General features: G+C 38.4%; 5 protein-coding genes and 2 pseudogenes across 28 annotated transcripts; 5 read left to right on the forward strand and 2 right to left on the reverse strand.

The window, feature by feature from the left end:
* Nucleotides 1–3,450: 3,450 nt before the first annotated feature.
* On the reverse strand, nucleotides 3,451–127,739 carry NAA15 (N-alpha-acetyltransferase 15, NatA auxiliary subunit). Of its 3 annotated transcripts, XM_019730820.3 has the most exons (21): nucleotides 127,602–127,739; nucleotides 114,117–114,240; nucleotides 43,453–43,537; nucleotides 41,612–41,716; nucleotides 39,506–39,663; nucleotides 39,034–39,168; nucleotides 37,660–37,813; nucleotides 34,684–34,803; nucleotides 33,222–33,317; nucleotides 32,963–33,069; nucleotides 31,104–31,176; nucleotides 28,392–28,561; nucleotides 27,089–27,241; nucleotides 26,448–26,576; nucleotides 25,175–25,388; nucleotides 21,620–21,813; nucleotides 17,189–17,297; nucleotides 15,096–15,194; nucleotides 10,948–11,094; nucleotides 9,928–10,025; nucleotides 3,451–8,591 (listed from the first exon to the last, which is right to left on the reverse strand). In XM_019730820.3, the coding sequence occupies exons 4-21, from the start codon at nucleotides 41,703–41,705 to the stop codon at nucleotides 8,391–8,393; spliced, it is 2,451 nt and encodes an 816-aa protein (XP_019586379.1). In that variant the 5' UTR covers nucleotides 41,706–41,716; nucleotides 43,453–43,537; nucleotides 114,117–114,240; nucleotides 127,602–127,739; the 3' UTR covers nucleotides 3,451–8,390. The 3 variants fall into 3 exon arrangements, with proteins under 3 accessions (XP_019586379.1, XP_019586377.1, XP_019586378.1); XM_019730818.3 differs by lacking the exons at nucleotides 114,117–114,240; nucleotides 127,602–127,739 and adding an exon at nucleotides 62,093–62,433; XM_019730819.3 differs by lacking the exons at nucleotides 114,117–114,240; nucleotides 127,602–127,739 and adding an exon at nucleotides 62,093–62,419 and having other exon boundaries at nucleotides 10,948–11,091.
* Nucleotides 66,914–70,813, forward strand: NDUFC1 (NADH:ubiquinone oxidoreductase subunit C1). Its single transcript, XM_019730842.3, has 4 exons — nucleotides 66,914–67,073; nucleotides 67,630–67,733; nucleotides 69,472–69,551; nucleotides 70,673–70,813. The coding sequence occupies exons 1-3, from the start codon at nucleotides 67,007–67,009 to the stop codon at nucleotides 69,529–69,531; spliced, it is 231 nt and encodes a 76-aa protein (XP_019586401.1). The 5' UTR covers nucleotides 66,914–67,006; the 3' UTR covers nucleotides 69,532–69,551; nucleotides 70,673–70,813.
* MGARP (mitochondria localized glutamic acid rich protein) lies at nucleotides 77,114–87,154 on the forward strand. The gene is made up of 5 exons (XM_019730838.3): nucleotides 77,114–77,603; nucleotides 81,349–81,452; nucleotides 83,994–84,087; nucleotides 84,924–84,974; nucleotides 86,318–87,154. The coding sequence occupies exons 1-5, from the start codon at nucleotides 77,300–77,302 to the stop codon at nucleotides 86,755–86,757; spliced, it is 993 nt and encodes a 330-aa protein (XP_019586397.3). The 5' UTR covers nucleotides 77,114–77,299; the 3' UTR covers nucleotides 86,758–87,154.
* LOC109446944 (ubiquitin-ribosomal protein eS31 fusion protein pseudogene) lies at nucleotides 117,251–118,372 on the forward strand (annotated as a pseudogene).
* A 160-nt stretch (nucleotides 127,740–127,899) lies between the features above and the next one.
* On the forward strand, nucleotides 127,900–221,319 carry ELF2 (E74 like ETS transcription factor 2). 15 transcript variants are annotated; one of them, XM_019730822.3, is made up of 10 exons: nucleotides 127,907–128,179; nucleotides 153,416–153,500; nucleotides 154,754–154,986; nucleotides 169,201–169,366; nucleotides 209,788–209,901; nucleotides 211,951–212,124; nucleotides 214,361–214,447; nucleotides 217,306–217,498; nucleotides 218,361–218,711; nucleotides 219,120–221,319. In XM_019730822.3, the coding sequence occupies exons 3-10, from the start codon at nucleotides 154,915–154,917 to the stop codon at nucleotides 219,742–219,744; spliced, it is 1,782 nt and encodes a 593-aa protein (XP_019586381.1). In that variant the 5' UTR covers nucleotides 127,907–128,179; nucleotides 153,416–153,500; nucleotides 154,754–154,914; the 3' UTR covers nucleotides 219,745–221,319. The 15 variants fall into 15 exon arrangements, with proteins under 15 accessions (XP_074194607.1, XP_019586381.1, XP_019586382.1 ...); XM_019730823.3 differs by having other exon boundaries at nucleotides 211,987–212,124; XM_074338504.2 differs by lacking the exon at nucleotides 127,907–128,179 and adding an exon at nucleotides 144,255–144,632.
* Nucleotides 221,320–223,908: 2,589 nt separating this feature from the next.
* On the reverse strand, nucleotides 223,909–242,841 carry NOCT (nocturnin). 8 transcript variants are annotated; one of them, XM_088792609.1, is made up of 6 exons: nucleotides 236,827–236,937; nucleotides 234,948–235,051; nucleotides 229,805–229,842; nucleotides 228,561–228,610; nucleotides 226,970–227,239; nucleotides 223,909–225,853 (listed from the first exon to the last, which is right to left on the reverse strand). In XM_088792609.1, exons 5-6 carry the CDS (start codon nucleotides 227,229–227,231, stop codon nucleotides 225,018–225,020), a joined length of 1,098 nt encoding a protein of 365 aa, XP_088648735.1. In that variant the 5' UTR covers nucleotides 227,232–227,239; nucleotides 228,561–228,610; nucleotides 229,805–229,842; nucleotides 234,948–235,051; nucleotides 236,827–236,937; the 3' UTR covers nucleotides 223,909–225,017. The 8 variants fall into 8 exon arrangements, with proteins under 8 accessions (XP_088648735.1, XP_074194616.1, XP_074194615.1 ...); XM_074338515.2 differs by lacking the exons at nucleotides 234,948–235,051; nucleotides 236,827–236,937 and adding an exon at nucleotides 242,411–242,825; XM_074338514.2 differs by lacking the exons at nucleotides 234,948–235,051; nucleotides 236,827–236,937 and adding an exon at nucleotides 242,411–242,825 and having other exon boundaries at nucleotides 228,561–228,676.
* Nucleotides 242,842–254,371: 11,530 nt separating this feature from the next.
* On the forward strand, nucleotides 254,372–257,185 carry LOC109446900 (small ribosomal subunit protein eS4, X isoform-like; annotated as a pseudogene).
* Nucleotides 257,186–288,358: the final 31,173 nt, after the last annotated feature.

The following is a 288,358-nucleotide window of genomic DNA, read 5'->3' on the forward strand; positions in this document are numbered from 1 at the left end:
CGTACTTAGTTGTCCTTACCACTTCTCCGCAGGTTATATTGGTCAGAAGCAAGCACGCTGGGGTTAGACACACCTGGGCGTGAATGCAGAGCTTTATCACTGACTTACAAGCTGTGTGGGCATGGGCAAATGATGACCCTCAGGTTGTTCAATGGGAGGGATACACCTCATATGGTTTTCTCAAGGATTAAAGAGCTAACGGATGCAGAATGCTTCCTACATTGCCTGGCACATAGTGAGAGCGCAGTGAGCGATAGTTATTCATTAGCTCAGCTTGTCTCCTCATTAGTCGGTGCAGCCACGCTTGCTCCTCGCTCCCATCACATTGCTAGCAGAAGTCTCTCAAACACTTATCATCCTTTCCTCATTCTCCATTAACTGTCCTTTGCTTACACAAAGCCAAAGTCAACCTCTTAGTAAGTCACGTAAGTTTCTCTTTAATCTGAGCCCCAGCCTCATCGCCCAGATTCTGTTCACACTAGTTCACATCAACTCCCTGAGAACTCCATCTTGTTTCATGTATCTGTGCTTTCAGAACAGCCTATCTTTTGTCTGTCTTGGAAATTCATCTTTATCTTTCCAAACTGAAGTTTTTCCTAGTACATCCAAACAGAAATGAGTACTGACACATAGGGGTTTATATATTGCTGCTGCAATTACTTCTCAATTTGTCTGTCTCCTTTACTAGCCTGTGAAAAAAGCGCGAGCAGACTGTGTGTCACATATCCTCCTATGAAGCCTAGCTCCTAGAGGTAGTCTTCAGTCACTACTGGGTGGATGGAAGGAGGGACCATGGGACTGGCCTTATGTCACATCTTCTAAATGGTTTTTAACAGCAGCATTAAGAAATCTGCCAAATTCACTAACACTAGTAAGTTTCCATGAATGTCACGATGATGGAGGATGGAGGTATTACAGGTGGTTTTCGGTAGTGTGTGAAAAGGCAAAATAGTGTAAGTACTAGCATGTGTTATATAAAATACGACAGAAAAACTCAAAATTTCAGCTGTTGGTATCTAGGAAAGAATTAGAAACTACGTATTTCCTGAATATGCTGGCCCAATGTAGTGCAGGAGAAAATAGAAAAATAAGGATAATTAAGTAGAATATTGACAATTAAACAGGAAAGAACATCCTTTTGCAAAAACTAGTATTTATAAATGAATGCTTGGAGTGGCCGGTTAGCTCAGTTGGTTAGAATGTGGTGCTAATAACACCAAGGTTGCCGGTTCAATCCCCGCATGGGCCACTGTGAGCTGTGCCATCCTCAAAAAAAAAAAAAAAAAAAGAATGCTTATTATGTATCAGGCCTTATGGTAATCACTTTATATATAGTATGTTACTTAATCCTTCCAACAACTCTATAAACTAGAAAGTCATAGCATCTTGCCTAAGAGACCTGAACCAGGATTTAAACCTAGTTCACATTCTCACTTAAAAGCTTATGTTGGGAAGTTGGCTGGCTCGGTGGTTCGAGCGCGGTGCTCGTAACACCAAGGTCACCAGTTCAATTCCCATATGGGCCAGTGAGCTGCACCCTCTACAACTAGATTGAAAAATGACTTGACCTGGAGTTGAGCTGCGCCCCCCACAACAAGATTGAAAACAACGACTTGGCATGGAGCTGATGGGTCCTGGAAGGGCACAGTTCCTCAATATTCCCCAGTGGAAAGAAGGAAAAAAAGCTCATGTTTTTAACCACATCATATATTGTACACCAAGTCACTGTTTATACCAGAAATTTGGCATTTAGTCACAAGGATCAGAGAAACTAAAGCATAAGGCAAGCCTCCTATGTGAAGAGACCAGAACAATTTAGACCTTCCAGTTTGCAATGGTGAAAGACATGGATACATGTCTATCAACTCAAGAATGGTGAAAATATCAACATAATAAGGACCATTTATCACATACTTTAACCAGTCAAGAATAAACTAGATAGAATTGAGGGGTGGTCTATAAAACAATTCCTATTTTACTAAAGAAAAACATGCTAGATTGGATAGATTTGGGACATATAGCTAGAATGTTATTTCAACAGATCTCATAAAGCAGGTTTTAGTTTGATTGTGTAGCATGTAAATCTCCTTTCCAGGTTCTATACTAACAGGCCCAACATTTAGATTTAAATTGTCTCTCCTAGTGTCATGGTTCATTGCACATCTGAAATTTGCTAATAGTAATTCACTTGTTTACAGGAAATGCAGTCCTTTAGGGAGAAAAAAATACACATTTCATTGGGGGTTAAGGTGTGTGCAGATCTTCAGGGAGTAATATCTACCACATGTCCTTATTTAAAAGCCTGCTGACTGTGCTTTGCTTTGATATTCATCCACTCAAAAACTCAAGCATCTGTCTATGGCAATTATATTTTAAAAGTTGTTTCAAAGGAGAGAAGTTACCATGACATCTAACAAAACTTTTTTTCCTTTTGAATACCAGTGTCTCAGTAGTATAGTAGTAGCATGATTTAAGTAGAAAAAAGCATGGATTTTGAAAATAACCAGCTCTTGACAGAAATTTCAAATACAAGTTCTTCCCCTTAACATAACATGGGGGAAAATTCATTTTTACACTGACATAGTTGTTGGCCCCTTTGATCTCTTTGAGGAAAACAACCAAATACTGTATTTTAAACTTCTTCCTAACCAAAAACACTGGTTCTAAACTTTGGATGTACCTTAGAATCACTGGGGTACTCTTTAAAAGAAAAAAGAAAAGAAAAACCAATACCCAGGCCTGACTCCCGATCTTTTAAACCAGAATTTTTGCAGGTGGGCCTGGGCTTTGAGGTTTGTTTTTCAAAAATAGTTCCCCAGGGATTCTAATATACAACCAGGGTTAAGTGTATGACTTAAAAGGATTCGCTTGCCTACCTTACATAGAGATCAACTGTGGACCACAGCTGTTGTGATGAACACTGGCTATAAGGCCAAGTATCTAGAAATAACCACAGCAGATCCCTACCCAGTGTCTCCTTGCTTGTAATGATTAACAGTGGAGATACTAGGCTGTAAAAAACGGAGCCCTCCAATAGTTGGTGTATGTGTTACCGGTCTCCTCATACTGTTTGAAGGATGAAAAACAACTACCGAGTGACAATCTTTGTAGTAACTTATTTCCACTGGATGTTACCTGGGTGTCTCGTGGCAAAAGACATAAAGATGAATAAATTCACTGCCAACTAATGCCACAATGAACAGGCAAGTGAAAAGTCAGAGGATGGTCCATCAGTCATCTGCTTCCTACAAGGCTGGTCACACCCATTCCTGACAAACTATAGGAAAAAAAGAAAGATGTGAGAAATCCATTCAATATAAATAAAATATAATGGATCTGTGGTTTTGAGGGAATTCCTGAAGACCAACAGAGAGGGACGAGACGAAGATGAATGGGAATACTCTAAATCAAGATAAGGGATAAAAAATTTGTGAGCCTTTGCAGGTGACCTGAAAGTTAATAGTACTTTATTGCTATTTTCTACAATCTGTAGAGCAGTAATAATATTTACAGCAAATTTAACAAGGATTTAAATATCTACTATGTATTATCCTAGTCACTGTACCTTTATGCTAAAATGAACCCAGTGTAAATCCTAGAGATTTCATACATCACATTGGAACTGGATTTACGAGTCTGAACCAAAGCATTAATCATTTAACTTCATAATGTAATTAGACATTTCTCTCAAATAAAAAGCATCCTAGCAGGTGAATGAAAAATGCTATGTGAAATTAAATGTTTGAAATAATAGGCTCTTGACATAAAACTAGTTATAAAAAACAAAACTACAAGTTGGCTTATTCTTAGGTCCTTTTCAATGAACATCTGAGCAAATAATGTAAACAGTACAACAATGCTAGCTGAATGAGTTTCTGAATACTTGGACTACTGTTATTAATGCATTTTATTTTTTTTTACTGTTAATAAAGGGAAAAATTAGTATCCCATAGTTCAGAACTTAAAGGGAAGGTGTCTGGGAGACAGACTTATTGTTATCTATTTCTTTAAATGGCCCCCATTTCATTTTTAAATGTATCAACCAGCAGTATGACTACTTGAAGGCAAATAAGTAGTTCAAAAGAAAGATGGGAGGTAGTAGCTGACGTAGTTATTCATTAGTAACGAAGAAACACCAGCGTTTTGGAAGAACCTTTAGAAAACTCAGTCCCTATCCCACTTGCAATGAGGCATCAAGCACTAGACAACGGACCCAATAAACTTACAGATCAAACTAAGCAAGTGGCAAGTTTTAAAAAGGTCAATGTTAGGAAACCATGGTTGATTGGAATGATAGCCACAGAATGGGATGGAGAGGCTTCTTGTTAGACAATGCACACAGGTAACTAGGCAAATGCAATTATTGGCTGAAAGCAAATCATGGGATCCAGAACATATTCCAGAAATCTCTTCACTTGTTGTTTCTAAATGAGAAGATAATTTGTACTTATTGGGGCTAAGTTGAAGACTTAGCAACAGCAGAAATCTTTATATCACAGATAAAAAGCTTTTCATTATCATTCATCACTATCAATTTATTTTGTTAGGAAGAATTGTACCACTTGTATGAAATAACAGACCCTTAAATAGAAACCAAGGTCTCATATAAAAAATGTTAAGAACTACAAACATTACAGTCTTGTTGGAGCGCCAAGTATCAACTTTACTCTTGCTACAAGCAGACTTGAAACAAAATCTATATTGTTTTTGGCACACAGAACTCTATAAAAGAGCACTAAATATTGATTCCAAGCTTGTCTATAGCCGACAACTAGTAAATGTTCTAAATTACATAGTACCAATTTTTCCTTTCTTTTGGTTACTATCCCAAAATGGCATTGCTTCAAAAGCAACTGAATAAACTGAGAGGCTGGGAACCTCCAGACACTCTTTCCTGCACCACTGCTCCCTCCCCTCTGCCCATTATGTCATCAGAAGAGGATGTCCTGTGGAGGTAGCAGTGTTAAATAAATACGGCGTGTAACTTAGAGCATGTTAATAATACTCTTCTGCTTTACTGAAATAAGAGAAATTCTTTCCTCCAGAAGCTCCTGTACACTACCATCACTTTTATTTCATTATCCATCTTGTAGGTTGCACATTGAAAGGTGAAAGTGCAATTCAATAAATAACCTTTTCCAAAAATATTTTACTGCTACAAGTTGTGAGATTTCCAACCATCAAAACTGGAACAAAACATAAGTTTTTAGCTCCCTATGGTGCAACACGCCATTTCATAGGACTTTATTTTGGCAGTGGATTCGGCAAAGTTTAGATGATGGCTGAATGGCATCGAGAAACCCTGTCAGTAACTTACAGAAGTGGAGCATGAGCTAGCACAGGAAGACCACCTTCCATCCGAGAGGTCAGTCTTTCTTTGAATTCCCTTACGAGTAATTTCAAAATTTAAGGCTGGTAATTACTAAGACAAGTATATACGTATCTTGAGAGAAAATCCAACACTTAATCACCGTTTTCTAAACAGATGCTACACATGGCAACTAAAATATTCCTAGAAATTGTGCAGAAGAGAGACTTCCCTGAATTTATCACATCCTACCTGAATCTAGACACCTTCCTGGTCTCTCATAATCACAGCTTTCATTTCACAGCTCTAATAGCAATACACCATGGAGTACAAACAACACTGTGAAAAACAAGGGCCTGGTAAAACCCACGGGAAAGCTATGAACTAATGTCGGGACTACTTTTAGTCATGCCATTATAGATCACAGTTTATTCTTGTGCATAATAAATACAGAAAAATGTTGAAAATGCATGATTCAACTAACTGATTAAAGCTGAGTATACTAACTAGTCAGATTTTACTTTTTAAATGAGAAATGACAAGAGTAGTAAATATGAAGAAAAACAAAAAGAACTTTACTTTCCTATGTTAATACAGGTCAAGGGACCCTTTCTTCTCAAAAGGGTTGATAACACCAGTTCTTAGCAATAAACATAAGGCACTTGTTTAGATTACAACATCACTGCATTTTCTTTTCCACTTGTTTTTCTAACCCTGTTTTCCCCCCACAGTATCATTTGGAATTGAGAGAATGAGGCAAATGTGAGATGACCCAGTTGATACTACTCAGGGCAAAAGAGTACAGTACAATGTTTTAGGGGTGATGTCTGGACATACAGTGGACCCTGTCAAGGTCCTCTGACACCAGACAATGTATCACTATCAAGTAAACCTGAAAGAAAATACAGTATTTATTCAATAGTTCCAGCAAAATCGGGTTGGAATACAACATATATGTTGGGAATCTAACTCTTCACGGTGGCCTCTGCATTGAGAGTTCTGAGTACTTAGGAATATTCATCCTAAGACAATCTACATCATTTGAACATTGTCAAGACAAACATATGAATTTCATTTCAATATACAGTAGAGTTTAAACATAATTCACACACACCCCCCATCGCATGACTGGTGCCTCCTCCAAACACCTCTGAGTGGCAGAGGGAGCACCAGTGTTCTTTCCCAACAAGAACGTCAGTTGCCACTCATAGGAGAAATTTTTTAAAAAGTTGGATTTTTTTGCCATCTGTTAAGATGTTCCTGAGACAGGACCAGTTAAAACATAACAAGCACTGGAGTTCAGTTTGTACTTTTCTTTACATCACTAAACTGTGAGACTGGGATGTGGAATGCAGGTAACATACTATGAAAGGTTGAGTTTAGCACAACTGTCAAATCAGTAAAAGGATCAGGTCTCCTGAAAATTCCCTTTGGAATATATTTTCTAGAAACTAAAAGTACCACAAAAAGGTCAGTTATATATACAATGATTTTTAGTCTTATTTGCTCAGATCTTGTAAATGCAATGAGAACCTTGAGCCAGAGGCTAGTTCTCAGTGTAGAGGTTTAACATTTTAAGGCTCATTTTCTCAATCAAAATAGCAGTTTTCTTTTCAAATTATGAATTCCAAATTACATTCACAGTACCTGCCGCCATCCTAGCACTCAATAAAATCTCCATGCAGAGCAGCACTGCGTTTGCATTTCGGTGTTTCCTGCCACCAGCACTCAGGCCTGTCCATAAAGCTCCCCCTGCACTAGCCTTCCAGCACACCACCTCTGGCCTGCACCTCTGTTTCCACCTGTGTGTTTTCACAGAAGCCCAACACAGACTAGTTGAAATATTCACACAACTGTTTTTCAAAACAATTTATTGCATCATATTTGGTACCTTATGTTTGACAACAAAAAGGAAATTACATCTGTAACTGCAGGAAAAAGAAGCTGGTCTGTTATTGAAAAAAAAATTTTTGGGCCCTTTAAAAATTACAAAGTCTTGGGCTTGCCTGAAACAACTGAGCAAGAAATATATTCTTAGAAATGTAGGGCTTCAAGTATTACAAACCTGTGACACTGTGGAAAAATTCCAGAGGTATCTAAACTGCAGCACTTTTTTTTCTGCATATCATGAACAAGGCCTGCTGAGGTTTTAACTATTAGTCTCTTGATCAGTCATAGAATGGTAGTCAGGAGTTCTGCTCTTTAACTTCAAGCCATGGTAGGTTTTCTTTTTTTCACTCTTGGGTGAAAAATTCATGCTTGCTAATTAGTTGGTGCCACATCACAGTGCATTTGGTTCTTGCATTACAGTTTCAACAAGTTTGGCCAAAACAATGCTGAAAGGTTTGCATTGTTATTTTAGTTCTTCAAGTTTTAGTTAAATTGAGATTGTTCTAACTGGTTCCTTCAGTTAAAAACTGTGGTACAAGAACACCAAACTGATCATGTACAGTGAATTTTGGAAACACAAGCGTATTGAACACTCTCTAGGTTTCTTCGAATTCTGCTTGGTATATGTTATGTCCCAGCTTCTACAACATGAAGCATCTGTTGTAGGTTTCTCTGTAAATAGTGATTCACATTTGCATACTTCCTATGGCCAGAATCAACCCCGCAACAAAACCAGACAGATGCTAAAGCCCCAACAACTCTTTGTGCTCAGTGAAAGAATCCAGTGCTAAAACAGCATTTATGCTGTCTGAGATATAGTAAAATCTCACAAGACAAATTTAAAGTAATATTTCTGCCACACACCTGCTTTGTTAGCTGTAACAGCCTCCAGATTTTATATAAATTAGTTTAAAAACATGGGAGGGTAGGTAGGAAGAGGATAAGGTATCTTTTTTTTACCCCTCAATTTTAGCAGCTTTTAATGTTTAAGAAACTGAACCTATATCCTGTAATATGTTAGATATTTTATATATACTTTTTCAGCAGGATAAAAAACGTAAAACACTATTTGAAGGCAAGAACATTTACTCTTCTCATTCTGTGTAAGTCAGAGCAATGCAGCAGGTGCGTGACAAAAATATTATACACTAGGTATGGTCCAAAGTCATTCCATTTGCTTGTTTAATGATGTTCAAATTTCATTGGCCAGTTCTTCAGTTTCTGCAGAACTATCTCCATTAACTGTGATCTTCATATCCTCTTCATATCCAGGAGGCATGAAAGCCAAAGCATAAGGGAAAAGCTTATGACAATTTGCTCTATAAACTTCAGCAGCGTCTTTACAGTCTCCTAGGCTACCATCACACAAGGCGTCTAATACCTCCATACAAGTCTAAAGAAAGAAAAAAAAAAGCCATGTTATAACTTGTTCAAAAAGCCATTTTTACTGTGAATTTATCAGACATTTTGTTAACAACAGATTTCTGAAATAAGATGCCAACATACACATGTAAGAAAAACAAAAGCATTCACTCCCACCTTTGTATTCCATTAGAATTAGTGTCTTCAGAATTACAGGGTTAATGTAAAAGATGAATGTATAAGCAGGGCCAGGACTGGGGTTGGGCAAGCAAGGTGTGTAAGGTGCTACATTTAAAGAGATGCCCACTTTCAGTAAATGCTGGAACCTACGTGGCCACCTTGCCTCTGCCTAGCCTGGCCTGGAATATAAACGTCAAAATTGACACACCAATGTCAATTACTGCACTTGAGCATTTTAACTTTATTGGAGGCTTAGAGGCAGTTGGCAAAGTCAAACATTGTTTTTCAACCTTGTATTCAAACTAAAGAGAACCTTAAGATTTATGTCCAATAACTAAGCAGGAAAGAGTCTCAAACACAAAGGGTATATATGTAAAAATAATTTGTTCATGAAAATTGATAATTCTTTCAACCAAATCCCTAAGTAGGTCTGCTTACATTTCTAAATAATTCATGGTGACAGTATTTCTCATGTTGTTTTTCTTCATCTTTTCACTTGGAAAACAGTTTGTACTTTCCAGATATATAATACCCTAAACAAGCTTTGCCAGTCTAGAAAGGTTCTAATCTAAATGATACAACCAATGAGGCAAATTTTTCTTTCTTAAACATATTTTCTTCATTTGCTATTAAACGAAAATATTTAAATGTCTTTCAGCAAGTGCTTTTTTTATCTGGTTGATTATTATCATACAAAACAGCTGTCCTTTGTTTTCAGTCTAATTAAAAACTGTAGTTTGCAACATACCCATATTATCTTTCACGCTACCTAACCTCATGTTATATTTACATGACATAAAATGAGTATTTAAAACTCAACTTCTGACAAATACATCTTAAATATGTCAGAATCTTCAATGAGACCACTGCTTGCTCAGAAATGCATATAAATTGAAATCCAAAATTACCTATGGAATGTACATGTGATTTTACTAAAACATTTCTAAAAAAATTATTGTTGACAGGTGTGAAACTAGTTATTAAATGCCAAGTAGCCTACTGTGCATGTGTGAACAAACACACAACCCTAAATAAATGTAAGTAAGTTTCTGACATGGATTCATAATGGTTTGGAGAACAGTATGCATAAATAACAAAAAAATTATTTGGTGAAAACTGTTCTCTTGATAAAAAGAGGAACAAAAAGGAATCAGGTACACTTACAAAGAGATTACAAAAAAGTTTACCTGGAGGTTTCTGTTAGTGAGGGATTCATCAAGTGTTGTTGCCAACTCTACAGCTCGCTTCTGACTAGAAGGGTCTAAATAATATACCATTTTGGCAGCTAAACGAGAAGGAAAAAGGAAATCTGTTTTATTTTAAGGTACAACCAGCATCTTACACTCCATCTATTCAAATAAAATACAAGGTATATGTGCACACAGCGTGGCACTTTATTAAAAAAATGAAAAGAACCATTTGAAACACTTTTATTTAAAAAAAATAAAAATAGTTCTAGAGGGTAGACCAGAAACAGCCTAACTGTCCAAATTAGGAGAATGATTAAGGCAAGAGATGAAGAAATGCAAATATTCTAATAATATGTGTCTTTGTATGGTGGGACCATGGATAGTTTTCTTTCTAAAATGAGCATACTTTGGGATTGAGGGGAATACCCAACCATGATGGTATGAGCCAAAAAGCTGAATTCACAATTACACAAGGGCACACAAAGCTGCTGGGTGTCTTAGCCAGGTATTTTAAAAGCACCCTAAGGCTCCACCTACGTGATCCCACTGAGTCCAGACTTTGGCTTACTAGTAGGCTCTTGCCAGATGACCCCTGACTGTGAGATGGTTTCAGGTGTTCAGCATTGCCAAGTTTGATATCTTACATAAACACGAGAAATTGAAGATGATGGTCATATTCAAGTGAATTTTAAGAGCACACTGATGGGAGAAAGAAATAGAGAGCTCTCCTTTATTATACGTACTGCATGGCTAAATTCAGTTATACATGCTTCTTTGTAATGCCTATGCTGAACCAGGAGAAATAACTGACTGACCTTGATTCATAGTAATAATTTTGTCTAAGAAATTAACAAACGTATAGGAAGCATATTTAAGCTGCGTAATTTTCATGGATTAAAATGTGACACATGTTGCCTCTTACATGTGAACAATGTGTAACCTTGTCATTGACCCATTAAAATAAAAAATGAAGTTGTGTTAGGAGGCTAGGAGATAAGGACAAAATAAAGTGATTACCTGATAATCTGTGTGGCAATGAATCAGAATTCCTTTTCAGAAAAGTTTCATTAAAATTCTTTGGATTTGTTGCTCCAAAAAGACGATTCATTTCTTGTTTTAATACTGTTCTAACTGTATCAGATAAATCTTTACTTTCACATACTGCTGAACAAATTAAAAACAAACTCTATTAGCAATGAGAAACAGATAAAGTTTGTTGGAGTTAAAAAATTATCTACTTGATGAGGCCAATGAAACAAAGCAATTATAGACAAAGACTAGACAAACCTACAGATAATTCAACATTTGAAGAGCTTACCTATATAAATTTAAAGAATGTGTGTCAGCAGAGTAATCTAATGACTTTCTAAAGGCACTCAAAGACATTTCATTGACAGATGATTCATTTCCAGAAAAGAACAGAAAGCAAAAGAGATGACCAAAGATGTAGTTCCATAGCCTTCTAAACCCCTAAGGGCTGGCCCCCATTAATTTTAAAGAGTCTGCAAAGCAGGGCCTTGACAGCACCTACCTGGTAGATAATGTCACAGCAAATATGCAGTGCTGAAGACAACAGAATTTTCCTCACCATCTCCATCTTCTTATACCCAAGTAAGGCATTACAAACTTATCAATATTAAAAGAAAATGGTTGACTTCACTGACCTCTATTTTCAGGGGTTATGTGAACTGAGCCATCACTACATAATAAACTCCAAAGGACCATCAAAGTGTTTTCCTATAATGAATGCACTGTAGTCATCTTATTCTCAGGCCTTGGGATTTGGAGATGGAAAAACTGACCCACACTTTTCTGGACTAAATCCTAGTTACGCTTTGTTTCATTGTTGGCATACCTCAGAGCTATTGCAGGTTCAGTTCCAGACCACCACAATAAAGCAAATTATCACAATGAAGCAAGTCACACACAGTTTTTGGTTTCCTAGTACATATAAAAGCTACTGTGTTTCCCCGAAAATAAGACCTAGCTGGACAATCAGCTCTAATACGTCTTTTGGAGCAAAAATTAATAAGACATATTTATATTATATTACATTATATATTAAAGACCTGGTCTTATAGTAAAATAAGACCGGGTCTTACATTAATTTTTGCTCCAAAAGACGCATTAGCGCTGATTGTCCGGCTAGGGCTTATTTTCAGGGAAACACGGTATGTTTATACTATACTGTAATCTATTAAGTGTGCAATAGCATTATGTCTAAAACAACCAATGTACATTAAAAAATACTTTAGTGCTAAAAAGTGCTAACCATCATATGAGCCTGTTGAAAAAATGGATGGTGCTGACAGACTTGCTCAAAGCAGTGTTACCAAAAACCTTCAATTTGCAAAAAACGCAGTTTGCAGAGCGCAATAAAACAAGGTATGCCCGTTTTAATTTGGTATACAGAGACAGTCTGGAGCTTTGAGCCAGACAGACCTGGGTATAGATCTAGGCTTGGACAAATCACAACCTCTCTGCACCTATTTCTTGATCTATAAAACTGAGGTGATATCTAACCTACAAGGATCACAGTAAGAAAGAGCTAAGATTAAAAGAATTATGTAATAGATATTTAATAAATTGTAGTTATTATTTTTGTCATAGATTGAAAACATGAATAGGTTTTCCTTATGGTTAGCAACTATGACGGTGGCTTTCAAACCTTGTCTACAACCAAGTATTTGTACTCTGATAAACATGTATCCCATTTACATAACCTATCATATGAAGCAAAAGTTTCTTACTAATCCTTATTTTGTGCAATAACATGCTGGTATTTTCTATTGTATTTTTATTTTTTGTTTTTGAATGCTGGTAATGACCAACCCACTAACTTGCTTTCATTGTCTCACCAACAGATCATTACCCTAAGTTTAAAAAACACTGAATTTTTGCGTAGTAAATATCCAAATGAAACATTCTACACATAATTACTAACTAAATAATTGACTGATATGAAATGATAAACAGCATTTCTTCTATCATTCGATGGAATTGGGTGGTTCAAATAAACGAGCTACTAGTTAAAGAAGTTAGCTTAACGTCCATATGGCTGTACTTTCAACTTGGTTTAAAGGAATCCTGTGGGGTTTAACAAAGATGCCCCAATTTTGCAACGTTGTACTAAGTACACACCTGTTCCTAACAAAGCTATTAAGCAGTATATCCAACTTCTAGAACGCTTTTTGAAGACACAGTGCTTCTTTATCACTACAAATTATCACTGCTTTCATGGCCTAAATTTAGTCAAAACAAAAATCACTTTGTAAATCTCTTTCTGACAATGTTAGCCGAACACCTGGGGCAATGGGGATCGCTAACAAGGACATTCAATAATCCTGCCTTTGTTCCTCTGAAGTCCCTGAGCATTTCAATTTTCTGCAACAACCGATGCAAGAAAATAGTCATGTTCATCAATCCATACACTCATTATAAGCAAATACATTTAGAAATGACAATTTTAATTCGTATTTCACAGGAAAGTCTCTTAACTCCCATAGCACTTATATCTATTATTTTACTACCTTTCAGGAAAGAATCGATCATACAAAAACAAAGTGTTTATGTTACTTTTGAAAACAGTTTAAGTGTACTCCATCCTAATCGAGAATGGATTAAAACTATTATTTTTAGCCTTAATTTTCTGATGCATGATTTCAAAGCATTTTTTAATACAAAAAAGAGACTAAAAAAATTTCTTGATTTTGTCTAAATATAGCAGTTCTTTCTTCTATTTTCTATAATGTGGATATATTATTTATTACTTTCTGATTTTAAAAACATTGAGGAAAAACACTTCCATGACTCAGTTTTTAAAACAGGAATCATATCTTTGACAAGCATAAATATAATTTAAATAAGGCTTTAACTCCCCCTCACCCTCCGGTTCAAGCCGTTGTTTCTCAGTCTAGTTGTGTAGGACACAGCCTCCTGGTCCATACTGGTATTATGAGCCTGGGGCCCCCCCCGGCCCCCCCCCCCCCCCCCGGGGCTGAGGCAGTTGGTCGCCAGTTGTTGGCTGGCAGGTCACAGCAACCCTCGGCAGCTCTCGCCAACCTCCAACCTCCGGCTGCTCACCGCAGCCCAGCTCCAAGGGGAGCTGTTGTTCACAATCTTAGCTGTAAAGGGTGCAGCTCACTGGTCCGTCTGGGACTCAAACCCACAACCTTGGTGTTAGAAGCACGGCGCTCCAACCACCTATGCCACTGGGCCAGCCCTAGGCTTTATTTTTTCTTAGAAGACAAAACAGTGTTCTTAATTGGGACAATTTAGCAATTTTCAAAACAATGATTGGGATGTCTGGTTTAATCTCATTATTTTATATAATGTATGGATTCATATTGGACTGGGTAGTTAGCAATTAGATAGCTAATTTAATAGTGTTTCTAAAGTCTGCAGGTTGGAAACATTCAATTTCTCCTTCTCCAGTTACTTAAAAACCAAAACAACAATATCAACACTATTTGATTACAGGAGTACATTATCTAAATTACTAGAAAGAACAATCTGAAGACCTGGACTCTCGTCCCTGCTTCATTACTAATTATCTAAGTTACCTTGAATAAGTAATTTAATCTTTAAGTGTCCCAAATTTCTCAACTATAAAATGAGAGAAAATAAGCAGAAAATTTTAGAGAAACTTCTGTTCTCTAAAATTCTGCAGTTCTATAGTACTTCACATTAAAACTAATGTATGGAATCTTTCTGTCAAAATATTTGAGAAGTACAATGATCAATGTTTTAAAGTTCTTTTTAACCTGTATTTAGTAACAAAAATTGTATGATTCAAATTGTGCTAAACACAGATAAGGGGATAACCAGTGAATTTCAAAGAGATTGTTCAATTTTAGAACAATTTACTATGAAGCTTAACATAAAATATGATTCAAAGCTTCAACTTACATGTTAACTTTTTAGAAACAAAGGTGATTCTCAAATATCTGGAGTGAACAATTCGATGTCAAGAAATACATGACATTTCTAGTCTTAAAATAAAGACCCTCAATACAAAGAAAAGACCCCTGTTTTTTTCTCTCAGCTAATTTAATGTGCAACGGCTTTAAAATGATTGAGTTTATGATAAACTTGTAAAGATCACTTATACAATCACTATCAACTACTATAATCAAATACTTAAGTAATGGAAAACAAAGACATACCAGTACTAAAGAGTCGAATCATACACTCATGAAGCCAGGGATGACTAGAATCAATAGCAAATGCCCGCTTTACTGATTGTAGCATCAAAAGAAACTTTTCTATAAAAAGAAAAAGTAAGATATATTTTGATCATTTGATAAAATACAATGCCCTCCTTTGGAGGACTAAGACCTTTCAAATAGAAAAACTAATTTAGAGTCAAACCATCTGAACTACAACATATGACTAAAGTAAATGATTTCTTCAGATTAGCAACATTAGCTAATGTTTTCCACACAACATTCTTTGAGAAAAAAAGATTTATAATAATTTAGATGGCAGTCAACAAAATCTGAACTAACACCATATAAGCAAGAAAACAAATCTGAAGCCATTTCATTTCCTAACCTCCTTTAATTTAATCGAAACAAAGGGATTTTTCCCGCTACTTAGAAAACATCGTTTATGCTTAACACTATCTCCTTTTCTCCTTTCTTGTGTTTTGTGACATGTAAAATGGTTTGCCTCCTACCCGACTGACCTGTCCTCTCCTGTCAATCCCTGGCTGTCCCCTCCTCCCCAGAAAGGAAGAGTTTCAGTCATTTTCTAATTTTTATGCTATTCCCCCATGCATAACCCTGTGTCTCCCAAGTTTCAGTAGTGTTTCTACCTGATGAATGGAAATTTGCAACAGAATACGCACCATAGTTCCAAGCCTCCTCTATGACCACCTCTTTGTTAAGACTTCCCTAATTTGGTACCATCTCCAAGTATCAAAATTCAAAACCCCAGGCTCCTCTGACATTTCCATTTCCCTGACCCCCAACACTCAGAAAGCTCAAAGCAGTGCCATGTCCTCTTTTACTACCCATTTCACTCTACTGCAGTGGAGTCCCAATACTAGAGAGCCCTTCAGAGGTAAGAACACAGCCAAGAAGCCCACTGAATGGAATTTAGATCGCCTTTCCCCACTTTAAGCAGAACGGCTTTTATTTTATACTTTGGGATTTATTTAAGAGTATTTGTTAAAAAGGGAGGTGCAGTAACTGTTTTAAAAGATTTAAATTGCTGGATTATCTATTAAACTTACTTTCCAAATTATAACATAATCATTGTGGAAAACAGAAAATATAGTAGAAAATATTCTAATCATTCAAATTCAAGAGACAATCTTTGTTATCTTTGGATCTATTTTTCCCGGCCGCTTTATATTTTATATATCCATATAAGTATTTTATTAAAATTAAAATCAAACTATAGTTTTTTGTCCTATTTTCAAACAATGTTATATGGCAACCTTTCCCCAAAACCACAAATTACTTTTTTGATAAATGTGATTTTTTAATGGATACTCTACAGAGGTACCATTTTATTCAATCTCTTTTAGTAGGACAGTTGCACTGGAGCAACAACCTCTGTCGATCTTACTAACCCTTGTTTCTCTTCCCTTGAATATGCATCACCTAAACGATAAACTTTTTTTTTTAATGAACCATTTGGATGACATCAATTCAATGCCATAAAGTCTTCTTAGTATCTATTTCTATATATAATGTAACCATTCTAAACCTGGCAACCAAGACCCTTCATTTATATCCTTCATTTATACTTTACCTGGCTCAGGCAATATAGCCAACCTCAACATTATTTACACACACTTGAGTTTTCTTAACAAAGCCTCTTCCCTTCTATGCAGTTTTTCTTTTAGAAATATGATCTATCCTTCAAGATACACCTCAAGCATCACGTCTTCTATTTTTAACAACAGCTAATAATAGCTAACATTTATTTAATGCTTACTGTGTCGCAGACATTATCCAAGCTCTACATGTATGAACTAGTTTTATCCACACGTACATGGTAATTACTATATCTGACCTTAATCCTAGTTAATGTACGTACACCTACATTGATTTTCATGTCCTAGAAGAGATATCTGTATCACTGTACCTCCCCGCAACATACTGTGTGTGCACAGCAGGCATTTCCGTGAGGAAGCTGTATTGGCATTTGCTCAAAAACCCTCCAGTGGTGAGGCTATTGGAGTTGGGAGACTATAGCTAAGAAATACAGTGATCAATTTTATCAGGGCCACTATATCCTCATTGCCTACCTTTCCTAAAGTAAATTTCAAAGGCAAAAAGATGAGTTTCTATCTTGTTCTTCACCAAGTTCTTCAACGGTGTTAAAAATTTAACAGCTTCTTCCAACGGAGTTTCAACCTAACAAAAATAAAAGATATTATATAAATGGAAGCAAGATTTTGGGGGGATGTGATGTCACTCTATTAAAAACTTTTTGTTTTGTTTTTTTGAAAATCAGTTACCCGTCACCCAGAAATACACTGTTGTATTTTTAATTCCCATAATCCAAAGAAAAAGGATTTTGAACTATATTAACTCTTCACTGGTTTTTAACCACAGAGATTACGTTATCTCTGGATAGAAACTATCCAACAATTAAGAAGGTAAAATAGAACCAGGGAAAGAAAGACAGTAAAAGAAACAGGTAAGATAATGGGTGGGGGACATAGGAGGGGTGTGAAATAGGATGAAGAGGGGTAAGAAGAAAACTGGAGAGAACATTGCTGAATAAGTGAATGTTCTTTTTAAATTCAAACAAAGTGAAGTATAATTAAGCTATTATAAAATAATACAATATCCATTTGGTCTTGCTTTATTCCACTACATATTCTATAGAAATTCATATTATTCAAATGCCATACTAATGGTGAGATGGTATTTGAAAAGATTTATTTTTATAGAACTGTCTCGACCACCTTTTATTAATTATGCAAACGTCACTGAATCACTTATCGGCACTGAGCAGATGTACTGTTTACTACATAAGTGTCCTACACTCCTACACCGAGCATTGAGACAAGACTATTCTCTACAGACTGCGGAGTGGGTTCGGAACAACACCAATTTTATCAGAAGAGCACTGAATATCTGGGTTCTATATTTGTCTTCTCTCATCATAGAGGTAGTAAGAATTTATCCTCGATGGAATGTGGATTTGCCCTATTATCTGACCAACATGTTTGTTTGCAGTACAGTAATTGTAGTTTCACCAACACAGACTAGCCAAGGAAATTACTTCACAGCACTAAAACACAAAAGTTAAGCAATGAGGTGAGAGCTATAGGATTGACCTTGTACTAACTAGTGTGTAAAGCAACTGGCATTATTCTGAAGGATACATGCTCTAAACCAGAAATCAGTACATGGCACCGGCACTCTAATAGCTGCAGACACAAGAGACAGAGGAAGAAATGGGGGCCCTCATGACTATGTCTTTCTCACACATTTGTAAATGTTTTACTTCTTATTCCCATGATTCTAAGTTCTACTGAATTGGAATTTGGGGTATACAGGAGAGAAAACCTCTACCAGGGAAAGGTAAAGAACTGGAAACTGAAATGCCATCCGTCTCCATCAAGCTTTTCATGGTTCTCGGGGTGTAGATTGAACACAGGTCACTTAGATATGGCTGCTATTACAAAATGTAACAAGGAATGTAGGGAAGTGAATCAATACAAGCACTATACTAACTGAAATCAAGTATTTGAACTTTGAAAGAGAAAACAGAGAAATTAATTGTCTACAATTCTAATAAAAGAGAACGTGTGCCCCCAAGGAGATCTGGATCTGCTGTCCCCATGATTCTGCACGCCTCAGTTCTGTGTGCCTCTCATAGATAAGATTTTCTCAGGCTAAATCTAAGTGTTTAGCAATATGCACATAAACACAATAAAGCTAACTACATTCTATATTTACATATACATAATGCAGTATGGGGTTTTATATATATATGTGTACACACACACACACACACACACACACACACACACACACACACACACAAGCATATAAGCAGGGACAAGTTTCTAAAATCAGTGCCTAAGACAGAAAAAAAGGAAACAAAAAGTATTTTATTCTTATTTAGAAAAATACCTTGGAAAATCCCTTAAGTTGTAAAGACAGATCTATAGATATGACTGTATCACTAGTTTACGTTATGTCTAAGAAAACCATGTATTTCAGTACCAAAATCATAATCATTATAGCAAGATGTTCACACTAGGAAAGGCATACAAGAACTGAGATGGACTAAATAAATGGGAGCCGTACCTCCCACATCTTAGACTCAGCTGCGGTCTACGCTCACTGAGTGGAGTAATGGATGGAACTGTTGGCATTATGCATACTCTTTATGTCTCTACCAAAAACGACATCCTGTCATGAAGATTTGAGTTTACTTAAGTTACATAAATGTAGACAGGAACTGCATTGTATTGATGGGCAATGTAAGACATTCGCAAGGGCAGTTTTGACCATATTGATATATAAACTAACCTGTAATCTAATCTGTATGTTAAGATACGTTGTGTAGGAGTATATCTCCCTATACACCCAGCAAAAACAAAAAGTTTAAACTATATAGATAGAATACGGAAGACTGATTGCCCTTGGTAAGGAACGTCTGTTTGCATTACAGGAAAATAATCCAGCCAAGATGACTGCTAACTGGAGGAAGATGGGTGGTTCACGAGGGAAACCAAATACAAACTACTGCCTTGGGATATGGTGGAGAAACAAGCAACACAGCGACCACCAAGACTTCAGATTCATACTGAGTCAACTGAGTATTCAACTCACTAGTAAACTTCTTCCTATCTTCCTTAACTAGAATTACTGCAAATTTAATAATGCTTTTTATTTATGTGAGATATCTATTATCCTGAACTAGAGACAGTAAAGTTACCATTTACCACATAGAAGAATGCTGAAATATAATTATCACAAAAAAGCATGTATGGATTGTAGACCCAGACTTGGCAGGCAGCTTTTAAAGTGGCCGACAATGCCACTCCTGGTTGTGAGGGCTTGATGTAATTTGGCATTGCCACCACATTGAGGATATGGCTGAGTGGATGCTATTAGAGAGGGGCATCTTGGAGCAGTTATTCTAGAAAGAGAAGGATGTTATGTGCCTAACGGGTAAGAACAGTATATACTGAAGAGCAGTCCATACACCTGGCTGCTTTCCACTAGGTTCCTTCCAAATTAAGCACATTTTGTAGGCATTACTTTGTTCTGAGACTCTACAACCCTCTAGCTAAGATTAGACTACAACTTGACATCTGGCCCCAAAGCTGCCTTTCTAGGCTGGACAAAAGGAAAACCCAACAGCCTACAGGAGGCCTGGTGTAACAATTCTGTCCTGCGGGGGTACTCCTCATTAGACAGCGACTAAACAATCCCCTCTCTGTAAGAACTATAATGCGAGATATGAAAAGTTACAAAGCAAAAATCATTAAGGAAAGCTATGTGATAGACAGAAAGCAAGTAGAAAGAATAATGGTGGCAGGTAGTCAGTTATGGTGGTAAAAGCAGAAGCAATAAAGTTGAGACCTAAAGATGGAAGGCCCCTAAAGTTGGTATTATTCCTGAATAACTGTAATTCTCCATGAGGCCTAAGAGGTCAATTTTCTGTGCTTACTCACTTCCCTATATATTCTTCCAATAAACTCCTCAAAACAATAAAAAGGTACTATCTTTGTTCCTAGAAAAAAACATAATTAGTTGTGAAAAGATGTCAATATATCCTTGTGAAATCTAAGCTAGATTTCGCTGTGGTTCTTAAATAGCAATAATGCTATTTAAGGAGATATTACTGTCTGTCTGCTCTGGTATAATTCTAAAACTATTTTCCAGCTCTATTTGTTAGTTATTACAATTTTCCTTTGTTATAAAGCAATCAATTATTTTTGAATTTTTAGTTACCAGTGAGGCTAAAACTGAACCCTAGGGCAATGTTCTTATGACTATACTGCTTTAACACAATAAATTATGCAGTTATTTTCACATGAAATAGGAGGATGTCAAAGGCCCAAAGAAAAAGTACACAGGTAAACTGTTAATCAAAATGGTTCACGTGACAATGAATACCTTGGTTTTAGCTTAATGGTTTAAAATGGCAGATAAGATTTTAGCTTGGGGGAAAATATTTAGGGACTTTTATGATATTAGGTGCAACTCACATACTTCAATAAAGAAATATTGTAAACTGACAACACGGGTGAGAGATACACATATAAAACTCACTTTTTAACAAGTTGAATCTATATATAAAAACTTGAATATTCTCACTTAGGCACTACATTCTTTACACATGTATTTTCTCTCATCCCTAGTGGGGATTTTTCCTAATCCCATTTTATAGATGAGGAAAATATCAGAGAGGTTAGACAAAGTGTCCAAGACACACAGTGAAGATAAGAGCTGACATGTGGACCCAGATCAAAATGACTCAAAAGCCCAAACTTCCCTGTACCATACTAGATTACTCTGGATCACAATCATTATTCCAAGTTTTGAACGTGAAATATGATCAGGGGAGAAAAAGTCAAAAAAGACTAAATTCAGAATGATTTTTTGCTCAAAAATCTATAATCAAATTAGTTGAATAAAACAGTATAAAATGACAATAGCTGGTCATGAAATTTCACTGAATTGTGCTAAACACTATTATGAAGTACCTTGGCCAGTTTTTCAGGGATAAGTTCTTCTTTCGGACCTCCAATTTCCTCATCATCATCATCTTTCTTCTTTTTTTGATTTCTCTGCTGCTTTTCTTTTTCTGCATTTTTTTTCTCTTCTTCTATCTGGGCTTTCTTTTGAGCTCTTCTTTGTTTATTACGTAGCTTCTTTAGTTCTTTGTCAGACATGTTTGCTGTAGGCAGTAAGTGTTAATGAAATTATAAGCACGTTAATAAGATTAGTAATGATCAATTACTACTACTTAATATTCCCAAACTCCCATAAAAATATTATTATACATGTTCATGTGTCAATGTGTATCTAGCCTTTTAATGACTCCACATTTTATAGAGAGCACTGCTTAACTTCTTCAAAAAGATTTTTGAAAGCAGGTGGGGACCTGGTGCTGCAACCATAGCAAAGCGAAGAAGCATACAAGTTTCTATAGCCATTAAACTACTTGCAATTCTAGGAATATAAAAGTTGTTTCGTATCTCCATAGCTTTGGACTATGCTTTCTCTTAGTTATGCCTTCTTTAACGTTCTTAAACAGTTATTTATTCTCCACTCTGTGCAGCCACTATATCTTATGTATTTTGCTTGTCACACTACTTGGGTGTATACATCTGTTTCTCTTTTAGATGGTGAGCTCCTTGGTGGAAGAGACTGTCTTACTTGTAATCTTTGTATCCTCAAGGCGTAGCTCAGCACCATATCAAAACACAGAGAAAACACTAAATATTTGTGATTGGAATAATGAATAAAACTATATGGTAAATTAAAAATCTGACATTGAAAAAATTAACATCTCTTGAGGTACAAACTGTGGAATGTCTCAAAAGAAAGACTGGGAATCTTTTGATATATGTTAGAACAAGACACCATGCCCACAACCCACCACATTACTTTTTTAGAACTTAGTTCATGACAAAGGTGGCGTTTTATGACAAGCTATTCCATATATACTGTTGAGGAGTCAGCAGTCTATTGGGGATAAAAAAGCCATCCTCCATGTCACATCACATAAAAATCAATTCCAGATGATTAAATAGCCAACGAACTATAAAAATAACAAAACATCATTATAAGGAAACAAGACATTTATAAATATATTTTAAATTTTTAAGTAGAAAAGCCTTTCTAAGCAAGACCCAGAAGCCACCAAAGACTAAAAAAATTTCGTCTCATAAAAACTAACTTTCACATAAGGAAAGATACCCATAAATAAAGGTAAGACCTATATGACAGGAAGAAAATATTTGCAACACATAAAGAGGAATGAAGAGTCCTGAATCCTGAACATGTACAGAACTTCTTCAAATTAACAAGTTTAAAAATAAAATGGGCAAAAGATATGAATAGCCAATTCACAGAAGAAACCCTAAGGCCACGTGAAAACACACGCAGATGCTCCATTCTTAAAAAAACCTTGGAATGGGTGGCAGGTTAGCTCAGTTGGCTAAGAGTCTGGTGCTGGTAGCACCAAGGTTGCCGGTTTGATCCCCACATGGGCCACTGTGACCTGCGTCCTCCTTAAAACAAAACAAAAAAAACCTAAAAACAAAAAACCAAACAAAAACCCTAGGATTTACAAATCAGTATTTTTCCCAAATAACAAAAGTAAAGGACAAGTAATTTTCAGTGTTAACAATAAAGTAAAATAAAAGACACTCTCAATGCAGTGTTGTTGGCAATAAAAACTGATAAACTTTTTATGGAAAGCAATTTGACACTATTTCAAATTCTCTTTGACCCAGCAATTTCCACTTACAACAATCCATGCTAAATAAATATGTGCATAATGATATGCAAGAACATTTACTATAGCACCGTAATGGTGAAAAAACAAATCCACGTAAGATTCCTACATGGTCATTAAAATGATTAATGATGATAATAAGCTGTATACAGACATGGAGCAACACTACGAAATGAAAAAAGTGTAAGTTGCAGAACACTAGGTATATTATCATCCCATTACGGGCTTTAAAAAAAATAAAGGAAAACCAAACCAACTACAGAGAACCACCCTGAAATGTGTGTGTAGAGTATACGTACACAATAAAACTCCGAAAACTGTAATTGTAATAAAAGGAAAATGAACCTTTCATAGGGATAACCTTTTGAAAGGAGATAACCTTTGGGCAGAAGAAAAGTGAAAGAGGATTTTTCACATTGCTAGATATGTTTCTGAATTGTTTCCGTTTTGTATAATTAGAGTTAATAATTAGAGTATATTATTTGTACAGTTTGAAGGAGAGGAGGGAGGCAGGAAGAGTGAACAAAAAAGGTAAAGAAGCCAGAGGATCTCAGCTCTCAGCTTCAACTGTAAATTGTCCTGTAGAATCTTACTGGCATTTTCTTTCTACTTGAAGAAGCAACAACAGAGATTCAAGTGAAATCTGTACAAGAGTTTCAACATATGATCTTAACAAAGTTCTACACTGTTCTTGGCTAACAGGAAGTAAAATTTAATAACAAATTAACAAAAAAACCCGAAAGCTCTTTAGCAGGAGGAAGGATGCACAAAGCAACCAACCATAACCCCAGGAAAGGAGTAAATTTAGGATTGAAAAAAACCTGACACACATTTTATGCCCCAACTCCTGTAACATTTTCGTCATGAATGACAAAATATTTAGATGTACAATTAATTTATATCCTTCTACATGCCTAGATCACTTACATTCTGAGATCCTTTCCCAAATAATTATCTAAGGAAGATTTCACCCTACACACCCTAACATCCTGTTATAAAAATGACATGGTAAAAAGTGGTCAAATGATTAGTCACTGGGCAATTTTACTAGCTTAATTCCAAGCTGGCTTTAAATGTTAAAGCAATATTCATCTCTTAGTAGGTTAATTGTAAGTTACTATTAAAAAGAGGAATAACTAGATAAACCGACAGCCAACACTAATACAGAGTGCCAACACTAATTATATATAGTTAGCAATTTATAGCATTGTAGCTAGCAATTTACAATATCAGGTAAACCAATTATTAAATGCAAAACTCAGGAAATTCAACTTCTTAAAAGCTAATGATCAAATTAAATTCTTACTTAACTTTTGAAAGTATACAGTAAACAGTATATTTCTTTTGTTGCTTAAAGAAACTCACAGAATGACTTCTAAGCATGTGTACAGTCATCCCTAAGTATCCTTGAGGGATTGGTTCCAGGATCCCCACAGATACCAAAATCCATGGATGCTAAAGTCCCTTATATAAAATGTCATAGTTGTTGCATAACCTATACTTGCATATAGGCTACAGAAGGGTACGCCTACATATCACTTCATTTGCATGGATTCGGTATAATGCTTGGCAAATTCAAGTTTTACTTTATGGAACTTTCTAGGATTTCTCCCCACCCCCTTTCCAATCCAGGTGGTTGAATCCTCAGATGCTAAACCCACCGATGTGAAGGACTGACTACAGTATATTTCCACAAAATACTTAACAAAATGCTCAGGAAAAAATCTGTTAGACAAAAACATAAATACAGATACACATACCATAGCAAATATTAAGAAATCGTTGTTTATTATACCTGTATCAGCTTCATGTTCTTTATTCTCATCTGTAAGGGGGTTGTCATGAAGCTTCAAATAGATCTCTATAGCAATTCTTGCTGCCTTGAAGTAAAATGGATGCTGTCGAAGTACATCTTCTAGTTTTAATAAGTCCACATATGATCTAAGGGTAATCTTCCTCATACAGTATGTATGAAAGTCAAACTGGTCATCAGTGATTTCTATAAAATGCTAACAAAATTGTCTTTTTTATTATACTAAAGTATAGGAATGTCAAAGAAAACTACAAAAATCAAAGCCTTTGAATTACTTGTTTCCTAGGCATGAAAAAAATTAGTAAAATAAAATTTAAAAACTACAGTCATTCAATATAAATACTTGGCACATCAAATAAGCAAATATAATTGGCCAACCACTAGCAAAGTATACGGCATACACCAGGCACTGAATTATTTGTTCAATGAAAAGGAAACACGATGCTTTAAAACATATATATTTATTCCTTCCTTAATCATACTTAAATAAAGCTATAATGACAAATCAAACATAATTTATTAATATACATAATGGTGCAATACAGTAGACTTACATTTTAAACATTCAGTTTTTATATTTAGAACGATTTGCAAAGGATTATAATATGCAGTGTTTGGTAATTTTTCTGAGAATACAAATCTGAATCCTATGCAACAGTAATGCTGGTATGCAGAAGAGGAATCAATTAGCAAGTAAGTTAACCAACCAGAAATGAACACAATTGAACTAAGCTCTGAGGTCCTCTACTTCACAAAACAAACATGAAATTATATAAACATTTTATCTGTGAAAAACAAAAATGAATCAAAAGTAAAGGGGACTAAGAAAACAATGAATTTATCAAAACATGAGAAATTACAGAGGCTACAGAAATATTGTGAAAAGGCTTCAAAGGTTTTATCTTATAAGTATCAAGGGTATATGGCATCACTAATCAGCACGACAAACAGGTTTCTAGGATAACTTAATGAGCTTTGTATGTGTTACTAAAGAAACAGCAGCTATTTGAAACATTGAAAAATAATGAAAACATACGCAAGATACAAACTTTCCATAAAGTTTTTTACATGAATTCTTGCAGGAAGAGTAAACAATAGGGAAGTCTGCTGAAAATGTAGTTTATAATACTGAAAAATGTAAATACTGACATGTAGAAATCACTTACTGTGAATTGTAAAGATAAAAATAAATAAGTAAGACCAATAGGATTTGCCCCAAAATAAAACAAGAAACTCATATGTATAGGGTACTTACTCTTTCAATTTCATGACATTTCTTAAGTGCTTCACCAAATTTATTCATTGTCTTATAAGCCTGGGCACATTCTGTCTGGAACCACATGCATTGCATTTCATTCAAATTTTCTACCGCTGATGTTCCTTCCTATATGAAAATCACATATATTCAAGATCATTTCTTACTAAATAAGAAGGAAAAGATGGTCAGTTGAATTCTTTTAAAATCATTTTCTATTTTTTTAACCATTCTCAGAGCAAGACAGAACAGTTAGTATGTGAAAGAAACTGAAATTATATCTCTAAGCACTGAACAAAATATGTGCCTTTGTAAACGATTAATCAAAAGATCTACATAATTGGGGTTGGAGAATAACATAAGAAACATTAGCACATAGCAGGTACTCAGATTAGTATCAGTTCTCTTCACCCCTAAAAAATCTGAACAGCCGCCAACATAAATCAGAGTTTAAAAATCCACTGTACAACCATCTAAAATGAAAATGTTTTATACTAATATTGTTTTTTTCTGATAAGGTGATTTAATTAAAATCCTGACTATTTTCATATTAAAAATATTAGAAATAAACTCTGAAAAATAAGTAAGGTATAAAAGTATTAAATGTTTATTCATAAGTTAAGAACACTAGCTGTACAAACCCGTGTAAACTTTGAGCACATTTCTTCAGCCTCCTTTATCAGATTGGCTTTTAGCATGTATTTTGCACACTTGGAGTTGATAAATCTGTCTGCTGTGTCCAAGGCCTGAGCCTCATCCATCCACCTTGCAGCTTCTTTAATATTCCCAGCATGCTTTTAGTGTATGAAAACAAAATAAACCCGGTCAGTATACTAATTTGACCATGCAAATAATTAGTTACCTGTTGATAAATAACTAAACCATAAACAAAGAAAGATATTCTTCTGACTCTTATAAATCAATGTAGATGCATACATTCTACCATAATATAAGTTCTGATACCTTTCTGGCCATGCAGACTATCAGCTCTCTAATAGTAAAAACTGAACTTTTTTTTTTTTTGGAATAACTTTGCCTACTGTTATAACCTCATTGCCTACAATAGTAGCTGGCACATAGTTATGAATACTCAAAAACAATGGTTGAATCAAAGAATAAACCAATAATTGAAATCTTTTAAGTCAGAACAACATAATTCAATGTAAAGGTCATAAAAGGCAAAGTGATGGCCAAATTTCTATTCCAAAGGAAACATGGAGACATCATTGATTAGGACCATTATTAGATATTTCACAATCCCCATTCTAATTCACCTAACTAGTTCATTGAGTAAAGCCACAGCACTAATGAACATCACCTGGCTTTGAAAAGTGCTTTTAAAACACTACTTAATTTCATTACTTTTTGGTAAGTAAATTATTGATTTATAATCTCTTCCCCAAGAGCTTTTATTACTAAATTATATTTGTATTAAGATAGAGAAGATCCAATTTTATTTTAAGATGATGCTAGATCATATAATTAGAGATTCTCATTCAAGAGGAGTTGAGGCAAAAGAAATCACAATATGCAAAATTCATAGTAGAATCTTCAGTTTCATTAAGATTACCAGATACTGATATATGATCACACTCAAATGTTAACAGAAACAAACATTTCACAGCAAATATAATTACTTTCCATTACCTATATTCTTACTACTTAAAACCAAGAAATTAACCAGATATGAAGATGTGTGAATGTATGAATATATAATATGAATAACCATATATATAACTATATATATGTATGTGTATAGAGGTGAATGATCAAATTAGAATGACCACAAGTCTAAAAGTAATCAGACTGAGAAATGCACTATACTTGTTCCATGTTTTATAAGCCATCAAATAATCAGTTTTTATAGCATTTAGAATCCATAAAATATATGAAAAAATTGTCAGTTTCATTACTTTATTAAAAAAAAGGGGAATAGATTTTTACCTTATAAATTTTAGCTTTCACAAGAAAGAGTTCTATCAACGTAGGTGTACTTTCAATAGCAGTATTTATGTATTCCAGAGCAATAGATGGCTGACCAATTTTGTCATAATGTTGCGCCAAGTAGTACTGAACCCAAAGTAATGTGGTTGGTGGTTCCTCTTTTCCATCATCTTTAAAAAATGGGGAGGTGGGGAGTGGGAGAGGAAAACAACCAAGATTAGTCATTATGTATATTAAGAGGGTACCCATCTCAAAATGTGTACTCTATCTTTATTAATAAGGAAAGCAGTTTGAACTGTGCCGTTTATACATCTAGCTATAAAACTACCACTAAATTTGTAAGGTCTTTGGAAGGGACCACACTTTTTGTTCTATATCACTATAGCCCCTAGCATAATGCCTTGCATTTATTAAGAACTTTACATAATAAATATGGCAGATAAATGAGATCAAAGATGTAACAAATTACCTAAAAAGGAAACTGAAAAGGGTGGGAAGACAAGTTGTACTAGAAATATGAGAGTGCATTGTTATCAAAGAAAAAAAATATCAAAAGAAATTTTCCATTAATGTAAGGTTAAAAAAAAAAAGACCCAACTGCTTCATTGGGTTTCTAGCTAATGTACTAAACTATGCATAAATATACTTGTGATGTGCTAATTTAAAAATTTGGTGATTATAATAATCTTAATATATTTTAATATTATGCTGAACATTCAATGATGTATAATTGAGGTAGAATAAAAAGTATATCCCAAAAAAGAGATAAGTAAAAAACCTTACTCTATTTTTTAGTTCATAATTTAATTTTTATACACTAAGGAAATGTGTGAGTTAAATACACAACCCACACATTAAAAAGTGCTTTTTAACACAAGTTTCTAAAGTCTGAGAATTGTTATTTGCTTTCAAAGAAAGCAATAGATTGCTTATTTTTATCCTGGTAAAAGTATGATGGCTCATTGGACAAACAATAGGAGTGGAACTCACCAACTCCCGATCTGATAGATCTGCAACTAAAGTGCTGCATATTCTTGGGCATGTCACTGAACCTCTTCCACATTTGTAAAATATGTAGGAAAATGCTGATAATCAAAGGAACATCATGATGATTAACCAATGAAACCATGGTAACGCCTTCTAAAAAGTATTATTAAAATTAAACTGAGACCTAGAAACAATGATCAAACCCAATAGCAATGAGTATCCCAGGTCCCATCCTGGGCTTTCCCATAGTAGAAACCAGGGTTCCTTGGGAAAAACAATTGATTCCAGGTCTCTATGGGCAATGCACAAGATGAACTGGAATAATCTTGTCATATCAAACTGCAGGGAAGCTATCACCTACTACCATGGTATATGAGGGCTGGAACCATTTAAAACTGCAACAGTTTAAAACATCAAATATGTTTAAATCTATGAATTCATAATAATACCTGTAAAACGTGTATTAGCCATCTTCGAAGGATGATACTAAATCAATTATTTTGAAAACGCAAACAAAAAGAAGGTAGAAGAGGCAAGGGAGAAAAAGCTGCTTTTATCTTGCTTTTCCTATACTCAATGAAATATTGAATAAGCAGAAATAGATGAAGGAAAATTTCCCTTTTAAGGTAATAAAAAACGAATGATGGAACATCACGTTTGTAATTCCTAACAGTTGCTAACAAGTAAAACAAACACTACATGCCTCCTGATGAAAGAACACACCACCACCCGTGAAATAACCTTGCTCATCACTCTTATATTTAAAACTAAACATAAAGCAAACAACCAAAACCATGTTCTAATCTCATCAGGCCTCTGGTCAGACGTGCCCATTAGAAGTTTCTGCTGTGATGGAAAGGCTCTGTGTTTTTCCTGTCCAATATGGTATGCAGTAGCTTCACATGGCTACTGAGCAGCACTTGCAATGTGGCTACTGCAACTGAGGAATTAAATTTTTAATTTAAAAAATTTTAATAGCCACATCATATCAGACAGCACAGTTATACATCCAATTAACAATTTATAGCAAATTAAGAGGGGTGCATTCAGCAAAATCTAGGAAAACTCAAGAAAAAAACTAATTTCTTTAACAAACAAGTTGAAGAAAAGAAAAGATGGAGGGAAAAACCTATAGATTAAAAGAGAGTTAAAAGATATTATCAACCAAATTCAAAGTATAGATTTCATTTGGATCTTCATTTATACTTCAAAAACAAAAAGAAAAAATGACATTTCTAAGATGACATTGTTTGGTATTTTAAGAAAATATTTATGTTCAGGTGTGGTGAGGATATTATGGTTACAATCTTTTGAATATTAAAATATTCATGGGTGAAATGGTGTGATGTTTGGGATTTGCTTCAGAATAACATGGCAGTAGCAGGAAGCAGGTAAGAATAGAGATGAAATGAGTTTGGTCATGAGTTAAAAAATCACTGAAGCTGGATGGTGGGTAAATGGATGATCATTACATTATTACATCTAGTATTGCAGATGTTCTAAATTTTACATAAAATGTTTTTCAATAAGGTAATGTGATTCTCTTCTTACCAAATATTTTCACAATGTGCAAATTAATGCATCTCCATCGTAAAGGGAAAGTTTAAATATACTAAACTTACTGCCTAACTAATAATATAAAAAAATACTGTCCTTCTGACTAAGAATTTCATAGTATATTAAAAATTTCAAGATGTTTTTAAAACATAAAACCTGAGCACTTACCATTGGGATTAAATAACCGGCAGCTTTTTAGAGAAGTTTCATAACCTACTACTAATTCTTCTATGATTGCCACCTAGAGTACAAACATACAAGCAGACTTTAATTAAAAAAAATTATATATGTATATATACAGTTACTACTCTTGTGCAAAATTTATTTACTATTAAAGGGCTAAACAAACATTCACACACACTTTTATACATCTCTTAACTTATGCATAAAAATTTAAAAGCAAGTAAACCATATTTTTGAAGGTGTGCATTAAGACTTTTAACTTTCTAGAATCATACTGAAAATTTTCCCTGCTAGAAAATCTAGCATCAAGCTGAACTAAAAATCAGGAAAGGGTTGGACAAAAAGAGGTAATATTGTGGATGATTTTTATCTTGGCTCATTTTTATCTCAATCCAACATAAATAACACCCACAAGTAGCATTTGCTCTTCAGGGATCGAGAATTATATACTATGTGAAAAGAGAAATTCCCTAAGTAGATGATAGCATCAACTCTCAATTCCATAATCCCAGGGAAAGCATCAGTACCACTGACATATGGTACACCAGGTAGGTTTCTGAGGTCCAGGAGAAAGAGTGGCTGTCCAGGTTCTGGATTTTCCTGAGTCATGACTATACTACTTGCTCCTGGCTTCCTAAGAGATCTGTGAATACTTTTAACTTATTAATCCCCTTCTTAGCTTAATCCATCTATAATGGATTTCTGTTACTACAGAAGCTCTCTTAAATGACTCAACAGATTAACCCAGCTCTCTCCATTACCTCAGATAACTGTGAGGATTGAATGGTCAGAGCTAGATTAATCTGGTGCACCCATGTTCCTCTGCTCCCAGAAGCTGAGCTACATTCTTACTAAGAGTTTTCTTTTCCCAAACCTGTTTGAATCAGTTGCATTTATTATCATCACTGCAGAATAGAATTCAATATTATGTAAACTTAAGAAATGAGAACAAAAAGAAAGAACTTGTTTCTGTAGGTTGAATATCATGGAAAGATGCAGGATAAATTGAACATTTTTAACCAATTTAGATTTACATGCGATGACCATATATATCATAAAAATATACAGGATTCTATAATCAAGACTGCTTTGTAAGCATCAAGTTCTTGCTCTATCAGAACTGGAAATAACAGACCACATTTTATAAATGTGATTCATGCAAGAAAAAAAGTGAAGCAGTCATCAAAAGCCAACGCCTTGGGCCTCTCAACAAACAATTGGTAAAAACCTTACATGCTTTAGGTTCAAATGTTTAGCATGTTTAATTTGTCCCATCTTTCTGATTCTTCACTTGTAACTCATTTTTTTTTTTATCCAACCAACATGTCTTGATGTCACTGTACTTGTAAGCAAAATAATTTAAGTTATGATTAAAACACCCTCTTAACAGGCATTTTGAATGTTGTAATATATAGCTGAAAGAGTAAGGTGACTTACTGGGACAACAAACAAACTCTTCTGACATTTTTTTCTACCGCATAAAAAAGGAGGATTTATTAAGCTAAAACTTAAAAAAAAAAATCACTTCTGAGTTTCACCATGAGCAGGGATGAGAGAAAATACTGAAGAAATCACTACCGTACCAACTTTCATACCTACACTGACTCATTAAAATATACACCAGAAACAAAAGAGAAAAAACGAATAAGCCATAAATTATTTAGTTATAGAAAGAAGAGAATGAAAAAGAGGCCAAGACGCATTCAAACTGCAAGCTAGGAAGACTGATACAAGATGTACAAATGTGTACTATGTGCCCAGATAAGCAAGAATTAACTATTTCAAATACTGAGCAAAGAAATGATAGTTCTCCCCCCCCCAAAAAAAAAGTTATTTTGCTTTACCTTTTCTTTATCTTTGTATAATGACCTCAAAGTATTGAAGACAGGTGGACAACCCTTGCTGAAGTTCATCCTTAGGAACTTATCCAAACATTCTTTGAACTTCTCACCTTGGAAGAAAAAAAGTTGTGTTAACCTTCATTTACCCAGACAATCCTAACAATGTGTACGTTAACCTCAATATGCACATTCACATATTTAAAACCAAGGAAACTGTAAATCATACCATCATTTGCATTCCTTTGCAATTATTCTCACTTACCAGATAAAAAGTTTAATGGCAGTCTTCTTGGCACCAGTCCCCTGGGATACTTAGTCCAGGCCTCCTCATAAATTTTTAGTCGTTCTAACATATTAGCTGCAGGCAAGAAAGAAGTATGTAATTATAACTTGTATATTTTTCTAGCAAATTTCTCAAAATATATACAACTTTTCATATTAAACAGAAAATTTGAAGATGGGAAGAAAATATTTTGTAATCTAACTACTTCAAAGTCAAGTCATTTTAGAATATTTCCTTCTAATATTTTCATATATTAAATACCTATACTCGTATAATTTTCTTTATCCTATTCTGTTTTAGGTAGCCCTTTAAAATCTGATGACTCCTTTACATTAGTTCTAAAGTAAGACAGACTCGGTTATTATATTCCCATATATGGCTTCGCCACTATTCTCTTTAGCCTCTCCTTTTCTAACTCCTCTCCTGATTTATTTTGGAGCTTCTGGATCTATCCCCTATCTTCCATTTCTCCACATTTCTTTTATATCTTCTGTTTCACTCTCAGTTGAGAACTTCCCCCCTGAAGTCAATCTTCCACTTCACTAATTTTTTTTCAGCTGTGGTCTGTCTGCTATTCAACCCATTAAGATCTTTATGTCACTAAGTAGGTTTTTCATTTCCCAGATTCCTAACTGGTACTTTCACATAACTATTCATATCTCCTGGCTGCAATTCCCTGTCCTCATCTTACATCCCCCCATTGTCTCTACACTCCCTTTTGCTGGCACTGATGACGATTATTCCTGTGCTGGTGTACCTATGATAGTATGACATTCCTTGTTACGAGGTTTCTCCTACAGACATCAATGTATCAGGAATGGCTCACTACCAGTCTTGAGGGAAACAGCTTCAAATCAGATCATCTTGGCTAAGAAACAGGTCTATTTGTAGATGACATGTTTCTGGACCTGTCCTCTCTAGTGGGTCCCATTCCTGGGAGAGGGTGATGAGGAAAGGAGAAAAGAAGAGAGTCTTTAGACCCAAATTGATTTGAGTGATGGAAATTTAGTTCTTCTTCCCACATAAGAAAGCACTGCTCAGCTTGGCTACCTTCACTGCCCCTGGCAGGACACTCTGCTGCAGCCACAGGTCACCACAGAAGTTATGCTTGCTTCTTTCCTTTAGGGAGACAGCTCCATTTCTGTCAGTGGAAATCGCGCTTTCATGCTTTTGATGATTTTTTGTTATGCATTTGTGAATTTTTAAAAGTTGTTTCTAAAATTTTTTTCTCAACTATTTCCTTGAATTTGTGGCAGAAAAGAGGTTTCAGAAAATGCTCGGTCTACCATATTAAATGGAAGTTTGCAAATGTACTTTTATATTCAGATTTTGAACCAATTCTTAACCATCATTTTTTCAGTTATGCTTTTCAGTGATTTAATAAAATATATATTAACAAAAGAAGCAATTAAAACAGAAAGTAAGTTTTAAACAATTCTACCTGGCTTGAGTGCCTTTTCCAAGCCTTTGTAATAGGCCCAGTTTTCAGGATTTCTCTCTTGTAATCCTCTATAAACATCAGTTGCATCTTCCAAACGAGATAATTGCAATAGAAGTTCCCCTGATAAAAAGCAAATTAAATTAGCTAAATATCTTCCGGTTATAACTTTAACTTTTCCTCAAATTTTCTCTTACAAGTCTCTTCAATGTTGTGAAGTGGATGGTATCCTCCTAAGCTCCCAATTCCCTTCAACAAGATAATTTACCATATAATTTTATTCTTTCCTTTTTTGAAGTTTATATTCAGAAATGCCATTCTCTTCACATCCTCAATTTATTCAGGTAGTTGTCTAACTCCAGGCTACTTTTTCAAATTCACTGAACACAATCCTCAAACTATCATCTACTATTCAATTATTTCCTGACGTTATGTGGACAATTTCAATACCTAAACTAACGACCCACTCTAATACCCTAACCTTATCTTCCCTTAATGAACTATAAAACGATTCTGCTGTAGCAGCCCACAATCTTGGCCACACTCAAAACCTTTTTCTAAAGCTTGCCAACTAGCAAACAGGCCTCTTGCTTTGAGCTTAACTGTCTTGTCTTTCTCTTCTTGTCTCCTTAATCCTACCCCTTAGCCTAGAGAAAAACCATTTCCTCTTTCCCCCTCAGGCCATTTCATCAACTTTAGTCTCATTGCTTGTCTTCTCTGGGCTTCATGACCAATCTCATCCCTGAATGAGCCCCAAGTATCAAAACCAGTCTCAAAACCCAGGCTCCCCCTTTTTACCAATTTTAAGGCCCGGATCATTCCAGGTATTTGCTCCACACTTTCTCACAAAAGGAAGCAAAGACATTAGATGAATGGACAGAGGCACTGGTATCGCTAGGAATATGTGAGCTCCAAACTCAGATAAGCCTCCAACACTGCTCAGAATCCTTACCCTAATGGGCTCCTTTGACCAAAGGTATGATTTTCAAACCATAACTTGATCCTTGCACCTTCTGCTCTCCTCAGATAATAAAAATGAACACTTAGAGAGTGCTCACTATGTGCTAGTGACTTTAACATTTCACGTGCATTAACTAATTCAATTTTCAAAATTCTATGAGATAGGTTATGAGTATTTTCATCATTTTAAAGCAGAGAGACCTTAACTTGCTAAGGGTCTTTCAGCTAGTTAATTGTTGGCGTTGGGATTTGAACCCAAGCAATTTGGCTGAAAGAGCCCATATTCTTAATGACTATACCAGTGGTTCTCAGGGGCACTTTTGCAACCCAGGGGACATTTGGCAATTTCTGCAGAATTTTCAGTTATCACAGTAAAGGGGAGTGGGTGCTACTCCTATATGATGTGTAGAAGCTAGAAACGATGCTCAACATTTGGCAGCATACAGGAGATTTCCATTCCCAACATCTCGGTCCCAAAATCTCAAGTGTTGAGGCAGACAGCACGCTCTATAGTAACCAAAAGCCTATTTCACTAAGAACATCCTGCAACTCTTCTCCCTACACTACACCCATTCCCATCCTTCCTTTAATATTCTCCCACCTTCTCTTTGGAAGGAACTGGTGGTAAGAGTCGATGACACTTCCTGCCTTACTATACGCCCACTCACCCTCTCTAGGAAGTTCCCAGAACTACCAACAATGCCTTTACTACAGGAATTGCCAAAGATCGATGATTCTACTCTCAGTTATCAAGAGAAGCAAATGAAATAATGTTCCTCAGAGAGTATTTTGAAAACTCTCGTGTACTTCCATAAAGAAACTGTCACCCAAGACTTGCCCCTGGTCACATAGCTAATTAGAAGCCTGCCAACGAAGGAACCCAAACTAGCTTTTTTTAAAAAAACATCATTGGTAATATAAAGCAGATTTGATAAAACTTTCTAAACATATCTTCCTAACTTAAAAACATTTTTGTTTTTAAAAAAATTTTAAATTACAGTTGACATTCAACATTATATCGGTTTCAAGGAGACCTAGTTCTTGCCAATCTTGTCATCTTTCCATTAAGTATAAATCTCCTCCCTTTATAACTATTTAATAGACTGCTAAGAGATGACAACTCAAATGAAAGGGGCTGTCCGGGATCTCTAGTTCACAACTGAGCTCCAGGGTCCTTAACTTTCCTTTTTTTCCCTTGCCAGTAGCATTACCCTCTGCTCAAAGTTCATCTGGCAAATAACGGCTACATCTGCTATGTATACGGATACCACACTTTATCTAGTGTTCAACTTCGAGGGGAGCCAAAAGAATTTGAAACCAACAAACTTCAGCTCCCTGAACTAACAAGGGCAAAAAAACATTTCGTAGAAAGTACTTGTATTTTCAATTACTTGTTATTTTTCTTTCATGTTTCCATAATCAGTTCCTCAATTTTTAAAACTAGAAGACTCCTTCTTCTCTGCCTTCCAACACACGGCAGCATTGGAATCTTTAAAGATCTACCCTTCCTATCATAATCCACACATAAAACCCAAATCTCTGGTTTCAATTCACGTTCTATGTCCAGAAAAGCATTCAGATAAACCATAAAGAACGTCCCACATGTACTTTAGTAAAGACTGATTTATCAATATATACGACTGGTAATAAATCTGGCGCACACACACAGTTTGGCTAATAAGCTGTTCGTAAGAAATTTAATCCTGTCTTATAAAATTAAGCAATTGCCTCTTGTGTTTTGGTAAAACCTTATAATATTTTCAGATCAAAAATGCTTTAAAGAAAAAATTTTTGAGTATCTTCATTCAATATTTTATTGTTTGCAATTTTTTACCTATATCAACAATGTTTAAACGAGTACTTTCCCACATTACAAATTATTCAAAGTACAGAGTAAGAAATACATTTTCTATCATCAAAAGTTGAATTATATACAATGACCAGCACCAACTACACTTTTAGCCTTACACTCTGTCTTAATCAAATACTAGAACAATTGACATTCTTTAAAAACAATACCTTTGGTTTCTTCTACAGCAAGTTTATCACAAATCTGCTTTTCATAGGTACAAAGATGTTCCAGGGCTTCTCTATAGAGACCTGCTTCCCGAAGAACTTGATTCTGATATAAAAGGAGTTCACTATATTCATAATCCACTTTATCGGGGGATGTCTATATATGGACATAAGAAATACTAACAGTAAGAACTTTGTTTTCATATTAGAAAGTTGTTTATACACTCAAATACATACAGGGAGACTACAGATAATATCTGATTGATAAAACTCATTTTTAAAAAATTCCTAAATATCTACCTAGGGAGCAATTAAGTAAATAAAATGACAGTATTAACTTATAACCCATTGAATAAGAATCAATAAGTCCTTACATATAATAAATAAGTAGGAGAGAACGGAAAGCTCTTTCCTAACAGTAGAATGTCAAATAATAAATCTAATAGGAATAAAAGATAGAGAATTACCATTTTGCAACTATCACTGGCACAACTGACTCACACAAGACTCATAATCAATGAATGCTAAAACTAGTGGTGCAAGTTTGATGAGGAACAGACTATTCATAAAGTTGCCAACTGTTTATTAAATACAAAGAGAAAAAATAAGTTTATATGATGAAACCTAACAGGCATCACCTTAACCAAGTAATCAAACGGAACAAACAGACATCATCTGCCTCTTAATGTGACGAACTGAGAAGGGCTCAATATTACTTCTGTCGTTTCCTGCTAAAAATACCTAACTATAATAATGAGGAGCCATCAAACAAATCCAAACTGATACACTCTACAAAAACACTGCCCTGTACTCTTCAAAAATATCAAATGTCGTGAAATACACAATACCTTCAAAACTTCAGATTAAAAAAGACCGAAGACAAATGATAACTAAATGTAAGCTATGATTCTAAACTGCATCCTTAAATGGAAAAGAAATCCAAGAAAGGATATAAACAATTAATAAATTTTAATTATGGGCTGTGGATTAGATAATAGTCTATTAATATTAAATTTTCCAATTTTTTTCTATATAGTACTATCTATAGAATTCACAACTATAGAGTTAGTCTCAGGAAATACCACACTGAAGCATTTAGGAGTAAAAGAGCATTGTGTCTGCAATTACTTACAAATGTTTCAAGAAATTTTAAATAGATAAATAGATACGGATTATAAAGTAAATATGTCAAATATTAACAATTAATTAGTTAATGTGCATGAACTCCTATATGAAGTTCTTAGTACTATTCTTGCAACTTTTCTGTAAGTTTAAAACTACTCCAATATAAAAAATTAGCAAGTCTATGTACACTTCTTTCTTTTAGTTATACTTAGAATCAGACCTAGTTCACTAGGTCTGGCTTCTCGTTGTTACCTGCTGTGTTTTCCTAAATTCTTCTAAAATCTTTGCTGCCATTTCATAATCTTCTAATAAATGGTAAGCAATAGCATAACCAATCCATGATGCTCTCTGTGCAGGTCGAAGCTGAAGTAGTTGATATCTTGTTTCCTTTAAGGGGGGAAAAACACCACTTGTTCTTAGGTTTACAGTGAAAGCAAATGCTCCTTAAAAAGATCATATTAATTTCCCCACAACACTGAGCAATTTGCAGCACAATGCTGGGAATAATAATACAAAAGAGTTTCAAACATCCACATTGTGTAGCTATATAGAGGCAAGAAAAGATCTGTTAAGCACAAGGAAGTCCCCAAGGTAACCGTGTAAATTGTTTAAAACATTAAGTCCAGGTGCCCTTTATCATTTCCTGATCTACTTACTCTAAGAAAAGAGGATGGAAAAGATAATACAATATTTTCCCCTAGAATAAAAACATTCTTTTACTTACCCTGTAACCCTCAAGGTCTCGCATTTGAATCTGTAGTAAAGAAAGGTCCCTTAAGATTTGAAGATTGTCCTTATCCCATTTTAGCGCATTTCTGTAACACTTAATGGCTTCATCATATTTCTTGTCTGACCTCTGGAGAAGGCCGTAAACATGCCAACCTAAAGGATTTAGTTAAGGATACAACCTAAAAGATTTAGTTAAGTCAAGAAATAATATTCCATTAATGTTCCCCAGGAAACTGAGAACTACAGCTACTTAAAAAATTACAAGCTTAAAAAAAGGAGAGAATATAAATATAGAAGGTGGTTTAATACAGCTTTTCAAGCCAGAGAAAAGAGGTCTAGCCTGCCTTGTTAGCTCTGTGACCTTGGACAAGTTATTTAGTCTCGTTATGTTTCCTCAATTATAAAATGTAAATAGAAAGTCTATAGAGCAAGACATAGTACTTTGGTGACTAAATAGAGTAACACATATAAAGTGCTCACTGCCTGGCACAAAATACTCGTAAATGCTCAATATATGTCAGATATTATTTTTGAAAGGAAAAAGAGGGAATGGGTATCTATGACATGAAATTCTTTTAAGTCATGTATACTTTTTCTTTAGCTAATGACGTTAACTAAAAAAAGGACAGAACCCTCAGTGCACAACAAAGTTCCTAAAAATCAACCACACACAAAATAACATTGATTCTTTTAATAAATATCAAAGTTTCTTAATAATTGATAGATGACCAAAATGGGCAGTCTCTTGCATGCAAAGAATTTGGAGTCCAGTAAGAGACATAAATATGCAAAATTACCAGTTGTAAAAAATGCTATAAAGGAGGAAAATATGTAAATAATTCTACTCCCCTAACAGAGGAGAGGTTCTTTACATTTTAGATCTTGATTATTACAAGTCACCCATCCTCCCACCTTCAGTCTCTCTGCTTTTATTCTCTCCTGCCAAAATAACCATAGTCAAAAGAAAAAAATCCAATTCCTTTTCCAGGAATTTACAATGTTTCTCTCAGATCAGGTTCAAACTTTTCAATCTAACTTTTACACCAGAGATCCCCAACAGTCAGTAAAAGAATGTCTACAATGGCATGTATAACTGAAAATATATTTAATACTATAAATTTTATTTGAAAAACAATCTCTGTTTTCGAATGGCAAGGTAAAACTTAACAAAATCTTCTCATCGGGAACATGATGAAAAAATATCTATAACAGTCTTATTAATTAATGCTTTGTTTACCTTTTCAGTGTCTGGTTACTCCCAACTCACTTCTGCTTTACTGGAATAGTGGTCATTTTTGAATAAGCTGTAACATTTTATGTAATACTCAGAAGTCTTCACTAGAACAAATTCCTCAAGAACAAAATCCCTCTTTTTTTATTTTAGTCTGTACTATGCCACAGACCTGGTAAATGCTTGAAAATTTGCTAAGTATTTTAGCACTTAAAATTAGGTTAACCCACAAAGTAGGCGAGGAAATATTTGTTTAAAAACTACTTAAAAATTAGTAACCCACACTTTCCCCCTCTATCTTCCCTCAGACATTTGTACTTGCTCCTATCCTCACACTTCCCTTAATGAAATAAAATTTATCTAGTAATTAGCATTAGCAGGGACTATATTAGGCATCATTAAATCTTTACGACACTACAATGAAGTGGGTCTGATTACCGTCATTTTAAGTCCTAAGATCACAAAAAGCAGCTGAGCCGGGATGCAAACCTAAGCGAAGCGCACGCCTAAGCTTGTGCTCTTAGTCAGCACACTGCATTGTCTCTCTGTATTTCTTTGTGCATATCCATCTCTGAAGTTATGATCATGATGAAATCTGCAGGGTACTTCTTTTTTTTGAAGCACGAGAAGAACTTTCAGAGACATTTTAAAAAGCAAGTCCCATTTATCTGTAAATAGACATAATGTTAGAACATGGTAGGTATATAAAAATGTTCCCTGAATTAAGGTAGCTGCTATTATTGAATTTAAGAAAGTAACATCTTCTCTGGAGTTACGTGGTAAGAGGAATCTAAAACTTCTGACTCCCAAATTGCTGCCTTAGTTCAAAATACCCCAACCGAACCCTTAAATACATCTCAAAAAGGATACAGACATGACTCTTCAAGTCATTTCTCAAACCTCTACGAACCAATTCATAAGCTTCTTCCTTTTTCCCCAAACAATTCAACGTTAATCCTTTCATAGCCAGGGTTTCTATTTTTACAAAAATAAGAAGTAAAGGTAGAAAAAAGAAATTAAATATTAAAAATAATTAACATCAAAAATGGTAACCATAATCTCAAAAACAAATGTTATATTACCCTAAGAGTTGAAAACTTTGAGAAGATTATTGGGAAATTTTCCAGGTTTGCACACAATTAAAATATTTTAAAAAATTCACAAACCAAGTTAAACCAAATTTATCTACTTTAGGTCTCTGTAGTTTATTTTTCAGATAAAAGTTACAAAATTGCGTGAATATCTGGTAATTTCTATTGCAACAAGTTACAATGGCTCTATTACTGTTCTTTAGAGGAATTCCATGTAATAACCTTATATAATAACTCCTTTAAAGTATGAAAAACTTTATCTTGAAACAGACTTTACCCCTTTGAGCCCAAATTACATAAAGATTAAATTCACTGCTCAATGATTAAAATATAAACAAATTATATACATTTATGATTTTCATAAATGTATGTAAGAATTAAAGGTATCCTGAGGAAGAACTCAACATTTATAGGAAAATGCAGATAAAGAAATTGAAGCAAAAGAGAAGGGGAAAAAATCATGTACAACCATTATAAATCATGGATAAGTTTAAAGGAAAACAAAATATATTTGGCAAATAAGACAAATTAACAAGGAACTGTAGAAAGTAGCCTTTTGTTGTCAAATAAAATCTATTCTTCCAAGTTTTACCAAACATCTTAAAGTGCCTTAATTCATAAAACCCTGGGTGGCAATTAAGTCTAAGACATGTAACGTTAAAAAATATTTTCAGTTAAATTATGACACTTCACATAATTATCAACCTGATTTCAGACATGTTAAATATGAAGAGTAACTGCATTTTAGAAACAATGACAACCTAATATCCAGCTGGCCAGAGAAAATATTTTTTTAACAAACCAAAAGAGACAAATTTACATACTTTTATTCCCATTGCTTTCCATTTCCAAACAATTTTATTATTATACTGAAAGTATACAAGAGTAAAGAAAGCTACGAGAGAACTACTACTCTCTTGCTTCAATACTAAGAGAATACCATCAAATTAATTACCAAACAGCCATGTTTCCTAACTGTACAAATCAGACCTGTGAAAGCTTATTTTTCCTTTGCCTCTTCACGAGTTTAGCTACACACTCTTCCCTTACCCTATAAACACTGCCTAATCTTCCACCATCACATTGGCAAAAGCTAAAAAAAACTTTCAGAACATTGCAATATATAAATTATGTCTTTAACATGACTGTCTTGAAAAACTGATTAAAATACAATGCTAAATAAAAAGATGTTTGTTCATCAGCAAAGGACCAAATGGGCCCTTTCTGAATAAGCTTATTATAAGGAATAAAATTCTCCAGCTCAACCAAAGTTCTAAAGCAAATTTTTCTTATACCATCGTAAATAGAGTTACTTGTCAAATAAGCATATTTGTCCCACTAGGTTCTTTTGCATTTCCTACGGTGCCTTTATTGAAACAAGGAATAACTCAGAACTCAAGTAGAACGTGTTATTGTTTTCTTGACATTAAATTCAAAATACAGAATGAAACATCTTCTCACAGGAGCCAAGGACAAGAAGGTCCATTCTCTCTGGAAAATAGTTAAGGTAGCTGGAAGTGACAGAACCCAAGTGACAGAACCTAAATAAGTAAACCCAGACAGATAAGCAAAGCCTTATCTACTTAAACTTACAAGTAAGTATATAATAGTTATACTTACCTCCATGCTCTGCAAATTTAGGGTTAGAGAGGATTTGTTTACAGAATTTCAATCCATTTCTATATTGTTTATGTTCATAACATCTCTGTGAAAACAAAAAAGAAAATTTCAGAGCTTAGTAAGAAATGCAAAAAATTTAAATTCAATGCTAAATTTTTGATTCTGTTAAATACAACAGAATGATCAAATGTTGTTTCCATATTCTCCTAAATCCCACTAAAATGCCAGTAAAAAAATATGGAAGGTTCAAATACAGCAAGTGAAGGCAAAACAAAAGGATAGAAAACAGATTAGGAAAAACAAGAAAATTAGCTCACTTCAAAAGGTCCAAAAAGTTTTATTTGAAAACTGAAAAAAAAGTAAAGGTGTCAAGATTATATTTCAAAATAACATTTTCTTTTTAACTGAGGAAGTCTCTCTAGCTGTAAAGGGACAAACAAGGGCATAAAAAATAATGAAGGGAAAGAAAAAGACCCACAGCATGGCACACCATAATAAAATTTCAAAACATGGAAATAAAGAAAAGGTCCTTAAAAACTTCCAAAGAGAGGGGAAAACAACAACAAAAAAAAACAAGCCACATAAGAAGGATCTGTAATCAAAATGGCATTGAACTTTTATTCCAAAGTAACAATGGAACATTGCTGAAAGCCAGAAAAAACTATACAGTCTTCAAAATACAGAGTGAAATTAAGTTTCAACCAAGAATTCTATACCCAGCCAAATTATCCATTGAGTACATGACTAAAGTGAAATTTTAAGGATTCTCAAAATGCTAAAATTTTATTTCTATGCACTCTTCCTTAGCAAGCTATTAAAAAGGATCAAAACAAATTAAAAAAGAGATAATATAGAACTTAGTAAACAAGGAATTTAATGCAGGAAAAAAAACCCCAAAATCCCTAGAGAACAACCACTCCAAAATGAAACAAGCCAAAGGCCACCACGGAATAGGTTTCCAGCAAGGGCAACAATAGAACTGATGTACTTCATAATATGGAAAATGTTTATTTATTTATAAGCACAGGACAGAAATATAGACACATTTGGGGGAAAAAAACCCCAACAGATTTACAGAAAAATCAGGCAACTGCATAAATGAGACAGGAGAAATAAATGCTTATCTAAGAAAGTGTGGTCTTAGTGTAATATTTGGCTTACCATGAACAATACATACATAATTATAAAAATGTAAACATTCAGTACTGATTGATCCAAATATTGTGATATACTAAAAGTATAATAGGAAAGTGGGCAAACGTGTGAATGACGAAGTTCTAAGTCCTCATTTTCCATAACCAGAAGTCAACAAATATCTAAAAGTCATGTATCAAGAAACAGTGATATATTATTAAACAAGCAAGCAAATACCCGAGAAAATGGCTAGAAGGATTGAAGGTGCTTAATTCCAGAGTGGGAAGTCATGGAGGGGGGATGACTTTTTTCATCAAAAACCTTTTAGTGCTATTTCACTTTAGGGTGCTTTCATAATAATTTTGGAAGCACTGTATTTATTACAGAAAAAAACCTGCATCTAAAAGATATGATATTCTATGCCAAAATCACTGTCATAAATTTAAACAAATATTACTCACAATTTTTGAAATAATATATTCAAAATCTGGGAGAGATTAGTTAATGCAAATAATGACAAAATGATAGTAGAAAAATGTGTAAGAAACAATGAAAACGTAAATTTTTACATTTAACATCAAATCAATTGCTTAAGTCAATGCCATAGCCAACTACAGAGTTATTCTATACCAACTATGTACTCACCATCTTTTGTTGTTCCACATCTCAAACCTAATATCCAAAACACAACTGATTTTCTCCCAGAATCTATTCTTCACCAAGTCTTCACCATCTTAGTAGATGTCCTCCCCTCAGCCCATCCAACCAGATGATGATGCAAACAAACTAATTACCCTTGGTGTTTTCCTTCCCTCATACTTCCATCCTCTAGTAGGTCTCATCAGTCCCAGCTTCTCTGCAATTAGCTTCCTAACTCTCTGCCCCTCCTACAATCAACTATGCACTCAGCGGGCAGACTGACCTGGGGGATAAGAGGGAGGCGACAGCAGAAGCAGTAGCTTGGGAGCTATCATTAACCGTATATGTAACCAAAGAAACATAAGACTAAGTAACTAAATTTAGTGTTCCTATTTACTTAGCAGAAAGCCTAGAAATAATTTGGGTTTTTAAAATATATTTATAATAATGATAAAAACATTAAAGGAAGCAATGATGTTAAGACTAGGCTAATTAAAAGGAACACTCGATTTCCGGGAACTACATACATACATACAAAGAACAGTTTAAGCACATTGTGTTTAAAACCCTCAATTAGCTTTCTGAAAATTTATTTCTGTAAAAATGTAGTAAGAGAACTTCCACTTTTGGCTATGATGGGATGAGGCTGAACTTGTCTTCTACCATAAACAACAAAACTGGATAAAATGTATGAACTAATTGTCGTCGGACACTGGAAAACAGGCAGCGCAGACTGTAAACCATGGGGGGGGGGGAACAACCATAATGAGCTTAGAAATGCCAATGCTTTACAGATCCCAACACAGGTAAAAGAATCCTAGGCAGAGCACAATCGTCCACAGAGATAAAGAGACAAAGGCTGAAGTTCAATGATGCCAACGAGATGATGAAGCAAAAAGTGATGGAACTCTTTAGAGAAAGAGACCCAACGATCTGCACGGGATCCCATGCATCTGTTGCTGAATGACTGAGTCTTGTATATGTAGGGTGAAATTTCATAAGGCCAAACAAAGCCGTAAGTTAAACAATTTTCAGGGCTCACATGGCACTGAGAGTTCCAAGTAGCCAGAATGGAGTCTTCGATAAACAGCTGCAGAATTCAGTAAATACTGCAGAAAGGTCTACTCAGCAGTAGACAAAAACTGGCCTCGTGTACGTGCACTCTAGACCAACCCTAACAAAGCCATACACTGATGTACAAATATCTTCTTCACTATCTGCTTTAAAAAAATCCAATGCTGGTTAAAGGCAGTGAAATCCATAATGCCCAACATCCAATAAAAAATTACTATACAAGCTAAGAAGCAGAAAAACATGACCCATAACCAGGAGAAATAAAAGAAATGAAGGGATTATGAGATGAGGAAAACAAAACTTTTTGTAAGTATGCTCAAAAAGTTAAAAATAAAAACATATGGAGAAACGGAATATATATAAAAGAACCAAATAGCACTTCTAGAGATGAAAAATACAATATCTACAATGAAAAGCAATTATGACACTGCAGAAGAAAAGATCAGTAAAATGGAAGACACAGCAATAAAAACAACCAAACTGAAGTATAGAGAGAAAAAAAGATAGAAAAATAAATCAGCCAATGGCACAATGACTACTTTACAACAGAAAACTGAATTCTAAAAGCCAAACAGACCTGTGAAAAGTAAAGAAAAAAAGCTTCCAAAAGAACCTATTTTTAAATATCTTCATTATGTTGGGTAGATCCCTTAAACAGGAAATTTTAAATATTCAAGATAATGTTTAAAAAAAGGCAGGACAGAGAAGACATATGCAAAAAATATGTCTGACAAAGATCTTACATCCAGAATATATTAAAAAGTCCTATAAGTCAATAAGACAGAAAAAACACACCCAAAAAAGGTTATCCTACAGGCCAACAAACACATCAAAGGTGACTGACTGCATCAAAACCACAATGCCATGCCATGTAATTTAATTAAAATATATTAGACAATATCTGATGATGTTGTGATGCAACTGGAACTCTTACACATTGTTAGTAGGAGAGAAAATTGATTACTCAATTGGTTCAGCTGTTTGACAGAAGGAATTTCATGGTCTGAAAATTATACTGCAATAAACCAGATTTTTAAAAAATACTGTTCAGCAGTATCTAATAAAACTAACCATACACGTACACTGACCCAGAAATTCCAACTTGAGGTATATATCCAACAGAAATATAGACATATATTCACCAAAAAACAGGAAAAAAATGTGATTTATTAATAGCTGAGGTTATAAAATAAATTCATGAAAGTGACAAAAATTAACGACATACCTGAACTAATAGTAGTAAGTCATTAAAAACAATAACTCAAACTTTTATTAATTTACTTTGTATTAAAAATTGCTTTCCACCTAAGGCTTAAATTTACCAATGCCAATATAGTAAATGTAATACAAAAGAAGTCTAGGTCTTCTCTGTAAAGTATACAAATCATAAAGTATCATTAGTGTGTCCTAATCCTAGCATTATATTCCTAGGTAATTCTTATGTATCAAAAACAAAACTTTACTTCAAGGAATTAGTCAAGCAATAAAGAGCTGCCTTTGGAATCAAATAGCTCTGGTTTCAATCACTAACTTCAGACACTAAAACCAGTTATGTAATCTTAAGTACTTTGCTGAGTATCAAAAAGAATCCTTAAATCACAGTGACAAGTCATCAGAAAAAGACATGTAAAACACTGAATATTAACAGCTGACACTTCCTAAGCATTTACTATGTGCCAGGCACTGTGCTAAGTGCTTTATTGGGAAAACTCATTTAAATATCTTTTTTTCCATTGGATATTTGGGAAATATCCAATATAATATTGGGAATTATGATAATATATTTTTATTATCATATTTTGTTGTTGGCTCATTTAACCTTAAGAATGGCATGAAGTAGGTACTCTTTTTATCCTCATTTTAGATGAGATAACTGAGGTCCAAGGAAATCACTATATAATTTGGCCAAGATCACACAGCTATTAGACAAAAAAAAAAGTGAACTAGACAATCGGAATTCAGAGCCATTCCACTTAACCATTGTAACTACCTCTCTACTATAGTTAAATAAGCTAACACAGGAAAGAAAAGAAAACGGTGTTAAAATAAAACCACTAACACAAATTATATAAAGTCATTGTAGAAAAGAGGGAGCAAGAGAAAGAGAAAAAAGTCAATCATATTCCCTTTTAGAGGTAACTGCTATTAACATCCTGATTTTAACAAGAAAGTTTCAATACAAAAATTACAGAACAGTCGACTATCCTACAGTATAAAATGAACTTGTATAGATATAATTCACAACTAGCATATAAAAATCATAGACGTTTATATTCTTACTTGACATGCACAATGTGACTTTATTTTGTATAGTTGAACTTAAAATACTCAGGATTCCAGTTTTTTTCTTGGTCTTACTGGAAATACCTTAATTGTTTACAGCACCACTTTTTTTCAAAGAGACTTCACACTAAGATCTCATTTAATCTTCATGAGACTCCTGTAAACTAAGCACAAAAGGTTCAATCCTTATTGTACAGGTAAGATTTAAAAAACAATTTGCCAGAGACTACAAGCCTAGTTAGTGCAAAATTTAGACTGAGTCGCAGTTGAAAGCTCTTTCCACCATATACAGAAATTCTATTAAATTTTACTAATATAAATGTTAAAGCCAAGAGTTTAAATCTTCTAACAGATCTTCTAATCAGCAAATTTAACTGTTATCTCATCTTTTGTTTTATTTGCTTACTCAGTATTATAATCAAATGGGCAAGAAAAATGCTAAAATTAGAGGAGAGAGAGAGAGAGAGAGAGAGAGAGAGAGAGAGAGAGAGAGAGAGACTAAACCAATGGGATAATTCCACCTAATAACTGAATTTACCAAATAAAAATTAGAAACCAAACTCCACTTTCTTGGAATGAGATGATAATACTATTACACTTAGCTTTTTATTTTATCACACTTCAAAACAGTAATTAAGCTTAAGTTCCTAATGATTATGTTCCCAATTAATTAAATTTGGCCTTCTTACATATTGAAATTATACTCAATGTCACTAACCCAATTATCTCCTGTCAATGTGACCTATAAAAATAATTCAGCAAGGCATACCTCTTTAAATAACTGGTAAGAATTCATTCTCCCCCATCAAGAATCAGTGTGTGTTTAAGGAAATTGATGTCACTTTCTTTTTTTCCTGAAAGTACTATTTCTACAAGAGGTCAATCATTACAAACGAGAGTAGCATTCTCACAGTTTAATGGAAAAAGTAACAACAAATACTCAACTTAGTTTATTCCATAAGCTTTCCTCAAAACTTTTACTCTTGCCCAAGGATAAACTCTAGTAGCAAATAAGATTAACAAAAAAAATACGAAAATAGAGTACCAGTATTTCATTCAACAATTTCTCTTTCCCCGGACATATACAAGGCCAGATCTATACATAACTCAGCTTTTACACAGGTTTTTGTCTAATTAAAATGGAATCTTATAAAAGCAGTCTTACAATATAAAAGATAATCATAAAGAGTCCTTTTTTGAACCATTCAAAGGTGTGTATGTATAAAATGAAAAAATATTTGGTTGTTTTTTAAAAATCCCATGTAACCATTATCACTAAAGTTCATTCTACGGAACTATATGGTAAGACAGGTATTATGACAAGATTCTTAATGCTGCCCTAACCAAACCCATAGGCTTAACGTAGGTTTTCAGGGAACTTACTTTACTTTTATTTAGGGAAAGAGGGATGCAAAATACTACATGTAGTAGACATTGAGCAAAGGTTTCACATTCAAGTCATTTCAAACATATTAAGTTCTCCACAGCAGAATAAGCCAATTAAATAGAAACATAAGTCTACAATCCCATCTCTGAAACTCTTATATTTGGGGGAGTTCTTAAAATTTCAGAATTGTGAATAAGCGTTTCCCTTGGTACAGAATGAACGCTGTAGTGCTCTATTTGTCCTCTTGCCTAAAACCATGGTCATATGTTCATCCAAATTAAACATGACAGTTTCAAAAATACTAGAATACAGCAGACTATTATCTTTCATTAGCAGTTCAATTTTTAAACATTAACACTGTGCTATAGAAACAGTAAAGCAAAACAGGATACAATTAAAACAGAAAAAAGTATTCTAGCAGATTACAAAAACCCATGTGCTAAATACTGGCCCATACACTGAGACTCCTGCTTCCAAATATATAGGAATCCCTGACCCCTGCTCATGCTTCTGCCAAGCATAAAACGGGGAAGTATGAGATAACTATTTTCAACTGTTGGACTAGAGCCAACACAGGACTGTGATCTCAGAAGGGAAAGAAGGTAAATAAATCCCAAGAAAATCGTTTTCTGCCTAGAGGCGTTGTCCCGACTGCAGGACAGAATGGGGGAACCCAAGCAGAACCCAGCAGGCAGGCCTGCTGATCTGCTCGAATGGTTGGTATTTATCGGGCAGGGTATCAGAGAGAACTGTACAGATATGAAGCTTCAGAAATCTGCACAGGAAGCTTTGGCCAAATATTAAGCTGAGTAGATTCTACTGCAAGATTCTACTGAGTGTGGGCACAGAACAACTGCCGAGTAGTAGCAGGAGCTGAACGACTAACTACTGGCGCGCATCCATGGCTAGAAGACATGGGGGTTCCTACACTAAACACTCCAGAACTAAGCAGAGACCCAGAAATGCCACACTTTAGGAATAAGGCTAATCTACATTCACTTTTATTAAACCTTAAAAAGAAGCACTGAAAAGAACAGGCTGATACACAAATTAACTGCAAAAACAAAACTCCACTAAGACAACAGGAACCGGACATTTAATATCCTAGTGTCCATAATAGTCAATATTATGAAAAAACAAAAATTACTAGAAATGGGAACAGAAAATTTCGACCCATGACCTGTAAGAAAAAAAAGAGGCTATTTTATAGAATCTCTTTATCGGAGGAGACTTTAAATGTCACCTGGTGCAAGTGGTCACAGAGCTCATGTATGGTTTCGGTTCATTCTTTGCTAAAATGTTTTTAGATATACTAAGCCAAACTGTATCTCCTTGTACTTTACTGATTCTAGCTTTGTAAGAGTTCAGTTTTCTCTTATGCAAGCTAAACGTATTTGTTCCTTTAGCTGTCCCTTATATGACAGTTTTAAGTCCTTTGACACTTAGGGCCAACCTCTCAGGTTGGAACAATACAGTCCCCACCCTTGTACATATTTTTAAAACTAGTAAAACTTCAAAAAACAAATACTATCTTAAATGGGGTTGCAGAATTTTTACTTTTCTAAATAAACCACTTTTTAAAGATCTGTCATTAGTATTTCAAAAAACAAAAGGCACTTCAATATTTTAAAAGTAACAAGTACACAGTCTCAAAAAAAGAGACAAGAAAGGTCTGCAGAAATTTTACATCTCTGTGCTCGTGCTGTGTGCGCATTTGGAGCCATTGGTCTGTATCTCTCCAAGTTTTGGGCCCAGAAGTTAAAATTACAGGCATGATCTTACCAGCCACAGAATTGAATGTGACAATCACCATTTTTTTTCTGGATACTAGACCCCTGTTAATGCAGTGTAAAATGTGCCAGATTTTATCTTACCATTCTTTTCTTTCTTTTTTTCCCAGCATTAAATTCTGTCACTTGAGAAAAAAAAGGATTCCTGCTTAATATGAGTGAAAGTCTGCTAAAGGAATGCTATAAGCTATGAACACTGATGCTATGGATAGGACAAAATTCAATAAAAGTCAAGGTATACACATATAACTGAGAGGCAGCTATATAATAGAACCTCATAATTATTTCAACGATAAATACAGAAGAGTTTTAAGAGAACAATGAGTGGCCATGAGGACACAAAAACAGAAGTATAACCAATTATTCAATCATATAAAACCTAAACTGCAAATTATTTTAAGGGAAGCTCTATTATTTTCAAGCATGACACATAAAAACAAAACTGAATTCCTTATAGGATAATGGCTGCCCTTAACTTCTAAACACTCCACAAATCCTCATAAAAACCACACAGGACAGGAAAGAGAGAAAATGAAATCACCCACAGAATTATAAGGAGATGAGAAACTAAGAACTCCAATTTATATGTAAGTGCATAAGTAACCAAGACCAGAAGCTCCAATGGGAACTGTCCACAACAGCAATACAACAGGGTCCTCGTGATGACCGAATACACGCCATATTAACTAGGATTCACCCTCAGAAGGAGGGGGCCACTTGTTGACAGAAAGAACTGAGAGACATGATAGATGAGTGCAATGACTACTAAGGAGTCAAAAAGAAGAGACTTAGCAAGTTTGTAAGACCAAAGGTTGCAGTTTTAGCAAGACACAGCTTTGGAGGAGTCATCCTAGGAGGAAGGGTCACTTGAGGGAACGTTGGAGAAAGAAGTGACTGAAGATAAAGACCCTACCAAAATTAGATAGAACAATGGGGGGGAGGGGCTGCATTTATTTTAAAAACTACAATTCACTATAGCAGCAAAAGAGGGTGTTGAACTAAGAGACTGAAGAAGCCACCCAAACCTCACTCCAAAAATTAAACTGTCTATATTGTTGGTCCAGTAAAATCCATTCAAGTAACCCATCATCCGTATCAAATTACTGACATGGAATTAAAAAGTGAAAAAATTTTTGGCAGATGAACACACACCAAAAACCCTAGTGATAAAAGATGTAACAACACTCCATCATGAAATCCATTAAATGTACACATAAAAGAACACCTCAAATCAGATCTTCAAAATTTAAAATAGAGGAGCCGGCCTGGTGGCTCAGGCAGTTAGAGCTCCATGCTCGTAACTCCGAAGGCTGCCAGTTCGATTCCCACATGGGCCAGTGGGCTCTCAACCACAAGGGTGCCAGTTCAATTCCTCGACTCCCTCAAGGGATGGTGGGCTGTGCCCCCTGCAACTAAAATTGAACATGGCACCTTGAGCTGAGCTGCTGCTGAGCTGCCGCTGAGCTCCCGGATGGCTCAGTTGGTTGGAGCGCATCCTCTCAACCACAAGGTTGCCGGTTCGACTCCCGCAAGGGATGGTGGGCTGTGCCCCCTGAAACTAGCAACGGCAACTGGACCTGGAGCTGAGCTGTGCCCTCCACAACTAAGACTGAAAGGACAACAACTTGAAGCTGAACAGCACCCCCCACAATTAAGACTGAAAGGACAACAACTGGACTTGGAAAAAAAGGCCTGGAAGTACACAGTGTTCCCCAATAAAGTCCTGTTCCCCTTCCCCAATAAAATCTTAAAAAAAAAAAAAAAATTAAAATAGAGAGGACAAATGATGGGAAGATATAAAACAGAACAGACTGAACTTAAGAAACAAAACAAAATCATCTCAAAATGAAGACTATATTACAAGATATATGATCTAAAGAGATAGAAAATAGGAATGCTACTCAAATAAATGAAAAGTAAATAGAGATGAAAAGAATCAAAGGAAAATAAATACAAAAGAAAGGCAAAGAAGGTCTAACAGGCAAAGATCACTGAAGAATGAAACAGAATACTCAAAACTATAATTCTTGAATTGAAAGAAAACATCAATCTACATTCTGAAACCACGTATCATGGAAAATGTATACACAGTAATTGACACAGAGATATACCCTAGTGAAATAATTGAATTTTAAAGATAAAGAAAAAGCCCTCAAATCTCCAAAAAGAAAGACCAAGTCATCTACAAAGAAAGAAAATCAGGTTGACATCAGCAACATGTAAGCAAGACAACAGGAAGGCAGTATTTTCAAGAAACTTAAAAAGATGTGAGTCAAGGATTTTATATCCAGCCAAGCTGTCCTTCAACTATCAAGACTATAAAAGAAAACTTAAAAGATGTAAAAACTTAAAAGATTTTCATAAGCACTGCTGAATAATCTCTATTAGAGAATAAATAAACTTCAACCAAGAGATGATTGGGACAGCTTCAACAAAAGGTCTGTTGGTGAATATTCATGATATTTAACTGTAGAACTAAATCTAAAACAAAGGTATTGATGAGGGTAGAAGAGTATTATGTAAAATGACATGCTTTCACAAAATAAAAATAATTTTAAAAGTCAGAGGAAAAGAGACAGAGAGAAAAAAGTAAAGTAGAATAAGCTCATTAATTGCTTCACACATGAGAAAATAAGACTCAATGGATTTAAAGCTGACATCAAATAGAAGCCAAAAAGAAAAAAGAAAAAAAAGCAGAGAACTAAGAGAATTTTTTAAAGGTATAAATATAAAGGTAACTGACTAAAACAAAAATATAAACCTTCCAAAACCAAAAACATACAAAAACAAAATAAAAATATCCAACAAAACATAAGATACATACATCGTAAGGGTAACAAAACAAAGATGGGATCAATTCAACAAAAAGGCTAAAGTTCTTTTTTTTTTTTTAAATAAGGAGGGCGCAACTCACAGTGGCCCATGCGGGGATCGAACAGGTAACCTTGGTGTTATTAGCACCACGCTCTAACCAACTGAGCTGATCTGCCACCCAAGGCTAAAAACTTCTTAATAGACTACACCTATAACAAAACAAGTACTAATAATGCCCACGCTTTACTGTTTGTAAGGCACTGTCACACATAGCTCACTACGTGACCAGTGAGGTAGGTCAGAAAAGCATTGTTTTCTCTTTTGTTCAGGTGTACAAACAGTCTTAAAAAGAGTAAGGAATAAAGGAAAGCAGAGCCAGGATTCAACCCAGAATCTCTCTATTGTTCTTGCCACATCAGGAATCCTGGTTGAGCATCAAAATTGTTTCAAAACACAAATTGAAGAAATGTGTAATAGTTTATTTCCCTGTTTTTCAAAGATTACTTAGTCTCCCCACAAAAATCTACAGAATGACTTTGCCTGAAACTTTTAATACTCTGAGCACTAAACTTCTTACAATAAAAAAAAACATTGAAAGAAGTTTAAGTCTCCTTAGTGGCACTGGCAACTAAGATGGCAAAGAATGTGACACTATCTCAGGTACTAGATGCAAGAAGTTCTCACTTAGTAAGCAGTCACACTTCAGCACGAAGTACCACCCACGCGCAGGCTGTGTGATCTCTACATCACTAAGTCAGATAATGGATAGTCAGTCTGATATAATGCTTGTTTGGAAAACACACATTTGCTCTAGTACCACTGATTTATTAGGGAACATTTTGAGCATACTAAATTTCATGTTTGCTTCTGTGGGATTCTGTCTGGGAGAAATTCTAGGTGATCACAGAAAAGTGCTCACAGGAGCAGCACTGGCACGCATACCTCCAATATCTCCCAGCTACCTCCGGTCACCTTGTGTGGTATAAGCCACACCCATCCACATCTGTTGTTACAACTTGACCTCAGATTTCAGATACTAACTTTCCTTCCATCACTTCAAAATAATTCACAAGCTGCAACCCTTCTGATACCCACATCCACAAGCAAAGCTCAGATCTTTTCCAAGGGAAAGGACAGAATTCACACTGTAGTATTCATGTATTTGTTAACCATTTACCATATGTAAAACTGTGCTATCATTTTTATTAAGTTCTTACCTTTGTTTTAAAAGTCAGTAATCAAGTTTTTCAGGGCTGTGCCCAACCCCATTTTCGCAAGCTGTTGGTTTGTACTACATGATTTTGCATAGTGCATTAACGTTTAGGAACCATGTCCTGATGTAGCACGAGGGAATGGCTGTATAGAAAGCCATTAGAAATATACTTTTCACAAAGTAGTAAGTTCCCAGACAAGAAAAAGCTGAGGGAGTTCATTATCACCAAACCAGTATTAGAAATGTTAAAGGGACTGCTTTAAGAAGAAGAAAAAAAGACAAAAAATATGAATAAAATGACAATAACTACATTATCTGTGAATACTTTAAATGTAAGTGGATTAAATGCTCCAATCAAAAGACATAAGGTGGTTGAATGAATAAAAAAACAAGACCCATACATATGCTGCCTACAAGAGACTAACTTCAGATCAAAAGAAGCACACAGACTGTTAAGTAAAGGGATGGAAAGGTATTTCATGAAAATGAAAACGGAAAAAAAAGCTAGGCTAGCAACGCTTATACCACACAAAACAGACTTTAAAACAAATAGTACCTCAACTGAAAACGTGTTCCCATTTTACTCACCAATGAAAATCTCAATGGAATAGAGCATATCAGGTAACAAAAAACATTACCCTGTCATCCACTTATTTCTATACTGCAATTTTTACTTTTAAATAGCTAAAAGATTGCTTTTATTAAATTAAAATTTGAAGGAATTATTTTAATTCCAAATTAAGTAGTAGCAATACAATTTATAGTTTACCTAAGAGGGAAAAACTATATGCAACAAGTTAAACTAGTTTTTTTAAAGTAACAACTTCGACATGAGTTTGTACAGCATGCATCATAAAACAGTGTAGCTATACCATGGAAATTCCCAGAAGTCAAGAATACAATCACAGCATAAAATTCCCTCCCCTCCACACCCTAATATTTATACTAAGACCTATCACTCTTTTAAACCTTTTCACTTGCTCTTCTTGCCATCAGCACTGGCAAATGACATTCTTCTCAAAAACAATTTTCACTGAGAAGTTTTTCTCTCTTCAAAATGTCTATTGTCTATAAATAGAGCACAAAGTTGTATTTAGATGTGACTGCTGATGATTGGCTAGGTTCACTCATTAGTTAAGTGGCTTGCTGATACCCTAGCTTCCAGCGTGCCTTTCCAAATTCCAAGAATTCATCTTGATTTTTAAATTTTCTGAAAATGATTCCCAAAGGAACTCTAAATTACAAATTTCTTCCCTTCTAACATTTTATATTCCTGTGTCATAATAGCACATACAGAGCGACTTTGTCAAGAGTTGTAGAGCTTTAGGAAACTGCAAGTGACTGAGCCTCACTATCTGATTCAGCAAGCTCCTCACAACATTCTCATTTAACCCAGATGCCATTTTTCCTCCAAAGCAACCCCCAAAAAATTCCTCTTATGCTTTTGTGATGGGAGAAAGGCCATGTAAACAAACTAATGCTATGATTCATTCATAAATGAAACTTCCAAGGTCTTGCCAGGTAATACAGGTTCTGCTTGATACTCAACAATTACCTCATAGAGTAATGTACTCTACAAAGCCAAGGCCTCGCTTACCTCCCTTCTCCAAAAATCTTAACGCAAGCACACAATCCAAAGATTTCTCTCCTGCCCAGTAGTCACTGTTTTAACACTCACTTCATCAAACAAATATTTACTAAGTATCTATTATGGCACATTATTCTAACCAATAGGGGGAGAGCAGTTAAGAGAACAAAGTCCCTATCCTCATAAAAACCTACATTTTAATTATAAATTAAACTTGTGTATGTATGTCAGATGGTGATAAGTGATACGGAGAAAAAGCAAGGAAGAAAATAAGGTTGAACTGAGGCGGACTTCTCCTGGCCAAGGAAGGCCTCTATGTAACATTTAGAGGACATCTGAGCAGAATTCTGAAAGAGAAGAAATGAGCCAAGCAGGCATCTGGGAGAAAAAATTCTAAACAAACAGTACTTTGCATATGATCCCTATAGGACCAGCTTTTTGGGTCCCAAAACACTTTTGGACAAAACTCTTCTGAACAAAGAAGATATATTTGGATCAATGCTCTGAGAGAAGAGCATTATCAGAAGTAGCAATATTAAAAGAAATAAGAATGCACACGAAGCAAAGAAATCCCTTCAGTAAAGGCTTGTTAGCCAGTAGGCTCTCCAGTCTTCCAATCATACAGGGCACCGTGTCCTCCTCTGCGGAAACTGTCTCTTAACTGTCAAAAATGGTAACCATTCACATGTGACTATTTGAATTTCAATTTAAATTAATTAAAATTAAAAATTCAGTTCCTCAATTGCACTAGCCATATTTCAAGTGTACAACAGCCACATGTGGCTCATGGCTACCATATCGGACAGAGCAGAAATGTTCTATAACATTTCCACCATCACACAAAGTTGTCTTGTGCACTATAAATGTTAAGTTTCAGTAAATCACAAATATTATCACCATGCTATGCTGACTTCTCTTACCATTTTTCTAGGAAAGGAAAATTCTGTCCTTTAGACTTTTAACTAACAACATAAATCATTCAGGCAAAAGTCCAAAAATAGATTAATGATGTACAATATTTTAAGAACTCCCAACTTAGATGTTTTTCTTACAGCTCACATTAACATCTGAAGAGAGAAAAGAAAGCAGCAGCAGCAAGTCATGGACCTAGTAACAACTGACTGCAAGGCAAGAGCGTTTGTCCAACTTTTCCAAGTAGGCTAAAATCTACAAAGGTGTGGACTTTGTTCTACCCAGACAACCTCATTTCTCCTACTCCTCACCTCTATCTTAAGAAAGGTGTGTAAAGATCTGGTAAGACTTTTCAAACTATTCAGATAAATAGTATCAAGAGTAAGCAAAGCCACAATTGTCTAATGAGTTAGTTTTTCAAGTTGTTAAAATAGTGTGTAATTACAACAGCAAAACCCCACAAAAACCACTTGTGGCAAACACAAATATCTCTTCTCTAAACTACCACCTAACGTATATCACATTAAGTACATGCCCACCCTTTCTCTAAACAAATTATAGAGAAGACACATTTTACAGATATTTTGACCAACTTGTAACAATGCTTTATAGTTAGAAAACAGTAACGTGGGGAAGAAAGATGGGCCAAATAGGCAACAAAATTAAATTTTAGATATCAGCTAAACTAGAACAAGCCAGACACATCCACTACAGAACCTGAATTTTTTTGCAAAATGATGTGTAAACCAGGTTTTCTTTGAAAATTTAAGGCAAAAACATGCTTCATTATTTTTAAATTGAAGTTTAAAAAAACTAATTTCATTTCCTATAGTTAACTACAAATTAAGTATGGTACAACTAACAAAGTAGTAGCTCAAAAACTGAATGCTGCTGGAATGATTTAAGTTACCAACCTAGCAACACGTCACGACAAGGCAGTGGAGTATGCCCAACTTTTCCCTTATCCAAGAGGGGAGGGACCCTGTAGTCAAAAGAGCTAACTACTATACCTGAGGAAGCAGAAACAATTTTGAAAAAAATCAAATACTAACTATACTTTTGGTTAGTAGTATTTTCTTCATTTGCAATGTAAGAGAATAAGGACATTATATCTCCTTTTCTTTCATTTAGTGATTTTCACATTTCTTCTTATCTCAATAAATCCTTTGGCACTTTGACTTTAGCAATGAACTTAAATGTTCTACCCCACTATCACACCCAAAAAACTGTTTAGGATGCTTAATCAAAAATTGTTATTCATATATTATAGTCACAGGATGTGGAATACAGCATAAGGAATAGTCAGTGAAACTGTAACAGCTGTATCCGATGTCAGAGGGGTAGTAGCTTGGGGGTGGGGTGTTATCACTTTGTAAGGGGTATATATGTCTATTACATTGTTTTGTACACCTGAAACTAATACAAAAAAATTGTTATTCTATAAATGGTTAAACTGTGGTACATCCATATCATAGAATTCTACTCAACAACAAGGAACAAAACCCAACAACATGGATGAATCTGAAGGGAATTATGTTGCATAAAAAATGGCCAATCGTAAAAAGCTTTACACTTCAGGATTCTTTTTAGAAAACATTCTTGAAATGACAAAACTATAGAAATAAATTAGCAGTGGTTGCCAGAGTTTGGGGTAGAGAGGATGGGTGGGTGGGGGAGGGTACGGTTCTCATAGGGCTAGGGAAGGCTTCTTGTGCTCCTGGAACTGTTCTGTAGATTGACTGTTGTGGTAGTTATGTAATCTACACATGTGATATCATTGCATAGAACTAAATACACAAATTAGCACAAGTAAAATTTAGGAGTATTCTGAACAAGATTGGTAGATTGCATCGTTATGATGTTGAACTACAGTCTTGCAAAGCATAAGCATTGGGGAAACTGCATAATGAGTACAAGGGATCTCAATGCATTACTTGCTAAAACTACGTGTGACCTTATAGTTACCTCAAAATAAAAAGTCTGATTTTTAAAAAAGTGCTACCCTAACAACTAGGAGAATCTGAATATGAATTGGATATTAGACATTAGGCAATGACTGTTAATAATAATATGGTTATACAGGACAATGAATGTCCTTATTCTTTGGAGATGCTCGCTGAAGCATTTAGGAATGAAGTATTATGTCTGCAACTTACTTTTATCTCTTCTGTATGTATGAGGAGAAAGCAAATCTGGCAAATGTTAAAAATTAAATCTAGGCAAAGGGTTTATGAGTGCCCCTTGTATTCTTCTCTCAACTTCCCAGTTTGAATTTTTTCAAAATAAATTGGGGGAGAAGATAAAGGCAAATTGCTACCCTAAAACTATATTATAGTTGAACCTGCACACCAATTAGTCTTTTAAAAGTTTTAAAAAAAATAACTTGTTCAGGTAAAACTATGCTATACTCCCACCTACACTAATTAGTCTTAAAACAAAATAAAAAGTGGCAATAGATTTAAACAAGAGTTACATAGTATTGGATGTGACTTTTCCGATGTTTTACAACATGAATTGACTAAATCTGAAGGGCATATGGCTATTTTTCTAAAATCAGTTAGTTCAACATGGATTACTCTTATTTCTAGAAAAACTGGATCCCCAGAGTTGTTCTACTCTTCAAACAAGTGAAATGAATTTAAATTGTAACAGAAAAGGCTTAACACTTTGACACACACACTTCCAAATTTTAACTCTTAAATTTCGTAGACAGAGTTAATTCACAAATAAATGTTCCCATGAAAGGGGCAACCCACACACTAAATGCCAAACAAAAAGATGTGCTACAATGTATTAATTATAGCGCCAAGGCTACAAGACATATTTTACAATGTTAACAGTTCCTCCAAACATCATTGCAAACTGCACACATCTGAAATGTAGCGAATAAGTGAGTTTGAGCTAGTGTCAAAAAGATCCATCTCAAAAGTTCTTATATTGTCTTTTCTCTGCTGCTCAATTTTTCCATCAGTGTTAATACACTTCCGTCGAAAAGAAAATCCGTGTCCAGACCGTCTCAACTAAAAGCTCGTAACTTTTCACTTCCTACCGGACCGCCCCCACGCAGTGGGCCCCACCTCCCGAGGAGGGTGATGGGGTGGGGCTGTTTCCCGCTCAGAAACTAAGAAATAAATGTCTCTTCTCTGCTCCAGAAAGGAGGGAAAAAGAGAGGCCGAGAAGCTGCAGACTCAACGACACAACAGACTACAAGGAGGTAGTCGTTAGCAGAGCTGCCTTTCCTCTTCCGAACTCCGTCCTTCCTTCCCTCCGTTCAGGTCATTCAGTGACCCCGGGCCGGGCGGGGACAGGTGAATCCCGAGAGGAGAGGAAGAGGGAGGGACCGGCGATGGAGGGAAAGCCGCGCTTGGGCAATGAATGAGCTGTGCCGCATCCGCACCACCTGTTCCTTCCAAGGGTGCCACCCCGGCCTGCAGGCAGGGTTCCCACACCCCCCGAGCCGCGGGCTCCTGCCCGTGAAGCCCGCTTCCCTGCTCAAGGCCGGGCCTCTCCTCCCTTCGCTCCTCGGGGATAAAAGCCGGCGATCTGGAAGCTGGGAGAACGGGGCCTAGTCCGGAACCACGGCCTCCGACGCGTGGTGACGGGAGGAGGAAGCCTGCGGTCCCCGGCGCACGGGCCGAAGTGAGAAGCGAAGGGAGTAGACCAGAGAGTTCATTCGGCCTGACTAGGAGTACGAAGGCGGGGTCCCGGGCGGGGGTGGCTCGGTGCCCGTCGGACCGAGGTTACGGGTGACAGGCCCGTGTACCGGCGGAATCCTTGCCACCGCTTGCCCTGAGCCTCACACTTACCAAGATCCGCTTGAAGAGCGCGTTCTCCTTGGGCGGGAGGCTTACGGCCGGCATCGTTCCGGCTCCTCCCGCTGCTCCCACCACCGCCCGGCTCGGTCAGTCTGTTTGTCCCACCGCCGCCGCCGTTCCCTGGCTGCTTCAGCCTTGATTGCCCCGATCTACTGCCGCCACCAGGCCTCGGGTGTCACCGCGTCGCCCAACCCCGAGACCCCCTGCCCCTCGTTGTCCTTTTTCCTTTCTCACTTAACGCTGCCGCCGCCTCCCCGCCCCCCCACTGGTCTCCGTCGGCGGTTCACGTGGTAACTGAACAGACCGACAGAGGCAGCCAAAATGGCGGACGCGGAGAGCTTTCCCACCCGGGTCACACCTCCTAGCACGCAGGCGCGATGACCTCCTTTCCCCACCTCCTCTGTCCTGGAGCTTGCTGGGAAACTTGGAGGCTGGCCGAGCCGCCTAGACTGAGGGTCGCGGCGGGCACTGTGTTTTGGAAGCACTGGAGGGAGCCACGGGGGAGTGTCAACAGTGGATCGGACCGCCTCCGCATTAAACACAGCCGTTCTGCTCCTTCCTGCCAGATTGGCCGTAACTCATTGGGTCGACTCTCCCGGACCGTGTGGTCATAGCTTGAGCCTGAAATGCTGAAATGCAGGTGTTCAAGAGGTGCTGCGTTCGATCGTGCACAAAGTGCCTAATTAGCAGAGGCGGAGGGGAAATGAAGGCTTCATACCAGTAGGATTTGTTAACAGATATGGAGAGGAGGGGGCTTAACGGCTGGAGCCTAAAACGCAATTAAATGGGCCTGGTTGGGGTATCAGTGATTTAGTCTATTCCTCAGATAAGCCCAGAAAGGTTAGCCGGATCTGAAGTGTCATTTTGCACTGCCAAAGAAGCATCTGAAGGTTAAAGTGTGTGTTTTTATTTCATTGTTGAATCCATACACTGCAGGGTTGATGACTGAGTCACCTTGGGGTAGTGGAGAGTTAGGGACACTGACTCCCCTGGAGCTGGCTTCAAGCTAGTGCTTAACATTGTGACCCGTTGGGCTGCCCGTCACCAGGCATTCTCAAATCTTAGAAGCCCAAGAGTATCTGGCAAGGATACTAAAGAACTGCTGCAGGAGGCTAGGTCAGACTAGGTACCGATTAGGGCCTATTCCACATATATGTCATTTCATTAACAATCGACAGTGAAACTTAAGTTTTAAAAGTGGCTTCCACTGATGATGTACAATTTTTCACGCTACATGAGCCATTTTACCTTTATTTTTGATGATCTCCAGATCCTGAATTACATCTGTAGCATTCTTTGCATCATGAATTATTAAATAACATGTGCAGTAGCTTTGCTTTTTTAAATTTATTTACCCAGACATTATACCGTTTTCAGCTTGCTCTTCCTTAACCCTTCCTTAACATGTGCCTTCAGTAACATGTTTCCCAGTGGAAAAAATCTGGGACTAATGCTTGGCTTTTCTAGCTGTTATCTCAAATGCCCTCTCTTTTTCCTGGATCAGAAATAAGGTTTTAGCAGTCACATCCTGGAATTTCCTCAATTTCTGTGCTCTCTCTTCAAATTTTCCATTAAGAAAATTGTACCTGCAGGAAACCATGTTTGAGTTTTGGAATATGGCCAGTTTTTAAATCTTAAAAAAAAACAAAAAACTAAGAACTTAGAATTCATAAAAAACAGTTATTTTGTAATAACCTTCAAACTTCACTACCTCCAAGAGGTCTTTCTTTCAACTATTTGAATTATTAAAAGGTAGAAGAATTGTCTAACTTCAGGTGATAATTTTCGCTTAGCTACTAACTTGGGTTTCCAAATCTCTGGCTTCATATCCAAAGTCCCTACAGCAATATTATTTGCTATGATTTTCTAAATTTCTCCTGTAAATAATACACTATTTACCCCTTGGGGACATAAAATTGGTGATCTTCAAAACAAACTAGTTTTCACCAGAAGCTAAGTACCTAAATAGATGAGCCAGCAATATAGTTTGGCATTTTTTAAGCCTCAGTGAATACTAGTCTGAGTTAACATTTTTCTGAGTCATATCCTAGTTAAAATGCACCTCCAGATAACAGTTGAACTACACAGTCAGTGATTTGATAGCCTGAACTCAATATAAAATATTTACTCTGATAGATCACCACTGTTTGACAAATGGAGATCCCATTTATGCTGTGAATGACGGCTATGCAGGAAGTTAACGTATCCAAGACTAGATGATGATGATGATGGTGATGATGGTGATGATCATGGTTAGTTCATTCACCTGACCCCATGTATTTGCATATCCCTATTGTCAAAATGCCTCTTCCAAAAAAAAAATTAACCAAAAATAAATAAGTAAATCATTTACCTGCATAATTGAATTCTAAAAAGGGATATGTAGAGTGAAATTTTCTCCATCTTCACATATGTAAGATGTTCTTTATTGCCACTTTCATGTCTTCATTATTAAGTAATTAAAATTTATAGAAATACAACAGAAATCTATGTATTTGCCACCCAGATTTAACAAATGTTAAAATGTGACTGCTTCTGATTGTTTTTTAAGTAAAAACTTGCAGCTACATCAGGCACTGCATCCCTCTCCAGATCCTGAATTGATGTATAGTATTCTCACGCATCATAAATCAATAAACATATATGTAGTGCTTTTACATTTTTATACTGTTTCAACTCTTGCTCTTCTTTAACCCTCTTTGGGAGATGTCAGTTGAGTATTAAGTTTTCCAGATCTGGGACTAAGACTCTGTTTTCCTAGCTGCTAACTCAAAACCTCTCTCCCTTTGCCTGGGTCATAAATAAGGTTTTGACACTCAAAGTCTGAAGATGCTTAAGTGAATGTCATGGAGCAACTTATACCAAAATATCATAGCTATTAGCTCCTGGCTGGAATTGCTTCATCCAGATTCTTTTCAAGATGCAGTTTCACCTACAGCTGCCTACTCCAAGTGTAGGGTTCCATCAGCTCTAACATGCTGAGAGAAATGTGCTTATACTTCATCACTTTCCCAAAATATACACCAGTAAAAGGATCCAAGGAACAAAAGAACAAAACAGCCTTTTCCAGCAGCAGTACTGAAATTGGTAATTTGCTTACTGGCTCTCTGTATGTTCTTACTAAACATGGCTTCTGTTCCAACTTGTTGGATATTAGCAAAAGCTGTGTCAGGACAAGCTTCCAAGGGATGATGTAAAAAGAATATACAACTGACTGGTTGCTGAGTGGACAAGAAGCGAAGAAGTTGAGAACCAACCACTGACTCAGCATGTTAGTTGAGTGGTTTGCTTACTTGAGCATGAGACCAGGAGGCTCAAAGTAGGTTACAAACTATAAAGTGACTCACAATTTAGCAATCTATTTAGCCATCAGTTACATGTAAAAATGAATCAGAAAGTATAATCTAATTATTTTACTCTCTGGTTAATAGAATTTCATTAAAAAATTCATTTCAATAACATTGCTAAAGAAAATATAGAAGGAAAAGAGATTTGCTAACATTTTGCTTTTAAAACACACCAAAATGGCATTAGGTTTAAAGGATTAGAATTAAAGTATTAAAATTTATCTCTTTTATTTATACTTATTTTTACTTGTACATGGTCTTTAGACAGATTGAATTGAGAACTGAATACACAAAAATCTGGCTAAACTGAAAGACAAAACCTATTGATCAATACAATGTCTTTATTAGGTAAAAAAAAATTGTTTACAAAGTTAGCATCCCAATGACATTATAGGATGGGTTTTATGTTACAGATGTAACATTGAGGTATAGAGAGGTTAAATAAATTGCCTAAAAAATCATACAGCTAAAAAAAAATGGGGAGCAGGCATGCCCTTTGAGCTCCACACTTTGAATCCTCTACAGCTCGAGGCCTCAGGGGGACTGTCCAAGCCTGTCAGGTGGGCTAATGTGGATCACCAGATCTGGGATCAGAAGACCTCAGTCTAGATCCCACCTGCCCCAATTGTGTGATCTTGAGCAGCTCAGGGCACTTATTTTATTTTTTGAATTTTTATAAAAATTTATTTGAGCTAAACAGAGGACATGCCGAGAAGCAAGACCTCAACAGACCGAGAAAATGCTTCTCAGGGCACTTATTTTAAAATGCAATGATTCTCTTTTCCGCACAGTATTGTGAGGCTTTACCATGATAGTGCGCGTAAGCAGATTTTGGGAACTGTAAGAGGTCTTTTCAAATACAGAGGGTGCCAAAAAAATGTATATACATTTTAAGAAAGGAAAAAACTTTTAAAATTTACTCAATATATGTCGATAACAAAAGACGAATACAAGTCACATGTATACATTTTTTGGCACCCTCCACCCCCGTCCCGTATAAAGTATATATCACCTTGGATAAAAAGCTTGTCTTCTTTGAGCTTCATCTGTAAAAATGAAGATAATAATCACAGCATGTCATGCAGTCGTTGTGGAGATGAAATGAGACAATGCATATAAACCATATGATGCATTAATGTACAGTGCCTGGAACACACAATTCACTTAACCTGCTAGCTATTATTCAACAAGACACTTCATTTAAAGTTTTCTGGCGCATGTAGGACAATTCCAGTAAATCTCTTGAGTGTCCCCGGAGAGGGGGGTCTGAAATAAACTCAGAGGACAGAGAAGTGGACAAACTCCGAACTCCGCCCCCCGACCCCCACCCCCACCCCCCTTTAATCACTTCCTTCCTAAACCCATTTTACAGACAGAAGCCTGAGACCAGGGGAGCTAGAGTACCTGGCTACAAATGCGATTCTCCGAGTTTAACACACCTCCAACGCAGCGCGGCTGCGGAGCCGGCGACTTCCGCGCCTCCGGCCGCCAGGGGGCGCTCGGCCGGCCGCCGATTCCGCGAGAGACGCGGCTGGGAGGAGGGGCCCGACTCGGCAAGATGGCGTCGTTCGCGTTGTTGCGCCCCTTCTCCAGGCTGCTGCCCCCGACCAGGCTCCCGAGCGGCTGTGAGTGCCCTTCCTCGCGCAGGCCGACCCGACCTCCCAGCTTGCCCCTCCCCGGGTGAACCCAGCCCGCGGGGGCAGGGGGCAGCTGTGACCCAGGCTCGTCCTGCAGTGACCTTCGCCGGCTCGCGTCCCGGAGCCCACGCCACCCCCCATCGCTGATTCTCGGCTCCCGGTCACTCGCCACCGACCCTCCTCCAAGTGCCAGCCGACCCCTCTTGGTCTCTGCGAAGGGCCTTTGGGTTCCTCCTCCCTCCGCTTTGCTGGAGGGGAGACCCTACCGGGAGCGCTTCCTGCCCTCCCACGCCCTCCGAGGGTCCGCAAAAGCCTGTAAACGAGGCTTGGAAGGCATCCTGGGGGCAGGGGCCACCGGTCTGGCTCTGCCGGTGGCCCAGGGCGAGTTACTTGACCTCTCAGAACCTGTTCCCTTGGCTGTTTAAGTTGGGGGTTGGGGGTGTTGAAGGGAGAATTAACAGCGGTAATACACATGTAAATGTGAGAGGTGTTTTTCCCGCGAGGTGGTAAGTTATAGATTTACAGACTCTCTGTCTCCTTTCAGCTTCAGCGCGGTCAAAGTTCTATGTTCGGGAGCCCATCCATGACAAGCCTGACTGGCTGAAAGTTGGGTTCGCCGTGGGCACCTCCGTCTTCATGTGGATCTATGTAAGCCTTTACTGCTTTACGTCGTGCGTCCCCGACACAGTGAGGGGGACAAACATCAGTGTGAGATTGAATATTGTCAGCAGATCGCCCACACAACACAGTAGGATATTTATGTAATTGCTGATAACATATTTTTCTATGAGGAAAATCCCAAAGACTGAAAAAATGTTAAGATTTCAGCAGCATCAAGAAAATATGATGAAGCTGAAATTTGTCATCATTGTTACTTAGCTTGGTTCTGTCATGAATGGCAGTTTTACTACATATTAATTCTCCTTTATTTTATTAATGAGGGTGGAGGCTGGTTGGGGTTTTATGAAGGCACTTTTTTTCAGATGCCATAGGGACAAACCATCAGGGAACAAGGTATACAAATAACATCCCGTTAGACTTCCAAAACCTAATGTTTTATACAAACCAATGTTTGTATAAATATATTGTTGGAAATTATACTTAGTGTGTAGTAGCTTACATGCAAAAACTCTGTAATCTTTTAAACAACACTGTTTGCTAGGTACTATTATTGTTGACCTTGAACAGATGAAGGAAACACTTGGAGAAATTAGTTTGCTGAATGGGGCTCTCCCTGACTTCAGAACTAGCTAGCCACACTATAGACAGCTGTGAAATACTACTCCCTATAGATAAATTTTGAAAAAGTTGATTCAAAGTATCTGTGCTACATTAGTATTTAAAATTTTTGTTCTGTATCTAATGGGTTTGAGGCTTCCTCCACTGCCCCCACTTCCAAATCTTAAATCTCTTATTTTGGATTTTCTCATGAAAGTCGTTCAGCTCTTTCACATGGAAAGGAGTGAGAGATGTTGAAAGTCACTTACAACCTAACAACAGCAACTAATCCTTTTTTTAATGTTTGTTATAATGAAACTTTATACATTCTTAAAGTTGTCCTAAAAAGAAGCTTAATTGCTGCTGAGAGCTCTGATAGAAATTAAATCTTGAATTGCAGCAAATGTCACCCTATACCAACCATTGTTCCAGTTGCATATTCTGTGAGACAGTGGTTCTAAGAAAGTAGCCATCCTCCATGAGGTCAAATTAATACACATGCGTATAGTTGGGGGATGGGATTCGTCATTCACTCACAGTATCACACTTCTAAGGTTAGAAGTATTACACACACCAACCTGCCTATATCCCATTTAATAATCAAGTTCTACATTGTCGTGCTGGTTTAGCCCCTCCGTGGTAAGGCTTTCCATTCCATTACCCACTGGAGTGAAGTAATCTATTTGGAAAAAGATGAATTTAAACTTCAAGGGTTGCCTTCTCAAATGGAGTTTGTCAAGTTGTAGTGAACAAGTATATACCTAATACATATACATAGTTTTTGGACTTTTGCTTCTTAGCCTTTACTTTCGTTTTTTTTGTGTGTTTTTTTTAAATTTATTTTTTTCCAGTTAAAGTGACACTCAATATTTTATATTAGTTTCAGGTGCACAGAATAATGGTTAAACAGTTATATAATTTCTGCAGTGATCCCCTGATTAGTCTGGTACCCACCTGGCACTATACATAGTTGTTGCAACATTACTGACCACATTCTCTATGCTGTACTTTACATCCACATCTTAGCCTTTTATTTCTAACTGAAATAGTTCTAATTCTTTTAATCTGTCCTTATTCCTTTGCAAAATGTAAATATTAGCTAGCCTCCCCTCCTCTTTAAGTTGCCAGGAAGATTACGTTTCTAACTGTAACTGTTACCTCCTTCTAGCTCATTAAACAACATAATGAAGATGTTTTAGAGTATAAAAGAAGAAATGGGTTGGAGTAAACTTTTTAAACACTTACATGGTAAGTATGCAATTTTATTGGATGAATAGATTATGCAAATTATTTTGAACTTTTTAAAATAATGTATTTTGGTAGTTTTTTTTTTTAAAATTAGGTTTATGCTTTTTAGTACCTATATTCCTGTCTGATGAATTTATGAATTTTTAATACCTTGGCTCAAGCATTATTAGCATAATCATTTTTAACCATTGTGCTTTGACTGTGTTCAAAGAAAATTATGTTTAAGAATGAAACCCAAATCATATTATTTTGTTAAATCTAATAGGGCTGTACACAGTGCCTTCATAGCACTTATAAAAAATTATCATTATTTGTGTATATATTCCTTACTTAATATCTGTTTGTCATGTACCACACTTGAGTATAAATCCCATGAAAACAGGAACCCTGTCTATTTTAGCCTTTACTTTCGCTTGTACTCAGCAACTTGCTCAGTGCCTGGCCCAACTGGGAGCTTCATATTTAGAATAGATTTATATATAAGGGCAGCAGATTGTTAAAATTTTTACTGCATGACCATTTCATTATGATTGTTGCTACAACTAACACCCAATTGGACAATTCCTGGACAATAGCTGCAAACAAGGTAGTATATATAGTCTATGATTCTGTGATTTAAAAGAGTGAGTTTATTTATATATATATATATATATATATATATATATGGTGCAATATTGAAAATCCTCTTAAAGAAATCCTGTATTAACCCTTTTGTAAAGTAAAAAAATCATACTTATGAATCTCAACTTTCATAGATTTGGTTGATTAAAGTAGATAACATATCTGCTGAATAAAATATTAATCAATAATATATTTTTTCCTCCCCATATTTAACAACTTTCAAACTCAGCTCTACGGTTTGCTTATCCAAATTTTTTGCTGCTTTTTTTTCTATTTCACTACTTCAGTCAGCCAATCTAGAGGTAAAAATGAAATAGGTATTTAAATCAAAACCAGATGCTTTTGCTACTCTTTCGTACTTCAAATAAAATATTTCTTGCTAAAACTTAAGTAAAATGAGGGGTTGATATCTCTGTGGATTTGTTTTCTAGACTTTCATGCTCTAAGGTGAATTTTTGCTGGTTAATGCTATAGTTTTAATTTTTTTCTCTTCATTATAGGTGTGCTCCATATAGCAACTAAAGCAGTTCAATCTGCTGAGCTGTAAATGTGAGAGAAAAAGTTATATGTGAATATGTGTCAAGTCAGCATTTATGTTTTGCATCATAAATGAAAAAATAAAAACGCTTCTGTGTTCTTCAGATTATGTATGTTGTGACAATGTGTAGAAAATGTCAATTCTAAGTACATTATTAATAGTATTTCAATGTGGAAGGTACCATCTGATAACGGTCAGTAGTAATTAAAGACACATTGGTAAGAAAACTTGTTAAGGAGATATATTAAAAAATCACTGTTGAACTAGTTAGTCCTTATATCTTTAATTTCTAATCAAAACACTTATTCTTTAGTGGATCACGGTGATAGAATTACTTTATTACTCAAAATACAAAAGAGCTCAAATACTCTTTTTCTTCTCAACTGGCCATTTTGGTTAAGTCGCAAAGTAAAGATGAATCCTATTACCAGAGTTTCTTTTCATTCTATTTCTTTGAAATTAAATAATTTTCATTTGGGTGACTGGTTATAGCAACATGAGGTTTCTTGTCCCTTTTTGCTAATACGACTTTCATCCAATGATTAGCAAACTCCTGACTGTTTTTTAAAGGGGGGGGGGGGGGAGGGTTAACAGATACACATTAAAATATACTGCGTTTATTCCTCATCATAACCTTTTTTTGTGAATCAGTTAAAACATTTATATGCCACTTTGTTAACTTGTAATTTAAACAGTGTACCATATATTTAAAAATTTAATATTTGTATCTCCATTCTGATGTTAAGTGGAAAGGTTTATTGCCTTATAATTGGTTTTGTGTGTGTTTTGGGGTCTGGCCAACACTTATTCTGGGAGATTCATGGCTCAGTAACTTTGGAAGTCATTTTGAATATAAATTCAGTTACATTATTTTGGAATAATTATTTAATCCAAATCCAGGGAAAGACCAGATATAACAGTACCTATTAACTTGTCAATATGGAGTCCTAGCAGATAGAGCCTGAAAGGACCTTAGGGGTCATGTGTACCAGTCTCATAATTTTACAGATGCAAGAACCAGAGGTGAAGAGTGATTTGCCTTACATCACTGTTGTAGGTAGAATAGTGGACTCCCAAAGATAACCATGTCCTACTCCGTAGAATCTCTATGTATGTTAGGTTATGTGGCAGAGGAGAATTAGGGTTGCAAATGGAATTAAATTTGCTCATCAGCTGACACTGAAATGGGGACTATCCTGGGTTATCTGGTTGGACCCATTGTAATCACAAGGGTGCTTGTAAGTGGAAGAGGGCCACACGAGTGTGTGAGAGTGGTGTGATGTGAGAAAGACTCAACTGGCCATTGCTAGCTTTGAAGATGGAAGGGGTCCAAGAGCCAAGGAATGGAAAAGTAAACAAATTCTCCCGTGGAACCTCCAGAAGGCAACACAGCCCTGTTGTCACCTTGATTAAGCCCTAAGAGAGCCGTGTCAGATTTCTCATCTGTAAAACTGTAGGGTAATAAATGCTTTCTGTTGTTTTAAACCACTGAGTTTGTTATAGCAGCAGTAGGAAACTATTGTCACAGGGTAATAGAGAGAGACCAAGAAGTCAGGTATCAACTCTAATCCAAGGCACTTTGCACCAAAAAGACACTTAAAAATTTGTATCCCTAAAGGGAACAGAAAACTCTAAAGCACTCGAAATTCTGGAAACTGAGAGCCTTAGTTGACAATAATAACTGTCACTTCAATAAACAATATCTACTATACGTCGGTTACCCAGTGTGGACTTTCATCTTGACTGTGCCTCTTTAACTCCAGGGGGAGCCATTCGTGAAGCCATTTGGGACTGTCCAAAATGGTGGAAATCTATCTGCTATCCCCTACATACAGTAGCCAGTACTCCGATGTGGCTATTGAGCATTTGGAATGTGATTAGTGTGACTTAATTTTTAACATCATTTAATTTTAATTATGTAGCCACAAGGGGCTGTGGCAGCTGTATTAGCACAGATGTGGATTATTCTGTGAGGAACACCTAGAATTGTGCTACATAGTGGTGCTGGTTAAAAAAAAAAAAGCTTTGTAAATTAAATATTGAAATCTAACTTAAACTATGCTAAGGTAATAAAAAGGTTATGAGGATACAGAATGACTCACAGACCCCAAGAACAGGAATACACCTAGACTCAGAAATAACTGGGGCCTGGGATTCAGATGTCATCTTCTGCCCTTGGCTCTGCAGTTTGTGTATCTGCTTTATTTCCTCTGCACACGGAACTTCTCTTCCCCAATCCACATTGTAAAGAGAAGGCCACAGTCAGTAGTTCCTAGGTTTACATTTCAGTTCAAGAGAGTAGCTGAACTGAACAAGAATCATTCTGATTATAAATTCCCAAGAGAAACGTCAAATGATGGTTCCTTTAGTAGTGATGTGAAAGAGTTTCCGTAAGAAAAGAGGACACAAAATACAGTCATATGTCAAATACAGTCAAGTTTTTTATTAGATCAAAGTCAGGTAGACCTTTTGTTAGGTTTAGTGCCTGTGAGGTAGTCATTTAAATTATTTTCTTAAGTTGCCATGGAAAAAACATAGGCTATATGAACTCAATTTCAAGTATAAGAAGTTGTTATGCATTGAATTGGGTCCCCCCAAAAAAGATAGATTTAAATCCTAACCCCAGTATCTCAGAATGTGACCTAATTTGGAAACGGTAGTTGCAGACGTAGTTAGTTGACTTCATACTAGTGTAGGCTGGGCCCTTAATCCAATATGACTGGTGTGTTTATAAGGAGAGGAGACAGACACACAGAGAAGACAGCCATGTAATGATGGAGGCAGAGAGGGAAATGACACATCTCTATAAGCCAAGGATTACTAGCAAATATCAGGAGCTAAAAGAAGCAAAGAAGGGTTCTCCACAGGTTTCTGAGGGGTATGGCCCTGCCCATACCTTCATTTCAGACTTCTGGCCTCCATCACTGTGAGAGAAATTTCTGTTTTAAGCCATCCACATGTGTAGTGATTTGTTATGGTAGCCTTAGGGAAATAATACAGATGTGTTAGGGAACGTCCTGTGTATTTTGTTACAGAAGAGAGAGTGAGTAGATGGGGAGGAGAGTTCTGAGTGTCCTCCAAGAATAGTTTCAGAATTTACCATCTTGATTACCCTTTCCCCTTCATTTTATCTAAATATTTTAAATATTTAGGTAAAGAGGATACTTTTATTAGGACTTTCTTAATAGCTTGCCAATTTATTTGTCTTCCTAGATACTCTTCTAAATGGTTTCACTTTATATCCATATTGATCTGTTGAAAGTACAGGTCATAGCCTAAGAATTTAGTGCTAAGAAAAACAAAGCTGTTTTCTAGCTTTCTGTGGAGCCCGGAAATCACTCAGTCTTTGACAATTTCTTTTAATTACATAGCACTTAGGCCTTGAATAAGTATGATTAATATTGCCAGGAGAGGACCCTTACAGTATGTTTTCAAAACTAATACCATCTTTGTCAACAGTCACAATTAAGTGGAGGTCATCTTAGATAAACCAAGTTATCTCTGACCCTAGATTCTTGTTTTTCCAACAAGACCAAGAAAAATGTCAAGGATGTAGACTCAAGGGCAGCATTATAACTAAGCATGTGACTGAGAGCTGGGAAACTTGCCTGAGCCTCACAGTCTTCTACAGCAAAGACCTAATGTTAAAATTCTCTCAGGTTCGGGAGAAAGAACTCGCCACAGAGTGAATTTGACAACGCACAAGCATGTCCTCTCTTGAGAAATGTTTTATCAAGATGTGAAAAAAGTTTGCCATCAAAATGGAAATCCACGTATCCTACAGGAGCAGTAGAGTAGGTAGAAAATTCCCTTTCATCCAAGGGGCATGACCTTTTAATGACTAAGATGAAAAGGGATCTGGAGAAGTGGCACTATTTGTCTCAGTGTTTGCCTTTCCCAGCTGGGATAGCCACAATCATGAGGACACGATAAGCTCCCCACTGGACTTTACCATCTATGAGACACGATGGTGGAATAAAAAGGATGCTGTCATGTGTGCACTGAAAGGCAGCAGAACATAGTAAGGGAGCCTTGAGCTTCGGCCTAGGCTGGAAGTCAAAACCTAGCACTGCCTCCTCCAATGAGCTGATGTGTTCCCCACCTAATGTGCTTTAGCGCTCACAACAACCCTAGGAATAAAGGGAGTATCCACATGTTACTCAGACCAGGTGTCTGACTCCCCAACTCGTGCTCTTAACCCCGCAGTATTATACTACCTTGATTTTTTTTCAGATGTTAACACAGGGATGATCAATGTTCCCCCACACACTCCTTAGAATTGTTCAGAGGATGAAGCACAAATATAGATGTGACGCTACTTTGGGAAAAGTTTTTAAAGTCTATACATGTGTGTTATTTTTGAATGATTTAAACCAGTTTGGTTGTAACCAAAGCCCTTAGATTACATCTAATACTGACGTCTGATCAGAAATTTCTTTGTGATCATTGACCCTATTGACAGAGGGTTGGCAGCTACCCTTGAGAAAAGGTACTGGTTCAGTCAGAAATTATCATCTCTGTGAGTGATTGCAGGAATCACATCTTGCTCATTGAAGAATGCCTTGGAACAGTGCCTAACACATAATAGATACTCGATAAATGTTTGTGAAATAAATTATAACCAATCCCCTGCAGCTGGCAGGGTCCCTAGCTACTGTCGCCATGTTGACAGATACTTATAGACAGTTGGGCTGACAGATCAGGTGGCTGCTATGGAAGCGGGGGATGATCCAGAAGGCCTTGGACTACATCCAGGTCCTGAGTCTACAACTGAGCTCTGAAGGGGATCCTTGAATAGTTGTTCTGGGAGCCATCATCATTTACAAATGTTTACTCAGAAGAACCATTTTTAGGGGAGCTTCCAACACATTAAATAACTCTAATGCATGCAGTATAAATACATTTACTGCTTTTGACTATTCCTCTCCGTGGCAACCAAATCATAATTCAACCCTAAGTACATGAAGGAAAGAATGAGCTGCAATGGTAGACAGATTTGTTTTATAATTTTAAATCCGATACAGCGAATATGGAAGTGGTTCGGAGTGTTCTGGACAGATTTGGTTTTGTCAACCTGTCCTCGCTGCTAGCAGTTCATTAAACATTCTACACCACCAGGGAAACAGCTGATTGCTAGTTGTTGCAGGATGTGTATCTGATGCTGGTCAAAGGTAGCAAGTACTAATCTGCGTTTTGTTGCTTTCAAGACTACCTAACTTTTTTTTTTTTTTTTTTTTTAGTTTCAGGTGTACAAAGCAATGTAATAGACATTTACACCCCTCACAAAGTGATAACCACCCCCCCAATCTATTACCTCTCTGACATCATATATAGCTGTTACTATACCATTGCCTCTATTCCCTGTACTCCGCATCCTGTGACTACACACATATTTAATTATAGATGACGATGACATTCAGTATTATTCAATTTCAACTTCAGGTGTACACTGCAGTGGTCAGGCATCTACACAGTCCATGAAGTGGTCTCCCTGATAAGTCCAGTGCCCACCTGGCACTGCACATAACCTTTACAACATTATTGATTAGAGGACTACCTAACTTCTTGGTGGAGGGTCTGGGCCTCAGCCCCTTCTCCTGCTGCCTGGGAGTCTAAATCTGACCTCTCATTAACCAAAGATTACCCAATGGCTCTTGTTAAGTGTTTAATCCCTAGAAGTACCTATCTATTCTGAGTATTCAAAAAGCAGTTCTGACCATTGGCTTGTACTCTTCAAAAGAGAATATGTTAAATATTGTTAGAATTGCTTTCAGAACTAGAATCTCCAAGGAATGTTTAGCTACTTAAGTAACAAATGAGCAAATATTTTGTCTGTAACTTGCCTTAGAGAACTTGGAACTAGAAAGACTATGTTCATGTCCTTAAAAAAAGACCCCCAGTCCCTGGACATTCCTCCCCACCACCGTTTACTAAAGAGAAAAATTTCCAACCCCCTCAGAGGGTTGAAGTGAGAATTAAACGAGATAATATGTGAAAGTGCTTTATAACCTGTCAAGTGCCAAACACACATAAGGGATTGCTATAGTAGGAAACCGTCCCTACCAAAGATTAATCATTTATAAAATGTTATAAACATAAATGATTGGTTTTCATATTCAAACTCTGACAAATTGTAGCCACGAGGCAAGTAATTGAAATCTGGGGTGAAAACTAACAATCTAGCATTTTCAGTTGATTTGGAAATACTAGTTTCACATCTCAGAGTAATATACAGCATTCGGGGGCTTGTGTTTAAAGTCATTGTAACAGGGAATTGCCTAGCGAGGCAACCATTGCCTGGGAATTGCACGATCTGAACATGAGCCAGGGCGCTAACGGAAGGCTGCGGCTACCCTGCTCTTACCGCTCCATTTCAGGAAACTTTCAGCCACCTTTTTGACTCCGTTAGGATAGCTAACGGACTACGTGAGTTAAAGTGGGTTCAGATTTCATCCGGTATGCTAACCCATGTCTATGTTCCGGATGCGAACCAAAACCAGTTCTAGCCTTCCTTGAGGAATTCCACTCCGCGGAACAGTACGGAGCAGGCAGGTGAAGGCACTTCTCGGTTCCCCATCCCTTTTCTGAGATGCCGCCACCAGCTCTTGGACCCCAGAGAAAGCAACAGAGCTTGGAGACTGGGGTCGAGGGAGGATGGTGCGGACGACCCACTCCTACCCGTCCCCCGGGGCCGCCCGGGCGGGGTTGGGCAGGGGTCGTCGCCCCTCCCCGGGGCGGGGCTCGTTCCGGCTCACCGCGCCCGGCCGAGCTCCCGGCTACAGAGGCTGCAGCGCAGTGGGCGGCGGGCGCGATGTATCTCCGCAGGGCCGTCTCCAAGACCCTGGCGCTGCCGCTGAGGATGCCCCCCAGCCCGGCGCCGCTCCGGAAGGACGGTGAGTGCCAGGCGCTGGGCAGTTTGTCCAAGCCTGAAAAGTACAGGAGCCTCGCGCGCGGATCCCTGTAACCATCTGTCGCTGGTGGGCCAAACCCGACCCGGAGCAGCAGAAGCCTGAGTTGGAGATGGCGAGGAGAAATGGGAAAAGGGAAGGCGCCCGAAGTTCTTGGAGACTTTGAAAGGAGGGAGCCTTTCCAGCGCAGCTTCTGAATCTGCGCTAGAATTCCTGGGTTCGAATCTTGATCTTGGGCAAGTGATTTCGCCTCAGTTTTCTCGTCTGTAAAATGGGACTATCACGGTTGCGTTCCAATGGGTTACTATCTAGTTAAAGCGCTTAGAACAGTGCCAAGCTTACAAACTCTTGGCTGGCTAATTGTATTACTATAGGGACCAATGCACTCTCCAACTTCATGGGGAAGCAGAGGCATGAGTGGGAAGGTGGGCACTGACCAGTGAGCCAGGAAGGGTGCAGGACGTAGTGCCGCCCGAGTAGGTTAAGGCTCTTGAGTAAATAAGTCAGTACGTGGCCGGGGCGCGGCAGCCTCGACCCAGGAGCCCTGGCCCTGGCACCCCGGCGAGGAAGCGGCCTCCGAAGCACTTCACTTGGCGGTTGCAGGTAGACCTGGAGCTGTCCAGCTGTTTGGCTTGGTCATCCTTGTATCTGTAACCTTTAGGTGTGCGAATGCTGGGGAAGAGGAAGCATATTCAGAAAGTTCCTGGAGGGGAAGTTGCCGTGAAAGCTGGACGCTTATTAAATAAAAATTGAAAGGCACGAAAGCGCCAAGCATGGTACCTGCCACATTGCAGGTGCGCAGGTGCGAGCCTAGGAGTACTTGTCAGCGCACCAGGGTCGCGCTCCGGTGCGGTCCTGTCCCTGCCGGCTCTTTCCGAGTCCTCACCCGTCTCCCCTCCGTGTTCCGTACCCCTGATTGGTGGGGGGAGGCTTCTAGACCACCTCATAGAAAGTTCTCGGTTCTTCCTTCACGCCGCCTCACTTCCTAAGGCTTGTCAGGTGGCTTTGGCCCAGAGCGTGCATTTGAGCCGGAATGAGAGCAAGACTCCTGCGGAAAATTCCATGGGCCTTCGTTGTTCTTGTTTTTTTTTCACGTCGATTAGGCCAGTGGTGGTGACGATGCTGGTGGGAGGGAGGGAAGATCTGTCCAACTAGCTTTGTTTCTCTCTTAAAATGCTGGTGGGAAGAAGCTGCCTCACGACAAACAGAAATGAGGCGTCTTCGTTCTCCTTGATCTTTATACCGAATGAGATAGAGCACATTTTTTTCTTCGGTGAAATGGAGAAGCCATTCATCTTAAACTGCTGACGATAACGGGGCTGTTGTGACTGTGGGAGGGGAGAAAGCTGAGTCCCTTGACCTGGTCTTTCGGGTTATCTGTGCGCATCCCCCACGGTCATCACCCGCAGACAGACGCGTACACACTTTTTTGTTTTTGTTTTTTTTTTGGTAGCTGCACATGTTTCAAATAATGTCCTCCCCAACTTAAGGCAAAAGAAGTTTAAAATTTCTAAGTAGGCCGTGAGCGATACTGGTTGTAGCGATGCTAGTCTTTCTCTAATTTTCACCTAACTGCTTTTTTTGTAGCACCGATTTGCTTGTGTATCTGAAGAATTATTGTTGACTGGAAATTTGGCTTCAGTCATGGACATTAACCTTTTGGTTCTTTCTATTTTGATGAAAAATAAAATTGTTTCAGTTTTATTGAAGGATAAAATTGTAACTGCCTCATCAAATTTTGTCCTCTGGTGTTTGCTTTAAAAAATGTAACTTTTTAATGAATAAATAATTTAGGTTTATAATAGATCACTGGAAAAAACACAGAAAGACAAAATAGAAGTCACCTGTAATCCTACTACTCAGTGGATACCACTATTTATATGTTAGTATAGGAACGTTCCAGACCTCTTTTCCCGTATGCATTTTTCCCCTTGGGCACATTGCTTCCATATATCTGGGACAGTCCTGTATACATTATTTTGGTACAACTTTTCACTTAATGTATTGTAAATATTTTCTCAAGTAAATATTCTTCTGGAATATTTATAATGTCTATTTGTTTCCCATTGTATGAATATGCTAATTTGTCTAATTGAGCTTTCTTGAATATTTATTTCCCATTTCATTGCTCTTTTAAATAACTTTGCCATAATTGTATCTAACTCTTAAGTCTCTGATAATTTTATTTCTTCTTATTTAAAAAAATCTTTTTCATATTTATGTCATTGATAACTATGAATATTACACATTTCTATTTAATATTAAATATATTTTTAAACCAACAAAAGCTCCACTACAAGTCAATACCATAACCTCTTAGCAGAGTCTATTTGGGCACATTTGCAGGGAAAAAAAATTGTTTCTAAGAGATAGTCACTTACATTCAAACGAAGAACATACTTATGAAATCTGTCCAAGTCTGCTACTACAAAGATTTGTAATCAGTGCAAAGGTCTTAAGATTTGCCCTCTGCAAGTTATGACTTCTCACTGGTCCCCACACCCATATGCTCTATGACAGGTCACATCAAATTCCTTTGTCCTTTCCCAGTCACACAACTCACGCTTTGGCAAATGCTGTGCCTTCTGCCTCCAGTGCAATTTTCCCTTCCCTTATTTATCTGACAAACTCCTACTTTCCTTTAAAACTCAGGGAATATTTTTTAAATTGTGTCAGCTACCTTGAGCCAACTAGCTGAGTTTTTCCACTGTATTTTCATGGTATTGTTGCAGCTACTACTTATATCTATTACAGCATTTGTCATACTGCATTGCAATTATTTGTGTGCAGTTACTTGTCTGTACATCTGTTTCTTCTTTCTGTATTGTGAGCTACTCGACGCTAGGGACCTTGTGCGTCTTGTTTATGGTTTTTTCCTTAATGCTTCTAAGAATGCCAGACACATAATAGGTGTTCAACTGTATTTGTTGATGGATAAATAAATGTCTCTACTTTTTTTATCTTTAAAATAAAGAATTTGAGCTATGTGAACTTTAAGCTCCTTCTAGCTTTGAGTCTATTACAAAAATTTCAATTCCAGGGCATATAGTATGTACAAATTTTAGCACTATAGAGTAAATATATTTAAATACAACAATACAGCACTTTTATCTATCTCTATTTAGTTTCTACAGAATTGTACTTCTCTTTCTGATGTGACTTTGCTGTAACGTTTGCCTTAAAAAAGCTTCTCACTGCCCATGTTTAAAGGCTTTACATTAGAAAATGAACGCTTCTTCCTATATCTACATTTGTATTACAGATTTACAGAAGTGCGTTAAATTTCAACATAAATGTTTTATGTAGCATGCAAATTTTAAGTACAAATATATTTAATTCATTTTTTGGAAATGTCTTTTCCACTAAATCCTGTTGTGGAGTACATACAGTAAATGGATTTATTTTGCTAATATGCATCTCATTTGACGCTTACAATTGTTCAGTGCTTTTGTCATTTCTCCTCAGCCACACCTGTACTCCTTTCAAGAAAAGCATGATGCTAAGCATCAAAATGACAGGTTTCATAAGTACTTGTCAAATTAGATTGGGAAACTGTCAAGTGGAATTATTGCCCTACCTCGTAAAGCTGTCTTCCCTTAAGCTAATGTCACTTGATGTTAATAGAGTCTAGGTTCACTGAGCGGAAAATATTTTTAAGATGTAATTATTTAAAATAGCTTTGCTTAACTGGTATGAACACACCTAACTGTGTTTAAACTTGTTTTCTTAGCGTCTCTCAGATGGGTGTCCTCTAACAGATTCCCTGGGTCGCCTGGATCCAACACGATCTACTATCTGGTTGTTGGTGTCATAGGCAGTGCTGGTGGATACTACGTAAGTGTTGAAATAACCAGCGTGTTCAGCAACTCATGTATTTTCAACCTGTGGTAAAACTCAAAGCAATGTCAAGGGCAGGAAATGGGATTAATTAAATAACAAGATTCTGAAGATTTTTTTAAGTAGAAAAATCAACATTTTGTAATACCACTGAGTGTGGGTGACTTTCAATAAAAACAATGTCATTACAAATATTAAATATAATACCTGACATTTGAGTGTCATGTGACAGACTCATGGCTCATTGAATCATTACAATTCTAGAAGATAGGTACTGTTATTAACATTGAATAGGAACTGTTTTTGAAAGATTAACTTTTAAAAAAAATGAGTAGACTTTATTTTTTAGAGCAGCTTTAGGTTTACAAAAAAGGTAACAGAAAGTCATATTATTTGGAATTGGGGTTCCCAGGTACCTCCTCTCATCCCTGTCCCCCACCTTCCCCTATCAACAATCTTGCTTTAGTGTGGCACGTTTGTTACAACTGGTAAGTTAATATTGACACATTATTATTAACTAAAGTCTATAGTTTACATTAGGCTTCACTCTCTGTGTTGTACATTCTATGGGTTTTTACATTTGATAAATGTATAATGACATGTATCCACCATTACAGTATCATACAGAATAGTTTCACTAAAAATCCCCTGTACTTACCTATTCATTCCTCCCTCTTCTCCCCAATCTTTTTACTGTCTCCATTGTTTTTTGTTACTTTTATATCTTTATATACTTTTATTATTTAAAACAATTAATATTCATAATTTTTAAAAAATTCGAAATAGATATATAAAATTTTTAAAAATGTTTTCCTCCCTGGTCCTCATATCCATTCCCCACCCCCAGATAATAACTGTAAAACAAAGCTTTTAATATTGATAATATGATTTGGGAGCTAAAACAATGGACCATTTGTGAGTTAAATACGATAAACCTATTGAATCATTCCCCGTTTTGTCATAAACTTTGTAAGTCAAAATCTGATCTTCATTATGAATAAAAGTAAAATAAGTATATTCTTTGGAAGCTGTAAGAGTACACATCACTATGTTTTGGTTTGACCCTACAGACATATGCATAAAGGGATTTTTAGTCATAACTAGGAGCAATTTGTAGGACTATGTAGATGGCCAAACCGAAATACATATTCTAATCTTCAAAATTTTGAGAGCCTCAAGAAGTCAGGAAACTTCAAACATGTCACTTGTATTATTGCCCTCCACTAATCTACCAGCTTTCATTCATACCCAGATTCCTTTGCTTCTATCATCTTTCTGCTGTTTAATGTTGAATTCTTCCCAGGGCTACTATAGTTGGATATAGGCCTCTGGAAAAATCAATATTGGATTAGGCCATGCAATTATGTGGGACGCTGGAAGGCTGACATTCATCTGGGCATCTCTACACCCCTAATTATGTTTACTAGTGCCATACATGAACCTCTCCAGTCCGCTAAATCTTTCTTTGCCAAAGTTATGGAAGGTTATGAACTGGCTACTCCTGAGAGCCCTTTCTGGCCTTGTTCTCTCACAGTGGGCGTGCAAGTTGGACAAGTGATGAGCTCTGAGACCCTTGCAAGTCCCTTTCCATCTCTAAGATTATGTAGTTTTCATCTTGAATGTTGGAAGCCTTAATTCTCAAGAGTCTTGGGCTAATTTCAGGAGGAAATACAGAATGAGGGGCACTCGGAGACTTGTATTCTAGTCCTCCCCTGCCCTTCCTTGTCCTGTACTAAAGTAAGTTCTCTGTTAGATTTATCCGAATTAAATCCACAGATGCTCAGTAGCCAAGAGCAGTCTTTCATTTCCAAGTCAAATCTACTCTAAGGCCTCTTAGAATCTGAGAAAGGCCCAGGTCACTTCAATTTTTTTAGAATCTGCATATAATAAACAACATAATGCCAAACTGGTTTATAAAAGTTGTGGTATATTTTAAATGCTTTCATTTAATAAATAAGTCATATCACTTGGGAATAACCTCCCCCAAAGTCTAAATTTGAGATCCCCTCTTCTAACAGGCCTTTCTTCTATTCCGCTTGACTATATTAGATTTGGAAAAGCTAGATTCTCTGGGCCACTCATGAGTGTGAATTTTTCTAATGTCATCATCTCTTCAATTCTGCCTAAAGGAGCTTTTTCCTCCCCTTGTGTTCTAGCCCCTTGAATGAGAAGTCCCTAATGTCCCTGGGGTCATTGCTGCTGGAATGGTCATTTCAGGGAAATGAACTTCGCACAGGTTCACCTTTGGTGTATTGCAAACCGAGGGTGCTGACTCAGCATATTGGTCCGATAAGCTGTCTTTGTCTACTGTGTGTGTTCTCAGTTTTCTGTTAGAGCATTTGTTTCTTTTCTTTTTTTAAAGAATTCTACCTAATTATAAAGGCTTTCAAAGGGGAAACAAAAGAATGGATGTTGTGCATTGATTGGTTTCTCTTCTTTGAATTGTATATACCTTTGAACTTAAGCTTTGCATGATGAATATAAATCATGATGGAAAAAACGCTCAAGAAATAAACTTAAGCACACATTTACTTTCAGACTTATAGGACAGTAACATCAGAGCAAGCCAAACACACTGAACATACAGCGGATTTGAAAGAAAAAACCAAAGCAGAGTTACAGCCATTTCAAGGTAAAGTGAATTTATTATCATTTTTTCCTTAAGGCACTGATTTCCATCATCTTAGCCTAGCAACAAACACTATTTGCTTTTGGCTTGTTTACTAACTAAATCCAGACTGGTTCTGGGTAGGAGTTTGCTCAGAAAGGAAAAGCCCAGCCAAAACCTAGAGAATACTGTTCTTTGTTTTGGATGAGTGCATTTGATAAAAGAAATGTTTTACATTTATACTGCTGATCATGAGTTTTGACTTCTTTGTATGGTAAATTTACTTTTCTCCTACTGAGGCTTCCATTCATGCAGGCATAATTTTAGTATCTGTCTCTCTCAGCAGCATGATCCTTCATTTCCCTCATTATTTTTTCAAATCATAAAACTAATTTTTGTTTCAGCTTTGGACCAGTCTTTGCCCAAAGTATACTTGACATTAGTGGAGGGACACTGAGTCCCTCAGTTGATCCAATTAATAAAATGGCAACTATAGGAACAGAAACTTTACATTATCAACCTAATGTATATTTCTTGCCTTAAACTGCTTGCTTTAAATCATACTTTTCCCCATCTCAACTATAATGCAATTATGATCACTTACTATGATCAATTTTTGGGGACAGAGATAATAGCTGCTCATGGACCAGTTTTAATTTTTTAGTCATGACAATAGTAAGAAACAATATCATCAGTAAACATTACTGAATATAATCTTGTGGAGGCTGATTGTAATAATAATAAAATAGAGCCTTTCCATAGCAGCTTAGTGGTTTTAAACCCCTTTTTATACGTAGTGTTTTAATCAGTTTTCACAATGCCTCTGTGCGATAAATATTTTTAATATCCCCATTTTGCAGATGACAGAACTGAGGTTGAGAATGGATTAATGATTCCTCAGTCATCGACTAGTAAGTTGGCTACTTTTCTATGCTATCTCATATGACAGGTTGGCTGTATATTTTCCTGTTCTTTGTATCTGAGTAAATAATATATGTAAATTATCTTTTAAGTTCAATAGGTTCGAAAGGTTTATAGAAAAGCAGATTCCCCATTTTCCCTCCCCAGAGGCAACCAATAATACCAGTTTTTCTGAATCTTCCTGGAAAAAGTCTTTGTAAATATAACTACCTAGGTATATAACTTATCCCCTTTTGTCCTAATACAAATAGTACCAAACTAACTAGGAAAAACCAAAACATTGGTTTTTCCTTGTTTCTTCACTTAACAGTCTACCTTGAAGACCTTACATATCAGTACATGTAGATCTGTCTCCTTGTTTAAAATGACTGCACAGTGATCCACTGTCTTCCCATGCTCTTTCAATTAATACTTTGCTTCTTAACACTAAAAATACCTTATGACCCAGCAATTCCACTTCTGGGTGTTTATCCAAAGAAACCTAAAACACTAATTTCAAAAAATATGTGCACCCCTATGTTTACTGCAGCACTATTCACAATAGCCAAGATATGGAAACCAAAATGCCCATCAATAGATGATTGGATAAAGAAATTGTGGTACATTTATACAATGGAATATTACTTTGCCACAAAAAAGAATGAAATCTTACCTTTTGCAACAACATGGATGGACCTAAAGAATATCATCCTGAGTAAAATAAGTCAGACTGAGAATGACAAATACCATATGAGCTCACTTATATGTGGAATCTAAAGAACAGAATAAATGAGCAAACAAAACAGAAATAGACTCAGAGATACAGAGAAAAAACTGATGGTTGCTAAACGGGAAGAGGGGTTAGGGGATGGGGGGGAAGGTGAAGTGATTAGAAAGTACAAATTTGTTGTCACAAAATAGTTATGGGATGTGAAATACAGTATGGGGAAAATAATCAGTAATGTTGTAAAGACATGTAGGGGGTCAGATGGGTACTAGAGTTATTGGGTACATCACTTCATAGATTATGTAAACGCCCAAACATTGTGCAGTACACCTGAAACTAATATAAAATAATGTTGAATGTCAATTATAATTACATAGTATATACATATTTAATTATAACTTATATAAGTATATATATTACATATATAGTCACGGGATGTAAAGTACAGCATAGGGAATATAGTCAATGGTATAGTGACAGCTATATACAATGTCAGAGGGGTAATAGACTTGGGGGGCTTATCATTTTGTGAGGGGCATAAATGTTTAATCATTATGTTGTTTTGTACAACTAATAAAAAATTACTCAAAAAAATTTATACTTTGATTGATGGACTAAATCTTAAAGGTGAAAAAGAGAACCTTTCGGGAGCGGCGAAATCAAGTTCAGAACCCCCTGAAGTACCTTCAGTGGAAGTTCAGGCGGTTGCTGCTGGAGAATTCCCCGATGCCACTGTTGCTGTCCTAACAGAGGCTTCAGTGGGTCCCCACCCTGCGGAGGCTGCCCGGGTGGAGACCACGGCAGTCGGTGCTGAAACTGGGCTAGAGGTTCCAAATGCAGCCACCGGCGAAACCGCAGAAGTCAGCACCGAAACGACCTCAGAGGTTACCAGTGCAGCTCTGGGTGAAACTGATGCCATTAAAAATGATAAAACAGAGAACGAAAGCAATGGTGAATTTGCTGAACTAGAAAAAGGAAATTCTCCAGTTGAGTCAGAATCCTCGGCTGAGGATGATTTACAGGAAGAAGCCAGTGTGGGTTCTGAGGCCACCTCTGCTCAAGGCTAATTTCATGCTGAATGACACTTCAGCAAAAACTTCAATAGAGTCTGATAGGTGCTTTTGTAGGTTTAGTAACCTCAGTTTTTTTTTTAAAAGCCTGCTTTTCTGGAAAACTGTAATATGCCTTGAAGAGTTTTGGTATCTACTGACAGGTTTCAGGATTGAGTGATTTGAGATTTTATATGTCTGAAGAGTTTTCTAGTCTCTGAGATAGAATATGACAATGCAGTCAAGAGCTTCAAGAGTTTCATTGTGGATTTAAATTCTATATCATAGGAATTGAGCTATCTATACCACCCGCATTCCTGTTAATTTTGCTATACCTTTATTTTTACTTCAGTGTGTGTAAATCTAGATTCTTGAATTTTGATTTGAACCCATTTAAATAAAATTGGAAAATCTAGTGCTTCTATTTTTATTCATTAATATTTACATGTATAAATATTATATATTAACATATGCACATATATCATCACATGAATATTGCGATATTATCATGTAACCTAAGGAGAACTCTGCATATAGCAATATATACGTCCTTTCTCCCATCAATATTAGCTGGGGGCTGTGCTGATATTTTCCATTTCCGTTTAGTTCAGTTCAATCACTGTTTATTGAGGACTTAACACTTTGTGCCAGGAACCATTCATTCCTTCGCTCATTCATGTATTCAACAAATATTAACGGAGCACCTGTAACCTACCAGTTTTAAGTGCTGAGAATTTAAAAAAAGATAAAAATTCCTACGCTTCCCAGTTTATATTCTAGAGTATGATCAAACAATAAACAAGATATATTGAAAACAAGAAAGTGAAAGGGTTATAAGTGTTGGTTAGAGGTGGAAATTGTAATTTTGGAGAGGGTAGCCAGAGAAGGCCTTACTGTGAAGCTGTCTTGTGAATAAAAACATGAAGGATGCATAAGGGACCTAGTCATGAGGACATGCGGGCAGGAAGGGGGAGAGCGAGGGAGGATCATTGCAGGTGGGGGAACTGAGAAGGCAAAGGATCTGAAGCACTATGAGATATATATATATATAAATACACAAATTTGAGGCATTCCAAGGTGGCCAGTGTGGCTACAGTGGAGTGGAAAGAGGGAGCATAGTTGGAGATGATTTCGAAGAGAAAGAGAATGGTTATGCAGGGACGGGTCAGATCCTGCAGGGTCTAGGAAGATTTGGGCTGTTACTTGAAGTTGTGGTGGATGCTGCGGGGCTCTGCCTGGATCCCCTTAACTGGGACAGCACGTTTATTCCCAGCCGCTGTGAGTGCTACACCCCCCCCCCCCCCCCCCCCCCCCCCCCCCCCGTCACCCCAGGCGGCTCACAACAATGACTGACTGCAACCGTGATACAAAAGGTGGGGCCCCAAGCTAACCAGGGAGGGGCTCAGGCTGAAGTTGGTTTCCAGCGGAGATTACATCCTTGCTTAGCTTTTTCCCCCTGTCCTACCCACTTTCCTTCCCCGATTCTCCTGAGAGCATCCTTTCAATAAATCATTTGCCTCAAAATTCCTGCTTCAAGCTGTTCTAGGGAACGCCACCTAAGATAATTGGCTTGGGATGTGGTTCTAGGAAGCGGACCCTAAGAATAGGATTCTGGAATCATATCACTCTCCAGCAAGGGGGCAGCCAGGACCCCATCACTGCTGGTAGGTGGAGGAAGGCTAGTCCCTATCTGTCTGTAGCGGTGTGATTGCTCAGATTTTCACCCATGCTAAACTAGGGTGAGATGTGAGTGGAAGATGATATAATGTCAAATTCTGAGGTACAGGATGGTATCTTGGGTTTGTTGTGAATTTGTCTCAATATCAACTCTGCATTAGACTCAGAAGTCTGAGGCCCATGGCACAATTAAGGGATGCTGTTTTACTCAACGCCCTGTAAGATGGAGCAGAAATATTACCGAGTGCCACTCTTAAGTTATCAACACACATGCAAAAAAGCATTCTTCTCCACTGTTACGGTTAGGATGGGTTCTGCTGCAAGTAACAGAAAACTCAAAATGGAGTAAACAACAGACAGACAGTTATTATCTAAGTAGATATCCTGAGGTCGAGCAGCTCCAGGGTTGGTTTATTCTGTGGCTCGCTCGTCAAGAACCAGGTTGTTTCTATTATTCTGCTCTATTATCAAGAATGTTTGGGCTTTATCGTTGGTAGGCTTTCTTCATAATCACAGGGTGAATCACTACAATTCTAGGTATTTTACTGAGCCACAATAACGTCCACCAGAAGCCTTTCAAAGACAAGAATTTCCGCCTCTTAAAAAAAATAATTTAAATACATTTTTTTCAACATTTTATTGTGGAAATTTTCAAACAAAAGTAGATAGAACAGCAGAAGGAATCTTCATGTGCCCTGCAATGCGGACTTATTAATGCTCAACTCTTGGCAAATCTTGTATTCATAGTCCTACCCACTTATCTTCCACCACCACTGCCTGTACTTAGGATAATAATGACAACAGTAACAACAATTAGTGTTTAGTAATCCTAATTATCTGGTCAGGGATCAAATTTCATCATCTGCCTCATAAGGGTTACCCCCCCACCCCAGTTTGTTTTTTGAATCAGAATCTAATTAAAGTCCTCAAATTGCAATTGGTCGATACATATATTCTTAAGTCCCTTTTTCTATAGGTCCCCCCTCTATCTCTCTTTTGTTTTTCTTTACAATTTATTTTTTTAATAAACTGGGTCATTTGATCTGTAGAATTTTTCACAGTCTGGATTATGCGTTTTTGTTTTGTTTTGTTTTAACATGTCCCTCTGCCCTGTACTGCCTCTGAGCTTGTACAGTATTTAGAGCTATAGGTTTGATCACAGTTAGGTGTATTGTTTTGGCAGGAATATGTCATAGGTGGTATTCACACTTCCATCAGGAGACATACAATATCTGACTGGTTTTCTCTTTGTGATGTTAGACATTATGGTGATACTGTAATTTTGTCATTATTTATGTATTAGCAGGACTACTTCCCTAAAGGGGAACTTCTTTCACCAACTGTTTGCTTACACTGAGATACAGTTCAAACAGGAAAGACAGAATAAGGATTTGTATCTTTCTTTTTATTTCCAGTTTTCAAAATAATGAGATGGCTCCCTAGCATCCTCCATATGCGACCAATAAATTATTTTTTAGCATCATTATGAACCATTTAAACATAATGTATGTGCTTCAATCAATTGCAGTTATTATCCTTACTAATGCTCAAATTTCTCATCATTGACACATGGGAGATTCTTCAAGTGGGCTTCTGAATCCTTTTGACTCAACCCTCATAGTCTTGGTTAGCTTCCTTGCTTTCTGGTATGATGAGATGTAAATATCCTACACCAGCCTCAGAGTCAGCTTTTTCTTTAAGGAGCACTGCTTCTTTTCAATGTGATTGTAGTCTTTGAGGATTTCAGGATTTAAACTACAATCTGCGTGATTAAGGGGTGTCCATTGCTGCTATTGGGTTGGTCATTGCATCCAGGCATTTCAGTGGACAGAGCTAAGAAGTACATTTTTAAAAAAGATAACATATATCATGAATTCGTACTGATACTTCTAATTCAAAGTTAGGGCCACAGGGTTTTTACAACTTAACCTGATTGATCTTCTGTTCCACTCCAAAAATTTGCATCTCAAAGACACCAACAGAATTACTCAAGTGATTTGTCGCACAACACACAAACTGCAGTCCCGAAATAACAAATGCTCTCATTAGTAATATAATTACTAAAAACACTTCAGGATTTATTTTTGGAGTACTTGTTACCCTTGGTGCATATACAGCAATGTGCTGTGATTGAAAGTCACTTTCAACAGTGCCTCTCTGTGCAGTAATGCCATAACTCAAATCGCACTTTCATATTGTTTTCAAGGGATTACCTTTTAAAACTATTTTCAACTTCTTAATAATTATATAAACTCCTTTCTTGGTTCTAACGTCAAATCTGTGAAACAAGATACACAAGTATGCAGAGAAGTCTAGCTTTTCTATTTCTTCCATCTGGTTCCTTCCATTTTGTGGGTTTTTTTTTCTTTCCTTATTTTGGTATAAGCTATATATATTTGTTACCCTTTCTTCTTAGATAAACAGTAGTATACTATACATACAGTTCTCCACTTTGTTTTTTTTGTTGTTGTTTTTTTCACTTAACTATGCACCTGGAGATCGCTGTATTGTAGTACATAGAGATAGTGTTCATTACTTGTCATAGCTGCATAAAATTGCACATGAGAGTACCATGGTTTACTCACCCAGTCTCCTACTGATGGACATTTGAGTTGTTTCCAGTATTTGCTATTACAAATATTGCTGCAATGAATAGCTTCATGCAAATGTCTTTTTGCATTTTGACAGTGTATCATTGGGATAGATATCTGAAAGAGGGATTGCTAGGTCAAATACATATGTCATTTTGCTAGCTATTGCAAAGTCCTTCCACAGGCGCCATACCACTTTGCACCCCCAAAATAGCAATGTATGTGAGAGCCTGTTTCCTGACAAAGTATTTTGTCAAATGTTTGGATTTTTGCTCATGTGATAGATAAAAAAATAATATCTCAGTGTAGTTTTAATTTGCATTTCCTTTATTAAGAGTGAGGTTGAATATTTTTTTTATTTAGTTAAGGTCCATGTACATTTCTTTTTCTGCAAACTATCTGTTCAAATCTCTAGGACAGCTTTTATAGTGTTGTCAGTGTTTTCCCACTCTATTTTTTTAGAGCTCTTTATACACTAGAGATGGTAAACTTTTGTCTATTGATACAAGTTATAAATATTTTTTCCAAGTTTGTCCTTCATCTTCTTGCTTATGGTATTTTTACAGTACAAGAGATTTTCAATTTTTCTGTAATCAAATTTATCAGTTTTTTTTCTGTATTGTTTCTGAATTTTGAGCCATTGTTAGTGTAGTGGATTGGGGAAAAAAAATAGCCACAAATTCTTCCCCTGTATGCACACTCCTGTGAAGTGTGACTTTATACCTCTTTCCGTCAAGAGATGGAGACTGTTTTTCCACCCCCTTGAATTTGGGCTTGCCTTTGAACTTTGGTGTCATACGATGGTGTGGTAGTGACTTTGTGCAAGTTCTCACACTCTTGGAACCCTGAGAGCACTGTGGGAAGAAGCCTGGGCTCACCTCCATGAGAATGAGAGACCATATGGAGAGAGGGGCCCCACCTACCACTCACACTAAGTCCAGATATGTGAGTGAGGCCATCTTAGACCAGCTCCAGCCTTGATGGCAGACGGCGCAATTGTTTGAGTAAGCCCAGGCAAGATCAAGTAAGAACCACCCAGTTGAACACAGACCAGATTGCTAATCCACAAAATTGTGAGCGAGTGAGACAGTTCTGCATGAAGCCATGAAGATGGGGTAGTTTAAGCAGCGATATATAGTGAAAATAGGTAGGAAATAAAGCTTAACTTTGAATTTGGTGCAGACTAGGTTTCGTACTGTTGTGTTTCACATTCCTCAGAAGGGATGAAGAAAGAACTAGCTGTGCCCAGTCGATCCAGAATTTGTCTGGTTTAGCCTCCCGGACAATTGTTGCCTTTTCTGAAAAATTGTTTAGAACTCCTAATTGGCAAACGTGACTGCACACGGAAGGATTATTTTTCCTTTTAAAATTCAATATTTTTTTAAAACCTTTTAAAGCAGCAGTTGTCAAGTCTAAAAGCAACCTATATTTTGTTAACCTTTTTCAACCTTTAACAACCAGTGTAATGCAAGTTTAACAACAATATTCCACAGGCAGCATTTTTATTATCAGACCATTGACTGATTTTAATAACAAAAAAGGATATTAAAAAAGTCAAAGTGGAATAAATAGCGTATGGGGCCCATAATGTGAAACTCATTGCAAAAGATAAAAACTGGCAGCAGAATCAGAGAACCAAGTTATCTTTGATGAAGATAGGGACATAGAGGAAGACTACGTTTAGGAAACTGCAACACACATTCTAATCCATGACATGCTGTGGGGACAGAGCCAGGAGTGCAGTTTCCAGGCTCTCGGCCTCACATAGACAGGTGCTGGCTCAGGTAGTAAATGGCCATCAACTGTGACTGCATGGCCATCAGCTGTGGCTAGTTGGCCGTCAGCTATAACCAGTGAGCCATTGGCCACTAATATAACTGCCGTGGCTACACTAGCAGAAAATGGGGTCCAGCAAGAAGATGGTGGCTGAGCTAGCAAGTGCAGTTAGGACAGTGAGGGTTGCGGACCGTGTGGCTCCTGCTTCCTGTGTCTCCAACCCAGCCGCCAGCGAGAACATAGTGGTATGACTCCCCTACCTATGGCTCCGTGGGTGTTCCTTTTTGGCCTCACCATATCCTGCGTTCCTATGTGGGGAGCGGGAGCAGAGACCCCGCAGGCCGCCCTGTGCGACAAATGTCGCAGCGAGGAGGGTCTCCCACGTGACTCCCTGCCCATGAAATTTAAATATTACTTTAATTGTTGAAAGAAAGGTATGGAACAGTCTTGAACAATGATCGGAAATAACTACTCTGTTCATTTTTTTTTTTTCAACTTGAATTTTCTATTACAAAGGACAGTGTATGCCAAGCCAGCTTTTGAGAGTTGAAGCTGGATTCAGGGAAGATTAGTTTCTGAACGTGTTAGTGATTTCTGTGCCAAGTATTTGTCCTGTCAGACAGCATCTGTTGAGCAGAAGCAACACTGTTCATTGTAATAAAGCACAATTATATAATGGTTTTCCTCAGTTAAATGTCCTTCTAAAGACATTTCTAGAAAAAAGATCGTTTATTTTATTTAACTTTTGGGGTAAGTTTTTAGGGAATAAGTTGGAGGAATCTGGAAAGTTAAGTATTATTACTTGAATTTTTCACATGGATATATAATTTTCAGTGCCCAAATTAATGATTAAACTAATATAAAAACTTAATTTCTCTTTTCTGAGATGATTTCTCTGGTGAGGGAAGAGAATGAAGAGAAAAATCAGATTTTTGTTTATCAGGTGACATGAAGATGGGAAGACTGGGGGCATTATTACGTCCCCTTTACCAATGAGCATCTCTCCCCACATGTCAGAAATGCTTTCATTCAGAACTAGGGAAAGAATCTCCTTTGGACTGGAAGATTCTGTGTAGACTGTGGTTATACGAGTATTTATTGTGTCTCAAGCAGAAACCAAATAGGATAACCAATTAAACTGATTTTTAAAAATTCATCTTTAAATTAGATGATAATTGATTGAATTTATCATGCAGTGGTTTTATTCTGTTATTAAGAGATTTAGAATAACAGGTTTTCTTAGATTGGTGCAACAGTAACTGCGGTTTAGAAGGTAAAAAATAATTGCAAAAACCGCAATTACTGTTGCTCCAACTTAATACAAAGCCACGACCCAGTTATTTTAGTCATATAGAAATTTCAGTAAGGAAAATATTACATTTTTTGGATAACTTCAAATAGTAGCAAAGTATTCTGGAACAGAGCTCTTTTGAATTTACCACCATCACAGCTCTCACTCCTCCCTGTCCTCACCGGCTCCAAACTGTCTCCATACTGTGACCTTCGTTCAATTCCTCACACCAATGGCGGCTTAGCAAGTCTTCCTGCTATTGTTTACAGTTATCCTTCTAAAATGGTAAGTCGATCCTGTTATTTCCTAGCTTAAACCTTTTCACTAGCCCACCAATATCCGATGGAGGACATTTCTTTTAAAATTAGTTTCAGGTGTACAAAACAATGCCATAGACATTTATCATTTATACCTCACACAGTGACAACCCCCTCCCCCCAGCCACTATCCCTCTGACGTCGCACACAGCCATTGCATTTCCACTGTCTCTATTCCTAATGCTGTACTCCGCTTCTTGTGACTATATATGTATATAAAATTGTAGTTGACATTCATTATTGTTCAGCTTCAGCTTCAGGTGTACAGTGCAGTGATCAGGCATCTACATCTTTCCTGAGGTGGTCTCCCCAATGGCACAAGTGTCCCCAATGGAGGACATTTAAATGTATTACTTTACAGTCAAAATTCTTATTCTGTACTATGACATTCAAGGCCCGCCACAAACCACACCTGTCCAATCTCTCTCCAATCTTATTTTCTGTCCTTACTCCTGTTTTCCTGCAGCCTCCAGCCACCTTTCCTTGCCCATGATCCAGATAGCCTACATGACCTAACAGCATCATTGCGTGAACTTGCCATCCTGTTTTCTGTCTCAGAGATCTTGTACGTGTAGTTCACTGCACCTGGAAAGACACCCCCTGGCCCTCCACCGGCTCGCCCTCTTTCTGGGTACTCAGCTTAGACATCACGTGCTTTGCTGCGCCTTTTCTCACCTGACTGAGCTGAATCTATCACACCTTCCTTTGTGTCATTCTGTACGTTACTCTTATTGCATTTATCATACTGTTTTTTAATTATTCATTTATGTTTTAGAAACTCCAACTAGAATGGGAGTTGCCTGAGAAGAAGAACCAGGGTAGGGCCCTCAGTAAATGTGGCATGAAATCAGGAGGCTCAGGGAACGTGGCCTATTTTATAGAGTCGACCTCCATGAAACTGCTGATACTTTGTCACTTTTGAATGACAGAAACAGCAATTCCATAGGATTTGACCTAAATACGTTCCAAGAGGTAAATCTGGAGAAAAATTCAGATTGTTAACTTCACTAAAATATTTACACCTTCTAATGTAAACACAGAATTTTCTTGTATTATATGAACACTCAACTGAAGAAATCCCCAAATGTCAATGTGTTTTTCTTTCCAAAAAGCAATAAGCCTATATTTTTCTCCTCTTAGTACAAAAACTACCTGTGATTCTGAATGGGATTTTCGTTCCAGTTGTACTTTTCTTTTTCCAAAGAAAGTATTACATTTATAGATATCTTGCTCAGGTCTCTATCTCGACCATTTCCCTTCACATCTTGTTAACAGTCTAGAGAACGGGCATCAGGTTTTGGTTCAACAGTGCTCTGGTAAGCCTTGCCAGCTTTAGAAGGCACTTCACCACCTTAGCCAGTTGGCACAAGAGCCGTAGCTGCAGGCAGATTCCAGTGCAATCACATGTGCCACCTCCCATTATTTTAGCTTCACTGTTCCCGAAGTGATTGTCTCCCAAGTATTTATACATGACGTTTCATAACAGTCATTGACTTTCTCCTAAGCTGAAAGTTGAACCGAAATACCCAGTATCTTTATATTATTCCTCAAAACTCTTTTAAAACTCAAGTCAACATAATAAAGTTGATATAAGAGCTTATATAAGTTCTTGCAAAGACATTCCTTGACGATAACTTACTTCAAAAGATTTATCCATGGAAACAGCAGTAAATGAAGGAGGGGTCCTAGTACTGTTTTAATTCTTTTGTACCTATTGGCTATTTTGGTTACAGTAATATTTTCTGCTTCTGCCTAAGTCAATTTCCTGTTTCCTCATAACTCAGTATTAATTGGAAGCAGAATTTCTCATAGTCTTGTCAGCACACGCAGTTGGCCATCATCTGGACTGTGTGGAATATCCTTGTGTGGATGAGTTTTTTTCTAGTCAAGTCCCCATAGTTTGCAGTATAATATAAATATATGGCTAAAAATATACTATCAAAAAATGAAAGAAGTGGTGTATGTGTGTGTGCACCCCCCCCCAGATATACTCATAAAGCTATAGCGATTAAGATACTTGGCACAGGTGGATGGGTAAACAAATAACCAATGGAAAAGAATCGGGTGTCCAGAAAGCCCACATGTATATAGAAAGGAGTATTATGACTGATTAGAAATCAGTGTGCAAGGGATAAACTCCCTAGTAAGTGGTGCAGGGACTATTCGGTATGCATGCGGAAAACAAAATAAAATTAGCCCCTTACCTCACAATATACATACACAAAATTCCATATGGTTTAATGATTTAAAAGTCAGAAGAAAAATTCTAAAATTTTTGGAAGAAAATAATTCTTTGACTTCAGAAAAGGGAAGGATAGCTCAAGTGATGTGGGGACACAAAGTGTCTCATTCGCCTTGCTCCACAGCCGTGCCCGGACACATCTGCATTCCAAGTTAGTTAATGATGATTAGGGAAGGTAGTTTCCTATTTGTTATTTACTTATAATATTCACCGTTCTGGACTTCCAAAGGTATTTATAATCACATTCATACTCTGTGAAAATATAGGGATGTGTGAAAACAATCAGAAAGAAGAGGTAATAATTACAGATTCATGAGTAATTTTATCAAATATAAACTTTTCTAGCACTTTAAACCTTTCACTCAAAGTTAGTCACTCACTATACAGACTTCAGTTGTAATTTTAGTTTTAAAGGAGCATGAATATTATTATTTCTTTTACATGGACAAGAAAGCAATGAGAATTCATTTAATTACAATATGAAAACGAGTCCCACTTACTACATCTCAAAATCTTAGGACTTGGTGGAAGTCATAAAGAAAACCCTTTTCTGCCTGACTGCATGAGTCCCAGAGAACTCTGTGGGAAACTCAGAAAACACAAATATATGGCATTCTGCGGAAGGCATTCCTGGTCCACGATTGCAGCCTCCACACTAAGGAAAGATAAAACCAGCCGGGCACTTCCCCAGCCACTACAGACTGGGATGCAGAGCTGCAAAGTGACAGCCCAAGTGTGCAAAGGGCCCGAAAATGCAGACAAGAAAGCTGTCTCTTCCCTGCCTTCGGCCTGTTGGGACATGGAAGGACAGAGAGGGTCCCCTGTATTCCCAGAGGCAAGTGATAAATAACTGAATGAGAAGGGAGTCTAATTATGGTGACATACATAGAGGGATAATAGGATTTTTTTTTGTTTTTTGTTTTGCCCTTTGGGATTTTAAGAATTAGAAATTACTTGCTTTTTATTCCCCTTTGGCCAGTTTTAATAAGAAAAATATAAAAAATTCCTTTCCTCTGAACGGTTTGAAAATGTTTTATTTTCTTCCAAGTATTTTCCTGAAGTAATTTCCTGCTTTACTTTCAGAAATGTAAAATGTGGGACGGGGATAACGAAAGATTTGCCAGACTTTAGGACAAATAATACTTATATAAGGCTGAATCTAAATTATCCCAAGAGAAGTACAGGCTTGCCATCTTTTATAATTGGTTAAAAAAGATGGGACTAAAAAGATAAAAATCTGTCACTTGATTGTCTTACAATTAATATGGCAAAGCTTCCAGTTCCATTTCGAGGTTGCCGGGGTACAGGACCGAAAACCCTCATATAATCCCTGTCTGGGGTCTGTACAGGCTATGAGGTTCGCTGAATGATCAAAGACCAGTGGTTACGCTGCTCTGCATCTGAATTTTTCTGTCAAACGGAAATTTAAGAACAGTTTTTCTCCTCAGCCATAGGTGTCGCAGATTTGAGACTAGATTCTCATTTTTAATTTTTTAAAAATTTTTATGGTCAATAGGGAATTGGGAATCCTGAACTTGGAAGAGAAAGAAAGGGTCCAGACGCTCCAGAACAGTACCTGGTTATAATTTCCTGCCAGTCATTCCCCCCGCCATACGGCAAAAACCCTTGCTGAAAAAGGAAAGAAAGGTGATTTTCCTTATTCTTAGATTTTCTGAGCACAAAAAAAGAGCCAAAGTGGGTTTTTAATGTTCTTGTGGAGAGAAGAAACAGAAAGAAAACCAAACAGTGCTTCTCAATTTTTTTCCTTTTTAAATGACTACTAAAAAACTTTGCAGTATCAAGTCTTGTTAATAGAGTTCTCTTAACAACTTCTTTGATTTGGTTAAGTCAATGCACTACTTTTCAATACTCTGAATAACATGTATTAAACTGCCTGCTATGGTAATGGCATTGTACTAGGGTGGACAGACTGAGAAGCTTACATTCTAGTTGGGGACAAAGACAAACAAAACGTGCTACATGTGTGTTAGGACACAGAAATATGAAAGCAGCTCTGGGAGCCTAAAGGAGTGGGGAAGTGGATCGTGATCACCAAGCGCTGCTTGGTGAAGATAATTTGTCACCTGCGTGCGTGACGGAGGGTGATTAGGGCTAGCCAGCTGAAGAAGTGGGGACTTGGGCCACTGGGCATTCCAGGTAGAGGGGGGAGACAGGGTGACAATTCAGAATCTAAGACGTTTGGGTCTGCAGACGTATGGGCACTGCTACTGTTTTAATTAGAGTGTGCGCCAGTGTATAATGGGTGAGTTCCAGTGATACCCCAAGCTCTCAAATCTTGGAATAGAATCCCAGTAATCACTGAGTAGGGACATGTTCGGACAGGACCGTTGTCTTTCTGGTCCTTTCACACGGTTCCTGCTGTCTTCATGCCTAAAGCATTTCCATGCTTTCACACGAACTAATGTTTTATGTGGATGTTATATAATCAGAACACCAATACCTAGAGGCGATTCTTTTCACCGTTAGTCAATTATTTTATTGACTACTTTGTGTTTCAGCTAACCCATCTGGATTGCATAGTACTACTTTTCAACCATGAATAATATAATATTTTCAACCATAATATTTTTAAGGCAATAAAACATTATGACAATTCTTTGGCATTTTCTTGGTTCAGAACAGAGAACTATATAATAAGGCATTTTATTAGATTTTTTTTCAATTTAAACCTTCATTTTTCAGGAAGTATTGTAATACCTTACATCTATAGCCTAACCACTAAATATTAAACGTGACCCATTTAAGAGATAATTTTTAAAAATATCACTATTTTAAAGGGTATTTCCTGACATGCTTCTCACCTCCCCACTCCCCTACTCCAAACCCAAAAACTCCCAGCAAGAGTACAGCTGCGTTTCTGGGCCACATAAAGTGATCATTTCTGTTTCTGAAACCCGGCATATCTCTGTCTAGAACTGCCTCTGTGCTGTCTGCTCTCAGGGAAGGTTGCTCCCCTGGGCTGCAGTCACGGCTCAGTAGGACACATGTGAGCAGGGAGGGTCAGGTAAAACACTCCCGGTCAGCAGCGGGATGACAAAGCACCCTCTCTCTTGACTTTCTAGAGTGAACTAGTGAAATGTTTTCCTTTGAAGTGTAAATCACGCTCGATTCCTTGATCACCGGTTTCCCCGCCCTTCCCTGGGCCTCCAGGGCCCTCGCCTCCTTGCCAGGACAGCTGTTTTGGGGCTGAAACCCTGACAGCACCACAGGCCAAGGGCTGGCTGGGCTCCCATTCATACATTCATTCCTTCGTCATTCCATAAGTGGTTATGGAGTGCCTACTACACGTCAGACACTGCTCTAAGCGGACATCGAAAGAGACAAAAATCCGAGTCTTCAAGAGGCTTGTGTCCTAAGGCACGTTTCTGGTAGCCCTGGCGCCCTGCTCTCCATTCCCATGGCTGCTGAGGCTCAGTGTTTCTTCCAGGCACTTTGCTTTGCTCCAGTGTCACTCTTAGAAGTGGCCTTTCTCAGTACAGCTCTTCCAACTTATTACACGCAGACATTTTCCCAAGGCATTCCATAGTATCTAGGTCAGGAGAAATTCCTGCCTCAGCTACACTCTATGCCCCAAGTCAACGCCTGCCTCCAATGATTCAGGTCCGGCAGAAGGTCTAGGTCATCTGCCCAGATTCTCCCTTCCCGACAGTCAACTTCCCCTCAAGGATTTTCCTCTCCCACTGACATTTGAACTTTCTGATTCCTCCCAGGCTCCCCACAGCCATCTTTGCAATCAGACATGTGCTAATAAATGTGAACTTTAAAGAAAGGATATACATCCCAATTTCTAATCTCACAAAGGTTTTTTTCTCCCATCCCGATAGAAACTTTTAGATGCAAATAAAAATGAGAATAGAGTATCCACCAGCTTCACTAGACAACATCCAAGCTCAAAGCCAGTGGATATTACCTCTTTTCATCTAAGTGTCTAAGCCCCAGGCCTTTGTTGAGCTAAAAAATATCTTGTTATATGTGAAATACAATAAACATTGTGCTAAAGTTTTTAAAAAACTACCTGAATATCTCCTAGTTTTTTATTTTAAATTAAGCTCTTTCCAGTTTTCATTGTAAAGAAGTAATAGACAATCATTTTTAAAATTAGAAAATAACCATGGACAAAAATATAAGCCATGTTCCACTATCCAAAGGTAATGATACTTATAATTCCATTGCACTTTATGTATTTTAACTTCCTAGCTCTTAAAAATGTTTCTAACTATGTTTTAAATTGTACTTCCCTCAAAAATCATAAAGGCATAGAGTATAAAAAGGTTCCCAGTTTCCCCCCCAATAGCATTTCCGACAGCTACTCACTGTTATTACTGACTATATTTCTAGACATTTCTATGTATACATAAACTTATACTTTCAAACTTTTTGAATCCATAGATTTTTTTTTTTTGGTTTGATTTATAATGTTACACTTCTTTTTTCCCCAACTTTGTTGAGGCATATTTTACATATCACATAATTCACTCATTTCAAGTGTACAATTCAATTACTTTTAGCACAGCTTTTTTTTTTTAACACGTGCAGCTGTCACCGTTTATGAGTTTTAAAACATCTTCCTCACTCAGTAAGACCCCTCATGCACACTTACTGTCAACCCCCGTTCTCCTGAGCCCTGACCCGGGGCAAATACTAATTTACTTTCTGTCATTAGAGTTTTGCCTTTTGTGGATATTTCACATGAATGGTATTATACACTATGTAGTCTCTTGTGTCTACTTTCTTTCATTTGGCGTGATGCATTTATTTTTAGAAAGTGCAGGAAAAAGTTTATGGATGCTTAATGAGTTTCATTTGAAAACGATCTCTCACAAACAAAAACTACAGAGAAGTTCTAAGCACTGCTAACGTTAGGGAGAGGACCAGCAGCGCTCACCAGCCTCTGAGACCCGGAGGAAGACCGCTACGTTTTTCGACTTTCCACTCTTCCCCCTAGTGGCCAGGACGGAAAAAGGCTATCATGTTGGTTAGTCGGAAAGCATCCCAGCTTCTTCAAATGCTTGTAAACGAGAGGCATTACTTTTGGGAATTTCCTATGAGAGATATTTCCTTCTGGTTTATTGGAGGCCTTTTATAAAGCAAATTTCCTGGGAGGCATCATTTATCATTCTCTGAAATTCTTCTACCATCAAATCTACCAGCCTCCCCATGTGGAGGGGTTTAGTATAGTGTTATAAGATCAAGGTTCTTCTTGCCCAATTGCCCAAGTTCAAATCTCAACTCTGCTGCTTGCTAGTTATGGGACCTGGGGCAAGTTACCCACTCCGTGGCTGAGTTTCTTCTTCTTCTGTAACACCTGTCTCGTGGGGTGGTTGTGAGGACTGAATGAATTAAGATCCATGGAACTCCTTAGAACAGCCCTGGCACATAGTAGGAGTTGAATGAATCCTATGTGTCGTCTTTGCACATTGTCTGTCTTCGTTCCTACTACCACAAACTGCCAAGCCAGCCCCTCCCTGTGCTTTGTTATCCCCACCCTTCTTCCCAAGGATTTTGCTTTGGTAATTTTTTCATCTTTCTCCCTTTGTAATTTCCTCTTCTTTCCTCGATCAGATCATCCCACTTCTTCCATCTCCAGTACTGCCTCTCTAGTATAAGACACCGTCGTGCACTGGTCATCACCGGACGACTGCTGCAGTCTTCTGACCAGTGCCCTGTTTCAACCCCTTACAGCCTACTGTCACTTAGCACCTTAGTGTTTAAAAGTATTTGTACGTTAAAAATACAAACCAGAATTTATTTGTTTCTGCACCAAACTAATGTTTTGTGGGAGTAGGTGATTTGAATACTATATGGGATGGGTGCTGACTTCCTAGTCAAAAATTGCTCCCTGCAGCCAACTACTGACACTTGACAGTCTTTGTTTCTCTATCATTCTAACCACAGTTTGGGAGGCAGTCCTGACCAAGACAGCGAACCTATCTAGAGCCCCTTTTCACCCACAGATAGTGTCTGGGATTCATTCTACTCTTGCTAGCCCCATACTTCCGGCACTTCCACACTTCCTCAGTGAGCTCTGGGACCCTAATACCTACCCTTTGAGCTGCAACCTTTCCAACCACCTGCTATGTTTGCCTAGTGTGTGAGCCTAAACTTTTGCTGCTGTCTGCTTTAGACACCAGGACCCTCTGCCAGAAGGTCTCACACTCCTGGCCTCGCCCTGCTCCCTTCAGTTTCTGATCCCAGGTGAAAAGTGATGTATTTGCATAGAGAGTTTGGGAGAAGAAGCTGAGTATGCTCAAGTTCTTCCTCCTCCTTTTCTCGTTGGCTTTCGCCTGCCCACAGGGAGCACATGGCGTCTCCACTCTTCCATGTGGTTGTCCAGCACCATCGATGACGAGGTAGGTTAGTTCAATTTGGGGTGAAATATTAGGTAACCCACATTACTAACACACCTACTCCACATCCTTTAACGGCCTTTACGGGCCATAAAGGTGATATTTTTGCTCTCCTGCTGCCTTACTTTCATCTCTCTCTCTCTCTCCGTTGGTTCCACATTTGGGCAGGAAACAAAGATATCATTCACTGGGCCCTGTAAATTCCGACATGCAGAGGGGATGAGGTTCCCATGGGAGTACAGTCTGGGCGCTGTGCTTCTTTCATAGATTTGCCCAAATGTGGACACATCTTTTAACTCATTCTTCATAAAATAACTTATAAGCCATGGTTTTACTCGAGGTTCAGGGAGGGAGTGCAACACAGAAAATAATTCATAATCACAGCTCAATCCTGGCTGCCTGCCTGGCTCCTGCACTGCTGTAATTGATCTGGGACAGCTCACTCTGTCCCCCCAAACCCGCTTCACCACTCTAACCTCCCTATCTCTGCCTCAGAATCCAGTCCCAACGACCCCGGCTCTTACTGAGTCCCAGAGAGAAGAGGAACACCTGCTCTCCACTAGGTCACAGCCACCAATCTAAGTCTTCAGTTTCTTTCTGTCCCTGAACCAACTTTTCCCCAAGTTGAGTGACAGTAGGAACATAGTTTGTCAGAGAAAAATTTGTCAGAGAAAATTTCAGCCCCATATACAGGCATGAATTCTGGTCCTATGGTTCTTACAATACCGCTCAAAAGTACATTTTCCAAAGTCTGGGTTATATAGTGCTACCTAGTATCATGGGTGGTAAACCAATCGGTTACACAATTCACAGTGAACTACACTAAGCCTGGGCCAGTTCTTTTCACAGCCTTTGCTTCTGCCTGAAGAGATTAGGCCTGAGCATCCATTCTACACGCTTCCCCCTCTGAATTCTGCATCTGCAAACAGCTTCTCCAAACTGTGCGCAGAACTCCTCAGAAGCTTAGAGAGTCTGGTTGCCTAATATTATGAGACAACTTAGAGGGCAATTAGGGATGTATGGCCTAACAGTTATGGCCTTTGTGGAGATAATGTCACCGTTGATCATATGTCCCTGACCTCATTATTGGGCAGGTGTGTCAGTAGGGTCCTGAAGAAAGCAGATAATGGGACCGAGTTAGGAGATTTATTGGGGAAGAAAGCCTCTGAAAGATAAAGGGGAGGGTGCAGGACTGGGCAGAGATAGCCATCAGACCGTGATGCAGATCTAACACTTGGAAAAGAAAAAGGAGGAGGAAGCAGATGGGCAGCGACAGCCACAGGCCAACGCAGGTCTGATAAAGTCTCAGCCAAACCATCCAGAGCAGATTGCCTACGCGAGGAGTCCAGCTTCGGCGGGAATGATCAGACCGAGAAGCCCTGCCACGCATGGTCACTGGCTGGGGAAGAGCCCGGCGGAAGCCTGAAAGCCCGGCGAACACTTCCTTGCAGCTGAACAGCACGTTCTTCCTTGAAAAGCGATCCAAGCATACTGTGTTTCCCCGAAAATAAGCCCTAGCTGGACCATCAGCTCTAATGCGTCGTTTGGAGCAAAAATCAATATAAGACCCGGTCTTATTTTAATATAAGACCAGTCTTTATAATATAATATAATATAATATAATATAATATAATATAATATAATATAATATAATATAATATAATATAATATAATATAATATAATATAATACTGGGTCTTATATTGATTTTTGCTCCAAAAGACGCACTAGAGCTGATGGTCCAGCTGGGGCTTATTTTCGGGGAAACACGGTAGTGCCTCCTTGGCTTCCACAGCCAGGAACTTGCTATGTATCAGCCAACTTTCCCTCCTGGACCGAGTGAACCCTCAAAACTGTTTGGATCATCACTTTAGCAAGACCCATTTCCTGACCATTCCCTTTCTCTTTCCCTTCTTTGCATCATGACTGTCCCTGTCCAAGCCATTGTTTCTTGCTAGGACTATTGCACTAGTCTCCTGGTCTTCCCATATCTACTCCTGTGATGTCCAGGCTGTTCTCTTCCCACCGCAGTCAGAGGCATCTTTTCAAACACAAGTCTAATCAAAATGCTTGGTACCTTAGCATTGCTCTTAAAGGACACATTTAAATCCTTGACCTCATGTCCAAGGTCCTGGCATCAACCCTAACTTCCTCTTCACCCTAATCTCATATCCGTCATTCACTACGCTCCCACACCGTGGCCTTCCTTCTAGTCCTAGGGAATGTGCCTTGCTTCTTTCTTTCCTGAGGTTTTGTATACTTGTCTGCAAGCCCCTCTGCCTGGAATGATTCTTGCCTCCTTCCCATGTCTAAGAAATACAGCACGATGCAGTTTGTTGTCTGTTTATTTTTTCCCTATTCATCGTACTTTAAATTTCTTTTTAAAAATTAAGCAAAATGTAGGTCAGAGGACAGAATTTTCATGAAAATCAAATTAAATATGTAGAAAAAGTACAAATAGACATGTGAAATACTGAAGGATGGTATTACTATACAACTCACATGTAAACAAGTTACACAATTATTGTTTTTGAAGAAGTAACTTATGAATTATTTTAAATTATTTTTCAGATTACTGTAAAGAATACATTTGCAGCCAATTATTTCTATGAAATGATGAAAACATTATATAGTGTTTTGAGAAAAGCAGAATAAAAATTGATAAATGTAGGACTTCCATTTCTGTCAGTACAGACAACTGGGTAACCTGAAAAACTTCTTGTGATATAATATCTAGAAATCCTGGATAAAATACAATAAACGTTCTTTTAAATGCATAGCTGGTAAATATCTCTAAGAGGTGGAGGGAGGGTAGAGAGGGGTAGAAGGGACAGAGAGAGAGGACAAGAAGGAGAGAGAGAGAGAGAGAGAGAGAGAGAGAGAGAGAGAGAGAGAGAGAAGATATTAACAATTGATAAAATTAGGTGAGGTGTTCTTTGAGCAATTTTTTCACTTTTCCGCATGCTTGAAATTTTTCAAATTAAAGAAAATTAAAGTAAAACAATAACAAAAATAGTAACAATATAGACCCCAAATTCTAAACACAATTGTCATGTGAATAGCATGTGAAACGGGAGAGGTTAAGGGGGTAACCAAAATTAAAGCATTCCAAGGTCCTTGTACAATATTCATAGGAGGGCAGAGATAACTACTTTTTATAGAGAAGACAGAAGCTGTACAGATTTTCAATTTCTTCTAAGTTTAATTTCATAATTGTTAACGTATTGTTAATCCCAAAGACATCAGACATGCTCATTTAAATATTTCTAAAAGTAGTGCAGGACATGCTTAAGAACACTTATCTCAGCACTGTTTATAGTAGCTCACTAAACTTAGAGGGCATGACCTAGTTGAGAACTGGCTAAGTGAATTATGATACATAGATATATAGATATACAGATATTTAGAATAATATGATGCAATCGTTAATGATGATGCTCTTCCCTATTTACTGACTTGAAAAGATTTCATGAGTATGGTTGAGTAAAATAGGTTACAGAACACAGATACATCTGATTTATACAAGATGCTTTTTATGTACCAATGATTATGACAATGGTTGTCTTGGTAATAAGAGTCTAGATGATTTTCACTTTCCGCTTTACACTTTTCTGTGTTAGACTTGGTTAAATAATGCATGTATTATTCCACAAATGAAAATGGTAAAGCTGTTAACTGTAAATGATACAATAAATTCCAAGTACTTTTTGCTCTTCCAATTTCACCTGAGCTCTGTCCATTACTGTTCAGTAAAGATGTCTGAAATCAGGAAGGAAGGAAAGAAGGAAGGCAGGAAGGAAAGGAAAGGAAAGACTGGCTCACAGCTGCACTTGCTCCTCTCTTGAGAGCACTTGAGCTTCTGCAGTCTGTAGTAGGACTTCAGTGTACTCAAAAGAAGTCTATTGTGTTCTTCTTGTCTGGAAGTTAGGAATATATGGCCTATTCCTGGATGGCATGGAAATACACACAGAAAAGGGGGTCATCGTTTCCCTGGTCGATTTGAGTGAAAAAAGGGCTCCTTAAGGTTCAGCTGCCACTAGGAATTAGAAGAGCAGCTGTGATCGAATAAGTACCCTAAGGCTATAGAACTCAATGTCAAATAATGTTTCTCAATCTCAGGACTCAAGATGACCCCCCACCCCATAATTCACATTCTTTCAATATTCCACCTAATTCATCTACCAGAATACTTTTTACTTCCTTCTCAGTAATTCATTCCCATCTTTTTAATACCTAGTAGTAAGGCACTGCTTCCATCAGGGTTTTAGCAAAGAATCTAAGTATACGTGCAAGCTTTTCCCAAGTTATGAGGTGTGGGTGCCTCCTAGGCCCAAAGACGCACCAGGGTTTGCAGGTGACAGGCAAGGAAATGAATCTGAGCGTCTAAGGAGCATTTCCTACTGAAACGTATATCCTGACCCAAGTCCCTTAGTTGAGTCTCCTGTTTGTACAGCTATGAACATTTGTCCAACTCTGGAGGTCGGCAGACTCCATTTTCAAAATAATCTAGATTATGTCAATGTTAAACTCCTGGTGAAAATGCAAACACTGCGAATGGGAGTACAAATTTGTACAATCTTTCTGAAAGACAATTTGACAAAAAGTATCGCTATGGATTGAATCGTGTCCCCCCAAATGTATATGTTGAAACCCTAACTCCCCCATGTGATTTATTCGAAGATAGAACCATTAGAGAGATAATTAAGGTTAAATGAGTCATAAGGGTGGGGCCCTAGTGATAATGATCAGAAAAGGCTGGTGTCCTTATTAGAAGAAGAGACACCAGCAGTCTACTCTAACACTGCTTTTGTAGCTCAAATATTACTGAATATGAGACTTTGAACACATTATTAACCTGTTAGTCTGTTATTATTATTAGACTTTGCTTTCTTTCCACATCCTAGTGATCTCCAAAGAGCTTTACTCTTTTCTCTACCCCAGTAAACATAGTTTATAAGTGATTTCAACAGAGACTGGTCTACAGGGTGTGATTTGAAGGCTGGGAAGAGAACTGCCCAGCCAAACCATCGTCCCTAACGGCCTGCCACGTTGCTGCACATTCCAACTTGACATCACCGCTTTGCAGAGCTGTTTTCGTGGCGTGTAACCTGTGCAGCCGCGTAGGTCCCCACACTCAGATGGGCCCTGTGCTTGGGTTAATGTTCTACTGTCGTCGCCGCCTTGAAATTCTTAATAACTTTTGAACAGGGCCATGTAACCTTCATTTTGCACTGGGCCCCACAAATTAAGTAGCAAGTTTGCTCCTTTGGGTGAAAGCATTGCCTTTAGAAAAGCTCATTTTTACAGCAAATGATTTACCTCAACAGCATGCCATATTAACACCCATTTTGTCACACTAATTAATGTGTTAATTAATTCATTAAGACAGCAGAGCTCTGAAGGATTGAAGCACTGAGCCTCCAGTTTTTGGTGTGGAGAAGCAGCCTGCACAGGTCCACAATGTGAATACCGCACGCACTGGGCTCCTCAGGGCCTCAGAGAGGGGGGTGGGAGGGGGAAACGAAGGCACTATTTGCTATTTATCATGCTATTTACCTTCATTCTGCTTAAGTTAGAGTATTTTTCTTTAAAAGATGAGTGAAATACACTAGATTACTTTACCTGCATTTCTAAGAGGTGACATTTCTACTATTCAAAGTCAGATATCTGACTATAACAGCTTGGTTTTTAATGAAAAGCCAATGGCATTCTCTTTATAATTTCCTTTTAGTATTTACGGTGAAAGGTCAGACTTCCAAAATTTTAGAAATCTATATTCTAGGTGTTTTTCAGTGTGAAAAACAAAATCCTCCATGTGATATTAATACACTTTCAATTTACGTTGAATCTTAAATATTGATTAAGGAGGTATTTTTCTCTATTTTACTAAATTTCTTTTGAATCAAAACTGATATAATAATGTTCTTCCAAACAACATTTATTTGTTGAACTAGAGTTTGTATCACTCATTTTATTCAATATTGTTTTAAATTCATTTTAATCTGTTCAAAAACCATTAATAAATATCAATCAGTAGATCTTATTGCTTTTCATTATTTTACTATAAAGGCAAAGAAGGCAAACGTCAATTATTAAAATAAAAAAAGAAGACACTAGAGGACTTGATGTATTTTTGTTGAATGACAATACAAATAAATGAGTGAATGAATAAATAAATAAATCAATAAATGAATGACTCCCAGGCACTAAGGGGAAGAATGGAGGAGACACGGAACTAAAGTTTGGATATATATGTATGTATATTCAGAACTCACTCCATCCTAGAATAAGATACTAAATTATTGTTTTTATTCTGCCTTATGATATGCACTTCAGGTGAAACTAAGCCTGCCTCCCTAGTCATAGCTGGATGGAGGCCTGGGCACAAGCTGAAGACAACAAAGTAAGGCATGAGGTGGACCAGCTCCTCCGAGGCCGTTTGGCTAGCATCCTACCCAAGGATAACATTCCACAATAAATGGTGACAAACTGACTCAGATAAAATATCTCTTTGGGGAACTATAAATGCTAGATATTCCAAACAGAAGGTGAGTCATTTCAGCTAAGCTTGCTACTGGGAAGAAAAGTCTGAATCCTGTGGTACCTTTTACACAATCCCCTGAAGTAGGAGCAGCAGCATGGGGCAATTTCCAAAGCTACCTTTTCTTTTTTTCAATTACAGTTGACATTCAATATTATTTTATATTAGTTTCAGGTGTACAGGATAGTGGTTTGACATTAATGTAATTTACAAAGTGATCCCCCCCAATCTATGTACAAAGTGACCCACCCGGCACGATACATAGTTACTACAATATTATTGACTATATTCCCTATCTATACTTTACATCCCCCTGACTGCCAATTTTGTAACTGCCAATTTATACTTCTTAATCTCTTCACTTTTTTCACCCAGCCCCCAACGCCCTCTCATCTGGCAACCATCAGTCTGTACCACCTTCCTTTCTTGCAACCCCAAGTTCCCACATATCCTTGCAATACATCCTATCACGGAAGGTCATCTGTGTGTATCCCTCTGATCTTCAACAAGCTAACTAATTCAGAACATATTATTATAACAAAAATCTTACATAGGCCGGGTGGAAGCAACCCAAATGTCCATCAAAGGGTGAATGGATAAACAAAATGAGGTCTATACATAGAGTGGAATTTTATTCAGCCCTAAAAAGGAAGGAAACCTTGTCACAGGCTACAAATAGATAAACCTGAAAGACACTATGCTAAGTGAAAAAAACCAGTCACAAAAAGACATACTGTATAATTCTACTTACATGAGGTATTTAAAGTAGTCAAATTCATAGAAACAGAAAGTAGAATGGTGGTTGTTAGGAACTGCGGGAGGGAAAAATAGGGAATTGTTTCATGGGTACTTCAGTTTTGCAAGTTGAAAAATGTTCTAGAGCTCTGTGCACAACAATGGGAATATACTTAACATTACTGAACTGTACACTTAAAAACAGTTTAGATGGTAAATTTTATATTATGTGTTTACTACAATTTAAAATTTTTTAAATTATTGAAAAAAAGACTTATTTGGCCATTGAGATCTGGGGACCATTTGATTAACAAAAGCTGAAACTCTTCTCCATAGACATCTCAATGATGGTGGTTTAAAGGGTCTCTTTAAGTTCTTGAGGACAGTTATGTGGTTTATATTGTTGCTAAACTTTTATAACAAACAGAACTCTTTTATTTTGCAAAACATCAAATTGGGTTCCCAAATGGCTTCATTTTCAAATCCTAAAAGAATTGGTTAATTTTATATTTGGCTAGTAACACCTTTGGCTTTAATGTTTAGAAAGCATTTTTAGATGTTATCTCATTTGAGCCCCATAAGAACAGACCTTGGGGAAGATAAGGTAGGTATTACTATTTTCATTTCACAAATGAGGAAACTGAGGCATAGAGAGTATATGTGACTTGTCATGAGTCACACATCTAGTTAGCAGCAAATCTGAGTATTGAAACTTGGATCCTCTAACTCCCAGGAGAGAGCTCCACCACTCTAAAAGGAATAAACATAGTATGTACTGGTTAACCTCCATTTTAGCGACCTTAAAGTTTATGTTTTGGTAAAATCACAATTTCACGATGAAGCAGATTTCCCTTTTAGCCATGAGAATCATATTTATGAGAATCATAACTTTTTGGACCATGAGATACAACCAAGACACATGGTTCCCCTGGTGGCCACATAATTTCATTGTGGTCAAGGTTAAGGACACTTGACAAACTCAAACCTTTGTAAAGTGATGGCTAAAATTAGCCTCTCTTTTCACAGAGTCTGGGACTGGGCTTTGTCCATTTGAGTCTGGGTCACAGGGGACAGGCGTGAAGTTGAAGGTCCTGCTGGGAAGAAAGCCTGTTTTTCCTATTCTCCCCAGCCCCAACCCCCATTCTTTATTCTATAAGTGTCTCTGTCTCAAATGCTTCTGAACTGACATTACTTTTCCCTCCCAGCCAGTTATAATCAGGTTAGAATGCAGAATGCTGTCCTCTGTCCCTCTCTGTCCCTCTGGCAGGTAAAAGAGAAGGCAGTGGTCTATCATCAGGGACATGGGACACGTTTAAACAAACATTCTCTTTGGTCAGAACAACTTTAAAAAATTTCAACATTGGTGTAATGAGATAGGTAACATATCCTGTTTCATGGGCAAGAAAGAAGACTTAGTTTTGTTGACCTATAAAAGAGTGTTGATGTTCACAAAATCAGAAACGTTGGGGATTTAAAGGGTATTAGGCACGGGTTAGGAAAAGGAAGGTGAGACAAATCTAATTTTCAGATGTCCTGTAGTCGAGATAATGAAAACAAGTCCTTTTAATTGCCTTTGTTTTATCCACATTTCTCAGAAACTTGCATTTACACAATTTTTTGTCTTGCATACAAACCTACTAGGTTTGCTCCCAGCAGTTTGAAGCTCTTTTGGGTTGCTTGAGCATAAGGGGAAATTGCCTGATGTGCATTGAAAATTTTAAACAGAAGAGGGCACTAAGTCAGAATGCTTCAAACTTAACTCACCAGAGACAAGAGAGGGACGGAGGGAGAGATAGGGTATGTATTTTGTTCTAGGCAAATTATGCCCAGAGACTGAGATTGTCTTTGCCAATAATTTATTTAACTCATGTTCACTGTGGGAATCATAATTGATAATAAATAATATTTCACAAGCCAACAGCATAGAGGATAATGTCTCTTAATAAGCCAATAAACAAATAACGTACTCCAAACCAATGATAGATTAATCACACTATTGTTCCAGACAGAGGGGAGAAGAAAGAAAGAAAGTCCAAATTTAGTTGAAGTATATCTTGCTACCAGTTGGTTCTGGGTAGACTCAGGTCTGTAAAAGGACTAACAAGCAAACAGTTTAGGGAAGAGGCAACCTTATCACCAGAGACAGAGGATCCAGAGTTGAGACACCTCTCTAAACACACCCCTGTTAATTTTAACAATTTACTGCCCTACGCCTCCATTCCACTGACTATACAACCCAAACCTACGCTCCTTTGTTTTGTCGAATCTCCACACATTTATGGTTTCTTTGTGTGAAGGATATATAGCAAGTGGCCTGCTCCACTTCTCTCACAGAGAACTATTCTTTTAATTCTCCCGAGTACATGTTATAAAAATTTGGGATTTCTTCCTGTTGTTCTGCCTCGTGCCAATTTTATTAAGAGCCCAGCCACAAGAACTCAAGAAGGGTAGAGGAAGGAATTCCCTCTCTGTGATACCCTGAAGGTCATAATATCTCATGCAGCAAGTTGCCTTGAGAGAATAAACCTAAAGTGCCAAGAGTAACAGAAAAGAAAGACGGAGGAGTCTCCTGCAAGTGAGAGGTTTTGTTACAATGGTCCTTGCCAGACCCATGGTTTATCACCATATTTATCACCATATTTGGCTAAACTTGTTCAATTCCGTTTTTGTCATGCGCCATCCAGAGTCCTGATAATTCAATGGGTAAGGTGCAAAGTTCTTTCTTCTTTTATCTTTTTCCCCCCGAAGATACAATGATGGTTCTATAATTCACTCTCAGCATCTGCTGCTCATACCGGGGATGTTACTGGGAATGATCTTTACATTTCAGGGAGGCCAGAGATCAATTTGGTTTATAATTTTAGAAGACGTGGATTTACTCTCTCATATTTGAAAACTTTTCCAAAGTGGCCATATGTCACTTTTTAAATAGGAAAAAAGGCCAACCTTATTCTAAAAGAAATTAAATCTTCAGATTAGAAAGGATAAAGTTTGTATTTCTGTTTGAGGGCCCTAAATTTCTAGAGAGGATATGGATAGGTGCTACAATAGAGTAAAGCAATCCTTGTTTTAAAGTACTTTCCCACAGTTTGTGCAAAATTGTTAACACAGCAAGGAGGTTTCCTCCTTACAATTTATTTCTGCTTTGATAGTGAAAGTGGTCTGCCTGGTTTCAAAGGCAAAATTTTCTGTTTTAGTTACAAGTACTTAACATGTTTATTTCTTATTTTCCTCCATTTGTTGAAATACACTCAATTTTGACAATGAGCTACCTTCATCCTACTACCACTACTAATGTAAACCAGATAGAACTGGGGCCTCCCCACCCTTCAGAGATTTAGGAAAACTTGATGCCAGCACCTATTTGTTCTATGGACTGTAAGAGTCCAGATCTGGCCTTGAGATTTCTGAGAACTCCTCCAGATTTGCTTCCTCAGGGCTCCCTGTGTATCTGCCTTAGGCTAAGATGGACATTACAGAGCGCTCTCTTCAGTGCTTTCCACTGGAATTCCATACCCGCCAAGCGCTTTGTGAGGTTAATATCTTTGCCAAGGATTTGTGGGGTTACTGGATGATGCATCTCTCAGGGCACAGCCAGCTTTCTATCATCTCAAGGAGTCCACCTCCACCGTCTGCCTCTTCAGTGCAATCAACACATTCCTCTCCTTATTCTAGGCTGTTCAGTTCTTCATACTTAGGTCGCAGCTTCCAAGCAGGCTAATCATGGAATTTTCCTAACAAAGGTGGGTCTCATTCCTAAGAGAAATGATTACAGCGGTTGCTAGGAGAATAACATTTCCCTATTTGTTAAACTAAGAGAGAGAAGTATTTGACACCTACCTGGGTTAATGGAGCTCTATCTGGCTAACGCCTCTGTCATCCCACTGATCCAGACAGGTTGTTGGGTGGTGCTAAGAGGCTCCCGTTCTCTATCCCTCCATGTGGTCCATTTGGAAAATGTGAGCTGTGAAAGAGGAAAACCTTCCTAAATGAGTATATGCATGGGAAAAAAATGTCATGTCTGGCAATGGAAAGTAATAGACTGTATAGTCATATTAACTTCCTAAGCATTGTGTTAATTATTCATCACCAAATTTTTGAGGTCAGTTGGCATTATTTATATAAAAGATGGAAGACCTAAGATACAAAAAGGTTTGCAGTCAGTTACAAATCTAGGATTATATATTTCTTGGTGTCCTGGCATCATTTCCAAGGCGCCTTCAAACCACAGATCATGAATTCCTAGCTTTAAAGACCAGTTTCTATAACAAAAATGTCCCTAATAAAACTTAGAGAAGCCATCCAAGGTCAGCATTTATCCCCAAATAATTTACAGTCCAACTCTGGTACTTGCATAACTACATATTCAGGAAGTTATTCAGTGCCACCTGGGGGAGTTCTTGCAACGAAGAATTTTGCAGAAGATGATAAACACAGCTTAAGAGGGTAGAAAAGTTAGTCAGGCATCCATGAATATATATTTCTTTTTTTGAACTTTATGAACAAGAAAATTAAATTTAAAAAAATTTAGTCACTATTTTAGTCACTGCAAGGATACAAAGTTGTTCATTCTTGTCCCTGTCCCCAAGAAACTTGCAATAGGGTGGACATAATAGAATAATAACAATAATAGTAATACCAATCTTTATAGAGTACTTATTCTATTACAGGCACTGTTCTAAGCATATGAAGCAAGTGAGGCACAGAGACGAGTAATAATAATAGTTAATATTTATTGAGCACTAATATATGCCAGAACACTATTCTAAGTGCTTTGTATAAACTAACTAGAGCATTTAATTTTCATTGAAAGCCTAGGAGGTATGTAATATTATTTTACAGATTAACTAAATTCATCCTTATAACAAGCTTATTAATTAGGCCTTATCAGCATTCCTTTTTGCGAGGTAAATTGAGGTATAGAGAAAATAAGTGATTAAATAACTTGGCCAAGGTTACACATCTAGTAAGTGGTGGAACCAGGAATCAAACAAACATAGTCTAATGCCAGAGTCTGTATCTTAAGCACTCTTAAATGTACTTTCTCTATTCTAAAATCCAATTATATGTACATTTAATTTACATGAATTCAACCATATGCACTGAGAGACTGAGACAATTACAATGGAATTAAGTCCCTCTTCTTACTCTACTCAGCTGGCACGTTTTGCAAGGAGTGCGTACGGAAGATAAAGAACTGTCCTGCTCAGTTCCTGTGACTCCGAAAGTGTGGACATTTCGTCAAGCTGGGGGTGGTGTTAGCTTTGAAGGTTTTGTTGTACTTATAATGTAGGCCAATTCGCTTCCTCTGGGGTGTGATGGCGATGCCTTTTAATGCTGGAGGAGAGTGCAATTGATTTAGGAAGAGCAGTAAGTTGCTCTCTAAATTGGAGCCTTCCTAAGAAATTTCCAGGACTTTTTGTGGAGTATAACTTGTTTTTTTCCTTGCTTGCTGACTTTGGAGCCTAACCTCTGTGTACAGTGTACGGCTGCCGTATACAATGGTTACAAACTAAGGCAAGGTATAGTGTCTTTGGCAAGGTAAGTACCCACAGCAGCAATGAATCAAAGGAGGGCAGAAGTCACACTTAGTTTGGGGGGATCGGAGGTTCTTTGGAAAATGAGAAAAAACTTCATGGAGGAGAGACTATCTGAGGTAGACTCTGAAGGACAGGTAGCTCTGCCAACGAGAGGAAGGGAGGAAGTTATGGATAAGAGGAGGGTCCCGAGCAGGATACGTGGGAGGAAAAGCTCAGGGAGTGATCAGTGAGGAGCCAAGATGCCATCTGGAAGAGCGGTGGGCAGTAAGCCTGGAAAGACAGACAGTGGCCCGCTTTACAGGCCTCTGCAGGGGAGGAGAAAGCTTTCCTCCACCCTCTTAGGGTCCCTGCCTCTGTCTGACAAAGACAGATTAACAGGAGAAAAGCATTCAAACTTATTGAATAGAAGTTTTACATGACATGAGAGCCCTCATAAGGAAACGGAGACCCAAAGAAGCAGACCCGAGTATTTTGTGCTAGGTTTGAAGCAGGGTGGACAGTCGTGGAGGAATGTGATAGGTTAAGAAGCAGGAGGTAACTGTAATAAACTGGGAAAACCTAGCAAAGACTATTTGTTAGGGCTCTTCTTAGTGTCCCTCTGTCTTCAGAGATAAGGCTGTTCCTTTCCTCGGGGGATAAAGACAGCATCTCTTATGTAGAGGTTTTATGGCCTAGTATTTCAGGGAAGATGGGGTGTGGGGGGGGCAGGAAATCAGAATGACCTTCTTCCTTCTGCTGTTTTATTAAACTTCTTCAGTTCAAAATGTTTAATAACAAGGTGCCACCTGTTGGGGCAGTGTGTCCTGAACCCCATTACCTTCAAGGCCAAGTTGAGGAGTTTGTACTCAGAGGTTCTGTGTAATATCATCCAAGCTATGCTTTCAGAAGATTAATCTGGCAGGGATGTATAAAACCAGTTGGAACTGGAATACCATTAAGCATACCAGTTACACGGCTAACGCTGTAATGTGGGGAAAATATAATAGAGTCTCGTATGAGACACATTGGTTTGCAAAAAAAAAAAAAAAAAAAAAAAGGTGGGGGGAACCAACTTGATGTAGCCTAAGCTGCAAAGGAGAGTCTAAGCAAACTGAGGTGATTCAGAGAACCCTGAGGCAGGTGGGCAGCCGGACCTCAGGTTAATAAGCTTCAAATCCAGGGCCTCTTACTTAAAGTAACTGCTACACAGAACCAGGGGTGGGTCCCAGCAATATACTCACATGGCCAAGGGTTTTCATAAAATTGTAAAAGTCACTTTAATTACAGTTGATTAAGATCACTGTGTCTCTACTTACTCATTCCTGGAGTCTGCACCCGCCACTGCTGGCTCCTTTTTCTCCTGGGAGAGGGTTAGAAGTGGGGAAAGCTGACTCCACAGTACCTGAAGTCATGGACTATTTCAGTATTTTGCAACAGTCACATGTTTTCTTTTTAGGTTCATGTCTTAGATGAATCATTTCTAATCCTTAGATGGAGCATTTAAACACATGCCAACTTGGATTTCTCTTTAGGGTCTACATATAACAAGATAGACTGTCCATTATAAAACTGTTCTAGCCTTGCAGAATGGGCGCAATGAAAAGCTGAGGATTCTAAAATACATTTTTTGAAGATTCAGAAGAGAAACTCATATATAAACAAGACAAAATTATTTATTCAAAAAGGTGATAAAACTTGACTGCACAGTTTCACTCTAATTTGAAAAGACATTTTGGAACATTTTAAGAAGATGATAAGATTAGATTCCTGATTTGGATGGATATGGAGGGTGCCTTTTTTATCATTTTAATATTTATCTATTGAATTTATTTATTTTTGAATACATATATAGATTAAAATTAAAGAACTATAAAATGAAAGTGATAAAGATGATGGTCATACCAAAAATTGTAATTCAAGATCATAATTTCAGATCATGCCAAAAGCAATAAGATAAATTCTGAAAATGAGTACGAAGTAAGCTCTGGATTATTTCATACCACAATTGACAAAGAAGAGTGAATTATAGGAACACATCAGCAAAAGATGTTAAGATATGTCCGATTTGACATTAAATAGTGACATCCAGCTTTCCGATCTGCCGTCTGCGGTAGAACCACCACCAAGATGCAGATTTTCATGAGAACTCTTACTGGGAAAACTATTACTCTCGAGGTTGAACCCTTGGATACAGTGGACAATGTAAAGGCCAAGATCCAGGATAAAGAAGGAATTCCTCCTGTTCAGCAAAGACTAAGCTTTTCTGGCAAGCAACAGGAAGCTGGACGCACTTTGTCTAACTGCAACATTCCAAAGGAGTCCACTCTTCATCTTGTGTTGCGGAAAAGGAAGAAGTCTTACCCCACTCCCAAGAAGAAGCAGCATAAGAGAAAGAAGGCTAAGCTGGCTGTCCTGAAATACGATAAGGTGGATGAGAATGGCAAAATCAGTCGCCTTCGTCGGAAGTGCCCTTCAGATGACTGTGATGCTGGAGCTTTTCTGGGCATCCACTTTGACAGACATTATTGTGGCGAATGTCGTCTGACCTCTACCTTCAACAAACCAGAAGACAAGTAATTGTCTATGGGTTAATAAAAGACATGAACTGATAACAACAACAAAATAGTGACATCCATACAGACAGCATAAGACTCAGAATCACTACTCACTGAACATTGAATAACAAACTAGTTAATGAGTGTTTTCAATTTAAAGAATATTTGACATTAGTCACTGCATAAGGAAACTGGAATGTGCTGAAATCTTACTTCAATATGACAGATGTCCCCTTAAACTGAAACAATCCTAAAAACTTACATAACATTACCAATAACAGGATGTGAGGCTGAGAGAAACTTTTCTAAATTATCAATTGTAGGATAGTTTTAATTTTCAATGCTAGAAGAAAAATTTAATTATTTTCTATTCTCTCCCTAGAAAATAATATTGCAAAATCATCACATTAAAAAACAATGAGAAAGTATGAAGGCAATGAATGTAGGAAAATTATTTTAGAGGAATGTCAGACAGTTGATGAACAAAAAAGTATAGTGTATTTTATTTTTCTGGGTTTTATAATATTTGAGGTAGATCAGCTTTTAAAAATCTGTCATTTTTGTGATTTGCTTTCTATTCTAAATAAGTATGCATATTCATATCTAATTTTGTAGTCACAATTTTCTATTTTTTTTAAAAAGAGGGTCCTCCCATATTGTACAAGCATCAGGTCCTTTGAAAGTTTGGAATGGACTGGATCCAGAAGGCTCCCAGGAACCCACACCCTTGTCTCTTGCTCTCTGCTGTTTGCTTCTCCCTGACGCTGAGCCACAGCTAAAGGACTTTTTTTTTCTGCTCTCAGTTTGCATATGGCGGACTATGGCTGTCCCACAGCTACCAACACACATATACAAGGTTCTAGACACGTTAAGAGACTGTAGATAGCCTGCTGGTTTCAATTGCAAATTCCTGAGAGAAACACCATGATAGACCCAGTTAGATAAGGTGCATCTCGCTGGTTCAATCAGTCAGAGAACGAAGTCACATGGCATAAGCATGGCAGGACCAGTGCCTGGTTGTCAGAGAGTGAGGTTGGCTCCCCTTGAAGTTGAACTAGAGGGTTCCTGAGTAGGAATCAAAGTATATGAGAACAGAAGGAAAAGTTAGAGAGCTTCACAGCTGACGAGATTAGAGTGGGGAACAAAACGAGAGTGATAATTGGAGGAGCACACTTTATGGCTCAATATGGGGATGGGAGTAAAATCAAAGTGAGGGTCACCAGTAGACTAACTTCTCAGAGCCACCGCAGGTAAATCAATGGCCTCATCCCGATTGGGAAATTCGCTTTCTTGGGCTAATCCTTGGAAGCTTTGCGTTACAACTGATTAAGTGAGACCCATTCCCTTCTAACATTTCAAAGCTCATTTGCTATCTGTGAGGACATTTTTAAAGAAAGCTTTTATCTCTTTGTAGCTCATTGAGATTTTTTCATATGCTTCCTTCTTAAAACTATCATTTCAGACTGAAGTTAACTTTGTAAGTTCTAAAATTAAAAAAAATAAAATCAATGTTCGTTACCTAGCATACTAAATGGCCTTAGGCCCTGGTAAATATACAGAAGGTGCCAAAAAAGTATATACACATTTTAAGAAAGGAAAACATTGTATTAAAATTGTAATACTCAATATATACAGATAACAAAAGATGAAACAAGTCATGTGTATACATTTTTTTGGCATCTCCTGTATGTATATTTACTGTAATTTGCCTTCTTTTTCTTTCTTAAATCAGATCTTTGAAATCTTTTTCATACAAGACTAGAAACAGCTAGTATATCTGGAGTACACAAAAGACTTTTGCTTTTTTACCCTACTTTTCATTCCTTTATCCCATTCACTTATCTCACCCCGAAAACCTGCTCCTGGAAAACAGGATCCCGGCTATGATATTTTTGTGGGAAGAGGGTTCCCACAAAGTCAATCAAAGTCAATCACGTACGCTACATTCCTGTGAATCAGTTATTAATCTCTTTTCGAGACATCTAGACCATTTACAGAAAAACCTACTGTTGCCATTTAAAACTTTGTACTCAAAAAGACTCAGTGCTACCCAGTTGGTCTGATAACCAGATGTGCATCTTACTTCAACACAGATCTGTTCCTTGTTTCTCTCAGCACACTGTCATTGGCAAGTTCAGTACTTTCGGGCTGAGAGGCAGGACTTAGCACCTTTGCTCTAGTATTAATATCTAGTTCCCATTGCACAAGTATTACCTTAACGATTGAAGGGTTCTTTGGGCTAATGGTAAGTTAAAAATACTAAAGACTGAAAATTTCAGTAGAACAATATAAAAATAATTAAGGTTTCCATCACGTCAGTGTTGGGAAAAATACTAAAATTGGCTTATAATAAATATAAACCACCTTTTAAAAATATACAGGACCTCAAGAGGAAAAACTGAAAAGCAAGATAATTTTGAACATATGGCTATGGTTAGCTATAGACAAAATTGTAAAGTCAATAATTGTCTATATTTCAGTCAACAATTTGCCTAACTAATTTTAGCTCTTTCCTGATATTTGCCTTAGCTCCCTGATTTCCATACTCTCTCTGTGCCTCCTAGATGCAAGCCTGTCTCTGTCATTCTATCCCTGATTTCCTGCCCCCCAGCATCTTACTTAGTCCTTCCCTGTCCTGCCTGGTCCTACCTAATCAATGAAAAGGAGCTGGTTCATTGCTAATCTCCTTCCACTAGGCTCAAGAGCATCAACATTTCCAAAGACCTTCCTCTTCCGCAGCTCCCATCTCAGTGACCTCAAAAAGGGAGCTTGTAAAAATAAAAAAAAACACGTTGGATTCAAATTCCAACTTTGCTTAGCTGTGTTAACAAAAGCAAGTCACTTTTAGGTCTCAGTGTCCTCCACTGTAGGATAATTAGGTTAGGGTAAATATATGATATTCCTGACAGAGCTAAGAGAATAAACGCTGGAGGTTAGGGACTCCTACCTTGCCTCTTCCATCTGTCAAAGCTTAGTTCTCTAGTCTGCACTGATCACAAAGGGACCTACTTTCTCCTCAGTCACTCTGGGTTGGTAACAGAATTAATCCTTGTTAACATATTACTCTTCTTTCCCTGCTCATGTAACCAAATAAAAATGCAGACTTTGTAAGTGAGCTCTGAAATTCTCTACTAGTGGAATAGAAGCCAATTTTAGGCTTGTTGAATTGCGACCGGGCTCCTTCACCTCCCTCAAATCACATGTCGAGGTATTGGCCTGTTCCTAAGGAGAGCACAGGACAGGGAGAAGCTGGCCTGAGTGTGCTTCCAACCAGGAAATGAGAAGAGCAGGAGCAGGAGGGAGCTGAGCAGCCTGCTAAGAGCACAGAGTCTGGAGCCAGCTGCTTGGGTGTCCTGCCTGGTTCCACTACTCATTTGCTAGTGGTCTTGGAAAAGTTGTTCTATTCCTATAGTCACCTCTGTTTCATAATCTGCAAACTGATAATACCTGCCTGACTGGGTTGTTAGGAGGATTAAAAGAAAAGAGAAAAAGAAAGTACACATTCAATCAACACTATTAAGATGATGCTAAATTTCAAAAGCATTTTGTTGGTACTTAGGACTCTGACCACATATAAGTATAGATATTGTCAATTACTACACCTGTTCATGGACTCGTGAAGATTCATTTTAACCATGGAATTATTTTTATTTCCATCCCTCCTTCACACTGGGGAAGTTAACAGTCTTTCGTGTAGATTCACAGTATTTTATAATAAAACTCTCTTCTTCCCATTTATTCTATTCTTTTCTGTCTGGTATTCCAATTTAATTATGGTCCTCCTGTGACCTTTTCAGCCTCCATATTGATTGGATTCTTACCCTGGCCTTAAATTTCTCTCTCCTTTTGCTTAGCAGTCAGTGTCCTCGGCAGATATGGAAAGCCAACTCAGACACAGTGTGGCAGACAGGAAGAGCAGGATATAGGAGCCACAGGCTGGAGGAGAGGGAACAGGTTGGCAACTGGTGGAGAAGGGAGTGTCTGGAAAGAGGGAGATAAGGAACCTGGCCAGAAACACTCAACCATTTGCGGTGGTGCCTCCCATGTCAGGCAGAACAGGGATGACAGACGGAGGTGAGTAGTGCGCCCAACAAATTTGGGGGATGAGGACGTGAGGCTGGTGTCAAGGCTGAAGCAGAGGGCAATATTTTTCATCCTTGATGTTCGGACAAGAGCTGTTGAAATAAAGCTGTATTTTAGAGGTACTAGCTGTTAAGAGCACAGGCTCTGAAGAGGGAGTCAACCTCGAACTCGTGAACTGTAAGATGAAGATAATTATATGGAACTCATAAGATTAATGAACACTATCTACGTAGTAGTATGCTAATAGTGGCCAATATTATTGTTATTAATGCTGTTATTATTTACTATAACTAAAATAATGCCACTCACGCTGATTAGCTCACCAACAGGAAAACCCTCCAGAGAAGAAAGCAAATAAATAATGGGAAAAAAAGAAAGCTTTGGTTTACTTTTCTAATCTTTAGGGTGATTCAGGAAATAAATGAAGAGAAAATTCTATTAACTCATTTTAATTTTGTAGCATGGAACAAACAGAGCTAAATGCCCTTGAAAACTAGTCAGCTCACAAATATGAAAATTTATTTTAGATCATTTCCCATGAAAGATATTTATCTTTGAATTAACTATTATAGCATTTATCTTGAATTTTATTTAAAAACAATTTTATTGAGAAATTTTAAAGGTTAATATGATCTTAAATCACTAATAAAATGTCTTCATATACATTTCATTTGGACTTTTAATTTTATAATAAAGATAAGGAGGCAAATTGGTTTTACCATTGACAATATTAGAAATCCTAACTAAAACAAAGTGTAATCCATCTTAAATACTTCAAACATTTTAACAAAGCAATAAAATGTTAATTTATTTGTTCTTTAATTAATAAAATGCTTCCAACTAAAGCACTATTTTAAAGAGAAGGTTGTTTTTAAAATATATCAAGAACTCAAATTATGAAATGACTAAGTACTTATTTTACTAGAACTATTACACGGTAAAATAACACATGCAACTTATGAGGATTTAATTTCCCTTTTGTATTCAAACTTTTATATTTCCCACTTATTTTACCTGATTGCATTTGATGGTACAAATGTCATTCTCAAGAATTGTTTCATTGGATTCTGGAAACTTAATATGTCCTCCCAAATTATTTTGGTTTTAGTCATTCTTTAAAGTAGGCCTCTCAATATACATGTTCAATATACAATGTTTAAGAGATTCTGATTCATAAAAGGCAACATGATACCTAAAAGAAAAAGTGAGTTTTTGTTTTGTCCTTTGCAGACTCAGAATATGGGAGAGTTATGAATACTCATCTTTGCAGAAGTTCAGCAAAGGGTGGTGGGAGAGATGGATATAGTGGATCACAAACAAGGTAGGTTAACACCACAATATAACTGGACAGTTGCCTAGAACCACTAAGTCTTTAAGGAGAGGCAAAAGAAGAGATGTTTCTGGCTGTTCTCATAAAGTCTACACAGTTGTTGGTAACCTGGAGATTTGCCCACCAGCAATGAGGGAATCCAACAAGTTTAAAGATTGTCACTCAAAATTCACTACAGCGGATGCTCTTGTGTTGGCCAGTTCCCAACATGGTTCCCAATGGTGTTCATCTCGGGGTATTTATGTCCTTGAGTAGTGTGACCTCTCACATGAATTAGGACTGATTTACATGACCAATAGAATGTGGCATAGTGATGGTTGTGACTCCAGAGGCTAGGTCAGGATAGGTAGCACAGCTTTCCCTAGTTAGTTCTCTAGGACTATTCACTTTGAGAACTTCCAAGGGTTAGCCCAAGAAAAAGCACTTCCAGTTTGGGAGAGGCAAATGATTTCCTGGCTACCACTCGAAGAATTTAGCCTTGTGTTCCTCGTGTTGATTATTGCTCCATTCCCTCAACCGGGCCCAGAAGGGTCCGTTTCCCATTTAACATATATACCTATGCTCTAACAGTAGGAAAACCTTGTCTCTTGGTTAGCCTATCTTACTGAAGACAGGCTGACGTTTTTAAAAGACTGTCTTAGATAATTAGAGAGAATGAAGGGGACATAAAACAGAAAACAGTACAAAAGCATTCTAATTACACGTTACATAATCTTATTTATATTTAATCCTTTTTTAATATTTAATCTATATAAATGCATGTGTATGTATATAAATGCACAGAAAAAGGTCTCGAACCTTAAATACTCAACTATCATTTATGGTTGGTTACCTGTGGAAGGGTATGGGATGGTCGGGTATGCGTGGAGGGTGAGGTGTGGAAAGAGAAATAAAGAAGGAAAGGAGACTTAGCTTTTTAAAAAGTCTACTTTGTATTATTTGATGAGAATATATTAATGAACCACTGTGTAATTTAAAAATTGTGTAATATATGGGGTGGCCGGATGGCTCAGTTGGTTGGAGCGCAAGCCTGCATGGGATGGTGGGCTGCGCCCCCTGTAACTCAGGTTGAAAACAGGTGACTGGACTTGGAGCTGAGCTGTGCCTTCCACAACTGGATTGAGGGACAGCGACTTGACTTGGAGCTGATGGGCCATGGAAAAACACACTGTTCCCCAACATTTCCCAATAAAAAAATTTAAAAAAATTGTGTTATATATAAAAAAAACAGAAGTAAAAGCAATCTTGTTACAACATAGAGACCTCCTATTCTACGATCATTAGCATGTTTCTAGGACTGCTGGCCACATCAGCCTCTTCCTACTGAACCTGAGATTGTTAGTGCTGTGCTGCAAACATTCTGGGTTTCTTACTTGGCCAGCTCCCAGAAGGGATGTATCCTTCCAAGATCTACTATCAAAGAGATGCTTCAGAGACATCAAGTTTGGCACCTTCAAGGCCAGGAGAGCAGATTGTTCCATCTCCTATTGTACCAGTCAAAGACTATAACACTAATTCTGGGTAGCAAACCATCCCATAACACAGTGCTTAAAACAACAATGCTTTTTTTCTGTTGGTTACTGGCTCCAAGCTGGGGATGGTTCTAGACCTGCTCCATGTCTCTGGTTCTTCTTGCACTAGAAGACTACCCAGGCACGTTCTTTACATTGTGCAAGGTGGGTATAGAGAGAGGCAAGCAGAAACATGCAATACCTCTTAAGGTCAGGTTCAGAACTGTCACACTGCCACTTTTGCCCATATATCTTTGGCCAAAAAACAAAACAAGTGGGATGAACTAAGTGCAAAATCAGTAGGGTGAAGAAGCATTCTAATGGGAGGAACTACAAAGCCACATTTCAGAGGGCATGCATGCATGCATGGAGCACTGAAGAATTGGGAAGAATAATGTTATTATCCAGTCTTGTTATCCACCTGGACTTTCCAGCTTACTTCCAATTGGCAATAGGGGAGATGTATTTCTCCTAATAGTAGCTGACAATAGGAATGATTTGACCCCACAGGTGAGATCTGCTCCTAACTCTAGAAATCAGGCCTTGTCCTTGCATGCTCCTTAACATGCCATGTTTTTGGCATGGAGATGCAGTAGTATTGATTCATTCCTTCAAATATCAAAGTAGACAACGGTTCCCATAGGTGATAGGTTATTTTACAGGAAATAGGGGATTAGAAATACTGCACTAGAAAGGGTGCTGTGTTTGTAGCTATCTTGTTTACTGTGTATTCATGGTTTGAATGTTACAAGGCTTTATACATTCTTTAGTTCTAAAGGGTGCCAAGATTTACCAAGTTTTAGAACTCAGGAATCCATCAAACTTCATCAGAGTTAAGAGGATCTCTCTGACTAACCCTATTTGCTATCCGGGTTTCCCGTGTTTAAAAGTAAAAATATCTTAAGAAGTCCCCATCGTTGCTTTTGAAGATAAGAAGAATCGTCCCTCCCTCTCCAGTAAATAAAGAGACATTAATAGCTTTAAAAAAGAAAGAAAATCATTCAATTCCTAGGTTCTTCAAGGACTTAAATCGGTGGGGCCTCCTGTGGTTCTCCGACATTTGAATCCTATTCTAGGGTAATTTCCATGGTTCCCACGTTATTTTCAAGAACAGCTACCACTTAGATGCCTCAGGGTTTCTTCTTCGCTCAAAACTAGTTGTGGAGAAGCAAAAAGAGCAAGGCTGGTGCCCAGAAACGAACCTGGTGAATACTGCGCCAGGTCCATCCGAGTGAGGCTGCAGGAGCCGGAGAGGGGAGCAGAATCAGTCCCCACGCGCACGGGGCAGTCACTGCTCTTTGTTAAAGAAACAAATACTGTAGCAGAAAATGCGGCGGCAGTGAAGTGTGGGACGTTTGTATGCATAACTGTGCGTAAGAAAGATCATTAATGAGGACAACCCAAGGCACCGTGTCATTGGCTTTGTGCACTTGAAGACTCATGAGAGTGCCTTGCTCAGAGGTTCCCCTTTGTGTGAAAGTGGGGAAACCAAAACCGTGCAGCTACTGTTGGGTTTTCATTTTCGAATTGGAAGCGCTTGGACCAAAATACTCCCGCTCCAATACACTCCCGTATTCTCACACCAACAATACTCGGACTTGAGTTACTTCTCCGTCGCTGACCATGCGAAGAGCGACAATGGCTCGGTGCGGGTACCCGCAGCTCCGGGAGCCACGCCAAGGGGCCGCCCGCCGCGCTCCGCAGCTGCGCGCTGAGCCCCGCCGCCCGACAGTCAGCAAACGCGGGCACCAACCGCCGCGCGGCCCGGCCGTTGGGCGGGTGGTAATTTCTGGGAACGGGGCGGGTCCGCGGGTGTGCGAGGCCCGGCGTTTGCGAGCCGGGAGGAGGAGCGGGCGGCGCCTAGGGACGCGCTGCGGGCTGGGCGGTGCGCCACGAGCGTCAGCGGCCGGGGCGGAGCCGGGGCCAGGCGGGCCGCGCGCTGCTGTCCGCTCGCGTCCCCGCCTTTCACTTAGCCCGGCCGAGGAGTGGAGACGGGAAGGACCTGGGCTAGGAGTTCTTCCAAACCTCGGCCCCCTGTAACAGTCAGACTGCCCGAGTGCGGGGCAGTCCTGGAGAAGAAGGGCGGGAGTCCAAAGTCGGGGATGGGGTGCCAGCCCGGGCCTGCGGGGGCGCTCAGAAAGAGTGGCGAGGGTGTGTGCGTGCGGACCGGGCCGGCTGGCAGTAGCGGACTGGCGGGCGCTGCAGGTGCAGGCGCGGCCCCGTCGCCCCCACGCGCCCGCCCCGCGCGTTGGAGCCCCCGCGCTAGTCGGGGAAGCGGGATGGGAGAATCCCGAGTCGGGCGCGGGACAGGTGGAGAGAGTCATTACCTGAGAAAGCGGGTTTGGAAGAAGTTCGGGGGAATCAGGGGCGGCGAGATCCGAGAGAGCCACGGAGGCACGTTGGGCGGGCTGGTGGGGGCCGAGGGCAGCCGGCTCCGCGGGGTATAAATAGCTGGCCCCGCTTTGACAATCGAGGCGGTGACTGGCGGTGCCGCCCCCCCCTCGCCGCGTGGGGAGGAGCGCTAGCGGCGGGCGGGGTAGGGGAGGCGGACTCAAGTGTCCTGGTGGCGGCGGCAGGAGGCCGAGGGGGAGGAGCCGAGCGGGGGGTGGAGGGAGGGAGCCGGGAGCGGGGCGAGGGCGGGGGCCACCATTGCTCCCCGCGCCGGGCTCTGTGTCGCCGCCGTCGCCTCGGCGGTTGGGGGTCGGTGAGGCGGCGCGGGCGGGGGGCGCTGCGCGGAGCGGCGCGCGCTGTTTTGTCTCCTCCTTTCCCTGTGGAGCGGCTCGGGCTGCCGGGGAGGCCCGGGCTCCCTCCGGACTCCCGGCCAACGGAGGCGGCGGCGGCTAGTCCGCGGCCCTGCCGGGAGGGAAAGCGACGCCGCGGTCTTCCCAGGCGACGCGGAGAGCAGGTAAGAGCGCGGGCAGCCGAGGCTGTAGGAGGCAGCGCGGAGGGCGCGGCGATAAAGCCTCGCTGTCCCGAGTGCCGCCGCCTCCCTCCGCGCCCCCGCCCCGCGTCTGTGTTGTTTGCTCCGGGGTTTGCAGAAGGGTTTTCCCGAGGCTGTGGCGGTGACAACGGCGGGAAGCCAGGGAAGGGGGCAGGTGCCCTCGGGCAACGGTCGGGGAGCGGGACTCAGAGAAAGGGGAAGGCGCGCTGTGCGCCGGCCCGCGGGGAGCGCGGGGCGCGGGGCAGGGCTGAGGGAAGAGGTTACGGACCCCGGCGGGGGGGATGGGCCGCGCGCAGCTGGGCTCGCTGTGTTTACATCTCCGCGCGAGTCACCTCTGCCGAGAAGCGGACTGAACTGACCCGCCTTCTCCCGCGGGGAGGCCAAGGCGGGGGTCCGGCTCCGGAGGAAGCGCGTCCTGGGAGGGTCCGGTAGGGCGGGAGGCTGCGGCCGGCGCCGGGGCAGGGCGGCCAGCCCGGGGCGGGACCTGGGAGGCTCCAGCCGCTCGGGGTGGCGTGGAGGGCTGGGGAGCAGTTTCCTTCCCCGCGGGCCTGACCGCCGCCTCCTACCTTTCCTTCCCTTCGCTGCTAGCTTGCACGGCAGGTTGTACTCGGTCATTCTTTTATTCTCGCTCTTCACGCCGGCCCCCTGCTGCCACTTCCCCTATTCCCCGGGGGTAGGGAGGCTTGGCTCTGTTAGGAATCTGTTTTTTAAACAAAACAAAAACGAGCTCTGTAACACGCGCGTCCAGTGACCGCCTTCTGGATCCTCTCTTCGCAAGCTGGCCCTCAGGGACAGTGCTACTGGCTGCTTTGGGGTGGGAGGGGGTGCGGGCGGAGGACAGGGAGGGCTCTGCTGGGCCTGGAACTGACTGCCCCAACAGCTTTGCGAACAGGACAGCCGAGCCCCCTCTTGCTCCAGTTGGGCATTTTTATTCCATGGCAATAAAGGACAGAGAAAACATTCAAAACGTCCAGAGTAATCCAGATCACAGTTTCTGTTTCTCATGTGCCAGCATCCTGGGCTGTGTTTTTCTAGGCTAGATTCGTTGCAGAATAGCCTTTAAGTTCGTAGTATTTCATTAAATGAGTAAGAGGGGGACACTTCCTTTTAAAACTGTCGACTTTCTCTCCTTTCTTGTGTGCGTGACATTTACTTTAGCTGTGTGGTTTAAATTTTAATCTGGTGATGAGAGAACAGTAATCGTGTGTTTGGTAATCAGATTTGCTTTCCTTTTTATCTGTGAGTCTATCTAGAGGTAAATTATGCACTTTATCTCTAGTGCCATAATCACAGAATAGTGCCTGAATCACACTAGAATGTACGCTTTACTAAGATAGGTTTGGGTATTTGCGTTTCAGAGTTTCTTTCTTTCTTCAAAAGGTAGAATGACTAAGACTGGAAACTGTTGAATTACATCTAAAGGGATTTAGGAATAATTAAAGTTTATAGTAACGAAGTGCAGTTTACACAGTGAGTTCATATGAATGTTACTGAGATATCTCCTAGTGTACACATGAAATAGAAAATTGAAATATCTTTGACACCTGAAATTTGAATACTTAATGTCAACCTGTTTTTAAGCTTCGTGACTTAACTAATTCATTACTCCTTGTTTCTCTTTTCAGACATATATATTTACAAAATAATCAGAGTTTGGTTGGAAAGAATTTGTAACTTTGAGATTTTCCTATCCTAAGTGGATTGGTAACTGTGGCTGTGGTAGGGCCCACCAGTGCTGATGGCTTTATCTGCTCTTAGATTGTACACCAAGGTTTTTTTTTGATAACTACTTTATTGAGATATAATTCACATACCATTCAATTCACTGATTTAAAGTATACAGTTCAGTGGTTTTTAATGTATTCACAGAGTTATGCAACTAGCACCATAATCAATTTTAGAACATTTTTGTCACCCACAAAAGGAATCCCGTAACCGTTAGCAGTCACTCTCCATTTTTCGCCAGCACCCTCAAGCCTAGGCAACCACTGATGTACTTTCTCTCTGTCTACAGAGTTGCTTATTCTGGACATTTTATGTAAATGGAGTCATATGATACGGACCTTTCGTGACTGGTTTCGGAGTCATTTGATATGGATCTTTCATCACTGGTTTCTTTCACTTAGCATATTTTTGGGATTTACCTGTATTGTAGCATGTATCACTATTTTGTTCCTTTTTATTGCTGAATAGTATTCCATTGTATTGGACATACCACATTTTATTAATTCATTAATTAGTTGATGAACGTTTGAGTTTCCACTTTTTAGTTATGGATAATGCTGCTATGGGCATTTGTGTACAGGTTTTTCTATGGATGTGTTTTCATTTCTTTTGGGTACGTACACTTTAAAAAATCAGCCTTTTGTGTTACTTAATGCCAAAATTAATCCATTTGATGCAAAGTTCAGTGATTTTTAGTAAATATATAGAATTGGTAAACTATCACCATAAGCCAGTTTTAGAACATTTCTATCACCTCCAGAAATTCCCTCTAGCGTGTTTGTAATAAACCCTCATTCTCATCCCCAGACCCAGGCAGCCATTGATTTGTGCTTTGTCTTTATAGATTTGCCTTTTCTGAATATTTTATATAAATGGAATCATACCATATGCAATCTTTTGCATCTGGCTTCTTTCATTTAGCATAATATTTTTGGGATTTATCCATATTGTAGCATGTATCAATGTTTTGTTCCTTTTTATTGACGAATAGTATTCCCTTGTATGGACAGACCACATTTTGTTTATTTATGGACCAATTGATGGGTATTTGAATTGTTTCCATTTTTTGACCATTGCAAATAATGCAGCTTGAACATTTGAGTGCAAGTCTTTATGTGGACATATGGTTTCATTCTCTTGGGTAGATACCTAGGACTAGAATTGCTGGGTCATCTGTATAACTTTTTAAGAAACTGCCAACCTGTTTTCTAAAGTGGTCGTACATTTTACATTCTTAACAGCGGTGTATAAGAGAGTGCCAGCCTCTTCACGTTCTTGCCAACATTTGTTGCTGTCTTTTTTATTACAGCCATTCTAGTGGGTATGAAGTGGTTAACTCATTGTGGTGGTTTTAATTTTCCTAAAGATTCAAGGTGTTGAGCATTTTTGCATATGAAAATTAGCCATATATTAGATATGTATATATATATATCCTTTTTTGGTGAAATAGCTATTCAAATCTCTTGCCCATTTTTTTTCTTCGTCTTATTATTGAGTTGTAGCAGTTCTTTGCATGTTCTGGATGCAGATCCTTTATTAGATACATGATTTAGAAACATTTTCTCACAGTCTGTGGCTTGTCCTTTCATTTTTTTATTGGAATCTTTTGAAGAACAAAAGTATCTTGGTATTTTTTTGGCAAAAGTTTTAATTTTGGTGGAGTTTAATTTCTCAATTTTAAAAAATAGATTATTCTTTGGTTGTCGTAACTCTAATTCAAGGTCTTGAGAATTTTCTCCTTTGTCTTCTCCTAGATGTTTTATAGTGTTTGCTCTTATATTTAGATTTATGATCTGTTTTGAGTTAATTTTTAAGTATGGTACATATGGATTGTCTTAGCACCATTTGTTGAAAAGACTATAATTTCTCCATTGATTGTAAATGAAAAGATTTATTTCTGCACTCAGTTCTTTTCCATTATCTATACACCTATCCTTATGCCAAAACCACCCTGTCTTGATTAATGTGCTTTGTGTTAACGAAACCAGATTGTGTTAGCCCTCCAATTTTGTTCTTGTTTTTAAAAATTGTGGCTATTCTGGGTCCTGTGTAAAAATTTTAGGATTGGCTTGTCAGTGTCTACAAAAGCATCTTGGAATTTTGATGGGGAATGCGTTGAATCTGTAGATAAGTTTGGGGAGAATTGCCCCCTTATAATATTGAGTGTTCTAATACATGAACGTTACCTTCCATTTATTTATGCTATTATTTTATTTATTTTTTATTACAGTTGACATTCAGTATTATTTCATATTAGTTTCAGTGTACAGCATAATGGCTAGACATTAATATAATTTATAAAGTGATCTCTTCGATTAGTAGCCACCTGGCACTGTACATAATTATTACAGTATTGTTGACTATATTCCCTATGCTATCATCAATAAATCCACAAACAATAAATATTGGCGAGAATGTGGAGAAAAGGGAACCCTTGTGTACTGTTGGTGGGATTGCAAATTGGTGCAACCACTGTGGAAAATAATATGGAGGTTCCTCAAAAAATTAAAAATAGAACTGCTTTATGACCCATCATTTCCACTTCTGGGTATCCTAAGAAATTCTTTACATTTATTGATGTTAAATTTTCTCAGTGATGTTTTATAATTTTCAGTACACAAATCTTATACTTAAAAAATTATTTTATTGTGGTAAGAACATTTAACATGAGATCTACCCGCATAACTTTTTAGGTGTACAACACAGTATTGTTAAGTATAGGCAAAATGCTGTATAGCGTATCTCTATATTTGGCAGAGGGTTCCTTTTTAATTCTAGTTTGTTCAGAGTTTTTATCATGAATGGGCATTGAATTATGTCATGCCTTATCTGCATCTGTTAGCGTGACCAACTGTCACAGTTTGCCCAGGACTGTCCTGTATTTAGCACTGAAAGTTCCTGCATCTTGGGAAACCCCTCAGTCCTGAACAAACCAGTGTGGTTGGTCACCCTAGTGTCTGAGATGATTATGTTTCTGTCTTTTATTACAGTAAAATGGTGTATTATATTAATTAATTTTCAGATATTAAACCAGCCTTATATTCCTGGGATAAATCTCACGTGGTTGTGGTATATAATACTATTATATGTTGCTTGGTTTGGTTTGCTAGCGTTTAGTTGAACATTTTTGTGGCTCTAATTTATGAGAGTTACTGGTCTGTAATTTTCTTTTTGTGTGATGTCTTTGGATTTTGTAATATAGTAATACTAGCCGCATAGAATGAATTGAGAAGTGTTCCCTCTACTATTTTCTGTAAGTGTTTGAGAGGTATTGGTGTTATTATATCCTTGAATATATTTGATAGAATTCACCAGGGAAAGCATCTGGGCCTGGTTTTTTTCTCTTTGGGAAAATTTTAAACTACTAATTCATTTCTTTACTTGTTAATAGGTCTATTCAGATTTTCTGCTAATGTTTTAGTTTCAGTAATTTTGTTTCTATGGATTTGTCCATTTCATCTAAGCTATTTACTATTTTTGACATACAGTTCATAATATTCCTATATATGTTTTTAATTTTGCTAGTATAAGTAGTGATTTTGGTGGTAATATGTGTCTTTTCTCTTTTTCACTTGGTCATTCCAAAGGTTTGTCAATTTTGTTGCTCTTTTCAGAGAAACAAGTTTTGGTTTTATCGATTTAGTTTTTTCCAGTTTTCTGTTTCAGTGATTTCTATTTTAATTTTTGTAACATCCTTTCTTCTGCCTATTTTGAGTTTACTTTGCCTTTTTTTTTTTTTTTTTTTTTTTAGTTTCTTAAGGTAGAAGCTTAGGTTATTAATTTGAGATCTTTTCTTATATAGGCATTTAAAGCTATAAATTTCCTTCCAAACATCGTGTTAGTTGCACCCCATACATTTTTATATGTTCTGCTTTTTAGCATTTTTCATTCAGTTCTAAATATTTTCTAATTTCCTTTATGATTTTTTTCTTTGACTCATGGGTTACTGAGAAATGTACTGTTTAATTTCCAGTTATTTGGTGATTCCCCACATTTCATTGTTGTTGATTTTTAATTTAATTCCCCTATAGTAGGAGAATATATTTTGTATGATTTTTCTCATTTTAAATTTATTGAGACATTTTAATGACTTAGTTTGGAATCTGTTTTGGAGAATGTTCCATGTGTGTTACAAAAGAATATGTATTTGCTTTTATTGAATGGAATGTTCTATGGGTATAAGGTCAAGTTGATTGATAGTTTTCAAGCCTTATATGTCTGTGCTGATTTTCTGTGTAGCTGTTCTATCAATTATTGAGAGTACGATCTTAAAATCTCTGTTATTATTAAAGTATCTATTTTTTCTTTCAGTTCTGTCAATTTTTGCCTCTTGTTTTTGAGGTACTAGTATTAGGTATGGTATACATACGTAATTGTTTTACCAATAAATTGACTTTTTCATCATTATGAAAGAATCCCTATTTGTCTCCAGTAATATTTTATCTGGTATAAGTGTAATCACGCTAGTGCTCATAAGCTCTCTTGTGCTTACTGTTTGCATTGCATATCTTTTTCCATCTTTTTACTTTCAACCTATTTCTTTTTTCAATTTAAAGTGTGTCTGATAGATAGCATGTAGTTAAATACTTTAAAAAAAAGTCTGACCATTTCTGCCTTTTGATTGGAGGGCTTGATCTGTTCACATTTAATGTAATCATTGATAGATTTATGTCTGCAGTTTTGGTAGTTATTTACCATTGGTCTCATTTTTTAAATAATTTCTTTGTTCATCCTATGCTGTCTCTTCTAGAGTTAATATTTTCCAGGGTTTTGCATTCCTTTATTAGTTTTTAAGATTTTTTTGTTATTTTCTTACGTTGTTCTAGGAATTACAATAAATATCTTAGTTTATCACAGTTGACTTCAGATTGACTTATTTAATTATGGTAAAATATAGAAACTTTGCTTCATTTTCCCCCCTCTCCTGTGTTAGTATTGTCATATATATTTAATTTTATGTGTTAGAAACCCAACAATACAGTTTTATAATTCTTTTTGCAGTTGTGTATTTTCTTTTCTTTTTTTTTTTTTTTTAAGGAGGGCGCAGTTCACAGTGGCCCATGCGGGGATGGAACCAGCAACCTTGGTGCTACCAGCACCACACTCTATCCCACTGAGCTAACCGGCCATCCTGCAGTTGTATATCTTTTAAAACAGTTAAGAAAAGAAAAAAATATTTAAAGTCTTTTATATTTACTCATATATTTACCTTTTTTGGTGCTCTTTATTTCTTGTTGTGTATTTGATTTACGATCTGGTTATTTTTTTTAGTCTGATGGATGTCCTTTAGGATTTCTTGTAAGGAAAGTCTGTTGTCAATGAATTATCTCAGTCTTTGTTTTTGGGATTGTTTTTATTTTTTTTTTTTACTTTATTTTTGAAGAATAGTTTTGCTGGCTGTAGAATTCTTTGTTACAGATTTTTTTCTCTCAGCGCGGTGAATGTGTCCTTTCCTGCTTTCTGGCCTCCATTGTTTCTGATGAGTTGTTTTTCTCTTTGTGGTTTCAAGATTTTCTCTTTGGTTTTTCAACAGTTTCACTATGAAGCGTCTAGGTATGGATTTCTTTGTGTTTATCTGATTTTGGAATCATTAATCTGAAATCTATAAATTAGTATTTTTCAATACTTTGGTAAGTTTTGACCACAGTTTCTTCAAATATTTTTTCTGACTTTCTCCCTTTCCTTTTCTTCTGGGAATCTCATTACATGTATGTTGGTATGTTTGATCGTATCACATAAGTCTCTGAGGCTCTGTTCATTTTCAAAAATTGTGTTTTTTTGTTTTTCAGAATTGGTAATTTCTATTGACATATCTTCAAGTTCACCAGCTCTTTCTTTTCTAGCATCTCAAATATGCTGTTGAGCTCTGCTAGTGAATTTTTAATTTTAGTCGTTATATTTTCCAACTCTAGAATAACTGTAGCTTTCAAGTCCAGAAATTCCATTTTTTTCTTTTTTAATAATGTCTGTATCTTTATAAAAAGATATATAAAGATATATATAAAGATATCTTTATAAAAAGATTTTTTTTATAAAGATATCTTTATAAAAAGATTTGTGATTGCTTATTTTATGAGTTACAGTTGTCATACGCTCCTTTACTTCTTTAAACATGGGTTTGTTTTAATTTGGAGATAAGGTTAAATTTAGATAGAAGATATCTAATTTATGCATTAAATCCTAAAATGATGTTTGTTTTATTTCTAAATTATATTCAGTATTTTTCATGTGTATTTCATGATATATGTGAAAGTATATTACTCTTAAATGCTAAATTGTGTCTGATAGTTTTTATTTAAAGATAATTAATGATTTATTTATAGTTACTAATGTCTATTGATATGTAAGATCAGTGTACAATTTGAAACACATGCCATTAATTCTGAAACCTTAAGTCAGTCTCTAAACTGATTATATAGTATGACATGTGCTTGTTTGTCCATGTTTCCTGCTGTTAACCACTTCTCTCATGGTAGATACTTATGGGTAGGAAAAAAAAACAACAACAGAAGAAGCCTAAGAGAGCAATATAATGTGTTAGAATGGTTACAAAATATTAAAATCTTCATTTCAGCCTGCACATTTAATAGCATAATATTCATTCATTTTAGGTCCTAGAAAGACTGCAGTAAAGATAGATGCAGTACCTATTCTCATAGAGCTTACATTCTGGTAGAGGAGACAGACATTAAACATACATACAAATAAGGTAATTTTGGAGAGTGATAAGTATAATGAAGAAATAAAATAGGGCAGTGTGATATCCAATAGAGAATGATGGGGGAGCTACATGGAAGTGGAATGTATTTTGGGGAAGGGGAGCCATGCGGGAAGTGTCTCTCTGAAGGGATGGTATTTGAGGTGAGATCTGTGTGATGGGAGGAGGATTCTGTCTGATGCTGATCTGGAAAAGCCTTGTAGCCTAGAGAACAGGAGTTGCAGAATAAGCTTGGTGTGTTGTAGGAATAGGGCCAGTGTGGCTGGCGCTCAGCAAGCCAGTGAAGGAGCGATGCGGGATGGATGAGGTCAGAGAAGCTGGGTGGGCTAGCCCTGGCTTCTTCTTAATATAGACCATATTAAAGAGTTGAGAGTTTTTTTCTAAGTGTGGTGGGAACCCACTGAAAAAATACTGCAGTGACTGATTCTTGACTAAAGAGTTTATTTACAGCTCAGTATTTAATTTTCTTCCTAACAGTTTCTGAGTGTGAGTAAATATATGTAGGATTTTCTAATACATGATCTTAGCTTTATAAAGAATAGCAAGAAAGATAACTTTTTCCTGATGTTTCTTCCTTGAAATATAACTCTCTAAGAATAAAATACCAATAGCTATAAAACTTTGTAGTACAGTTATAGCGATAACAAAGATTCTTGTGATAACAACTTTAACCAAGTTGTATTAGTATTATAAAATTATACTTTCAATTATACTTATGGGCTAACATATACAGAAAACTTCATGTAGTTCTATAATGACTGACTAAATAGTTTGGTATGTAAATATTTTTTCTTTCACCATCACAAGTAAAAACTGTCACGGTTGTTTTTGGCAACTAATACTAACATAAAATTATAACTTTAAGTTGCTTCAGATTAGACAGTGTGGAATATAGTCTTTCAAAACTTTATGTGAATAAAATTTTTGAGGATAAACTGCATTTTCAAAACACCACTGTGGTTTTTATAAAGTGACAACAACAGTAAATGCTAATATTTCCTTTTATAAGGTCACATATATTTTTAATATTTAAAATGTACCTTTCTGTAGGGAAACCTAATATGTTTCAGATAAACCAGACATATTAAATCAACGCAGGTACAGGTGACCCTTGAAAACACGGGTTTGAACTGTGCGGGTCCACGTATACGTGGATTTTCTTCAATAAACATGTACAGTACTGTAAATATAATTTCTTTCTTGGGATTTTCTTAATAACTTTTTTTCTAGCTTTATTGTAAGAATACAGTATATAATACATATAACATACAAAATATGTGTTAATTAACTGTTTATGTTATTGGTATGGCTTCCAGTCAACAGGAGGGTATGAGTAGTTAAGTTTTGGGGAGTCAAAAGTTACTCTCAGATTTTCAACTGTGTGGGGTCCACACTCCTAACACCTGCATTGTTCAAGGTCAACTGTATTCCATAATTTGGAAGGTATTTTTAAATTACTCTAATTCTGTGTTAATATTGATTTATAATGTGTTTCTGAATATATTTCTTGCCCCTTTATTCACTAGACATTTATCCTGATTATATTCAGTATTGTGTTTATGGTTGTTAAAAGGTGCTTTTTCCCCAAAGCAAATCAAAGTAGCTTAACAAAGGACTTATAGAGGCATACCTCTTTTTTTTTTGCACTTCGTTTTATTGCACTCCACAGATGTTACTTTTTTTTTCCCCCCACAAATTGATGGCAAGACTCGCCACCAGCTAAAAGATTAGGACTCTCTTTATTGTGATACTTGCTTTATTGCAGTGGTCTGGAACCAAGTCTGGAATATCTCTGAGGTATGCCTATATTAGAGATAATAAAATAGAAGAAGGAAACCAGGAACAAGAATAAATTGAGCCAGGGGTTAAGTTGTTATCTATTATGTGCCAGACACTGTTGTGAGAGGTGTATATGCAATGGCGATTAATAGCTGTGGGCCAGCTCTAATGGAGCTTATATTCTAGTTTGTGTTGGTGAGGTGGGTAGAAAGATAGAAAGATTTGCAGTGAGCACATACAGTAGTCCCTCCTTATCCACAGTTTTGCTTTCCACACAGTTTCAGCTACCCACAGTTCACTGTGGTTCAAAAATATTAAATGGAAAATTACAGGAAGAAAAAATTTATAAGTTTTAAATTATGCGATGTTCTCAGTATTGTGATGCAATCTTGAGCCTTCCTGCTCCCTTCAGCCCAGGACATGAATCATCCTTTCGTCCATCCATCCTCTCCGTGCTGTGCTCCCTGCCCTGCAGTCACTGAGTAGCCCTTCTGGCTACCACATCAACTGTTGAGGTATCACAGTGCTTGTGTTCAAATAACACTTAATTTACTTAATGCCACATTTGCGTAACTTTTATTACAGTATGTTGTTATTGTTCTATTTTTTTTTTTTAGTTATTGTTAATCTCGTAACTGTTCCTGATTTAGAAAATAAACTTTATCAAAGCTCTGTATGTATAGGAAAAAAATAGTATATATAGGTTTCAGGCATCCACTGGGGGTCTTGGAACGTATTCCCTCCACAGATAAGGGGGATTACTGTAAATAGAAACCTCACTTCGCATTTCGTTACAGTGGAATGATAAAAAAAGCTGATAAAATCTAGAAAGTTAAAAAACATTCTGTGTGTTGCTTGGTATCTTTTATATATGTATATATGTACATATATATATAAATTTTTACTGGGAATATTGGGGAACAGTGGGTTTCTCCAGGGCCCAGCAGCTCCAAGTTGCTGTCCTTTAATCTAGTTATGGAGGGCGCAGCTCACTGGCCCATGGGGGAATCAAACCTGCGACCCTCTTGTGCAGAGCTCACACTCTAACCGACTGAGCCATTGGCTGCCCCTTGCCTGTTATCTTTAATATTGATATGACTCATTTAAAATAGGGTAAAGCTAATCTGTTTTGGTTCCTAACTTAGCATACATTAATATGCATTATTGGATTATAAATGTGGCCAAAGAACAAAACCAAAAAACTTCTCTAATCTGATCATTTATATGATCTATGGGCTTCCACTCAGCCATAATCAATGAAAATGAGGAAAGTTAGAGGGCCGTTGTGGTAGATTGATTATAGGGCTAAGCTTTATAAATGATGTAAGAAAAAAGTCACATTCATGAATTGGAAATCAAATAAATAATATAGCGATTGCAGAATTAGTATTGAAACTCGAATCTTTTGGGTTCTTATCTGTACTTGAAGGCCAAAGTCCCAATGTTTTCAGGAGTAAACTGTCCAAATTTGAAGTAATTTGTAACCTTACAGTGGGTACCATTTAGATACATGAATAAAAACGTAGGTTTTCCTTATAAAAATCAATTGTATATTAAATATGTACCATTTAAACTCTAAATTTTATGATTATCTTAATTCTAGATTATAATTAGCAAGAACTAGAAAGTATTTTAAAAAGGATCAGTGAATGTTTTCATCTTACATTTTTGTTTTCTAATAATGTGCTTAAATAAACTTCCAGAGTACGTTCATTTTTCGTTTTATTCATAATCTCGATGAGTTGAGAACATTCCAGGAAGTCTTGCCTTCATGAATTTTTACATAATTTTTGAAAATGGGTATGCTGTTCTTGTTGTGTCATATCTAAGCGTTTAAACTCAGTCATGATATCACTCCATTATGATAAAGCGTGTTAAACCTCCCATATGTTACACTTGAGGAAAGACCGTGTCTGTGTCCCCTTTATTCCAGATCGTTATGATTTTTATCCTCTAAAAGTTGATGCTGGGTTGAAGTTTAAGTTTGAAGTTGAAGTTTTACATTATTTGTAACTTTCTGTACTCTTCCTCATCACTGTCAACTGATCTTTGTGAAGTCTTGCCATCATGCTGGGTAACAAAGCTTGGGAATTACTTACACTGTAATAATTGTGCTGGCTGTGAAGTAGTTTCTATTACTGTCCTTTTTACAGATGAGTCTGAGATTTTGGGAAGTTAAATAACTTGCTCTGCAGAGAAGAGTTAACATAGCAGGTCTGAAACTGCTGTCCTTAGAAAGGCCTGCTTGCAAGGTTGGCCCTCGGCTGGCATCTGGGAACTTGGCTCTCAGGGTGTTCCCAGGAACTGATAAGGGTGACTCACTGTGCCTAGACTGTTTGTGCAGACAGTATGGTTTATGCTGAACACCTGCTTTCCTTCTGAGGGCCTGAAATTTTGGTGCACATGAAGCAGACGGTGCCCATGTTACCAGCCCCCAGAAAATCCTTGGTTGCGAAGTCTCTGATGGGCTTGTCTGGACAGAAACATTGCACGCATGTTGGTGCATTTTTGTTGCTGGAGGAGGAGGAGGCGCTGCCTGACCTCTCATTGGAAGGAGAGAGCATCAGGAGGCTGCAGATGGATTCCTCCAGATCCCACCTGTGGCTCTTTCTTTTATGACCTGCCGAATAGCCTTCCTCTAGCCACGAGTACAGTGATATGCTGAGTTCTGGGAGACCCCTGACACATCTTCAAGACTAAAGCGATTATGCCCTGTTGAGGCTGAAGATTTGTGTTTTAACCTCTGTGGAAGAACTTTATTTTTTTTTGCCTGGTGATTAGAGTCCCACGTACAAGGCAGAAGATGGTATTTTGTCCTTCAAATACTAATAAGCGTGCATTTGTTCATCCATTACATGTTCTACAGGCCCATAAGTGCCCGTGTTCCAGGCCCTATGGAGGAAGCTGTAAATTGGCTTAATTGGGTAAAGGGAGATAATTTTGTAAATAGTTTAATGGGAGTCTAGGTGCACTTTTCCCTTGGTTGCTTCTATAGGGAGCCTTTTTTAGCTTTATGAAAAAGTTTATATTTTGGTTCCGGGTAGTTCTTTTATTTGAAAATAAGGGAAAATTTGAATTAGGATATAAGGCCTGTGACTGAGAATCTTTGTTTCTTGCTAATACAGAATTCAGGCCAACATTTTTTTCTAAACAATAAAAAGAAATGAAATACTAATACATACTACACAAAATGAATATTGAAAACATTACATTAAGTGAAAGAAGCCAGGTACAAAAGTTTATCTCTTATATATTTATGTGAAATGGCCAGAATAAGCAAATGTCTAGAGACAGAAGGTAGATGAGTGGTTGTCAGACACCAGGGGTCGCGGAAGGATGGGCAGGGACTGCTGATGGACATGGCATTGGGAGTGCTGAAAATATTCTAAAATGCGATTGTGGTGATGATCATACACCTTTGTGAATATGCTAAAAACCATCGAATTATACACTTTAAGTGGGTGAATTTATGCTAATGGTATCTCAGTGAAGCTGTTTAAAAAAAGGTAAGCGCATATGTAGTTTTGTTAGATATTGCCAAATTCCCCTCTCAAAGTGTTGTATCGTGTTCCCACTAGCAATGTATAAGCGTGCACAATTTTACCAACAGTATGATGTCATACATTTTAATTTTCAATCTTATGAGAAAATGGAATCTCATTTTTTAAAAATTTGCAATTTCCTTTGAGAGTATCTTTTCATATGTCTGAGGACCACGTTTATTTATTTAAAAAAATTTTTTTTATTGGTTTCAGGTATACAAAGCAATGTAATAGTTACACATTTAAACTCCTCATAAAGTGATAACCCACACCCCAAGCTACTACCCCTCTGACATCGTATATAGCTGTTATAATACCATTGACCATCTTCCCTATGCTGTACTCCACATCCCGTGACTATATATACCTATATATTTAGTTATAGGTGACATTCAGTATTATTCTACTTCAGCTTCAGATGTACAGCACATTGGTCAGGCATCTACACAGTCTATGAAGTGATCCCCCTGATAAGTCCAGTGCCCACCTGGCACCTTACATGATCTTTACAACATTGTTGATTATGTTCCTCAGACTGCATTAACTACCAGTTTGTATTTCTTAATACCTTCACCTTTTTCACCCTGTCCCCAACCCCATTCCCATCTATCACCCTGATAGATCTAGTACCTATATGGCACCATACCTAAGTTATTACAATATTGTTGGCTTTATTCCTTATGCTATACCCCACATCCCCATGACTACTGTGTGACACCCAATTTGTACTTCTTAATCCCTTCCCCTTTCACCCATCCTTAACCCCTCCCATCTTAAAGAATTCCCTTCAAGATTCCTTGTAATAATTGTTTGGTGGTGATGAACTCCTTCAGCTTTTTCTTGTCTGGGAATCACCTTATCTGTCCTTCAATTCTAAATGACAACCTTGCTGGATAGAGTAATGTTGGTTGTATGTCGTTGCTTTTCATCACTTGGAATATTTCCTGCCACTCCCTTCTTGCCCGCAAAGTTTGTGTTGAGAAATGAGCTGCCAGTTTTATGGGGGCTCCCTTGCAGGTAACTAGCTGCTTTTCTCTTGCTGCTTTTAAGATTCTCTCTTTGTCTTTAACCTTTGGCTTTTTAATTATGATGTGTCTTGGTGTTGACCTCTTGGGCTTCATCTCGTTTGGCACTCTCTGTGCTTCCTGGGCTTGCATGTCCATTTCCTTCACCAGGTTAGGGAAGTTTTCTGTCATTATTTCTTCAAACAGGTTTTGAGTTCCTTGTTCTCTCTCTCCTCCCGCTGGTACCCCTGTAATACAAATGTTGGTACACTTCATTTGTTGGTCCCAGAGGCCCCTTAAACTCACCTCAGTTTTTTGGATTCTTTTTTCTTTTTGCTGTTCTGATTGGGTGTTTTCTGCTACCTTGTCTTCTACACCGCTGGTTGGGTCCTCTGCCTCATCGAATCTGCTGTTGATTCCCTGTAATATATTCTTTGTTTCCATTATTGTATCCTTTATTTCTGACCGGTTCTTTTTCATGGTTTCCATCTCCATTTTTATGCTTCCTGTGTCCCTGTTGAAGTTCTCCCTGACATCAGTGAGCATTCTTTCAGCCAGTGTTTGAAACTCTGCATCTAGTAGGTTGCTTATCTCCATTTTGCTTAGTTCTTCTTTTTCTGGAGCTTTGTTCTGTTCTGTTATTTGGGACATGTTTCTTTGTCTCTCCATTTGGCTGCCTCCCTGTGTTTGTTTCTATGTATTAGGTAGGGCTCCTATGTCTTCCGGTCTTAGCAGAGTGGCCTTATGTAGTAGGTGTGCTGCGGGGCTCAGTGACACAGTTTTTCTGGTCACTTGAGCCATGGGCTCTAGGTGAGTCCCTTGTGTGGGTTGTGTGTGCCCTCCTCTGTGATAATTGCACATCAGTGTGAGGGACTGACCCTTGGGCTCACTGGTTATGAGGACTGGCCTTGACTACAGTGGAAGGGTTGTTGTGCAGGGGCTGATACTACAGAGCAGGATCTGCCTCAGCAGGACTCTGGTGCCCGCCCAATCCGCCCCTTGGGTGTGTCGTACTTGGAGGCGGAGGCTGCTGGGTAATGCTCTGGCTCGTTTTGAAGCTGGCCACTGGGGGCGCCAGCACCAGGACCACCTTGGAGGGGATCCACGGTAGGTCTCCTTAAGGCACAGCCTGTGCCCCAGGGGCCACTGGGCAGGAGCCACAAAGGAATCTGCTGATGGTTGCCGCCTGTGCTGTGCTGGGAAGCACCTTGAGAGACTAAGCCATGAAACGTGGCCGGCTGCTGCTAAGGCCTCACTTAGGGCAGCTCAGCCAGAGGTACAGGACACGCTCAAGCCAGATGCTGCTTGTCTGGGTTCTGTGAGCCTCTGAGAGAGCCTAGGAAAGTCTGCAGCTTGAGCCAAGGCAGGCGGTCTACACGGTAAAAGCCACTGGAAGCGGCCTGGGTGTGCCCGAAAGTTGGGCGTGGTGAATGAACAGAGACTCAGATATGGCGGCCACCTGCGTCTGCAAGCCAGGAAGGGGGAGGCTCAACAAAGAAACAATGGCCTCCGCCAGCTCCCCCGTCCGGGAGAAAGCCGCCTCTCCAGCCCCTGTCCAAGCCAGACAGCTCAGTTCTCCCCCGTATGTCCCTGCCATCTCTCCAGTTGCTGCTGTAGAGCTGGAGCTCAGCGAGTGATTCCGATGGTGGGTAAGTCCACGCACAGGCCCTTTACCAGGAGCGCCTGGGAGTGCAGTCGCCCTCCATCTCGGTCAGTCACAGTCTCCACTGGTTTTCACAACCAGAAATTAGGGGACTTCTTTCCCCGCCACTGGAACCCTGGGCTGGGGTGGGGCTGGATCTCTCACTCTTTTAGGGGATGGGGTGACCCCCACAGCCGAAATAGCCCTCCCGGCCTTTAATGGTCACACGCGGGTGTGGGACCAGCCCGTTCCACGTCTCTGCCTTTCCTACCGGTCTGGAGGTGGCTGCTTCTGCGTGTCCTTAGTTGAAAGTTCAGCTTGATTTTAGGCGATTCTCAATAATGGTTGTTTTGTAGATTGGTTGTAGTTTTGACGTGGTTATGAAAGTAAACAGTGTTTATGTATTGCGCCATCTTGGTTCCCCTCTTAAGGGCCACTTTTATATGTTTTTGTGAATTGTGTATTTATCCTGGTTTTCTCTTGGTTTTTTGGTTCTTAATTCCTTTATTTTAAGTATTGTTTATATATGAATAATATTAGCCGTTTGTGATATAGTATCCTATTTCTAATATCATGGATCAGAGTTTTCCTTGTTTATGTACTTTGTGTAAATAAGATCATACACATAAACTTTGTGATGAGAATGGTCTGTACTCTAGGCAGCTATGTGTAAGTGCAAAGAAGGACAGGAATGATAGAATGATACAAGGGATGGAAGGGAGGAATTAGAATTTTCTTTTAAGAGTTTTATTAAAATATAGCTAATATATGATACAATATTATATTAGTTTCAGGGATAAACCATAGTTGTCCAACATTTATAGACCTAAAGAAGTGATCACCATGATAAGTTCAGCAACCAAATATTGTGATAGCAACCACGCTATCACAATATTATTGACTATATTCCCTATGCTGTACATTACATCCCTATGACTTGTTTTATACCTGAAAATTTGAGCCTCTTACCTAAAGACAGGTCTTTCACCTTTTCCCTGCCTTTTTTAACTTTGCAATTACAGTTGACATTCAATATTATTTTATATTAATTTCAGGTGTACAACATAGTGTTTAGACATTTGTATAATTTAAGTAATGATCCCCCTGACTAGTCCAGTACCCACCTGGCACTGTACATAGTTGTAGTTATTACCATATTATTGACTATATTCTCTCTGCTTTGCTTTACATTTCTTTGACTGTTTTGTAACTACCAATTTGTATTTTTTAATCCCTTTACCTTTTTCACCCTGTCCCCCAACGCCCCTCCCATCTGTCACTCTGATAAATCTAGTATCCATCTAACACCATACACAGTTATTACAGTATTATTGACTATATTCCTTACGCTGTACCCTACATCCCCATGACTACTGTGTAACAACTAATTTGTGCTTCTCAATCCCTTCCCCTTTTTCACCCACCCTGGAATATTTCCTGGCAACCATCAAAATGTTTTCTGTATCTATGAGTTTGTTTCTGTTTCATTTGTTTGGTTATTTTGTTTTTTAGATTACACTTGCAAGTGAAATCATATGACGTTTGTCTTTCACTGTCTGACTTATTACATTCAACACAGTACCCTCTAGGTCCATCCATGTTGTTGCAGATGGCAAGATTTCATTCATTTTTTATGACTGAGTAATATTCCATTCTATATATATATCACTTCCTCTTTACCCATTTATCCATTGAGGGACACCCAGGCTACCTCCACATCTTGGCTATTGTAAATAATGCTGCAATGAACATATGGATGAGCACGTCCCCTCAAAGTAGCATTTTGGGTTTGTTTGGATAAATACCCAGAAATGAGATTAATAGGTCCTTCTTTGTCTGTTGTTGTAGCCTTTGTTTTAAAGTCTATTGTCTTGTGTAAGTATTGCTACTCCAGCTTTTTTTGGTTTCCATTTTCATGAAATATCTTTTTCCATCCCTTTACCTTCAGTCTCATTGCGTCTTTTGATCTGAAGTGAGTCTTTTGTAGGCAGCATATGTAAGGGTCTTGTTTTCTTACCCATTCAGCCCTCCTATCTTTTGATTGGAGCATTTAATCCATTTGCTTTTAAAGTAATTATTGATAGGTATGCAGTTATTGCCACCACCTTCCTCCTCCTCCTCCTCCTAGTCTTAAAGAAGTCCCTCTAACATTCCATGTAATAATGGTTTGGTGGTGATGAACTCCTTCAGCTTTTTCTTGTCCGGGAGGCTCCTTGATAGCTTTGCTAGGTAGAGTAATCTTGGTTGTGGGTCCTAGCTTTTCATCACTTTGAATATTTCCTGCCAATCCCTTCTGGCCTGCAAAGTTTTGCTGAGAAATCAGCTCCCTTGTAGGTAACAAACTGCTTTTCTCTTGCTGCTTTTAAGATTCTTTTTTTGTCTTTAACTTTTGGCATTTTAATCATGATGTGTCTTGGTGTGGGCCTCTTAGGGTTCATTTTGTTTGGGACTCTCTGCACATCCTGGGCTTGAATATGCATTTCTTTCACCAGATTAGGGAAGTTTACCATCATTATTTCTTCAAATAGGTTTTCAGTTCCTTGCTCTCTCTCCTCTCCTTCTGGTACCCCCAATGATGCGAATGTTGGTTCATTTGATGTTATCCCAGAAGCCTCTTAAGCTGTCCTCTTCTTTTTGCTGTTTCAATTGGAAATTTTCTTCTACGTTATCTTCTAATCGCTTATTTGATTTCCTGCTTCATCTAATCTGTTGATTCCCTGTAATATATTGTTCGTTTCAATTATTGCATTCCTTATTTCTGATTGGTTCTTTTTTTATGATTTTCTATCTCCATTTTTATGTTTCCTATCTCTTTGTTGAAGTTCTCCCTGAGATCAGCAAACATTCTTACAACCAGTGTTTTGAACTCTGTGTCTGGTAGATTGCTTGACTCCATTTTGTATAGTTCTTTTTCTGGAGCTTTGTTCTGTTCTTTTATTTGGGAAATGTTTCTTTGTCTCCCCATTTTGGCTGCCTCCCTATGTTTGTTTCTGTGTATTTAGGTAGGGCTCCTATGTCTCCCGGTGTTAGTAGAATGACCTTATGTACCGTGTTTCTCTGAAAATGAAACCTAGGCAGCTCATGAGCTCTAATGCGTCTTTTGGAGCAAAAATTAATATAAGACCTGGTATCATATCATATCATATATCATATCATAAAGACTCGGTCTTATTTTAAAATAAGACCAGGTCTTACATTAATTTTTGCTCCAAAAGACACATTAGAGCTGATGGGCCAGCTCGGTCCTATTTTCGGGAAACACGGTAGTAGGTACAGCCACTAGAAGTGGCTTGGGTGTGCTTGACAGTTGGGTGGGGTGGGGTCTAAGAATTAGCAGGTCAGGGTAAAGGAACATTAGCCAGGTAGATAGAGACTCAGATATGGCAACCGCCTGTGTCTGCAAGCAGGGAGGCGGGAGGGCTTAACAAAGAAACACTGGCTTTCACCAGCTCGTTTGTCTGGGAGAAAGCTGCCTCTCCAGCCCTTGCCCTGTAGCCAGATAACTCGGTTTCTCACCATATGTCCCTGGTGCCTTTTGAACTGCTGCCCCAAAGGTGGAGCTCAGAGCGAGTGAGTCATCAGTGAATAAGTCTGTGCATGGGCCCTTTAAGAGGGTGGCCTGGGACTTCAGCCTTCCTCTGTCTCACTCATCCACAATCTCTGCTGGTTTTCTCAACCAGAAGTTGTGGAGACTTCTCTCCCTGGCACTGAAACCCTGGGCTGGGGAACCTGGTGTGGGGCTGAGACCCTTTGCTCTTCTTGGGGAGACCTCTGTAGCCAAGATATCTCCCGATTTTTTGTGGTCACACGCAGGTTTGAGACCAGCTTGTTCTGCGTCTCTGCCCCTCCTGCCAGTCTTGAGGTGGCATCTTCTGTATGTCCTTAGTTGTAGAGCATCGGTTCAGCTGGAGAATGAATATTTCATACCTTCAGATAGAGAATGAACGTTTTCATAACTTCTAAAAATAGACGTAGACCTCTTGCTTGTTCCTGCTTAATCAGGATGCTTGAAAGAGGTTGAGCTTTCATCTTGCAGGTGATGAAGAACTATTGAAGACTTGGAAGAGGCCTGATGTTATTCCGTCTTGGATAACCCTGATTTGCAGGCGATGGACTGGAAGGGAGGGAAGATTAGAGGCAAAGGGACAAATTCTGAGCCTATTACAACAATGGAGAGAAGTGATAGTAAGGACCTACACTAGGGCAGAGGATCTGAGATTATAGAGAAGGGGTCAAGAGTGAGAGACTATGATGGTGTCGATGGAGAATGGAGTCACGGATCTCGGGTTTTTAGGCAACTTGTGTGGATGTTGGGGAAGCTGAGTAAGCTGAGTGCAGTAGGAGAGGTTATACATTCAGGAAGGTAACAGAAAAAAATGAGTTTAGTTGGAGACATACTGGACTTTTCCTCCCTCACTTTTCCCCATTCCGTTTAATGACTCTTCCTGGTGCGCTGACATATCTTTGGATTCATTCTTGACTCTTCTCTTTCCCTTGCACCCCACATCCAATTTGCTAGCAAATCTTCCCATTTTACCTTCAAAATACTTCCCAAACTGACCACTTTTCACTCTTTCTAGAACCTACCATTCTGGTTCTGGCCACTATCGTTTCTCACCTAATTACTATAGTAGGTTCTAAATGACCTCCCTGCTTCTCTGTCCATATCTTCTGAGTGTTCTCAACCCAGCATCTGAGTGATCCTTATAATAATCGGGTCATCTTTCTGCACATTAACTCCTCTTTCTCCCTGGAGTAAAAGTCCGAGTCCTTGCAGAGGGCCTACATGGTCCTTATATCTGTCATCATCATGTGTTCTTTCTTCCTTTTGCTCACCTCACTCCAGCCATATTTTCCTCCTTGCTGACCTTTGAACTAGTCAGGTGTACTCCTTGTTGCAAATCTTGAATTTCCTCTTTGACTACTTACTGGCATAGCTGACTCCTACTTTTGGGTCTTTACTCATATGTCATTTTGGTAATGAATCCTTCACTGACTACCCAATTTGAAATTGTAACCCTCTTCCCTGCCAAGTATTCTGTCCCTTTGGTTCATTTGTTTCCTTAGCCTTTATCACCATCTACGTGCGTGCTGTAGATATTTTGCTTATTGTCATCTCTCCTCACTGGAATTTAAGATCTGTAAGAATAAGGACTTTTTATTCATTTATTGCTATATCTCTAGAACCAAAAACTGCTAGCATATGGTAGGTGCTCAGTTAATATTTGTTGAAGGACTGAAGTAATTAATGCAGTGCCTACCTGTGATATCCTGGAATAGATGCTTATGATTTATTCATATCCTCTTTAATTTCACAAAGAAGTAGTGGCAAGAAAGTGTCTAGTAGACAATCTGGAACCCATAAAATGGTTTAGACTGGAAGAGAGAGTTGAGTGAAACCATGGCAGCAGTACATGAGATAGCTTAGAGAGAGTGTAGAGTCAGAGGGGGACTAGGGAAGGGGCCCTGGAAGCACCTACATGGAAGGGTTGGCCAGAGAGTAGCACTGTCCTTAGATGTAGCTGAGTGGCAACCCTGCTCTGGGCCTTATGCTTTCAAGGTACTCATTTGGCCTCCCTCCAGCTACACTCCTCCTGGTAAGATGAGGATTTTGGGGGGGGGGGGAAGGGAACTAGTTCATCTGGTACCCATTTCTAAATCAAGTTCTGAGTGTTTGAACCCCAGAATTCCATGCTCATGTGGCTCTTTTCAGGTCTCTCTTCTGACTCTCCTCTCTTGACTATACCATATGTACAGACTTCTCTAGGCCTAAGGGATGTCACAGGGCTGCTGTTTGCAGGTATTTGGGCAGAATGTGGACACGTGGGCTGGGATGTCCACATGTATGTGAATGAGGCTCCTTGTAGCATGGAGTGGAGCCAAAGCTGGGAAGAGAAAAAGGGATAGGTTGCAGGCCAGAGTGGGATATGGTTCTCCCGTGCCCTCATAAGACTTGAGGGAGCCTGAGAATTCCAAATCACAACTTAGCTTCTTAGGTTGTTATAAAAGGTTATATGTATAGGAGGATAGCAGTGTGATCAAACAATATGGTGAATGTCTAAATTAAAAAAAAATTATTATAGCAAAAGACATGTTGCTATCAGTCCCCCTTAAAGTACTCCCCCTTGCTTCGAACACACTTTATCCTGTTGTTCTTGCCACTTTCTGAAATAGTTCTGAAAGTCTTCTTTTGTGAGTGTCTTTAGTTGTGCTGTCGTGGCTGCCCGAGGTCCTGAATCTATTCAAAACATTTACCTTTCATGGTCCTTTTGACTTTGGAGAAGAGCGAGCGTTGTCATGATGGAGGATGAAACCATTTGCCCATTTCTCAGGCCGTTTCCTATGCAAATTATTTCTTAAATACTCTAATAAGCCCTTGTACTAGTCAGGGTTCACTGTAGTGTTCCTGGGTACAAACTCAGCTCGCACAGTTCCATTCAGGTCAAAAAGCACAATTATCACCCTAATGACCTAAACAGATCTTGATTGACTTGCTTTTTTTGCACATGGACAACTGGGTGATTTGTATTGAATACTCGGAACCTTGTTCTCAGGATCATAACCATAGATCAAGTTTCATCTCCTGTGATGACATGTCTTAAAAAGCTGGAATCTGAAGCAGCGCGATTGCACAACTCCTACGAAATTGGCAAATGCTGTTGCTTTTGGTTGACAGTCAAAATGCATGGAACACATTTCGCACTGACTCGCTTTATGTTCACATCTGTTGTTAAAGTGCTTTGAATGGAACCATAAGATGTTCAGATCCTCAGAAATTTTCCTAATAGTCAATCACCTGTTTGATAGCATCAGTTCGCTTTCTCTTTCAACATTCTCTTGGGTTTTTGATGTTGAAGGACTTCTAATCTCGCCTTGTCTTCAATCGATTCACAAACGTGAAATCGTTCGAACCATTTGCAAACCATCTTTCTGGTCACTGCATCACCATAAACTAGTTTTAACATAATGTGTGTTTCTTTAACACTTTTTTGCAGTTTGAAACAAAACTTCATGTTAATGCGTTGTTCGTGATTCATGATTTACAGCACACTTTAAAACACAGCTTCTCTCAACTGTAGCTCATATTCAACTGACTGCACCAAACAAGTTGAAACTTGTCACACACTGTTACTAAGGTGTGACATGCCACTTCCCATATTGAAGATCCCTGCTTTTCCGTTGGATGGCACTCGGCAGCAGCATTCACCGTATTTATTGATTACATGCAATTTAACAGCTTCTTAGCTTGATTTATAACTTTAAAATATTTATACATGAGGTATACGGGCTTCCATTTGTATTTTTGCTCCAAGCCCCTCCAAAATTAGGAAATTGAAAAGGAGTAGCTGGAGAGGGAGAAGATAAATTCAGGGTAGAGTTTCAAGGAGGGAATGATCAGCAGTGTCAGTGCTTCAGAGACTGAAGTCCTGTGAAGACAGAAATGCATCCATTGGATTTGATGACCAGAATTTAGTAAATATTTCAGTTGGTGGTGATGGATTCCAGTTCCATAGGACGAGGTGTACCTGAGAAATTAGGAAGTGGAGACAGAGTGTAGAGGATTTTCCTGCTAGAACCTTGTCTGAGAAAGGAAGGAACTAGAGCAGTAGCTGGAGGGTTGTGCAGGGTCATGGAGGAGGGCTTTGCCATGTTTAAAGTGGGAGAGTCTGGTAAATGTTTGGATGTGCAGGAAAGGACCCAATGTTAAATAAGAGAAGCTTAAGGACAAAGAGGGAATAATTGATGAAGCAAGGCCTATGTTTCAGTGTGTAGGTCAGCGGATTAGCCTTTGAACAGAGGAGGGCTGTTTGAGGAGGCGTTGCGTGTTGGGATGTGTGTGCAGTGCATACATCTGGAGAGAGAGCAGGAAAGGGACTTAATTGGCAATATCATTAACATTGTTTTTTTTTTTAGTAATTTTTGGGGTTAGTTTTTAAAAAGTTGATTTTTTCGGTGGTTAGAAAAGATGATATAGGAACATTTGTGACAACATGGATGGATCTTGAGGGTATTATGCTAAGCGAAATAAGTCAGACAGAAAAAGCAGAGAACCATATGATTTCACTGATACGTGGTATATAAACCAAAAACAGCAAAAGAACAAGACAAATAAATGAGAAACAAAAACTCATAGACACAGACAATAGTTTAGTGGTTACCAGAGGGTAAGGGGGTGTGGGGTGGGAGATGAAGGTAAGGGGGATCGAATATATGGTGATGGAAGGAGAACTGACTCTGGGTGGTGAACACACAAGGGGATTTATAGATGATGTAATACATAATTGTACACCTGAAATCTACGTAATTTTACTAACAATTGTCACCCCAATAAATTAAAAAAAAATAAAAAGAAGAAAAAAAAAGTACATCTATAAAACAAATTTGATGTTACCCTCCCATTGTAAGCAGCATTCCCAAATAAAAACAGTATCTGGCTAGGGGAAAAAAAAAAAAGTTGATTTTCTACTCCTGGGGATCTGGGATTATACTGTCAGCCACTGGAAATATACACTATAATATGGGGCATAGGCTACAGATGTTGAATCTGCCCTTAATCAGTAATTGTTACTGAGTGGTAACTTAATATTTTAAGTTTCATAAAAACTTCTGATTGCTCAATAGCCTAGAAATCATTTATTATTACATTTATTATATACTGTGTGTCATCAGGCTTTGGAGATGGTTTGTAAGAAGTACGTACATACTGCCTGAATCACACCTATTTTGGGCAAAATATTTTTTAATAGAATTATATTAATACTGTCTTTCCCCCTCCCCCCCTTCTGCTAGTTCCAAAGAACTGCTGGTTTATATTTTAGCTCTTGCCAAGCTGTGAAAATAGTGAAGGATGCTTAGACTGCTTAACATTCACATTGTGAGTAAAAGTTATTTCTGCTACTATTATCTGTATGTTTAGAAAACAGAAATTGAAGATAGTCATTAGCTTGCATGATAATGGTGAGCTTTATGTGTGGGACTGTGGATTTTTCTTAAATTTTACACTTAAGATACAAATACTTCCACTTTCTGTTGATGAGATAAAAAAGGCGACTAATAGTACTGAATGGTTTTAGGTCGTGAGGTGAAATTTCTGTTGTTTTTCAGGTATTTCGTTTTTATTGTAGAAATTTATAGAAATTCTTTATTTATTTCCACATTTGTATGGTTCCAGTAGCCAAATTTAATACAGGGTGTACAGTTAATGGAATGATTTATTAGAAATGTATTTTCTTTTTAAGTATACTTAATTTTTCTGCATTCTTTAATTTTTATATAAGAAATGCTGTTAGAAATAAATCTCTAATTTCTCTATGAAAAATTTAACATATACAAAATCAAATAAAATGTATCTTTTTTAGGAATAATCTGATGCATAAATCTAGATGATGTACATGTGGATATTTATCTCTACTGGGGAAAAAAGCTTGAATTATGTTTATTTGAAACCATTTGTTATATTGCATTTTGAACCAATAGCAAAAAAAAATTACTGAGGAAAGAATGATAAATAGTAAAAGCATTCCAAATGTTTCACTACTTTATTTTCAAACTGCTCTATTTGAAAATGTAAGCAACTCAAATTAATCTGTTTTATAGTTCTTGTAGACTATTCAAAATATGAACACCAAAATGAGATTGCTACCATAGCAAAAGACAATTCTAATTATATTATTCAAATAAATAAACTAAATAAGCCAAAGAAGAATGAAATATTTACAAACCAATAAATCTTTTAATTTGTTAAGTAGGCAAATAGAAGTCTTGGTCCAGCATGTTTTATGTTTTTAATGCATAAGAGATTTAAAAATTTCTACGAAAATATTTCAGGAATACAAGTACATCTTCATAAAGGAGAAAGTTATAATATTTCACCTCTTAGAATGTAAATATCATAATGTCACCTCTGTGCAGTAAGTAGCTTGGTACGAACTTAATTTCAGTATGTTCATGAACTTGATGCTTAGAAGTAGAATGCTCATTACTGCCCTCTTTTGACACAGGGCTGTATAAAGCCTATTCCCTTTTTCTTAGCTTATAAAAATGTTAAAAAGTACATTGCAGAATAGGTTGTGCTTTATATCCTTCCTAGATATTTTTAATAACTTTTCAAATTCTTCCTCTTTTTAGGTACTCTCGTTAATCATCTTTAGAAGACTGGATTTCTGGATATCTACACTCCTCTGTTGACTTTTAAGACATGACAATGCAAACCTATAACTCTGGCAATCATCCATGAACCTTTAATTACATTGAATAATAGCATTTCAAGCTTCCTCAGGGAATACGCAATGACTTCAGCAGTGGTTGACAGTGGAGGTTCTGTTTTGGAGCTTTCCAGCAATGGAGTAGAAAATCAAGAGGTTAGGCATCCAATGTATTTCATTTCTGTTTTTCTTCATAGAATTCAATGCATGAACTAGTTTTGAAATTAATGGGAAACAGGTACTTGAGAATAGAAATGCACAGTATATGAAATTGTACATGTCCATGCCGTGTTTCCTCATTATAATTTAGGTAATAGAAGGTTGAGGGAAGGTACTGCCAGACTCACCTGAATTGTTAGAATGTGCATATATTAGAATGAACTGAACTGGGAGGAAAAAATTGAAAGAAAAAACACAAGTATTAGTTGAGAGATTTAAATTCCCGATAAAATTTATTGTTTTGGACTATAGAGTGTGTAGGTATACACTGTACTTAAATACGGAAATTAAATTCATCTTAAATTAGATTTATGTATCTTCTTTAGTTGTCGTCTTTGTTTTGCGGTTATTCTGTTCCATGTAATTCAGTGTGGGGATCCATCGTATTTTAATCTAATACATATACTTAAGAATTTAGATAATTTATAAATCAGAAAATAAACTCAGGTTTTGATATTTTACACATGTAGAATTTTTTCACTATTAGCATTTTTGGTTATTGGTATTGATAACATTAAAGAATAAGGAATGGGAGTAGGAAAATAACAGTAGCAGAAATATATGGGCTTCTAGGGCCTGGCTTCTTTTCCTATTGTTTAGTAAAGACTATATATTGGGAATGATCTAAATTAAAATATAGTAATGCTGTCACGCTAATGGACAAATACTTGGTTAGAGATGAGGTGGGAAAATGGAGAGTTTACTGTATTAAAAAAATCTGTTCTCTCTGTAGTCTGTGAAAGATACTGCTGTTACTGGTACTTAGTACCAGCACAGTGGTGTAGGTACGTGACTAAGAAACAAGCTAGGACATCAGGCTGTGTGTTCTGGACTCTGGATTCTTTTTCTTGCTTGGTTAGTGTTTGTTCAGTCTTCCAAAATAGCTATGGGCAAGTTCAGTGGGAAGGGGATAAAGTGAAGTTACTGTTTTTCTTTTGTTCTCTGTGGATCTGGTAACTCAAAAGTTCCTATCATATTTGACCTAAAACTGGTCAAAGTCCATTAAGAGAAGCCACAGCTACAGAACACACTTTATTCTCATAATCAACATCTACTTTTTCCTTGAAGATTTACTTTCTGTACGATCACTTCCAGGTATGATTCACCAAAGAGAGTAGGGACTCGGGGGGCTTCCGTCCATACATCACCCAGACCAATTATTGGTTCTTCTTTAAGTGCTTTCTCTTTGTGCTATAGTGTTATTCTGTTGGTATTTAATCCTCTGAGGGGAGCTGCCAAGAACAATAGGCAGAATAATATATTGACCTTGTGCTGATTGGGTATTGTTAATATGGGAAAAGAGTGCAACAGTTTATTTCTGGAAGACTCATATTTTCTTCCTTTACATGGAACCCCAGGTGTTCATGACCTGGAGAACTGATGATTATGGAAGAAAGAATGTGATAAATGGAGTCATTTTACCAATGCACTCTGATTAGTGTATTACCAAGACTTAACGATTTATGTGGTAGCCTTGCAGGGTGGTCACAAGCATTTTAGGTAGTATGGCGCCAGAGTGGGGGAAAATGTTTTAGGGAACTTTTTCTTTAACAAATATTAATTGACCACTTACCTTATCTTGATAAGTACCACTTATCAAGTACTTTTTTAGGCACTAGGGATAAAGTATTTCAGAATATCTCTGAAGATATAAATCAGGGCTACAGATGGATGGAGAGGTGGTAGGGGGTATTTTAATTAGGGTGGTCAGGGAAGGCTTCTCTGCAGTGGTATTTTAGTTTAGACCTAAATAAAGTAAGGGATTGGGCAATAGAAACATGTAGGGGAAGAGAATTTCAGGAAAAAAGAAAAGCTGCTAGTATCTGAAATACCTTCTAATTTTACAAAGGGAATTATGAGGACAGTAGTATTTGAAAGATGTATTTTTGTCTTATAAGCAACTTTTCAGGAATGTATCTGTAGTATATATCTATAATATTTATACTCTGAAATGTAGGGTGGGGGAGAAAATAACCTGTTAAGATTTTATAATCATAGCTCCAGAATTGGAAGAAGAAAAACAAATGTATAAAAAGTGTTGGGTACTGTTGTACACCTGAAACTAAGGTAATATTGTATGTCAACTATAATTGAAAAATAAATTTTAAAAAGGCAGTAGTGGGCAAAAAAAAAAGTGGTGGACATTTGGAGAGGTATTAATAATTTTCAGGCTTTGTTTTTATAACTTCATTTCTTACTATAAAAGTAATACATTTTATAAAATTAGGATAATGCTGTTTCTGACAAAGATACCAAAAATGTGAACTACAGTTATAGTAATGAGTGTAGATGTAAAAATCATAAATAAAATAGTTATAAACCCATAAAATGCAATCGTATGCGGAAAAACTGAATTACCAAATAGGATTTAGATACACAAGGGTAATTCAATATTAAGAAAACCATTAATATAATAAATATCCATACTAGTATAATATATGACGTGATATGTTAGTAGGAATAAAATACTTAACGAAATGGGATTTTATGAAATTCAGTATCCATTATTGATAAACTCTTAATAATGTGTGTGTGTGTATACACACACACACACACGTGCGCATATATATGTATTTCCTTAACACTATAAAAAAATAACTGTTACAAGTCAATAGCCAGAATCCTGTACTGGAGTATTTTTTTTAAAGTTGGAAAGAATATGAGTGCACACACTACCTTTACTATTATTTAATATTTTTCTGCAATCTGGGAAGATAGTGAAAAAATACAAATATTACAAAAGAGACAAAATTATTGTTTACAGATAATATGATCCTGCACCTGGGTAAACCAGAGGGAATCTATAAAAACTCATTAGAACTAATAAGAATCCTTGGTAGTTTGGCAGAAACAAAATTAACACAAAAAATACCTAACTTTCTTTTGTAAGGACTGTAGTTAGAAGAGATCATGGAGGATAAGATCCCTTTCAGAAAATTAACAAAAAAGTAAAATGTTGAGGAATAAATGTAAAAGACATATGGGACTTGTTTGAAGAAAATTCATAATATTGAAGTACATAAGAGAAGACTTTAATAAACAAAAAGATATTTTTTGTACTTAGATAGGAGAGATGGGAAGGGTCAGTACTGTGGAGGATGTCATTTTCCTTCAATTAGTCCATATATTGAATTCTGTCTATCAAATGTATCTAACACATGAAACCACAGTTTTGAAATGTTGGTGCTATCGTGGGAATGTTTGTGTCCTTCCAAAACTCATATGTTGAGTTCTGATCCCTCATGATGATGACCTTAGGGAGGTGATTAGGTCATGAGGGAGGAACCCTTATGAATGGGATTAGTTCTCTTATTAAAGGTTCCAGAGAGTCCCCTACCCCTTCTGCCATGTGAGGCTACAGCAGTAAGTGTGACCCAGACGAGGGCCCTGACCCAGTCATGCTGGCACCCTGAACTTGGACTTCCAGCCTCCAGAACTGTGAGCAGTAAGTTTCTGCTGTTTATAAGCCACCCAGTCTGTGGTGTTTTGTTATAGCAGCCTGAAAGGACTGAGACGATTGGGCAACAGGCAGACAGGACTGTGCTTCCTGAGAAAAGAGCAGGTCTGATTGCACTGGCTTATTGGTTGGAGCCACTTTCTGGACCACAGTGTGGAGAGGAAGAGCTCAAGCGGAGCGAGACAGTCTCACTGAATTGAAACAAAATTTGGGATTTGGAGAGGCTAATGTAACTAATGAGAGGGCTGGAATATCGGAGGAGGAAGCTGCCCAGAGGAAGAATACCAGAACTCTGCCTCAGGTTACCCCAGTCTTTAGATAAGTGAGCTGCCCAGGTGTAGTATGAAATTCTGTGAAGCCCGGCAAAGAAAGACCAGAAAGGTGTGTAAGCTCAATAAATTATTAAAAAATTCACAGAGTTCACTCAGGGCTGGCAGATACTAGAATTCCAACCAAATTAAAGTAGAGTAGAGCAGAGAGCCCAGGACATTCAGTAGAGACTCCAGAAGAGTCATGCCTTATAGTAGGGCTAAGCTAGCCCTAGAATAAAGGGTACTTCAAACTTGTCATGAGAAGGTTTAAAAACAGGCATTGAAAGTTTATCCATAGTAACTTAACTATCCGTCATAGTAAACATTAAAATAAGACAACAAAATGTAGCACCCAACAATGTAAAATTTACATATCTGACACCCAACCATGTGAAGTGCAAAGAAGCTAGAATAATATAACCTATAACTTGGAGGAAACAAATTATAACTTGTCAGTGAAAACAGAAACAGATGATAAAGATGGTGAAATTAGCAGATAAGACTTCAAACTAGCTGTCATAAATATACTGAATAAGTTAAAACATGAACCTCCAATGAGAGGTATAAAAGAACCAAATGAAACTTCCAAAAATGAAATATATACTATCTGAAAAGAAAAATTCATTGGATAGGATTAAAAACAGATTAGGTAGTGCAGAAGAAAGGACCAGTGAATTTGAAGAGAGCAATAGAAACTACATTATGAAGCACAGAAAAAGCAAAAAATCCCAAACAAAAAACCCCTTAGATTTGGTTACCTGTCTGACAAGATCAAGTTGTCTAACATACATGTATTTGAGTCCCAGAATGAGAGGAGAGGAAAACAGAAAAAACAAACAAAAAAACCCACAAAGAAATAATGGCCATAAAAAATCTCCAAGTTTGATGAAGACTATAAACGAAAAGATCTGAGAGAATCTTAAACCCCAAGCAGGACAAAGCATAGAGCAAATAGACACTTGAAGCACATCATAATAAAATTGTTGAAAGCCAATTTCAGAAAGAAAATCTTAAAAGCATCTAGAGAAAAAGATTTCTATATACAGAAAAACAAAGTTAATGACTACAGACATCTTGACCGAAACTATGCAAGTCAGTAGATAATGACTTCTTTAAAATGCTGAAAGACTGAAACTTGTCAACCTACAATTATATATTCAGTAAAAATGTCCTTCAAAATGAAGCCTTTTTTCAGACCGACAAAAGCTGCAAGAATATATCACGAGGAAACCTGTGTTATAAGAAATATTAAAAGCAGTTCTTTAGGCAGAAGATAAACGAGACTTAGATATACCAAATGGAAACTCACATATACATAAAAGAATGAAAAGCACTGAAGAAATAGCTAATGTGTGAGTAAATATTAAATACTGTTTAAAATCAGTTTTTAATTTTTAAAAAGCTAATTGTTTATAACAAAAATATGAACAATGTGCTGGGGTTTATAAGGTGACGTAAATGTATGATGATGGTAGAACAGGATGGGATGAGGGAATTGGAAGAATACTTGTGTAAGCTTTTTATATTACACATAAAATAATAATAATTGTAGATTAACTGTGGTAAGTTAAACATATTATAAAGTCTAGAGTACCACTAAAAACTGAAGCAAAGAAGTATAGCTAATAAGCCAGTATTTGAATTAAGAAGGGTACTAAAAAATACTCATTTGAAAAGACAGAATAAAAGGAAGAAGGACAAATAAATGAAACAAATAATGAACAAAGATCGTTAGATTTAAGTCCTGTTTTATTGATAATGTTAATTGTAAATATTCTAAACAGTCCAAATAAAATGCAGATATTGTCAGATTGGGTAAAAAAAAAAAGGCAAACCTATTTTTTCCCCCTTCTGCCTCCCTCCGCCCGCACCTCCACTTGGGTTCAAGCCATTGTTTCTCAGTCTAGTTGTGTAGGATGCGTCTCCCTGGCCCATGCTGGTATTATGAGCCTTGCACTTCCCCGGGCTGAGGCAGTTGGTCGCTGGTTGTCAGCTGCTCACAGCAGCTCAGGGCAGTTCTTGCTGGCTGCCGGCTGCTTGAGCAGCCCAGCTCCAGGGAGAGCTCTTGTTCACAATCTTAGCTGTGGTGCAACTCACTGGCCCATGTGGGAATAGAACTGGCGACCTTGGCGTTAGGAGCACTGCGCTCCAACCACCTGAGCCACCAGGCCTGCCTGGCAAACCTATTTATGTTTCATATGAGAAATTCATTTTAAGTATTAATGCAGCTTAAAAGTAAAACTATAGAAATAGATATACCATGCAAATTTAATCATAAAAAGACTGAAGTGGTTTCAGGACAAGAGTATTACCAGGGATAAACATAAACATTTCGTCAAGAAGACTTAGCCCTAAATATGTATGCAATATTAGAGCTTCAAAATACATGAAGCATAAACTAACAGAACTGAAAGAAATAGATAAATCCACAGTATTAATTGGAGATTTCCTCTCGGTAATTGATAGAACAATTAGTGAATCAGTGAGGATATAGAAGACTTGGCAAACATTATCAATCAACATCACCTAATGGACATTCATGGAACACTACCTAACAGCACCAGAATACACATTCATTTCAACTGCATGTGGACAATGAACCAAGAAGATCATATGCTAGGCTATATGTCTCATAATTTTTAAAGGATTGAAATCATACAGAAAAGGTTGTCTGACTAAACCAGAATTATATTAGACATTAGCACAAAAAAGATGCTTGCTAAAATCTCCAAATACATGGATAATAAATAGCTCACTTTGATAAAACCCATGGATGATAGAAATGCAAATTTAAAATGCAAATTGAGCCCACAAGGAGATACTACTGCATAGTTACACAGAGTGGTGAAAAATACAAAGAGTAATACCATGTGTTGGAAAGGATGTAGAGCAACTGGAATTCTTGTACATTTCTAGTGGGAATGTAAAATAACCACTTTGGAAAATAATTTGACAGTTTTTAAAAAGTTAAATGTACACTTGCCATATGATCTGGTAATTTGACTCAGGTAATTATGGAATGGAATGGAAAGGATGGGAGGGGAAGAGCAGGATGTCACTAGGAGCGGTGCAGCCATATGAACATAGGTGAATGGATTAACAATTGGTATCCATACAACGGAATTCTTAACAATAAAGATAAATTAATTGCTGACACATGCAACAACATGTATAAATCTCAACATTATGTTTATTTGAAGAACTCAGACCCAAAAGAGCACAAACTGCTGATTCCTTATATATGAAATTTTAGAAAAGGCAATTTATAGGGCTTGAAATCAGATTGGTGGTTGCCTAGGCCCCTGTAGGTGGGGTGGGAGGAGTAGGTGGTACTGATGAGGGTTTGACTGATTTAGGGGGAGCAAGGGAACCTTCTGGTGTGATGGAAATGTTCTAGTTCTTGATTGTGATGGTAGTCGTAGGGATGTCTACATTTGTGAAAATACCTAGGGAAAGTCAATTAAAAACAAATTATTTGTTGAGATAGATTCTTCCACAGTTTTGCAAATGGTATTTCTTGTTAAAGTTTTCAAATTACCCCTATAGGCTTTAAGGGTTTGTTTGTTTGTTTGTTACTGTTGTTCCATTTGTTATTTTTAAATGAAAAAAAGGAAGTATTTTGATTTTTCTTAGTTATACAGGATTATTGTAAAACACAGTAAACTCAGACATACTGAGAAAATGAAAATCCCTTGTTGATCACCTCTCTAACAAGGTTAGTGATAGTTTGAGATGTGTATTTCCAGACTTTTTAATGCATATGTAAGATAAATATATAAATAGAATTATACAGTAGAACTGTCCTGTTACCGCCCCCCCCCCTTATTTGTATCATGGATATTTTTCCATGAAGTATATAGATATCTGCCTTAACCTTTTAATTGATGTTGAATAGTCCATCATTGTGTGGATATATGGTAAAGATTTAATCCATTACTGATGGGCTTTCTTTTTCCTTCTTTTCTTTTTTTGCATCATGACCATCGCGGTTAGGGGACTTGTCTTAAAATTTTGTTTGCTTAGCAAGCGCACTGCATTTATTTTAGTGACATATTTATTTGGAGTGGTTCCTGCGGTAAACTGTTGAGGGGAAATTAGTTCCCCAGAGCCTGACACACTGTGTGTTTCATTTTTGATAAGGCTTTGAAGGTGGCCTTACTCTACCACAAAAGAAGAAATGTGAAACAAATTTATATATTTTTAATATACTCCTGAATTTCATGTCTTTCAGTGTATTTGTAACAGGGATGAAAGGGTAACAATATACTGCCTTCAGCCATTATACGGTATTTATGTTTGGAAACTTGTGATCTACTTGGAGAGCAATGACTTGAGTGCGTTTACAAAAGCGCTGTGGAGGTGAACACTGCAGTGTTGCACGGGTCCTGCCTCTTTAAGATTCTCTCTCCTTGAATGAAGTTTTTGAGATCACTGTTAGTGTTTATAGTCGGGTTGCCAGAGAAAATATAGGCTGTTCTTTTGAATTTCAGACTAACAACAGATAACTCTGTAAGTATGTCCCAAATATTGCATAGGACAGTCTTTTTTTTCCCTTTTTTCTTTCTTTAAAATTTCCAGGCCGATTTTATTAAGCTTATGCTCAAGTACAAGGGAGACAGCACAGAGGAAAGGAAGGTCCTTGGAACTGGCTCTGGGGCTGGGCTCTGTTCTGGCTGCTTTCATAAGCTGGGGACAAAGCAGGACCCCGGAAATGGCAGGCTTTATGAAAAACGCCGGCTTTTTGAAAGTCGCGGGCTTTCTTTACCGTTAAGTTGCCTAGTAACCATGTTCAAGCCTATGCATGGGACATTTTTACACTTATTATTCATTATCTGAAATTCAAATTTAACTGGATATTTTATGTTTTTATTTGCTAAGTCGAACAACCTTAGATTATGGGGAACTAAGTAGGTTGTGCCAAGGCCTGCTGAATCTTGATTTCATTCAAATTATTATGTAATTTGGTGACTTGAGCAAGATTGTTGTGATCCTAAGTAAAATAATTTAGTGGATGTGTAAGTTTTTGCTATTCTTATAAAACAGAATCCTGATTCCATTTCTACCCTTATTCCCTAGTAAAAATAGCTAACTCCTCTGTACAGTACAAAGCAACAATTATCTGCAGTCTGTATGCAGTGGCCTGTGGTCCCCTTTCATTTGGTAGAGAAAAAGCTTGTGACGTTACTTGGCATTGTAGATTAGCAAATGTTGAAACTATGAAAACCTGTTAATATTAAAATGTCTTGAGCTTTATCATTCTTCGAAGCAAGCTACACATACTTAAATGCCACTTCAGTTTATACGAAATGTACGTTGTTGGGGAGGATATAAAAGTTGATTCTTGATCTCAAACATCTTACTGTCTTGTCCAGGAGTTGGATCTGTAAACATAATTATAATGCAAGATAATGAACAGTGGTAATATTTGGCAAACAACGTGTTCTAGAAGTACTTACATGGACAAACTGATTCAGATTGGGGGCTTACAGAAGACTCCCTAAACTGGGCCCTGAGTGGATGAAAAGGATTTGGGCAGATATGGAAGGTAGTTTCAGGCTGTAAAGTAACATAAACCAAAGTCATTGAAGCTTTTACCTTTGGGAATTAGGGGCAAAGCAAGTAGTTGAACAGCTATGTGAAGTAATATAGGAAATAAGGCTGTAAAGTGGTGTATTTGTTTCTTTGGGCTGTTGTAACAAAGCACCATAAACTGGGTGGTTGAAACAAGATATTTGTTCCCTCTCAGTTCTGGAGGCTGGAAGCTCGTAATCAAGGTGTTGGCTCTAAGGGATTATCTCTTCCGTGTGTCTCTCCTAGCTTTTGGTAGCTTCAGGCGTTCCTTGACTTGACGATGGCGGCTTCCCTCTGTCTCTCTGTGTCCAAATTTGCCCTTTTTATAAGGACATGGTCATATTGGACTAGGGCTCATCCTAATGATGTCATCTTAACTATCATTTGCAAAGACCCTACTGGTAGTGGGAGTTAGGACTTCCAACATCTTTTGGGGGACACAGTTCAACCCTTAACAGGTGGGTTGAGGGTTACATTTCAAAGAGTGTTACAAACCATTGTTTAATATGTTAAACTTTCCTTTTAGACAAATAGGGAGTCATGCAAGGGTTTTGTACAAAGAATACAAACAATTCTGATTGTAATGTGAAAAGAGGCCCGCCATAGTTGAGGGCAAGTAGTATTACTATTGTTACAATGCAATAATAGCTTCCACTAATTGAGTATTTACTATGTGCTAGACACTGTGCTAAGTACTTTGTGCATATTTAATTTTCAAGGGACTTTGTGAAGTATGAATATTATAATCTTTCTTAAATATGAAGAAACTGAAGTTTAGAGAATACAGGGTGGGGAAATAGGGAGATATGTTGATCATTTGTTCCAGTTGCACATGTGAAGTTTGAAGTATTGACTGAATATTCCTGTAGTGATGTTTAAAGTGGGTAGTTTAAAATTTGGGTCTGGGGTTTAGGAGATGGGTCAGAGGGAAAGACAAATATTTAGTAATCATCAGCAGAGACGCGCTATTTGAAATGATAAGCATGGGTCGGCTTGCCTGGGATAGCAGTATAGAGGAAAAGAAAGGAGATGCCGAGGACAGAACTCTAGTGGGCTACATTTGAGTCACCGGAGATGGAAGAAGAGTCAGAGGAGATGCTTGAAAGTAGAGTGGTAGAAAGAGACCAAAATTGATGGAAGAAAGAATTTTTAAAATGAGGCGATGGTCATTGTGTAGTCTGCAGAATGGCAAACAAGGATGAAAACAAATAGAATTTGGTCTTTATTGACATATTGAGAGAAGAATTTCAGTGAGGGGGTGGAATCCAGATTACAAGTATATGTAGATAATGAGTCAAGGAGTTACTGTCTTTCTGAGAAGTGTATGCAGGTATAAGGAGCAAAGATATGGAGTTCAGCTGAAAGAAAGGAGACGATTTTTTTAAAATAAAAAAGAGATTTTTGTTTTATTATGGTTAAAGGGAAGGGACCATTGAAATGTCAAAACAAAACCCAACTAAGATGTAAGAGAGAGAAGAGTGGGTCCAGAATCCTAATTGGTGGGGAAAAGAGTATAGATGGAGGAATTGGCCTTTTACAGAATTGTAGTCCTCAAGTATTTCGTCGTTTAGAAAGTTCGATTTATTTCCTACTGGTAGGATGAGAGGATGGGTGGTTCAGAATATAAAATAATCTCAGATTAATGTTACTATTAAATGTAGATTTAATTAGATTTCAGGGGAATGAAAGAAGTTTTAAGTCCTTTGGATTATATATAAGTAAAATATTCGCTGCTTGGGTTAATACTATTTCAGATGCAACCGTGTTTCCCTGAAAATAAGACCTAGCCAGACAACCAGCTCTAATGCATCTTTTGGAGCAAAAATTAATATAAGACCTAGTGTTATATTATACCCGTTATTATATTATGTTATGTTATATTATATTATTATATTATAAAGACCCGGTCTTATGTCTTAAAATAAGACCGGGTCTTATATCAATTTTTGCTCCAAAAGACGCAATAGAGCTGATTGTCTGGCTAGGTCTTATTTTCAGGGAAACACAGTACTTGTGATATTGCTTTCTGAGTTTCTGATGAGTCTGCCTACCTATGCTTCTCATTAACAGCTGTTTTATAGCTGGGTGGTGCTACCTATGCGTTGACCGAGGGGCATGGTGATTCAACTTTTATTATATATAATTCGTGAGAATGAAATTTTTTAACAGTAAAAAGTTACTCACATTTTTTGCCTTTATACAGTGTGTGGAATTCAGTGTTAATATTCAGCATGTACTTTTTAAAAAAACTTTGCTTTATCTTTGTTTTTTAATTTAAAATTATTTTGTGAAATGTTTGATACAAAGTGAAGCGTGTATAAAATATATTTCAGTTTAAGCATAATAAAAAGAATACATATTATCCATCAGTCAGGTTAAAAAAATAGAAATTACTAGTATTTTAGAATACTACGTGTGTCCTTTTCTCATGTCCCCATCCTCGTCCCCAGAGGTGCCATTATCCTGGTTCTGTGTTGTCATTCCTTTTCTTTATAGTGTTAGTTATTGTCTGTGTATATATTCCTAAACAGCACATTGTTTACTTTGAAAAAATGAATAGTGACCAAGCTAACTGAGTTAGGAAGGGGCAGCATTACCATAGTTGGATGAAGCTCCAGGAAAAGGGCTGACTAGTTTGGCGTCAGGTTCATTGGGTTTCAAGAGCTGTCATTCAGGCAGTTGGTAAGCAGTGTCACGAGGTAGTTCTTGGAAGCATGGGGCCATCTTGGTCAGGCATCGGGCATGTTTGTTCTGCAGATTTATGGTCACATGGAAAGAGTGCTGCTTTTTTTGGGGGGGGGGGTTCCCTCGCTCTTTGTGATCTTCTTCTGGCACTTAGGAGTGGAGCAAAGCAGAACACACCCAGGAGGTGAAATGAGTGTTCTCAGCTGATCCAGGTAGCAAGGTAATGTGAGGGGAAGAGGTTCATCAAGACAAGCCAGATATGAGTGAAAAGCTAGAAGAGGCTTATGTGGGCATTCTGTCCTTTGGAACAGTGTCAGCGGTTGTCTTGATGTTGACAGTTTATCCTGCTGTCCCAGAGTCCCACTGCTACAGTCTGGACTGGCTGCCCTGTAAATCCAGTGCACAGCTGGCATCCTGGAAGCTCTTCACAGCCCTCCTGAAAATTAGTGTTACCTCTCTCTCATGTTGCTCTCCTATATTCTGTATCTTAAGTTGATTTTTTTAAATTAAAAATTGGCTCTTTTTTTGATGGAATATATTCTCCAATTGTTTCTTGAGAAAGGATGCATGGAAGGTAAATGTTTTGAGATCTTTTCATGTCTGAGAAAACCTTTATTCTACTTTCATAAGATGGTTTGACTGGGTGGAAAATTCTAGGTTGGAAGTAATTTTCCTTTGTAATTTTGAAGAAATGGCTCTATTGTTAACATCTTTCCAGTTTGATGGTTGAGAAGACTGAAGTGCGCCTGATTCTTCGTATGTGACCTGTATTTTCTTTCTAGAAGCTTCTCTTTTGTCCCCAGTATTGTGATATTTCACAGTAGTGTGCCTCAGTGTAGGTCTCCTGTAACGTTTTTATACTAAACATTTGGTAGGTCCTTTCAAATTAGTACCTTATGTCTTTCAGCTCTAGAAAAATGTCTGGAATACTTTGATTTCTTTGCAACCTTCCCCACCACCCACTCCCCAGTTTCTTTTTCTGGAGCTCCTGTTATTCAGATATTAGACCTCCTGAACCAGTCCTCTAATGTTCTCTTTTCTCTCCTATTTTCCATTGCCTTATCTTTTTTCTCTGGTTCCTGGAAGACTGCCTCAATTTTATCTTCCAAGCCTCTGTTTTTCCATCTTCGTTATTGTGTTTTTAATTTTTAAGAAGTTTTTATTTTTTAATGTTATTAAATTATATTCTTTTCTTGTCTTAAGGTTATAATATCTTCTCTTATTTCTGAGGAATATGAATATATATAATATATATGAATATGAATATATATTATATATGTATATTGTACACACACACGCACACATATAAGTATGTCTGTATATGTTCTGTGTTAGAGGCTTTTCCTTGGTTGTCTGCTCATAATTAACAGTGGAGGACTGAAAGGCTGATGGGAAACTGGTTTTGGTCCAGCACTGATACTACATAGCAAATGTGCCTAATATATCTCAAAGATGCTCTTGTTTCTCTTTCTGGAAAAGTAACTCTCCAGTCTTCTACTGAGGTGGGGAGGGATGGTTGCCTAGCATCACGGCAGAGGAAGCAGGTCTAGGAATCAGAATGCTTTTCGACCAACTTTAATGGAATCTTCCTTGTTTTACCCTCCACTCCCCGCTTTCTCTATCACCTGCTGCTCCTACATTTCCGAACGTAATTGTTACTGCCTTCTGTGCATTCTCCAGTGTAAAATAAGTTGTTCTCAGCTTTGTTTTTGCTGCCAGGCTATGATTTGGCTTTCCTAGGTCTTCTAAACCACTTAGTATTCACCCATTCACTTTCAGTCTTCCAAGATTTTGTTGCTCTTACCTCTTCTCCTTATGTGTTTATGTGTCAAAGTCTCTTACTGTGTTTTAGTGGGCTTTCATGAGAGAGTGAAACTATATGCATGTTTTCAATTTGCCATCTTAATCTAAAGCCCTGATTATTTAAAATGTTTAATCTCTATGTCTCACCTCTTGAGACTTGAAAAGATTGTTAGCCTTTTTCATCTCTTGTTTTTATGTTCATATTTATAATATGCGAAGCTCATTGTGTGGATTCCTTGAGACTCTGTGAACTCAAGGATTTATAACTGAATCCAGAATTTGTGAATAAAAAGGTTGATTGTTTTTTAAATTTTGCTCTTGTAGGAAAGTGAAAAGGTTTCTGAATACCCAGCAGTGATTGTGGAGCCAGTTCCAAGTGCCAGATTAGAGCAGGGCTATGCAGCCCAGGTTCTGGTTTATGATGATGAGACTTATATGATGCAAGATGTGGCAGAAGAACAAGAAGTTGAGACCGAGAATGTGGAAACAGGTAGACATTTCATAAAATGCTTATTATTTATAACGTTCTTATTTTGTAAGTAAGTGTCAACATTACTATTGCCAGATACATAATATATCAAAGAACCTCTTTGTAATGCTATGTAGTATAGATTGGAAACTAGTGGAAATCTCTTGTAAGGGAATTTATAGAGATACAAGAAGTTCTACATTATAATTTTTTGAGGTATAACAGAATCTCATACCATGGAGCCTAAGGACAAAATTACAGGCCCACAATAATTAAATTATTTTTATTGTTTTTTCCCCGGGAGTGCGAATAACAGCTAGTTGTTATTTACTTATAGAAGTAAATAGGCTAGTATATGAGGATAACTTTTTTAATTTAAAAAATAAGTATAGTATTCTCATTCTACAACAGATTAAGAGTTTCTTTGAATCAGTATTTTGGGGCAGTATAATTCATTTTTCTTAGGTCAGAAGCATCTTTGTAGTAGCCTATCAGCTTCCTCTTTTTGTCATCTCAGAAGTTATGGTATTTCAGTTTGTCTGTGGCGAGATAACTGTATGTTTAATTGGGTGTTAGTATGTATAATTCTTGGAGAACCTTTTAATTTTTGCTATTGACCCTTAAGTAAATTTACCTGTAGGATTGTAGTGGCTATTTTGTAACAAACATTAAAATTTATCTTTAGCTATTAATGTGGGAACAGAATCCTTATGTTTGGTTTACAATCCTAATAAAAATGTTTAAGTATTTAGATAAATTTCTATAAATGCAGCAAAGTCTCATGATTAAAAATTTTCAGTATTTGATATATTGTGCTTGTTGAGGCCCAGTAGCACTCCCTAGGACTTGCTTAAAGCTGGTCTTCCTCCAGCTCTATTTTTTGTTGAGTTGAGGGGTTGGAGCAGTGGTGTCAACAGTCTTCAGAGCAGTGGTGTCAACAGTTTCAGCAAATCCCATGTGATTGGTAATCAATTCATTTTATCAAAACAGGTTGCTAAACACTTCATAAAGACTTCAAGACTAGAGTCTGGTGTGGTACCTGATTTATAATAGATAATTCAAAGGGCAGGAAGATACGTGTATTTTTCTGATAGTTTGGAGAGTTTTTCAGGTAGAACCTGGAAGTCTAATGGCAGAGATGAATTTTCTTCTTGAGGAAAAGCATGGGAAGAACAGCTAAAAGTATTATGTTTGATGATATTTTGAAGTAGCTGTTGTAACTGATTGTATTATAGGAGCATAACTAAACAAAACTAATAGCACAAGAAAAAAGTATGATAGCTAAAGTTGAATGTAAAAAAAATAGAATGTGTGAAAAATGAAAACTACAGTGCCAAATTTGCATCAGTGGAAAATTATGGCATTTATCACGTTAAAATATCAGAGTAGTCAGCCAGATCTTACTGATTGTACAAGTGATGGTCAGTGCTTCATTAATTTAAATTTCTCAGCTAAAAACAATTCCAAGTAGGAATGAAATATAATCCATTTAAAGCATTTAATTTGCTTGGTCTTGAACTCTGAGGGTAATGCTTTTATTTCAGGATAGAGATATGAGTGATTGTGATATTGAAAAAGGGGATATGCAAAATCTGGGTAAAAGAACAGCTACTTTTGTGATATTTTAAAAGTACTTTTTGAACACTTGATAATATTTTTTAGATTTATTTTTCTTCAACACAAAAAAGAAATGTTAATAAGTAATTCACATTACTCTAAAATAGTCTAAATGTTCCTGCAAAGTTCATCTTACATTTTTAATTCCGTACTGGCTTATGGATTTTTAATGAAATCTATGCTTACTTCTAAAAATAAAGAATAGTATAGAATTATTGTCTGTCTTTACAGGACAACCCTGTAACAACTTAGAATTTTTCAGCTATAACTCTTTTAAAGGCAATGTTAAATTCATAGTGAAAACTGCTGGCTCATACATGTATAATTACAACAGTTTAAAACACTCGCATTTAGTCATCATAAGGCATGCAGATCATAGAGTGTATAATATACGAAGTTACGTTAAAATACTGTCACTCATGGGTTTTTAATGTAACATTATAAGGATCATTAATATGTATAGATTAGTTTAGAATAGCTAATCTGAGCTTAATTTTGTTTTTATTTAAAGAATCAAATGCATTTTTAAACCAGTTAAAATCTGAATAAATTTTTATTCCTCTGACATTAAAAACATGACAAATGAATAAAGGTTGTTGTGATTCATCCTAAGGCATGTTCCCTGTTAGGCAGTAGATTAAGGTCAAGCTCGTTTCTGTGGTGATATAGTTTTAACTTAAATTCCAGACGTGTGAATTTTGGAGAAGAGTCTGACTAGGAAAAAAAGGGAAGGAATATTGACAGGATGGCTACAGCAGTTTTTATTTGGTGGATTGGTGGAAATGAGATTCATACAGAATAAGATTTCCTTTTGTACATCTAGGAAACACTTTCTGGAATGCTCCTACATTATAACTTAGATTATATTAGTCTAAAAATGTTCATAATATTTATTGACCTGTATGTCAGTTGTCGGCATGTTTGCATTGAACATTTTCTTTCATTCCTGTATCCCCATATGTATATATCCACACCAGAAACAATGTTCGTGCCAACCAGGCAGGAGTACTGAAATCTTCTAATGATGTGTACTTAGCCATCTTCGTTATTTTGTGAATAAAGTGACTTCTCATTTTGTTAGGTATAATTATAGGCTATTTTGCTTCACCTTTTTGTATTCTAAAAGTGCATTTCCCTCACAGACCTTATATGCAATAGTAATCCTCTCTTAAATTTTATAGGAAAAACAAAACATATTTTGAAATTTTAAAAATAAGCATATTCATCTAAGCCTATAAACTGCTTTTTGATGATAACTGAGGATTAATAATCATGAGAAGCCTTTCAGGAGTAGTGATGCAGGGTGGGCGAAGGGCGGTGGTGACCGTGGCGGGCCGCTGCGGACTCCGCCAGCTCTGGGGGCTGCTCTGGAGGGTAAGCTGCGCGTAGAGAGGAGTCTCCTGCATTCCCTACTAAGATTTGAAAAGCAGTTTTTATGTTTACTGAAAAAAAAAATTATATATTTGTAGTAAAATTTAAAAGGTTATAACAGATTACCATTTAAAAAGTAACAAGTTTATGCCAATGTGATTAATAGTAGATAAGTCTTAATAGAAATCTTTTAAGACATGTCTGAGAAGATTGAGCTTTTAGGATCTGTTTCTTCATCTTACACCTTAACTTACTATATTTATCCTCTTAACCTTCCATTTAACTTTATGAGAATATATCAATAAATACTTTACATTTATTATGTGCAAGGACACTGTTTGCAACATGTTTCTTTCCCACAGGGAGTTAATTTAGTTAAATTAGAACACACACACACTATAATCAAAATACAAAGCAGTATAGAATCAATTGAGTGCAATTTACAAATTCAAAGAAATTTTCAGAAGAGGACAGTTCAATTTACGGTATTAGGGAATGTTTTAGAGAAAGTACAGGAGGACAGATGGGCAGATAGGAGGCAGGTGGAAGGCACTTTAGACTAAGGGAAATGGCATTAATAAATGGGTGGAATATTGAAATTCAAGGTATGTTTAAAAGATATTGAGTAAATAAGACATTGACAGGAGGTTCCATTAAGAGTTGTGACTAGATTGTGATATGAACCCAACAGGCAGAAGTTAGGCATATAAGGTGCAGAAATATTTGGAAGGTTTTGAGTAGAAAGTACTACGTATTGAGTATCTCAGTAGACAGAATGAATTGCAGGGTAAAAGAGGAAGCAGGAAGACTAGCTGTTGTACTAGGAATCAAGGGACGACTTGAGAAATAGTCAAACAAGGTAGAAGCGATAGGGACAGAGGAGCTCATATAAGCCATACTGCTAGGTAAGGTCTAACGACATGACAGATTGGAGGAGAGTCATAGGTAAGACATTACTCAGGTTTCTGACACTAAGTGATGGTGATAGGATCATCTAGGGAATTGAGGAAGGCAATTTTGGGAAGCAGATAAGTTTGGTAATAGGCGTGTTGATGTTGAGATTGAAGCTGAGTGTGTAAGGGGAAGTATTTAGGTATTTAAAGATGCACAAATGTATAGTCAGGGTCCCATCGCAAAGGAGATGGCATACTCAAATTAGTATATTTTAAGGAACGTTTTAATAAATGACTAGTTACAAATATGTAGGCAAACTTAGGATACCCATAAGAGATAGGGTGGTGCTTGAGAGCCGAAGTAACAGAGCTGTTTCTGTCCTTGGCTCTTGGGCTAAAGGGTGGGAAGGGTCACCAGAGAGTCTTGGAGAGAGGGTCACCTTGGGAGAATCCTGGCACCTTTGGTTAAAGGGCACAGCTGGCTTGAGGGCGATGGCATAGAGAGGGAGGGAGCCAGGGAATAAGTACTCTGATTTTATTTGTCCTTCCTTCCTCTAATCCCTTGCAAGGCACTCCATTGACCAAAACCAACCTGAAACCTAGGACAATAGATCTGGAGGGGAAAACAGAACCTACGTATCTGGTACAACTGAAGCTTAATAAAGAAAGGTCAAGGAGAGACTGATTTGGGGATCAGGCTCATTGAAGCCATGGAAATAAAGGAAATCTCCAAGGGGAAAGGTATTTGAGAAATTTCCTCTAAGGGGAAGATATTAAATTCTGTATTTGTCTCTCTGTGATCAGGAACAAAGGGCACAGAATTAAGGGATTAATTTTAGGGAATGTTTACATTTCGAGGAACATGAAGAAGCCAAAGAGTAGTCAGATATGATAGAAAATTCTGGGTGACTATTCCTGAGTTTTTTTTGTTTGTTTTTTATTTAGGTTTTTTAACAAAATTAGTTTCATGTGTACAAAGCATCGTAATAATTAGACATTTAAACCCCTCATAAAGTGATAACCCAGCCCCCAAGCTACTACCTGTCTGACATCTTATATAGCTGTTACAAAGCCATCGACCATCTTCCCTATGCTGTACTCCACATCCCGTGACTATATATACCTATATATTAGTTATAGGTGACATTCAGTATTATCCTACTTCAGCTTCAGATGTACAGCACATTGGTCAGACATCTACGTAGTCTATGACATGATCCCCCGATAAGTCCAGTGCCCACCTGGCACCTTACATGATCTTTACAACATTGTTGATTATGTTCCTCAGACTGTATTAACTATCAATTTGTGTTTCTTAATGCCTTCACCTTTTCACCCTGCCCCCAACCCCATTCCCATCTATCACCCTGATAGATCTAGTACCTATATGGCACCATACCTAGTTATTACAATATTGTTGGCTTTATTCCTTACGCTATACCCCACATCCCCATGACTACTGTGTGACACCCAATTTGTACTTCTTAATCCCTTCCCCTTTCACCCATCCTTAACCCCCTCCCATCTTAAAGAATTCCCTTCAAGATTCCTTGTAATAATTGTTTGGTGGTGATGAACTCCTTCAGCTTTTTCTTGTCTGGGAATCACCTTATCTGTCCTTCATATCTAAACGACAGCCTTGCTGGATAGAGTAATGTTGGTTGTATGTCGTTGCTTTTCATCACTTGGAATATTTCCTGCCACTCCCTTCTTGCCTGCAAAGTTTGTGTTGAGAAATGAGCTGCCAGTTTTATGGGGGCTCTCTTGCAGGTAACTAGCTGCTTTTCTCTTGCTGCTTTTAAGATTCTCTCTTTGTCTTTAACCTTTGGCTTTTTAATTATGATGTGTCTTGGTGTTGGCCTCTTGGGCTTCATCTCGTTTGGGACTCTCTGTGCTTCCTGGGCTTGCATGTCCATTTCCTTCACCAGGTTAGGGAAGTTTTCTGTCATTATTTCTTCAAACAGGTTTTGAGTTCCTTGTTCTCTCTCTCCTCCCGCTGGTACCCCTGTAATACAAATGTTGGTACACTTCATTTGTTGGTCCCAGAGGCCCCTTAAACTCACCTCAGTTTTTTGGATTCTTTTTTCTTTTTGCTGTTCTGATTGGGTGTTTTCTGCTACCTTGTCTTCTACACCGCTGGTTGGGTCCTCTGCCTCATCGAATCTGCTGTTGATTCCCTGTAATATGTTCTTCGTTTCCATTGTTGTATCCTTTGTTTCTGACCGGTTCTTTTTCATGGTTTCCATCTCCATTTTTATGCTTCCTGTGTCCCTGTTGAAGTTCTCCCTGACATCAGTGAGCAGTCTTTCAGCCAGTGTTTGAAACTCTGCATCTAGTAGGTTGCTTATCTCCATTTTGCTTAGTTCTTCTTTTTCTGGAGCTTTGTTCTGTTCTGTTATTTGGGACATGTTTCCTTTTCTCTCCATTTTGGCTGCCTCCCTGTGTTTGTTTCTATGTATTAGGTAGGGCTCCTATGTCTTCCGGTCTTAGCAGAGTGGCCTTCTGTAGTAGGTGTGCTGCTACACACAGTTTTTCAGTGACACAGTTTTTCTGGTCACCTGAGCCACGGGCTCTAGGTGAGTCCCTTGTGTGGGTTGTGTGTGCCCTCTTCTTGTAGTTGAGCCTTGGTTGATAATTGCACATCAGTGGGAGGGACTGACCTTTGGGCTCCCTGGATGTGAGGACTGGCCTTGACTACAGTGGAAGGGTTGTTGTGCAGGGGCTGATCCTACAGAGCAGGATCTGCCTCAGCAGGACTCTGGTGCCCGCCCAATCCGCCCCTTGGGTGTGTCGTACTTGGAGGCGGAGGCTGCTGGGTAATGCTCTGGCTCGTTTTGAAGCTGGCCACTGGGGGCGCCAACACCAGGACCACCTTGGAGGGGATCCACGGTAGGTCTCCTTAAGGCACAGCCTGTGCCCCAGGGGCCACTGGGCAGGAGCCACAAAGGAATCTGCTGATGGTTGCCGCCTGTGCTGTGCTGGGAAGCGCCTTGAGAGACTAAGCCATGAAACGTGGCCGGCTGCTGCTAAGGCCTCACTTAGGGCAGCTCAGCCAGAGGTACAGGACACGCTCAAGCCAGATGCTGCTTGTCTGGGTTCTGTGAGCCTCTGAGAGAGCCTAGGAAAGTCTGCAGCTTGAGCCAACGCAGGCGGTCTACACGAAAAAGCCACTGGAAGCGGCCTGGGTGTGCCTGAAAGTTGGGCGTGGTGAATGAACAGCAGAGACTCAAATATGGCGGCCACCTGCGTCTGCAAGCCAGGAAGGGGGAGGCTCAACAAAGAAACAATGGCCTCCGCCAGCTCCCCCGTCCGGGAGGAAGCCTCCTCTCCAGCCCCTTTCCAAGCCAGACAGCTCAGTTCTCCCCCGTATGTCCCTGCCATCTCTCCAGTTGCTGCTGTAGAGCTGGAGCTCAGCGTGCGATTCCGATGGTGGGTAAGTCCACGCACAGGCCCTTTACAAGGAGCGCCTGGGAGTGCAGCCGCCCTCCGTCTCGGTCAGTCACAGTCTCCGCTGGTTTTCACAACCAGAAATTAGGGGACTTCTCTCCCTGCCACTGGAACCCTGGGCTGGCGTGGGGCTGGATCTCTCATTCCTTTAGGGGATGGGGTGACCCCCACAGCCGAAATAGCTCTCCCGGTCTTTAATGGTCACACGCGGGTGTGGAACCAGCCCGTTCCATGTCTCTGCCCTTCCTACCGGTCTGGAGGTGGCTGCTTCTGCGTGTCCTTAGTTGAAAGTTCAGCTTGATTTTAGGCGATTCTCAATAATAGTTGTTTTGTAGATTGGTTGTAGTTTTGACGTGGTTGTGAGAGAAGGTAAGCACAGCATTTACCTAGTGCGCCATCTTGGTTGTCTCGCGGAGGTTGTTGTTTTTGTTTTTTCCTTTTTAGCCTTTTAAATAGCTCTCTTTAGTAGGAAAGGTTAGAACATTAATTTAGTCCTTGTTTCAGATTTCCACTTTATCACTTGTTAGTATTTAACCTTTTCAGAGTCTGTTTCACTGTCATAAAGTAGGAATTCAAGGTTGTGAGGAATATGTACAATAAATATGTAAAGCATAGTGCTTATTACTTAGTAAGTTCTCCGGAAGTGTTCTTTTAACTTCATTAGCACCTTTCCTTGTGCCTTCAAATATGGAGAAGGTCTTTTATACAGTAAAACAATATTTGTTTTCTTCTCTGGTATATTTTTCTATCCTTTCACTTCCACTTAAAAAAACAAGTGCTTTATACCTTCAGGCTGTACTTTTTCCTCATTATTTCCTCCTAACTTACTGTGTTTTGGCAACTACATTTATAATTCTCTTGAAGCTCTTTGTTCATAGGATTTCAAAGGCCACTCCTCTGCCAAATTCAGTGACCTACGGAATCATCCACAAGGAGCTCCTTCCTAATCTACTAAAACATTGTATTTTTGTAATTTTTCTTACTGCCCCTGGTATGGACTTGCTGTTTATGTTTCTGAGCTTTTGTTCAAATAAGTTTCTGTCAAGAATGTGTTTGGATGTTAGCCATTCTTCAAGGCCCAATTACGTGAAACTTTCCACAATAATTGTGGCCTACAATAAACACTCCTGACCTTCTGTTAGACCATCTGGATTGAGGCACTTAGCATTTCCTTTCTTAGACTATTCTTGTGTGTATGTGCCTTCAGTTTTCAGAGAGAGTGTGTAAATCCCTTTAGGACAGCGTCCATATTTTTAGGATTTGTCAATTATAGTATATAATACAGTGTTGAACACATAGCTGTTAGGAAATATCGACTGGAACAAGTTGACTTGGACTTAATATTGCAGTATAATCAAGAACCATCTATATAAGACCTTAAATATATTTTCTTTTCTGTTTATATAATGAATATTGAATACCTTAGGGTTATTTAAAATATAAAAAAGGTAGTCATCCAAAAAACATAAATATGGTCATCTATAATATACCAAAGCCATAATGTTGTCATACTTAGATTAACATCATGTTGAAATCTCAGTAAGTTTTAATCATTCTCGCTTACACCTAAATTTTTTTTTCTTACAATGAAAGCAGTTCATGCTCATTGGAAAAATTTTTAAGTATTGCAGAATAAACAAACAGTGAAAATCAGTCATAATCTTCCCAGTGAGAAGACAGTACTGCTTTTCTATATTTCCTGCTGGCCTTTTTTTTAAAAGTTCATTTTAAGCGTAATTAACATCGTGTTACGTAATATAAGTAGACTTACTAATCTTTACTAACAAATACTGGCTGAAATGGGTCTAGTAGTTTCCTACTTCTCTCTTCTGATCATTGGGATCAGGACTTTTGTTTTTAACCGGGTATTAAAACATAAAACGTTGAACTTAGTAAATAAAGTAATTACCAAGAAAACTTCTTTTGTGATCAACAACATTGTGTTTAGAGAGTAGTTGAAAAGACAGATGAATGATAAGAATTTTTATGTAATTCAACAGGAGAACTGCTTTTTAAAAAATAAGTGAAAGTTTAGGTTTTTTTAAAAAATGCAGTTAAAAAAATAAAACTCAATTTCTCTCTTGAAAAATAAGATAAGGAGCCAAATTTCTTTCTTGAAGAACCTCAAGACTAAGTTGGCTTCATGATGAGCTGTGATAACTTTTGTATTTGTTATATCATCAGAAATCCTCCCTGTGGCACAAAAGGACTCTTTTAATTAGAAAATATTGTTGCCACAGGGAGGTAGAAGACCGACATGAAACACTGGGGGTCTGAAAAGGAGCCCCTGTCCTAGGATCACCTGAAGGGGAGACAGATTGAGCCAGGAGGAAGACAATGCTGGTAGGTTGGTTTTTGATTTATTAAGAATGTTTACATTAATAACAATGATTTCAACCACCTAGACCATATTTTTGTTTAAAGGGTGACAATGACTCCTCATTAAGGAGGGAAAAATAATACAGTAGTATTTTTCCTCTTGAACACTTTGCTACCTGAATTATCCCCTCCCATGGTCCTAATATTTGTCTCTTTTTATAGATAAAGCTCTAGAACTATTTCATGCCTTCATTTCCTTGGAAGCTACTACTGATTGAACATCTTCAAGCCTTTTATAATTTTCATTTCTGGTATTTCTGCTTCTAATGTAGACTTTCTCCTAAATTTTTTAAAAGAAGTATTTTCTTCCAGTTATCTATTTTCTTGAGTTTAGCCTAGTTACCTAGTTTTCTAAAAACATAAAAATGTGAATCTTCTGTTCATTCAGTTTTGATTCTAGAATTGTTTGAATTAGAATTGTACTGTGATTTAGATCAGTTGAAAGCATCATTAGAGAAAAGTTTTAATATTTTAATAACTGTATTTCATTTAGCCTAAGGTGCCATCAGTTGTAAGAAACATTATTTTAGACCACTAAAAGAAAAAAATGCTACCAATTATAAATTTTAGGAGACTATCAATTGTAAGATACATCCTGATTTCAGAGATGTCAAAATGTGAAAAAAAAGTACATCTTAGAATTAATTAAATACAGTATTATGCAATTATGAATCTTCCTGAAATTCCCATTTACTGGAATTAGACACTAAAATATCATCTTTATGAAAAATGCTGGTGAGTTGCAGTTGTGGAAGTGCCTGTATATGCTGATGAAGATCTCTAAATTCTTTTTTTAAATTAAATTTATTGGGGTAACATTGGTTAATAACATGATACAAGTTTCAGGTGTATAATTTTATAATACATCATCTGTATATTTGTGGTCTCACCACCCAGTCTGGTCTCCTCCTGGCACCGTGTATACTCTATTCATTCTCCCCCACCACGCTCCAGGATCTCTAAATTCTTTACTCTCTTTTATGAGAGGGTATTTAAGTAAAAAAATCACTTAACTGTATTGTTTAAAGGTATACAAAATAACCATAAAGCATTAAATTATGGAGAATATAAAAGTTGAAAAAGTATTTTAACGTTAACACTTATTTAAATCAATAAAGTTTTTATCATAATTGAATATCACTTTTTAATTGGATTTTGTGATCCAAAAAATTGAATAAATAAAATGAAGCTTCTGCTTTCTAAACTGTAATTTTAAAACAGGATCCTTCAAAGGCTCTTTAAAATGACCACTGAGTTTTTGTGCACTTGAATATATGTTCTATGATTATTAACTATGTGAAGAAGAAAATAGTGGTCAAAAGCAAAGGCATCCCCTGTAAATTAGTAAAGTAGAAATTAAAAAGAATATGTGTATACTTTTTAAGAAACATCTATTTTATATAAAAGGAAAGATAAGTATATTTAGAAAATTGATCATTAAAGGATGTTTGGGTTTGGAAACTAGCAGCATTCATTCCTTTGCACTCAGATTTTTTTTTAAACAGTAGGTAACTAGTAAATATATAACAATATGTTTAAGTAGTACAATTTTATTAATTTAGGCTGAGGAGAGGGCTAAATACGAATTATATAGAATTTTGAGTAGCACACAGGTTACAGATGTTGCCACGTAGGGATGGTTCAAGGTTGTTAGATGTACACATAGCAGTGCTTTTAAAAACTCATCTCTAGGCAGAGTCATACATTCATTCATCCTCCACCAGCTCTCCCTGAGGACCTGCAGCGTGTCAGGCTCAGAGCGCTACGCCTTGTGGTAAACAAGACCCTGACTTTACCTTCGCCAGGCTTTCAGCTTTGGGGAGAAGATGAACAATTAAACATGCTATTATAACAAAATGTGATTGAGTGTTATGATAAGATTAATGAGAGGTTTAAAAGAGTATACAGCAGGGGAATGCCTCCCTGAGGATGTGATATTTAAACAGATTTGAATGGTTTGAAGTAATGGGTCAAGCTGAGAATAACGGGTAAAAGTCTGGAGGAAGGAGAAGGAACATGGCCTATTTGAGCTGCAGAAAAGAATTAAGTGTGGCTTGAATATGGATTATGAGAAGGGAAGGAGATCAAAGTGAGGCTAAAGGGGTAGAGAAAACTTACTGCTGAGGACTTTGTAAGCTTTGTATCTGTTTGCTGGGCCTTATCTAAAGGGTAGTGGGAAGCCTTTGAAGAGTTTCAAACAAAGTATTTTTTTATACAAATTTAGTTGTTTCCAAAATAGCACTGTAAATGGAAAGTAAAATAAGACAAAGCATCACCTAGAATAAAGTCCGAACTCCTTATATCCTCATTTACAGCTCCCGAATAGCTAGTTGTTAACTGTTTGTATTCAGCTTCCACTAAATTGTCGCCCTCTACAGATTGGGGCTGTAGGTAGGCTCGCTGCCCATAGTAAGTGAAAAGGTATAGAGAAGAGGGAGGTGCACAGCTAGCCTTTCTTTTTGGAATTAAAAGCTGGGTGCTTTGGTCTGTGTTGTTTCAGGAGGAGGAGGGATTATTCATTGTCATTTATGCATCCTCCATGCCCTTTTGTAAATTGGGAAAAGGGTCTGTAAGTTTTCTCAGATTTATCACTTAGAGGCGGTCATGTACACTTTCAAAAACATTTTTACTAAGTTTATTGGGAATGACACTGGTTAGAAATAGTTATATAGGTTTCAAGTCTACAATTCCTTAATACATCATCTCCATATTACATTGGGTGTTCACCAGCCGAAGTCAACTCTCCTTCCATCACAATATATGCGTCCTTACCTTTTCCCTTTTCTACCTACCCCCCTACCCCATGAACACTTTTAACCCAGGTTAACTGTTAACTGTTAACTTTTGTATGTTTTTTAAAATCTTTTGGTGTCATGGACCCCTTTCACCATATGGTGAAACCTGCGGACCTCCTCCCAGGTCACTGTTTTAAAATATATAAAATACCTGGGATTACCAAGGAACCAGATGTATTGAAATTCAGCTCTCAGACTATTTTTAGTTGTGATATATTGAGGCATATGCTTCGTTAATTATTAAATAATGAGATCTAATAGACTGCTGTAATTTCAAAGTAGTGATGACTATACATGACATTTTGAGATATCTGTAAACTATAATATGATATGAAAATGTTTTATTTCTTTTGGTCAAAAGCCACAGATACTGCCAAACCTCCTGTGGTTTGGACCTTTATTTAAAATTAAAGTGCTAAATTTCAGTTAGAACCTGAAAAACAATTTTCCCGGGTCTCATCCTATTATCTTAGCTGTCATCCATCTTTTTCTTCATCCTTTCTCCTCCTCCATCTTCTGCCCTACTTCTACTCCTTTTTCTCAAATACAAACTCATAGTAGGGATCTGAAAGCCATTTTAAATGTGTCACTTATTGAATACAGTTTTAGGACACCTGCTATGGAAAAAAAAGGTTCCCAACTAGGGAGTGGTAGTTTTCCTTGTCCCTTAATTAATTGACTTAATTTAACTCATTCTAAAACATTCTTATGTTGAACATTTAGTATATTTCTTTAAAGGCTTATTTAATATTGTATGACCTCTTTGTTGATTTGAGATCCCTTCTATCTCCATGACAAAAATTTCTGTGGCCACTGGTCCTCAGACTTGAGCCTAGATCAGAGTTATGTGGAGACCTTGTTAAAATACAACTCTCTGGGCCCCAACTCCAGAGTTTCTGATTCAGTGGGTCTGGGGTGGAACTCAAAAATTGGTATTTTTAACAAGTCCCCAGCTGAGGCTGATGCTGTTGGCCAGGGATCATATACTTTGAGAACCATTACTTAGACTCTGGGGAATGATAGCACAAAAAGCTTCTGCCATTGTGAAAACTCAGTAATACTGTGGTTTCTTACTATGTTGTGTTATACCTATAACTGATGATTATTATTGGGGGTGAAAAGATACTAAAATTCTTTCAGGTTTACATGAAATGATGTAATGCATTACCACTGTTAATTCATCAGCAAACATTCATTGAGCATCTACTATATGCCAGGCACTATTTAAGGGATGGAGCTACAGTGGTAGACAAGAAAGGCAATGTCTCTGCATTCATGGTGCTTAGAATCTAGTGGAGAAAGCATATAAGTTCTCCATACTGTAAAATAGCTTTGTCACAAATCAGATTACATAAATGAACATCTCCTGAAATTGTTCTGAGAGTTAATATTTACAGTTATGCTAAAATAATAAACTCACGAATCATTTCTTTTTAAGCATTTGTAGCAGCAGATAAAGTCTCCCTCCTTCCATATGACAGTTAAGTACAGGTGAGATACTGATAAACTTAGTATTTATAATGTACAAAGTACCTATTATATACAAAGTACTGTCATAGCTCCTAGGGAGTAAGTGATTCAAAGTTGAATAAGATGCAGTGCCTGGCCTCAAAGAAGCTTACCAACTAAGTTGAAAACAACAAGCATTCACGGAAATAATAGTATGGAGTAGGTAGGGCCGGAGAAAGGCGAGGAAAGACAAAGAATTGCCAAGTATAGTAGCTAATAATCTAAAGGTTCCAGATTGCGTTAGTGCTACTGTGGCGGGTCATATTTAAATTTCATCATAGGGCATAGTTGATAGTTAAGGCCTCTGGGTTTAGGGGCAAAGGAGCAAGCTAAATAGAATTAAGCATCCTAAATATCACCATTTTTATTTTTTTATGTGTGGAAACAGTAACATCAAAAACATGAGTGACTTCTCTTTCCCATTCACAAAAAATCAGAGGACAGTGTGAAGAACTCAACCTGGTCTTATATTAAGCTGTGCCCCAAAAGACGCATTAGAGCTTATGTTCAGGGGCTGTCACCCTGAAAAATCATGCTAGGGCCTATTTTCCAGTTAGCTCTTATTTTCGGGGAAACAGTACTAGATGAACTTACAAAAGATTACTCTAGAAAGTGTTACATGAAAAAGAAAAGAGTAATGTCTCTAATCTAGTTAGCAAAAAGGTACCGCTGTCCCTCAGTAACCCAGAGGGATTGGTTCCAGGATCCCTGTGGATACCAAAATCCCAGGATGCTCAAATCCCATATATAAAATGGCATAGTATTTGCATATAACCTACGCATATCCTCCCATATACTTTAAATCATCTTTACATTGCTTATAATATCTAATACAATGTAAATGCTATGTAAGTAGTTGTACTATATTTAGGGAATAATGACAAGAAAAAAATGTCTATACATGTTCAGTACACACACAGCCGTTGTAGGATTAACCGCGTAGTACACATCAGCAACAACATGATACACAGCACGCGCCAAAAAAATGTATACGCATTTTAAGAAAGGAAAAAACTATTAAAATCGTAATATTCAATATATACCAATAACAAAAGATGAATACAAGTCATATTTGACTTCTGCAATGACAAGAGGTGCTCAAAGTGGTTCCCATCAGCATCCAGACACTTCTGATGACGGCGAACCACTGCTTGAGCAACGTTGACCAAAGTGTCCACTTGTATACATTTTTTTTTGGCACCCCCAGTATACATACACATAATATAGTTAGGCCTACAATTTTTTTTTGGGGGGGGGAGGGGATATTTTTTGACCTGAGGTTGGTTGAATCCTCAGATGCAGAGCCCATGGATATGGAGGGCTGGGTATACTTCTTGTTGTTTATGGTGTTTGACAAGACTTTTAGGAAAATCTGAACTCTTTTATTTTTCTGTAGCACCTTTTTTTTTTTGCAACTTTCAGAAAATAAAAATTTAGAATAATAACATGGAATGAAAAAATTCTTTTGAAGAGGAAACCAAGGATTTGGTTCGAGAGGACAAAGAAGTCAAAAGGTGCTGATTTATTTTTGAGACATTTACTTTCTAGAATAAACTTGAACATCCTTTTTTTCTTCCCTAGAGACATTGGTCTACAGTCAGCATCTATTTAGGTTTACAACATTAAGCTTTAGCCATTTGGTTTGGAAACAACAAGGTTGGCATAATCACATTTGTTTGTAATTCTATTGCTGTCATCACATACTGATTTAGGAGGCCCTCAGAAGTGCCAGTTATCTACTGGAGACAGGAAGACACCAATTGTTATATCTAGGCTTTATCTGCAGGCCTATGTTTTGAGAAGAGAGGCCTCCACAAAAAAGGGAAGAACTTTTGATGAACCGCACCCTTGAGAATAAAACTGAAGGGCAGAAGCCAGTGCATTCAGTTTCCATCTCACAAAGGGAGTCAGGAACTATAGAGACCACCACTGTAAAATGATATGACCCTATGTTTAATTTTGTTATTTTCTGTTTTTCAATAGTAATCAGTAGCAAGCACTGTAACAAAATCCCCACATACTTGTTTTTGGAAGTTATAAAAAATGGGGAGGCTAATGGGAGACTATTAATAGTTAATTCTGCAGTTAGTCTTCGGGGAACCAGAATTACACAAGATAGAATAGCTGAAAGGAGAAGAGAGCAGGCTGAATCCCTGTGCTCACTAAAGGAAGGAAAGCATGAGGAGTTGCCCTGGCTCTGAGACCATTTGTGGAGTCATCTGAGACTGCCTCTCGTGTGCTCAGCACTGTTCTTGTGTGGGTTAGAACAGGAAATTAGATATGGCCACTCAGTAAAGGAGCTGGCTCTCTGTTGGGGGAAATACATGAAAACAAACAAACAAACAAACAAACAAAGACCAAGAAAACAAAACTCTTACTAACCTGAGATTTAGCAAAATCAGTGTTGAGAGTGAGGAGGAGAAAGCTATTAGCTATTGTGATGGAAAGTTCATATTTTATCTGAGTCTGGGAGGATAAATAAAATTTCATTTTGGAAAGTGTTAAAGAAAAAAGAATTCAATGACACTGTTTCATGGTAAGCAAGACTTTATTCAAGGGGGGACTATTGTGATAGGTAAAGAGATCACTGTGACGGAATTTTGCAGTGAGGGAGAGAGAGTTCAACTTTGAATACAGCACAGGCAAGTGGGGATTTATAGTCAAGGAACAGGGTGGGGGGGGGGGTCTGTGGATGGAAAATTACTAAGAGGAAACATCAGGAGTAAGGAGGGTTCTAGCTAAACTGACCTAACAGGATTCTTGTTGAAGACAGGCCAGAGCAATCAGACATCACCTGGGAGATGGTGGAAAATGAGGGACCCAATTAGATACCGAGAGTGATCAGATATAGAGCACTCTGATGACCAGGTAAACTGACTTAGCCAGGTTCTTGATAAAACGATTTGACAAGAAAGTATACAGTTGGGCCTCGGAGAAGGTTCAGGAGCCTGACTAAAGTTTGGCAGGCAAAGAATCTTGGTCAGTAGCAAAGGTTTTTCTGGTTGAGAAGTCATCATTTACACCTTCTCTCTTACTTCCAAGTACATTACCAAATCATGTCAGTTTTGCCTCCAAAATATATCTTTTTTTTTTTAAAATAGATTATTTTATTAGTTTTTTTGTGTGACTATATTGAACTTCTTTAAATGTAGTCTTTAATGATTGCTGTGGTTTTTTTTTGTTGTTGTTTGTTTTTGTTGAACTGGCAACCTTGTGGTTGAGAGCCCACTGGCCCATGTGGGAATTGAACCGGCAGCCTTCGGAGTTAGGAGCATGGAGCTCTAACCACCTGAGCCACTGGGCCGGCCCCCAAAATATATCTTGAATCTACCAATTTCTTTCCATTTTCATGGCTACTAGCCTAGTCCAATCTGTAGTTATTTGTTGTATGAGCCAATGTGCTAGCTTTTGGCCTTGTAATTGGTCTTCTTGTTTTAACTCTTGCCCCTTCTCCATGCCATCCCAAACAATCCATTCTTCATATGGTAGTTGAAGTGACTGAAAATATATATTTGGAAATTGAATCATGAATCTCCCTTCCCTAAAACCTTTCAGTGGGTTCTAATTGCACTTAGGATAATATTCAGGATTTTTAACGTGGCCTTTAAGACACTAAATAATTTGGCTCTTCTCATCCATCTAGAAACAACGACTATAACAGCAAAAAAAACAAAACCCTAACATTTAAAATTTCTTTCCTATATTGTCAGGAATAGTTCTTTGAGCTTCACATATTAACATATTTAATACTCAACAACTGTAGGCTGAATCATTTTTCCAAGGCTATTTAAGTGGTGAAGCAAGGATTTAAACTCAGACAGTAAGTGGGGCTCCAGAGCCAAGCTCTTAAGTATTATACTCTGATGAATTATATCATACCTGCGCCACCCTCCTCCCCCAACATACACACACTGTTACCTTTCCACCTTTTCCATTAATCCACACTTCACAGGGCACTCACATATGCCATTTTCCTTCTGGAACATAATGCTTTCCATTTTTCAGCTTCTAACTCCAGGTCAACCTTTAGATTTCAGTTTGAATGTCACTTTCTCAGAGAGAGACAGAGAGAGAGACAGAGAGAGACAGAGAGAGAGAGACAGAGACAGAGAGAGACAGACACATGCAAGCTTTAGCTGATCCTCTTCAATCTCAGTTAGGACTGTTCTGTTATTTCTGTCATAGCCCCCATTCTTTTTCTTTTCCTTTTTTTTGTTTTTGATTAGCACCTATAACTTATGATACAGTAAACCCCTATGATAAGGTAGTAATTCCAAAAAAGTTCAACTCTCATAAAATATGGCATTATTGTGAGTTTAATAAATGACCTGAGTCTATGTGAAAGAAGAATGTGTGTGTGTGTGTGTGTGTGTGTGTGTGTGTGTGTGTGTGTGTGTGTGGAATGGGTTCTAGAGTTCAAACTCAGGTATCCAAATCAGTGTAAGGTCTGGGCTGTGGTTTGGTGCCACCTGGTGGTATTTGTGTACTACAGTGATTGCTGTTTGAGGATAGAGTGGAAGATGGGTGTCAGTTACCAGTTAACTTACCTGAATTCATGTATTCATGAACTTTTATTCTATTTACATGTGTGTTTATTTGTTTAATGTTTCCCCACATGCTTCATAAAGCCAAAGACCATATCCACTGTGTTCACTGGTATTGCTCAGAGCCAAACACCAAGTAGGTTTTCAATAAAGTATTTGTTGAATGAGTGAGTGAATAAGAAGACATCATGAACCAGAACAGAATGCCAGAAATTCTGTATTTTATTTGGAGACTGACAAATAATATCGTTTAACTAGAGAATAGGTTTATTGAAGACATATGGTTGAGAGAGAGAGGCAGGAAAGATAGAGTGGAACCAAATTGTGGTAGCCCTCAAATATAATAGGAACTGTGTGAAACATGATCTGGAGATGAGAAGTGAAAAGAAGGACATTTATTTTAACCCATGAGAACACACTAAAATAATAGAAATAGAAGGCATAGCTTCCAAAATACTAAGTTGGAGGGTAGGTTAGGGAATAAACTAAATTTGATTAATTTAATAAAGGCAACAAAAGTTTTTTTTCCCCAAAAAGACTATGGAAATACAAATCATAAATCAAGATAGTTGAAATAAGTCCAAAACATCAGAAATTATATTAAAATCACCTATGGTGATCTTAACATGAGTCTGGGCTATTTTTAACAGATGAACAAAACAAACAAAATGAATAGAAAATATATTCATCAGAAAAATACTAACCAAAGGAAGCTGGTGTAATAAAATCGAATTTAGAGTGAAAATCTTCAATTTGAACATAGACTCTTCAAACTGCTAAAAGGACAATTCAGAAAATATAATCATCCTAAACTTATATGCATCTAACAGCACAGCCTTGAAATACCATTTAAAACAAAAACTTTCAGAATTGCAGACAGAGTGGACATGTCTACAAAATATTGGGACTTTTAACACATCTCTGTCAAAATTGAAAAATCAAGCACACACAAAATTAAAAATGGCATCAAAGAATTGAACCACAGGACTGACAACTTTCATAAACTGGAGATACATAGAACATTGTACCTAACCTAGTAAAAGAAAACCCTGCACATTCTTTTTCAGTTATTTGTAGGTCAGATTTTAACTGTGTACTAGCCCATAGAGGAATCGCAATAATGTCAAAAACATCAGTATCATTCAAAATACATTATTTCATCATAATGCAGTAAAAGTAGAAATCAACAATGAAAAGATAATAAAAATATTTTATAATATTGGCAACTAAGAACTCACTAATGGCTGAAGGAAAAAATGAAAGTTATAAAATATTTGCAGCTAAAAACAATGAAAGCATTGCATATAAAGATTTGAGATGTGATTTTAGCACAACTCACTGGAAATATAATAGCTCTAAATGTAGTTTTTGAAAAATAAGAAAGATTGATACAATGATAATAAAAGTCAATATTAATGAAATAGAAAATAAAACAATACATGATTAATAAAACTATAAAATTAACAAAAATGTATAACCCTCTGTAAAGACAGATCAAGGGAAAATGAGTGCTATGAAAAACAAAAACATGACCAACAGAATGGAGTTTAAAAACCATAAGAGAATACTGTGACCAACATATTTCCAAGGAATTTGAAAAACTATGGAGTTGACAAATAAATAAATAAGTAAATAAATAAACATTACAACTAACTCAAGAAGAAATAGAAAACCTAAACGGATCGATAACCATTTAAATTCTTTAATTTCACATATGCTTCCCCTCATTCAAATAAAATCTAGACCTAGATCTGGTACTAAAATTTCAAGAGCTGCATAATCCCTGTCATATACAAACTATTATATTAGGTTGGTGCAAAAGTAATTGTGGTTTTTGCAATTATTTTTAACCTTTTAAACTGCAGTTACTTTTGCACCAACCTAATAGAAAATATTAAAAGAGCTTTCCAACTCATTTTATGATTCTAGTATAACCTTAGCCTTAAAACTGATGCAGTATAAAAAAAGAAAATTTCCTGCTGAATTTATGTATGATCATAGTTACAAATATTCTAAATAAAGAATATCAAATCAGGGGTGGCCGGTTAGTTCAGTTGCTTAGAGCCCGGTGCTCTTAACAACAAGGTTGCTGGTTCGATCCCCACATGGGCCACTGTGAGCTGCGCCCTGCACAATTAGGTTGAAACAACTACTTGACTTGGAGCTGATGGGTCCTGGAAAAACACATTTACATAAATAAAAGTTAAAAAACAACAACACATCAAATCAAATCAAGCACCAATTTACAAAAACATAACGACTAAATCCATACTAGGAAGGCAAGGAAGACTAAATATTAGAACACCTATTAACGTAATTCACCACATGAATAGATTAAAGGAGAAAAACCAATATAATCATCTCAGTAGCTCCAAAAAGCATTTGTTAAAATTCACCATCTTCTGGGCATAAAGACTTAATCTGGATTGGAACTTGATAAGGGGTATATATTAAAAATCTATAGCAAATATAATTAATGAGGAAACAATGCCAGCTTTCATCTTTAGTGATTAGCATTATTATTGGTGTTCCTAGCAAATGCAAATAAGACCAAGAAAAAAAAAAGAAATAAAGGGCATAAAGATCAGAAGGAAAGAAAATAGTTTGCAGATGGTTTAATTAACAGAATTTAAGAGAGTATATAGATTTTAAAACCCAAATGTTCATCAGGTTTGCTGTATACAAGAGCAATAATCAGCAAATGAAACAAAAAATATCCCATTTATAACAGTAAAAAACTTAATTAGGTATTTAGGAATAAATCTAACAATAATATGCAAGACTATTATGAAAACAAGAATTTAACTTTATTGAGGGACATAAATAGATATATAGCTTATTAAAGAAATAAAAAACCTGAACAGACCAAAACCATTTGGTTCCTTTAATCTTTAACCCACAAACACAAATGGAAAACTGGACATGGTAAAGCCTTTAATTCTATAAATTCAGTACAATTCTGTTCAAAATCCTAAGAGGACTTGTTTTTGGTGTAACAGTTTTGACAAACTGTTAGATAAAGGTCCAAAAATAGTCTAGATAATTTTGCAAAAGAACAAAGTGTGGAGTACTTGCCCTCCGATCCATAAAGAATGATTCTAAAGCTACAGATAATTTTAAAATGTGTTATTGGCCCATATAGAGATGGTTTAGTAGGATAGAATAGAAAGCCTAGAAACAGTAACACATATGAAAATTAAGTTCACGAACTCATCCTAGGAAAAGTGCTACACACCTCATTGCTGAATATCACTATGGTCACCTTCAAAGTACTTCCCTTGGGAAGTTATGCACCTATGCCAGCGCCTAGTCCACCCTTTAAAGCAATTCTGGAACTCTTTTTCTGGAATGGCCATCAGAGCTGTCATCTTATTACCCTTGATGTCCTGAATGTCATCAAAACGTCTTCCTTTCAATATTTCCTTTATCTTCAGGTGAAGAAAGAAGTCATTGGGGGCCAGATCAGGTGAGTAGGGGGGGTGTTCCAATACAGTTATTTGTTTACTGGCTAAAACTCCCTCCCAGACAGTGCCGTGTAAGCTGGTGCATTGTCGTGATGCAAGAGCCATAAATTGTTGGCCAGAAGTTCAGGTCGTCTTCATCTAACTTTTTCACGCAGTCTTTTCAGCACTTCCAGATAGTAAACTTGGTTAACTGTTTGTCCAGTTGGTACAAATTCATAATGAATAATTCCTCTGATATCAAAAAAGTTTAGCAACATCGCTGCAACAAGTTTGAGAACTTAATTGTCAGACTTCGTATATTTATACCTAGCATATAATAGACATGGATTTATAAATCAGTGGGAAAGGATGGACTGTTCAATAAATTGTATTAGGATAGTTGGCTTTTTATATAGAGGAAAGTAGAATTGGATCCCTATTTCAATTAGTTTTAGTTTTTCAATTGATTTATTCCTCTTTAGTCTTTTTATTTATACAACAATCCTATCTTCCTCATAATCATAAAATCAAGTTTGATTAATGGGTATTTTTTATTGGTTGTGTATATTCTGTTATATATATTTAAAATTTACTCTTATAGACATAGTATTATGTATCTCACTTGGTTTCGTACTTATTTTTAGTAAGTACAGTTCTTAATATCCATACATGTTGCTTTGTATATATCTGATCTGTTGTTTCTAATGGCTGCACAATACTCCATGATAGACATACACCACATTTTACGCTTCTACTTGCCCAGTAATGGATACTCGTCACTCCTTTCTTGTATCAACTACTGCTGTGTAACAAACTACCCTAAATTTATTGGTTTGAAACCTGAACCAGTTATTGTTTCTCCTCGGCCTATGGGTTCGCTATATGGTTTTACTGAGATAGGCGGGCTTACTCAAGCCTGTGGTCATCTGTGGATCAGCTGGGAGCTTATTGGTCTCGGAAGATCTCAGCTGGGACAACTCAGCCCTCCTTCTTTCTTCTTTCTGGTCATCATGTTTCTTTTACATTTCTTATGGTGTTGGACAGGAATATCATGTGATACTTATTGGCATCCCTGTTTCATTCCCCATCTTGAAGGGAGTATATCTGAAGTTTAAACTTGAAGTTCAGTGTTTGTCTTAGGGTTTAATATATACTATGTGCCAAGTTAAGGAAGTCCCATCTATTCCTTTGTCTTGGTTTTTGCGTTAGTTATACATGTAAGTATGGAGTATTATTAGATGCTTTTTCGGCATTCTTTGATAAGTCATGATTTTTCTCCTTTATTAATGTGGTCAGTTAATCGACAGATTCTCAGACATTGAACTCTCCTTGTGTTTGAGAATACATATTGCTCATTTTGCTTTGTTTTGCTTTAAGTTAAGGACCTTTCATAAGTAATATAGAACTATAATTTTCTTTTCTTATGTTATCCGTATCTGGTTTTGGAATGAAGATTACACTAGGCTCATAAATAACCCAGGCTGCTTTCATTTATTATTCTCTTTTATTTTCTGCAACAGTTGCTATAAGAATTAATTTTAAAATCTGGATTTTATTTTGCGGAGAGAAGGTTTTGGACTACATTTTAATTTCTTTACTACTTACTATTCTATTCACTTTTTTTCTTTGTATAATTCATCCAGATTTCAACTTTATTAGCATATAATTGTTCATAATACTGATTTATTATTTCTGTATCTGTTGTATGTATAGTTATTTCTCCCCTTTTGTTCTGTGTTACATTTGCGCCTTCTTTTCTTGATAATGCTTGCTGAGGTCCATCTGTTTTTTAATCTTTTCAAAATTATCTTTCGGTTTTGTGAATCTTCTCTATTTTTTCAAAATTATAGATCCCTATTTCATTTGTCCTGCTCTTCATTATTTCCTTCCTTCTTGTTTCATTGTGTTTGTTCTTTAAGAATTGAATGTGCTTTGCTTGTTTATTTTTAAACTTTTCCATTTCCTGACCTCTAAGTACTATTTTAGGTGTGTCACACATAGTTTGACATGTTGTATTTTTATTGTAATGCATTTCTAAATATTTCTTAATTACTTTATGGTTTCCTTGTTATTTCAAGGACTATTTAACATACACTGTAAGGGAAAAACTCATATTAATTTGACTATATCAAAATTTAAAATTTTTGTAGGCTATAGGATACTATAGAGCATCCAAATTAAAAGTCAGACAGCAGGCTGGCAGACGTTATTTGCAGTACATATCTGAATTATTATCTAGAATATGTTAACATTTTACAGGCCAGTAAGACAAACGGTGTCATAGAAAAATGACAAAGGATATCAATAGACAAGTCACAGGGGAAATGTTAATGGCTAATAAGTATATGAAAAAATGTTTGTCCTCAGTATTATTAAGTATATGGAAATTAATACAGCAGTGAAAATTTTCTTGTCACCTAACAGATGGCAAAATTTTAAAAGTCTAATTTTATCTTTTATTGACAAGAACGTGAGAAAAATGGGAACTTGAATACATCACTAGTAGGATTTTAGACTTACTCAGCTACTTTGGAGAGACATATAAAAAATGTACTTATATACCTGTATATAAGTGCATGCACTTATATACACACACTTATATGGCATAAAAAATGCACTTATTCTGTGATCTAAAATTTCTATTTGTAGGTGTATACTGTGGAAAGACTCTAGCATTCATGCTTAAGAAAACATAGATAAAGAACTTTTAACAGCATTGTTTATAAAAGTGAAAAATTGAAGCAACTTTATTTTCCTACTAGTAGATAATTCGATAAATAAAATGGGGTAAATTCATGCACTGGAATACTTTGTAGCATGCAAAAAGCATAGCTATATTTACTTATACCAACATAATAGAATGCAAATCTTCAATGAAAAGAGTAAATTTTAGAATGGTATATATAATATGTCATTTGTTTGTATACCCAGAGCATGCAAAATAATGCTGTGTATCATTCTGGGATACACATGTGCACGCGCACACACGCACACACGGATAAATATATATACAAACACAAAAACATAAAAGTATAAAAAATAGACTGGAAGAATATACACAAAACTCATGTCAGTGGTTTCTTTGGGGAGATGAATGATGAATGAAGGATTGGAGGTAGTAGTCAAAGATGTTGTGTTCACCTATAATATGCTATTTCTTAGGTGAAAAAACACAAAACAAATACACACCTTCAAGCATAAATAACAACATGATACCAGTTGTTGGTTCTGTGTAGTGGGAACGTAGCTATTTGTTATATTATTTTTTGTAATTTCATGTATGTTTTAAATTCCTCTCAAAAATTGTATGAGCTGAGTTCCTAAACTAGGAACACAAATTTCTTGCCTAGAAAGAAAGATAGTCTTCTAGGAGTGGCTGCTAAGTATTGGAAGCAGTGTTCTGCCTTGTATAAACCATTATGTGAAGAATCAGTAAGCTCAAGGAGAGTCTGGCCCAGGGATAATTTAAATAAAATGCAGAAAGCATGAACCTAAGCTAAATCAAAAGTCTCAAAAACGGTGCATACTGGATCCTTACTCATTGTAGGATTTTCATGGTCCATAAATACATATGGCAAGATAACTTAGGATAAAACAACTTTGGGGAGTCATGAACCTCTTTGAGAATCTTAAAATAGTCATAGCCCTTCTCAGAAAAATGTACATTTCACTAACAAAATTTTACCTTTTTCTGACCCCTATTAAAAATCCATGTCTTATAAAGGCTTTTATACATATAAATAATTTAACTTTCCTGGGTAGTAGTCCAAAATGTAGCATATACTCACTATTCTCTGGCTTCATGTATAAGCAGTTTTGTATATCATACTGTCTCTAAAAAACTCATCCTTAGTGGGGGTTCTGTGTGAATTGAAAATGCTTAATTTTTTTTCTTTTGACACATTATGTGTGCTACCAGGTGTAGAAATAGGCACCTACAACAGAAATGTACTCAAAGTAAGTGCTGGATAATCATTTGTTGAATAAATGAATGAATATGTGCTATGGGTTCAAACATCTTCATTTTAATATTTAATAATATTTTACAAAACCTGACCATTAAATAAAACAGTAGTATAAAAACTACAAATACAGAATTAAACAGTAGTATAAAACATATGAGATAATTCATTTTTTCTTTTTGTAAAATAAGTCTATACACTGCATTCCTATATGTATTGTCTACCTTCCAATATTAGTGAACCAGGCTTTACTTAATGATCCTAAATCACTTGATTTCAGCTTGTTGTCCTTTGATGGACGTTTTTCTTACAGCTTAGTTTTCTTGATCCTTTTCTTCGCCTAAACATGCCCAACACGCCACACCCCAGCTTTGAATTTCATTTTTAGTTCTGTTGTATCAGAAAAGCTTAGGCTATCTGGCCTACTCTTATTGTTCTCCCACCATTCACTGCTCAAATTTTAGAAAGACACTGAACCATTGCTTTAGCTTTGACATTAAAAAAGCAAAGCATCAACCACTTTGCAATTTACAATTCATCAATATAATAGTAAAATGGATTTAACTTTCATCCATTTTATAACTTCTAAGTTTTATGGATAAAGATTGTTTTGTAGAATTTTTGACCTTGAAATCATACTTACTATGTGACTTCGGCCAAAATATTTAACTTCTTGGGTCCTCAGATTCCTGATGTGTAAAATGAGGGCATTAAATCTGCGTTCTGAAATAACTCTACTGTTGGTAAAGAGCTATTATTACGAAAATAGGAAATTGGCATCCTTCTTCCAAATTAATGGATAGACTCTCTCCTCCCTTTGATTCCTTCCTATAAATTTTTGTTTTTAAGAACTTTAAAGCCTATTTTGTGCTTCGTACTAGTAAGTGATAGAGCACACAATTCTGTTTGGTTTTTAAAGTGTAATATACGAGGTATGGTCAAACAATCTGGTGAATGTTTAAATATAAAAAAATTTATTACAGTAAAAGACACATTGCCATTTATCCGCCTCAAAATACTCTCCCTCACTTCGAACACACTTATCCCATCATTCTTGCCACTTTCTGAAGCAGTTCTGGAAGTCCTCTTTCATGAGTGTTTTTAGTTGAGCTGTTGTGGCTGCCTCGAGGTCCTGAATCATTTTGACTTTGGGGAAGAGCCAGAAGTCACATGGTACCATGTTTTTATTTGACAGAAATTGCCATATACCAGAAGCGACATGTGATACAGAGCATTGTCATGATGGAGGATGACTTGGGGCACACTTGAAAACACACCTTCTCTCATCCAAAGCTTGCACCTGACTGACTGCATTGAACAAGCTGAAACTTGTCATGCTGTTACTAAGATTCAACATGCTGTTTCCCATATTGAAAATCCCTGCCTTTCTGTTGAGTGGCACGTGGCAGCAGCATTCACCATATTTTGTGATTGCAACAGAAAGACTCCGTGTCACACATTGCTTCTGGTATATGGCAATTTCTGTCAAATAAAAACATTATGGTGTGTCCTCGTCCACCTTGTTCAGCGGATCTGGCACCACGCAACTTCTAGCTCTTCCCCAAAGTCGAAATGACCATGAAAGGAAAATGTTTTGAATTGATTCAGGACATTGAGGCAGCCACGATAGTGCAACTGAAGACATGAAAGAGGAGTTCCAGAACTGCTTCAGAAAGTGGCAAGAATGATGGGATAAGTGTGTTCGAAGCAAGGGGGATTAATGGCAATGTCTTTTACTATAAATTTTTGTTTTAAATTTAAACATTCACTGTACTTTTTGATCACACCTTGTACTTCATTCATGATAGTCAGGAGAGGAGATCATGATGTGTAGGTTCCTTATTATTTGAACACCTCTAGGTGATGGTTATCTCTAGGCTCCTTTCCAACCATAACATTTTATGATTCTATGAATGAAATCACCAGGACTAGTTAAAAAGAATACCATTGAAGTCCTATATAGTATTGGAAACAATTGTATATTTATATATCTTCCAAGAACTTTTTCCATCTTGGTTACTACAGGACCATAAAATCATTCAAATAGCAAGGGCATCTAATTGGTTTTGGTTATATTAGACTTTAATGATAATGATTCTATTATGAAGACTTATTTTTTAAATGGAGAGGTTGGAGGATGAAAGAGTTGATGCCCAGACTTTAAAGAATAAAGAAATGGAAAGAACTGCTCAGGACTCTGAAGCACTAGTTGAAAGTTAGAGGTCATTCACGAACTTTACCCTTTTCTTTGTGTATCTAAGCTGTGAAATGTGACAAGTTAGGATTTTAAACTGCTCCTTCCTTCTGTATTCTCTTTCGCTGATTAACAAATTACCCCAAATTTAGCAGGTTAAGACAACAAGTATTTATTGTACAGTTTTTGAGGTTAAAGATTGGGGAGTGGCTTACCTGCATGATTCTAGCTCAGGGTCTTTCAAGAAGCTGCAGTCATCTGAAGGCTTGATTAGGGTTAGAGGTTCTGTCTTAGATAGCTCTGTTAGGTGACTGTTAGCAGGATGTCATTGTTCCTTGCCTAATGGGCCTCTCCACAGTTACTTGAGTGTATTCAGGACAGGGCAGTTGGCTTCCTCTGAGTGATACAAAAGGAAGAGAGCAAGCAGAGAGTTTCTGAAGTCACACCATCACTTCAGCTTTATTCTATTTGTTGGAAGTGAGCCATTAAGTGCAGCTCACACTCAAAGAGAGAGGGGAATTAGGCTCACCTCTTGAAGGGAGGAATATAAAGAATTTTCAGACAAGAAAATCCATAGGTACTAAATGCAGGTAAACAGGCCTTTGTTACTTGGTGGTTGGGGAAGTGTTTGAGAGTAAGGGCTATAGAATCAGAGGTGCTTGGGTTCAAATCCTGGTCCTGCCTCCCATTAACTCTGACCTCAATCAATAAACCTTAGATTCCTTATCTATAAAATGAGTACAATAGTAATAATCTATTTCTTAGGATGGTAGAGAGGAATAAGTGAAAAAAGTGAAGGTAAAGCATTTAGCATAGTGGTTTTTATATCAATAAGAGTTAGCTACTATTTACCTTACTTTTTATCCTGCTGGGACACAGCAATAACTTTGATAGGGGATGTCTTTCTATAATGTTATTAGCAGAGTATGAATTTGCTGTATAGATTCTACCATGTCAACCTACCTGTTTTTGTTCAATTTTCGTTCAGCTTATTAATACCTGTTTAATCTTGAAGACTTGAGAAATGCAAATGTGTGTGATATGTGTATATACACACATATACATATTATGTGTATTATAACTCATGGTTTGAGTTATATTGTATGGGAGAAACACATATATATTTAAATCCTGCCACATTTACATTTTTAGTATTTTACCATGCTGTTAAAAATTCTTCAAACATTTTTTTACTAGAACAATCCATTGGATGTGTTGATTGTTTCCTCAGGCTAGGCCCTGGAAATGAATTTTCTGGGTCAGAGTATGTGAACCTCTTTCACACTATTGATATATAATGCCATATTGCTTTTCTGAAGGTTTGTACCAATTTATGTTTCCAGCAGCATCCTATCCTTACTTGCTATTTCCAGTATAGTATTATTGGTCTCTAAAAAGTATAGGTGGCTTTTGAAAGCCTAGTTAGAGTAGTAAGACAGAATTCCATTTACAATAGCGTGGCAGAATTTTATTAAAGTCCAGGAAATTGTGTTTTTACTAGAGCTTTAAATATATAGGAATTTTTCCCAGCCTTTCTGCATTAATTTCTGGTACTGTACACACATGAATATATATTATATATGTGTATATGTAACAAGTATTATATAGGAATAGATACAGCTTCTGTTCTCTTGGAATGTGAAATATAAGGCTGACATGGATACTTGTAATTACGATGTACAGAGGGTAAAATACACACACACACACACACACACACACACACACACACACTATTCACTTCTTCAGATATATCTCAAGAAGCAAATAAAGGTAGTAAGGAAAAAGTTATATATCGGGCTTTCACTGCCTCCCATTGAGGAGAGTGCTCCTTCTTGAACCAAGTTTACCTGTCACCTCCAGAAAGAAATCTTTGGCTTACTCTTTCCTTCTAAATACTCTCTTCTAAATACAATACATGAAAATTTACTGATAGGAGTGGAAATTCAGATTTGTTATAATTTCAGTGACCTGCCCAAAGCCTGCCATGCCCCCTTAGAGTTCCTTATCATCCCTGACCTGGGAGCCGTCTCAGTTTAAGATTCTGCCGATCAATGGATGATCCTTATTTTAAATTGACTAGAAATAAAAAATAAAGCTACCAGTCATATAGCTCCTTTTGTCAAGTTTACCTAATGCAAGAAAGAGATCCTTATTTAAGGGGAGTTGTGCTTTGGAAATAGCTATAGGTTCTTTATTGGGAAGATGGGGATCATGGTGGTAGGGGCTTGCGGAAAGGACCAAGAGAATAAATGAGAATTTAAAAGAAATGGAAACAAATACTCATGAGCTATGTATATTTATTCTGAAGTTGCAGTGACATATTGGGCAAACGTTTGTAAAATGATATTGCCTTGATAATGCCACAGGAAAATAACTTTTTTTGGGTCTAGATTATCAGCACTGTTCAATTAGATCATAAAAATTAGTTATTTTAAATTTTAACTGCCAAATTTTTTTGTGTTTTTTTGCGGTAAATAGTTATTGAGCACTAAATGTGTAGGAGGCACCATTTTACATAAATTTTGTGTAGGAACAACTTTAGGGCAAATTTTGTTTCAAACATTTTTTATACTATGAAATTCTGAAACCAAGGAAGGAAGCATTTTTTTGTTTTAATGAAGCCTCATCTGGGTCATTTTTTTGATTTGATTTCCTGTGTTGTCAGTACATTTATAGTCACTGAATGGCACTATATCTCCCTTCTATTGTATTTTAATGTGTAATAAGGTTAGTTTCTATCTAAAAGATTTTTAAAAGTAGATGATGCTATATAAACGAATTCGTGCATTTGTTCCCAATTGAACCAAATAACAATGAAAAGACACATGAATTTCGTGACTAGCAAGTTAGTGAAGGATAATCTAATCTCTCAGAGGTGGCACGTTCTGTTGTTTACTTATAAATGCCTGTTCAGTGTGCCTTTTAACACAGTCAAAAGGACGCAATCAGTCTCTGAAAGTATTTGGAAGAGGCTTACTTTACCAGCAGAGCTTTTAGAATATTTTGTGGGTATGACTTTTTTGGTTGGTATTCCTGTTTTAAAGTGCAGCTCTTTCAAGTGAGCGGGTTACATGTTTCACAAGCTTTGAAAAGGCCCAAACAAGTTAAATGGTCACCTTTATTTACAGCTGCGGGACTAGGTATTAGATCCCTTCCAGGAAGAAAATTTGATTAATGGCTCTTTTCCAGAGTGGGGACAATTGAAGACTTTTCTTCCGCAGAGCGTGAAATGTGCCTCTTCCTGCCGAGGGGCCTTCTCCCGGCCGCGGCTCCTGGGGCGATTTCCAGCCTCAGGTGTCTCTCGCCGCGGCCGGGCCGCTTTCGGGGCGGGCGTCCGGGACTTCCTGTCTGGGCGCGGGGCGGAAGGATCGCGTTGCCAGTGGAGGCGGCCGCCGCCGCCGCCCCTGCCGTTAGGTGGTGGGGTTTCTCAGCCCGGCGGCGGGAGGCGGGCCGGCCTCGGCTTCCTGTCGGAGGACGCGCAAGGATCTGGGCGTCTGAGTGTGAGCGAGTGCGTGAGTGTGTGTCGGTCGCACGGCGTGTCTTCGGCCGCGGGTTCCGCCTCCTCCCCTGCCGCCGCTGCTCACGGTGTAAGTCAATGTGAAGCAGCAGCTCCAGCCCCGGGATAAACATGGCGACGTCTCTGCATGAGGGACCCACGAACCAGCTGGATCTGCTCATCCGGGCTGGTAAGGAGAGGGGAACTTTTCTCCCGTGCATCGGTGCTGCAGGAGAGGGGTGCACAGAAAGCGGGCGACTCCCCTGTGGCGGTCAGTGCCGGGGGTATAGTGTCCACCTCAGTCACTGGGGCGGCTGGGGGGAAGGGGGGTAGTGAATGAAGTAATGGAGGCGACGAATCAGGAAGTGATCACCTTGGAGAGTAACCTGCCTCGAATCCGGCGCTGTCGCTTCGGGTGGGTTTGGCAAGCGGCGGCAGCAGCTGCGGGCGGAGCGCTGGCAGCGGCTGCTGGAGAATCGAGCCGCAGTTAAGTTGGGGACTCGGGGGCGGACGAGTTGTGCGCTTCACCCCAGTTGTTGAGGAACCAGGAAGTGAGTGAGGCTGTTGTCTGTCGGCTGCGCCTGCCACGCTGTCTGGCCGGAGAGGCCGCTACTGCCCGCGGTTGGGGCGGCGGGCTTCTCCGGTGAATGCTCGCCACCCCCGCTCCCATCTCCGCTCACACTTGGTCCGCAGATCCACGACTTCCGCATGGACGAGGCAGCCCCGGGCCATGTCCGGTAGAACGCTACCCGCCAAAAAAATGCTCTGAGCCGCCTTCACATCCCCACCTTGTGCAGTCTCAGGAGTAACGGTTCTGGAAAGGGTCACTTAATGTGGAGAAGCCCGCGATGCTGTTTTTCTCGGCGGCCCGCCTCCCTTTCCTCGTTTAATGGGTTGCTGTGAAGAAGTAGGCTTATGCCCCTTTCCTCGTGTGTTGTTTTTTTAAGGGGGAGAATGGGAAGGACACGGAATATCTTTTGTACCCCTGACCTGGAGCGTTGGGGCGTCAGAGAAGAACGTTTATTTTTGTAAACAGTGGGTGAATGTAAAGGAGTGGGGCGGCGGGAGGGAGTCTTGGCCCCAGAGAAGTCTCAGCACGGAATTGCCCCCTTTTCCCCTCCCCCCCAAACCTCCCACCATAGCGGAAGCGTCTCGGAGAGGACAGAACGGACGGGATTGACAGGCCTCTGGTTCCAATCTGCTCGCTGAGATGTTCCAAATGAGAACGTTGATTTCTGGGGGCGGGACTCCGGTCCCGCGCTGGGCCAATGAAGATTGGGCGGGAGTGAAGCTGACAATGTACGCATGGAATTGGAGGGAAGACGAGTGTAAACACGGAAGTGGCCGCGGGGGTGGGGGATGTGCAGCGCCACTGCTGCAGCGGAAGGGCACGGACTTAAGTTACACAGAAAAAGCAGCTTTACTTAATAGCATACAGCGCAGGGAGGGCGTAGAATCGATGTAGCAGTGCTTGAATCCTATTTGCTTGGTGTAATAGTAAACATACACATTCCTTTCCCCGGGCTCTATATTCCTTATCGCCATCGATGGGCATTGGAAGATGGGAAATATTCTCCAAAGAGTAATGCTGTAAAAGATCTTACCCTGTTTTCCCTCCATTGTTTTTAGGTAGGGAACGTGAAATTAGTAGTTTGGTTGGTGAAACTGATTGCGTTCGATTGGAGGGATCATGAATACGTGTGTATGTCTAAATTTAACAACTCTTTTAAGTTCAAATAAAATCTGGAATGCTATAATTGTATGTATTGTGTAACACAGGAGTGACCAGCATTTATCATATAAATGTAATACTAAACGTTTCAAAGGTCCTAAAGAAAAATCACAATTTTACTGAGTAGTGATTAAAACAGTTTGGACAGTTATTTTCTGATCAGAGCAAGAACTTAAGTATTAGTGCATAAGAGGGAGAGTACACGGAGACGTTGGTTCCTTTGTGTAAGTTCAGTCCATTAATAACATAATATGAAATAAAGGAAGAAATTTTTGGGCTTTGTATTGTTTGGGTCAGTGATATTTCTGAGTGTTAAACATGTACATTTCAAGGAATATTTCCAGTGGTTGTGAACATACGGCGAGAACTTTAGAATAATCCCTGCAGTTAGAATTTTGAAAAATACTGTAATGGTAGAAGGCTTAATTTTGGCAATGGAAGGTATTTTTTCATAAGCTTTTGGAACTATCAGCGAAACTGTATGTGACCTGCAGGCATTTTGCTTGGAGTGGATACAGTATAGACAGCCTACAGTTTGAAAGTACAAAAAATTTATCTCCCTTTGTTAAGGGTTTTGTTTTTTGTTTTTTATAAGTTAAATGCTAATTTCCAGTCCTGCATTTCTTTAGTATATACAAATCTTATAATCCGAGTTTCCTTTATGGCTATAATGTCCTTTAAAGAATATGTTTTACTCATAATGTTTTAAAATTATTTCCTCTGTCATGTTCATGTAATGTGAAGCTCCTTTACAAGCCCTATTTTAGAGGGAAACTTGAGACAGTTTTGCTGATTTACCCAAGATTTATTCAGTGAGTTAACAGTTTGGGAGGAAAGGTAGCCCAGAAAATCAAGAACCATGAATCTAAATTTTCATGGCTGGCAATTTGCTGTGATGTTGGGAGAGTAGTTTGTAATGTTTGTATTTGTATAACGGACAGAATGATACCTTTTTACTCCCTTGAAGGAAATCATCAAGTGTTAGACATAATTTCTTCCTCAGAGATTTTACAGTCTGATTAAGAAGACAGGTGAAAATCTATGTAATACGTAAATATATAAATGTTAATATAGCTACAACGATTGCTATAATGGGTTGATGATTACTGTGGAATGACTGATACTTAGGAAAACTTATAGAGGAGGTAAGCTTAAGTTGAATATTGTTAGCATAACTGTTTCTAAGCAAGCATAAAGCACAATTACCACTACTGTTGTTACATGTTAAGGTACTAGAGGATATATTTTTGCTTTTATTTTCCTCCTTTAAAGTTGATAACAATGGACTAGGTATCAGCTTTAGTTTTAGTTATCACCATTTATGCTCTCAGAGTTTGAGTAAAGAATGAGATATATAAGCATATTTATTAAAAATCACTTTTATTTTAGCATACAAAATATTTTTGTGGTAAAAACTTTCATTGGCAACATGATACATGAGGAAGAGCCTTCACTCTGAGGTCAGGAGTTGAGGATCTACACCTGGTATCACCAAACTAGCTCTGTACTAGTGGCTTAACCTCTTCAAGACTTCTTCAGGATTGACTAGGTGACCTCTAAACTTTCAAAGATCTAAAATTATGAGTGGCTCAGAAATACTTAATGGAAAGTGAAGACTTCTCTTTTTCTTGTATTTCTTGACACAATGTGAGTGAATATGTCTGTAAGATTGTTGTTACGTAAAATGGGAGGTTAATTTCTTTCAGCCAGCCTTTGTGCCATATTGAAACTCGAGGCCATGTCTAGATGTTGAATATGACTGTGATATAGCTTATTTAATAATTTAGGATCATTGTGTGTGTGTGTGTGTGTGTGTGTTTGTGTGTAGCTTATAGGAAAAACGAATGTATAGGAAAAACTAATGTTACTTTCTTAATATTTATAAAAAAAATTGTGTACATATGGTCTAGATTTTCTGAAAGATTTTCCTTTTAAAATATTCTGCCTTCTTAATCTCGAGTATACTTTCCTTGACTTTTTTCTCTCTCCTTTTTAGAATGGAGAAATAGGGTCACTGGAAGTTTTGTTCTATTTTATTGTAGTTATTAAATGGAAGGGGGATATTTCTCTGGAAATTTAGTCAAAGTATTTTTACTGACAAAACAAATATCTGGTTTGTCAAAGTTCATCGTGAAATTTGAACTTGAAAATCTAATTTAATATATATTTGAGTATCTAGTGTCAATGTTGACAAGATCATTAATTTGAAAAAAGTTTAGCAGAATATGAAAAGATGTGTTGAAGTATAATTGGAAGGATGGCATTAATTTAAAAAAAATTCACTTGAAAATGTGTTTTAAGAAATTACTCTTCAGAATTCATTGCAGCATAAGTTAAGTACTAAAATTCATATAAAAACTGAGTTAAAGAGTAATATCAGTACGTGGTCAATTAGGATAATTGAACATAGAACAGTCCTTTAGAAACAAATTTGGTCGGTGGAGAAGGGCAGGCAGGAGAGTGTTTTTTGATAATTATTTAAGCTCCTTATTTATATCTTAAATGTTCAAAAAGATGCAAAGAAATATTTATGAAAAGCTTTAAAAAAATCCTTCATATGTAAGTGGACAAAGTACTGTTGTGCTTATGGAAATAGAATTACAATTTTTTATCTACACACTGATGTTTGTATTTAGAAGCTAAAACTTACAGAAACATGAGGATAGAATTTGAGTGTTGATTAATTACATCTGATAAAAAATTACAGCTGTAGTTCTTAAAAACTAAAATTCTAATCGGGATTCAGGGAGTCTGAAATCAAAATTGTTTTCATAATAATATTAAGACATTATTTACCTTTTGACTTTCACAAGTGTTCAGAGTTTGCTGGAGGCTACATGACTTAGCATTGCAACACATCAAACGAAGAAGCAAATATGACAGTCCAACTTTTTCTACCATGTATTAAAAAGATTTACAACCATGCAAAACAAAGCTCGTTAAATGTGTTTTAGAAAGGTGATTTTTCATAAAAATATGTTTCCAAGTATTGGGTTTATTATTTTAAATGAATAAATATTTTAAAGTTTTCTTAGATTTAATTTCAAATAGGATAAATATCGGTACGTAGGACTATTTATAAAAGCAAAATCTCTGCGGTCCTCAATAATTTGGATGTAAAAGGGTCCTTTTACCAAAAAGTTTGAGAATAGCTGAAATAGTTTTATTTAGTCTACACTTTTCAATACTGTGGCCACTAGCCACATGAGGCCATTGAGTACGTGAAATGTGGCTGAGAAACTTATTTTTTAATTTTTTAAAATATTAATTTAAATGTGAAAACTGAGATAGTAAAAAACTCCTTTACATCGATCACATGTTAAAATGACAGTATCTTAGATGTACTGGGTTCAATGAAAGGTGTTAATTTCACCTTAACTTTTTTTAATGTGGCTACTGGAAATTTAAAAATTATATGTAGCTCATGTCATATTTTTAATGGACAGCTGTACTTAAGAAAATTTGATGATCTTTTTTAAATCTTATAACACAACTATATTGATTAGAAAGTTAAGAGGGAACAGGTAAAGATGGAGCGTCCCAGACCATTATCTTTTCACCCTTTTCATGGCATTCATTTGAATTCCTCACTCTCCTGTTATGTTTATAGCCTTGGGGCATTAGAGGATAAGCTGTGGTAAGTCAAGTGTGGTAGTTGAGTGATGACCTTATAATGTTAGTGTATGGTCTTGCTTGTGGGGGAATACCACTATCACCTGATGAAGTGTTTTCTAATTTTTTTCCGTTGCTCTTAAATGAAATTGCTGTTAATTTTTATTTTTGACTTTGAGAACATTGTTATGAACTAGATCCATTGCCAGCATTCTCTTCTGCAAAGCTGAGAGGTATGTCTCTTGTCAGACTTAATTACCAAGTTTGGTATTTAGGAACAGCTGTTGAGTGAGTCTGGAATAGTCTACCATACAAACACCAGTTGATTAGAAAGCTAGAAATGGAACAAGAAGACTCTTACTAATAGTAAAAAAAGGGCATAAGCAAATTTAATTTTTGGCACTGTGATTAAAATAGTTTTGAAATTTATTTGATGCATTTATTTCTTCAAGGAGTATTGACCAGCAGCATTTCTAATCGTAACTAGAAAGTATCTATCAGATTTATTTTAGCTTCATTGTTTCTATTTTTAAAGAGTTGCTTATTATTTCCTCCCATATTTTTCATACACAGGTCTAGAAAGACACCACTAAATCAAGTTTTAAGTAAGAGAAGGAATTTTCAGACCTTGGCTAATAGTTTGCTTACTTTGATTGCACAACAATGTTAAATTCATGTTTATCCTTAAGAATTGTGCAAAGTTTTTAGTTTAAATTGTATTTGAATTATTGATCTGAATAAAATAGTATTAAAGCGTTTTTTAAAAATTGCAGAAACGAAGAGGAGAAATATTTAAATGTCTGTTATCAAAACCTACTGTTGACGTCTGTCAACAAAAGTAAAATGAGGTTGTTCTCACTTTTACCAAATGCCCGAAATATTCTTGGAAACTATCATGGGTACATTATTGTAAATTGACCTAAGTGTAAGTTCTTAGGTGTTCATTTTTTTTCCTTTAATGTGCTTAGGGTTATTTAGTCAGTAAATAAAAATTACACAAAATAAAATTAGTAATCAAAAAAAGAAATCAGTGCTCTCCTAATCAGCTGTTAGCTTACAGAGTTACTTTAAGTTATTTTGCACCTTTATTTAGTTTTGAAATATTTTATTTCTGCTTATGTTTTGACACTCTATTAACTATTAGTATAAGTTTCATGAGGCCAAAGATATTCACACTTGTATCTCAGGTTTATATAATAGCATAGGGTCTGGCACATGGTAAATGGTTAACAACCATTTGTTTGTACATAGAATATTAAAGTATGAATAAGTAAATTTTCTTAAGTTTGTATGTATTTGTTTTACTCTGTAAATATAAAATATTTCTGGGAAATAATAAATAATCTATTGAGGTTAGAAATATGAGCAAGAAGATAATTTCCACAGACATAACTAACGTGAAATCATGGTTTTGAAAATGTAGCTCAAACTACGTAAGAACTCAGGGCAGCGTAATATATAACTCCTAGGCAAATTTCATTTTGTTTATAACTTAAAAATCTGGTAAAATTCTATTGCTGTATTATTATCAAATACTTGTAGTTCTGATTTTAATATGGTAGAGTTTTTAGGGTATGTCTTAATACAATTACATAAGGAATGAGTTTACCCAGGATGGTTTATTAATAGCACTTAGACAACAGCTAAATTGCAACACAAGCAGACTTGAAAGAGAATGAAGTTCCTAGAATAAATTGTCAAAACCTGAGAATTTGCTTTCCAGGGTTCTTTAGTTTATATGAGTATTGTAGGGAGGTACTTTGAAAAAAATACTTGAGTATGGTAATATATTTTATACTTACTCTAACATTAAGTTTCTTAAAGTGGAGCTGGAAGGACTGATTGAATCCTTTGCTTCAGTGAAGCTGCAGATAAGAGTAAGCAGGGTCACCTAAAGATAGATTTACTTGGAGGTTTGGCTGCCTCTCTGGAACTGTTTAGCTTTGAGCAGATTTCCATAAATGGAAAGAGCAACTGGAGAGACCCAGTACCTTGGTGGAGAGTGTGGATGATGTGCAACAGGTGGTAAAACAGTCACTGGAGTTTTTTATAAATGCTCTCCAATGGCTGGTGGTTAAGCCTTGGCTTTGGCGTTTGGTGCATTTTGAGACTAAGTGAATTTTTGTTTCAATTAAGTTTCTTGGAAACAGTTTTAAAAGATTCGTATCTTTAGTGTGTAGAACTTGTGAATTTGTAATATGGTTTTATGGAATTTGTATAAGTATTTCCTTTTAGTTTCTTTAGAGGACATCTTGAGGAAAATCTGTCAAATTAGAAAACTTCACATATTCATGTTTCAGAACCTCTTACCAAGTAAAATATTCAATATTTTAAGTCAGAATGTGAAATTAATACGTAAGTTTGTGCTTGAATTGCCAGTTTGTCTGTAAGGTCAGTGGGTTGTTCTTAACTCCAAGTACATAAAAGAGATACTTGCATGGGTACTACATGGACAGTCTATGGTAGGAACTGTAACAGATATAAAGGTGGGTTAAGATAGGCCCCCGACCTCAGAGCTATAATCTTACAGGAGTGATAATAAATTATCACCATTTATTGAATTCTTATTTATGTGTATGTTTTTTATGGGAATCACCTCTCACTTAATTCTCACAACTGTATGAGGAAACTGAGCCTTAACAAGAAATCCAGCTGTTGGCCTAGGGTAATGGAAATTACTTTAAGTGGCAGAGACTAGAACCCAAGTGTTGGATGTGGAATCTCAAACCACTGCTGTACACCTTACTGTTTCACAAATAATTCAATCAGCAAAGCATGCAGTAAATGCTAGGAGAGAGTTACAGAAGGTGATAAAATTAGAAAAACTTCATTAAACAAACAAACAAACATAGAAACATCAAAAAACAACAACAACTTTTTGGGTGAAACCCAGAAAAGTCCAGTGAGGTCCCAAAGAAGAGAGCAAGGTTATTGTGAAGAAAATTCCAGGGGCTTTGGTGCTAAAACTAACGTACTCACCCAGGAAGGTCGGTAGGAATTGAACTAATTGATTCAATTAACTTAGAAATAGGTTTTCTGACCTGTAGCTATCACCCCCGATTTTAGTAGCAGTATATCAACATACGTAATGGATTGTTAATCTGCAGTCATCCTTCCCCCCCCCCCCCCAGGTTAGTTTTGGCTTGAAATTGATACAGGGTTCAAATTTCAAGGGTTTTTCTTTGTTTTCCTTTGGATAACATTCAGAAATTTCTCAGTAATTTCTAATCAGTCTCAATATTCAACATTTATTCTGCAAAGTATGGATACTAGATTGTTTGGGTATTTAAATTATTTCTGTAAATAATTTATGCAGACTAATATGTATCAATGACTTAGTCACATGGGAGTTAATTTAATTTATATTCATTTCTGCTGTAGTAATGTGTTTTCATTTAGTAACGTGTTCAGTGCATTTTTAATTGAGTAGAACTTCTTTTCCCCACAGTGGAAGCATCAGTTCACAGCAGTAATGCACACTGTACAGACAAGACCATCGAAGCTGCAGAAGCCCTGCTTCATATGGAATCTCCTACCTGCTTGAGGGATTCAAGAAGTCCTGGTACGTGAACTATTCTTTTTTGTATTAAACACGTCACATCACTTCATGATTCTAGAATGAATTTTTTTTTTAATACAAGGGAATTGTTGGTGTTATCAAGATCTATTACACATGAATACCTGTGATAGCAATAATTGATTTTTATTTGTCAAAGTTTCCCAAGTCTTAAATACTTAATTTTCATAATAAATGATATAGAAAATGACCGACAGACAAGACATGATAGTATAAATAGCAACTTAATAACTTAATAAATTAAGTTGGTGCAAAAGTAATTGCGGTTTAAAAGGTTAAAAATAATTGTAAAAACTGCAATTACTTTTGTATCAACTTAGTTTATTAAGTTGCTATTTATACTATCATGTCTTGTTTCCTTAACTCTGGGAAGTTGATAAACCTTTGTACAGTAGTTGTTACACGAATGGCAGATGGGGGCAGTTGCCTCCTATGACCACTTTCAATCCTTTATTCAGTGATTAATGGGCAGTGACTCCAGGGAACCGTCCATGGTGGAGAGGAGAGAGCTCCCACCATTTCCTCACACGCCCGTCAGGCTGTGAGTTTTCCTTTTCTTTTGGACCCTTTTGCTCTTTAAGACTGCCTTTGAGAGTCATTTTGTCCTAATTTTAATTTGTCCTTATTTTAACATTCAGATGTTAACTTGATTTGATGCAGTAAGTTTGGCCCTTCTTACAGGGTTTTATAATACATACTCAGAGCTACCAGGCTTTTCAAGTACAATAGAAATCCCATGTATTCACAGATATGAGAAGAAAATTAGGACATAGGGGTCAATGTGTTAATTCATGAGTGTATATGAATATGTTAACTGTCTCTTAATTGAAATAGAAATCTCATATTCTGATTATTCATGCACGTTGGAAGGAAGCTGGGACAACATTATTGTATGTAATAGAATACCAAATAGCAATCTATATGTACTGTTCTATGACCCCAAATTCAGGATTTTAAATACTGAAAGATGATACTGATTGGGCCGTAACGAGCAGATTTTCCTTTTCTTCATATTTTAAAATGAGCTGTAAGTGTTTAGTTTTTACTGAAAATTCACTTATTAAATGTTTTAAATTTTATACTTTACGTATGTATTACCCAGTTAGAGAATAATTATGGGCATGTGGAAGGAAATTCATTATTAAAGAACTTACAACAATTACACTATTTTATTTTCAAATGTTTTCCTAATTGTCAAAATAATTCAGACTTTTATAACGAGCTTGAAAATATATAAAAGTGAAGAATGCAGGGTGACTACTCATGATCACCCTCTTACCCAGAGGATTAACATTTCCTTCAAGTAGATTTTCTTTGCATTTTATTTCCTTACATACAAGGTGTGATTAAAAAAAAATACAGTGAATGTTTAAATTAAAAAAAAAATTTATTATAGTAAGACACATTGCCATTAATCCCCCCTCAAAATACTCCCCCTTGCTTCGAACACCCTTATCCCATAGTTTTTGCCACTTTCTGAAGCAGTTCTGGAAGTCCTTTCGTGAGTGTCTTTAGTTGCGCTGTCATAGCTGCCTCGATGTCCTGAATCATTTTGACTTTGGGGAAGAGCCAGAAGTCACACGGTGCCAGATCCAGTGAATGAGGTGGATGAGGACACACCGTAATGTTTTTGACAGAAATTGCCGTGTACCAGAAGCGATGTGTGACAGGGAGCATTGTCATGATGGAGGATGATTCACGGCACACTAAAACACACCTGCTCTCAAACGTCTATACCTCACACCCGACTGCACTGAACAAGTTGAAACTTGTCACACCCTGTTGCTAAGGTGCGATGTGCTGCTTCCTGTATTGAAGATCCTTGCCTTTCTGTTGGATGACACTCGGCAGCAGCATTCATCGTGTTTTCGATCACACCTCATACTTTGGATCAGATTGCATATTCAGCAAATTAAGTTCTTATCCTAATTTGATGAATTCTTAATAAACTCACCTCTATTAAATATTGAATTGTCCACATTAAGAAGTATTAGTAAGGGTGGGAAATTATAATTTTTCAACTTTTTTTTATAGTGGAAGTGTTTGTCCCTCCTTGTGTATCAACTCCAGAATTTATCCATGCTGCTATGAGGCCAGATGTCATTACAGAAACTGTAGTGGAGGTGTCAACTGAAGAGTCTGAACCAATGGATACCTCTCCTATTCCTACTTCACCGGATAGCCATGAACCAATGAAAAAGAAAAAAGGTAGAGTATATTTATAAATTTCTGGAAAAGAGGGTGAAATTTTTTTCGGTATTGTTTTTCCCATCATAGGACGTAGGAAATAATATGCTGTAAATTTCTGATTGATGTTATCTTAACTAGATATTCTCAGAGAATCAGTGATGTCATCTTAACTAGGTATTCTCAAAGAATCAACAAATTGCGATTTTAATTTTATGTTGTAACATCTTGATACTGTTTAAAGGAGTTCTTATTTAAGCCCTAAAAGTAGTTGCCTGAAAATGAGATTATAACAAGTGTTGGACGCACAGCAGGGAAATCAGAGATTCACTGCACATTTGTCTACTTTTTGATCCTTTTAGCTACTTAGTTACTTTAAAAAAAAAAAAGATTCTTTTATTCGTTTTCTCTATTTTTCGTAAACTTCCTATTCTATTGTGGGTATTAAAATAAAAGCCCACTCAGTGTTCTTTTGCTTACCTTCTTTTAAATACCAAAATTGCCAATAGGTACTTCTAAGTGAAATAAACTCACCGGTGGGTAAGGAGTATTTCCACTTCCTGTTTGACTCCGGCTGAGACTTCTGCTCACCTGCTCCTAGTGGGTGGGGCACAGGGCTTCAGCATATCTCCAACATCCCGAGAAAATGGGAGCAGCAAGTGGATCCTTTTCCTGTTTGAATCAAAAGTAAAATTTGAAAGAAATGAAATCCTATGTAAATGGGTATTCATCTAATTCCTCTTTTCTCACATTTTAGAATAGAAAAAGAATCAAAGGCAAAAATAAGGGAAAAGATGTGTTAAAAATAATGGTGTTTTCTGTCACATATTAGATGTATTAAGTTGCTTTGATGTTCATGCGTCTGCTCATTTCTGTGAGGGATACAATTGAAGAATAAGAGTGTCTTCCTTCAGATAATGCATATATAGATTGAGAGAGATATGAACATTGAGAGAGATTGAGAGAGAATTTAGAACAAAGAATCACTTCCTGCTGTAAATGTTTAAAAACAAAAGACATACATACTAAAAGTCCTATTTACCCACTGTCCACTGCTGGTTGTATCCAGTGGGAGCTCTTACAAAATACTTAAGAAATTTTTAGATTTAAAAGAAGATGGAAAAGACTGTGAAAAGCTTGGATCATTTAGGGAACCAAGACCTCTAGATAAAGAGGTATATATGGTATTAGCTTGTGTGGTTTGATATAAATCAGGAAATAATTTGCTGATTTAATATTAATTATATATATATGAAAATAGGTGGTCTTAGTGAATGACCGTTTAGAAACATAACACCATTATTTATTTATTTATGGTTAAGTACATTTGGGATATACAGTTAGGTAAGTTACGTTTTAATAGCAGGGCCTTCTTTTTTTTTTTTATTGCCCAAGCTTATAATTACTAACGTGTGTTGTGAATCTCTAAGAAAAGATAGCATACAGTGTTCTATATCCACGGTTTCAGGCTTCCAGTGGGGGTCTTGGAATGTATTTCTGATGGATAAGGGGGACTGCTGTATAATATACTTGAATGTTCCCAACCTCTTCGTTGAGTCTTCCCTTCCCCTTTTCTGCCAGTATTCATCCATCAGTGCTGACGATTGAATACAGTACATTTCAGACTTACGCCTTCTTCAGTTTAGAGAAGTATAGGTCTTGCTTTTCTACTCATTGTGGATGCTAGTCTGAGAGAACCTCTGGCAGAAACAAAAGGAAGGGCCCAAACGTTTATTAGACACAAGAAATAATTACTTGGAAGATTTTCTTACCCTTATAATATACCTGCATGTTTGAGGTGAGGAATTTTAAACACTTAGGCTTAAATTCTGGTGAATTGATTGGCTCAGAGCAGTAGAGTATTTAATATGTTTTACTTTTCCTTACTTGAGCTCAATTGTCAGATCCTCTGCCATAGGTAGGTAAAGATTTATCTAACAGTCCTGTAGACCAGAAAAAAAGTTTACTAGAAATTGTTTCTGTTGTCATGTTATTGGAAAAGGTTAGCAAATTGAGGCTCCGACCATGTAAATAATAGGTTAGTAGTACCTGATTTGCCTTATCTAAAATGCTGTAATCTAAAATTGCAGTAGTACTTCTAATGCTCTTCTTAAAAGAAACTTTTTCTATACACTGAGTATATAATCCACAGATTAGTGTCCAGTTTTATGAATAATTGTTATTAAAGAGTCTGCTAATTATGCTTCTATTATTTTTTCTGTTTTCAATGTATGGTTTCAATATCTTATTTTTTCAGTTGGCCGTAAACCAAAGACCCAGCAATCACCAATTTCCAATGGGTCTCCTGAGTTAGGTATAAAGAAGAAACCCAGAGAAGGAAAAGGTAATTTGGGGAGGGCCATTTTGGAAGTGAGATGATTTTTTTCTTCAGTCAGGTGACATTTTTGTATTTGTAAGAAAATTATTTGTAGTACACGCACATGTGGGAGTACTATCTTTGGTAGTAGTTTTTAATAAGGGATGTGTCAGCATCACGTGGGAGCTTTTCCTATTATCTATGCCCAGTCCCTACTTCACTGAGATCCTATAGTCATAGATATACCAGGGGAACGGAAGGGGGCAGGTGTTTATATTTTGAAAGGTCCTAAGTGCAGCCTGCCGAAGACCCTTCTTGAGAGTCATTGTTCATTTACATTCAAATTTCAGTCTTGTATTATTAAAATTGAGGCAGGATGTTATAATGTGAAAATTAAAGTTATAGTCACACCTGGATTAAAAATCGAGTCAGGGGTGGCTGGTTAGCTCGGTTGGTTGGAGCGTGGTGCTAATAACACCAAGGTTGCTGGCTTGATCCTCACATGGGCCACTATGAGCTGTGCCCTCCTTAAAAAAAAAAAACAGAAGAAAATTATAATTTCTCTCCCAATCAATTAAAAAAAAATTGAGTCAGTGTTTATTCCTCTGCAAAATGATGGTGATAATCTGCATAGGCTTAATGATCTACCTTGTCTGATAAAGGGAGCTTCACATTCTGAATCGTTTTCCTTAAAACCAGAAATAGGATTAATTTTACTTGGGGGTGGGAACTGGGGTGGAGCATTTAAAGCTTACCTGAGGAATACAGACGAGTCTAACTCAGTGGACCCGGAAGCATTCCGATCCCTACTATGTATAAGACACCGTCTGTGTTGTATAAAATTTCTTCCAGAATAAGTTCTCCGCTCACTTTTACTATGTTTGCTCATAGGGCCTGATAATCTCCTGGTCATAGCATAAAAATTTCCCAGCTACACATCTTGATGGATAGTAGTTGAAAGTGATGCATGATTTAATAGTAAGAGTTTTTAGGTATTGATACTGATGTAATAGGGCTTCAGAGATAACAGATGTAACTGTGAAATTGAAGATTAATCTTTTTAGGTCAAGAGATGCACACTGGGCTCAACTATGGGTTAATAGATTTGTTGAATTTTGGGGGAAATCCCGAATGAAAGTGCGGTTTTAGAGGAAGAACATGAGCGTTTAGATTGAGTAGCAGTGGCTTGTTCTTCTCACATAGCTTGTGCCTTGGATCTGGGTTTGAGGGGTAGTGAAGGGATCGTGAGCCTCGAGGTGAGCTGGTGACTCAGTGGCGGCATATGTGTTCTTATGTCAGGATTCTTTTTGGGTCTTTCATCAGTTGAAGAACCTCTGCACCTAGAGACTTACAAAGGGAATAAAAGAAGAACAGCAGCCTCGAAAGCCTGGTCTTTTCATAACACTGCCCACTACTTTCCCCCCCTTCTAAAGGAAAAAAAAGTGATGCTTTCCTTTTGGGGATTAAGTTCCTTACCTTACCCAGATTCCCTCCTTTTTTCCTATTCAAATCTTAGCCATCTTCCAAGACTTGTGATGTTTTTCCAGTCTGCTTTTCACTCCTGAAATCCCAGACAAAGTGATGCTTTCCTTTTGGAGATTAAGTTCCTTACCTTACCCAGATTCCCTCCTTTTTTCCTATGCAAATCTTAGCCATCTTCCAAGACTTGTGATGTCTTTCCAGTCCACTTTCTTTTCACTCTTGAAATCCCAGACGTTCTTTTCTATCATTCATTTGAAATATAATTATGTATTGCCTTGTGATGTGTCTTACATTGTTTCAGTTACTTATTTCTTGTATTGTTACTTAATTGTCATCTACTTTTTTTCCCTTTCCAACTAAACTAAATTCCTTGAGTCAGGGACCAGGTTTTAAATGCTTCTCTGTATTCTCTACTACAAGCCTAGTATATGATGAATAAGTATTTCATTTTGCAGAAATATTTTAATATTTCCTCCTTTTCAGATTTTGCTAGTAGCATGATCAGATGTTAATACATAGTTAACATTTGATGAGTACTTGACTAAGTAATTGCCATATTAACTTTTTGGTGTTTCTATTTAAGGTGCTCATTTTAAGACTGAAGTATAAATGTCTTTAATAACAGTTGTTCATATATAATGAAATCCTAATATATTACTTACCTTCACTATACTGGGTATGATCAGTAGCAAGGAATAGCAATTTAAAAAATCTGTTTTTAGAGGCAGTAGTTTTCATTGTTAAAAATGATAAGAGAATGTTTTAAAAGGTCATGGGTAGGGTGCACTTTATAAGACATGTAGTTCAGAGTTCATGCCTATAAGTGAAACAAAGAAAAACATGTTTCTTACAAAAAGACCGTAAGCCTAATGCCTAAAAAGTTTTGCAGATTTCATTGAATATTGCTTGGCTTTTCAATAAATTAATAAATAACTTTTGATGAATTTTGATCATGGAATTTGGGGTTCAAATACATTTATTCAGAGTTTAAATCTGTGTTAATGAAGAACTGCGGGTCTGTTTAGGTTCACTTAGTGCTTTGCATTATGCCTTCGCCTTCACTGAACTCAAAATCAAGGATAAGGTGATACATGATAGTACAAAATCCAGGACCTCTATTATATCAGTATCACAACTGGAAACATACATAGAATGTTAATTTTAAAAATCAAACATAGTTATGATTTTTGCTATAAAAGGTATTTTGTTATTTACTAGATAACACAATTTGACACTGTGCAAATGATTGTCACTGTAGTCAAGTACGTAATGACAGACCTCGTATATTTGTGTTTCACCGGTAGTGAATGAATTGTTATCCAGCATAATTCAATATTTGCTTTTAATTATGTGTTTAATTATGTTAATAAATTTTTAATCAATGTCTATCATTGTTTTCAAAGGAAACACAACCTACTTGTGGGAGTTTCTTTTAGATCTACTTCAAGATAAAAATACTTGTCCCCGTTATATTAAGTGGACTCAAAGAGAAAAAGGCATTTTCAAACTCGTGGATTCAAAGGCTGTCTCTAAACTTTGGGGAAAGCATAAGAACAAGCCAGACATGAACTATGAAACTATGGGACGAGCTTTGAGGTAAGAGCACAAAAGAATGAGTTTTCAAACAAAACTTACATGTTTCCTTATATTGGCTATTAGCTGTTTTTAAATACAAGCTTTAAAAAAAAAATCCCTTGTTTATTATAACTTAATTTTGGGGGATATTCTAGAAGAGCTTCTTGGATTTGGAGATAAAATAAGGATAGAGGAATTTGGTGTAGATGTCTAAAATTTCAGCATCATTGGAAAATCCATTTTTGCAGAAAATGTGCTTTTGCACTTAGTACCATTTCTTAATAGAAATTTGTATACCTTTAAGACAATGAAAGCCAAATGAAATACGGTTTCCATATTGTTAATTTGCTTCAGTTCCTGCAAATTTGTCAAAATGGATATATCTTGATATGAAAATTTCTCGTAAGTTTTGTCAATCTGAGAACCCCACAATTCTTTGTAATGTACAAGGCTTCTAATTAAAGGTGTTTATAAGTGAACACATAGTTTACGCAACAGTATTCACATATCCCATAGATTTCATCTGTACCAAGCACAGCTTAGGTAATTTTTTCACATGACATCAAATTTTTTATAACCTATGTAAATCAGAGTTGAATTTTTACCGGTGTTTGTAAAATACAGTAAAATATTCTGTATTTAGGTAAAATTACTTCAAGAATGAACTTTTAGCTACTCAAAGTTAGAGGACCTATGGCACCAAGTTTCAACTTCATTCCGCCTTCAAATTCTCAGCCTTTTGAACAGTCCAGGCAGAAAGAGCTCCTTCTTATCTTATAAGAATAAGTGAATGTTTCTGTTAGTGTCCATTCCACATAGTGGTTTTTTTTTTCATGAAATAAGTGTAATACACGTGATTCATTTAGTACTTTTTCCCTTACAGATATTATTACCAAAGGGGTATTCTTGCAAAGGTTGAAGGACAGAGGCTTGTATATCAGTTTAAGGATATGCCCAAAAACATAGTGGTCATAGATGATGACAAAAGTGAAACCTGTAATGAAGATTTAGCAGCAGCCGCTGATGAAAAATCGTTAGAACGCGTGTCGCTGTCTGCAGAAAGCCTCCTGAAAGCAGCAACCTCTGTTCGTGGTGGGAAAAACTCATCTCCTCTAAACTGCTCCAGAGCAGAGAAGGGTGTAGCTCGAGTTGTGAATATCACTTCCCCTGGTCGTGATGCTTCATCCAGGTCTCCTCCGACTACTGCGTCTGTATCAGCAACAGCAGCTCCAAGGTAAGTGAGGGAAACTGTCAGTTGTAATGTATTTGCTTTTTAGAAAGCTCCATGGCAAAGTGATGTGCTCTTTTTATTAATATTAGCATTCTAAGATGCCACCGTTGGTTAGGACTTTGAAAAGTACTTGATATTTTAGATATATTTTGTTGTTAAAGTAGGTGATGTCCCTTTTCATAGCTTTTAATGGTTTTTGTAGTTCTAGAGCTAGAATTTAATGTGCTTTAGTTTTTAAAAGTATATTTACCTCATGGTATTTCGTATTTTAAATGTCAGGGATTGTCAGTACCTCTGTAAAATTTGGGCGCACTACTTCGTACATTTTGCATTTGTGCTAATCTTTTTGCTCAAGAGACCTACTTTCTAATTTAGCATTAAATATAGTCAACTTCCTTTTCTAATTTACAGGACAGTGCGTGTGGCAATGCAAGTACCTGTTGTAATGACATCATTGGGTCAGAAAATTTCAACTGTGGCGGTCCAGTCAGTGAACACAGGTGCACCGTTACTCACCAGTAGTCCAACGACAGCAAGCTCTCCAAAGGTGGTTATTCAGACAATCCCTACTGTGATGCCAGCCTCTGCTGAAAATGGAGACAAAATCACCATGCAGCCTGCCAAAATTATTACCATCCCAGCTGCACAGCTTGCACAGTGTCAGCTGCAGACAAAGTCAAATCTGACTGGGTCAGGAAGCATTAACATTGTTGGAACCCCACTGGCTGTGAGAGCACTTACCCCTGTTTCCATAGCCCATGGTACCCCTGTAATGAGACTATCGGTGCCTACTCAGCAGGCGTCTGGCCAGACTCCTCCCCGAGTTATCAGTGCGGTCATAAAAGGGCCAGAGGTCAAATCAGAAGCAGTGGCAAAGAAGCAGGAACATGATGTGAAAACTTTGCAGCTGGTACAAGAAGAAAAACCAGCAGATGGAAATAAGACAGTGACCCACGTAGTGGTCGTCAGTGCGCCTTCAGCTATTGCCCTTCCTGTGACTATGAAAACAGAAGGACTAGTGACATGTGAGAAGTAAGCTAGCAGCTCTGCCGTGGACTATAGACTGTTAGTGATAGTACTAACATGAGTATTTGCAAGGGGTGTCAAGAAAAGTCAAAAGAAGACTTTAAAACATTTTTAATGCTTCTAAGAAAACAATCAAATTTACTGGAAATAAATTACCTATCCCATGTTTCAGTGGGAAATGAACTACATATTGAGATGCTGACAGAAAACTGCCTCTTACAGTCGAAAACAACTGAACCCGTCAATAACATAAAGGATTGAAAGGGACCAAGCAACTCACTACAATATCAAGTTACACTAAGACTTGGAACACTAACATTCTGTAAGAGGTTATATAGTTTTCAGTGGGGAGGGGTTGGGATGGGTGATCTCATTGTTACATATAGCAATTTTTGATGCATTTTATATGCATACCAGCAATTATTACTGTGTTCACACAGAACTCACTTAACTGGTGCTATGTGAAGACTCTGCTAACATAGGTATTTTAGAATGTGAATTGAAGAATGGATCCAAAAGCTTCAGAAAGAGGAAAGCAAAAAAAGATCTAGTGCGATTTTTTTTTTTTTTATATCATATAGCTTAAGCTGATTTAAAACAAAGGCCTTAGACTAATTTTTGGTTTTCTTTATTGAAATAAGCTAATGGCTTGTTTGTGTAAAGCTTTTTTTATTAAAAGAAAAAATTTTAAAAATCTTGTACCTAGCACAGTATTGTTATAGAATTTACATGTAACATTTTATATGGTAGTTTAAGTCTGTCAGTTTCTTAATTGTGGACAAATTAACAGTTGGCTCTGGCCTTTTGCTGTAACACGCCTGTGTCACTCACTTAGCCCTGGCATCTGTGCAGACATGTCAGTCTCAGTTCTACTGTCACTTGGAAGTTAAGGCTCAGCATGAATTTTTGTCAGGTAACTCTAATACCTGGAGTTTTCTTTCTTTCTTTCTTTCTTTTTTTTTTTTTAGTTGAAGTTTAAGAGGGAAAGTACCAGTGTTCAGATTTGAACTATAATAGTTTGTATATTCAACATTTGAAGTATATTCTATTTTGTTGTACTCTTGTTTCAAAGTGTATTCAAGTAGGTTTTCTGAAATATAGAAATGAAATTTATCTTGCGTTTTGTCCTCTGGTGATATTTATGACAATATTCAAAAGCTAGTATAGAGGCATTATTTTAGTTAAGTAATGAAGTCCTATTCTCCTTCCCAACTGCTGCATAAGAAATTCGACTTGTTTTGTTCCATTATATTAATATTTGGCAAATATCTGCATGTTACCACTTCCTTTCTAATTACTACTTACCATAACAAATTTACTATTTTAATGTTGGCCACACTTGAAGAATTTCTATTTGAAATCAGACCATTTGTTTCACAGCCAGACTTTTTGAGGGTTGGAAAGAATGAGTAACATTCTCACCCTTTTACAAATTAGGAAGTGGAGGTACCAGAGGGATGAATTTCCTAATTTCGCACCAAGCTAGGTCCTGAGACTCCACATCTTAATGCTCTTTCTATTTACTACAAAGAAAAGTTGTCTATTTTTACATCTTTTAGAAATTTAAATAAACTGATACTTAATATTTTGTGGCCTTTAATTGTGCATTTCATCAGATGCTATACAGATCGACAGATTTTTATAACAACTCCCTTTGTTAATCTTTTATCTTTTCCGTAAATATACCTGATGGGACTTTTTAATAAAGCTCAAAGAAAAACTCACCTGATTCTTACCCCATTTGAGAGTTAATCTCAAATTCTACCTCCTCTCAAAACATTTCCTAAATATTTCAACTTTCAGAATTGTACTATGTGCTTTGGCACTTAATTGTATTGTCTTCTTTTGTGCACTGTAGTTTCATTTGTTGAGTCATGTCTTCCATAGTACTTTTTTCGGGCAGCGATTATAGATTACCTACACCCCTCCCCAAGTGCTGAGTGTATTAGACACACAGACATGTATTGATTTTGGTAACATTTGCTCAGAACATAAGTCACATTCTATGGAGAATAGCTAAAGAAACTTGAATTTTAAGTAATTCTTTCCCCCATGCTGTATTAATTGGTTCTAATTAGGTTCCAAGCCAAGGCTACCTAGCTTACCTCACCACTCTACCTCAACATTTTTCTCTATCTCTTTCAGAATAAGTACGCCTATAGTCTAGATATGGAAGCGTACATGTTGACAGTGTATACTGATGGGAGTTTTCGGATGATTGACATTGTCAATGGTATGGCTTTTAATCTGAACCCTTCTAAACCATAAATTTTATTTCCTTTTTGTGTCCAGCATATTGGAGAAGAACCACCCGGCAATGGCTTGATGCCACTCCATTTCCAGCCTCACCAGGCTTTTGAACATGATCAGCAGCCTGTCCACTTACTCCTTAGGTCATCTTCCAGCAACAATTCCAGCTGTCACCACCCCACTTACCAAATGAGCAGTATACCTCTTTACAGAGAACAGGGAGCTCATGAGCTGTAAACTCCCTCCATTTCTGGAAACCTTGCTATAAGACCATCTACTTATTTCATCGTCCATCCTCACCACCAGTCTCCAGAAGGAGGCAGGTGTGGCGCCTTCTTGTACCAGCATTTCCTCCCCCTTTCACACCTACTTGGTTTCCTTGTCCCAAGAATAGCGCTTCATTCTCTTCAGTAGCTTGCAGTATGAATTCTGGGTTAGAAAGAAACAGTTCTCGTTGAGGTCTCCAATAACACAATAATCAAATCAAACAGGTGCTCTATTTTTTCCCACATGGTCTTGTGGCTCAGCCTTCTTAAAATTCTCCTTTGATTTTCTATAACACCCCTCCTGGTTTACCTCCTGCCTGACCAACTCTTTTTAGGTGACTTTGCTTTCCCGTTTAATGTTAGTACTTACCAAGATTCCGTCTATGGAGCTCTTTTCCTCTTAGAGTAGTTGTAAGAATTAAATGAGTTAATTTAAATATGTTAAGGGTTTAGAACCAGTGTCTGGCATATAGCAAGCGCTCTATTAAATGTTTACTATTATTTCACCTCAGCAAAATTGTTTATCTCATCTAATGCATGTGGTTTTTACTACCAACTATATTGTTCTAGACTTGAAGTCTTAGATGGGTTTATCTAATTGCCGACTGGCTACTTCCTCCTGACTGTCCAGCTGAACTCTCTTCCGTCTAAACCCTGTTCCTTAGCTCTTAGCTCAGTAAATGACGTTACCATCAACCCATTACTCCTTCCCCTCCGTCACCTTCCCCTTACTTACTGTGCTCTTCCCTGTCGCCTCCCAGGACTCACTCCCCCCAACATCTTATCTTCAGCTGAAGATAGTATTTAAGGTGGTGACCTCAGCCATTTTGGCAACTGAACTTTTTCTGGTGTCTTTCCCATGTATACAGGAGGTATACATGTTATATTAAACTTTTGGTTTTCTCCTGTTAATCTGTCTTTTATTACAGGGATGTCTCAACCAAGAACCTAAAAGGACAGAGGGAAAACTCTTCCTCCCCTACAGAGCAATAGGCTATATATACACCATAGCGCCTAGGTGTGAGTAGGCTATACCATCTCGGCTTGTGTAAGTATGATGTTACATGACGAAATCCCCTATTTCTGCACTTCTCAGAACGCGTCCCTATCATTAAGCAGTGCGTGACTATTGGTGGACATTATTTGACATCCAAACATTTCCTTCTCATCCAGATATGCTTGCGTAAGGCTGTTGTGATGATCTCTTTTCAGGTTGGTGTACTTTGGGGTAGGTAAACAATATTTAATGCCTGTACTTACAAGTATTCTAATCAGTATTGTTTCTCAACATGTTTACCATTAGTCATGCCAAGATTTGAACCAAACGGTACAGATGTTCTTTCTGCTTGACGTACCTTCCAGGTAGCCTTAAGATAGTACGTATGTCTTCAATGGACTGAAAACCTCATTTGTTTCAAAAGTGGTTCCAATGCAGAGTACTTGGGGGAACCATTTTGGGGAACTCTCACTTCGGTGCCGAGGGATACCATGCAAGCATAGCATAGATGCCTTAAATGTGCAGCTGTAGATCCATCTTAGTCCACTTTAAAACTGAAGGCCTCTGTGTAAATGGATAGTGTGGGCACCACATTTAATAGTACTGAAAGATCAAATCTATCCCAGATTCTTTTTGGATTAAAAAGACAAGACATTAAAAGTCTAGTTTTAAAAGACCATTTATTAGCCTTAAATATATACAACTCACGGATGAAGATATTTATCAATTTATTATCAATAGGTTATTTGTTTGGAAGGGGTTTCACCTGTTACCTTTACCACTTTTTTTTTCCCTGATAGAAGAGAATTCCAGGTTGTCTAACTTTTTACACTCTAGATGCTTTGAACCAGTGACCTGGCTATCTTAGGAAATTTCAGTGTGAGCCTCATGAATAGGTTTTCTAGTTTTCCATCTCTGAAAAGAAGGTCCCACTGACTTTCTTAGCCATTGCCACGAAACAGCTCCTAAATAACCTATTGTGAAAAGCATATTCCAATATCGATGATGACACTGAGTGACCTCCAGTGTCTACCAAGAACATGCCAACTGGAAACTAACTGCATCAACAGTGATTAATGAAGACTGACAGGCCATGGAATCTTGTCTGAAAACACAATAATGGGGGACGATGGAGGCACAGCAAGAATTATTTATGAAGACCTGATACTTCCACTTAAAACACCTCCAGGCAGAATAGTTCACTGCTAACTAGCACCCTACTATTTTGTTAGACCCCAAAATAAAAATATCCTTAAGCTTGAAGGAAATTACTATGAATTACTCTCTAACTTATGATGCATGGTTTTCAAATGTTCATAATACTATATTAATTTTACAGAAGATATAAAAAATAAATACTGCCATGCATATCTTGTTGACATTTAGAAAACTCACAAATAAATAACTTGAAATGCTGTCTAGAGAAATTGCTCCTGCATACTTACATAGTTAATTGTGGAGGACTCAATTCTACTTTTATATAGCAGCATCAAACCAAAAAAGCAAGCCTACTTTAATGCCCTTAAATGATCAATGTGTAATGCTAAGGGAAAGAATACAAGCCAAAACTGGAGTGCAAACACCTTTTTTGCGATAGGTTTTAATGGAAAAGGTTTGTGAACTAAGGGGATTCCTTCCCATGGGCATGCTGGAAACATGGAAGTGAAGTGAGAGAAACTGGGAAGCCTTCCTTGGGCAATGTATCCTCTTTCAGTTTCCTAAAACATCCCTGGTTAAGACTCTTGTAATTAAAACAACACAGATAAGTGTTTATAAAAGTCCATCAGGTTCCTCATTAAAGCTGAAGTCACATACTAGAGATAGGTGGTCTGAAGGATAATTCAAAGATGGTAGTCGGTTGGGTCCAATCTGTTCTTCGGTGAGTAAATCCAGAGCTGACCTCACGCTCAGGGCATGTTTAGAATACCAGATGTAGTCCAGGGTGTGACGGCACTCCCCTGAGGTCCGAATCTTCCAGGTGGTGTACGGCGGTTCCGACTGACCGTCTGCACTGAGCAGCTTGTAGGCGCTGTCCAGGTTGAGGCTGGAGGAGGCGAAGCGTTTGTAGACGTCCTCTGTTGGCTCTGCATTGAAGTCCCCACAGACAATAAGGGGAAGCTTGGCTCCCTGGGTGATGCTCTGCAGGTTCTGGAGAAGGTCACAGCCTTGAGCTGACCGAAACTGCTCCCAGCCAGTACGTGCCTTCAGGTGGGTGACTGCGATGCAGAACTGCCGACCGGACTCCTTGCACTCCATGGTCTGTGCAATGGCCACCTGATTGGTTTTCAGGGTCATGGCCGTCAGCCTAATATTGGCACTGTGGACTAGCTTGAATCTGTTCTGGAGGAAAAACAAGGCACAGCCATCGGGTCCATTGTTACGTTCAACATCTAGACAAGGTGACCAAGGTTTGGGGAAAAACGTGCCTTGATAGCCCAGTCTACTGAGGAGTGGCTGGAAGGTGTCAAAATAGTGGTCCACCTCTTGGAGGCACAAGATATCGGGCTGGTAGGCTAGGATTTCTTCTAGGATGAGACATTTCCTTTCTTCCCACTTGAGTGCTTCAACAGGGCATTGTACAAAGTTGTCTTTGCCTTCTCCAAGAGCTGAAATAAAAAGTTGCTTGTGAGCTACTACAGAACCACGACTTCTAAGTGCCTGCGAGTCTCTGCTTTCAGTACCACTCAAGCCCCTCTGAATGCTGTGCCTCTGCCTCAGAAGCTTTGGGTGATTCTTCTCTGCCTCACCTGTATTAACCTACCAAACGACACCTCTTACCGCCAGATGAAACAAGCAGCTGATTTTCTTTCACATTAAACTCTTTCCTGGACATACGGTGTTGAGTTTTAGCCTTAAGAAAAAATGTTCTCTGCAATCCCAGGAATCTAAACTGTCAGATGAAATAAAGATATTCAACTCTATATACTGATTTCAGTACTAATAAGCCATATGAACCGATATAGGCACCATTCAGAAGGAATGGGCGGCTTTTCCTACTTATGGATGAACACGGGAAAAAATAAATGAATCCAAGATTGTAAAGTCAGAGAGTTCTTTTCTAGGGGGGAAAAAAGAGGGGCCCTTTTTCTTAAAATTTCACCTGCTACATGAAAGGCAATACTTTGGAAAGCTGACTGGCACATCTGCTTTTTAATTCAGCAAACCCAGGAAAGAATTCCTTTCTACTGTGACAAAGTAACATCTGAATGAAGAGAGAACTGAAGCAACATCTCTTTGGCTTCAGGTCATACAGATACGTGTGGCTGAGCATCGGGCCACAGGAATACCCAGGCTCACCAGCACCCGCACAGCTGCCATCCCCTGCAGAAAGCCCTCCATGTTCCCCACTCAGGAGATTCCGTTTCCCCTTTGCAGATGCTATCTTAGCACTCTGGACTGAAAGCTGGAGACGACAAAGTTTGGAGGCTGATAAAAGACAGGGTCCTTTAATTTTTGATGTGTTGGGAAGCAGACTTTCACTGTTCTGGTTCAGCCGACAAACATAGACGGTAAGGAATAAATCTTGAGTTGGTGGATTTATTAGTGGAAATCAGATGACTCCCTTTCTCCGCCTCCCCTTGTGGGAGCTGATGCGCCCTTGTCACCCCATCTCCCCATACCTCTTCCCTCCACAGGACATCAGTGCACCGGGCAAGTGCAGAAGCAGACAGGCAGCAGCACACACCTAAATGCTCAGGCACAAAAGCATCAGGCGTACGTACCTTGGGCGAGGATGTTCCACTGCATGACCCTAATAGGTGGGTGGCTACCGTGGCAATCTGTCCTCAGAGCCACAAAATCCCTCTGGAAGCGGGGAGGTCGAGTGTGCAGGACGGCCCTGCATTCCTCCAGGAGCTCTTTAGGATCAATGGGCTCCAGATGTCCTGGGTCAGGTGACACCAAATACTCTGGGTGCTGGGAGGCAGCGCTGCTGTTCAGTGTCTTGGCCAGAGCACTATAGAGTCTGCTCGTACCGTTTCCCATGGAACACGCTATAGGAAAGGTAAAGAAAGCAGTTACACACTCAGCTCCTCTCTTCCGTCTTTACCCCACTCAACTAGAAGGTAAAGCATTTACTGTCCGTAGAAGCCAAGAGCTCAATTTAGGACAATGTTGCCACGTTCTTAGATAATGCCATTCCCACAAAGGTGGACTAAAGGAGTTTCCAGGGTCTAGCTTTCTGCTAGAACAGGGAAGTGAACTGTTAAAATTGGTCTCTGATTATGGTAGTTCTTTTAAGGGAAAAATACCTTGATCTTTATGGCCCTTTCTAACCAAGGATTTGTCTTTATAATTTATAAACCCAGTCTTAGAAAAGCATGGCTACACAAAAAGTCCATTCTTTTTTCTATATATTTTAATAAGACCAATTTATAAAGAGCCAGATGTTAGAAAGCACACGTAAATCCTAGAGAAGAGATTAAGTCACAGCAGGCTGCTGCTCCAGCCATGTCACCTGTCCAGGTCCCTGTTGTGTGAAAAGAAACGGCTGGATGAAACCCATATCCCATTTCTTTTCAGTGTGAACTGTAAATCAGGACTCTGACTTTCTGTGGAACTCTGTGGACCTCGCTGAGCAATACAGTTGATACTCTAATATCAATTGCCAGATTTATTAAAAATAAGGAAGGACTGGGGGCAGACCGGTAAGAAACAGTTGCCCACATTTCCTGAGATTCTGGAAGGAAAGGAGAGGAGAGGTGCAGGAAGCATACCATCTTCAGCGCGTTTTCTAGTGCTTTGCCTTCTATCCTAATAGATTACATGAGAACAGAGTACAATATTCAACTAATTAGCATGAGGGAAGTTGTACGTGTCACTTCACTTGTGAGCAGTTGATTACTCTTAGAGATCAATCATGTTTTCCTTCTGGTATAAATTAGGGGCAAGTTTTACTTGGGACAATCTCCAAGATTCTGTACGTGGTGAGTCTTGGTGTGGAGGAATCTGGATTTCCCTACCACACCCCTATCCTTGCCTTCTCTTCAAAGACACAAAGTTTTTTAGTGTAAAATACAGTATTTGGCAGCGTGACTGACTATCTGACACTAGCAGTGAATTAAATTCACTATGGCAGGTCACAAAAACGAAATCAAACATCACCAAATGTCTTAAATGTCAAGATCAATAAGCATGTAAGCATGCAAGCATGCTCTATTGTTCCTTTTCATCAACTCAAGGTAGTTTTTATCCCACCAGTACGAAAACTAAGGCAAAGAAACACATCCTCGTTTTCCCAACATACATTTAAGTGCGCATGCATCAGCAAACAAGACTTCTCACACGTGCACATGCACAGATGCACATACACACCTGTTTCCAAACTGTTTGATTTGAATATATTCCTTTATCAGTCTGCTTGCCTGTCCAAAGGAAGAAATTTTCTTCTTGGCTGGCACTACAGCTTTGAAAATCTCTCTTCTGTACTTCTAGTTTTTTAAAAAAGCAGTTACTACTGGTCTCCAGATCAGTAGTATCAGCATCACACAAACTGTAGACCAAATGTCACAAGGGCACCATGGGATGTTTGAAATTTGAAACACAGCAACATTTGACATCTGTCAGGCTCTACAAACTACCAGCTTGATGTTGCTCAATTTCAACATGATTGCTCTGCATCCTTTTGATGATGTCATATCTTTGCCAAGCTGAGTTTTGGGGTGGTTAGTGTGATAAAAAACAAGTACCATATGAAAATGACTGAAAAAGAGGGTAACAATGTCCAATAGGAGCCCAAGGTTTGAGGAGTTATGTGAAGCCAGAAAAACTACCCTGAATCATACTTCCTTCTGAAAACTTGGAAAACCTTCAGATAAAGAGAATATGGAACAGAATAACATCTGTTCAGACAATGAAAGCGTGCCAGAAAGACGCCCAGAAAGCAAATCAAAACTGCATCCTATTGTAAAATGAGCTGAAAGTTAAGAAAAATGGTAGAATGTCCTAAGAATTAGTATATGTGCTGCTGAAACGAGCACAAATGTCCTAAGAATTAGAAAACTCAGAAATGAGGAGATGAAGCATTTGAGAGAGTGGCAAATATATGCTCGTTTTAAGCAAAGAAGATCCAACATATGGATAACAGGAGTTCTTGTGGGCAAACCAATGCATGGAAATGAAGAGTACAAAGTTTCAATGATGCAGGATGAATTAAGTGGTAGAGATCTAATATACAACATGGTGACTATAGTTAATAACTATTGTATAGCCGAAATCTTGAAGACCACATTTTAAGTTATTTCGAAACGTACATGTGCACACACCCACCACGTGGGGTGACGTTACTTAGGATGATTGAGGTGATCATTTAACAATGTATACGGTTTATCAAAACGTGGTACACCTTAAATATACACATTTTTTGTTAATTATAGCTCAATAAAGCTGGAAAAATGGTTTAAAAGAAAAAATACATGGTGAAAAAAAGTACCATGAAAAATTTCAAACATCAATACAAAAGCTTTGCCTTTGTTACTCTAAAAAAACACACACAAAAAACAAAAACCTTTAAGAACAAAACAATACTTGAAACTGCATATTGAAGAAACACCACATACCTGAGAATATCAACTCAGAATGACCAACACCAACTGGACTGTAAAGAAAAAGAAAAACAACCCTTGGGCATCTAGGCAAAAACAGCAAGTAATTATAAGGAAAACAAAATTAGGGCATCACCAGACTTCAACTGCAATGTTTTCTGCCAGAAGAAAATGAAGTTACATATTTGAAATATATATAAATCAAACTTTATATATGTGGCTCATCTATATGTGAGCCAAGGATTTTATATGCATCAAAACTGGAATATTGACTCCATGAGCCCTTCTTGAGGAAACTACTAGAGCAGGAAACTACTGCAGCCAGGGGTATTTTTGTACAGTCCTTGAGCTAAGAATGTTTTGAAAGGGTGCACACAACACACACACACACGTCAGGATCATTGTTGGCCCTCAAAATCTTAAGTGTTACTGTCCAGGCCTTTACAGAAAAATTTTGCCACCCCTGGAACTAGAGAACAAGCTTCAGACCAAAATGACCAGAGACATTGACATAAGAGCTTTAAACATAAAGCTACTTAAAAATCCAAGTCTAGGGGCTGGCCCGGTGGCTCAGGCGGTTGGAGCTCCGTGCTCCTGATCCGAGGGCTGCCGGTTCGCTTCCCACATGGGCCAGTGGGCTCTCAACCACAAGGCTGCCAGTTTGACTCCCGCAAGGAATGGTGGGCTGTTCCCCCTGCAACTAGAAACGGCAACTGGACCTCGATCTGAGCTGCGCCCTCCACGACTAAGACTGAAAGGACAACAACTTGAAGCTGAACGGCACCCTCCACAACTAAGATTGAAAGAACAACAACTTGACTTGGAAAAAAGGCCTGGAAGTACACACTGTTCCCCAATAAAGTCCTGTAAAAAAAAAAAAAAAAGAGAAAGTCCAAGTCTAAATAAGGATAAAAGAGAGTACAATATATGGAGGGTGCCCAAAAAATGGATACACATTTTAAGAAAGGAAAACTATTAAAATTGAAATAATATATACTGATAACAAAAGATGAATACAACTCATGTTTGACTTCTGCAATTACAAGAGGTGCTCAAAGTCGTGACCATCAGTGTCCAGACACTTCTAATTATGACGAACTACTGCTTGAGCAACATTGACCAAAGTGGCCACTTGTATACATTTTTTTGGCACCCCCGGTATAATGGCTATGTGATCCAACAATGAGCACACGAAGATTTAGTACAACCAATAAAAGGAGGGGGTGGTCATGAAGCAGAGACCAGAGTGAGAAGACGCATATTCAATTGAAAAATTTTAAGCTGTTTTCATTAACCATGATTAGTAGTGGTATTAGTATTGTTATTCCGAGACTGTTGTGTGGATGTGACATGAAGCAAATTGGACGTCCTCATTCCATCATTCCCTTTCTTCAGTTCAGATTTGGAAATACATTTCTAGGCTATTAGCTACAACACTCAAAACATTCTTGTCAAAGCCAGTTCATTTTGGACCAACAACAGATTATAAAATCTGATCATCCACCTTATTTGTGACTTGGCCTCTGAAAGACTTTTGGTGGTTTTCAAAAATTAAATCTACCTTCAAAAGACAGCTTTGCAGCAAAAAAGATGAAAGGGGCTGGCCCGGTGGCTCAGGCGGTTGGAGCTCCATGCTCCTAACTCCAGAGGCTGCCTGTTCGATTCCCACATGGGCCAGTGGGCTCTCAACCACATGGTTGCCAGTTCAATTCCTTGAGTCCTGCAAGGGATGGTGGGCTGCGCCCCCTGCAACTAAGATTGAACACAGCACCTTGAGCTGAGCTGCCACTGAGCTCCCGGATGGCTCAGTTGGTTGGAGCGCGTCCTCTCAACTACAAGGTTGCCGGTTTGACTCCTGCAAGGGATGGTGGGCTGTGCCCCCTGCAACTAGAAACGGCAACTGGACCTGGAGCTGAGCTGTGCCCTCCACAACTAAGACTGAAAGGACAACTTGACTTGGAAAAAAATAAATAAAATAACATCAGTTTCCAGTATGATTGATTAAAAAGAAATGTGTTATGGAGAAAAATAAAGGAGAAAGGGCAGATAGGGACTGCAAGTGAGTAGGGAGTCGCTAATTTATACAGGACGCTTAATGAGGCCTCATTAAAAGATAGAATTAGAGCCAAGACTTGAAATCAGTAAGTCTTCTGGAGACCCAATGGAAGGACATTCTGGGCAGAGGAACGGCAAATGCAAAAGCCCTGAGGAAGGAACATGCTTGGCAAGGTCGAAGAGCCTTTAGCAAGGGGATGAGAGTGACTTACAGAATGACTAAAAGGGGAGGTCAGTGAGGTCCGGGGAGCAGGTTAAGTAGGGCCTCAGGACTTGAAGCCACTGGAGAATTCTAAACAGGAGAATCTGACTTCCATAAAAATCTTACTGGTTGATGTATTAAAAATGTACTGTCGGGAAATAAGGGCAGACATAGGAAATCATCAGAGGACAAAAGACAGTGGTAGCTTGGACTAGCGGTAGCAGTCACAGTGGTTGGGCTCTAAATAAATCTAAAATAGGAGCCAACAAGTTCTGTGGGTGACTTGTGAGAGGAGGAAAGACCCCCAGGGCTGCTGGCCAAATGAAGGATGAAGTTGCCAACGCCCGTTAGAAAGATTTGGTGGGTTTGCAGGAAATAGGAGTTTGGCAGTTAGGTATGACCGATGTTCAGGAGGGAGGTACAAGCTGGAAATAAACATTTGGGAAATGTTAGTGGTCAGAGACTAAAGTGAATCTGGAGAGAACACAGGTCAAAGGATTGAGCTCGGGGGCAAATCGGGGAAGACAAGGTAATAAAAGTGTGCAAAGGTGACGTGGCCAGAGAAGTAGAGAAAAATGAGAGTCTGATCTTCCTGCAAACAAAGTCAAGACTATTTCATCCATGAGGTAGTTACCTCCTGCGTCAAATGCTACTGACGATAGTTGGCGGCAAACACATCTGGATTTAGCAAGGTGGAAAACTTGGGTGACTTTAACAGCGCTTTCTCAGTTTTGGTGTTGTGGGGAGAACAGGAACTAGGACAGATAGTAGATTCAGTATTTTGAGGAAATTTTGCCCCCAAGGAGGAGGTAAATGGAGTAGCAGCTGGAGATGGAGTTAAGAATATTCGGGGAAGCTGTTAACGCCATGTTTGTTTGCTAACGGGTGATACAGGGAGGCGACCCAAGGAAGCAGGACACTTCTGGCAGGATGGCATGAGGAAACAAGCACACAGACCCTCTATCCTCCAAAGCAACTGTAAGCCCGGACAGAATTGTCAAAGCCAACTGTTTCAGCATTCTGGACACAGACCAAAGGCACGCAACAAACCGAGAAGCTTTTATGCATGAAAGCGACTGGAATTCAGGTAAGAACAACGCTAGTCTATGCCATTCCTCCCTCCTCCCCCAGCTCTGTGGCAGTAGTTCAACTAAGTTGGTCAGCAGAGAAATTGAATTATTGAGTAAATATTTCCCACAAAGAAAAGTCCAGATTGTGATGGCTTCTCTGGTGAGTTTATCAACTATTTAAATAAGAGATACTACCAATCCTTCACAGACTGTTTATTGCTTCTCATGTACAGCCTCTCTGGAAGACAGTTTGGCAAGTTTTTTAATAATCTAACATGGACTTACCATACAGCCCCTAGGTACTTAACCAAGGTGAACTGAAAACTTAGGTTCCTGTAAAATTCTATGCGAAATGTTCCTAAGCAGTGTTATTAATAATCACCAGAATTGGAAGCGAACGAGATGCCCTCCACCATGCAAATAGATAAACAGCTGTGGAACATCCATACGATGAACCCAGCGATAAAAAGGAACGAACTATTGATTTGCAGTATTCATCCATGCAACAGGGTGAGTCTCAGATGCATTTTGTAAGTGAAAGAAGCCAGGCCCTAAAAACCACACCTTGTATGATTCTGTTCACATGACATTCTGGAAAAAGCAAAGCTGTACAGATTGGTGGTTGTCGGGGAGGCTGGAGGTTGCCAGTGGCTGACTGGGGGAATTTTCAGGTTGACGGCACCAGTCTGTGCAGTACTAGGATGGTGGACACATGACTACATGCCTTTGCCAAAATCCATAGAAGTGTCCATAGCAATGAATAAACTGGAATGTATGCCTATTTAAGATATCAGCCAGGAACTGGAGGCATCAAGAGGGAATGCAGACTTTGACCACTGAATTATTTCCCAGGCTAGGGAATTAGTAACTAAAACTGAACACTATAAAGACTTCACATACTACTTTTTACACTTTGTTAACAAAGTACCAAGTCTTAGACCACTTAGGGACTGCAATGTAGTAAGGCTAGGTATTTAAACTTGAAAACAAAGGACGGCTGCCCATCCTAAGAGTGATGCCAGTTGACAGTATGGCTAATGACGACCGAATGCTTTGTATATGCCCTATTCACAGATTCTTCTTGTTTTGAGTGTATTTTCAATTAATTCTCATCACAATCCTAGGACGTAGCTACTCTTCATATGCCCTTTTTACAATGAAGAAATAACTTTCTCATAGTTTCTCACTTGTGAAAAATAGCACTTTTTTTCTTTTAGAGTTTCAACCATTAAAAAAAAATCTTTTCACACATAAATACAGTCCGATTCCACTATTTCAAGCCAGTCGCCTGAAGTTTTATGCCTTAATAGGGGTTGCTATTCAGGGCTTTAAAAAGCTTGTCAAAGGTTCAGAATAACTCAACATTGAAAGCCAGTTTTGTGAGGTGAGATAGAACAAATAATTCATCTGGGTGGTAATTAAGATATTGAAAAATAGAACATCTTGATAAAACATTTGTTGAACTTTATTTGGCACTTATACTAGCTTCTAGGCCCAATTTTATGTGTGTTTGTATATGAGTATTTTCAATTTGGCCCCATATTGTATTCAGTTTTTGCCCCAAATTTGTTTTTTTCCAGCTATTTCACGAGAAAAACTATCAGCCATCCTTCCCAATGTGATACACACTGTGTAATTTATATAGGCAATAGGCAGATCAAAATAGTTGTATTTCTTATGCCTAGCTATTAATTTAGCAAACCCACTCCCGCCCCTTGCCATTTCCTAATTCTATAAGCATATTTCCATATACATTTAGAGCTGATACCTTCACTCTGTGCATTATTATTAATATCTTACTGCTACTGTATAGGAATAAATAAACTCTTACCCTTACAATAGCTTTTGAAGATTTGCCAGAATTCAGATTATTTCAATTCTTGCAGTACAGTAGCAGTGCGTAAACTTCCCCCATTCAGTCATCCCTTTACTTTCCTAAATAACAAAGCAGAAGAGAAGTGGGCTAATCGCTACCGTACAGAGTACATGCTTCCTCGTCCCACTACCAGTTACTGCCCACTTCTAGCAAGAGGCAGACGACAGTGCAGGCTCTCAGGAGTGCCCACCAGAGGGAAATGATCAGGGATAATGAAACCCCTTCACATCGGTAATTAAAATGCTGGATGAGAACGTAACGGTTGAAACCCAAACTGACTGGGCCTACCATTCCAAGAGCTAAAGCACTTAGAGGCTAAAAGCACTTAGAAATCACAGGGAAAGACTTCTCTCCACACAACGTTTCTCTAGTTACCCAGCAATTGCTTATTCTTGAATTTGCCCAAACCATTCAGTCTGTGAATAATTTCTTTCACAATTACCAGTAGTATTAGCTTAGCCTCTTGAAATGATGGCTTGGCAAAAACACAAATTAAACACCAAAAACTAAATAAAAGCCAGGATTAACTGGGTACACACCTGGGAAACTGAGGAGCTGATCAACCTCCCGCTCAAGGAAACCTGGCTGAGTAAAGTACACAAAAACTAAACGACAGATGTCACAGGAAGGTGTCACTGAAAGAGCAATCCTATGCTGCCATCTGCTGGCCATGTGTTGAACCTCAGTAAGTGGAGACGCTAATTCAGCAGCTGGTTTTCATTAGGCCCCTTAGAGTAGGTTCCTAAGTAAACGTGACAACTTTCAAGCCGAGTGAAAATATTCACAAGATAACCACTGACATAAAACAGCTGGGGTGTTGGATATGTGACATATTTAGTTAAAACGTGTAGAAATCAATAAATAAAGACTCAGCCCCTCCGCCAGCCCAGTTGTAAGGACCAGCTGCTCCCTTTTACGCCTGGCCTCCTCTTACATAAGTCACCCTCGATATTGCACTACAATCCCTGTCCTTTCTTCATCACACTACGCTCCACGACAGGCTGTGTGCCTTGCTTAGCAGGACAGTAATTGCTGGGTCCCAGAGGCTGGGTCCTACGGGCCGATTTCGGGACGTACTATTTTCTGGTGAGGGTCAAATACTTCAGTCCATGGCCAGTGTTGAAACGTGTGTCACTGAGCACCACCGACTGAATGCCCGGAGCTCTCAGCAGTGTAGTGTCGTCAACATTTCTCAGTACGATCGGGGGCGTTTTAGAGGTGAACAGTCTCTAAACACTCAAGTTAGGCTGCCTGCTTTCAAATCCCGCTCTTCCTTTTACCAAGAGGATTCTGAACAACTTCTTTACCCATGTGGGGATGGTGTAGCCTCCTCCGTCGTGTTCCTGTGAGGACTGTGGTAAGCTAGCTATGCCGGCACATCCTGAGTGGGCAGCTGAATGTGAGCTAGTCTGTGACATCCAGTGAAGCTCGCTTTCTGGGTGTAAGAAGACTATTAGCATCCGAGAACCTAGCGTGTGCCATGCTACTTCCATGTATTTGCATCGTGCTTTTCCAAAAACAGGCAAAGCAGGTATTGTATTTGCCGTTTGACAGGCACGGCTACAGTTTTCTCACGATTGCATGACTGGTGAAGGGTCTGGCGCTACAGCAGCTACCTGCACCGTAGCTTCTCGACAGACTGAGTAAGTGTGATGGAGCCTTGCCAGGGGCACACAGGAATAAACAGAGCTCGAATTCCACCTCCTCCTGTCGACGTCACTGCCATCACAGCACACACACTGGCACAGCACAAAGTGTACAAAGCAGGATAATGACCCGTGATATCAAGTGAAGGTCATGACTGTCAACCTAATGTGTCTAAAAATACACGCACCTAGACACAGGGTGACAATCCACTTGACCTTTCTTTGCTAGGCAGCCGTCAAAGAACAGACAATGCCAAAGTGTTCTGCAGACCAGGCTGAGCTGTACCTTCAGTCATGCCAGAGTCATCTAAAAAATAAAAAGCCCCCCACAATAAACGCTGAGGTTAACATGTTTGTTGGGTGCTCAGTTGTGAGTTGGCTGGTTAGTCATTTCCGCACGCTGGGCTTTTCTAGCATGATGCTCTGAAGTGAAATGTGGGGAGGCAAAAACTGCAGGAATCTGGTGGGACAGCTGCGCTCCACTAACAGCGGGTCTGTTACTACGTCAGGCCCATCACGAACACTTCGGGGGTGCTCAAGGAAATGTTCGTTTTTACAGGTATGAGGAGGACTGTGAAAGCTAAAAGGGTTTTGCTGATAGTACAGAGTTCTTCCCTCTCCATTGGGGCCGTAAACTATGGTCTGTGAGCCACATCTGGCCAGCACCTGTCTGTAATTTGTGCTGCCTGTGAGCTTTCCTTTTTAAATGGTTGAAAAAATATCTAAGAACAATATTTTGTGACGTATGAAAATTTTATGAAGTTCAAATTTCAGTGTCCATAACTAAAGTTGATGTGTTATCTATGGCTGCCTCCACACTACAGTGGCAGAGGTGAGTAGTTTTTTAAGAGCTCGATTGCCTACCGAAGGTAAATTAGATACGGTTCTTCCCCAAGGAAGCTTGAAGAAGCTCTAAACTGAGTCAGAGACAAAGGGCAGGAGAGGTGGAGGGGCAATTGTTAGGGCATTTCTTTCAAGACTGGCATGTGGAACAGCTGTGCTAGTCACGCCACCTTTCTCACACAGACAGAAGCTGGCAGGGGTGGCTTCCACCTGCTGGAGAGAAAGGGGGCGGCCTGCCTTGGAAAGACCCCCAAGGATGATGGACCCGAAAGAGAAGCAGATGAGATTAGGAGCTAACTCTGGACTGCAGGAAAATTTGTGAAAGGCGGGTGAGAGCTGAACAGAGGGAGAACACAGAAAGAAGCCCTCCTTGCTTTGGCAAAGGTGGAGGTCTCCAGCCTGCTCCCTCTTGGGTGTTCTGGGAGAAGCCTCGCTGTACACCCTCCACATAATCTTCCCACTGAGCCGAGCCTGCAAACTCCCCTTTAGGAGGCTTGACAGAGAAACAGGCATAACATACTTTATCGGTGTAAAACTACAGGAGAATATTATGAACACAAAACAATAGGCTTCTATGAAAAAAGGAACAATCAGAGAACTAGAAAATGTCTAGAAATTTTAAATGACTGCAAAATAGAAAATAAAGAAGCGATAAAGACATTAAAAAATGAGAGAAGAGACACAGAGGATAGATCAAATGGCGAACAATCTATCATAACCCCTCATAATCCAACAGCAGTCCCTAATTTGTGGGGACATAAGAATCCATTAGTAAGAAACTTCTAGCATGCTTCTAAGTATTTAAATAAATGTCCTCCCTGGCTGTCCACCGGGCTATCCATTAGCGTCACCCGGTGCTCAGTCCCCAATCGCAGATACTGAAATTCAGAAGATCTGAGTGGGGCCCAGACCTTTTACTGATAGTGGAAAGAAAAAAAAAATACTTGTTAGAAACATTTAAGTCTGATGGTAATAATTTTCTTTAGCTCTCTTTCCCCTGGGCACTGCTGCCCACATCCCTGTTGCTGGATTCATGGTCATCAGTAGGTTTCAAGTGTTGCTCTGGGACCACATAGAAGAGGACAGCGAGCTAAGATTTTCTATTATAGTTGAGGGCTTCTTTCTCCTTGTGGAAAGGCTGATTTTTCCTGTATTCTACAAATAAAGATAAATCCAAAACACTGCTTTTCATGAAACTACAAGTGGGTTTACTATGGAGCTAAACACCATGCATAGCCTTTGAACTTCTATTTATTCATGTGGGAAAACTATCCAAGTGGTTATCAAGGTCTCCTAAGTTCAAATACAGATGCTGAGTCTCCCTCCTTCTCCTTCCAGGAAACAGTAATTGCCTCACTCTTAGTAGACATCACAAAAACCTACACGGTGTTCTATTTATCCACCTGCTCACTGTGTAAGTTGTACAACTGTACCGATACCCTTCCATTACAACGTCGGTCTCAAGTTTTTTCTCACTGAACTTTCATAACTGCACCAATTCCTTCCCTTTCTTAGAGTTGGCTTTTGTTCAGCTAACTGTTCTCGCTCAGGGGCCTCATGAATTGCCTAAGGCCCCAAGCTCAAAGATCTTATCACTTTTCCAGAATCTTCTCTGAGTTTTCTCAAACTTACCAGGAATAAGTACCTTGGAAAGGAGTGGAGCGTAAATCTGCATTTTAACAAGCGTCCCAGATGATTCTGGAAGCACCTCTTTTTGACAGCACTCATCACTGCTCCCATCCATACCTGCCACCTTCTTCCAGGCATTGTGTGGTCTCCTCTCCCGGCCTGTCACCCTCCTTCACCTATCCAATGTAAAGTTGTTTGTTTCCCCCCCCCCCAATCCAGCCACACTTTCTTCTCAATTCTTGCCGCAATTAGTCATGAGACACAATGTAATACTTGGCCATGTAAGAGTACTGCGTTCAATAAAACGTGGGGATCAACTGATATCAATGTATCTTATTTTCCCTAGGTAAAGTCCAGTGTGAAGAGACAGCAGGCAAGGTTCCAGGATTTGCAAATACTCATGTATGGGTGTGTTGAATGTGACTCTGCAGCCATGGCTATTAACTCAGAAGCCCCAAGAGGTCACTGTATTTAAACTCTTACCATTCAATGCTACAGGAAAACAATGCCTTAGTTCTCCTACAAGGAAAGTAGTTTATTTCTGTAGAAGCTTGATAATTACAAGCCTTCCCATTTTTTTCTCTCTCCTAAGCAGCTTACTGACAGTTAAGGGACATACTAAATAAAGCCATCTCCTCAAATGAACTGGTATTTGCTTTTTAAAATTGTACTAAGAAAAACAGCAACACGCTCCTGCGGTGAACAGTAATTCAGCCAACTCCCCATTATCTGAGGAGGAATCTGGAGGACGGCACTCACAAACCTAGTGACTCCTGACTGCATTTCATCCAGGAGAGTAGCTGCGGCGACTGCTGCTTCACGCGGGCTGCTGTCCTTTGCGAGAAAAGGTAGTAAAACACTGAGATCATCTCCCAGGTCCCCTTTAAATTCTAATAACCTAGTATTTGACTCCAAAGGGACTTTCCAATACCTCTCATAGCCAAGGGGCGTCAGTTAGGAAGGAACTGACTATGAAATGAGGTCAAGTATTGGGACTTATTTATCCCCCGTTCCCAAAAAAGACTCTCTGGAGGGAAGAGTAGCTCTAAGCTCCTTGAAGGCTTCTCTTGCCAGATGTCTGAACTTTGTGGCATCTAAGGATAACCTGGAGTTTCATTATTATTGTTATTTTGTTAAGCAATGTGGAATCTGGACCCACCAATAACAATTCTGTTTAATAAGTCTGCAGTAGGCTCCACAAACCTGCTTTTAAAAGCACTTACCGTGTTTCCCCGAAAATAAGACCGGGTCTTATATTAATTTTTGCTCCAAAAGACGCATTAGGGCTTATGTTCAGGGGATGTCATCCTGAAAAATCATGCTAGGGCTTATTTTCTGGTTAAGTCTTATTTTCGGGGAAACGTGATACTGTTTTTAAAAGCACCTGATGCTGGTTCTGAGGTTCTTTGGGAACATTTTGCAAGGCGCCTCTTCTCTCACCCGGCTGCTTCCATGTCTCATGCCTTCTTCCCCTCTTTGCTCCTGCCTTTTCCCAAACAAATGTTTTAGTCTCTTTCAATCCTAACCATGCTTCAAGGCCCACCCACTTCTTGAGCCTAAAAAGACCACCTTCTTTAAACGGGCCGGTGTGCCATCTGTAAACCTTTAACTTGTAAGTGATGATGCCATTAAACAGTCTTTTTGTAAATCGCATCTCTTACTGGGCAATGAACTCCTTAAAGGAAGACTAAGGCCCACAGTGTTTTTCCTCCTATAATAAAGCACCTACAGTGTGTGAGACATTTGGTAGACTTTGGGAATGCATGCGTGATCAAGCAGTGAGTGAAGGAATGTTCTAACAAGTAGCTGAAGCTGTAAGTGCACGAAACAGGAAAATTGCCCAGATTTTAGTAACTGTCTACAATAGGTTAAGGACCATAAAGTCCTGTAATTTCTTTATCTGTAGAAGTAGGGGATTTCAGAGGACTTTTTAAAAAGTTCTTGAAACAGCTTTCTGTGCCCAAAGCCTCCCATTCCAATGCTCTATCTGACCTGAGCATCTTTTCCTCAGTTAACAGCACAGCCATGTGTATCTGTATTACACACGTTATCTGTGTCCCCAAGATGGACCTACCGACCAACTCTGCCTCTGAGGGGCTTTGAGGTAATTTAAGATATGAGCTGGTAAAGGAGACAGCTACTGGTTTTCTTTTACTTCTCCCACCCCAAGCATAATGTTCCCCTTGAAAATTTCTAGCAAGAAAAAACACTAAGTTATAAGGCGGTACCCATTCTAACAGTTATTTCACAATGTGCCAAATTCCTATAGAACTGGGAAAAAAATCTGCACGACTGTCAAGTCCAGCCTTTCTAAAGAACAATCTAGAGTTTAGAGTCTCCAGTTAGCAGTTTAACATCCTAATTTTTAAAACTGTGTCTCGGCCTAACATACGCCAATAATCTGAATAAGTTTAAAATCTTGGATTCAGTCTCGTTTTGGATTATCACTTTCATTAATTAAAGAAAGCCACATTGAACATATTCTTTCTACTGCACAGTCTGTCCTTAAATTAGTCCAAAACTTTCGGAGCAAAATGTAGTTATGTATAATCGAGGATGGTCATACAAATGTCTTAAACAGCAATAAGCTAACTTGAGCACAACCAAAACACACGTTTTAGTGTGATGAAGCAATTGCTAGTTTGAAAGAGAAACTTGATTTCTCATCTTTAAAAGTATGATGAATTTGTATGTAATTTGTGGCCAGGGTAATACAGATGTCCTCTAGCAGAAACCGAGGTGGCAAAAAAAGGGAACGTCCAAGGTATGTAATGTATAAAATTGGCTCTTGGCAAAATCTTTACGAAATCTTAACTCAGGTATATAGGACACACAGTGACATCCGTATTAAGAGTTAGAAGGCTCCAAAAAAATCCGAATAAATGTAAAACAAGTCAATGTGTGTTCAAATGCACTGTTCACATGACTGAAAAAATGGAACCTCTAGGCCATGCAAACCACATGGTTAAATACAAGTGTCACTGGTCAAATGATTTTATTTTGCATAAAAATTCCCACAATAAGCGCCATAAGAAGTAAAAACAACACAAATCATTTGCGGGCTCGGAAAAGGGAAATGCAACGCGGGTCCAGAGCGAGAAATACTGAAGGCACGGCATCCGAGGATCTCACGGGAACCCGAACACTGCTCCAGCAGACGTGCTGCAAACCCCAGGCAAAGGGAGCGAAAAGGGGGAAAGAAGGACCCGCTTCCGCCGGCCCCGCAGCCCGCCGCCCGGCTCCCATTCATTCCGCGCGGGCTCCAGGTGGCGGCCGCGTCCGGAGCCGCCGGGCACTAACCTGTCCGCGAGCACAACGGCGCCGCACCCGAGGCTGCTGAGGCCGCTGCCGAGAGCCGGAGGGACGCGGGCCGGGGGGCGGCCGCCGGCTGGGACGACTGGCGGCGCAAGCCCGGGCCGGGGCGGCGGCGCAGGCCGGGCGCGTCCCTCTGCAGCAGGGCGGAGCAGAGCCGCCGCGGGCTCTGATACATGCCGGGCGCCGCTGCCACCACCGCCGCGGCCCCTCGCGCGCGGGAGGAGCGGAGCACGGCCCAGGCCGAGGCCGAGGCGGGCGAGTCGTGCAGACCCTCGGGCCGTCCCAGCGGAGGCTCTCAGGCTCCTTCTCGCCCTGCCCAGGGGCTGCGGAAAGTCCTGGGCAGGCGGGCCCGACTGCGAGGCGGGAGCGGCGGCGGCGGCGACACTGTCTGCCGCGATCTGGCGAGACCGGAGGAGCCGCGGTGAGCGCAGCGCGCTGACAAAGCGGGCGCTACCAAGTGGGACCTGGACGGGGGGATCCGTGCAGCCGGACCCCGGCGCAGCCGGGCTCGGGGTCCTAGAACCGGGGTAATTCCATTTTGAAAGGGAGGAGATCTTAAGGGGATCATGGATTGGAGGCTGTAGGACGTCTAAGGTGACAAGTATCCGTTGGAGCGGTTTTAAAATAATGAGCCTCCTCTTCAGTTGGCTGGAATGGAAGCGCCTCCAGGCGGGGAGTCCCGAGACAGTTTCAGGGCTGGGGCCCTGGGGACACGTGTGTGTCCGAGTGGAAGACAGCGTCCGCGTGTGTGTGTGTGTGTGTGTGTGTGTGTGTGTGTGTGTGAATACAGCAAAGGGCGTCCGCCCCTGACCCTTTCGCCGCGATATGTTGTGTTAAACGAAACTGAGCAAGATAAAGCGCCTACTGTGGGCGAGGGCGATCGTGAATATGACAGCGTCCGTTTCCTCAAGGATGTGTTACTCAGGCAAAGGGGGCAGAAGGTGGCAAGAGAAATCAGACCATAAAGCTCTACAAGGAAGATTAAGATCAGTGACACAAGATACCACAAGTTTGGCGATAGAGGTTATAACAGCCCCGGGGGTTCTACAAGTTTTATGAGAAGAATTGGCTTTTGAGTTGGGCCATGAGGTGGAAGTCTAGAATTTACACGTGTGGAATTTTGGAGGGGAGTGGTGGTGATTTACATACGAAGAAGGGAAATAAGCAGAAAGCCTTGGGCGTATTTGGGAAAACAACTCTAAGTTATGTAGGATGGAAACTATAAGAGTAAAAAGACAGATGGTTGGATACTTTATATTGGGGAAGGCAGAGATTACACTAGACTTAGTTTGGTAGGAAACGGTAAGCTGCTGCCTTTTTGTGAGATGGGCAAGGCCCCCCAGTTTAATTGGAGGTCATGTATCTCTGGAACACGAAAAGGAAGGAGAAAGTAGACCAGCTGAGATGAAAGATATTCTAGACCTGCTTCTGGTACTGGAAAAGAATGGATGGAAGAAATATCTCAGATCCAGCAGGAAATGACTAAACGTGAATGGAAGGGGGTGAGGGGGAGGGTACCCAAGACCGGATAACCTCCCTGAATGAAATATGAGCTAGAAATGTTTTCTTGGTGGATTTTCCCGTAGTTTTTGCTGATTCTCCTGTCTTGTGGAATGGGAAGCTTTTCATTACCAAGGATACTCAAAATATTTTTCAGACCTAGGTTATATATATAACACCCAGCAGGTATGGATGAGTCAGCTGGCACAAGTTGATCATAATTCCTGGGACACAAGCTCGTTAGCAAGTCATTAAACCCTCTTAGTCTCAGTTTCCGTATCTATAAAACAGGTAAAATCATACCTTAGTCATTAAGTGAAGTAAAAGCTGCTAATTAAATTAGCCCATAAAAAGTATTTTGCAAACATAGGCATACCTCATTTTACTGCGCTTCCCAGGTGTTGCTTTTTGTTTGTTTGTTTGTTTGTTTACACAAATTGAAGGTGGGACGCTCCACCAGCAAAAAGATTAGGACTTCCCTTATTGCCGTGGTCTGAAACTGAACCTACAATATCTCCAAGGTATGCCTGTGTGGCAAAAGGTTAGGTTAGAATCTAAGTGGCGGGTATATACATGTTCAGTTACAAATCTTTTTTGTCCGTCCACAAGCGATTCGTGAATCAGGCAGCATCCCATCTAGCAACTAAAAGGGCCTTCTGAGGAGTTGTACAAAATTGAAAGTTGTTTTTTTTTTTTGTTTGTTTTTTAAATAGGAGAAAGGGTAGGGCAAGGGAACTACTAGCGAAAGAAAAGAAAGTATTGTTTTGGGTCTGGATTACTTTTTTGGAGGCAAAGAGAAAGGAAAGGGTTTTTATCATGCAGATTGCCTCTTCTTGTATTGGGGGAGGTGGTGGAGAGGGCTCATGTGACTATTACGGCTCATGTGACTATTACCTTACTGGTGCTTGAGTGAAAAATTCCAGACTGGTTGATTACGATTATGTTTCTGGGAGAGCTTGAAACTGCAGTTAGATCAGATATTATATCTAAGTTTGGTATCATGGGCTTTTAGCATGAGTGATGCCATTTTGGGCCTGTGTTTTTTCCTTTAACACCTTATAACCTCATTTAGCATTAATTACCTTCTTAAAGATCCCATCTCCAAATATAGTCTTACTGCAGGTTAGGACTTCTGTATATGAATCTTCGGGGCGGGGGGCACATTTCAATCCATTGCACTGTCAAAGACTAGAAATAGATCTGTTGATGAGTAGTCAAACAAAGTTATGAAAACTATCCATCACTTTACTCTTCAGTTTTTAATAACTGAAGTGATATTATCTTTAGCATATTTAAAAATGAGGAAAAATCTCAACTGCTTTGACTAGATTTTATAGTTAATAATGAAACCTATTAAAAAATCGATATTAGACTCCTTTGGAATTTTTCATTCACTGTATTCTTTTTCAGGTGTTTTCAGAGGATCATCAGTTATCCTGAGCCAGGAGAATGTGTCTCTCAGATCAACTACTGCGACTGCAAAGGTATGATTGATTTATGGCCCCAGTGGCTTTGCTCTTGAAACCAGAGGCCAACTGCATCCAGGGCTGGTGCTGCCTGCGCGGCTCAGCCAATAGACCGACACAGGAGTTGGGCTATAGAATAAGCCTATATTGTCGGAACACCGGTGGTCTGAGCAGGTTAACACCTCCAAAAACTACCTTAACCTTCTCAGACCGGCTTGGGGTATTTAAGGGAAAATCTGGGCGTTCCTCCAGAGGCTATGTAATGGTATGTGTGTGGGGCCGTCTGCACGGAGCCTTCCCTCTGGCAGTGTGATTCTCTGGTGGAGTCAGCAACCTGGGAACAATGGTGGGAATAACCTGGAAAGAATGCTAGACGGAGAGATTGCACACCTGAAACTAATAAAAAAAGATGTTAAAAAATAATAAATAAAAATAAAGTTGCCTTTAGCTCAAAACATACCACAGAGGCACATCTTGGGGTGACTCAGCTGAACCCCTATATAACCATCTAAGTAAATGATCACATCAGATTTCGGCTGCTTGGTACTGAAGGGGAAAAGAAAACCAACACTCTTTCCACTGATGGAGTGGAAGCTCTTTTAGTGTCCCAAGGAAGGACCTTTAGAAATCATCTGTGTAATCTTTTTTATTTACAAATGAGACAACTGAGACCCGTAGTGTTTGGCTGTTACTTGCTAGGCAGGGGCTAGGAAGTACATTTTCTGACTTTGTAGGAAACCACGCCCCTAGAATTAAACCAGATCCTCTTGATTCAATTCCTCAGTACTGGCTGTAATTAAAAACAAAAACAAACAAACAAACAAAACCCAACCAAACAAAAAAGCTATCTGAGAACGTCCATGGTAAGGGGAAACAGTGAAAAGTTGTCAACTCCATACTTGGACAACATCTGCTTGAAAATATAAATAAAGAGACTGTCTAGGGTTTTCTTTTTAACCGCTTTATTGAAATGTAATTTACATACCACGCGATTCACACACTTAAAGCATGCAATTCACCCATTTAAAGTGTACAATTCAGTGGTTTTTTTAATACATTTGCAGGAAATGTGCAACTATCATGACAATCAATTTTAAAACATTTTGATAACCTTAAAAAGAAACCCCATAGATATTAGCAGTCACTTTCCATTTCTCCTCAACTCCCTCATCCCTGGGCAACCATGAGTCTACTTTCTGTCTCCATAGATTTACCTACCATGGGCATTTCATGTAAGTGAAGTCATGTGCCACGTGGCCTTTGTGGCTTCGTTCACTTAGCATAACATTTTCAAATTCATCAGTGTTACAGCGTGAATCAGTTCTTCATTCCTTGTCATGACCACATAACATTCCATTGTGTGGCTCTACCACCTGTTATTTATCCACTAATCAGTTGGCATATTTGAGTTGTTTCCACTTTTTGGCTATTATGAATAATGCTACTATGAACATTTGTGTACAAGTTTTTATGTGGACTTATGTTTTCATTTCTCTTGGCTATATACATATGAGTGGAATTGCTGGGTCATATGGTAACTGTATATTTAGCCTTTTGAGGGACTGTTTTCCAAAGTGACTGCACCATTTTACATTCCCTTCAGCAATGTAGGAGGGTTCCCATTTCTCCCCATCTATATTAGCACTTGTTATTACCTAGTTTTTTGTATAGCTATTGATTTGTTTTTATTTTTAAAGATTTTATTGGGGAAGGGGAACAGGACTTTATTGGGGAACAGTGTGTACTTCCAGGCCTTTTTTCCAAGTCAAGTTGTTGTCCTTTCAATCTTAGTTGTGGAGGGCACAGCTCAGCTCCAGGTCCAGTTGCCGTCTCTAGTTGCAGGGGGCACAGCCCACCATCCCTTGCGGGACTCGAGGAGTTGAACCGGCAACCTTGTGGTTGAGAGCCCACTGGCCCATGTGGGAATCGAACCGGCAGCCTTCGGAGTTAGGAGCATGGAGCTCTAACCATCTGAGCCACCGGGCCACCTGAGCCACCAGGCCGGCCTGTATAGCTGTTGTTTGTTATTGTCTATTTATAGCTATCGTAGCAAGTGGTATCTTATTGTGCTTTTGATTTGCATTTCCCTAATGTTTAATGACATTTGGAGAACTGTCTGTTCAGATTTTTTTGCCCATTAAAAAAATGGGATTATCTGTCTTTTTACTATTGAGTTGTAAGAATTATTTATATATTCTAGATAGAAAATCCTTACCACATATATGATTTGCACAGATTTTCTCCTATTCTGTAGATTGTCTGTTCAGATTCTTGATGGTGTTATTTAAGCACAAAAGTTTTAAATTTTGATGAAGTTAAACTGTAAGTTCCTTATCTACCCTTGTCCATTTTCTGTACTGTGGTAGCCAGAACAATTTCCTAAAATATTGTTTCCAACTTATGTTATCTTCTGTCGAATAGCCTGCAGTTTTACCGTTACTTTGTCTATAGAGTCCAAACTACTTCTCTAACTTTCCAGGTGTCACATTAGCCACTCAGCATTCTATTCAGCGTAGTCTCCTCTTTAGAAATTGGATCACAGATTCTGTGTTGTGTAGCAAGGCAAAGTAGTTGGGGTGTCATCTTGGGCTTTCTGATGTAGGTAACTATTCCTCTGTCCCCATAATGCATGCCCAACAAACCAGGTTTGGACAGTGCAGGCAGCCCTACAATCAAGAACATTCTGTCTTCCAGGCTTCAAGTTGCATGGTTCCATTATTAAGCAAATCTCTTTATTGATAGTGAAGTAGCAAAATATAGACTGTTTTGATTTTACAGACAATTGACAAGATTGGAAATGTAGCATGTTAAAACTGACAGACCAAGGCCATTCAAAATGTAAATAAATAAGCGTAGAAAATATTACACTGTAATTATGAACATAAACATAATAGGGTAGAATCCTTTCTAGAGTTATTAGTCTCTAGCTGACAGACTCCAAAGCCTACCACGGCAACCACAATTTATTTAAATCCCCAGTGTCCCTCTGTGAAACCCATAACCATAAAAAAAACTCGACAATATATTAATTGGTTTAATGACCATGTGGGTTCCATACTTCCTTGAAGGTGTTTTTTGGGAAGACGAAACCAGTTGAAAAGTTTCTTCCTGTGTATCTTTCCAAGACCACTGCAATGGACTTAGAGGTCGGAGTGTTTCCGTACAGACTAATGACATCACAGGGCCTCGATGTTGACTTGGCTCCTCTTCTTAATGGACTCTCGTCTAGTGAGGGTCCTCCCACTCAGTGCTCCTAACTAGCCTGGCCTCCAGTTGGTGCTGAGCACACACTCAGCTCTGCATCTTGTCCCAGCAACATTTTTGCCAACTTAAAACAACCGTCATTATGTTTTTACATACATTTCTCTTCAGCTTCCTTCCCAGTTGAGGAAATGTGTTCCTCGGTCCAGTGCTCGTCTACCGGGCTCTGTGTCATCGTCTCTAAGACATATGTTTGATTTTTTTCCTTCACATTTTAACACTTTGGAAATTGAGATGGTCTCTTAAATTCAATGTTGACATTCTTCAGAGGTATAAATTATAACCAGTCTTTTCTAACCCTTTTACGAGGTCTGCTTTTCTTCTCCTAATGCTGACTAGGAAGTTCATCATTTCCCTGCCCTGCGCCAAGTCCTGATTGGGTGAGTCAGGCCCAACCATCCCGACCTGTGTTAGTAACAGGATCTTCATAGAACCTGAGTCCCAGGTCCCAAAGAACACATTTAAGGATGTTCTTAGACATTCCCCCCCGTCCCCCCACAAATTCTAAATATCCTGTCCTGCAGTGTAGCAAATGCAATGGTCCCAATCTTACTGTTTTGTTTGGTTTAAATATCATCTGTTTTTAAGAGACCAAGCTATTAGAAAATAAAAGTCTCCATGTCTAATATTTCAGACCCTCCTGCTCTCCTTTTCCCGCATCCCATCACCTAGCAAAGCTGTGTGTTAGCACTAAGGCAAACTAACCAACCTGATTTCTCTTGACATTAGAGAGTCAGTCTATAACCACTTTATCTCATTATAATTAAACTTTGGTGTACTTTGATAAGGCTTCTGTATCTGTACCTCAAAAAAAAAGGGAAATGTGTTTTTCACATATACCTAAATCTGCTCATTTGCATACCCATCCATCAGATGTCTGGAACAAGTTTGATAGTCCTCCAAATTGTATTCTTAAACTTCTCATTAGCTGGTATAATTGTAGGGAGCAAGCACTAAAATTGGTAGTGATTCTACCAAAGCTTTATTTAAAATTGAACCACAACCTTCAAGCAGACACCATAACAGGATCTCAAATCAGCCACATGAAACTCCACATTTAAAAGTTCTATCCTTGATAGGTCCATCTGCAGAAACCTTTGTCTGGAAACTTAGTGCCATGGTAACTGTGAGGGTGTAGATGTAAATATGAGTTAAGACTGTGTGCCCTCAGGGCCACATACAATTATTTATATCAGAATTGAGAGCCTTCCTTGCAGATCAGTAGATATTCTTAAACCTGTGTGAACTGACTGGCAAATTATCTTTTGTAGCAGCAATGACAATATTGTTACATAGAGAGTCTATCTGAATGTGTTAGCAGCCATTTTCAAGCTTTCAAAAGCATTAGAACATGTCTATGTTAAAAAAATTAACATGTCTATGTTAATTAGAACATGTCTATGTCTAAATTTAAAAAAAAAAATTAAAATCCAGTGTCAGCCTGCAAAATCGGTATTATGTAAGAAGTGAGAACTGTTGGGGTCTAGAAGGCTCTAGGTTCCAAGTAGAGTAAACTCTGCAATTGATGAGAAAACCAGAAAACAGAAGTGAACAGAGTCAACATCTGACCACGAGCAGGAGAGGGCAAGGAGGGGCTTCTCAGGCTTGGCTGGTTCACAGGGACTGACTTATCGTACAATTTCTTTCAAGTCTCTTGTTTCATCCCCACAATCAGTGCAAACTTGGCCTTCTATACCATAACATATCTATGTTTGTTTTAAATAAACTTGCTGTATTGCTACGTCCTGGAGTAACGTCTATTATATAGCTGTGCTAGTGCTACATTTGTTGTGTGGCATCAGAGGATCTCCGGGCGTGTTGCTGAGGACCAAATTCTTGTGCTGAGGGTGGGTGAGCCAGGTTAGAACTGCGTCCTGGAAAGGAACACCGGCTTTGGAATGAGAGAGCTGAGGTGAAATTCCCGCTGTGACATGTAGACGAAGCTGCATGAATTTGAGCAAGTTATTGAACCTGTCCAAGCTTCAGATTTCTCAACTATAAAGTGGTTTTAATAATGCCTATCTTAGAATGGCTATATATTTCCCCCCTTTTTTCGAGCAACAGAACCTTGAGTTTTAGCGGGGCACGGTATCCCTGGTTAAAAACTACATTTTCTAGCCTTCTTTGCATGAAGGTGGGACCATATGACTAAATTCACGTTAGTAAGGTATAAAAGGAAGTGTTACCTGGTACTTCTGAGAATTCTCCATCATGATTCCTGGCATCCATATGAATGTGATGACTGGAACTCTGGAAGCTGTTTTGAACCATGAAGATGAGGTGGACAGTGAAGCAGACAACTTAGAGGGGCCTAGGTCCCTGACCACTGTGGAGCTGGCATAACCCAGAACGACCCGTCTCAGGTCATCTTTCACAGGAGACAAAATCAGCTGCTGTGTTAACAAACAAAACAAAACAAAACACAATAGGAGGGAGGAAGAGTTCTTTTATATCCAACTGTACCTAATCCTACCAGAAGATTTATATATACATATATACATAGAGAGAGATATATAGTTATAGATATATATCCATCCATACATGTCGATATTTATATAGATAGAGATATGTATGGATAGCTGTATATCTATATCTATAAATCTCTATATATAGATATCTTCTATGCATATTACTCGTATATGTAATATTCATCTATATATAATGTAGATTATATAATATTAGCATATTAAACATATAATATTAATCAAAAGAGGTTAAATTGTCTAGTCCAGGCGGTACCTGCAACTCAATAAATAGCGTCTGCAAAGTAGCATCCATTAATAATTTTGGCTTAAATCAATTATTACTATGATTATTGTAAAATAATAAATTCTGATTCCATCATCTTGTCTACATTTATTAATCGGCATTCTAATATAAGGAAGAACTTTCCCTTCTCCCTCACTTATGAATATATGTATGCATGTGAATATGTATGTTTGCATATGTGAGTATAGACTTATGTGTTCTTTTTTTGTCTTTATTTATTTTTCATTGGCAGTTGACATACAATATTATATTAGTTTCAGATGTACAATATAATGATTAGACATTTATGTAACTTATGAAGTGAGCACTCCTGTAAGTCTCGTAACTTTTTGTATTCTAAAAAGCTAAAATCTATTACTCTAATTATTTATTTTCATGACTAAATTATAGCATATTTGACCAGTGGTAGCCCCTTCAAGCTTGCTCTTGTGTCTTTTTGACATGTTCCCACCATTTTGTGGGGGGTCTTCTTTATTTTCTGGCAGGTGTTCCAGGTTCATCTTGTATTTCCCTGCCCCAACCCAAAAAGCTATCATTTTTTAAGGCGACTTGGTTCTTTTTAGTGGGCAATAGTATTATTTTTTTTCAAAGATTTATTTTTTGAATGACTAATACATTGATCTGATCAAAGAATTAAAAAAGAGCATGAAAAGTTATACAGTGAAAAACTAGTCTCTCTGTCCATTGTCCTTTCACTCATATATATAGTTCCCCTCCCAAGAGACAATCTCTGTTACTGGTTTCTTGTGTGTCCTTCCAGTTACTCCACATGTATACAAACACACACACACACACACACACACACACACACACTCATTGTACACATTACTTTGTACCTTGCTTATTTTTACTTAATGTATCTTGGAGATCTTTCCGTATTTTGTCCTGATGCTATTGTTTCCATCCTACTTTCTTGACCTGTGAATACTGTTTCTTGACTGGACTGTTCTAACTGTACTCAGAATGACATGTACCAATGGCAAGTATTAGTTAAGACTATCAAGCACATGTCCCATTTCAAATGAATGAACTGGCTTATAAGTGGATTTCTTATGTGTTTGATTACCCTGAACTTATCGTCTTTCCCTTCAGATAATAATATCACCAATTACCATTTCACCCAAGTCTGAAACCTGGTAAATTATCCTTGCCAGATTTAACAAATAAAAATGCAAGTGCTAAGTTAAATCTGAATTTTTGATAAACTAAAAATAATATTACAGTATACATATGTCTCCTACAATATTTGGTAATACTGATACCACAAAATTATTCTTTTTTTTTTTCTGGCTTAAATTCAAATTTAACAGGGCATCCTGTGTTTTATCTGGCAGTTCCACCTCCTCAGAATCTCAAAAAATAGCACGGACTGTTATCTGGGGTCCAGAATACTTTCTCGGTCTTCCATCTGGCTTCCCAGCTTCACAGCATTTCTCAGTTTCTCTTGGTGACTTAAGTTCTCTAATGAACTATGAGCAGAGGTATGTGCCACTTCCAAGCATGGTCCATAAAATGCCCCATGTGCTTTTCTTTATGTCCTTTCTTCCCTCCTCTTGGGCTGAATTGTCCTTTACAATGATTTCCAGAGTGACTTGGGAAGCAGTGTATTAAAGGTGGCGGAGACTCAGTCAGGCTGGGTCCCTGAATGACCGTACGAACCAGAGCCCTCACCAGCTTGGAATCTTAGCCTCTGATTGTTATTTGAAAAAGAAATAAGCCTCTTTTTAAACCATTAAGTTTTGGAATCCATATGTTAGTGCAGTTGGCTTTACCTTAACTAAGCCACACATTTTAATGTTTTTTTTTCTCAAACCTAAAAATGCCCTCTACCCTGTGGTGTGCTGGGGCCGACTCCTACTGGCTCATGAGAGCCATTTGTGTGCATTTCTTTTCAACCATTCAGTGACATCTCATCGGTAGCTTGAAGATGTTTTTAGAAGAACAAAATTCACCTGAGTAAATCTGATCAGGAAATTTGACTGTTTGGTTTAAAATTCTATTCCTGGACGAAGCTGAAACTGCAATTAGATTAGTTGTTAAGTTTTGGTTTGGTGACATGCCTAACAGAAGTGATTCCATTTTGGCCTGTTATTTCTTTTTTTAACAGTAGTTTTCCATATATACTCTTACTACAATTTGTTTATCTACTCATCTGTTGTTGGACATTTGGATTGTATCTAGCTCATGGGCTTGTTTTTGTGTGGACATATGTTTTCATTTCCCTTGGATAAATGCCTAGGAGTGGAATTGCTGGATTGTACGGTGAATGTACATTTATCAAAAACTGCCAAATGGTTTTTCTAGTGGCTGTTCACGCAGGAAGACAACAAGCCTCACTCTGAGAAGATAAGCTAGGGTTTTTTTTTTAAAGTAACATTATTTTCTCTTTTTATTATAAGTAATACAAGAATACAGTCTCACTGTAAGACATCAAATCATTCAAACAAGAGAAGAGCAGCCTCTCCTTCCCCCCAGGAAACTATGACTAACAGTTTCCTTGGAAGGAGATTGCCTCAGGTACCTGGCAGAAGTTTCAGGGCCTGGACCTGCAGAACACAAAGGGGAGGAGGTGCCTGGGTGGGGAACAGCACTGGAGCAGCTGTTTCTCAGCTGCCCCTGTGCTTCCTAACTGAAAGGATTGCTTTTCCACTTCTGAGGAACAAGTATGTTTAAAGAAGTGCTAGTTAGTTATAAACAAATATTCTTTTGCCCTAGAATATACAGTGTTTGAGAAACATAGGCAGATTCTTCCTCCAAGTACTCGTTTTTCCAGGCTTCATTCAAACCAGGCAAAGATACCCATTTCTTCACTCTTACTCAATTATATTGCTGGAAGATCCAGCCATGACAATAAGGCAAGAAAAATAAATAAAAGGTATACTGAGGTCACAGGATACAAGATAAACATACAAAAATCAATTGAATTTCTGCTCTTTCTGTGCCCAGTGCAGCCATGGCTCGGGGTCCCAAGAAGCATCTGAAGCAGGTAGTGGCTCCAAAGCATTGGATGCTGGGTAAACTGACCAGTGTGTTTACTCCTCATCCATCTACTGGTCCCCACAAGCTGAGGGAATGTCTCCCTCTTATCATCTACCTAAGGAACAGATTGAAGTATGCCCTAACAGGAGATGAAAGAAAGGTCTGCACATGGCGGTTTATTAAGATTAATGGCTCGGTCCGAACTGATGTAACCTCCCCTGCTGGTTGGTTTGATGGATGTCATCAGTATCAACAAGACTGGAGAGCGTTTCTGTCTGATTTACGACACCACGGTTGCTTTACTGTTCATCGTATTACACCTGAGGAGGCCAAGTACAAGTTGTGCAAAGTGAGAAAGATCTTTGTGGGCACGAAAGAAATCTCTCATCTGGTGACCCACGATGCTCGCAGCATGCGCTACCCCGGTCCGCTCATCAAGGTGAACAACACCATTCAGATTGACTTGGAGACCAGCAAAATAACTGATTTCCTCAAGTTTCACGCTGGTAACCTGTGCATGGTGACTGGAGGTGCCAACCTGGGAAGAATTGGTGTGATCACCAACAGAGAGAGACACCGTGGTTCATGTGAAAGATGCCAATGGCAGCAGCTTTGCCACGTGGCTTTCCAACTTGTTGTGATTGACAAAGGCACCAAATCATGGATTTCTCTTCCCTATGGAAAGGGTATCCACCTCACCATTGTTGAAGAGAGAGAAAAGAGACTGGCAGCCAGAGCAGTGGGTGAAATGATCTCTAGGTGACATGATTGGAAGAGTCCTCATACCCATTTAAAGAGAACATATCATAATCGTTGCAAAAAAAAATCAATGAATTTCTGTATGCCAGCCAGGAACATATAGACACTGAAATTTAAAATACAGTAAAATACAGTTAAAAAAAGGAAATAATTAGGTGTAAATCTAACAAAACACGCATAGCATTTATATGCTGAAAACTACACAAAGCTGATGAAAGGAATCAAAGCAGACCTAAATAAACGGAAGGCATCATGGGTCCTGGATTGGAAGACTTAGCATAGCAAAGATGACAGTTCTCCCCAAATTCATATATAGGTTTAGTGTAACTCCTGTAAAAATAACAGGAGGATTTTTTTTTATGGATATAGACAAGATTATTCCAAAATTTATGAGAAAAGGCAAAGGAACTAGAACAGCTAAAGCATTTTTGGAAAAGAATAAAGAGAGAGGAATCAGTCTACGCAATTTCAAGACTTATTATATAGCTATAGTAATCAAGACTATGGTTCTGGATGAAAGCCAGAAAATTGATTAATGGAACAGGATAGAGAACAGAAACAAGACCCAGGTAAATATGCCTAACTAATTTTTGACAAAGATGTAAACGCATTCAGTGGAGGAAAGGTAGCCTTTTCAACAGATGGTGGTAGAGGAACTGGATATCCATAAGCAAAATAATGAACTTTGACCTAAGACGTTCACCTTATATAAAAATCAAATCAAAATAGATCAGACTTAAATGTAAAATATAAAATTATAACATTTTAAGGGAAAAGTAGGAGAAAACCTTCAGGATCTAGGGCTAGGCAGTGTTCTTAGACTTGACACTAAAAGCCCATTCCTGGAGAGGGAAAATGGATAGATTGGACTTCATCAAAATTAAAACTTTAAAATTAAAGTCTTTAAAAGACTCTGTTAAGAAGATGAAAAGACAAGCTCAGAGTAGGAGAAAATATTTGCAAACTATATATCCAGCAAAGGACTAGTATCTAGAATACGTAAAGAACTCTCAAAATTCAATGGTAAAAAAGAGCAAAGAACCCAATTAGAACATGTGCAAAAGATATCAAGGGACATTTCACCAAAGAAGATACAAAGATGGCAAATAAGCACATGAAAAGATACCTAACAGCATTAGCTATTAGGGAAATGCCAGTTAAAACTCACAATGCGATATCATTACATGCCTATCAGAATGGCTTAAATAAAATATTGTGGCAACACCAAAGATTGACAAGAGTGGGGGGAAACTGGATCTCTTATATGTCGTTGGTGGGAGTATAAAATATTACAGCCACTCTGGATAATAGTTTGGCATTTTCTTATAAACCTAAACATGCAACTGCCATGCAAACGAGCTATTGCACTTCTGGGCATTTACCTCAGAGAAAATGAAGACTTGTGTGTAAAAACTTGTACGTGAATGTTTGTAGCAGCTTTGTTAGTAGTAGCCGGAACCTGGAAACAACCGAGATGTCCTCCAACAGGTAAATACTTAAATAAACAGTGATACGTCCACATCCACAGTGGAATGCTACTTAGCAATACAAGGAGAGAACTATTGATACCCATGCCACCTGGATGACTCTCCAGAGAATTAAATCCTCAAAGATTATATATTGTATGATTCCATTCATATAACATCTATACTGACAAACTTATAGGAAAGGAGAACAGGGCTTAAGGAGGGAGGGAGGTGGATATAAGCATTGCAGGCCCCATGGGGGATCCTTGTGGTGAGGGAGCTGTTCTGTATCGTGTCTGCCTCGTTGCGGATAGCCCGGGTGGGATTTGTCGTATAGTTTTACAAGATGTTACTGCTGGGGAAAACTGGGGAAAGGCCAAAAATGATCTCTCTATTATTTCGTATAACTGCATGCATGTTTGCAATTGTCTCAAAATAAAAAGTCCAATTGAAAAAAAGAGAGAACTGACTCTGGGTGGTGAACACACAGTGCAGTGGAGAGCTGATGTATTATAGGAATGTACACTTGAAACCTATATAATTTCACTAACCAATGTCACCCCAATAAAATTAATAAACAACTTTTTAAAAGAAAGGACAGAATCTGCCTGCTCGGTTCTGTGGCGTGCCCTTTCTTGGCATTTGTCCTGACCTGTTAGGGAGGCCTTGTTCCTGCTTTCTTCCTGTGTCCCCAGGGACTGTGTGAGGTCACCAGAAAGTGTTTCTGATGACTCTTCTAAATGTGTCCAAGGCGCTGCCCTTTGTCAGCCCGTATGGGAAGTAGTGCAAACATTTCCTTAGCAGATTTCCGTGACTTGAAGTGGCAACAGGGACATGAGTGAATTACAACATGGGTTCCCATGGGAGAGTCCATGAGGCAAAAACGAGAAGTTAGAGCGCTCTGTTATTCCCTAGAGCTTGGGAGGAGGGCGTGGGGAAGAAGTCAGTAAACAACTCGAAGTGGATCCGCAGTATTCTGCAACTTGACTGTGACGTCCTCATCTCTTCCCTGTCCCTGCCCCTACGGAAGATACCTTTGAATTGAAGTGGATGCCCAGAGATACCCATCTTTCATCTCAGTCTTGGATCGTTCCTTTGTAATCCTTTTTTGTTTTCTCTGAGTCTCTGAATTTTTAAACTTAAGGATGATATGTATGTATGCATGCCTATTTTAATTAGCTAAAGGGGCAAAGGAATTCCTGTCTTTGAGTGTCAATATGTTGCGCTGAGCATTTTCCATTTGTTATTTAATGCTTTCTGGCAAGGTAGGCCCTATTTCCCTCATGTTCTAGAAGAGGAAATGAAAGCTCAGACCGGTTCTGTGACTTCTCCCAAGGTCAAACAGCCAGTAAGTGTCAAAGGCAGCATAACAATACAGGTAGACACGTAGCTCCAATGCCATAGCTATCTACCTACCTACCTATCTGTCTATCTGCTATCTATCATCTATCTATCCATCCATCCCAGACAGTAAAAATCTACGTTATATATACTGAACTTTCATTTTCACATGGATGGAATGTTAATTCTAAATTAAAATATTAACTGCATTCTCTAGGATGGCAAAATATGAGTTTTAAAGCAAGTTCCTAGGTCCGGTAAATGTGAACAAACTACTTTCGAGTCTTAAGTGGCCTCTTTGATGAGGAAGAGTATCTATGGCCAAATGAAATTTTCTCCATTGATTTGCTTATGTCATTCATACTGATATCTGTACATCATAAAATTCTAGCACTGGAATAAACCCAAGTTCCACCTCTCTAGTTTACAGATGAGGAAACTGAGTCCTAGAGCAGTTAACTGGCTCAACATGCACAGCTTGAGTCAGGCTTAGCACCCAGGTGGATGGTCTCCCGTCCCGTGCTCCTTCTAGCCTAGCGTGCTGCTAAAGAAGGAATACTGGGTTGACTTTCCACGTTCATAACCTCTTTTTGATGAGGCAAAGCCTAGCCTAGTGTTTAAGATCATACACTCTGAAATCACCTGGCTACACCTCCAGTGTGTGTGACAGGAGACAGGCCATTAACTCCTCGAGGCCTGCTTCCTCTTTCGAGAACTAGAGTAACAATAGTACCTTCCTCCTAAGACTGTGGGGGGTGAAAGGATTAAATGAAATATTACATGTAAGTGCCTAGAACAGAACCTGGTGCATAGCAAACACCTACGATTTAAGCAAGGCGTCTGAGAGGATGTCGTAAAAAGCTGCCAGGTACTTACAGAGGTGATTTATTTCCAAGGCATTGGAGCTAGGTGTCTGCCTGTGTTGTTATGCTGCCTTTGATACTTACTGGCTGTCTGACCTTTGGAGAAGTCACAGAAACTGTCTGAACTTTCATTTCCTCATAGAAAATGAGGGAAATAGTGCTACCTTGCAGAAAGAATTAAATAACACATGGAAAATGCTTAGCGCAACATGTTGGCAACAATGGACAGGAGTTCCTTTTCTCTTTTCTCCCGTTACTGAAACGACGACGTAGCTTTTGGTTTGAGAGGCTGCCTTTGGCTGCCAGGTGGCCGCAGGGTTCAGTCACCATGAATGTGGCCATCACTGAACCTGGAATAAAAGTAGCTCTAAACTCATTTGTCTAACCTAGAGTTAGACAACCGTGCTTTAGCACACATGCAATAGCCATCCATAATGAATGTTTTGTTGCTGTTTTACCTCTTCACCAGAACCAGTTGCAGCCTCCTGGAAAGCGTCAGGCTGTAGCGGAAAGGTCAGGGCTTTGGGCTTCTAAAACCTGGGGCAGGAATGCAGGGTGCTGTGCGCTAGCCGTGGGCTCTGGTTTCCCAGTCAGAGTTTCTCATTCACGGGAGAGGAACACACAGCCCTCAAAAGGCTGCTGTGAGATCAAGGTAAGCGTAACACAGGAAAGTAACAATAGCCAATATTTACCGAGTACTTGTTGTGTCCTGCATTGCTCTCATCAGCTCATTGCATTGTCACAGCATCCTGTGAGGTAGGTACAATCACCACCATTTTGTGGATTAAAAACTCAGGCACCAAGAATTTGTGTCACCTGCCCAAGTTTCCACAGCTCGCTGAGGGGTGGGTTCTGGATTTAAAGCTAGGCATCTTGGCTCCAAAGCCCAAGCCATTAGCTGCCAAGCTTTCGTTACATTGGCACATAGTAGGTCATAAATAAATATTAGTTTCCCATCCTTTCACCTAAGATGGGCTTGTTGAACTGGAAGCTGTTTTCAAAGTGGGGGAAATCAGTGTCCCCCCACATCAGAAGGAATGAATCCAGGAGATAGCTAATTAATAATGAGCGTAATTTCTTGGATTTAATGATGCAATAATAAACTCAAGAGGCACAGTAGAATTTTAACTAGCACTTGATGAAATATACATTTTTAAGGAAACATTTTAAACCAAAGCTAGTGGGAGAAGCAATGATTGTAAAAATCAGAACAGATAAAAAAGTCACAAGAAAAGGAATGAATATTTAGGGAGCTTCTGTTATGTCCCAAGCGCTGTGCTGGATGATTAACCAACCCGGTTTTGTTTAATTTTCATAAACATTCCTGAGAGAGAGACATTGTCCTGGTGTACGATGAGGACCCCGTGGGTCACAGGGGCTAAGAAACTTGCCTCAGCTCACGCACATGGCAAGTGTCAGAGCCAAGATCCAAACCAGTCATGTCCGAGTCATCAGCGGATCACGCCTGCCTCTGTTCCAGGAATCCTTCCTCATGACTCTGCCAAGATTGGTAAGTCATGCAGTAGCCTTGGCTGTAATTTTCCGTGCCTGTGCACGGGCTGTTCCGGGAAACCCTTGCTCTTAAGAGCTGTATCGCTGCTGCATGAGTGGACGCAGGATGGTCTCCTCCCCTCTACTCCAGGACAGAGGCTCAGCTTGCTGTTCCTGTCCTGTCACCGGCACGACATTCAGCGACTTGCTTGGAATTGGGCAAGCGTCCAAGCTTGAGACTTAGTCCTGTTCCTCTTACATGCACACAGGCCTGGGGTAACAGAAAGGCCTGTTTCATAAGCCATCCAGGGGTCTGCTGTGAGCCACCAGGGAGGCTTCTGGCAGAGAATTCGTCCCAAAGCGGAGGGGCCTCCAGGTGGGTGCACAGCTTGACCTGAGCCTTTGCTCCCAAACATGGGGGAGAGAGGTTTGTTTTACCAGCCCCGAGGGACACCAGTCGCAAGCCCTAGGCAGCAGGTGCTAGGAGTAAAACGTGCAAGAGCAGTTTGAGTGCAACCTCTGTGATGGGACCCACATCAGGTGTGACAACACCCAGGTGGGCTTGAGGCACCTTTGGGGCCTCAGCACGTTGCCGCAGGGAGCCAGCACCCCACAGGGGGAAAGCATGAGATGTCTGAGCAGGGACCACAGGACTCACGTGTGAACCCTGCAGGAGAAGGGGGTCTTGAACTGAGTTTGAAGGACCCACACCAACAAGTGCAGTAGATTCAAAGAAATAGTTTATGACTATTGTACACTGATCTGTTTCTACTCCCAGGTTGGTATTGTACAGAAAAGATGGGTTAGCATGTGATTTTAGAACATGTCTTATCCCTAGAGACACCATGTGTGACCTCTTAGTCTAACAGAGGAGACAGCTCACAGATGTTAATTACATACTCCACGAATATGTAACCTCAAATCGTACTAAATTCTATGAAGGAGAAGTATGGGGAGCCCTGCTTGTGTATAAGAGGGAATTCGATCTGGCCTGGGGGTGAGTGAATAATCATGAAAGCTTTCCTGGAGAAATGACATTTGCTCTGTGAGTGTGTGTGTGTGTGTGCGTGTGTGTGCGCGCGCACAGGTAAAGGATGAGTGACAGCAGCATAAGACTCTTCTGTAGTTTGCAGCACAGAGTTGCATGTATGAACGCATGTAGCGCTCCAAGGGTCTGTCTTGCACGGGTGGGCAGCTTTGTCTTTCAAGGCGTGTAGACAGGGGCCATCCCGTGACTTACGACTCAGTCACCAACAATTTGCATGATTTTAAGCAGGTTTCATAACCTCCGTTTTGCTACACATAGAGGAGGGCAGAGAAGGGAGTGGGGTCGCCCAGGTGATCTCCCCAGTTCTTTCTGGTTCCTACAGCTCCCTTAAAAAAAAAAAAAAATCATAATAGCAGCTTTTAAAGGGCCCTCGGATACTTCACTTTTAAAGGCAGAGCTTGTTCTTTTCACTTGATAATTCCTCCGAAGTGTCCAGTCTTTCCTGTTGACTCTCAGGGTGGGCCTTAGGAGAATAGTTCCTTTGGCTGTCGTGTGAGGTGTCATTGTTTTCTTGAACCCATGTTGTCATTTATTCCTCAACACCTGGCCCAGATGCTGAGTATTCAGAGAATAGGGTGTGTCATCACCCCAGCCCTCTGTCCACTTAGAGGACAAAGAAATCCTCAGATAATTGCAATATCAGGTACTAGCTGCATTGTGGACAAGAGAAGGCATTACAGGAGAGCAGAGCAAGGCCAGGTACTGTATGTGTAAGAGTGAGATGGTGGGTCACACTTGGAGATATAAAAAAATAAGCGTGTAAAACCCTAGTGGATGCTTGATAGATGGATGTGGATGAACAAATGAGTGAATTGTATTGCTGTTACTCTAACTTCAAATGGTTAGATGGCTGATTCTAAGGCCCCCTTGATTGTTCTATTGTTCATGTCATAAAAGAAAAAAAATGTAATAGCAGTGGCGATTTTGTTATTACAGAGTAAGCAGACGCCCTGCACATTCACGTGGGTGATATTTACCTGCACTGTATTTCCCCCCCCCTCCCCGGACTTATCATTAGGTGATTTTTTTCTACCGGTAATCTTTCTTCCCAGAGAATAGAAAAACTGCCCATGGCCATTTTCATGTATTGTGTTAAATCTTAGAGAGGAATAAGTTCATTGTATAGAACACAAGAGACAGGAAGGAGACTAAAACCTGGGAGAAATTCAATAAAAGTTTCCTCCCTGGGAAGGGGAGCCCCAGAGGGCGTGTTATGAGTCTGTGAAATGATGTTGTCATTACTGAGCTGGGGAGATAGCCAGCTTGAAAGATTGCAGCTTTCCCCTTTCCCTTTTAATTTGCTCTGAACACTTGCTGTCCTAACAAATGCGATTAGAAGCCCTTAGTGCACATCATCAACTTCAGAAGAAAAGCATTACTTTTATGCTGTCCATGAAAACATTTACCTTCCCCACATGCTCCAGCACTTACCAGAGAAAGAGGAATTTGCCCAATGAAAACTGAGAGCACATTTCTGAAAAATTGGTTTCCGTAAATCTTGCAAATTACTGCACTCAAATACTCTTGGTTGTAGCCAGACCGACCTCTGGGGAGCGATTATCAGGGAAATAACCAGGGACAGCCAGAAGATCTTGCCCAGATCTGACTGGCAACACCAGGGCGTGACCTTTTTGTGCAGGAGGCACTCACAGGGGCCGCCTGGGTTGCCAGGAACACAGTGCTGAATGGGGCACCAGAGAGCCGTTTCTTCGCTAATTAGTCCTCCCGGAGACACATATCCCATACCACAGCCGCAGTGTCACACCCCATCACTGCTGGCTGAGTGGAATGAGATGAGTGCCCGAGGGGTGACGCTAATGAAATCCCAATGCCACGCTGCTGCAGGCCTGTCTTTTCTCCCTAAGTGGTCCCGCTTGAGGAAAACTGTGGTGGTTGAGTAATACCTACAGTTTCTGTGTTCCTTTTCGGGGGGTGATATGCATGATTTCCTTAGTATATCATGAGCATCAAATATACTGAATGGTTCTGAACTCACAGATTGTTTTGTTTCCTCTTGTACGTTTTGGGCATTAGTGTGACGTGAACACTACCACTCATATGTAGTCAGGGGAGCTGGAACCTTACCTGCGGGGTTGCCGTGCAAGGTTGTGTATGTAGGTTGTGCCCTGCAGAAAGAAGGATGCTAGCTGAAGGGGACGAGTGGGGCCCGAAATCCAGCCCACTGTCTACGTGCACTTGAGAACCCAGCCACACATCATATTGACTTTATAAACTAAGAGTGCACTGGGCTCTCACATCCTGGAAACCAGCTCTATCATTTACCAGCTAGCAGTTGCTGAGGCCTTGAGAAAGAACGAAGGTTGAATCTAACCTTTGAAAACTGAAAATGAAGTTAGATACTGTTACTGAGAAATGATGTTTTACCTTGGTTCTTGTCTTCCTGAAGGAAAGAATTCAGTCAAGAGACAGAATTTTTGCAGAATAAGACAGCCAGACATTTATGAGTAAAAGTGAGTACTCTCTGAGACGTGGGAGGGCTGACCCAAGAGAGGGAAACAGCCTCGTCTTACAATGTGTGAGGGTTTTTATCCCTATGGGTAGAATTGTCTCCCGTTCTTCCCTCTCTTATCTCTCTTTCTCTCCCCTAGTCTTCCCTTCTCTGGCATTCAACAACGTATTTCTTTGATTTCGGGGCATGTGTAAACACTTCCCGTAGGGGTATGTGTAGACCTGGAATCCTGTTGGGCTAGTAAGGCATTGGTGGTCCTGACAAACAGGATGTGTCCCCCCTTCTCTGACTTTTAACAACACATCTCTTTGATTGAGAGGTGTGTGTAAGCCTGGAGTCCTGCTGGGCAGCCACCAGGGGTCTTGACCCAGGTAGGAGCTGCAGCGAGGGGCTTTCTAATGGGGCTAAGTCTCTCCTTCTGTTCCTTTCTATCTACTTACCCATCCTATCAATCCCAGAACATTGTCTGTGATTGGTATTTGCTGGAGAAAGAATCATTCACCCTAGTACGCCATACCCTGCTGAACTTCTCCCAGTCAATGTCAAGGTCTATAGGTACGTCGATGGGATTATTTATTCACAGTCTCAGCATTATAGTTAACGTTTTGGTTAAAAACTTACAGGGTTTAGGTAGTAGCTGGCAAATTATGAAGTTTCAGGGCTATAAGCAATAACATTTGGCAGTTGAGAGATACTGAGGTAACTTCCAGGGAGCCCAGGAAGGTCTGGTTCACCTGGGTAAAGGTTGAGTGGTAACTGATGTTTAACACCAGTGGCTGCAAATTGGCTGAATTGGTCTTCTCAGAACAACGCTGTGCGTGGGGGAGCAGAGACTTAGCCTCAGTCCTCGCCCGCTGAGGGGAGTTTGGCATGTTATTACTTAGCTTCTGAGGTTCAACTCCCTCATCTGTAAAATGCCTCCTTCCCATCGTTGTTGGAATGAAATAAAACATGTAAGGCATGTTAGCACGGACCCTGGAACAGCATCACAGGTTAGTTCTCCTGTGAGTCTCCCTCTTTCACCTCTTAAACAAATCTTTAACGATTGCTGTATTAGTTCCCTAGGACTGCCATAACGAAGTGCCAAAAAGTGGGTGGCTTGAAACAACAAAAATGTATCCTTACAGTTCTAGAGGCAGGAAGTCCCGAGTCCCGGCGTCGGCAGGGCTGTGATCCTGAAGCCTCTCGGGGAGGCTCCTTCCAGGTCTCTTCCAGCTTCTGGTCACCGCAGTTGTTCCTTGGCTTGTAGTAGCGTAGCTGCATCCCATCGCTGTCTTCCCTCCATGTCTGTGTCTTCACATGATGTTCTCTTTGTGTGTCTCTGTGTCCAAATCTAAATCTGTATCTTCACCTCCTCTACAAAACCACCACCTGGTTTTAATGGCAATCACCACCTTTGCAAAACACTATAAAGTCCTGTCTCCCTGGGCAGTCATATTGGGTTAGGGCCCATCCTAATGATCTCATCTGAACTTGAAGACATCTGGAAAGACCACATTTCCAAATAAGGTCACAATAGGTACCAGGGGTTAGGGTGTCCACATAGCTTTATGGAGGACACAGTTCAACCCATAACAATTTCCCATTATCTGTAGGAAAATAATAATCAGTAATTGTCTAGTAACGTTAGAGTTTCTAGAAGGCTTTCCTTACCTCTGCCCAGGGAGACAGGACTTCATATTTTTTTTGTAAAGGGGGTAATTGCCATTAAAACCAGGTGAAGATATCAGTTTAGATTTGGTGCAAAACTCTCTTGTTCTGCTAAAAATCACCAGAAGAGACCGTTTTTATTTCCATTTAAGATTTGACAACAGTCTCTTCTCCATGTTGTAACATAGTTTTCATAATTTTTCACAATTGATACACGTGTATGATCTAGTTTGTTGATGTACAAAATTTATTTCCTGGTTGGATATTTACAAGTCTCTAAGCAACAATGTCTTGATTAAAGCAAAAATTCAAGGTGTCATATAACTGTACAAAACCACCGGACCAGTCTTCCCAAGTTGGTGCCCTGTTCTTGGCGACTGTATGTTGGCAGCAAAGATGTAGTAAAGCCAGAGAGACCAGCAGTCACATCTCAGTCCCAGGCCTTTCCAGCTGTGCGAACTTGGCATATTAAAAAAAAAAAAAAAGTGGTAGAAGAAGCTTTAAAATAAGCATGCGTTTCTGTTCATATGAAAAACTGTATCTGGCAGAAAAGGATCTGGAAGGATCCACACAAAAATTAAAGCAGAGTAAGGGCTGAGAAGTGGGCATGAAAATGAATTAGAAGACATTCACATTTTACTACATGTATGTTTATATTAAAATTCTTTTTCAAAAAGAATGTATTTTTTCCTAGTTTTTTAAAGAACCAAGTCAATCAACCAATTCAAAACCAAATCAACTAATTAAAAAAATAGCACCTATTTTAAGAGCAGATAGTTATTTGGAAACTAAGAATATCTGACATTTTGAAAATATCTATTCCAATTCCTCTGTCTCAGTTACCAATTGGAAAAGGTAATTACGGAGAAATGACAATTTGGAAAGAGAAATAGAAAAGAGACATCTTTATTCTTCTTACTGTTGTCTGATTATGTTTTCTTTATAACCCACTAATAGTTCATTCAGATACCTGAGTCTCTTTAATCATCTTCCTTTTTAGAGAAAGAAAACACTAGAAAAAATTAAACAAAACAAAGCAAAACAAAACCCAAATACATCCTTTTATTAGAACTGCCAAAAAAGTATTTGGAATTTTTGCCTTTGTTGTTACTGACGTTGTTTTTAATAGGCTTCATTTTTTAGCTGAAACTTGATTTTGCATTGTAAGCAAATGTTATTCTTACTTTTTTTATGCAAAATTATCCTTAGTTGAAAAAGTTCTGGAAAGTATATATTCAGTAAAAATTTCAAAATGATTGCAAGTCTCCTGGATATAATAGTAATGATTTCTCAATTATTTTTTTACAGTTCTGTTCAGCAAATTCTGTTTTCTCAAAAGTTGCAAAGCTCAGCATCACGTGTTACCTTTAACATCCGCTTTTGAAAAAGCAGCGTCTACTAGTTTTAAAAATGAGGATTCTTACATTTTACCCTTCCCACCATTCTAACAGATACTTATTAAAATACTAGGCAGTTAGTGATGTACGTAGGAAATAAAATTACTTTTAAAAAATGTAATTTCTTTATCTCATCTTCTCTAATATCATTCTAATGTTATCATTCATTTAATTTTCAATTAGCTTATAGAAAAGATCTTTATAGGAAATCTTTCCTTTTTGATTTATACTTATTGAAAGGTTACCAAAAGTTTTCACAAATAATGGGCCTGCAAATTATATTTGATTCATAAATTATATATTCATACAAATTAGTAAGATGTGTTTTCAGTAAATATAGGAAATTTAATCATCAATGATTGACAGGTCAGAAAGGAGCAGTTAATGTTATTTGAAAAGTTGACAGAAAAAAAAAACACCTGATGTGATTCTGATGAATCAAAACAAGAACTAAGTTCAGGTTGAGAGGTCACTGAGGAGATTTCGAAACAATTCATATGTCACTAGTAAGAATATAAAGATGGTCTAAATGACCTTATGTACATATATTGTTGTACATTGATTTGTGTAATGCTTCTTGGGGCTCCTAGTTCTCATTATTCTTTTTATTTATTTTTTATTTTTTATTTTATTTTTTTAAAATTTATTGGGGTAACAATTGTTAGTAAAATTACATAGATTTCAGGTGTACAATTCTGTAACACATCATCTATAAATCCCATTGTGTGTTCACCACCCAGAGTCAGTTCTCCTTCCATCACCATATATTTGATCCCTCTTACCCTCATCTCCCACCCTCCACCCCCCTTACCCTCTGGTAACCACTAAACTATTGTCTGTGTCTATGAGTTTCTGTTTCTCATTTGTTTGTCTTGTTCTTTTGTTGTTTTTGGTTTATATACCACATATCAGTGAAATCACATGGTTCTCTACTTTTTCTGTCTGACTTATTTCGTTCAGCATTACACTCTCAAGATCCATCCATGTTGTCACAAATGGTCCTATATCATCCTTTCTTACCGCCGAATAGTATTCCATTGTGTATATATACCACAACTTCTTTATCCATTCATCTATCGAAGGACATTTTGGTTGTTTCCATGTCTTGGCCACCGTAAACAAAGCTGCAGTGAACGTTGGAGCACACGTGTCTTTATGTATAAATGTTTTCAGATTTTTTGGGTAGATACCCAGGAGAGGGATTGCTGGGTCATATGGTAATTCTATTCATAATTTTTTGAGGAACCTCCACACTGCCTTTCATAACGGCTGCACCAGTCTGCATTCCCACCAACAGTGTATGAGGGTTCCTTTTACTCCACAGCCTCTCCAACACTTATTACTATTTGTCTTGTTGATGATAGCCATTCTGACTGGGGTGAGGTGATATCTCATTGTGGTTTTTATTTGCATTTCTCTGATGATTGGTGATGTTGAGCATTTTTTCATATGTCTATTTACCATTTGTATGTCCTCTTTGGAGAAATGTCTCTTCAGGTCCTCTGCCCATTTTTCAATTGGTTTGTTTGTTTTTTTGTTGTTGAATTACATGAGTTCCTTGTATATTCTGGATATTAGCCCCTTATCGGAGGCACTATTTGCAAAAATCTTCTCCCATTCAGTTGGTTGCCTCTTTATTTTGTCGATGGTTTCTTTTGCTGTGCAGAAGGTTTTAAGTTTCATATAGTCCCATTCGTTTCATTATTCTTTAACACTATCGTAAGTATCAACTTTATTTAAAAAGAATGTATTAGTCACCTAACTATATGTGATAGTATGCACGGATGATTTCCAGAGAAGTCCATGTACATAACCTGTGAAAAGGTTTGACTTTGTGCCTTCTGTGAGTTAGGTAGCATAAACAGGGCTGCTCTCCGAATTTATACATTACAAAAATGAGACTGGGATGATTTGTGTTGCTTTAGTGGATTGAGGACTGACTGGTTCTTGGGCATTTTGAATCTGTTGCAACAACAAACACAGAACCTGGCACATGGGAGCTGCTTAATAATAGGCTGGCTGCATGAAAACATGACCTTCAACTGTATGCAAAGGAAAAAAAATCTCAGGAAAGTAAATTACATGCTGGTGTCACATGCTGTACTACCCACTGGAGTACTTTTTTTTAGAGAGAAACAAAATGAAAACTTATTCTATATAACGAACATAATTAGATTTCATTTTCAGATCTCCTTAAATAGTAGGGGGTAAAAATATCACTTCTTTTTGTATCAGAAATTTGCAACATTGAAAAATTGAGAACTATAACTGCCAGGAAAATAATGAAATTTCAACATTAGGAAATCCAATAATGCAATTCCATATTAATAAATTAAAGGAGAATAATCAAATGATCTCATCAGATGCTGAAAAGAGACTTGGTAAAATTTGCTATGTATTCCTATTTTAAAGGAAATTATGTAAGCTTTGATAAAGGCAGAAACCACTGCAAATATCATAATAATGAGACATTAGGAGACTCCCATTGAAGATGGGAATAGGATAGGAATTCCACCATTACATTATTTTGGATTTTTGTTTCATACCACACCCAGAAGCATATTACAAATGAATTAAAATCCAAATATATAAATTTTTTTCCCCCATAAAAGTACTAGAAGAAAGTATAGGAGTTTATTTATTTTTCAAAAATAATTCTCTTCCTCCCTCCTTCCTCTATTCCTTCCTTTTCCCTTCCTTCCTCTCTTTTTGATACTTTGGTCTTGGGCAGGCCTGGGAAGGAGGGCAGGGAAATGGAAGTGATGCAATGAGAGCCACATGTATGAGATCAGAGGCTGGTCTCAGTGTATTGCACAGCTTTGGATCTCTAGGTACCTGTGGTGCGCTGTAATCACCCCAGTCACCCCCCTGGCAGCCAGCCAGGAGGTCAGGGGAAGAATCTGGGGGTACAGGGTTAGGACCTGGCACAGCAAGAGCCCATGGGGGTGTCCAGCTTTAGAGAAGGGAGGTGAAGTGGAGCTGGCGCATGGTGACAGGAGGCTGAGCACAATATCTGGAATCAAGGGAGTTGCAGAAACCGCATGCTTATATAATTTCCCAGGAAGATTCTTTTCTGAGAATATTTCAAAAGAGACATGTTGAATTATTTCTCCAGAAGTTGTTTTGGTTACTCAGAGTTAGAGAGTTCAGGAACAAGAGCAGTGAGATACCTGTCTCTTCTGATTGAAGAGAACACTTCTGTGATCCTCTGCAAGCCAGCTTACACAATACTTTTCTACAAGAGTGAAATCCTACTTTCTTAAGGCAAGCAGTTCACTGTTTCCAACGTCGACAACGTCGAGTTACTTGTTACCTCTTATGTTTCTTTGTATGTTACAAGCTCCCAATAACAGGGAGACAGGCCATCAACTTGTGTTCGCTGGAATGTTTTGTTCTATAGCTCTGTAACATTAATCTCTTTCCGAACTCAAACTTTATGACACTTCTGTCTCAGTATGCCTGTTCCCCCGGCACTTTATTTCCCATACGTATAGGATTTGGGGAGTAAGCTTATTACTCTTAGCAGAATCTATTTATAACCCCACAGGGCTGGCAGGGATGTTGAAATATGGTTAGAGCAATATTGAGGAATCAATCTTGCTCGCTCCATTGTCAAGTCTTCAGTGCAGGTCAATCGTTTGCTGTTGCCTCACTCTGCACTGATGCCTTTGGGTATTGATCACAGGCCAATCAGCAGGGTTTGGCCAGACCAGCATTTTCAGCCCTGTATGTGACTTTGCTCACACTGGCTGCTGCGGAGGGAGAAGCTGTTCTGGCATCTGAAGATATTGTTTAACGCTCGTATCACTGGTGGCTACATTTTATTGTTTTTAATTTGTTTTGTTTCCAATGATATCACCTTGACCTCTGGGCTTCCAAAGTGTTGCTTTTTCCCCCATTTCATTTTGATTGTCAGGTGTTTTTGCTTAAACCCCGTTGTCCTGCCCCCCAAAAAAAACCCCCAAACCTCTTGACATTTCTAAGTTTACACATTTCTAAAACATTGGGGTCTGCCATTTCCTCCGACTGTTAACAGTTTTGAGAGCTTGAGGTTCTTCCTTAAGGAATTCTTGTCTTGGTCGTGCTAAAGAGCAAAATCCCCCGAGCAAATGTGAAGATCTCATTGGCTTTATTTCATGAACTTGGCAGATTCCCATCTAGCAACTAGAAGTGATTAGATGAGTTGTACAAAATGGAAGGGTTTTAAAGGCAGAAAGAATGTTGAAATAAAATGTTAAAATACTGGATTATTTCAGGCAAGGATACCTTCCCTTAGGGGGAGGCAGGTTTTATCAGGCAGATCACTTTGCTAGTGCTGACTAGGAAATTCCAGACTGATTGGTTTAAAATTCTACTACTAGGAGAGGCTGAAACCCCAATTCGGTTAGTTATTGTTTTGGTGATGCAGCTTAGCAAAGTGACTCCATTTTGGCTGTTTCTTTTAACAGTCAGCTGGGAAGAAAGTTCTAGAAGAAGATTCTTGATTGGACTGAAATCTGGTTCCATAGGATGCTTCTGATTCACCCGGACTTGGGGGGTGAGAAAGAGAGAGAGAGAGAGAGATTTGGTTTTTGTCACTATGAACAAGTAAGAGGTACAAACAATAACTAAGCACCCATGTCATGTGCTGGACTTGCTCTGTGATCAGATCTGCCTTCTTGAGCAGAGCAAAAGCTCTTACACACCAGCTATTTCCTGCTTGGCTTTGAAAATCACAAGCGAGGCTGAGTAGAGAAGTGAGAGTAGAGATGCCACTGGTTGGGTAGAATTCAGAATTATACTGGGTGTGACATAAGCCAGCTTCAAACACACACACACACACACACACACACACACACACACACACACACGAAGATTTACCAGAGAACATGCAAAGGAATAAGCTGGAAACAGGGAGTCTAGTGTCTAGTTACCATACAGTCCAGCAACTCCACTCCTAGGGAGACACCCATGAGAAATGAAAACCTATATTCACACAAACACGTGTATGTAGATGCTCAGAGCAGCATTATTTATAACAGTTTCAAAGTAGAAATAACCCAAATGTCCATCAACTGAAGAATAGATAAGCAAAATGTGATCTATCCATGTAGTGGAATATTATTTGGCAGTAAAAAGAAATGAAGTAAATGCTACAACATGGATGAACCTTGAAAACATTATATTAAGTGAAACAAGCCAGACACAAAAGGTCAGTATTCTCAGAAAATTATAAGACACTGAAGAAAGAAATGAAAGAAGATACAAATAGATGGAAACACAGATCATGTTCATGGATAGGAAGAATTAATATAGTTAAAATGTCCATACTGCCTAAGGCAATATACATATTCAACGCAATTCCTATCAAACTACCAACGACGTTTTTCACAGAAGTAGAACATATGATCCTAAAATTTACATGGGACCATAAAAGACCCCGGATAGCCTCAGCAATCTTGAGAAATAAGAACAGAGTGGGAGATATCATGATACCTGACATCAAATTATACTACAAGGCTACAGTAATCAAAACAGCATGGTACTGGCATAAAAACAGACACATAGATCAATGGAACAGAACAGAGAGTCCAGAAATAAATCCATGCCTATATGGCCATTTAATCTACGACAATGGAAGCAAGAATGTACGGTGGGGTAAAGATAGTGTATTCAATAAATGGTGCTGGGAAACCTGGACAGACACATGCAAAAAAATGAAGCTGGACCACCTCCTTACACCATATACAAAAATAAATTCAAAATGGCTTAAAGACTTAAATGTAAGATCTGAAACCATAAAATTCCTAGAAGAAAATATAGGAAGAAACTTCACAGACATTACCCGGAGTAAGATTTTTACTGATATATCCCCTTTGTGTGAGGGAAGTAAGAGAAAAAATAAACATGTGGGATTACATCAAACTAAAAAGCTTTTTCACAGCAAAGGAAACCATCAATAAAACAAAAAGGGATCCTACTGAATGGGAAAAGATATTTGCCAATGATATATCTGATAAGGGGTTAATATCACAAATTTATTAAAAACTCACTCAACTCAACTCCAAAAAAACAAACAACCCAATTAAAAAATGGGCAGAGGACATGAAGAGACATTTTTCTAAAAAGGACATACAGATGGCAAACAGACATATGAAGAAATGCTCAACCTCACTAACCATCAGAGAAATGCAAATAAAAACCACAATGAGATACCACCTCACCCCAGTCAAAATAACTATCATCAATAAATCAACAAACAACAAGTACTGGCGCGGATGTGGAGAAAAGGGAACGCTTGTGCACTGTTGGTGGGATTACAGATTGGTGCAACCACTATGGAAAACAGTATGGAGGTATCTCAAAAATCTGGAAATGGAACTACCTTATGATCCAGCAATTCCACTCCTAGGTATCTATCCGGAGAAATCCAAAACTCTAATTCAAAAAACTTTATGCACTCCTATGTTTATTGCAGCACTATACACAATAGCCAAGACATGGAAACAACCGAAATGTCCATCGATAGACAACTGGATTAAGAAACTGTGGTACATTTATACAATGGAGTATTATGTAGCCATAAAGAAGAAAGAAATCTTACCATTTGCAACAACATGGATGGACCTAGAGAACATTATGTTAAGCGAAGTAATTCAGACAGAGAAAGACAAATACCATATGATCCCACTTATATGTGGAATCTAAAGAAAATAATAAGTGAATGAACTACTCAGAAACAGTTTTGGAGACATAGAGAAAAAACTGAGGGTTGCTAGATGGGAGGGGGGGTGGGGATAAGGGGGGAGGTGAGGGGATTAGAAAGCACAGTCAGTAACCACAAGATGGCCACGGGGTTTTGAAAATTAATTTAGGGAATGTAATCAATAATGTTGTAAGGATTTTGTAGGGTATCCGATGGACACTTGTCCCACTTGGGTGACCACTTCAGGGATGATGTAGATGCCTGATCACTGCACTGTACTCCTGAAGCTGAAGCTGAACAATAATGAATGTCACCTATAATTATATATATATATATATATATATATATATATATATATATATATATATATGCATATATATGTATGTATATACTTACAAGAAGCAGAGTACAGCATTAGGAACAGAGACAGTGGAAATGTAATGGCTGTGTGCGATGTCAGAGGGATAGTGGATGGGGGAGGGGGATTCACACAGTGTGAGGGATATAAATAAATGATAAACGTCTAAGTATTACTTTGTCTTGTGCACCTGAAACTAATAAAAAAAAGAAAAACAAGAAGGTCAGTATTATATGACTCCAACTGTATGAAATGTCCAGAATAGGCCAATCCGTAGAGAAAGCAAATAGCTGAGTGCTTGCTTAGGGCCAGAGGATTAGGGGAGAGTGGAGAATGACAGCTAATGGATATGAGGTTTCCTTTATGAACATGTTCTGGACTTAACTTGTGATGTTTGCACAACCATGTGAATATATTAAAAATCAATTCACTCTGTCCTTTAACTGGGTAAATTGTATGGTGTGTGCATTATACCTCAACAAAGTTGTTTGATTTTTAAAGAAAGAAGCAGCACGTTTAGCAGGAACCAATACAGCATTGGCAGCAGACGTTTACATCTGTGTGGCAATCAGGAAGCCACGCCTCGGCCCCATTTCCGCCTTGGCCATGTCTCCTGCTACCTCCCTCAAACCCATCTTCCGAAGGTCCAGTGCTTCTTGCATCAAAACTAGTGCTCAGGACGATCACGGGTTCCCCAGTGCCTGAAGGATTCTTCATCTCAACCCTGCCTTTCCAACTCGAATCCTTTGTTCCAAGTTGCCTGACCTCCTCACCTTCTGCCAAACCCTCCTGTGCGTTTCTGTTCCCTCACACATTGTCCCAGCTTGGACTAGCATCCTCCTAGCCCATACTTTTTCTAGTCTTCAGAGATAAACCAGTACAAATTCCACCATTTTCTCTGAGTGCTCAACTCACGGCGAGGGTTCCTTTCCCCGGCTGTCATCTTCCTCACGGCCTGCCTCACCTTTCACAATACATGCACTGCCTGTGTGAATACAAGCGGGTCACACATTTTCTTGTGTGTATATCCCCCTCCCCCTCCCTACTACGTACCTGCATCTATTTCTGGGGTGAGGGATGAGTGGAACTGGGTTTAGATGGATCCTTGACACTGTCACTCCCTAACTTGCCACACAATCAAATGATAACTGTCCATACATTGAAGAGCTAGAGATGACAAGAAACGAAATGGTCTTTCAAGAATACTGTTTTCCTGTCGCTCAAAGACATGCATTTGAGGACAGAACATTTGGGAAATAGAGGAGGACATAGGGAAGAAAACAAAAATTGCCCTGATTTCCCCACCCAAAGGTAGCTGACACTAATTAGCATTTTCCTGTATGACATTGTACACACACACACACACACACACACACACACACACGCACGCACACGCACACACACCATGTAGCAGTTTTAAAACTTAATTGAACATAAGTGTAATTTTTTTTTTTCCTGATTGAATTCAGCCTGCTCCTCAGCCCTCATTTCTGCTGATGGATGAGAAACATTGTCTTTTGGTTAAATAATCGCTCAGATTCAGGAATCTCCTTGATGTAGGAAATGTCTGTGTGTGCCAGAATCGTGTCTCGTGAAACTGAAGAATGGAAGCAGGGACCAAGGGGATGAGAGGAGTTGTAAAAGGATAGTTTATTAAAAAGCAAAGAAATGCAGCTCTCAAAATGAGAGGGGGTCCTGGATGGGGTGCCCAGTGACTGAGGCAAAAGCTCTTACTTTTATACCATCCCCTGCCTGCTTGGGGAAGGGGGCTGGAGCCTTCTAAAGGAATTCATCTATTTATTAGGTTTGTTCTGTTTGTCCATCCTGAAGGGATTAACAAAATAACCCATCCCTGTCTATCAGATCTGCTCCATTTGTCCAGCCAAAAGGGATTTATGAGATAATTTATTAGCCTCAAGGCACTGTTACATTTTGTCCTGGAGTGAATGAGCTATCACAGAATCTGGAATTTCAGGTGCTGGCTGCTTTCGTTTATCCCCCCAGGGACCTTCCTGGCTGCCTAACAACATGCTAACTAACCTGTCTCACCTTCATCCTTTTCTCCTGCCCTTGTTTCCGTTTTTCCAGTTTATCTTCATGTTACCCTGTCCTGCTCATGGCTACATTGGTGAAAACATGGTCTTGACAAAACACAGATTTGATCATGCTGCTCCCTCCCCTGGCCAGCTCAGCCGGCTTAAAGACCTCCAGTGGCTCCTTCAGAAACAGTCCTAACTCCTTAGCGAGCCCCATGACACCTTCCCAGGCCAGCCCCAATCTCCCTCGCTACTCTTACTAATGCATTCTGCCCTTTTGACGTAAGAGGATTCGTTTTCTCCTAAACAAAACAACAAATACTTTCCAGCCTTTGGCTCACTGTTTCCTCTGCAGGGAACACCCTTTGCAAATTTTGTCACCAAGCAAATACCTTTTTCAATGTCTGGTTTAAATGCTACCTTCTCTGCGTAGTCTTGCTTCACTCATTTGTGGTGAACCAGTCTTTCCCTTGATGTACTCCCTGAGCAGTATGTACATATGTCTATCACTGAACTTGTTACACCGTGTTCAAATTTGCGGGTCTGTTGCCTCCTCTGCAATGTGAACTTATTTAGGCTTACTTTTATTCATGTTTTTCTTTTTGCTTTCCAAAGTGGAGTTTCATATCCAGAACATTGAAGGTGCTAAGTAATAGTTGAAATAAAATGAAATAATATCTCTCAATGCATATGTATTGGTTGATTAAGGAATATCAGAATCTAGAAGCCCAGTAGGTGGTAGGTTACAGAAAAAATACCAGAATAGGTAAGAGATACAGAAGGAAGTGTGGGGGTGCCCAGGTGAGGAAATGCAGACTGTGTTATTTGTTAGGGGATTATTTACAAGTTGGCAATGAAAAGATAACTGCCCTTTTATGATTCCTCATTGAACTCAGAAAGGGAAAGTCAGTGAGTCCTCACATAGATGTGACTGACAAAGGGCCACTACTGCACATTCTACAGAACTGACATATTCTAAAGCAAGAATGTGGCTTTCCAATGGTTACCCGCATTTATCTTAAATTAAAAAGCATACAAATAAATGTCCAACGATGGATAAATAGATACGATGCAGTGAAAAGTTATTCAGCCTTAAAGAGGAAGGAGTCCTGTCTTGTGCTGCGATGTGGATGAACCTTGAGGAGGGACAAGCTTGTCACAAAAAAGACCCACCCTGTATGTGATTCCACTTGTGTGCAGTCCTCAGGGTCGTCACATTCAGAGACAGGAAGTAGAGTGGTGGCTGCCAGCGGCCGGGGCCCGGCAGGAATGGGCAGTTAGTAACCGTTTCAGTTTGCAAGATGGAGAAGTTCTGGGGATGGTTGTGCAACAATATGAATGGATGTGATCCCACTGAACTGCTCGCTTAACAGGGGTTAAGATGGTAAATTTTACGTGATGTGTTTTTCTCCCGCAATTAAAAATTAAAAAGATTAAAAAAAGTAAGAGCACAGCCCCCATTGTTTCACCTGCAATAGGGGAGAATGCAGGTTTTGTGGAGCCTGAAGTGTGTGGAATTTAGGGGCCCCTTTTAGAGAAAAAATTTACAGATAGAAAATAAAGTAAGAAAGCAAATATTTATTGGAATGGGAAGGGATTGTGTCAGTGAGGGGTCCTGAAACTTAATCTTCCTCAGTTTCAAGGAGAACCTGCTGCTGCGACCATAAAAGCTTCCAATTTTATCCTGACACTTCGCATGCCTTGCAAGTGTGACGTCTGTGGCTTCACTGGGGAAGGTTTGCCTGTATGTCACAGTACAACGCGGGTTGTACGAGCCACCACCTTTCTTTCCTGTGCTCACCAGTGGCCAGATATGAATTAGATTTAAGTCAATACAATAATCAGTTTCCTCTTTACTTTTCTGAGACAAATACTTGAGCCTTCTGTCAGGTGGAGACCCATTTTATCTCTGTATCCCAACGTGCTGTCTAAGACTTAAGTAAACAGAGTCGGGCTGCTCTTCCTGTGTGGAGTTAATGATACATGTGCCTTTGGGTCTTTTTCTAGCAAGGTTGGTATGCTTACGTTGGCTCATTGTCAGTCTTTTGGCTCTAGGGTAGGGACAACAGCACACACGTAAAAACCAAGAAGAATTGTCTTTCACTTTTTCTGTTATTGTCTTTTCTGGAGGAAAAGCAGCCCAGGTGGCTGAGGGGTAACGGACAGGCCCCCTCTTCGACCAGGGACTTGTCCGGTGCCTCCTTGGGGCTGCAAACTGCCCAGCATCCTCTCTGGAGCCCCTCTCGTGATGGTCTGCACAGATCGGACCTTGGGAGTCAGCTGTTTCCAAATCTGGTGGATTAACTTTTCGTTGCAAACAATTCTCTGGAAAATGACAAAGCCAGAAATGCAGAAGAGGCATTCCTCCGGGGGAGTTTCTGAGGAAAAAGCATTCTTTTCTCCTTACAAAGTGAACTGTAGGATTTCCTCTTCCTCTGACACATGTTTAATTGTAATCGCAGAGCAGAACTTGATGACTGTGTTAAAAAAGACGTTTGTGACCTATATTTATTTTTAGGTTCTGTTTAAACCACAAGACGTAAATAACGGGAAATTGTTCGCTTGAAATAACAAGAAAAGGTCATGGTGTAATTTTTATATTTAACCCAAGAAACATGGCATGAAATGAAGTGAGTGGGTCAGGGGTAAAGCACTATTTCAAGAGTCAGATTTCCTAAATTATCTTCTGGCCTCAGCTGCTGTGGGTTATAGATGAATAAATCCCTCAACTGATGAATGGCAGAGCAAGAAGGCTGGGCTCTGGGGAACAAATTACTGTTTTATCTAATTATGGAAACAAATGTATATATACATTGGAGGAACATTTTTATCTACAGAATGAAAAATAAAACAAAGAAAAATACTCAGTGATTCTATTTCTCAGACATCATCTCTTGATCCTTTAGGTTAACATCTAAGTGTACTTTCCTTCAATGTTTGATATAGGTAGTACTTTTTACATAAAGACATACAGTTTGAAAATTGAGAGACAATGTTAAATAGTAAACTCTTTGCATTCAGGAATGTAACGTTCAGCGTGGTGAGTATATTTAGCAATCGGGAAGGTCCATGCCATGTAGGAACGCAAGTTTGCTGACAAGCCGGTGGGTGGCCATGAGTCAGCTGGTGGGTGAGTCACACCCTGGCTGCCAAGTGCCCACCTCTGGCTTTGCTGTTCTGTACACGGGAAGAGCAACAAAAGGACAGCTTGTGGTCAGTACTGCTTAGTACCTCCCAATGCAGTTCCCTCTTCTTCATAGTTTAGACATCCTGCCACCCAACTAAGAGAAGCTGTTCCTAATTTCCTTAGTAAATACGTGACTTAGTTTTGGCCAATGAGATGTAAACAGACGTGTACACAGCTGCTGGGAAGTACTGTTTTCCCATTTCTCCTGGGATTGCTGTGGCAGCTCAGCACCGCCTTGGACGTTGAGGATAAGCGCCACAGCTTAGAGAAGGCTGACTGTGAGCTGGAAGGATGCTGGCTCCTGCAACTTGGTGGAGCCACCATACCAGTGTTTCTTACATTCAGTGAAGCTTGATCCTAATGGATTCAGGCTTGCTCAGTGTTACTGTTTACCTAATGTGGGGATTTGTTGACTCACCTGTGGGAAGACTAGGATGAAGTGATCTCATTGTGGAGGGTAGATCCAGGAGGTATCCTGGTCTTGGCTTAATGTCTGTTCAAGTCTGTTCTTGCCATGTGCTGTCTCCTGGGACTCCTTGGGTCTAAGACCCACCAGCACACACAGCTCTTAAGAGCTGGGTGGTGCTCTGTGTTTCTGTGGTGGGTAGGGCTTGGGTGGAGCAAGATGTCCCTCTAGCTTCAGGGCAAAGCCAGTCCTGGCCAGGGAGTTCAGTCAAGAGCAACCAGAGGATGAAAGCATCTACAGAGGGGTTTCCCAAGGTAGCCTGGGGTTCCCTGAGTCCCTTTCAGAGAGTCCATGGAGTCAAAACTATTTTCATAATAACGTCTTACTTACCTTTTCCAAACACTTTGAGAACTGCTGCCCTAGGTTTTCCTTAAAGAGAGCTTGTGTCGACCATACTGACACCCACAATCCTTAAGGGCCAAAGCTGGAGATAGTCGTCCCACCAGTGGGTGGAGAGCAATTCTGCCCAGAGACTCTCTTCTGGGCTCTGTAATCTCGGGACGACAGACCAAGGTCCTGAGGGCAGAGGAAACCATGTGGAGTCCAAGGACGTGGGTGTCAGGAGCTGAACTGTGTCCCTGACAAAGTCATGTGTTGAGTTCTAACCCTGGTACCGCAAAGTGTGACCTTAGGTGGCAGATAGGTGATTTTTGTTTTTTAAGGGTTTGGATTGGCCATATTTTTCTTTCTCTCTCTCTCTCTCTCTCTCTCTCTCTCTCTCTCTCTCTCTCTCTCTCTCTCTCTCTTTCTTTCTTTCTTTCTTTCTTTTTAAATTGAGTTATAATTAACATATAACATTATTAGTTTCAGGTATACCACATATGGTTCCATATTTGTATATATTGCAAAATGATCACCACAATAAGTCTAGTTAACATCTGTTACCATACATAGTTACAAATGTTTTTCCCTTGTGATGACAAATGTTAACACCTACTCTCTTAGCAACTTTCAAATACACAACACAGCATTGTTAACTGTAGTCCTCATGCTGTGACTATACATTTGAAATACTTCTCATCTGAAAAATTTAAGTTGTCAGTTCCCCAGAATTTGAAAAAAGTTCTGAAAAGTTAAATGGACAGAACTCTGGAGTTGTTCTATGTGAGCGTAAACAGGGCCTAAAAGGGCATCCCCTCCACTTCCCTGATTTTGTAGATAAGAGGACCAAGGCTGGCGTGCGGCCCCAGGCTGGGGCTGGCTATCTGGCTGGTGTATTTATTCCTAATGAGGAAGCAGGTGAGAAGCCCCTGGCATCAAGTGCCTCACACAAACCTGGATGTTTCTATGCCCGTCTGGGCCCCAAGGATGGGTCTGGGGGGTGCCTGGGGTAGGAGAGAAAGCAAGAATCCTGCTGCACTTTCTTCTGTCCATCCCTTCTGTCCCCTTTCCTCTCCGCATGGTTCCTCCAGACTGAAAGAAGTGAGCATTTGTTTTTCACATGGCATCCTTTTCAGTAGGACAGAAAGCCTCATGGCAGACTCGGGTTGGCCAATGCTCCTCGTTTCCCAGGCCTGAGAGCAGTCAGTCTGCTAACACAGTCCCGGGCACGCTGGGATGACGCGGTCACCCAGGCTGGGTCTCTTCAGCCTACAGGGTTTTATTCCACATATATTAAGAGGAACTCTGATATGAGTCAAGTCGGGCTCGGGTTTGTGTTGTGTGAAAGACTCGGAGGAAATCTTCTCTTTAGCTCGGAAGGTAGTTCTCAACTAGGGAAATTCCCGTTTCCCGAGGGGGCATTTGGAAAAGATCGGGAGCATTTTTCATTGCGACCATAACTTCCTGTGCTACTGGCATTTAGTGAAGTGAGGAAATGAGCATGGCAGTCCCTTGAGGAATAATTGTCCCATTTCACATGCGACCCATTGAGAGCCTGAGCAAGATGGCCAAAGCTTGTATTTTTCAGGCTCCCTCTTCTCCTTTGCTCTGGGTCCCCAAGTCTCAGTGATGTCTCGTTGGAGCGGAAGGTTTTGAGAAGGTATAGTTTACAGGAAGGAAATTACATGCAGATGTAAAATATTTGCAGAATCTTGCCTCCTTATAAAACAAAATCTTCGCGCGTTCTGTGATCAGTGAAAAGGGCTCTGGAGCGAGAACTGGACATCTCAAGGAGGACAAGAGTATGAGGCAAGAGCAATGCGAAGTACAGAAGAGTAAGCTGCAGGAGGAAGCAGAAATGAAATTCCTAGCCACAGGGCTCACAGATTATAACCTGGAGATTGAGTCACGCAACCAGGTCATTGTGTAACTATATGTGCAGTTCTCTCGCAAAAGTAAATACAGTTGTCATTACGAAATTCCAACTTACAGAAAATGTTCAGGTCTTGTAGCATAAAGCTGCTTGGACAGGACAAGTTCAGCATCAAGATTCTGACAAAAACGGACGAGAATCCCCTGATGGAGTGCTGTCCTCAGGACGCCTTCCCCCTCCTGTTGCAGAGAACCCATTAACGAAGCCAACTCCACATGATTTCCAGTTTACACAGAGACTCTTTGTGCGTAACAAAATTATTCTAACACTTACTTGACCATCTTTTTGGATTCTACTTATCTATGAACTCTCTAGTATTTACTCAAGACTTATTGCAAACCCCTTCTAGTCTGTCTTCCTTTACTGTGGAAGCAGGAAAGCTAACAATATTTCCCAGACTCACTTGCAACTAGGGTTGTAGTTTCCACGGAGCACAGCCAAGTGTCTGGTGTGCCTGGGCCAGTCCCGTTTATGTCTGTTGTCCTGGCATAATGATTCCGAGTGCTTGTCTCGGTCAAGGTCATCACTAGAATTTGAACTTGATCATTGGCTGTCTTGGCAGGTCCCAGGGCACAGGCATTAGCTCTTCTAGGGCAGCTGTGACAGTGTCTGATGAGTTATAGGTGTTGAGTGACAAGCAGTGGTCTCAATGCTATTTCTACTGGATTGGCCCCATGGTGTGGTTGGGCATTTTCCCTGGGTGCTTTGTTTCTGGCTGTGGAGCATCTAAACCTGTTTCCCTGGTCTTCCTGGGAAGTCTGTAAGCTTCCTAGTATATTTTACCTTGTTTCATCAATTCTAAGATGCACATTTCCCCACATTTTTTTTGCCTTTAAAATCGGGGTACTTCTTACAATCAACGACGTGTTATGGTTTAATTAGCAGGGTTCTATCTTTCTTAGTGGTTTATAAAATAGTGCTGTGCCTTATAAATGGTTGCATATTAGCTTTAGTGAAAAACAGTAATAAAGACCTTACCACCTCTGTTCATCGGCTTGGGCTGCCATAACAAAGTACCATACAGAGACTGGGTGGTTGAAACACTACAAGTTTATTTTCTCACAGTTCTGGAGGCTGGAATTCCAAAATCAAGTTTCCGGCCAGTTTGGTTTCTTGTGGGAGCTTTCTTCCTGGCTTAGGTGCTGCCTTCTCACTGTGCCTTCATATGACTTTTCTTCCAGAGTATGCCAGGGGTGGTGGGGGTGGGTGTGGGGGGATCATGGGGGGGGGGGAGGGAGAGAGAGAGAGAGAGAATGAAAGAGAGAGATTAAGCCTGAGCACTCTCTGGTGTCTCTTTTTACAAGGACACTAATCCAGTTGGATCAGGCTCCACCCCGATGACCTCATTTAATGTCAATTACTCCCTTAGACGCCCCATCTTCAAACACAGACACACTATGGGGCTGGACTTCAACATATGAATTGTGGAGGGACAGAAACATTCAGTCCATAACACTGCTTAAATCAAGTAAAGTAATTTATATTGTTTGCAGCAAAGCACCCTGAACCATATAGAATGCAAATAAAGAAGGAAATTAAGATAAGATGGTTGGAATTAAAGTAACTGCATCCTCGTAGGTCACTTTTCCCCTTTTTAAAATTCTACCTAGTTTTCTTTAAGAACTTTGTATAAATCAGGGCTTTCTAGCAGAAAATATGGGATATTTTGCAATGCGTGACAGTTTCTTAAAAACCTGTATTACTTGTTCACATCCAGAGTGGCCTAAGTTTTTCTCTGTCACTCAGCTTCCACTCCTTTATTATATCTGAATTTCTCCTCATTTTTTAAATCGCAAAAGAAACTTTACAAGGTACCATTGTACAGTTGTTACGCAGCATTCTAAAAACTGTTTTCACACAGTGTGGTCCCGGACCCTGCAGATGTATGTAAATTAAGTGATTCTTAATATTACCATCATCACCACCATTATCATCACCAATATTATCACCAAAAGTATTGAGTGTGGATGCGATTACCATGGTCAGTGTCTGTCATTTAGTCTTACTGTTCTTATTTCTGACATGTCGCTTGAATTTAATTCATTCCATTCCCAGTGGCCCTATTCTGGCTGGGATCTCATGGTCTCGCATCAGGGTAATTGCAACATTCTCCCTGCATCTAGCCTGCTCCTTGCCTTCTCAACCCACTCTCCTTATAGTGATCAGTGGTCTCTCAGGCATCTTAGGAGGCTGGGGTCTTGGGAGTTGTGTCTGAGCAGAGCAGGGACATAAGTGCTTCAGGTAGGAGGTATTAGATACTTTCTTTGTCTAGGTATTCATTTATATAATCATCGGTTTGCTTAAGGGCTGGAAAAATCCTCCCCTCCCTCCCCACACAAAACTGAATCCTGTCCAGTCTTGTCAGGAGGTTCTGACATAAACCAGGTTGTAGGAGGGATAATGGTGAGCACATGTGTGTACACACACACACACACACACACACACGCTGTGAATTCATGATAGGAAATCAGGCACAATGAGCCAACCTGAGATCAAGGTCTAAACATTTCATGGGAACTGAGTGAATTATTTTGGGTATAACTGGACCATTGTAATAAAGATATTAAGCAAGTGACTTAAAGAAGATAGAAGTTTGTTTCATTGTTAGCCACAGTCCAAGGTGAGCTCTGCTCCATGCAGTCATTCAGGTACCCAGCTTTCTCTACCATCTCCTACATCCTGGGCTCCAATTACATGGTTGAACATGAGTCACCATCAGTCAGTATTCAAGTTTGAGGGCAAATGAAAGTTTGTGGAGGAATACGTGTGCAGTATTCTAAGACCTGGAATACTTGTGCCCATGTTCCATTGGTGAGAAGATATATAGCCCCATCTACCTGCAAGGAGGGCTGGAAAATGTAATCCCTAGCTGGGTGGCTACGTGCACAGCTATAACTTTATTATTATGGCAGATGGGAAGAAGGGACTTTGGGAGACAACTCTGTGATATGTTGAGTGGATGTGAATATATAGGATTATAGTACTTTGGGATCCAGATGATTTTGACATGGAAAAGCCTTTCACTGAGCTTTCCCTTTCTTCAAAAGGGACCTCCTGGTTGTACCATCCAGGACCGAGGTGGCGGTGGTTGCAGCAGATCTCTCTTAAGAGTGGTGGAGTCCTCCGTTGAGGGCTCTGCCTGAGGTCCTGCACCCCTCGTCATGGTGGCAGTAAGTTGCCACCAGGATTGACTTAAAAAGTCGTGTAAAAAAACCCTGGAGGATTTTTGGAAATACATGTATATAGGAAGAGAAACCCTGGGAAAATACTGGACTTCCTGTTACTCAAGCAGAGAATACTTAGAGTAGTAAGACCTGGGGTAATTATTCAGATGTTGTCTCATTTATACTCTTGGCTGATGAAGCCTGCACATTCTAGGTATTCATAGACTTGATATCTTATTAGTAGTAATCATTGTTTTTTTTTTTTATAAGTAAACTTTATTGTCTCATTTTGCTGCCAACTTATAATACAAACTCTTTTACATGATATCAAATCTCCTCATGGGCTGACTCTAACTAACCCTTCACATCTAATCTTTCCTCACCACCTGCCATGCTCTGGCTACATTGTATTAATTACTGTCCTCCAGATGTGACATATATTTTCATGCCTCTGTGCTTTTGCCCTTACTGTTTCGTATGCCTGCTATGTCCTTCCTATCCTAAATTAATCTTACTCATCCTTCAAGTCTCAGAGCAAGTAATAATGATGACAGCTAATAATTAAGTACTTATTATATGTCTGTTCTAAGCACTTTACATGGTTTATCTCTTTTAATTTTCACAACAGATATGAGCTAGGTACTATCGTTATCCTTATTTTACCATTGAAGAAATGAGGGCATCAAGAAGTCACCTAGGGAGTGAGAGTCAGAGCAAGAACCTGAACCCAAGAGGCTGGCGACAGAGTTGAGCTCTAGACCAGTGTGTTACATGAAGTTTCCCCAACCTTGCAGCAGAATTAATCTCCTCTGCTATGTGCTTCCAGGAACCCAAACTGGGTCAAAGATAGTTGTTTTCTATCTTTGTAGTCTGCTTAGTGCTCTCTGTAACATTTAGTAGATGTTAATACACTACTTTTATGTGTTAACGAGGCTGGGCTATAGGACCAGTTATTTAATCAAATACTAATCTAGGTATTACTGTGAAGGTATTTTGTAGATGTGATTCACATCTACAATCAGTTGGCTTGAAGTAAAGGAGATTATTGTTAGTATCTGGATGGGCCTGTCCAATCAAATGGAAGGTCTTACGAGAAAACTGAAGTTTCCATGAAGAGAGTAGTGAGTCTCTAGCCTGCTGCTCTGCTTTGTGAGTTTCTTACCTGCCTAGCCAGTCTCCACAATTGCCCGAGACAGATCCTTGAGATAAATCTCCCTCCGATCCCTCTCTATGGTAGAACCCTGGCTGATACAGCTTGTTGCACTTCATGGTACAGCCTGGCTTATAATGAAGGGTGTTGATGTTCTTGTTGTTTCTTGAGTTCTTACTAGTTGAATCTTGACTTCCTCCAGGATACATTTATGGCTTCTTCAGAATTCCTAAAGTTTTTAGTATGATCACATCAGAACAAGCTCCAAGTTTCCTGCCGGATCACATGTTCTACAAGAATCAGAGGGTTCTCTTGCATCATCCTCAAAACCCCAAACTAATTGTCATTTTAACAGAAATGGATTTACTATGAGGCCCTTAGGCATAAAGCTTCAGGGCCACTCTCTCCTATGCATCCTTCAGAGCTCCTCTGGGAGAGCCGTAGCAATGCGTTCACAGTGACATCGGTTTTTCATGAAGTTTGTAATAATACGGTATTGTAAGAAGTGTATTTGGAAGGAGATTTTGCAACATTTTAATAGTTTTGAGAAATTATAGACTTGATTTGGACCTACATGAAGGGCATCTTCTTTAGTCATCTTTAAAATTTTTATTAAAACAGAAAATTGTGAAAAAAAAGGTGGAACAAAAGTGCTTGAGAGTGACAAAATCAATAGAAGTCCTTCGGTCATCAAGAAGTAAATTGTAATAAAATTTCCAGATCAAAACTAAAGTGGTAGTCCATTGAGAGGAAGAATTAAATTTTGAACAGAAATACTGCATAAGATCTTAGATTTTTTGATAATACAACTGATGAAGTGGATTGATCACATAAACACATTAGGAAGAGATTTGTATTTCTTGCTTATCTGATAAAATACTGATATTGATGAAGACACTACAAAATTCATAACGATGACAGCTAATAATTAAGCACTTGTTATGTGCCTATTCTAAACACTTGGCATGGTTTATCCCTCTTGAGGATATTGATAGCGAAGTATTTGCTGAAATGTCAATTAGTCATTTAGTAGTTAAGATTAGCTACTGCTCAAAACCTGCAATGCCTGAAATTTTACATCTCATTTCTAAAAGACACTTGTTCGAGGTATTTTCAAATTGACAACACTTCTTGACATTTTACATGGCTTTAATAACGAGTTGTGAAGCTAAAAGAAACCCTTCTAACTATCAATAATAAAAACACATTTTGATCAGTCATAATGGAGGAAGGACTGAATTATCTTTTATTCCTTTTATAGAAGATGATTTTATAAAATCTCATCATAAGATGTGGCAAAGGACGTGCAGCCAAAAAATGTAACAAAAAATGTATTATAGAAATGTGTCAAGTTGTTAATTAGTTAAAAAAAATCAAGTTCTTTTTCTAATTTTGGTGATTATGATATTTGATAGGTTTAAAAAATTTATAATTTGTTGAGGCTCCTTTTTTGGTTCTAAATAGATATTTAGCTAATTTTAAAATTCTTTTTCTTATAGAAGACTACAAACTGTAGGATCATCAGCCTCCCCAAAACCTGGTTTTCAATTTTCACTAATGCTTGTTTTCTGTTATCTGTTGCCTGTTTCCCTCCAAGAACTTGAGATTAGATTTTCAGAGTTCTGGAGATTATGATGACATATAGAGGGCCACAAGGTTGAGCCTTATCCCAGGCTTAATTTAAATTTGTATCTCAGTAAAATAATGTATAATTACATATGCCAAATCTTTGGAGGTGCTTGAGTGTACCCACTACCTCAGAAGTTAAATTAGCAGATCCTAAGGATTTAGCTTAGAGGCTTTGGCCTTGGAGAGAGCTTGTACCTGATCGCCAGTGCTAACTTTAGACTTTAGGATCTCCCAAGTACCCTTATTTTGTGACTGGACAGCGGCTTTCAAATGTCCTATTCCACTGCGTGGAAGAAAAAAGGGCCTTTTGTCTTTTGAAACTGGAAAATACAAGTGAAGATCAGACAGGGCCCAACTGTTTTCCAGTGGGTCAGTAATTCTTGGCTTCCTCGCTGTATCCAGAGAAGACTTCCTGAGAACAAGGAAATATTTTTTAATGATGTAATCCTAACTTCAGCAAGCAGAATGACCTGGCTATTGATACGCATTTATTTAGAAAGATTTAAGCCTCATCAGCCGAACAGCTAAGGTCAAAGGTGGTAGT

Source organism: Rhinolophus sinicus, chromosome 15, assembly GCF_057876585.1.
Source record: "Rhinolophus sinicus isolate RSI-liver-muscle chromosome 15, RSI-T2T, whole genome shotgun sequence".
In the NCBI taxonomy this organism is placed as follows: domain Eukaryota; kingdom Metazoa; phylum Chordata; class Mammalia; order Chiroptera; family Rhinolophidae; genus Rhinolophus; species Rhinolophus sinicus.

Coding starts and splice junctions, on each gene's coding strand:
- NAA15 (XM_019730818.3), bottom strand. CDS start 62,146: ATGCCGGCCGTAAGCCTCCCGCCCAAGGAGAACGCGCTCTTCAAGCGG. Junction 33,070..33,221: donor GCCATTAAACTTTTTATCTG/GTAAGTGAGAAT, acceptor TTTTCTTCCAAG/GTGAGAAGTTCAAAGAATGT. Junction 25,389..26,447: donor AATGTCATGAAATTGAAAGA/GTAAGTACCCTA, acceptor CAATTTTGTTAG/CATTTTATAGAAATCACTGA.
- NOCT (XM_074338512.2), bottom strand. CDS start 242,600: ATGTATCAGAGCCCGCGGCGGCTCTGCTCCGCCCTGCTGCAGAGGGAC. Junction 227,240..242,410: donor GCCGTTGTGCTCGCGGACAG/GTTAGTGCCCGG, acceptor CCTTTCCTATAG/CGTGTTCCATGGGAAACGGT. Junction 225,854..226,969: donor GTGGAACATCCTCGCCCAAG/GTACGTACGCCT, acceptor TTTTTATTTCAG/CTCTTGGAGAAGGCAAAGAC.
- MGARP (XM_019730838.3), top strand. CDS start 77,300: ATGCCGCCACCAGCTCTTGGACCCCAGAGAAAGCAACAGAGCTTGGAG. Junction 84,088..84,923: donor AGAGTTACAGCCATTTCAAG/GTAAAGTGAATT, acceptor CCCATTTTGCAG/ATGACAGAACTGAGGTTGAG. Junction 84,975..86,317: donor GATTCCTCAGTCATCGACTA/GTAAGTTGGCTA, acceptor TAAATCTTAAAG/GTGAAAAAGAGAACCTTTCG.
- ELF2 (XM_019730822.3), top strand. CDS start 154,915: ATGACTTCAGCAGTGGTTGACAGTGGAGGTTCTGTTTTGGAGCTTTCC. Junction 154,987..169,200: donor ATGGAGTAGAAAATCAAGAG/GTTAGGCATCCA, acceptor TTGCTCTTGTAG/GAAAGTGAAAAGGTTTCTGA. Junction 209,902..211,950: donor GAGGGATTCAAGAAGTCCTG/GTACGTGAACTA, acceptor TTTTTTTTATAG/TGGAAGTGTTTGTCCCTCCT.
- NDUFC1 (XM_019730842.3), top strand. CDS start 67,007: ATGGCGTCGTTCGCGTTGTTGCGCCCCTTCTCCAGGCTGCTGCCCCCG. Junction 67,074..67,629: donor GACCAGGCTCCCGAGCGGCT/GTGAGTGCCCTT, acceptor GTCTCCTTTCAG/CTTCAGCGCGGTCAAAGTTC. Junction 67,734..69,471: donor CCGTCTTCATGTGGATCTAT/GTAAGCCTTTAC, acceptor ACCTCCTTCTAG/CTCATTAAACAACATAATGA.